General features: G+C 40.8%; 8 protein-coding genes and 1 long non-coding RNA gene across 23 annotated transcripts; 4 read left to right on the top strand and 5 right to left on the bottom strand.

Moving 5' to 3' along the window:
• The first annotated feature begins 67,860 nt into the window (after nt 1-67,860).
• unc5a (unc-5 netrin receptor A) lies at nt 67,861-194,804 on the top strand. 4 transcript variants are annotated; one of them, XM_061278270.1, is made up of 16 exons: nt 67,861-68,384; nt 128,290-128,505; nt 148,511-148,654; nt 151,380-151,483; nt 152,934-153,114; nt 157,057-157,224; nt 164,516-164,680; nt 169,983-170,171; nt 172,064-172,363; nt 174,949-175,036; nt 176,203-176,371; nt 178,110-178,343; nt 187,039-187,188; nt 190,701-190,865; nt 190,951-191,129; nt 193,942-194,804. In XM_061278270.1, the coding sequence occupies exons 1-16, from the start codon at nt 68,294-68,296 to the stop codon at nt 194,105-194,107; spliced, it is 2,709 nt and encodes a 902-aa protein (XP_061134254.1). In that variant the 5' UTR covers nt 67,861-68,293; the 3' UTR covers nt 194,108-194,804. The 4 variants fall into 4 exon arrangements, with proteins under 4 accessions (XP_061134254.1, XP_061134244.1, XP_061134272.1 ...); XM_061278260.1 differs by having other exon boundaries at nt 169,983-170,213; XM_061278288.1 differs by lacking the exon at nt 157,057-157,224.
• A 2,989-nt stretch (nt 194,805-197,793) lies between these two features.
• On the bottom strand, nt 197,794-223,536 carry pdlim7 (PDZ and LIM domain 7). Of its 2 annotated transcripts, none has more exons than XM_061278310.1 (11): nt 223,376-223,536; nt 219,508-219,606; nt 211,868-212,019; nt 209,297-209,324; nt 208,324-208,514; nt 200,477-200,529; nt 200,018-200,261; nt 199,486-199,666; nt 199,234-199,354; nt 198,553-198,668; nt 197,794-198,404 (listed from the first exon to the last, which is right to left on the bottom strand). In XM_061278310.1, exons 2-11 carry the CDS (start codon nt 219,601-219,603, stop codon nt 198,318-198,320), a joined length of 1,269 nt encoding a protein of 422 aa, XP_061134294.1. In that variant the 5' UTR covers nt 219,604-219,606; nt 223,376-223,536; the 3' UTR covers nt 197,794-198,317. The 2 variants fall into 2 exon arrangements, with proteins under 2 accessions (XP_061134294.1, XP_061134286.1); XM_061278302.1 differs by lacking the exon at nt 223,376-223,536 and adding an exon at nt 220,656-220,816.
• A 686-nt stretch (nt 223,537-224,222) lies between these two features.
• On the top strand, nt 224,223-228,148 carry cltb (clathrin, light chain B). Its single transcript, XM_061278323.1, has 5 exons — nt 224,223-224,626; nt 225,146-225,192; nt 225,619-225,736; nt 225,828-225,939; nt 227,345-228,148. The coding sequence occupies exons 1-5, from the start codon at nt 224,461-224,463 to the stop codon at nt 227,514-227,516; spliced, it is 615 nt and encodes a 204-aa protein (XP_061134307.1). The 5' UTR covers nt 224,223-224,460; the 3' UTR covers nt 227,517-228,148.
• Nucleotides 228,149-228,262: 114 nt separating this feature from the next.
• higd2a (HIG1 hypoxia inducible domain family, member 2A) lies at nt 228,263-229,716 on the bottom strand. The gene is made up of 2 exons (XM_061278333.1): nt 229,488-229,716; nt 228,263-228,631 (listed from the first exon to the last, which is right to left on the bottom strand). Exons 1-2 carry the CDS (start codon nt 229,678-229,680, stop codon nt 228,465-228,467), a joined length of 360 nt encoding a protein of 119 aa, XP_061134317.1. The 5' UTR covers nt 229,681-229,716; the 3' UTR covers nt 228,263-228,464.
• A 549-nt stretch (nt 229,717-230,265) lies between these two features.
• Nucleotides 230,266-255,157, bottom strand: ankhd1 (ankyrin repeat and KH domain containing 1). Of its 8 annotated transcripts, XM_061278229.1 has the most exons (40): nt 254,696-255,157; nt 251,728-251,881; nt 246,997-247,153; nt 245,877-246,024; nt 245,556-245,703; nt 245,225-245,458; nt 245,053-245,145; nt 244,595-244,758; nt 244,145-244,226; nt 243,671-243,862; nt 243,448-243,557; nt 243,248-243,335; nt 242,912-243,039; nt 242,684-242,827; nt 242,500-242,602; nt 240,720-240,982; nt 240,277-240,564; nt 239,658-240,177; nt 239,369-239,508; nt 239,163-239,274; nt 238,791-238,936; nt 238,565-238,707; nt 238,015-238,228; nt 237,689-237,864; nt 237,092-237,254; nt 236,913-237,008; nt 236,681-236,797; nt 236,423-236,591; nt 235,920-236,116; nt 235,686-235,833; nt 235,487-235,601; nt 235,174-235,326; nt 234,939-235,088; nt 233,001-234,537; nt 232,658-232,841; nt 232,334-232,459; nt 231,968-232,219; nt 231,603-231,787; nt 230,923-231,090; nt 230,266-230,858 (listed from the first exon to the last, which is right to left on the bottom strand). In XM_061278229.1, the coding sequence occupies exons 1-40, from the start codon at nt 254,972-254,974 to the stop codon at nt 230,799-230,801; spliced, it is 8,046 nt and encodes a 2,681-aa protein (XP_061134213.1). In that variant the 5' UTR covers nt 254,975-255,157; the 3' UTR covers nt 230,266-230,798. The 8 variants fall into 8 exon arrangements, with proteins under 8 accessions (XP_061134213.1, XP_061134174.1, XP_061134166.1 ...); XM_061278190.1 differs by having other exon boundaries at nt 235,487-235,833; nt 244,595-244,750; nt 245,051-245,145; XM_061278182.1 differs by having other exon boundaries at nt 235,487-235,833.
• Nucleotides 255,158-259,015: 3,858 nt separating this feature from the next.
• On the top strand, nt 259,016-264,865 carry hnrnph1 (heterogeneous nuclear ribonucleoprotein H1). 2 transcript variants are annotated; one of them, XM_061272724.1, is made up of 11 exons: nt 259,016-259,303; nt 260,353-260,448; nt 260,531-260,692; nt 260,938-261,081; nt 262,332-262,470; nt 263,023-263,201; nt 263,343-263,458; nt 263,562-263,697; nt 263,789-263,866; nt 263,955-264,047; nt 264,150-264,865. In XM_061272724.1, exons 2-11 carry the CDS (start codon nt 260,367-260,369, stop codon nt 264,260-264,262), a joined length of 1,242 nt encoding a protein of 413 aa, XP_061128708.1. In that variant the 5' UTR covers nt 259,016-259,303; nt 260,353-260,366; the 3' UTR covers nt 264,263-264,865. The 2 variants fall into 2 exon arrangements, with proteins under 2 accessions (XP_061128708.1, XP_061128699.1); XM_061272715.1 differs by having other exon boundaries at nt 259,018-259,303; nt 263,023-263,237.
• Nucleotides 264,320-270,047, bottom strand: rufy1 (RUN and FYVE domain containing 1). Of its 2 annotated transcripts, none has more exons than XM_061272702.1 (17): nt 269,535-270,047; nt 268,934-269,113; nt 268,755-268,872; nt 268,499-268,600; nt 268,301-268,424; nt 268,168-268,229; nt 267,850-267,985; nt 267,525-267,626; nt 267,331-267,447; nt 266,991-267,158; nt 266,831-266,928; nt 266,656-266,775; nt 266,038-266,167; nt 265,844-265,929; nt 265,720-265,768; nt 265,574-265,651; nt 264,320-265,490 (listed from the first exon to the last, which is right to left on the bottom strand). In XM_061272702.1, the coding sequence occupies exons 1-17, from the start codon at nt 269,842-269,844 to the stop codon at nt 265,347-265,349; spliced, it is 2,124 nt and encodes a 707-aa protein (XP_061128686.1). In that variant the 5' UTR covers nt 269,845-270,047; the 3' UTR covers nt 264,320-265,346. The 2 variants fall into 2 exon arrangements, with proteins under 2 accessions (XP_061128686.1, XP_061128676.1); XM_061272692.1 differs by having other exon boundaries at nt 265,844-265,938; nt 269,535-270,035.
• Nucleotides 270,048-272,226: 2,179 nt separating this feature from the next.
• hbegfa (heparin-binding EGF-like growth factor a) lies at nt 272,227-276,236 on the top strand. 2 transcript variants are annotated; one of them, XM_061272734.1, is made up of 6 exons: nt 272,227-272,458; nt 273,010-273,252; nt 273,326-273,524; nt 274,032-274,187; nt 274,317-274,400; nt 275,109-276,236. In XM_061272734.1, the coding sequence occupies exons 1-5, from the start codon at nt 272,416-272,418 to the stop codon at nt 274,387-274,389; spliced, it is 714 nt and encodes a 237-aa protein (XP_061128718.1). In that variant the 5' UTR covers nt 272,227-272,415; the 3' UTR covers nt 274,390-274,400; nt 275,109-276,236. The 2 variants fall into 2 exon arrangements, with proteins under 2 accessions (XP_061128718.1, XP_061128727.1); XM_061272743.1 differs by lacking the exon at nt 274,317-274,400.
• On the bottom strand, nt 274,715-283,884 carry LOC133150303 (uncharacterized). Its single transcript, XR_009713752.1, has 2 exons — nt 280,161-283,884; nt 274,715-280,065 (listed from the first exon to the last, which is right to left on the bottom strand). It is a non-coding gene; the product is annotated as an uncharacterized LOC133150303 (long non-coding RNA).
• Nucleotides 283,885-288,358: the final 4,474 nt, after the last annotated feature.

Genomic DNA, 288,358 nt, shown 5'->3' with positions numbered 1-288,358 from the left:
CAATACTCACAACCAGGCCATTTATTGCCATTTCCTAGCGTGTCAGCCATCTTAACAATCCCTCTGATGCAGGGAAGGAAGCAGGTGGAGATGAAGAAATTGTCCACAAAACACAGAGACCCTGTCAACAGATGGAGTAATATAAAGGCGTGAAGTCGAGTCAATAAGACACATGGGGATGAATTGCTGGCCCTGTTAGCTGTGAGTAGCTATGAGGTTACGAAGGGTTATGTTATCCAAGAGAATAAGATTTGATTTATACAGGGCATCATTTCAGGCTAAATGTTATGTCTTATTATTTTACGCATCTTCGTCACTGTTGACTGTGAGGAGCAAACGGTCAGCAAGATGAAAGAAGCTACACGGCAATGCTCCTCTTCCTCTCAAACACACTCGCACATGCACAGACATTGCGATAATTTTAGACTTGTTGTCTGGGAGACCACTGCTTGTTTGGATTGTTGTCAAGGGAGCAAAAGTGGAGCGCAAAAATGCCTTTTTTCTTGAAATTTTTCAATAATCCATCTGCTGGGTTGGAACAAGCAGAAGATGATATTGGAAAGGAGCTGGAGGAGTGTTTCCAATAAAATTCGTCTTCCAAAAGGGGAAGAGGCTTTATTGATTTTTTGCTACTATTATTAATGTAGAGGAATTTTGCCTGGTTGTTGAAAATAAACTAGGTGGATTCTGATAATAGCGTAAATGGAAAATGCTGTAGGAGTGTTCTGCTAGTGGTCGTGAAGTGGGGGGCATTTGGGGCATCAGTAATTTTACCCTCCGCTGTGTAATTAGCTTCTCACTGGAACCTGTCTATAATTATAAATAACAGGTTGTCCAATTGCTTATAATCACTTATGATTGCTGGGGAAAGGTTAAGCCGATTCAATCCATCAGCCCAAAGTGCTCTAAAATCTCCCCAAAACACCAACAAAAGCTTCGGGAGGGATTTGTAAGCTGGCTCATTAGGGATGCTTAAGGATCACGGCGGTGTTGCTTTTGAAAATAATACCATGTTCTGTGGAAGAAGTGTGCTACGTATTTTCTATTGCTTGCCAAAACGAGGCGCAAAAATTGCAAGTAAATAAATAAATAGTGTGGCCTAAATATTCTCCCACAGCCGGCTTTCTGCTTTTTTTTTTTCACCACGTCCCCTGACTGTGTGTCACTTTATTGTTCTACCCTCACTTGCTCTCTCTGTATGTTCACTCATCCAATAATCATATCCTTCTGTTCGCCTTATGCTGCTAAACCGCAAAGACAATTTATCGTCTTCTTCTGACAATATCAAGTTTTTACACGCAATGAATCATTTATTCAACACGTGCTGGCCGCGCATTTGGGAATTGTGCAATGTCAGGATCCTGTCCTGTGCCCATTGGAAATGGAACCATCCACACAAGACAGGTCATCAACGATGACCTGCATAACTAACTTTTTTTTATTCATTAAGGTTTTAGTCAAGTGTAGTTTATGTTGAATGCTTGTGGCAGTTCCCGACATCAGTGGCATGTGTGCCTTCACGAAGTGGCATTGATCTTGGTCAGAAAAAACCTTGCTTCCAGAATTCACATAAAGACATGACATAATACATTTTGGTGTTTAAATGGGGTAATAATGCTTCTATGTGGCGGCGCCATCTGTCAGAGCAGTGGTTCTCAACTAATTGTCATCCCGGGACCCACATCATCCTGTTGGTCACGACCCGTTTTATAGAAATCAAGAATACTAAAGTTTTTTTATTTTTTTCCTTTCCTGAAAAATAGCCTCTGAAAATACATATGCGAGATATTACATTTTTAAATGCGGTTTCAAATGAAGTTGGTATAAAGCCAAAAACATATTGCTCTGATGTTTACTAGCCAAAGGCTGACCTGTACTCTGTTCACAGCGTAAGCTAGTGATGAGAGCACAAGTGAATAATATTTCCTGATCCCCGACGTTTGTGTATGTAAAATTACCGACATATGGTTTCACGTTCCTCCATGCAGATTTGTGTCACGCTGAATTTTCTACCGAGTTGAACCAGCAGCAACACTTGTTCCGAATTGTTCTTTACTCTTGCACCAGCCCTTTCCTTCTCACATGTTAGCCACTCATGTGCATTCCAAGGTGCCATCACACGCCTTTATGCCCCTTGTGTGGCCCGAGACACACATCAGCTTCCCTCCGGTTGCATCTGAGTGAGAAAGCCCTGTCAACACGTCCCACACAAGGGGCTCGCCTTGAGGGGATGCATAGAGGTAAGGATGACAGGGGAGGGGGGAAGGGAGCGAGGCAGTGGCTGTTAAGGCGGAAGAGGCAGGAAGCAGGAGAAGTCCAGGTCATTGTGCGATCTGACAGCGGAGGGCAATGCCAAGCCTCATTTAGAATTCCCTCCCTGAGAAGCAGCTGTTACATCTTTTATTGGAGGAACAAAACAATGGCGTGCTATTTTCATATAAGAGCAATTTTCTTAAGAGTGGCATCAAAAGGGTAGCGCCGTGCAAAAAACAGCAGTGTGTGTTGGTGAATGTGTACAGGCGTGAATGGGCTCAAAAAACAAAATGCTTTTTCTCTCTCGCTCTCTCTCTTTTTTTTTTATTCCTCCGAGTACAAAGACAGCCAGCGTGCAGCTCATTACTTGCTCCTTGCTGCTCAGCTCTTGTTGCCTACACTTCAGGCTCTCACCCTGTCATTGCAGGGGTCACAAGCCACCTCAGATGGATAGCCAGGAGAGTCGTCTCCTTACACCTCCAGACAAATCAATACCTAGATCCAATTTTGTTCCTGCAGTAGCCCACAATCCCATGAAAATAGGCTCTTGGCAGAGTTGCACAGTTTGAGTTTCATTTAATTAAAACGAGGAATCATTCAAGCATCGCAGCTAATTTTTGCAAAAACAAAATGCACACAAACAGAAATTGCACATTAGCAGAGCAGAGAGGCGTCTCTGGAAATAAGCAATTCACATTCACTGCCTCATTCAGAAGATGATTTCTTTCCCTTGCATAGCATTTTTATGCACTGCGGGGGTAAATAACAGTTTGTTAATCAGCATAAACTGCTTTTCAAAGTTGGACAGGCACAGTTTTTTGAACACTAAAAGCCAGGCTCATGCTTATACAGTTAGCCTTAGGTAGCCACTGGACATAAGGAACACTTTATAAAATAGGCCAAAGTTAACAACATTAAAACATTCCCTGCCTCAAGGTATCTGCACTTTTTCCCCTCTGTGTTGTAATTTTTAACACATACAAGACATTTGAAAAGAGTCAAATGTTCTGCCTGTAATTCACCCTCAAATATAATTTTGTCGTGATGTATTTTTTAAATTCATCATCTGATTAATCCACTGTCAGAATTTTACAAATATAAGAATCTGCATCATCTTGAAAAAAATGAAATCCACATTGGTCTGGTATTTGCTCTATTTATAGTGTTTTAGTATGGTCAAATAACTACTGTAACAAAGGCCGTGATAAACTTAAAAGTATAAGTGATTAAAGAAGTTTAAATCGTAAGGTACACTCAAAAGAAACCTCACGAAAACCGAGTACATTTCAAATGTGACTTTGATATCGGAAGATACTGTGTCCGAACAAATACTACTTCTATGAATGGATGATGTTCAGCGGGCTGAAACATATTGCTTGAATATGTTTCTCTTGTATGAATGTGCCACTTAATTGAAGTGTTTTGAACTTCGAGTTGTGTTCTTGTCAAGACCGTTTTTTTGGCCGGGCATTTCCTGGAATCTATCCACTTCCAAAAAGCACTTGTGTACACACTGCAGAACACGCCTCATATGATTTTATTTTATGTTATGATGCATTAAAATGCAGTTAAGGGAGGTGTTTTTTCACCAAATGTTTCCTTTGGGTAGTCTAAATTGATGGTTGTCAAATTTAGGAAGCCAATGATTTTCTTTTTCTTTCCCGGTGTTTCAGTTTAATGTAAAACAATAAAACCAATCTAATTATATCACTCTCTTCTATAATTGGTATAGAGAATATATATATATATATATATATATATATATATACATATATATATATATACATATATATATATATATATATACATATATATATATACATATATATATATATATATATATATATATATATATATACATATATATATATACATATATATATATATATATATATATATATATATACATATATATATATATATACATATACACACACACACAAACACACGCACGCACACACACACTCACGCGCACGCACACACATATACATACATACAAAGTGTATTTTCAACTATGGAGGCAGCACTTCATAAACAAGTTGCTGAATGAAACTTGTCAGTTAAAGTGACGAGCCGTACATATGTGTAGATTTTGCAAGTGACAGAGAATAACAGACCCAACTACCAAGCAGTTACAAAGTCTATTTAACGTAATACATTGTGTCTTCTTTAAAATTGACATTAAGAACCCCTATTTTTTTTAAATAGATGGAATAAACACATTCCGGATTTTGCCTCTCACTCAGCTTCTTCTCTTTCACTTGTGTGTACGTACACCTTCACTAGCATCAACCTGTGTTACATAATTGAATTCATTTGACGTGATTTGGAAAGACGTGCACATGTCTTTATGAGGCCTCACAGCTGACAAAACATATCAGAGCACAAAGTGAGCCACGAGGTCAAAGGGGGTGTTTGAAGAGTTTAGCGATAGAAGGACAAAAGTGGATTTAAATAATCATAACAACACGTGTACACAAAAGGTTGTCGGCAGGATCCTCTATGGACATATTAAATATTGGTGGTCCAGGATAGAGTAGATTTTATTGCCAAAAAAGTTTTGATGAAGTCATTAGCTGCTTCTTGTCAGTACTTTATATTATCTTCATTTAAAGGAAGTGCATTTATCTACAAGTTTCCTTCAACGCCATAAAAACGGTTGTTTAACAATTGGGTCACAAAAGGACTGACCCAACTTTTGGGGTGATTCATTTAACCCAAAAGATTTAGATGCATTACCATTTTAATGACCATCTTATGTTTTTAATGTGTTGAGAGACAAGTGTGCAGTTGAGAATCGCAGTACATAATGAAGCTTTGAATGAAAATGACGTGTTGACCCAACCTTTTGGGTTGTACGCTTAACCCAAAAGTTGGATCAGATGAGTAATCCACAAAACAACCAGTTTTGGGTTAATTTGTACAAGCTTTGTACAAAAGTAATCCAAAAAGCATATTTTGCTCTTAGGGTTGTTTTTTAACCCAAAATATTTTGGTTCATTGGTCATTTATGACGCAAACTGCTTTTAGAGTGAAAACAATGAAATTTGAAAGAAATGTAATTTCTTCTTTTTTGTAAATATTTGTTTACGTACAGTATATCATTTAATTACCTTTTTCTCTGTCACTGCTGAAGTGTAAAGCCTTTTGATGTCGACAGGTTCAAAAGATGAGGCTAGTTAGCCTTTCCCATCAGTTTGTCGCAGTAGGATGCTCCAGATCAATCAAAAGTAATCTGGAAAATGTCAACCTTCTATTTTGTTCCACCGCCACCCCTGGAAGCTTAGCAAGCAGGAGGCCAAGCGTCACGTTTAATTATGAAGCCATTACGTTTTGATCTGTGTGAAAGCCACGTCTCTGGGAAAGGTGGTCGAATCTCCCACCCGTGACCTGTTTTGCCAGAATTCAAATTGAGCTTTTTGTTGCCCAACATAATACCTCATGATTTACAACACAATGTAGTTTCATAAGTGCTGCCGCCAATGACAAAATATCTGAGGATATTTGTGCTATTGATGAAAAGGAACAGAAAAGAGCTGTTTGTCAGCTTTTATGTTACAGCAGAGTGCTACAAGGAGTAATTGTAGGGGACATATTTCAGACGAGCCCTCTGCTCCAACTCACCATTAAATCCTAATTTAGTCAGAGGCAGCCTCTCTTGTTTTATGCAGTTTTCCCAAGAAATGACGTATGTGGCTGGAAATTTAACAGAAATAAGATTATTCACCCAAAATGGAAATCAAGTGGTAATGTGATAATACTTCTGTGCCTCTCACAACTAAAAGATGTGGCGATGTATCATCTCTATCCACGCGGCACCTTGAGTTTGCCGCTGTGTCAGGAAATTGGAGGAGAGAGTGATGATTTTCTGTGTTTGCGGGGCCACTTTTTAAATTCGTAAGGATTTACATTTGTCACCTCGTAGCATAACAAGATTATGCTTTGTGATTAGATTTTTTTTTCTCCCATGCCATGTCAACTGCTTTCATCCACATAAGAAATAAGTGGATTTGGGAAGGTGGTGGCTTTGCTACTTACCTCTGTCGTCAGGTTGATCCCTGCCACTCACTGCTGGGTTTCCGGCTGCCAACTTTACTGGTGGTTGCCTAAAATCACATTTGTCCCAACAAATATCATGTTAATAACACTCCAAGGTCTTTGAGCCCAAATCAGACTTACTGCCTACTCGGGCTGTCTTTATACTAAATAGGATGAGGAGTGGTTGGGAATATTCTGAGTTGCTTGACACTTATATGTGTACTGTGTACCAGCCAATTTAGGGCTATAGAAAAGGGATTCACATTTGATATGGATTTGTTGTGTTACAATCATAGAAAATGTGCTTGTGGTAGTGCAACGTTACAAGAAAGCATGAATCCACAATTATTTTCCCCTCTTTTTTTTCTCACCAGTATTGAATGACGTTTTCATCTTTGCAACACTCTTAGCCACTTGTATGATGTATTGGGCGTCGTCCATGGGAATCTACACTCGCTTGTTAACGTCTGTAAGATGCCCATTTTCTTCTTGGCTATCGTCTCTTGTCTTGAATCCTCACCATTGCAAAGAAACTACAAATACGTCTGTTAATTTTACTCATTTAGCTACCTTGTGGATTTAATATTGGCACGAAACCTGGACCAGTTGGCATGCATCAGTGAATCTGAGTGAATACTGTAACTTTTCAAAAAAAAGTATTCTCAGCCTTATCTAATAAACAGGAAGTGCACGTAGTTTTTTGTTGTTGACTTTTGCAGCCCACTGTGGTCCGGTACCGCTGGTGGGGTAGCGCTAGTCTAGAGCGTTCACCATTCAATGTTTCCCTGTAATTGTTAATTAGATGGTTTGAACCATTTGGAAATCTTATTTATGCACATATGCATATGGTGCACTGATAATAAAAACATAGACTACTGTTTGAATTTAATCCATCACAGTAGAACACACTAAATAAATACCGCAAACCACTTCTTTAACTCTAGAACAATTTGGGGAATTAGTTGCTTATTCAGCAGGGAATCCTCCTTCAATGTGAAACCCCAGTGTTAGCTGTGGAGAGTTATAGGTCACTTGGCTGATTGGAAATGCTGTGTCCCTAAAGTATCAGCGTTGATTGGTTTAATGTGTCCACTTCAGCGTGGTTTCATACCATTGTCAAGTCTTTTTAGACCAGTAATCGTCGGACATAATTAAATTAGGAATCACAATCAAAGGTTATTCAACACAAAGTGTGCTCAAATGAAGAGTAAAAGGAGTGGGTAGCCTGGGTGAGAAGTTGAAGTGGCAGCCTGTCGCCTGCAGCTTCTCATTCAGTAACTCATTGTGGCTGCCCCTTCGTGTCCCATTACTTGCTGCAATATTTCAATGTGATCCACTGTCAGAAATGCCAGACTTAACATTGTCATGTTAAGCGCATGCACTTCACGTAAGCGACAGTGGTCAGTATGGGTGATATGGACAAAAGACTTCTCTTGCTTTACTCGTAGAACAAAAGACATTTCACTGAGAAGCTGCAGTCATATTCGAGCTGTACAATAGTAAAACGCAATAGTAAACAGCCCCCTCCTTTCACAGCCCCTTTCTATCCAGACCCCTGGAATAAGTGAAACAAATGCTATATAATTACCCTATTTAAATACAACTTAAAGCATGTTTATGTAGCATTTAGGACACTTACCTGAAACCCCCCCCAAGGTCTTCAAACACACAAAATACAAACATAAAAGTTTGTTCATTGGCTTTGGATTGTATCTGTTGTGGCAGTCTTGTACATAAATATGCTCTGAAAAATACATTTTCTTCCAATCTTATTTAAAAGTAAACATTATTGGTTCAGTTAGTAACGTCCTTCTTCTTTCACACAAGATGTTGTTCCGCTCTATCACAGTAAAGCATACAGAGTAGAGCTTTGACCTTGAAGAAAATCTTTCAACAAATTCAACAGTGTGGAATCCTATTCTGGAGTCAAGAGTTATTTTTATAACTCATGTCATCTTATATCGATAGATATAGTAGATTCAGGGTGTCCGCTGCCGTCTTCCCAGAGACTCCTGGTATGGGCTCCAGCACACCCGCAACCATAGTGAGGAGAAGCGGTTCGGATGATGAATGAACGGACCTAATATTGAGTCCAATACATGGCGGGAACGTAATGTAATGCTGTGCAATGCCTTCCACAGTATGTATTTACTAGGATGTGTTTACTAAGAAGATTGTGATAAATACATATGAATATGGACACAGTTGGACATTTGTAAACATACTCTGCTCCATCAGAGCGCACTATGAACAGCCATTCAAATACTATATCTAATGTATGTCTTCATGTTTTGATACAAATTTCTTTTGCATTTCCACTACTGCCAGGAATGAGGCAGCTAGACTTACTTTCAAGGCTCTTCTGCCTTCTGCATATTTGGAATTTGCTTTTTATGTTTCTGCTCTACCACTAGCCAAAAAGATAGCAAAGTGAATCTAGAACTATTTCTCATCATTGATTGGTCTGGGTGGCGGCTTCAACTTTTGTGCTCAAGTTGATGCTTGCTTGTTTAGGCTTTGTCTCCATTTGACCTCCCTTCAGCAGCTCAGACTGATGACAAAGGATAAAGTTTGACAAAAATGTCCACACATTCAGGAATCAAGTTGAGGGCATATAAACAGGGTTACACAAGACAAACAAACAACACTGACTTTCTGGCTGAGTGCAGGACATTTCTTTGCAGTTCAGAGGCTGTTTTAATATTCATCTATTGGGGGCTTCTTTCATTGGCTACATTCTGTTCTACATTACAATTTAGAGATTTGAACATGCGATTATTGGCCCCTGTGTGGTTTGGAGCCTATTGGGACAAATTTATTCTTAACAAAGAAGAATAATCTAATAATATAATCTCAGAAGACACCAATTTTGAATATATAAACCTTGGTTGGGAAGGGGCAAGATAAAGACAAAAACAGGCTGAGTTCTGTTGTTTGACTGACACACCTGCACACATAATCTTTGTCTCACTATGTATTGTGTGTATAAATTTGGTGTCCTCATAATGGTTGTAAACCTGCATGTTGATTTGAACTTTGTGAATTGGAAGCAGGACAGCTCTGTGCTAAACAGATGAGCAAGGCCAGTAGGTGGCTGGTGTGCTGCCTCAGCCCATGCACTACTTACAAAGGGCCATTAGCCAAGGTCTGCAAATGACAGATGAAGGCCCCCTAATGGTGCAGGATCATGCTGTGATTTACAATCTTTATATTTAACCAGAGAGAGATTAATTCTCACTAGCAAATTGACGGATCCAAGGAGGTGAGAAAGGCTGTTTGGACGTCGCCATTCCTCACAGCATCTCGCTGCCAGAGGGCAACGCCCCTGACCTTGAGATGCTAGACGTGTTGGGTACACTGGCTCCTTTGTTTTTTTTTCAGGGTCACGCATCCAAGATGCCCGAAGCCCAAAAACAATTCACAATTCACCTGTTTCACATCATGGACTTGTGTGCAAGGATGCGTGTAAAAAGGAAGGACTGAAAGGCAAAGATGGCCAAAGCAAGAATACGATCCACTCTTGTTTCCAAGCGGCTGGTTGTCTGCTACATCACGTTTACTGTCGAAAGTTCAAAGTTTTGGTCTGGGGTTGTTGTGTTTCAAGATCATTCATATGAGAGACTGGTTTTGTTTTCCAAGTTCTGATGTTTTCCCCCCGAATACAATAGGACATTGTTCAGTGAGGACAATGGAAAAAGACCTGACCAGAAAAAATAAATTTCCAAAATAAAATCATTGGTTTGCAAATCTTTTATTTTGATCCAAAACAAAGCTCATTATTCAACTGCAAATTTCACTCAGAGATACTGCGTGTCCCCAAATATATTTTTGATCCGGATTTCAATAAAGGATTTGCTTGTTACTTAGCACAGGGGTTAGGAGTTACGGTTGGTGGTTAGGGTTATTGGTTAAGGGTTGTCGTAGAGCTTCAAACTGAAGTCATCTTTTCAAACTAGGTTTAGGGTTTCAATGTAAGGTTTTAAACTAAGGCTTGGGTTACAAAGTAGGGTTTAAAACTAGGGTTAAGGTTTCATACTAGGGTTGGGGTTTAAAGTTAGGGTTTCAAACTATGGTTAGGAGTAGCAGTTAGGTTTCGGGGTTAGGGTAAGAAGGTGTTGGGGTTAGGGTTTAGGGGTTAGAGTTAGAGCTATTGGTTAAAGGCCTTAGAAGGGTTTCAAACTAAAGTCAGCTTTTCAAATTATGATTAGGGTTTGAAAGTAGAGTTTTTAGTCAAGGTTTGGGTTTTGTAGTAGGGTTTAAAAGTAGGGTTAAGGTTTCAAATTATGTTTAGGGTTTCAAAGTATGGCTTCAACCTCAATTAGTGTTTCCAGAAACTAACTAACTAGGAATGATGTTTCAAAGTAGGGTTTCAAAATATGTTTAGGGTTTCACAGTAGGGTTTCAAAATATGGTTAGGGTTTCACAGTAGGCTTTTAAATAAGGGTTTGGATTTCAAATCAGGTTTTAAAAATAGGATTAGTGTTTCAAATTATGGCTTCAAACTAGGATTAGGGTGACAAAATAGGTTTTGAAAACCACGGTTAAGGGTTCAAAATAGGTTTTCAAACTAGGGTTAGGGTTTCACATTGGGCTTTAAAACTTGGGTTAGGGTTTCTCTCTCTTCACGGATAAAGTGGATCTCCAGTTCCCTTCAGCAGAGATTCAAGAGCAGCTCTTTGAGAAATTCTTACCACTATGAAAATGTTACTCATTTTGGGGGATTTGGGATTAACTTGACGCACCAAAAAGTTTGCTCCACAAGAGTTTATTTCCTATATCTATTTAGAAAAGAGTCTTTGTGAATGATTTGAAAAAGGTAGGAAATTCAAGGTTAAGTACAAAACACTTGTTTGATGAGCAGTTTTTGTCTCATGCCAAAGACATTCCAACTAAGTGAAAGAAAGTGTAGTTTTGTTCTTCTTTTAATATTTTGTGGTACAATGAAACAAACACCTCAAGAGAGTCTTTGATTGCAATTCATCATTGATTATTACCTTGCAAGTTACCCAAGGCCCAAAGCACAGTAAGATCTCAAGGGGTTCAACACAATTTCTGTTTTGGTATCTAATGATCAGCAACCCCCAAAAATGCCTTGACAATTACAGCTTTTTATTTGGGTTGTTTTAGCCGTTATCACATTTGTTTAAGATTAAATAGCATTTCTGTGTTGTTGTGTTTGCTGTCCTCTTCAGTGAGTGACTGCAGATGTCAAGTTTTACCATTCGTACGTGATAATGACTTTTATGACTGCAATTTTTGAATTGAAAATCTGTTTTGGAGGATAGTGTACACCTGACATACAAACTCGAAATCACACTGCATGCATAATTTAAACATAGGGCACATCACAATCTGGTGATGGCCATGATCAACTTAATGACTTAATCAATGACTAGTATCCCCCTCTATTCTGCTATAAGAAAGCTGACGATTGCATTTTATCTCTGTTTCTTTTTCTTTTAGATTGGTCACAATAGTGTCAATTGGTTTTAGCAAACCGATTTGTGAGATTATGTTCAAAACCCATACTTTGGACTGTGTACAGCAACTATATCTTGGAAAACATTATAAATCAAACTTATCTATTCTCTGCTGCATCAAACATTATAAAGCAAATTTATCTATTCTCGGCTGCATCAAACAACTATAAATTATTGACTCTAACATGGAGAAATGCCCAAGGCATTTTCATTGGTTTATCACAAGAGACCTGCTATCAAATCAATATATAGCTGTATTATTTATTTTGCTTGCATATACTGTGCACGTATTTAAATTATATTTAAAAAAGGCAGTTTATTATAAAGCCAATTTTCAACTCTCATTTTTCATATCTGCTCAAGGTACACACGCAAGCCTTTGTTCATTAAAACTAATTCACGATACAGCCAGTGAGAAGGGATGCGACAAAACTCCAAAGTCAGACAAAGACATCATTTTATATTTGTGTCACTCCAATTACTGATCAATAGATACAAAGCTCAGAACCCTGTTTAATGTACTGCTACTTCCAGTAGAATTTGTGGCTTGTTAAGACTCGAGGCTCATATTCTTTTTGTTAGGTTGTTTCCTGACATGTGAAGAAGCTTTTCGTCCACATTTCTGAGCTGGCATTGAGCTCCAATCTTTTTCCCCTATCTTCATTTCCATGCCCTCTCTCCCACAAGCTTGTGCCTAACACAACATCACGTCACAAAATGAGGAAACGGAAGTAGTTATGCCACACTGCAACATGTTCCAAACAAGAGTTGCGTTCAAGATCGGCAGTGTTTGCCAATATTCATTGTTTCTGACTTACTATTTTCACCACTTTAAATTGGCTACAATTTGTGTGGAGGATGGAGATGAGGTGGAGATGGACCATTAGTATCAATTTGTAAGAAAAAAATAATTTGGCCATATTTGGAGATAAGAGGATTTTGCTGGATGGTGACGATATATGAAGTTATTAATGAACTGACAATAATAGTTTAAAATGAACATTCCAATGAAACGTGTCTACTCCTACAAAAAAATCCATATTGCGCAAAATAATTATTTTTCTGACCTTCGTGTGCATGAAATGTGTCATGCAAAAGAGATAACGCCGCATCGGTGCTGTTTCTGAGCATATTTGCATTTGTTTCTGTCAGCTCTTCTGACACACCGACATTGTAGAGGTCCTGTGTGACCGTCTTTGTCATCACCTGACAAATGACTCCACTCTTCTCTCTATCTGTCTATCAAGCACGTACACAGGGGCAGATTACCATGATCAAGGTCAGTCAGGGTGCATTGACCTGGGTGAATCACAGCAATGGGGAGATACGGGGAGATTTAAACTTAGGCAATATGTGTGGACACATTCACGAAAGACACAGACTAAAGACAGTAATACACAAATACACAATAATCAAAGCAATTGCTCTTTAAGTCCCATAGTGAGTAAAATGCCCGCTCTTCAAGTACTGATAACTAAATGAACAAACGACTGTTCTTTAAACTGTAGATGACATGATTGCGAACCTGCAGACCTTCTGTGTTCACTCCTGGGATAGAACAGACCACCCTTTGAAACTAAGGTACAGCTAATCAGTGCATATGTTTCATTATTTTGTAGCAATGAGTTGTGGTGTGTAATTCTGCCCCTAAGGGTGTTATGCAGGGCTGCCCAAGTATCGGGCAGTAACTGCTTGCCAGTAGGGTTAATGAGGTTGGCACAGTGCATACTTCGTAACTCTGCTGAAAATATTCATGTTTGGCTGATACTGTTATTAAATCGATGCTGTGTTGTGACATTAACCTAATCATTTACATTTTTCACTTCATGCACATGATAACATGGATTGAAATTTCTGTTTGGAATATACTGAAGCTGTCAAACATGTCTGGGAAGAAAAAAAACACTGCTCAGGAAGAACAAATGCACATGACACCTAATGAGCAGTGACATGGTCGTCTGCTGAGCGCCAACAAGTGTGCACATAGTATTTAACATGTCCTGAAGACGCCGGAAGTGTTTTGGGTTCACGTTCTGTCCATTTAGGAAAAGAAAAACTATTTCAGACATATACAGTACATATGAACCATAACCAAGAGATCGACCTGAGCGCTAATCTATCCAAACAGCCTAAAGTTTTCCGCCAATGACAATAAGCCTACTTTCAACTAAAATTTGTTCTTTTTCACTCAATTAAAATTGACTATTGTTTTGATGTGTTTTGCCCTGCCCTACCGACTTAATAATACACATTTTGGCCAAATAATTCATTGTTTGGAACTAAATAAGATGTATTTTGACAGGAAATTGGAAATATGATAGACAAATACAATTATTACTTTTAATTGTGAAATGTAAAATTTGCATCTTCATGATTAACAGGCGGCTCGGTGCTGCACTGGGTAGCACGTCCGCCTCACAGTTAGGAGGGTGCGGGTTCGATTCCACCTCCGGCCCTCCCTGTGTGGAGTTTGCATGTTCTCCCCGGGCCCGCGTGGGTTTTCTCTGGGCACTCCGGTTTCCTCCCACATCCCAAAAACATGCTTGGTAGGCCGATTGAAGACTCCAAATTGTCCCTAGGTGTGAGTGTGAGTGCGAGTGCAAATGGTTGTTTGTCTCTGTGTGCCCTAAGATTGGCTAGCAACTGGTTCAGGGTGTCCCCCGCCTACTGCCCGATGACGGCTGGGATAGGCTCCAGCACACCCGCGACCCCCGTGGGGACTAAGCGGTTCAGAAAATGGATGGATGGATGGATGGATGGATGGATGGATGGATGGATGGATGGATGGATGGATGGATGGATGGATGGATGGATGGATGGATGGATGGATGGATGGATGGATGGATGGATGACCATTTGTCCAACAAATAACCAACAGACGCTTCAGCAACATTTAAAAAATATTTACCGATCATGAAGTATTCAGGTTGATACATCTAACTTGTTCATAAGAAGATGCTTCCAAACTAAAAAATATCCAAGCATTACTCATGTAACCAAAGTGTAATCAAGAGCAGAGCGCAGCTAAATTAATGAATGAGCTTTTAATCTGCATAGAAATAGCCACCTTCTGAAATTGAGCTGTGGTCTTCACATGGCAGCCTGATGTATGAGAGGAGCCCTAAGCAACACATTTAGAATATGTTCGTCCTTCCAAAGTTGACCTTATTTTCTGGTGTTAATTAAAGGCCTTCTTCATGACCGTTTTTGCATCACCGGTCTGACTGTCGTGAGAATACATGTAATATGTGTGTAAGACTTGTTTTTGTGTGACTATTTGCATTTGTGTTAAACTACCAGTACTACACTGAGCTTGCTGTACACCTGCTTGTTGATTATAATTGCTTTTTTAATTATTTTTTTTATTTTTTAATGAACCACTGAAACAACGGTATTGAAAGGAGGTGTGCAAACCTGAGAGTGCTGGGTAGAAGGATGAAGACCAGGGTATTAATGAGCTTTTAAACCACTGAGTCAACAATCAAAAGTAAACAAGGAGCTCGGGAGAGAGGAAAAGGCTGCAGGCAAAGCTGGCTCGGATGGGAACGTGCATATAATCAGTGGAGTTTAGCTCTACGCTATTATTCTGCACTCGCCCAGGATTAGTGTGTATCGCTTTCGGTTCTGCACGAGCGTCTTCTTCTCTATCGCAAATCTGGCTTTAATCCATCCACCTATAGACTTTAAACATCGCAAGATGATCATACATATAGTACAGGACTTTCAAAGTTGTAAACAATCCTCTCCATCTGGCTGTTGGAATTTGTTCCCGTTTCAAAACAAGTGAAACCAGTCTAATATTATTGATCTAGCGGCCATATTGAATGCGGCAATGTACAATGACAATTGCTGGACAGGAAATAATTGAATGGATGAATGGATGAATGGATGAATGGATGAATGGATGAATGGATGAATGGATGAATGGATGAATGGATGAATGGATGAATGGATGAATGGATGAATGAATAAATCAGCTAATCAAACTTTTATGATGGCGATAGCTGGTAGCAAATTACTTAAAATCGTTCCTATCAGAATTAAAAACTAAATGAAAACAGCATGGAAGTCCACCATCTTCGTGAAATAGTTTCTGTTCAACATGGAAGTAGAGGCATATTTTCACCACATGGCATGTGCAGCTTGAGTTTTCGCAATACTGACATCACAGCCTGTTGGAACATGCAATCACATCTCACATTGTTCATTTGACCTGTTGTGGCTATCCAACATTGTTCTTGCCTTTTGCATTCACAACCCTCCCCTAAAGTATAAGCGAACCCAATTTAGGTGTTGCTTGTTTTATCAAAGTGAGCGCTGTGCGATAATGACTTCCAATGTGTTGCCATGGTCGTCCATCAACGCAAAGCACACTGATGTATTCACTTGTCACTTTCTTGCATTGCCACTCAACCTTGCACCTTCTCTCATTATCCTTTCAGATTAAAGGCAAAGATGCAAAGTAAATTCATCAGCCGAGAGGCAAATCTTTTTTTTCCTCCTTGCATTGTTTCTCTTTGGCCTATATAATGGCCGGTCTTATGTTGAAAAGGATCCAGAGGGGAGACTCTAATAACCCAGATAGATTGTGCTGTTATAGTTCTATCTCAAGACACTCTGTCTTTGCCTGCCAGCGCCCAGGTGCCTTGCTCACAGCATTCACAGCACTTCCTTTACCATGTAAATAATATCTATCACCTAGAGTAACAGTTTTGAAGCATGGAAGCAGGGACTTGACTGCGAGAAAGTTAAACTTCAGTCAGTGATCGTAAATGTTGCTGCTACCTTGCATGTCAAATGCGAGTTGGTGTGATTATTCTCGTTTTTGCATTATTCAGTGTGGAATAATATCAGCATGATTCCTATTCTATTATACTCTGTGTGCAAGCGTGTGTGTGTGTGTGCGTGTGCGTGTGTGTGTGTGGGGGGGGGGGGGGGGGTAATCGAGGATTGTCTGGGAATAAATGTCACACACATTGTGCAAAATATCATTCTGATAAAAGGGAAAAAAACAAAGCCCGTGGTGATGTTGTGAATGGATGTAGTCATGCGGGCCAAAAGGACCATGAAATGCATTAGGCCTCTGTCACTCTCCTCTCTGGTCAACCATTAAATATTTGACTTTCTCTAAAGGTAGTGAGCGGTGTTGCTGTGTAGCTGTTTTATGATATTGTACATCTGTAACCAACTCTCGCAAGTGCAGGAGTAGAACTTCTCAGTCTCTAACTGTGACTTTGTAGCTAATGAAATGAACAACTGCAAATACGGCAATGAAAATAGCTTGTCTGTCAAATACAATGTCAAGTGTCAATCTTTTTGCTCTATGATTGGCTCCCCATGTGTCTTGTTCAGGTCTTATTTGGTAGTTTGGATTTGTCTCCAACCTCAGATGCAACAAAGTGCTATTCATAAGACATTTTGTAGAATAATAATATAAGAAGCAACTGTAGTTTTCTAAACGCTCATCTGTTGGCGAGCAACACATCCAAAAAGAATCGGTACCTTCTCCTGTCCCATTTAGTCATCTCTCTCTAATTTCTTATATTTTAGACACGGTCTCTCATCCCTCTCCATATCTCCTTTGAGATGCATTTGGCTCCTCGCTGCTGCAGCATGCAGTCACAACATCAGACCTGAGGTGAAAGTCCATTAGCAGTGCCATTCTCTGCTCAACAGAAACGGTGTTGCAACCCATGATGCGATAACAATAAGCGCCAATACTGTCCGCCAAAGAATGTAAAAAAATGCCGAAAACAGTTTAACACAATGCACAATGAACATCACACGACAAAAAAAGCACAGACTCTGTAACTGTCAGTCCAATTATGCATGTACACAATCTATTCATTCAAATAAACATTTGATTTCAACAAGAGTCTGTACATTGACATATACACAGGGATCACATCTGTCAGTTTATTCCCCCCCCTCAAATATTTTTGTCATTTTCCCAGTGCTTTCAAGGACATATATATATATATATATATATATATATATAGGAAACGGCTAACGGAATTTTCTTTCGGTTTCTTTGTGTGTCTTGACATATAAAGGGATTGACAATAAAACTGACTTTGACTTTGATATATAATCTTATACAAATATATAAAATAATTTATAATATTTATTTCATAATATTTTGTTATAATAATATTTACACTACCGGTCAAAAGTTTGGGGTCACCCAAACAATTTTGTGACCCCAAACTTTTGAACGGTAGTGTGTATATATATATATATATGCATTTCTGTCTGTATATATATATAAAATATATAAAAATATATATATATATATATAATCCAACCACCTGTCAATCCATCCATATTTGCACATAATGCCAATATTTGTCAGTCCATTCAAGTACACACAGTGGAAAAACATTGTTCCCCTTTCATTTACTACACATTTCTATTTACACACGCACACACGCACACACACGCACGCACTACAAACATCCATTTAAGTATGCTTATCATGTAAACATCTATCCGTTCAGTCACATAAACATGCAGGGTAATAAAAACAACAGTGTTTGAGTGGGAGGGGGAATACGTAGACCTTAAGGATCTTAAACAATAAATGGCTACAGCCATAATTTTAGTTATCCATGCTAACCTTGAAAGAACTGCAACACGTTTTCTGCTAGTTGTGGAAAACTGACTTTGCCGATGTATTGAAGAGAACAAGGGAAATTAACTTCTATATTTGATTCTTTTTCTGGTCAAATCCCATGTTTAGATCCCAAGAAGGAAATGTATAACTATAGTGGCAGTACGGCCAATCTGTGCAGACATTCTCTCGTGTACAATTATGCCAAGACCTCTGGGCCGCTGCTGCTGCGGCACATGATAGAAGGTGACCCGATTAACCTGTATGGTGACGTTAAGCACACAGAGTCTGCTTTAACGTGACACCTAATGTAATCCAGGGTTAATTATGCACTCGAGACATGGAATTGAGTGTTGAGCCTATTTATTAGGATGTTGCCCATGAGCAAAAATAAACAACACAGTAGTGGGTTGCATCAAAGCCATTAAGTGAGATTTATATCATATCAGATCATATGTCTTCAGCGCTTCAGGCAGAGTGGGTTTTGTAAATACACTTAGGCAGGTCTTCAAGGCATCCCACTGTCATTACTGGACAGATGAAGGGTTCTTTTTTTCTTCTTGGGTGTGAGCAATAGTTTAAAATGATGAAACTCTGGGGGTTTCTGTCTGCCCTGGCATGAAGGATGACTCTGCCGTGAAAATAGGGCATTGTACCGCACTATCATTTATTATGAGTGTTGGCCGTGTTTGATGGAGGGGAGTCGGGCAGTTGGGAGTGTAGATCATTCATCCAGAATGAGGGGCTGTGCCTAAGACTGTTCTTTTTGTGCCTTCAAAGTTGGTTAAACACAACTCGGACAAGGCTGATTTGGGAAAAGGTTTCATGTAGGCAACAATGTTTGTACAATTTTATAAAAGGCTGCTATGGAATTGTATTGGGCATTTCGCATGCTATTCGGTGTGTGGAACTGTCCCATAAAAGATAATTTGGTACATATTTGGTTATATCGGGTATAATACGATTCAAGGATTTTATCCCGTTTGATTCAATGGGATTATGATCCGTAATTGTACCACTCAGTTTGAGAGGCATGAGGTTTGTTGTTGTCATATTAAAATATGAATAAACATATGATACCACGATACGATACGATACGATACGAGAGAGAGACAGAGAGCGAGGCTAATCATGGCAGCACAAGAACAGGCCTTAAACAAAAGATCAGTCGGGGCTGGGTTCTACCACATCAGACAGGATCTCATGTATAGGCTGTGCAAAGAAGCTCCAGAGACGGTGCATACATGGAGGGGCATAATCAGTCAGCTGAATAGTGTACCGGAATATCTGTACCAAATATGGACTGGAGGTCCTAGAATCAAGATGGCAGACACCTCCAAAAGTAGTTGAAAATAGCCAGGTCAAGATCCTGTGGAACCACAAGCTGGTGATCACTAACCAACATGACATAGGTGGATGAACATTCGAGGACACTGTACATTTTGCATGTGAACTAAATTCTGTAAAACATCAACGCATGTGACAATCAGTGCATCCATTGGACAGAAATTGCACTACAATGTTCACTACAACGTAATGTTTTCCATGATGCTAGGGTATGGTGGATTGTTAGGCCCAAATAGCCACTCGTATTCGGTATTTGGTGCAGATCAGCAGTAGTTTGTATTCAGACCAATAGCAAACCCTACTGAGTATATTTGGAAGTGTACCAAGACCATCTCAAAAAGTGGGTCTCAGTCCGGTTATTTGATCAGGTTTCGTTTGTGTACATTCACACCTACATAAAAGGTCCAGAACAGCGTGGGAAATGGTGCCTGGTCCGTTTAAAGGGAACCAAACAGTGCAGGTCTGAATATACTCTTGGGTATGGTCCAAGGACGTGACATTTTAAGTTGACCAAATCAGCTCAATGTGCTCGCATTTTTAAAATAGTAACTGGTTTCCTGATTCAAATTGGTTTTCATCACACCTCTATCTGCTACTGCAACCCAAAGCAGTGACAGCCACAATCTTTGAATAAACACGTGTCTTTAGAGTACAGCAATGTGCAAATCTGAACGTGGGACACTGGATGGATTGCGGCGTACACTCCTCTATCAAGGGGACATGTTAGCTGAGTGACAGAGTGAAATAGGCCAAGGTACTCTGTCTTGGATGTCACTCAGGGGTGCATTCTGCTAATGTACCCAGCTGTCTACCCCCAAACATATCTCACAGGAGGCTGCAGCTTGGTTAGAAGCATCTAAAATCAGTCATTTTCACAGCTGACATTAGCTACATATTCACAAACAATAACAAATATTGTTCTTTGGCGTGCAAACAGAAGAAAATGAGCCATGGGGTCGTTCTAAAGCATATGCCACTATTGAGGAAAAATAACATTTTCTCTGAGCAGACAGTCAGCCATCTGCAGAGCACCTCAATATTTTATAAGTTGGCATGTTTAATGCACAAATCCTGCAATCAGAGCATTGCTGCCAGTAAAACAATAAGTTAGCCATTTGTAATTACGTGGAGCAAGTCTACCGTTGAAACTTTGTAAAAGCCTTTTCCGCAACCTGCTGAGAGAGCCAACCCTCCCAGCAAGCTCCAGTAACTTCACAAAGTTCTTTGAATCTGGTTTCAAACAAATAAGTGGTAATTATAGATCGACTCAGCAAGGCACTCAATTACCTGTAATTAACACAATCAAAGAGCCCACAGAAAATAGATGGAATTATAATGCCGCAGTTCTGCACATAACATGGAAATCAACGATTGTTTCAGGTGTGCGGATGTCACAAACATACCAACTTCTAATGAAACTAACAAAGTAACTAGTCAGCAGACAGTGTCACAGTAATGACATTCTCATGTGAGCATGGATTCTAACTACCGTAATTTTCGGACTATAAGTCACTCCGGAGTATAAGTCGCACCAGCCATAAAATGCCCAAAAATGTGAAAAAAAACTATATATAAGTCGCTCCGGAGTATAAGTCGCATTTTGCGGGGCAATTTATTCGACAAAATCCAACACCAAGAACAGACATGAACGAGCAACAACAGGCTAAACGATACGGTATGCTAACGTGACAAACACAAACGAGGAGCTGAGAACGGGCCTGACGTAACATTCAGTGATTGAAAAAAACTATTACATAAATAACACGTTTATAAAACCATCTGTGTCACTCCAATTCATTAAATCCATCCATCGTCCTTTGTCAACAATGCCGTGTGCCGCGCCGCAGTTCAAATTATTCCACAGGCCCATACAACGATATATAAACTATATTTTAAATAACTATCACATAAACAACAATATTATCAAACCATTTGTGTCACTCCAAATTATTAAATCCATCGATCAAATTTCTCGTCCTTTATGTCATCCTGGTGACAGAGGACATGTCCTGAGGATATGGCGCTTTAAAGTGTTAATTACTTTATTTGATTTTTTTCTCTCTATTTTTCATGTTTTGAATATGTTCAAGATAAAGATATCAAAGCATATGAAGTGATCAACTATACTAAAAATAACATGTGAAGTGGTCAACTATACTTGTAAGTAAGTGATGTGTTAATGATCAAGTAAAAATTTGTGAAAAAAACCCATATATGAGTCGCTCCTGAGTATAAGTCGCCGCACCACCCAAACTATGAAAAAAAACGCATCTTATAGTCCGGAAATTACGGTAAAAGCCTTATGGGATGCTCTATACAATTATTATTGTCATTCAACGACGAGGTGGTCCTCTTTGTTCAAACATAGCTAACTCTCGTCCTTCCTTTACAGTGCCTACTTGATGTTGACAGCCTGCCTCTCACACAAAAAATGAATGTTGTCATGTTACACTCAGACTGACAAAGCTGTCATCGCAGAGAACACATTATTATTTCAACTGAACATGGGCAGAAGTGAGTTGTCAAAAGAAACATCAAGATAAGGCAGGAGAAAGAACTAGAAATCAACTTACATTTAGTAAGCATAAAAATGAAGGCTTTAAAAATCCGCCATTCAGAGGCCTTACCGCAGACAATAAACACTGTGCTATAACTATATTTTCTTTGTATTATATTTCTTAGAAAATAGAACATACGTATAAATGTGTTTTGATACATTATATCCATATCAGTGAATGGGGATCTTAAATTTAGTCAAATGGCCCTAAAAATCTCTAAGTCTCAAATTTGGCTCCTTTGACTATAAAGATCATAATTCCAGTACGCGTTTCTTTCCTACAAACTCATCAAAAATAGGCATATACTTTTCAAGAGCAGAAAATAGCTGAGTCAATAAATATGGTTTATTTGGTTATAATATTTGGTAACCCTTCAGTTACTACATGTGCTCACACTTGGCTGATTATAATAAAAGTCACACAAACTCACCAGGATAACACTGATACATACTATATTAATAGCAAATAAATAGCAATAAATGAAAGGTTTCTTTTCTTTTAAAGTTCAATCTGTCTGTCTGTCTGTTTATGGTAACATGTGCTGATTGACATTTAAAGGGCAGCAAAGCAGACATAATTAGCATAATCTATAATGTAGTATTGTTGTACATTCTAAAATAGCATCTGTATAGTATTTTATTTAATGCTGTGATGCTGATAATAGTAATAATAATAAAACCGTTTTTATTTATAACCTAATTCCTGTGATATGATTTAAAATTTAAAGTGGGAGTTTCCAGGTTTTTTTGCCAGAGGACAAAACCTATGAGAGACCTATGAGGTGTCAATCATTTGTCCTGCACACTGCAGTCACTGGCACACCCTCACAGCTTCACGCTAAGTTAGCCTGAGCTTCAGGAGCTTTGGTGATGAAGGTCTTGTCTGTATATATACAAAACAAAAACATATACATAACCCTGATGTTATAAAATCGTGGTATTGTGCATAGGATAGACAATATAATGTGGACATTATCCAACCTGTCTTTCAATGATGTCGCATTTACATGACATTTAGGGCTTATGTTGCCACCACTCAATTCACACAGTGAAATTGGATGCCGACATGTATGATTGCATGCATAGTATTTTACCACATTTTATTTTACAATCGATCGACTGCATAGCCCTCTATGAAAAGGAAATTGCTTTCTTATTTGCGCTCTATTATTTTACAACAGTCAATTCCAACTACAATTTGGAACATTTGAAAAAAAAATGACACCAGGCAGAGTTCATTGTCGGAAAGAAGTCTTGGCTTGATTTTTCTTTGCACAAACCAAGAGGCTGGGTTGGATATCAAACAGCCCAAAGGCAACAATACCTTATCAAATGATTCCATTCACATCCACCTCACGTTTAAAAGGAGAACTAATCCCTTATCCGCAATCTCTCAATTTTCCTTGAATCATACATAGAAGAGGTGTTAATGCTTACATCGGAAGATAGCAGCTTCAGTCCATGCTCTGCGCTCTCAGTGATGAATTACATGGCTTGTGCACGGGTATTGTGTTTGAGTGACTGACATCTACCTGCTCATTGTATTCGACTGTTTAATCTTCATCCATTGTCTTTGCTTTGTCAACTGTTACTTTTCGTGACGTTATGGTAGCACTGCATCTGAGAGATTAGATATGGGAATATATTTTTTCAATTTTGTTCTGCTGCTCGGTATAAAAATAATGATAATACAAAAAACTCCAAACACCTAAATACTCTTGGGCTGGATTTGCATTTCATGGTTTAAGTGACAGTATTCTGACATTGAGAGCCTCCTGGCAATGTAAACAAATCCAAATTATAAAATACCACTTTTCTCCTTTGACAAAATTTCTCTAAAGTTGAAGACACTTTGCTAGCCTTCCCTGCTACACTCTTATTAATTACTTTTAGGATCCGGCACAGTTCCATGGTCACGGCCACCAATATGTCTTCAAAACAGCTCTCCTTGTTGACCCCCCTTGAGTTTGGGAAAGAGGAGGAATGCCCCCTTTGTTTCTTTTTTCATTCTCTTCAAGTTTAGAGTCCAGTGTTCATTGAAGATGAATTATAATTGCAAATTTAATGTTTAAATTTGTGATATTTATGCATTCTAATTTATTTTTTGGATGTATGCAATCAGGTTGTTTTATGTGATCCATTACTGACATATCTGAGGGATCTTTGTAAATAAGGGATGTAAATAAGACAGCAAGCATACAATTAGAAGTGAGCACCGATACTCCTAGTGTAAATACAAGGATCCGCAATTGGTGCCATTTAGAAGAATTTCTCCATATGCGTGTTGGTCGGGCACATAGAATCTTTGCGCAATAAAACGCCGGCTAGGACTGCCACTGGCAACACTGGAAACTCTGAATTCACCCTTGTTAGAAAGCAATTATCTTCTTTGTACATATCTAAAGTATAAGAGGATCCCATTGAAGCACATTTTAGCAGATACATGGTTTACATACGTAAATGCTGATGGGGGGGGGGGGGAGTTGAGATGAAATGAAGTTAGCCAGACAAAAAGTCATTTACACATGCGGTTGATAAATGAGAACTGGCTGATGAAGGTAATTAACGGCATATGTTAATTTCCGCTTATCTTTTGCTTGGTTTGAACTATCTGATTCCCCAGAGCAATGCTCCGGGCCATAACTGGAACTCTTGATTAGCCAACGATGATATGCAACTTAAGGTGGTGCACAACCCAAAGAAATTTAGTGCCGCAGTTTATGTGCACTATATAGTGAAAATCATTGAGTGACACCTTTTAATATAACAAATAACCAGACTTGACCCTTTAATTTTCCCCGGATTTGATGTGTTTTTTTGTGACAAAGAGTTTTATCGTGATGTTCATATCTTCTGTCTTTGCTGTCATTGTACTGCTTCATTGTCGTCATCTGCGTTTTCGTTGTCTTTGTTTTGATTTTATCTTGTTCTATTTTCCGCATCTTTGTTTGTAACGCTCATGAGGTTTTTGGTTTCCACCTGTTCTCGTCAGCCCGGTTCTTTGTTTCAACCAATCAGCTCCATCCGGGTACTCATCTCTCTTGTCCAAGTGGCGTGCCTCATTGTCTCGTCATGTAGCTCCCTGGTTTCTTTCTGCAATTTTCGGTAAATTGTTTCTGACGTATAACATAAATCTTGTAATGTTATGTTCTCTGCACTTCTCTGAGCATAATTCTTTTGGACTTTGTACATTTTTTTTTGTTTGTTTCTCCCATTGTACTATCTTTGTTTTTGAAAATCAGTTATTCGTTGGTGGGAACTAAACTCGACAGATATACACACACAGGACAAAAAAAATCATGCACGGTGTTAATAAATTATAAGATGACTAAACTGAACCCTCATTTGACATCATGCATGAAAACAGTGTTGACTTGATAATTTTTTCTTTGACACATTCTAATCAACAATTTTAAGACCTCTGAGATCTATGACTTAAGGCAAATTGGGAATGTCATTATACATTTTTCAAAATGCCATAACCTTTTGTTGTATTACTATTTTTTTGATAGACTGACATTAATGAGAAGAATATGCTAGTTGACCTTTACACCTGAATGACAGTGTCTCAATATGTTTGTAATGGTAGCTTTCCCAGAGGTAAAACTAAAATGTTAAATCTGTGTGGGATCTAGAGCCTCTTCTAGTTAACAACCACACATTCGTGTTAAGGAATCCACATTGCTGTCCAGATATCCTAATTGGGGCGCTGTGTGCCCTTACCATGCCGTAGTATCTTGAGCAACACCATAGATATTGTGTACTCGACAGCTTGGAGGCTCTACATGCTCAAGTCTACAAATTGTACTGCATGACTGACATATCAAGCACAATGGCAGGTAGCCTAATGTGAGAGGCAGAGGCAGGGAATTCCTAAAATTCCACTCTGTTGGATTTCTTTTCTTATCCGTTGTGAACCAGCCACATCCCCCCTGACTCCTTGCCCTAAATATGTGAAATGTGATGGGAATGTGTGCTAAGGGCAGCTCTGTGCATGCACACGTGGATTTGACAAGGACCAAGGACAGAAGACTTAACAAGCACCAACAGAAGCCAGAGAAGGCACATAAACAGCGCGTCTCACTCCATTATGACGATATAGATTTTTGTCTGCTCGACTGTAATTCAATCTGCTTGACTGCTCTAATAACACACACTGACAAAACCTGAAAAGGACACAAAACAAACCAACAAACCTCACAGTGTACAACTGCAATACGTAACAGTATGGATTTTATTTCTCTTCCTGTTAATTTATCAAAGTAACAGCTTACCACAATGCATGCTTTAGTATACCTTCTGCGCAAGTCCTTGTGTTTATCTTGTCGCAAAATGGGGATTAAGTTACAACAGTGCTTGATTTAACACAGAAATCAAAACTATCCAAGAACTATCTCCTGTATTTAAAAAAAAAAAAAAAAAACAATCCCACCCCAAGCACCTAAAAGTGTACATCATACATGACATGGACGTTCCGCAAACAGGAAATGCATATTGCAGTTTTAAAAAGTTTCAAAACGTGTATTCCATTTTTAAAAAGTCACTTTTAAAACTGCTAACCCTTTCCATCTACGGTATAAGATGGGTACTTTTTTGAACGAGGAATGAATGCCATCCATATCATACTTTATCCTTTACACATTGATAGAGAGCCTCAATCTTTGTTTTTACACTTTTACTCGGAAAGTACAACATTCTTGGTAGTAGTATCGATTCTGTGTTTTGCTTTTCTCACCAAACTCAAACTTCACCTCAAAGCATTAGATGAAAATGTTGATGCCTGTTTGCCGTCAGGTTCCAGGAATGTGTAAATGTGAGAGTGAGTGCACGGATTGATTGTGGAGCATGCTGCTCTATCAAGAGGACATATTAGCTGAGTGACAGAGTGAAATAGGCCAAGGTACTCTGTCTTGGATGTCACTCAAGGGTGCATTCTGCTAATGTACCCAGCTGTCCACTTCCAAACACATCTCACAGGAGACTGCAAATGTCCATCGTCAGTCATTTTTTTTGCAGCTGACATTGGTTGTACAGTCATAAATAATTACAAAGATGATTTTATTAGAGGTAACATGCTGGGTACGGGTGAGGGTTAGCTTCACAGTCTGCCTTTATTCCACATTCCCTCACCTGGTGCACCCCTTTGCCCAAAAACCACTGGGATTAGGTCTAGTTTACCTTTGACCCGAAACGATAAGCGCCATGTATAATGCATTATTTTATACGTTCACTTGGTGCTTCATAACATCAAATATTCTGAGAATTTTATCATCCAAACAATTGTATACTTTTGCACAAAGACTAAATAATCAACCTTTGTCTGTAAAAGAACTTTCATAGTATATCTTCAAACAAACGCTTTCAAATCTTGAATGGCCAAGTTAATGAGAGAAATTTGACCTCTGATGAATAAATTAATCTGGCCAGTTTTACATCTTGACAAGATTTCATCTTCTTTAATCTTATTTGGAATTCTTAGTGAACATATTCATTCTGTAACAATGCTTGATCTGAACATTCGCAAGCGTGTCCTTATCTCACCTTGCATGTTTGCCGCAAAAGCCCTTAGAAGCAGCCTTTGTTGGAGTGTTCGCATGTCCGCCAACACTTGGCTGAAGTTTGACATTTAAGACATGTAAAAAAGGTGACATGTTCTTAGTGTCGATATACACACGTACGTACATAGAGGAGAACAAAAAGATAACAACGACAGCAGCAGGTCTGCACAACACAGCAGCAGATAAGATTTCAGAGTGATTACCTTGTGTCAGTCACAAATGATCAGATGTTTGGGTTGTCCAAGCAGACAAAGCTTATATTATCTATGAACCCCTTTGGCTTCTCTTGTATCTTCAGATCGGGCATGAAATCACATCAATATTGTTGCCTTACTTATTACTGCACAGCACTCATTTAAACCTTCACTCTTGCAAGAGAATCAAATGTAATTTTCATAACATGGAGCCACCGTCCATTAATTCAAGTATTAGTACACCAAGGTTATCATTGGCGAAAACTAACAGAATACCTAAAAAATAACATTGAAGAGAAAAAAAATAAAATGCGTTTTTAAAAAAAATGATAGAGACTCCATGTCATGTTTATGAAATGTACTAAAACTAAAATTCTAGCAAAAATGGCCTTTGCTTTTGTCTTTGTCAATCAATATTATATATCAACTTCAGGGTTTCATTTTAAATGTATTTATTTCTGTATTGCTGCACATCCGTACAGAACAAGGAAGGTCAGACAATCATACGAGGATCATAGCGAACCTTTTTCACAATACTTGTTTTTTAAATGATGTATTTGACAAATCCTGCACATCAGAAAAGCTAAAACTATTACTATGTTAATAAAAGCTTAACTGTAACAAAACATTTTCCACAAAATCAAAACTAGTAAAAAAAAAAAACCTTCTCTAAAAGTTAGAGAGCAGACATCATAATGAGATAAAATCTAACTATATTGAAAAATCTGAAACCTTTATAACTCTGTTGAACGCTTCCATTCCTGAAACCATATTTGTCTACTTTTACAAAGCGGACACCAAAATAATTATAATGTAAATAAAAAAAATTGTGGTCATCAAAATGTAGTAATTACGTGACTGTGGAACATACTATCAATTCAAGAAGAAAATAATAATCTTTAGTTTTCAATCACTTCTTGGCTGATTGGCTCGAACAAATCACGTGGTCTAGTGCTTTATAATATAAACAATATCTGAAGTTGAAAAGTTGAATGTCTTCCTATCGTTCAATTTGAGTTTTTTTCAAGGTTAACTGTCCATTTGACACAAATACACACAGAATCAGTGCATTTCTTGAAGGAATCTTGCCCAGGATAGATGATTATCATTTGACCCAATTGGTGTGGTTTTTTGACCTACTTATTGGGGTTGATCCTCCAGGCTTTAGCCTTTCTGTTCCTGGTAGGCGTGCACAATAGCGTAGCGCTTTGATGTGCATGTATCGATTGGACTGATACACGACTCTGTGCTGACTTATAGCATATAGTAGATTCAAGGAAGCTGTCTGCCTTGTGCACGTCACCCAAGCTGATAAAAATTCATTTTACAGAAGAAATGCACGATTCAAACGTCAGACAAGTATATTTTAATCTCAAAGACTCACAACTATGTCTTTCAACCGACATCGTTGCTGCTGCTGATTTTGTTGCCCCTTAACCTTTAACGGCTTTCTAATGGGGTTTGCAGCGTTCTGTTGGATGGATTTTCAACCTGTCTGTTCATTCAAAGGTCGTGAGTTCATTTCACATCAGCAGGTAATGGAGTTGACAGGGTTCATCTGGGCTGTGTTCTTAAAGCCTGAGGGGAGCTGATCTGCGTCGTCTGCAACCAGCAGCCAAAATCATCCTCACAGCTCGCTCGTTTGGCAATAAGTAGGACAACCCTTGGGGGGTTATTAGATTGTTTATGTGTGCAGCTATGGACAACATGGGTATGGGCAGATTGGGGTCCTGTTGTGGTATTTTTCTTTGTGTGCATCACCTTCCAGAATGACGTGTCTACTGGAAAGCCGATGAGACAAAATGATTCTACCCAGTAGGCGAAATTATGGCAAAGTATATCAGATTGTGATGTGACCAGACAAAAAGGACATTAGAATTGCGGTTTGTACTAATAAAAAGGGCAGATACTATATAGACAATAAAAGAACTTCACCCAGACTCGCTGCACATTTACGTAAATGTGTGAAGCACAGTAGGGAGTGGCCATTCAGGGCTCAAATTAGAGTCTGATGAGAGATTCTAATGATGCTGCTGCATGCTTCAGTCCACATCCAGAGGGGCCAAATATCCAATTAAATCACTCTCTCACTTTCTCTATCCCGCTCTGTCAGATAATTACTGGAAAACCTGCATGTAAATTCAATTCAGGAGAATACATCTGGAGAAGGAGCTCACAATAACACACCCAAATGTTGTCATTGCTCTGGAATTGTCCCTGAGTGGATGTAATCCACTATGTATTGTTTGATGTCCCACGTTTTCCCATAAAGAGATGTTTGAAATGATTTTACTGCACTGTGCTCAATTTTCAATGAAGTGTGATTGTTTTCCATGGTTACACCTGCAAACTGAGATCTGTTTGTCGAGAAAACATGGTCAAGCTGTGACATGAGAGTCCAAAACTGAACTTGTAAACAACCAGTTAAAAGCAATATACACTACCGTTCAAAGGTTTGGGGTCACAAAATTGTTTGGGTGACCCCAAACCTTTGAACGGTAGTGTGTATATTTATTTAGATAATTATTTATAGATTATATATATAATCTTCTGTGTAATTTTTTTATAATATATATGTATACTTATATTCATAGATTATATATAATCTTATACAAATATAAGATGTATTTTATAATATTTAATTCCTAATATTTTATTATAATAATATTTACACTACCGTTCAAAAGTTTGGGGTGACCCAAACATTTTTGTGACCCCAAACTTTTGAACGGTAGTGTAGGTTTCAATCAAACCTTCCTGCTGTTGCAGTGTGCTATGAACAAATAATCATAGTTCACAAAGCTCTTTGTTCGCAGCAAAGTGTCGAATATTACGGCGGTCCATGCTATTTTTTAATATTGGTGCTGCAATCACGAAGCGTTCAAGCACCAAATTGTTTTAAAATGTATTATGTTTATATTTGAATTGTTTCCCTGCCTTCATACAAAGATATTCGTGAAGAACAGGTACAAATTTCCAATTATAAGAAGCAAATTGGACAAATAAATGGCCGTCATGCACGGTTTTTATATATGAGTATGAAGCCGACACCTCAACTTATTAAACATTCGGTTCACAAAAGACAAAATAAGTGGAGCTGAACTATGAGCCTTTGAAATCTTGTTGACTCACACGCAAAACTAAAAACTAAGTACAACTAGGGCCTGGATTGGCTTCTATAATCCCCATTCGTGACTTGCGTCAATGTCAGTGAACGACTTCCAAGTGGATTTAGTCATTTCCGCCTTTGCGCCCGCCCAACTGAATGACAACATACATATTCTCCATACTCCATAGCATCAGACCATTAGAGACAAGGTCAAGTGCCTCTGCCCACAAATAGCCTTGCAAAGGCCACAGTTCGCAATAGACTGAGACTCTTATCATCTTGAACATAGCATATATGATGTAGGTGGCATTATTTTTGCCATATTTAACTGAAGCCGTCGTCATGCTTTTTAAAGAGTTGTTGCCCCCATTAAGTAGAATTCTGTGTACATTCTCACATCTTCTCATCAATATGTCGTTCATAGTGATTTGTGTTGGTGGCGCAAGTGCTTTCACTTGGTAACATTCATAGTGCATGGCGTCACTCCTGTCTGCAATAGATGCTCCTGCAGTCAATTAGTATTATTTAATTGTGAAGGTTCATGTGTGGTCGATGACATGTACAACGTCTGGTATACTTGCAGGATGATGTCGGTTCCCATCATGATTGTACTCTATTAACCCCACTCACACACCTATTGTGATATAATGCTAACTACTCGGCTCCTGATTCTGCCTTTTCTGCCTTTGTCAGTTTGTAATAGGAAGGGTTAGCGTAGCAAGGCAAGATCTACGAGTGATGGGCAGGAAGGTTCAGCCAGTGGTGCCACAATAAGATTGAGGGCTATACTTTATTTTCTGACCTTTCACACTCTGTCTCTGCTATCAGTTGTGTGTACAAACCGGATCCGGCAGCCAGTCCAAATGGTTCCAACGCACAATCTGTCGTGATGATATTCAGCGGCTCATCCAGCCTCTCTCCATCTTTGCGCTGAGATGATGCATCAGATGTGGCAGTGCAGCCCAGCACGAGCTTTCATTACTATACTGGAGCTCTTACTAGTATATAGTATGCGCTCCGGGAAGATGTGACCTTTATTATCGTAGTAAAGCATTTATCAATGGCTATCTTGTCTGTTAAGGAGACCGTTCGTATTACTGGTGTAGAACTGCATTGTTTTTTTATGAAGGCAAAATTGCAAATTGTGCTGTTTGATAAAGGTGATTTATATGGCTTCATTTCAGAACCTATTATTGAGCAGTGTTAACATCCAAGGTAGAAAAAAAGAGACACGGTTGAACAGACAACCCAAAGTCTGTCTATTTTCCTACCGCAATCTTAGACAGACACAAAACCACATGCTGAGAGTCAATTAACATAACCCTGCTATAGAGCTGCACTACGCAGAGATACAAACAGCACATTTAAATTCAGGCAACCTGCAGGCATTCAGATAAAGCCACTGTAAGAAGTTGCACAAACTACCTACAAATATAAAAAGTTAAAACAGCCAGGGGAGACCTTTTTTAACATCAGGTAATGTATTTCGAATAATTTAGAATCACGCTTCTTTTGGAAAAGTTTTGCCATCTTACCGAACTTTTGATTTGAAAATGTTTTTGTGTGCACATTTTTAATAACAGTGACTCCAATTGTCAATATTGTGAAGAATCTGTCACAACAAAGGATGGCTGGGCAATTATAAAAACAATAATCACAATTATTTGGAGTGATACTAAAATCACAATTAATATACTATATGAGTATGTATACGTTTAAAAACTTTGCATTTATTCAACTTCTTAGTTTTGCCGTTAACTCCGACTGGAGTGAAGAGTGCTTTGAAACGCTTGAAGTTGATATGCAAATACATCACCCTTAGCCAAAATGTTTTTTTTCTTTGGTTATCATGGTCGTGAAAAGCCAAAATCTAGATCTGCAAGAAATTTCTATTAATGCTCAGCCCGACAGTACAATAGAAATACTTTGTACGTCAACATCAGATATTGTCACTGCTGAAAAATGTATTACTGACGTTATTGTAGATGTTTTTCCCTAAGATATAAGTTTTTTCACATAACTCCTGCCTCATTTTTGCCAGATATCACCAAAACACAGTATCAAGAGCTATTTCTATCCCTAACTTCCAGTCGTAAAAAAAGTACCTTTTTGTCTTTTGAAACTTTGGCAAATATCGAAATGCTGTTTAATAACGATCAGTTCATGTGTTCTTCCTGAACTCAGCTGGATAAGTTACGTTTCCTCTCTCCTCTCCATGTGACACACGTAATGGCTGCAATTGTAGAGCTCACACAGTGACCCACACAAGGCTCTTGTCCTGCTGCACCTGGCTAGCTGTACAGCAGAATGCACTGCCTTTTAGGACTTGATTGCTGCGTTCACTGCCTTTGCTGTCTTTTCATTGTGTACACACCAGAGTGGGACAGTAGGAGGGAGCCATTGTGTCCTTGGAGAGTCATTTCCGCCTCAGTGGAGATGGGTTGTGGTATGGAGCGCCTCTTCGAGTGGGCAGAAGTGTCAGCTGTTAGCAGATGGATATAACTGTTGTTTGGTTCATTTCAAATATAGTTTGTTCATTAACCTATGTTGCAGGAAGGCAAACATGTTAGGGAGACTGGGGAAAATAATTGTGTGCACAATGCTAAATTTGAGTGGATTTAACCTTTTTACCATTTTACTTGGTTGGTCTTTTTTTTCTTTTATGTTACTGAATAACTTCCTTGCAGAGATTATATCCTGATAGATCAACACAATAATATCCATTATTACAAAATAATTTAATTAATTGATCTTTAATTTTCTCCATGATCAATCAAGCAAATGTACTCAAGTACTGTGCAATATATAATTTTAAATATAATTTTTACTTCTTTTCTCTACATTTTGTAGTACGCATACATATCAGACTGCTGTGAAAAAATGAGGGGGACAGAAATGAGAGTTTTCATAGACAGTTTTGCCCAGTCGAAGGTATAAAATTTCCACTGTCCCAATTGTTTTGAATGCAGCATTCCCTCTAACATAAATTTCAGCAATCTCCTCAGAGCACTGCCTCAAGGTCTTGTTAGAGGAATCTCAGCACGATCCTAATTGATTCATACCATGTGGGAGGGAATGAAAAATGCAACTATAGTCAAACGTCAAATAATATTACCCTTAGTATACTGGGCCTAATGTAATTAGGGCCTCGGTGTCCTTTTCTATCCTCTTGGAAATACATGAATATTTGATTTCAAAAGCCCAAAGCTCTGCCATCAGAAAGCAGAGCAAGCCCAAGCAATTTGAGATGACTTTATATAGTTTTGTAGTTTATAGGAAATGTCGATGGCAAAGTCCATCAACACCACGGTACTGATACCCTCTGACTGGTTTTCTGCTCATGTAAAAGGGAGACCGACTTTACGGCCACTGTTAAAAGATTCTCTCACCTACATAAATGAAGCATATTCCACAAAAGTCACAAAATCTTTGGAGGAGTTCGGGCTTGCCATGCGGACACGTCTTACAATATGCACTTTGACAAGTGTTGCCGTCCCGTGAGGAACACCTCATGGCATGAGAAAGTAACTAAACAGATATGCCGTGTGCCAGACTGCTCTGTCCAACAGACTGTGTGAAAAGCCTGCATGTGACATGTGCTCCCCACTGGGGCCACGGGGGAAGGCTGACGATTCACTCTGAATTTGCGTTTGCACACATCATCTGTGTTAAGGACAAAAGCAGAGGATGGCTGCTATTGCTGCCGTTAGGTAAGGGATAAGATGCAAAAACGGATCATTGTTGTCTATTAGAAATCTCCACAGGCGGCCCTGCGTTGCATTTTCATCCTGAACTCACAAAGTGACTGAACCTGTTAAAAGTGTTGCTATGGTGTGAGATCACAGCAAATCCTCTTTTGGTGATTTTCCAGATCACCAGTGATGGCTGAGTCATGTCTCCTGGCACCTTGAAAGGATAAAAAAAACACTCACACTCTTTCTATCCGTTGCACAAGTTGGAGCTGAGGTTGAATGCCAGCCATCCATACATTTTCTATTCCAACTGTCCTCATTAGGGTCGTACGTTGAAATGGTGTTTGTCGCAGATGACTTTGGGCGAGAGAGGCGGTAAACACTGGAACGGATCACTTGTAAGGCACAATTGATTGCATCTCATTGATTGCATCTCGTTCATCTCTTGTTTTCATTGAACATAATATAGTATCCTACAGTACCTAGTAGAACTGTGTGAGCTGCAAAATAATTGGAGTCAGTCAGCCAACCTCCAGTCCCAAAGATGATATTGGAGGTGTTGATTGAAACTGTGTTGCGCTGTCAAAAAAAAAGCAGCAGCTCTGATTTTTCCGCTGTGAACTATGCCATGTACAATATATCTGTAAAATATGATGACGGTTTAGAATTATTCACCTGCATGATGTCGAAAATACTTGAAAGATAAATTTTCTCGATATAGTGAAAGTTATAGAAATATATAGCGAAGGTCATTCTTTGATGGAAAAAATTGATTATCAAGTTTATTTTGCAAGACAACCTAGCAAGTTGCCTTCTGCTTTAATCATATGGAAAAGAGGGATTATTAATATCCAGTGCACATCCTTGCATTACAATAACAATACTAAAAGTTACAACAGCAATCATCCATCTACCCATTTCCTATTGTGCTTATTCCTCAGTTGGTTTGCGGCTGAGCCTATCCCAGCTGACTTTGGGCGGGAGGCGGGGTAAACCCTGGACTGATTGCCAATCAACCACAATCATTCTCAGTATAATTATGGTAACAACGCCAACTATTGAAATGATATCATAGTCATGCAATAATATTGATTTTAGCAGTGACTTTGAAACCTTCTTTTCCGCCTTGCTCAAAGAGATCAAGATTTAGATGTGTTGCAAAACCAGACTAGCTATAAAAAATGCCCAAATTATTGTAAAAGTATCAAACAATGTTGAAAGTGTACAAAAGAACAGGATAGATGCAGAGTTGAACCTATACTATTCACTGAACAGTGCTTGAACTTCATTTTGTTTCAATCTAGATGTTGTTTCTTCCAAAAAGCGATAACGGTGAAAGAAATAATGCGGGAGGTTCTCATTCAGTTTCAATTATGTTGTTTTTCCCTGTTCCAGTTCGATGTTCATCTCCGCTAAACATGGGGATGGACCAATTTGTGGAAACTGTTTGGAAAATGACAGAAAGTTGTGTCTGACGCATCCAGTGTTGCATGTCTAGCAGATATTGTCTCAAGAGAACTCTGGTGTCAACCTTTGCTCTCCTTTTAATTGGGAAAAAAAAAACTGCTCCCATAGAACTGGTTCCATGACCACAGATAAAATCACATAAGCAGATATCATTGTTTGACAGTTAGCAGTAGTGGACTCACTAATGCTATAAGGGAAACAGGTTTTCACTTGTTTAGCGCTTTTCTAACTTGAAGCACTTTAATTCCGTCTCCTTATCCACCCACCGATAACAGAGCATCTGGCGCGACTGGGGTTCAGTATCTTGCTCCGTGACACTTTGACATGATCAAGATTATACCAGTAACTCTCAGGTTGAGGGATGACCCTTCTCCCACCTGAGCCATGCCAACCCTCTATTTTATAGCCTAGTGATTTACCCAGCTGAAATCCCATTTAGTGAACGTGGGATTGGTTATCTGACTCTGCATGTGCCCTGTGATTGACTGGACGACCAGACCACGGTAGGCTTCGACTTCCTGCAGCCTTGTATAGAAAATGAATGGACAGTTAGCAGTGTCTACCATGTTTTGCACTTCATGTAGTTGCGAAACCAGCCCGAGTGCGTGCACACAAAAAAGTGAGCTAAAGCACTCACTTGAATGCAGAGGCTTTGAGCTCTGGTTGCCCTCCTGAACAAAACGTGACATGTAGCACTGATGCTTGCTGTGTGTGAGGATTCTTGGCGCTGAGACATTGACCAAAGTGATGCAGGAACACAGGAGACCTCAACTTGAGCTGCAAGGAATAAACTGGGTGAAAGCTGAGCAGCCTACAGTATTATCTACTCAGAAATTGACTCGCAAAGTGAAGCATTCCCTATCAGCGCTGTGGAAGCTAAAATCTCTTCCCCAGTTGTCATCCATGGGAACACCCAAAACTTTTGTTAGAGAATCAATTCTAAACTCCAGAAGGAAATTCCATTGTCAAGATTATGAGTATGACTTCAATATTGAAAATATTGCACAAGTAGTGGCGGTGGTAGCACAGGACTACTAAACAACGAGCCATCCATTACCCATATCTGGGGTACCCAACCACTGGTCTGCGGGCCTGGGACCGGTTTACAGGCCATCCGTGAAACTAGTCTCAAAATACAAATTTTTGTCCGCAACCCTCAACAATTTCACTTCGTAGCAGTACTAGATATGTAAACATGAGATCAAAGTAATATGGTCACTTGAAAAATATTTCTGATGTTATTCACAAATATATAAAAGTAACGTCTTGATCATGATTGGCCAAACATAATATAATTCTGAGCTTTTCTTCCCAATTTCTTTTATTTTGTTTTTCCCAAGGTGGATTATTTTTGCTAGTTCCAGCCATATCTGATTTGTGAATCAGCAACTCCTTAAGTTTGAGTGCAGCCTTCCCCATAAAACATAACTAATTAGTAAGCACAAATATAAGCATCAGAAAAACTGAACAAAAATGCAATATTTATTACAGGAGGTTTTGATCTGTGAACTTGTGACCTCTTCACTTGTTGCCTCTTGCAATTACAGAAAGTCAGTTTTGGTAGTTTGAATGTAATGTTTACACAGTAGGCTGCATCATTCATTGGCTTTAATTACGATCAAACTCAAGTCTGAGCGATGTTCTAGTTGGGTGAATGTGCCCAAATTGCTTCTTGCGGACAGGCCGTGCAGCATATATAAGCGCGGCCCACCTGCCGGTTGTGTAAGACGCAGACTCATTTTGTCACCTTCGGGGCTGCAAAGGGCTGGTGTGAATTCAGAGTGCTGTGCGTTCCCACATGTCAACCCATCACTGAAAATACAACTTGTATTAAAGTCCAAAACTATGATCGGAAGGAATACTGTTTTCACGAGCAAGATGACTGACCCTACACCACGCACCTTCCAACACATTACTTAATGACTAAAGCGAGCTGTACATTTGCTGCAAACTTGACAGCTAAGCTTTTCCATTTACGTTTTTATTGTCATACCAATATGAACATAGGTTTAGTATCAAGGCACTGCTAACAGGCTTATATGAATTGCAGAGAGGCTGTTCAACATTGTAATCTTACAGCTCCTTTTATGATAATATCACATTGTGAAAGTGTAAGATCAGCACGTTAGGCATGGCATCAATTTGCGGCCAGGCAGGTTAGACCAAGTCTTGGTAATTTAGCACCTGGAATGTTAAACATCTTTTTAAAGTTATGTATTTAGAAGCCAGTTGTAAGTGGTGTCCTTCTTACTCATACTATAGATGGCCTTCTAATAATGTTTCATAGGATGTATGTACGTGAATCATCTGATAACTAGTTGAGAATATAGAAAAGCGTTTAGGAGGGTACAGGATGGCGAGACACCTCTGTTTCAAAAATGGCGGCTTTCCACCTGCATCCAAGTGACACTTTGACAGTACCAATCTCGCCTTATCTGTCCTCTTCCTCCTCACCGCTTCCTCTTTCCACACACATTACCCTTACCTTCCATCATCACTGCCTGAGCCATTTTCAAAGGGCTGCTGTGATAAGTGTGTTGAATTAAAATGGTCCCCTTTTAATTACTTTCCATATTGGAGGTGCATGCATTCTATACATTATGTATGTTTCAGTTTAGACTCCATGAGGGTTAAGATGGCCTTAGGGCAAAACACAAATGCAATTAAATTGATTATAATGGAAAGGAAGCATTCCCCCCCCCCCACACACACACACACAATTGTGAAGAAAAACAAAGAGAATGAAAGGGAAACGATAAAATGTCTCGCATCATCATCATTATCTGAGAACATGAAGTTCATTATTTTCCAAATAATGAGGAGAGAAACAATGTGCTTTAATTACAGTGATGCCTGTTTTCTTGCCATGCTTACAAGTGTCGTGACTTAGAAACAAGCACGGCGAGGACAGCTATGATTGTAACTGATTGCACTACAACAATATCTCGTTCCATATTTTGGATTTATTATCGAAAGAAAAACGGTGTTATTTCTAGTGATCCAACACAAATTTATCTGCATGTACAACACGCTGATGTGTGCAGCTGAATTACCTGTCCTTTGTATCCTCAAAGTACACATGGGCGATTTGTCTTTGACTTTCAGGAGACTGGCAGATAAGAAACTAAATGTAATATGGACCAATTACAGCCAAAATATTATATATTTGCTGAGAGGTCAGCACACACACACACACACGCAGTATCCGGACCACTCACTGCCACGCTTTGTTGAGAAAGCTAAGACACGCTGTTGTCCATGGAACTATTTTTTTAATGGCGTAAATACAGTTGGTGGCGGGGGGGGGGGGGGGGGTATCAGACAGCAATAATTGAAACTGATAGCAATTTGAACACAATGACTCAGTGGATTACAGCAATCATCACCCCCATGATCATCACAACACCACGGCGTGTACACTGTGTAAGCAAAATTGCGCTGTTGACATCAAACTGTTGTAGCTTTCCTGGCGTGATGCCGCTGTGCCATTGTGTCACCCTGAGGCACCCACCAAATTGTGCCAAAGGTGCTGCTGCATGATCCAAAGCCCCTAAATGCTGCATTTATACAAAACCCATCCATTTTTAATACTCTCAGTTAAAGTTAGCTCAAACAAAACATAAAACAAAGATAATGAAATGTGTATTGAAAATAATCACACCTTAAAAACCGCACCGGACTATAAGATGCAGGTATTTTCTATGAAATGCCCTCATTTCTATTACTTGTATTACCAAAACAAATTGTCTTGCAATCTGATAAAAAACATGAAAAATCCATAAATAAACTGGACCGGACTATAACATAAACTGCACCATAAACCGCATGGTTCAAATTTATGCAAAAAGTAGCCGTAATTTATACAATACGGCTTTTAAAATACAGTCATTTATAATACATTATACATTATATATCATATCATACATTATTTGTAATTTCAAGGTGTATGTTATTTCATCCAATGTGATTTGTAGGTGAAGTACAGCTGCAAATGAATTAAGTATGGAATACAAAGTTGACCACATATGGGATTGTTTCATTTTTTTTTCAACGTTGGGTCAGGGTAGAAAAAACATCAACTAAATGTACAGTACCACAATGTAATGGGATCAGTCATGCTTGCCAATCATTACAACAAATAGACAAACAGCGTTTCTAGGAAAAATCCCATATTTCATTTTCGATTAATTTCTCATTTTCATGAAGTCAAAACATAATTGCATGCAAGTGAGAGCAAACATCTGTTCCCATCGTTTTCAATAAGCACAAGCTGTCAGGCATGTAATCAGAAAATGGAGCGCTGTCACTCATATTACTCTTTCAGTCAATGTGCAGGCCATAGATGTGGTGCTTTGGACCTTTGATGCTCATTTCCTTGTGAGAGCTCATGATGGCAGGGGAAGGGGTGGGGGGGACTTCCTGGCTTCTGAGTGGGCTTTTAACCATTGACGCTACCCTTTCAGCAAACAGGAAGTAAACTCTGCTTTCTCCCACTTTGAAGGGTGTCTCTGTTTGCTGCGAACGTTGCCTCAAATCATCGCTATAAACACAATGCATAACCATTTTTGAAATGCTGATATTTGTGAATATTATCATGAGACAAGTGCATTGCACTAGCCTCCCTGCTTGATGCTAAGAGATGAAAGCGCCAGTGAATTGCTATTACGGATGGAGTGCACTCAGAGGGATCCAATGGGTGGCCACTTGGGGGTCAGTTCTGCGCATTCGGCTCCCTGGGGGAGAGAAATCTCAAGCTGAAGCACCACCTGCTTTGATATTGCTTGTATCTTTTGCTGATGCGCACACACTAGACACGGACAGCACATCGACAAATCAACACAGAATTGGTGTAAGCTATGCAACCTACTGTGGTACTGTATATTACTTTAAATGGCCTTTGACATACAATGACATGTTGCAGTTAAACCTATTTTTTCATTGGATGTTTATGAGTTTGACATGCATTGTTCAGAGGAGTACAGTGTGTGTGATAAATAATGCTAAAGAACTTTTTTGTCATTGTCAACAAGGTATTGAGTCATTTTATGTTCTAATTTTATAGTCATTTTGAGCTTGACCCTGAATTGACTGTCCACTCTATCATTATAGGGTAACTACATTTTAGAAAACCACAGATTTTAAACAATCTCCATTGTGTCTTTTTTTAATAGAGGCTACACAAAACACACAAGTGTATGCATATAATCTACAGTAGCTAGCTGCAGATTATACTATGTATACGCTTGTCTGTTTTGGGTAGTTGAATGCATTCCGCCCTTCGTTATCAAATATCAGTTAAGATAATTTTATTCCTGTTACGTTCCAGACCATTCCCTCAAAAGAGAAATCTTTAAACACTCTTTAGGCATGTTTCTATGGCATTTATAATAAAAACAATCATTAAAAAAAAAAAATAGGCTGTGCTAAAATACTTTCATTATTCTTTGAAATGTACAGTCTCAAACTAATCAAATATGATGCCATCTAGTGGTAGACAGTGAAAATACACCCTATATAGAAAAACTGTAAAATGATTTAGAGACTAATAGCTATATCCCTATGGGGTACTGTAGTGAAGCTTTTTCTTTGAACTTAAACTATCCCTGACTGCATTGTGTGCAAGCTGCATTAGTGGAATTTTGAATTGTGGCCATCAAGTTGACTGCAAGCCATAACTCACCTCTAATTTTCTGTGGCTCTCATTAGCCAGTGCTCATGTGTGAACAAATAAATGAAATGTGTATGCCTGAAATCTCAGTTAGCTGTTCATGCAACAAAAGGACATTTATTATGTAGCTGTGGCTGATGGCTCGGCTGTTTTGTTTCTTGAGGCGGGGGACCGCTGCATCTATGCTCAGAATAATTATCGTCTTCCCCCGGAGTAACCACATCACTTCATGTGTTATTTCAGCATTTCAAGGTGGGTAAACACCAGTGATGCATGGACAAGTAGCTTTGTTGACAGCATTATATTCTACAAGTATTTAAGCAAATTAAAAGCATGACAACACACACTACTAAAAGATTAAAGTACCGTGGAGCCCAGGGTGGCCTAAAATAACCTGCAAGCTCATCTGCGACGAATTTTTGTTCACACAAAGAATCTGAGTGTGTTTGGTTTGGCCAATAGCTCATTATTTAAAAAAATAAATATTATTATAGAGTGAAGGTACCTCGAGAAATTTTCGTGGCCTTGAAAAAAGATGGATGGGATGAGACAATAAGACCTGGAAGGCGATATTGTGGAGGCGTATCATCTCTCACTTTAACATCCTGCCATGACGTTTGCTGTGATCGTTTTCAAATGGAGGTTAATGCCTTTGCTAAACATTCTACAGAAGAGTTATTTAATATGCCAAACCTGCCCCTAAAAATGCTGCTGAGTGCAGCTAAATTTCTGCTAAATTTCAGTAGTGGCTAAACATAAAACTATAAAGTTAATCGTACGTACGTACTTTGCATAGAATGACAGCACTTTTCATAATAGAGGCTAAATTAAATGATCAGTATGTACTTGAAAGGAAATTCGATTTTACAAAAGTGCAGACTTTATTTTTGCTTTGACTTGTAAATGCAGACTTTGATGAACTCAACTTCACAATAAGCAGAACTTTGGCAAAAAAAAGTGAACATTTCAAAAAGGAAACTGTTTGACACGCCCAAGTTGAAATTTATTGTCAAACTAAAAATGTAAAATAAAATAAAAACATACACATTCGATTTCACTCCGCTCGATTAATGTTGATGTTAAATTGTATCCGTGTTGGGCTGCTACAACCGCTTGAGGAACATGCTGAACGCAATTGGTGCAGCACCAAAATGTCGACAAGACAAGATAAAGCCGTCAGTCACATACTCTTGAGTTTTTGTAAATAACTGACTAATAGTAGTGCTGCACTGATGAGCTGAGAGGCGTTGAGATGACTCAGTGATCCGTCTTCCAGTTTTTTACTTCCCCCAGGTGGCCAGGGGTACAATAGAAAGAGCTGCAAAATGGCCATTCAACTGATACAGTGAGAAAAAAAGTTTATTTCTTTACTCTACTGTACTGTACTGGGTTTTCCAAATTCTTAATTTTCAAAATTAGTTTTAATTTAAGTTTTTCAAATGTCATTTTTGAATAAAGTCAGTATTCATAACGTGCACAGATGAAAGAAAGCATTCAAGTGCAGAGACTTATGATTTTGCGAAAAAGAAAGCTAGCACATAATCATCACAGTGTAATTTCTAGTCAGTCGTGCTTGCGGGACACCCACCCGTCCAGTTAAGAAGCAATAATGGTTGAGAATCAATTTCACCCACTGCTGTGCAAATGGGAAAGACAACAGGTGGAAAGCAGTAAGCAAGACCACCTCTATTAAGGAATTGTTTTGCAGACAATTAACCTATCCTAATCTTTTCTAGCTAATTTCTGCCCAGTTTAAATATTTTTCGGTGATCTTGCAGTTAGTGATCACATCAGGTGGTATCTGCATCTCATCACAGCACACCCTCCCATATGTGTCATGGCCTGAGAGTCATGATTTGCAGCACCATGTCGAGAGTCTGGAATAAATTCCAGGAGGAAGATCAGTGTACTAGGAGAGGTAGAAGGAAAGACAACAGCATCAAGAAAGCTCCTCTGTGAGGAGATCATTCATCGTCGCATCAGGAGCAGTTTCAGGAAGTGCATACTAACACAGCATTTTTTTGTGTGTGTACTGGAACAGCAATAACTCATTTGCATCAAAAATGCTGGTGGCTGACTTGCACAAAAAAAAAATCCATTATTAGTACATCAAACACGTGCAGATTTGTTCAACACATAAACATAAATGTGAATAATGCACTGGTTCACCCAACCAGATTTGATCCAGAAATATTTTTGGGACACCTGTCAATTTAATCTGATTATCACTGAGTGCTTTTTTGTTTTTGTTTGCAGCTGTGTAGCATTTAGTTTGTGGCTGATATCTTTGTGTCGTGCGTTCACAAACAAGAATCACATTACCATCTAATCTCCCGCTCTAAGAAGCAAAGCCAGATGATGATGTGAAGATTTTTACTTCCCAACTGTTTTCAAATTTAGAGATTAAGATCCCCGTCTGGGTTAAACCTGTCCTATACACTCTTTTGTGATTTGACGCCTAGGGGGGGATCGACACAGCAGCAGGGAATGTTCACTGCAGCTTTTTAATATGTGTTTAGAGGTAACACCATTTTAAGGCATTAATACTCAAGAAAAAAAATCACTAAGTTATCAATACATGTCTCATTTAAAAAAACAAAACAACAACTTGCAGTCGGGCATTTTTGGCACACTTGGCACAACACTTGTCACCAGAAACAGATTATTTGTGACAGGTTATATCTTCACTTATATCTAAATTCCACTGATTGACTTTGCAATAGTTAAAGGCATGTATCTCGTTGGAGTGGCTTTATACGTATCTGTTAGATAAATTGTATATATATGTTATCATGCGTTCCCTAATGAGTGCTTATTAATAAGTTATTGCGCAGAATGCTTGCTGTTTCGCCTTGCAGACGTCCACCAGTCCACAACAAGTCATACGATGCTGTCTGGGGCTTCCTGACCTTCTACACCTCTGGGAATCCAAGAAAGTCCCTTATGTCCACTTTGAGTGCCTAATGTAGAAATCCGAGGTTGCACTTACATTTACAAGGATGCCCATTCTGCTGAAAAATAGTCCAGTTGCAACATAATATTGCGCTTGACTTCGACTTTCGTACTAAATGTTTATGCTCTTGTGGTCTCTTAAGATGCCGGGGAGTGAGTCAACACTTTTGTTTATTGTTGTGGTCATTGGCCTTACACTTTGCAAGAAAGGAGATGTGTATGAAATCCCATGGTATGAACTGATGTGCACCCAGGTTTCTTTAGATACACTGGACAGGAAAAGAGAAAACAAGAAGCAATAACCTAACACTCGAAATCAAGTTTGCTGAGCGCCCATTATGCCAAAGTAATTACATGCTAATTGAACTTAATCCGAGTTGATACATGCATGCTATTGTGTCCTGGCTGGGCTGGATGACAAAACCCTTTAAGCCAGTTAGAACAGCACAAGCCCATTCTTGTTATTACTCCTTTGCGATGATATGAATGGACTGCATGGACACGCACGCTTGTGAATATTGTAAATTGAAGATAGTGAGCGTGCTGACTATAATCTTGATTTAGTTGCCTTGAATGGCCTGCATGGACTATGATATTAAATTTGTACACACACCTGTTCATTTACCAAGTTTTTGACCTAAGTACCTGTATTTTGTCCACCTTTTAATGTGACATAAAAACAGGTATTTGAACAAGGCTGTGCAGACTGTAGGAAACACCTGAATAGCTATTGTGACTTTGCTCATATTGTAATGTACCTTGTTGCTGACCTTCAGTTTACATTTATGTGGAAATTATAGGCATTGAAGTAACATCTGTCTAATAGTAAAATTGGATAATGGTGGATGCATGAGGTTGTTTGGCGAAATGTTTTCTTTATGCCGGTGTGACCTTTTCTGGAGTCCTCAGGAAATCTTGTTTTTCGGGGTCATTAGTCACAGAGGAGCAGTTGGAAAACATGTTTGTTTTGTTACTTGACAATATTTGTTTATATTTGTAGAAATGATTCAACCTGATGATCACTTGGTCAACGTAAACACTCAAAAAGAAATGTCCTCCTTTATTCTTCCCAGGATAAACAGCATTGTATTTGTAATTGCAGTAACATTTCCACTAAGAGGTAGGAATGTTCACAACTTAAGTAGGGAACAATTATGTAGTTCCATCCCTAACTGCAATCCAATTATTGGTAGAAACCATTCCCATTGTGACACAACAGTAAAAATTGTATATTTGAATTAACAACAGATATCCTCATGTTTAGAACCTGAATTTCTACAGGGCACACATTTCCTAAATATTTTATTTTTTTAAATCTACATTTGAATGAAATGCCTAACAACTGCCCGAAAATAAAAATAGGAAACGTAATTGCATTTATTGAGCTAACCATTTTTGTTCTTATTATGAACTACATCGTAAGAAATATTTTTAAAAGGTACTTGAAATTCCTTGTTTGGCATGCACAAACTTGGCCAGTAAAGCTGATTCAGATTCTGACTTAAATAGTTCTGTCATAGCTAACTTATTAGTACAATTTTCCTATTTTTAGGCACTATGGTAATGTTCAAACAGTTGACCCAGAGGATAGGGACCAAGCTGACCCCAAATAGCGAAAATCTGCATCTAATTACCGGCCCTTGAAATGCATTGGAGGTGGTCGAGGGTGTACTGTAATTATGGTGGTACTCGGAGCGATCACTCTTTTGTGAGGTAGCATTTGGTGTAAAAGATTTGACTGGTCTAGTTGATAATGTATATGTTGTAAAAATGCGCTCTGACTCCAAAAATGTGGGGATTTTATGGCTATAATTTGGATCTGCGTGTGTGTCATATATGCTTGAGTGCCCAGTGATATTATGGTGATGCTCATTAGGCTGGAAAGTAATCCAGTTCAAACTTCAATTATGTTAATTTTTTCCACAATTTCCTATTAAATTCACATGGGACCGCGTTGATACTTTCTTCTTTATTTCCTCTTTCAATGCTTCCTATTTAATCATATTATATTGTGGCTTGCAATATCACACATTTTTAGACTATCATCTAAATTACCTTTCAGTGAGATGATGGGTGGTTTAATTTGGAACGTGTTTCATCAAGATCGTGTAATAACCTTTTTGTTTGTCTTAACTGATTAATAAGCTCTGCGCGAGTTCACAACATTCACATGTTTCAATGTCAACATCTGACTACAGAGGAGCCGGAATGCGTATGTAAATGAGCCCCCCCCACACACACACTTTTTTTTTTTACATATTTGCATTGCATCACACATTCTACACACCGCATGCACTCATCAGTGGCGGCAGCCAAAGAATATGTAGCGATGCCTAGCGAATTCCTCTGCTGTCAGTGTTGAAGGTATCATAGTAGGGGGTCTTTCTAATTAAACCACTGGCCAAATCAAGACAGTGGGAGATGCTCCGAGTGCTCCAAAGTGGCATCAAATCCTCCAGCTGCTTAAAATGTGGCCTCTATTCAAGGTGGTGTTTGAGGGAAAAAAAAAATCCTTCATTTTCCTACATGTCGCTTCTATTCCCTTCCATCCTCTCCTTCCTTATCCATATTTCATGTAGAGGCGCAGAGGTGCGAGATTGTGTGAAAGTAATCCACTTCTGGATATTTAGTCCAAGATTAAAATCACTCGCCTCACTGCCTATAGTTCTGTTCCTATTGATTGCCTCTGCACGAATGTAAGTCAAGGATGTACAGAATATTTTCCCCAGACTTTTTCACATGATATCAGTGTGGATTCAGCACAATGAAGGCATCCAGAGGAAGTGGGTTTCCTTTATGTGGCACAAAAGAAAAAAATACAGAGCAGAAATTCAACAGTATCATAACTTGTTTAAATTTTAACGTGACTGTAATATGAAAATGTAAAATTTTAATTGCTGCCATAGCATGTGTAATGCCATATGTTTAATAATATTAACAGTTTGCAGCGAAAGCAAAATCCTGTTTATTGGCGACTTGAAACAAACCTACACAAATAATTAGTGAGGCGTCATTTAAACGCAAATAGCAAATCACAGTGTCTCATAAACTGTAGTTGTGAGAGTGGAACATTGAAAACATTTCATTTCACTGTGCATCAGAAATAATTGGAAACGATAATTACCGGGGGAGCATTTTCCTCCTGTTGTGCATGATGTTACAAGAATTATGTTAGTACTATTATCGTGGAACCAAAAAAAGTGCTCTTGCTAATGAAAAGGTCAATTTAAAATCATAAAACAACACAGGAGTGGAGACAGGAGTCAACTGAATAGAACTATAGTATGATTGTATATCTGGATTATGAATACAAAACCTTGAAATTGATTGTATCACATGAGTCATTAGTATGAATTAATTTAGATTAATTCAACTTGGAACTTGCAAACTCAGATGTAAGTAATTGATCCATTTTTATCTTAAGGCACCACTGTGTTTCATAAGGTTATTCAAGTCAACTAGAGTACTGGATTGAACTTTGTTTGACGTTTAATGTGACACAAATTTGACCCATTAACCATGAGATAAAAAGGGTATTTCAATATATAAACATTTGAAAATAATAACAATAAATGTACAAATAAAATCATTAAGCTTGATGAAGTGCAGTTTGAATTCATGAATCAAATTCAAATCCTGCAGGAGAAATTATATACAGTGTGTATTTGTTTCCCCTGATTTCCGTGTAATCTGGCTGTGGACTGACCGAAAGGTGGTTCATTCCAAAGACTGAGCTCACAGCAAATAGAGCTCTGTCTGTTTGCTGTTCAGTGCTGCCTGCCAGTCTCTCAAGACTGTCAACATGGGCCAAATGTGACTCCTTAGATTTCACAACCTTCCAAAAAAAAAAGCACAGAACGGTGCCACTGTACTTCAAAATGCTTAATATATAATACTGTGTGGAAAATAGTCAAGCCTTTGTATAGTATACACCTTGCCTATAAGTGATATCTGCTGTGGAATTGTATTCATACAATCCAAATTGTACTTATTTTCTGACTTCTGCTCTGGTGCCCTGATAAACTTGTCATTTCATCAGAAGCAGGTGAAATGCCTTTTTGACTGTGGTTAAAACGGCTGAAATATTGGCACTGGAGGGGATTAGATAGAAAGGACCATTTGAAACCATGGTGTGTAACACTGAGGGGGAAGAAGAGGGGTCTCTAAGGGTCTCTTGGCATGCACACTGACATGGCCCCCGCTGCATGTACAAAGACAAGCTCGGATGGGGAAAAGCTGCATGGGTCTTGGCACAAAGTGTTCACAATGGCCGCCGGATGACAGACCATGCAAGTTTATAGGTTTTGGTAATGACCTTCCATACCAGGCAAACCTTGAGGCTTCTGCTGTGTTTCCACAAATCAGACTTGTATTGGGTCTATGTGGATAGCACTTGTTTTTATTCATGAACATTGCGTTTGTGGTTCAGTTCTAGCCTTCACATTTAAAGCCGACAGACTATGTATCATAATTCACAGTTGGAAACAGTCCCCAGGCATCTTAATAATATGACTGTGACACACTTTTGTCAAAATAGCCCAAGGATAAAAAAACATAGGAATACATATACACACACTACTCGTTGTCTTGTTAAAATTAGTTTGGACTAAAGAGGATTCGTCTTACGGTAGAGCGTGTTGGGAAGGGACTGGGGAAAGGGGGGTGTTTGGGCAGGACAATGTCCCCTAAAGACTAGAATAAAAGCAATTTTACTTACGGACAGTGCTTCCATTCACTACTCTGTCTTATGTGGCACTTGGAGACATCGCCAAACACAAACCCGACCACTTCCATAGCTTATAGACTATCCCCTAATAAAATGTCGCTTATCAGACCATAACCTATTTATTGCACTTAATGAAACTCAATGCAGCTCTGCTTACCTTTCAATATTTATGCGATAGCTTGGGGGTGTCAGCTGTGACCAATGTGGCTGTTTCTTCAGTATGTGCCTCAGCATAATAACGCTTGATTCCGACAGTCATCTTCGGCAATCAGTTGAAAGTGGCTGCGGATCTTAACCGAGCCTAGCTGGTCATATCATAGACGGAGAAACTCAGTGTGTAAACTGTTCTTATGCGATTTGAATGCATGATAACGGTGTTTGGTGTAATGTTGTGCACATCATTGCTTTATATTTTCTATTCTCTTAAATATGCAAAGTGGGTGTGGTGTTTGGTGCTAATTCTTCTTAAGCATTCCAGAAACACTGACAATATTTTTTATCAAATATACCCTGACTTTGTGGGTGAATCTATTACGTAACCCAATGGATTTTGCTTCATGTTCACTCATGGCTCAAAACATCACAGACCTGATGAGAACAAGTGGAATAACAGTATGTGTTTCCTCCTGATGTGATGTCACTTATTCAGTACAAGGCCCAGCTGCAAATATTTACTGTATATCGTATACGACTCCGAGCTGCTGAGGCATGTAAGATTAAAATCAGATCGGAAACAAGCCCCAGGAGTTCGTGTCTAACTTGGTGTGAAAAGCCTTTGCCATGTTGTGGGAAGCTATACAGCAGCCGCGTTGATTCCCTGAAGAGGAATAGTTTTAATGAGGCTCCCATGGCAACCTCCCCTATCACGGTCCTGATATTTTTGAGTTTCATTTATTTCGTAGCCAAAAATTCCCATTCTGCCCTCAAACATTTAAACACAATCATTTTCTATCCATCCAGCTATCTAGCCATCCATATTTATACGTCCGTCCGTTCTCTCAAAATCCGTCCTCCCGTCAGCTACCAACCTACACTTTAGCAAGCTACCTAACTCGCTCAACTACACCTAGGTTTTCCAACGCGTCAGTGCCTCGCTCAGTGTTGTTGAATGTGGGTCACATAGTAGCGACACCGATCAGAAAGGTCAACCATTTATTAAACGCAGCAGCACATTTTTCAGCTTGCAGCGGACTATGGAAGACATTTTAGCACATCTGTACAAGCAAATTTATTAGATTGACAAGTGAAGGTCAAGCAGGGTGTGTTTCCGGTGCCTTCAGCAGACCTAGCCGGAAGGTAGGCTATCTTTTGTTTTGAACTGGGATCCTTATTTTATGTGTACGTTATGATTTTATTTTTATTATTCAAATTTGGCAGACTTGTTAGCGACAGGGTACTCTTCTCTGACTTTTCAGACCTTTTTTTTTCTCCCTGTACTTTCAGTCATAATTGAGCTCAATTCAAATATCAGTCCCCTTAGATAATTCCTACCAGTTCTCTAATCCGGGCAAGCTGTCAGCATGTTTGTTTGGTATTAAAATGTCATTTTCTGAACTGGTTAGATGGTGCTTGGGCCAAATGTTGAGAAGCGAGGCTTCGTTCCCAGGCAAACATATCTGAGTGGTAAATGTTATTTGATTATTATAAGAATACATTAGTTCTAACACAGGAAGACCATGTTTGTTAAATTTAAAAGTGAATATGAGAGTCAGATAGTGGAGGGGGATGCCCACAGTGTATTCTGAAGTCTGTGGGAAAAGAAAGAAGAGTGGACTTTTTTGGATGTTTTTGGTTAACCCGCAGCCTCAATGGATTAGGTTAGCCTTGGGCCAGTAAGATTTAAGATCCTGGACTTGGAAAAAAGCACGCTTTTGGACTTAGAAATAAAAGATGGGGTTGAAAGGGTCAAATACTGTGTTAGAATTGATACCAGGACATTCCTGAAGTTGCATCTTTTTTCCTAACACAATAATTATAATGGATCTTCAAATGTACCGTTTCTTTCCGTGTATAGTGCGCAATATTTTACTAATTTATTGTCCTAAAATCTGGGGTGCGTATTATACATGGGTACAAAGAAAAAAAAATTTTTTTTTTTTTTTTTTTTTAAATAAAGTCATGGTACAACAAAACCAACAACAGGACTGACCGACAAAGTCGTGGAACAAAAAGACAGGGTGACATTACCAAAGACAGGAACAGAATGACAGTAACACATGCAATGATCCAACGGTGAGCGAGGGGCAGACAGGACTTAAATACAAAACACGTTACATCGATTGAGGTGACACAGGAAGAGCGGGGTGACACGAACAGAAACTATGGCAACCTAGACACATAGCAAAACTGGGGACGAGACATGACAAATCTCCCCCGAAATAAAACTCACCTTTCTTCTTGTTTGTTGTCAATCGCGCATCGCATTCAGCCATCCTGCCCAACACACTTAGTAAAATTCATAATTGACGACACATCGTTTGATGCGATGGTGCAATCCTCGATGGTGTGTTATTGTCAAATATTGTTTGTTTTTTAATCTCCATCGCGGACCGGACGTCATACGGAGGCCGCCATTACAGATGCGCAGAACGGTTGCGCAAGACACGTCAGCTATATAAAGAGCGAGAGTTCAGTTCTCCACCTATTAGTTTCAATTCACAGTTTAATTAGCAGTTTCAATCAGCAAATAACAAAATGCGTATTACAGGTAATATTTTATTTCACAACACTTTGCCTTGTTCCTTTCGTCTCTGCTGTTCATTTCAAACACGCTCCATACGACCGCAATGCTCTTGTATCAGACGCTCGCTCGATCACCTGCTAGTTTGCCGTCTGTCACAATGTACCCTACACAAATCCGAAACATTTGTTGCGGCTCCGAGTCACGACGAGGGGCAAGTTTTGGTTTCCAAGGGTGGTTTTATTCCTCTTCAACGTCTCTCCCATACAGAGCCGCCGTGTGCGCACGGAGCGCGGTGGTGCGTTTAGGGGCAGTCGGAGAAATCAACGCCAACAAAAAAAATGACATCCAGCCTAGTTAAGACCATACCAAAGACTTTAAAAATGGGACCCATTGCCTCCCTGCGTGTGTGACGATCTTTGGGACTTAAAAAAAAAAAAAAAAAATTAAAAAAATTTTTTAAAAAAATTCATAAAAATTGGGTGCGTATTATACATGGGTACAAGCTTTTTTCCAGCATCAGCATGCCATTGTTAGGGGTGCGTACTATACATGGGGGCGCACTATACACGGAAAAAAACGGTATATATTTTTCTCTCTCCCAACAAGCCTCACAGGTCAGGATGTGGGCAGCTCCAAGATCTAAAATGAAATCCAGTGACAATTTCATAATTTGATTTAGATACAACCATCCAACCCACTGGCTGACATTTTAATTCGACTAGAGTAGAAGTCAAGCATTTGGTTTGGAATGGGGTTAGGGTTCTCTCTAACAGCTGCACAAAACTTTATTTTGTATTTTTAATGTTTCCAAAGAGCCATAATGCCAAATTTTCAATTTAAAACTTATTTTCATTTGCTAGGATTAGCAAATATCTCAGATGTTTCAAATGAACAGCTGCACCCCTCGGATGATTCAGACGCTGCCTGAGACAAACAAACAATATCACCACCTAAAATGTGTGTAAAGATGTTTTTAAGTCTTTAGAAAAGAGGAATCAAATGACTTGAATTGATCTTTAGAAAACCCGCACGAGCACGTGGAGAACATTTATTCTCGACCGAGGAGGGCCTGAGCTGAGATTGAGGATCTCTTGATTGTCTTGTGTAAACCATTGTTCAACAGTCTCGATATGTTTCTCAAATATTTTGCTTTGTTTTGCTTTTTACAGAGCTGTCACCTAAGAAATAAGAAGTACTACTAGTGGTAAAATGTGAAAACAACAAACTTAAACTTTGATAAGGGATAGTGATGATGGTCTTCTTCACATTATGATTGACATTCTCTCCTTTTGTTCTGGCTGCCCTTTAAAAGATAAATCTTTCTCACGTGTTGCTCAAACACGTTTTGCGATATTCTCGACAAAATTAGTCTCTCCTCTAGTTGTGTCACTTCCTAATTGGCTATTGTTGCTTTGCACACAAGACACAAACTGTGATTCAGCTAAACTGGGAAGGTTTTTGATTTGAATAGGAGAGTCGCCTCTAATAACATGGTCGGCACATACGTCCAGGAATGATCCTTGATTCCAACAGAGTGACGTACGTTTTAGTTTGCTCAAATCTTCTATGTCCGCCTATCTATTACGGGAGTAGCACGAGCCGGAATCACAGTCTCTATTGATGGCAGTCCAGTGTCATTTAATGTCATTGTGGCCAAAATTCTGAAACTAGCTAATCTAAACCGCTACTTTGAATGGACTAGATGCGTTGGTCCAGGGTCCATTAAAGTGAGGTTCCACTGTAGAAGTAAAAATAACCCAGAACAGTCTTAACACTATAACACACGTTTCCAATACCATGACAGGTCAGGCTGTCGTGAACATGAAACAACATGTCTCTTTACCACGGAAAACATATTGCGATTACGCGAAACAATTCCATCGTCAAATCAAACTTGTTTATCCCTGTCATGCACCTTTAAGTCTTGGATGGCAGATCGGTGCTATAAATCATAGTCTTTTGAGTCATAGCATTAATATTTAATGAAGCAGCACAATGATATATGTCAGAATGCTGAAACAGTATTAGTCAACTTCCTGTGTGGTTTGGTTACTTTGGAAGAGTTTTTGTTGGGCATGATAACATAGCTTTCCAGAAGATGGTTGGATGTTTTCGTCAAGGTGGTTTATTTATAATTCATCTGTGGCACTGGTGGATGACTTTGAGAAAAAAAAGGTACTTTCCTTGTGGGAATTTGAAGTATGGTTTGCATAAAACAAACTGATGGATGTGGACTTGGTCCTAATGGCATCACGGTACGATAAGTGTCTGTCTGTGTGTTTGTTTGTGTGTGTGTGTGTGCGTGCGTGCGTATGTGCGTGTGTGTGTGTGCACGCCCATGCGTGTCTGGGAGATCACAATGGGTCATGAGAAATCCTCCACGGTGATCGGTTCCGGCAGACTGGGTTGCCGTTAGGGAACACGCGTCCACATCCCTGCAGCCAACAATTTCCAACTGAGCCTGGATTTCCTCTCTGGGCTTGGTCTATGCTTCTTTTTACTAAACATTGTTTGCTTGCCGGGGTGTCTTTATATTAGTTTTCCTCAATTTAACAGGAAAAGCTGTGTCTCGATCAGTAATAAACATTAAATCCCTATCGGCATCTGTCCCATGAAAAATAGATCATGCTCATTTTCACAGTGACTGCCAGACTTTTGTTAGGTGGTGGATTTCAGGTATTTTTTCCTGAGACATAATTTATCTCATCAAAAAAGGCAAGCTGTTCCCATTTTCTTGTCCAGTTCATTACTATCATTATTATTATTTAGGTTTTTTTTTGTCCAAGGGCGAGTCGCAGGTTTCCGTCTTATCTGCAAATATGAAAAAATAGTATACTGGATGTTAGGTGGATCATGCTTTTTGATCAATCACATGGAAAACATCAATTTGTCTCTAATATAACTTCATCTCTATGTATGTATGTATGTATGTAATATGTATGTATGTATGTAATATGTATGTATGTATGTATGTATGTATGTATGTATGTATGTATGTATGTATGTATGTATGTATGTATGTATGTATGTATGTATGTATGTATGTATGTATGTATGTATGTATGTATGTATATAATTTGTATAATTTATATAATTGTTTTTTGTGAGCGCGACTCGGTCTGACTCAGTCTGACTCAGTCTGATACTCCAGCTCAGCACTGGTCTTGCTTCTGTGCTGTGCATACGCCTACACATACAACATATTATTCAGGTGAGTCAACACTTGATTACTGCAATTTGGTGCACTTTGTTGCCAAGAAATGTTTACTCTGTCTCTAGACTGAGGGCTTATTTTGTCACACGGTGTCCAATTAATTCATCCGTCCATCCATTTTCTGAACCGCTTAGTCCCCACGGGCGTCGCAGGCGTGCTGGAGCCTATCCCAGCCGTCATCGGGCAGTAGGCGAGGGACACCCTGAACCGGTTGCCAGCCAATCGCAGGGCACACAGAGACAAACAACCATTTGCACTCGCACTCATACCTAGGGAGAATTTAGAGTCTCCAATCGGCCTACCAAGCGTGGGAGGAAACCGGAGTGCCCGGAGAAAACCCACGCGGGCCCGGGGAGAACATGCAAACTCCACACAGGGAGGGCCGGAGGTGGAATCGAACCCGCACCCTCCTAACTGTGAGGCGGACGTGCTACCCAGTGCTTCACCGAGCCGCCTCCAATTAATTCATTTGAATGATTATTTTCTTTTGCATTATGATTCAAGCAGAGTTCAATGATCTTGTTCATCCTTCAATGCACACTAACCACATGTATAGGATGGCACAAATGGAGACAAAATGTGTGATAACAATAGGGTGCATGTGCGTGCGTGTATCATTTAAACATTTCAGTTTTACCAATCAGTCACACTGACGTTCCATAAGTTAAACAATAAGTGATGTTTACACCTCATTGTCTTGGTGTTGCTCTGTTCTCAGGCATCCTAACTTTTTTTTCACCTTCACTGTGACTTCTGACAATTGTGTTATTTGCATTTGTTCACTATTTGTAAGCAAGCATTCAGCGTTTGCCATTTGCATCATCTCAAGAATAAATTAAGTTTATTCACATCTTGTAACAAGAAATCCCTATAATTGTTTTTATTGTACTTCAAATCGAAACGTGGATGAAATGTGATCACCGTCTGAAAATTACTGCTCCTCTTGAGAGTGTGAAGAAAAAAAGGGCAATTTCTGCCTTTGTCTTCACACATGAAAAATACATGGGATGAACTGAAGTGTGTGTGATTTTGCAAAAACATAAGTCTTAGCAATGATAAGGTTTTGAACTTTACTATTTTTTTAACATGCTGCTATCATTTTAAACAGTAGCTGTTAAAAGCAAGCATTGCTTTGCAAGTCAATATAAAATTAATTAATTTCTTCTACCTTAAACAATCCATACATATTATTCCCAGTCATACTTCACTTTATTGCTTTGTAAGTCAATGTAAAAGTAATTAATTTCCTCTACCTTAAAACAATCCATACTTATTATCTCCAGTCATACTTCACCTTATTGCTTTGCCTATCAATCTTGCCCTCCTACTTTTGGTAAGATCACTCAAAACAAGGGAAATAGTGTAGCTATGAGGTTACTGTGGCAACTAGTAGCTAGTAATTTAAAGACAGAATTTAAACAGTTTTCAATATACATGAACAAAAGAAGTTAATATATATTATTTATGGTAACGATAGAGGCTACTGTAGAATTCATTTGACATTTTTTGCTTACAATCACAAATGTTTGTTTTTTATACTTTGTAATTGATATTTAGAGGTATTAGTGGAGGAGTAAGAACATGAATAGAGCAAGCAACCAAAGGTCCTCCCAAACTCGCAAGAGATTTGTCAATTCCTGATTAATTTAACACTCGCTTTGTTGTAAATAAATGATTACAAAATAAAAAAGTGTTAATCATTCATAAAGATTTTGTATTCTGTTGAGAAAATTCAGTGAATGCTTTTTAGTCTTTGCCATTTTGATTTTTGAACAGAATGAATCTTAATTAAAAATCTTAATTAAAAATGCATATCACACAATGGTTCAAAAATCCAAACAGTGCCTGTCTTTATCATAAAAGGCTTTGTTTTTTGTTCATCATCACAAACATCAATAATTGATCTCACTCAGTTATTTTTTACGTCGGAACGGGAACTAATTGGCTTTCTCTTAATCACTTGATGAGGTTGGGTTCTCTCATAAATGTTCACGCTTTTTCTCTCCCATAAGTCTAAATAATACCGTAACATTTGTTGTGACATGTCACTCCTTCATCAATTCCCTCAATCCCACAGAGGCTTCAGAAAAGAAGTGCGGGGGAGAAAAACCAAACTCCGTCAGAAGGATAACATTTCTTTGGCACGCACAACTTTGTGTGTCTAATGTGTAAGAATATCCCTGCATCCTGTTGACATGTGATTTTCTCAGCCTATTTGGGACAACTTGTCTTACCGAACGCTCGGCAAATCTTTTCAAGCAGCGTCGTTTGTCAATTTCAGGAGAGTTTATGGGCTGCGGATATTATAACATATAGAAGGTACTCAGATACTCTTGAGGCCTAATCTAAAGCTCCATGGCTGAGGTGTCAAAGCCATTTTTCTAAGCCACATTGTCATTATGGTGCCACTCAGTGGTTCGCTCGTACACACGAAACACACATTTATTTTCCTTCCACTTGATTTTAAATGATTGCTCGCAGCTCACTGGGGTAGTGTGTAGAATGCACGACTGCGTCACAACCTAACAGGTTAAATCGCAGCTCGAGTATGTAATCTTTGTATGTTCTCACGGAGCTTCCTACTTTCTTAGAACTGCTGGGTCAAAAGAAACCATATAGGGTGAAACAGCTAATCCGGCGTTGGGTCCAAAAGGGGACCGAGCCAATGCTGGGTCATTTATTTTATGACCAACATCTTCTAAGAAGTAACTTAAGTAATGCGACTTATACTCTGGAGCGACTTATATATGTTTTTTTTTCACATTTTTGGGCATTTTATGGCTGGTGCGACTTATACTTTGGAGCGACTTATAGTCCGAAAATTACGGTATTTCTTTTTCAAACTCTAAAGAAATAAATCTAAATAATAAAAATAAAAGGATGTGTGGGAGACTTTACTTGAGAAATTTGATCAAACTGTCTAAATGATTTTATTCATTAGGACATTATGAGCTTTCTATTTGGAATTTGTAAATACAAAGTACTTTAAAATGTACTCACTAATTATAGTCATAACAAAGCATCACAAGTCTTCACAAACAGTATAGGATAGAAGAATCAAATAAGAGTAATAATGTCCAAAAAATGTATTTACATATTTAAAGTGGCAATGTGACTGAGCAGAATGATCAGCATCAGTGTATGTGGCAAGTCCACATGAATAATAAATACGATCCTTGGGGATGTGAATCGCAAACCACATTAATATGAAGAAACCACAGATACCGAAATTATAGTGAACAGCCGCAAGTATATTAGTATTTAGCAAAAGGCCGGTGTTATAACAAATTTAAAATGGAACAAACACCATTAGCATCATTAATCAGCCACCAAGTGGGCAAGGACAAAGTTAATGTCATATTCTGTAAAGTTTATTCTTGAAATAGACCGTAGAAAAGACTCTCAGCATTGATAGTTTCACAATTTGTGCCCGTCTTGTGTTAGAACATCCCACAATTGAGGCTACAAGCTGCATACATGCCGATAACAACTAACACCCCCCCCCCCCCCCCCCCCATCTTTGACCACAATTTGGCGTCAAGGGTCTAGTTTTGAATAGATTCCCATAAATTGTGATTCTGGCATCAACATATGACACAGGAACAAGACTCGAAGGAATTAGTGGTTGCATTGTGAAAAACATAACACATTAGTACATGTGAAAAATTGTCACAAGATAAATATACTGGCCTGTGTTGAGAACATCTGTTATTTCCCACGCCACGTAAATGTGATTGGCAGGACCGAAAGCAGGCAGATGAGTCAGAAGCAAAGTGTTGCATGAATGGAAATTAATGCCGATGCTTTTCTTATCACAATGGGGCTTTGGATCTCTACAGGCCTTATCATATCACAGACAACATGTCGTTTCTGTCCGTGGGTAAATTTGATAAAAACATGACTTAACCTGCTGGGTTTATTTGCGCCAAATGCCACCTGGGAAACAGAGTGACAAAATAATGACATTTTTTTAAGGCCCAGCAATTTCCCAGAAATGAATCAGTAGGATGTGTGCGGCACATCCACGGTGTGCATTTCCCTCCTGATCGGTCTCTGTCAATACTGTTCTGACACATTCTCCACCAACATGCTCTGACAAATAGATTGGACCTTTCTCAAACAGACAATGAATGACAAAATGAAGTGCTTACAACACATGGCGCATGGCCCCAAAGTATTGAAACACGTGCTAATGGATCCCATTAAGCTGCAAAAACTCTAAAACGAGTTTCCAAGAAACATTACCCGTCTGTAATACTCTGAAATTCACACATTGAACGTTCTATCTAATGGTGAGCCTGCTCATACATGCATGCCCAGAAAATATTAGTTTATTAAGGTGTTATTGAACCGGATGGGTTGCGTGACAGAAAAATCCATTGGCTCCATTAACATCGAAACTGTATCTATTTGCATGTCAAATGTCAGCGAGACTATTGGATTGCAGTGTGACAAATGCAAGTTTCATTTGTGCTTGTTACATGACACTTTAACCCACAAAACAGTGTAAGAGTGGCTTGGATTTAATCAGAAGATCATTACATTGGTTTAGAGTCGATTGTATTTTAAATAAATTATATTTGTAATATAATAATGAGCATTTCACTAATGCTTCATAAGAATGTTGCATTAAATTTACTTCAAATTCAATAAGCATGTAGAAATTGGCAAACATCTTCAGGCCTTCATCCCATACAAATTCAATCTCCCAATTAATCTTCAGGGTCAAAATAACTTATCCAACCTTGGGTAAACGTAACTCAGTCTTCTGGAAATTCAGGAATTAGGAAACCAACCCAGCGTTTTTGTTTTAGTGCATGAATGATGGACAAAAGAGGTCCTCTAATGTAGCCTACATATCCCTGTTCGGTACGGCACTCAGCACTTTAATATATCACTTGAAGGAATGCTAATTTGCGCAAAGGAGAATTTGCACTTGATTTTTTTTTTAATCATTTCCTACAACTTGTGATCCACAGGTTTGGTGAGAGTGGCATAACAAATGAGGAACGTGCAATATTTGTGCTTTGTTTAAGTTGGGTATTCTTTGAAACGTGTGCAATTCAGGCAATTGAACTAAACATTTGGATTACTTTTAATGAAATGTAATTACAGTGCTTTTGTCTATTTACCTTGCTACATGCAATTGTTACATGCTGAGAGGAACATTAATGACTCATGTTGGCTTTGTTCTAGAGAGCCATGAACAAGTATTTTGGTCACGCTACCGTTAGAAAGCTAAGGCCATAATGGACACTAAATTCATGAGAGATTGAAAAATACTACTAAGAAATAAAAATGGACTGAAAATCAGCTAATGAAAATCAGATTTTTTTCTTTTCCATAATCGAGGCTGTGGCTTGGATCAAGCAGTCTGGGTAGCACATTTGACTTCTGAATGCCTATTTTGCGATTTCTTCGTTTTCATGCACAAGCTGAAGATAACCCGGCGTCAGCCACAGAACATTAAGAAGCTTCCTCGGGTTATCCTAGTGTGCCCCACTTTTTTTTCTTTCTTTGTTCGCACAGCAACGGAATAACAGCCTACTCTTGCGTTCAAGAAAAAAAAATCCCCCAAAATGCATATTGACAAGCCACAAAGCTTCTGGGACAATGTTGAGACGGAACGGGAACTTTTGCCAGGTCACATCAGCTCTGCTTTTCCATATTCCAAATGAAGCATTCAAGTACCAACTGTGACACATTTGCTATATCTGTCCCTTAAATCTGTATGGGATGGAATGGAGTCATTCGAGAAATCCCGGAGAAAAGAAGCTTGTGCCATAAACCTTGGTCTTAGTCCCAGGCCATTAGCCACCAACATGAAGTTTGTCCCATGAAAAACATCAAAAGGTACATTTTATCCCAATAAACTTTGCTCATTGTGTATTATTTCTATTGAAAATATAATATATGAATATGTTTTCATCAGACAGCCACAGAGTCAGCCTTAGCAACAACAACAAAAAATGCATTGATATACTTTGTAAGAAATTAACCAAAAATAACATATTTTAGTGAGCATTCTCCCACAGATGGTTTTCCGGTAGCCAGGAAGGGGAAGTTTAGCGGTTTTCTCCCAATGTAAGTCTCAGCGCAGTAATCACAAAGAGTGGCACAAAAGCAGGGAGTCATAAAACATTCAACATCATTCAAATTCTCCGCTCCCAATCTGACATTCAAAACTACAAGACAATGTCGGTCCAGGAAACATATTGAAGGAAGTCTCTTTTTTTTTTCCATTCGGCGAGAATAACGACATCTTGAGGGAATACAGCTAGTGGGGAAAAAATATTTTGGCTACACTCTATATTTCACCATCATCCTGTTGGAGAGTCATATAAAATAAGACTGTGACGCTATTACTCTTTTGTCAAATAAACATGGGCGAATTATTGGAATTTTAATTCCGAATGCTTGATGGATGGTATCACTTTTCCGTCATTTTAACCTGCCAATTTTGTTGACTTATCATTACATCCCTGATGAACTTCTTTGTTGTTTAGGCATTCTGCTTGGGATTGTTACCCTACTCCATCATGAAGTTTTGTTGCATCTTTCTGTAAATTGGCAGCCAAACGTTTTTTGGAAGACCAAGCTAAGCTATTCCCTCCATTGATTTTCACAGATGAGTTTGTCTGTTTGAATTGGAATTTCTTTCTGAAAACGTCCATCACTTTGTTAAATATCCATCTCATCGCTCTCTTTTCTGTACTTTTTTGCCCCCCAAATTCTTTGTCTTCTGGTTTCGCCTTTGCAAAGAGAGATTGTGATACAGTCGCTCCTGCCCTCTGGAGGGCAGATGACACCAACCGTTGTTTTCGGGCCTTCTCAGAAGCGCTCACACTTTAATCAACCGCTGATGTTGGTCTTGGTCTTTTCCTTTGACACCAGTGTTTTTTTTGGAACACTTTGTCATTCACATGTACCAATATTTTTGCAGGCATGACAAATGGTGGGACTCAAACAATCAATCTATCTTTCAAGTTTTGTGTATCTGTTCCAGCTGAAAATACCTCCAAATTAAATTATTCATCTGATGTCAGTTGTAATGAGTCGACAGCAAAAGAAACACTTGTAGAACGGCTAGATAAAAAGTAAGAAATAGCTAATCCAGTGCTCGGCCCAAACAGGGCTTAGGCAATGCTGGGTTAATTATACCAAATGCATTGGGTTGAGGATCAGACCCAGCATATTGGGTCATGGTAAAGAGGAAAAAAATCCACATATTGATGATGTAAAGCCACCAAGGAATCACGTTATCACTGTAGCTGTGGTAATGCTCATTTTAAAACCAACATTTTCCAAGAAGCTGTAAATAACATTGCTCTGTCCGGGGAAAGCAAGTCACTTGCACGATATGATTTTTTTTTTTTAGTGTGAAAGGAGTTCATCTCACTCCTGTAGTTCTTTGTACTTTTGGAGGATGATGTTTATGATTTCATTCAACCATTTAGACCTTTAATGTCTAGAATTTGCATAACATGTCGTTGAAGACAAATCTCAATTCAGGATTACGTTAGAGTGGTATAATCAAGACACATCACATCCTTGGACAAAAAAATGAAGTGTCTGCTTTTGATTTATAGAAATGCAATCAAGTGGCCAATTTCCCATGATATTGTGCTTGTCCTATTTTACATTTTCATCAAACCACATTCTGCGGCCTTATCTGCAAAATTGAGAAATAATAATGGCAGGGAGATTGGAGGTTCAGCTTCATCAGCAGTCTATGCCGCTGAAGTGAGAGACCTTCATTGGGCTCTTTCATCTGCCTTCCCCCACCATCCTTTTCTACTTCTGTTTCTTTACCTCTCCACCACACAATCTCATTTTTGCTTTGGCATCCCTCAAAAGTGTGGGGAGGTGACAGAGGCTAAATGATCTCCCATTGTGTGAAGCAATTATGAAACACATCCATATTTACATTCCACCGGTGAAGTGAGCACCAGCCCTTATTGTCACACGCCCCCGCCTGTTTGCTGTGCGGAGGCCATAATACAAAATCTCCCCTACGTGCTCCTTTTGGCTTGAGGTGTAGTGAGTGTGAAGGCTATATGATCCACTTCATTTCTCATTAAAGCATCCAGTGATCCATATAAACGGGGGCACTGTCATTGCGTCTTTGCCCCGTTTTCTTCAAAGTGGCACTGACAGCGCCATTGGTCGGAAACAGTCGCAAGTATAAGTTAGCCAGAGAAAGACTGAAGGACCCATGGGGGTCACTACGACGTTAATGTAACACTTGACCTCGAAAAGGATTGTAATTGTTTATCTTCTAATTAATCTTCCAATGGCCATATCAACAATATCTAATTACACCAATGCACTATTGATCCTCATGCAGTCATTGGGTATGGTAATTATGAACAAAATGCTGTTGCGTGCAAATCTGAACCTCAATTTCACTCTCACTGGACTGCATCCTCATAAGTGGTTTGCAATGTAATATGCAATCCGCTGATGGCTTATTAAGATCTTTACAGTCATTTAATCTGAGACTGTGGTCAATTATAACTCTCTGGAGAAGCATTGCTGTTTAATTTGATATAAACAAAACAATAGGCTGCGAAGCTGTGGTCACGATGGAAGCTGATACACCAAGTCTGCTCGACTGCACCCTCCTCAAGGGACAGCTGTGTCTTTTTTTTGTACAAACAATAAATAATATTAATTTCATGGCAGACACCTTCATTGGATCAATACTCATCGACTGCATTGCTTGTCTCTGTTCGTGCGTCGTGAGAGTAATTATGTAGTTTATGGAGGGAGTCGGGAACACAAACACATTAGTAACATACAAATGAGACTCATGTTTTCTTAATATCTATTAGTCAAGACGTCTCTTTGGGGGCACAGCGGCTCTAAATAATTCAACATATTACAAGGAAAAAGGTGCCTCTGTCTCGGCATATTGTGATCGCTCGCATGCTTTTCAACTCTCAAGATATTGTAACTCCGGCCAGTGACGGCAAGAAAATTAATTACAACGGTGCAAATCGATGAACCACTGAATGTGTCAACTCCCCAAAGAGGTGTGATTGTTCATAGCCGCCTGATGGATGAGGAAGAAGGCCAGCGTTTTGAACCCAAGGAGCCATGCACACAAACGGACACTGACCACATCACAATGAGAAATCACACTTTAATCGTGGAGCTAAAATTCTAGCATGGCGCAATGTTACCTCACAGTTTGGGGAATAATTTGTACAAATAGCTCTGAGGTGGAACATTTCAGACTTCTTTTCATTCTGCATCTGAAACAAAGCCACTGTGGGTTGAACAAGTACTCAAAACCTACTCAAATCAATATTGCAATGTAGCAAATGGAAATGGAAAACAATTGAGACCACCATGGTTTTTTTTTCAATTTCTTACTCGTTTTACGGGATTAATGATTTTACAAATCATTGTTTCATGAAAGATAAAAAAAAAATTGAAACGACAAAGCCACGGATCTGTTAGCATTATTGTTTAAATCTAATTTAGGACTAACTGAGGTACTGGGTTACTTTTTTACGCCACGCTTCTTTGGTAGGATTTTGAGACGTTTGTTGTAGTGAACGCTTAAATCACAGGTGCCTGGGGGTCAGATTCGACCCATCTTATGATTTAAGGTGACCGCAAAAGCAAATGATGTGTCAACTCAATGTTTCTCGTTAAAATATCAAAACGGTAAATTGTCTTCCTTTTAAAAACAGTGAGATATTGCAACAAAGTTTTGTTACAATCCCACCTTCAAAATTAATTAGAAAATTATTCAACTTTCATACTGTACTCTGTCCCGTGTCTGTGATATGAGGGGTCATCCATTTCTATTTAAGTCATTAATTGCCCCAAAAGTGAAACCATAACTACGATGTGGCCCGCAACAAAAATGAGTTTGACACCCCTGGTTAAATAAACGCCCAAATGGTCCCTTTAAAGGAAAAATATCACAGATTATGTTTTTAAATTGTTCATGCCAACTACTTTCCTTGAAAGAGAGAGAGAGGGGTAAAAGCCTATGACTGAAGGAGACAATCCAGCAGCTTGCACGAACTAATAAGCCACAGAGCGAATTAGCAGAATGAGAGAAACCATGAAGAGCAGCCTCATAAGTATCTAAGGCTGAGCCATTCTCTTATTTTTCTGCACAATCGGACGGGGAGCTCCACAGCTGAAGGCTTGTGCTTTTACACTGTCAGTCTGCCACTGACTTCGACCCTTAGAAAGGAATGCTAGATGGAGAGAAGGCTTAATGAGTTTGTATAATAGCTGCGCCCTAGCTTAGGAATCATTCATCTACATGAGAGCCATAATTAGCCGGTAAGTCCAGTTCTGTGCTTCCACTTCCACTTATTATTCTGGTGACTTGTATGCAGGCAGTGGAGGAAAAACATAAACAAAAAGACAAAAACCCTTCTGAAGCATATTAATAATCAGCTCTGCGACGCCATCGAAAGCACGGCCGAACAGTCCGATAATCACTCGACCGACACCCTCGGAAAATAAGAAAAGCTATCTGGAGCATAAGTCATAGCCTGGTGTGAGTATGCTGACAGGTGTAGACTCTCGCGGGAGCGCTAATCCTCATGCTTCTTCGTCTGTTTGTCCGACAGCAGTGGGAAGCAGCAGACACATCCGCTCCCGAGACAAAAAAAACAAAGAAAAAAAAAAGCCATGCTCAAGTGAGATGCGTGTATATGTAGTATGTAAAGCACTAATATTCTTATTTTCATTGACGAAAACAAATCGTATCCATCAAACATTCACGAGCCACAACATGAGGGTACACCTACAATGAGAGTGCTTGGGTCGGAAATTCTGCCCTTAGAAATATAACATTGATTGACACTGTTGGACAGATCTAAATTGCACACTCAAAATTGCATTTGCTGGGCACCTGTGAATGTTGAACAAATTAGGTCATTTTTACCCAAGGTTGGGTTCATTATTTTTGACCCAGTAGATTAGGTAGAAGATTAGATTTAAATAGCGTCATTTATGACAGTTTTGTTGTGTACTGGAGTTGAAGTAAATTTCATGGAACACTCTTAGTAGTACCACACCTATTTTGATAACCTGGTAACTCACTCCTTAGTATCTTTGACTCATCAGTTGTTGTTTTTTTTGTTTTTTTGCCTGTAGTGCAAAGAAAATCTTGGCTGGGTCAAGTTCTCAACCCCTTGTGCTGACGATAGCCCAGCATTGTCTCTGTCCCTCTGCGCTGGGATACTGCATCGATATTGTATTTCACCCAAATTGTGTTACTTTCGATCCAGCAGTTTTAAGAGTGTGTGTCTTTGTTTTTGTTTGTTGTGGATGTAGTAGAACAGAATAAATAACACATCCCATGTAGGTATCTCAAAATATGACTGATATTTGGCCTATGTCTGCATGGTTTGTCTCTAAGCTTCCTCCCACATTCCAAAAACTTGCATATTTGGTTAATTGAAGACTAAATCCATCACTGATGTGAATAGTTGTTTGTTTTTACAGTATGTGCCCTGCGATTAGTGACCTTGCAGTCAAGGGTGTACCACGCCCCTTCGCCAACAGCTCAGTAAGGCTCCTGCTCACCCGGTGATTGAAAATTGATCCGTGTATTGTAGTTGAAATTCTTTCAAAATGTGTGAACTGAAAATCACTCACTATGGAGATTTCTTTTTATGCAGTATGTGTTTGTTTTTTGTGTTAATAAAAAGGTTATGCAGATATGTATTTGTAATATTATTTGAAACAATTTTTAGAGTCGCTACAAAAGGTTTGGGGAGGATGCGAATATTTCCTCATTTCTGGGGTTCAAAAACAAAAACGAAACAAAGTGGATTTGTGATTTTTTTATCAAACAATATTATGTCACACCATAATGTGTAATGTTGCTTATTGTAGCCTGAACATCCTGGACGGGGGATTCCTCCATCCTTGTCAAGGTTTTTCCCTTTTCCCACCAATGATTTTTTTGTGTGATATTGCCGATCTTGTGAGGCCTTTAAAACGCTTTTGTATCTCACCCCTATACAAATAAATGTGACGTGTCGGTACAAATTTTGCATGGGTTGAAATATGAGGGTACTGTGGGGCTGCAAACTGATTGAAATCTTGCATATGCCCTCTTATGGGATGCTTAATAAACTGTTGCAGTAGTAAAAGAAGAAAGTAAAATATTATTTCAAATTGACAACATATCCTTAAACGTTGACTCCTCACTTTATCCCCTCCGATTGATTGGGCGCGTTTAGGTCGCTCCGTGGCCACGTTCGCAGTTATCCGCTCCTGGTTTTGCCGCTCCTCTCCCAGCTTTGACGGTCTTACTACCTTCTCTGTCTCTCAGCACTCCAGCATTGCTGCGCAAGCAGATGTTGTCTCGCCGAGGCCAATTATTACCATTTCTCGCATTTTGGCCGCATCGCTCACTTTCTCGCTCGACCACTGTCAAGTGGGGAGAAAAGTGCGTCCCTTCCCCTCTCTGCAAGTGCGGGGGGAGCGGCTTTTTTTTTTTTTTCTCGGAGTGAAGGAGATGACAGCGTCAGTTTTGGGACAAAACAAGGCAGATTTCTGCGGGTGCATGTACCGCACCTGAGATTCGTTGTTGCGAGCAACCGGAGACGCGCGAGGATGGGCGCACAGGACATGTGCTGAGGGACACACTTCAGCGTCGTCGTAAAAGTGCTTCTTATCACACCCTTCGGACGTTATCTCACCTTTTGTCTCTTGTCTTGTCAAACTTGATTAAAAAAAACACACAAAAAAAAACACGAATATGCCCTTTTTTGTGGGCCGCTTTGTCCGTTGTGGACTCAGCGCAAAGCTTCTTGTGCTTTGGCTCAGCTTCACCGGCGTCACCTGCAGCGGTAAGTTCCTCTCTCTGTGTTTTTTTTTCTTCTTCTTCTTTTCTACGTTTGCTAAAGTGCATGCCGGTGTCAACTTCATTATGTCTTTGCGTGTGGATGCGGCGGCGCGTCACGGATCATGAGGGTCGTTTTATTGTTTCATCGTCACCCTCAAGGTTATAAGATGCTCTCACGTGGTGACGCGGTTCAAACTTGATGGACGACTCACACACGCAAAGGCAATGTTCAAATGTGATTAATCCCAATCACGTTTCATGCTTAATTCCAATTACATTGCTCGTTTCATTTCCTTTCGCAAATTGGAGCTGAACTGTGTCAAAACTGCCCAATGAAGCTTTGACCAGATGGCTCTTGTATAATGTATGACAATGCACAGTGACACGGCGCTCCTTTACTGTCACATAAACAATCTTTACCCCAGTAAATGTGCAGTAGCAGCTGGGTAATAAGGGGAGACATTCTGAGCCTGTTTCCCTCTATCCAGTGGCTGCAGCACGGATGTCCCACAAAGCATGCACGACTCCATCCTGCTGCATTTGCAGCACGTTGACAGCTTTACGGAGTTGGAAGAACATCGACTTGCGCTGATGAATTGCGTTTTATGGGCTTGCCTCTTAGCCAAGCGCTGCCAGTTGCATGCAAATGTGCTTTCATGTACAAAACTGTTCAGTTGCTCTAACCTGACTGGGCGTCTTTCAACTTAACTCTTTGTGGTCAAAACTCAAAGCAAACTTGTTTATTTTTATTTTTTTAATTCTTTTGAAAATGCCTTTTTCACCAATGCACACTTTTCCTGAAAACCGAGCAGGGGTGTTATATCAATTGTGCTCACAATGCAGAAGGCCACCAAAATTAAAAATGACAAAAGAATAGAGGCATTAGATTTTTCTATTGTTTTTTTTATTTTTATTTTACTTCCTCGTTGACACCTAAGAATGTGTCTGTGATTCACTACTTCAGTGGTTTTTACAAACAATACATTGGGATCCTTTTTTGTAAGTGTATTCAAACATCTTGAGTTGACAAAGGACTCATTATTATGCCTATCTGTTCACCATGGCAATATATTATAATAAGTCTCATTCAGTTTTCCGTGGTCTGTGACAATACAATTCTACTCACGACTTGTTTTTACAATTCAATCAAAAGCCGCTGGCGCGTGTCCCAAAAACAAGGAGATTTCACTTGTTCCCAACTCTTAACCTTGCTTTGGGGCGAAGACAAAGATGTTCAAGTTGTGTGATTGCCTTGCTTTAGGGCACAGAGATGATGAATGAGGCTGGCTTTTCCTCTTGCATCAATTAGTGTTTGATTAGGAATATAGTAGGGCTAAATAAACAGGCATGCCCCAGGGACCACGTCTACCAATCTCAGGAGCAGTTTGGATGCATTTGATTCAAATATGGGTGGCATGATCCTGTTTGCTCACTGTGATTCCTCTTTGGCTCATTTTCACGTGATTCTTCCTCTTTTTTTTTTTTCTCTCCCCCACTGTGAGCTTTTGCCACAGTCCAAAGACTTGAAGCTTAAGGTCAGGTTGAGTCTCTAAAATCCCACAGGAGTGACATGATACTCTTTGTTTGGGCTTTGATCGACTCGCAAGCCTGTTCAGGATGTTTCTTTTTCCTTCCGCTCGACGCATGCAAGTGTTTCATGTGGAGGAAAACGGGGAGTTTAACGTCAGATATAGTGCCCGTCACTTGGATCAGATTTCTAGGCTCACTATCCTGAGCATCTGTCAATCTCTGTCACATATTAGGTCAATGCGAGCGTGCTTACTCCCAACAGACTTCTTTTATAGCACAGGGCGGGAGCCAGAAATGGATCGCAGGTAATATGGTAGCCAATTCTTCCTACATCAGGACAGGGACGGCGGTCTCCGCTAAGATCAGTCAAACGATCCTCTGAGAGACAAGGCTGCTGACTCGGCGCTCGCCCGTATCAAAAGCCGACTTGTCTTTTTTCTTTTGCCGAGAAAAATAAGTCAGTCACTAATAAAGGTAGGCCTGTCAGTCTAGATTTTAGCTTGCCCAGCACTTTTACTTTGGCACTGCTGTGAGGACGGGGTATACTTTGAGCTTCAGGAACTAAGTATTGCGCTGCTTTACTTGTGTGTGAACAGCATTTGATGCCTTGGTATGCAAAGTGTATGTGTTTTAAAGTTTCTCCATGCATGATTGCCTGCATGCATGTTCTATCTTGTACTTTCATGGAGAGTGGCCAACCATAATCCATGATGCTCTTGGATCTCATATTTGGTCAAATTGACTATAATTGCTCAGCGTAATTCCAGTTTGACTTTCAAAGAGAAAAATTCCGATTGAATTTAATGACACAGTGCAACCTCAGTTCATGATCGGTCACCGATCGGTCTCCCCCCCCCCCCCCCCCCCCCGAATTCTTGAAAGTCGCTTTTTTTGAACTTTCCTCATGCCTGTCCATTCACATAAAAACAGCCCAGAAATCAAAGTTGAGGGAAGAAGATGGGATTTTTCTTTTTTTTTTTTTCTTTTTCTCCTATTGCACCCCATGAGAGTGTTGCCAAGTAATTGTTGTCTGGAAGGAGCAAGGGGATTAGATGCAATTTCCACAGGGTGTACTTTTTGTGATGATGCAAGTGTGTGGCGATCCAGTGACACCATGCAGACATCTATTGCATAATTCTGTCTCCACTCATGAAAGATAAAATTAACACAATTCATTGGGAGGAAATGCTTCTGGTCAGTGTGTGTGTGTGTGTGTGTGTGTGTGTGTGTGTGTGTGTGCGTGTGTGTGTGTGTGTGTGTGTGTGTGTGCGCGCATGTGTATATATATATATATATATATATATATATATATATATATATATATATATATATATATATATATATATATATATATATATATATACTTTGTGTGCGTGTGTGTACATATATATTCATTTGTCCTTCTGCATCGTTTGTTTTTCGAAGGTCTTTCTACAGCTCTCTCTCTTGGCAGTGCTATCCTCATTATCCTTCTCCAAATATATTTACTATCTGTTGTCGTAGCATTTTCCAACCATCTAAGTTAAAGATAAAATAATTTACACACCAATGTACTGAACAGTATTCATTAATTTATTGCCCTCCAGTCATTGGAAATGAATTCAAATGAGACATGCATCCAAAAGAGTGATGCACTGAGGCGGGGATTATTTCGCTTTAACTGCCAGATTTGACTAAATAAATTGGTATGTACATGTGCAGAATAGTTCAGCGTTCGAAAATTACACTTTGGAAGTGTTGTGTTAAAATGTTCCCCTTTCTCAGGAGTACACATTTTCTTTAATTGCATTTTCATGCTGTTTACAGAATTAGACATTAGTCACCAATATTTTAGTGAAAGGAGTATGGGGTTGAAGATGATCAGATTGGTTGTGTTTATATCTTCAACTTCATGTTAATTTAGTTTGTGGCTTACGCTGATGTAAATGTTTCCACTTCCTGACAGTGAAATGTGCAAAAATGTAAGTTATTGGGTGTGTGGATTTGCTGTGATGAATGAGTGCTAAGATGATAGTCCACCACAAATGAATAGACGGTAAACAGCGCGTGTCAGCACAGGTCAGCTTGAAACAATAGAGAAACACGCTCCATTTAGTGACAAATACCCAGGTACCTTATCTTTCAGCGAGCACTGTCTCTTTGCTTATCATTGCCAAATAGCAGTTTTAAGGAGGTCATAAAGGACATGGAGGACAAATCTTGCAGAGGGCTGGTGTTGTTTTCTGCCTTCTATGCAGATGCCTTGCCCACACGCTTCATTTGTCAAACTCTCCCCTTTTGTTTCAGTTACCACATTGGTGTGATGCAAAGCCATGTGAGAAAGCTTAGGTACTGACTTTTGATTTGTTCTCCTCCTAAAAATTCAGCGCATCATTACATGTGTGTGTGCGTGTTTCTGGCTGGTATAGCAGTGACCCCTAACCTTTGATGTGAGATGAATCGAACCTCTGCAAGTTAATGAAATAGAAGGCCATGTTGACATATTAGGAGGTCTCATTGTGTATGCTCTTGTTAAAGTGTACTTGATGACATCATTTAGGAAGGGTGGCAAACAAAAGTAGCTCATCTCCTTGGTGAAAATAGCCCTCAATGGAAAATGTTGTCAATTAGGACTGAACAATTAATACAATTCAAATCAGAAATGCAGTTAAGTAGAATACAATTTTCAAATTGCAAAGGCTGCAATTATCAAAAGCAAGCACTCAACCGCAACAAGCACTCTGCTTCATTTCAGTTGATTGGTAGGCTTTGTTGTATATTTTGTATTTTATTAATTTATATAATCTCTAGATTGGTGGTGTCACTCACACACAACCCATTTTTATCTAAATCAAGAAAAATAATGGAAATTCACTGTTAAAAAATGGCCTTTGAAAATGTGTATCAGATTTTAAACATCTACAGTTCTAAAACCAGTCAATTCAGTATTTCTATTTGGGGGGGGGGGGGGGGGAGACACCCTGACTATAAAACAATTAAATACAAAGCAGTGAGTCTGAGGTCAGTGCCGTCATAAACGAAGGACTGCTATTTATTTGTTTCTTCTTTGTCCTGACCCCTAAATGGACAATCACTGGTATAGCTAAGGTCATTGCTTAATAAGTGAAGTCTACATATTTCCATGACATTGTTTTATGAAACATGAAAATGTGAAGTGGTGAAACCACAAATTTGTTTGCATTATTTTCATATGATTTTGACTTTAGTAGAATTTTGGGGAGTTGTAACGATTGCAAGTACTCAAGGCAAATAAGGTTTTGTATTAATTTGTGGTTATTTTGCCTTCATTTTAGCATAAGCCTAACCTTAGACTGAAAAAGGTATGATATTTTTTTTGCTGTAATATATTAATTCATTTACTGTTTGTGGAAAAGGTATGTGAGAAGAGAGCGTACCTTGAGAAAAAGATCACATTAAATTTGAAATAGTAATATCAAGGAGGGGGGGGGGGGTGTTGGGGGAAATCACATTTAATTATTTATCATGATTGTTCATAAATGGCCATGGTGGTGATGTCTATAAACGATCATTTTGTCATGTTATAGTTTTCACAATGACTAGGTCTCGCAACTTTAACTTAAAATTTTTGGACTCGTGTTATAAAACACTTTGCTGCTGATTTTGGTAATCCAGATTAAACTCATCTATACGTTAAGAACTTCAAGGTTCTATTTTTATATTCAGAGATTAAATAAAGAAAGATCCCCGTTCAATTGTGCCTCCAAAGATATTTCGCAATATCGCAAACGTGCTCCTTCGGTTGAACGTAAATTCATATTTGCTGACAGAGGTCACTTTGCACAACATTCACTGTTTGTATTGTTTAGCCTTTGTTGGATTCCTGACAAACCATTTCCACCTAACTGTGTTGTATAGAATGAATGGTTATAGAACAGAATGGTTGTACGTTTGTGGTTGCACAGCATGCAGTGGACAGAAGTGGTGGGTTAGATGTTCCAAATGCTGGGACTCTCCAAGTGATCAATAGTCTTCTACAAATGCTTAATTGGCCATCAGTCACTGTCTGCAGAAGTGCTTAGGAACCCAAAGGTGTCTCGGTGCAGCTCATCATAACAACGTGTCTGCTCCTTTGGGTTCTCTTCTGGCCTTTACTTCGGGCCACGCGGCGGACAGGGGAAAGCAAATCTGAATGCAATATGGAGAGCCATAGATTAATAGTTCTTTAGTGAGGCCACCAGGGAGCGATGTGAAAGCCTCTTCCACTTCATCATCCAGTGTAGGGAATGTTCTGAAGGTCAATTGATTCCAACTGGCAGTTATCAGTGTTGTCGTTGTTTTTATTTTGATGCATCCGAGATGGTTTTTGTTGAGCTATTAACTCTCTGCTAGTGTATTTCATATACATAAGATGAGTCTCTTTGGAAGATATTAGACATCATTTTAACAAAGCAAGTTAATGTATCGAGAAAATGGCAGAGACAGCAATTATGCTGCCACCTCAACCTTGACGAAAAACACCTTCTTCCAATTGTATAGCTCATTGATATGTTGCACCTTAATTAGCAGGACAAAAGGTAAAAAAAAACAAAAAAAACAATCACATATCAGTCTGCTGAGACAGTCGCATCTTGCTGGGCCTCGATCGGGAAGGGTATCTGAGGGAGATCTGGTGCTGCCTGACCCTGAATTTGTCATATTGAAGTGATTTTGTTGACAAGACAGAGGAGGCGCAATGACCTTTTCTAATTATGTCGATGTGTCCAGGCACAGATGCCTTAGGGAAGCCAATTCAACTGAGTCAACAGAGCACTGACTTGAAGAGCACATTATAGCCTATGCAGCAGGTTTTACTATGCAGGGGTAGAAACAGTTGGTTAAAGACCATATGAAGTGACAAAAAATATGCCTTGTAAATTTGACACACCACAGATAAGAGTCTTAACAAGCCTACCAAATTCAAATGAATACCAAATTGCATAAGGCTCCAAAATCATAACAAATTGGAGCAGGACTATGTGACCTTCAGCTGTCAATCAAGTGCATTCCCGCTCTAGGTCGCTCCTGCTGAGCAATGAGCTCGCTCTCACTGGCCCTAGAGACAATTGAGACAATTTCCCCTTCCTTTACGTTGGTGGAATCGAGGCCGACTGAGGTGACCACAGCAGTGTGTTGCACAGATTCCCCTTGAAGATCTTTATTTTTTTCACCTTCACCGTGCTTCGTGACATCATCCTCTGGAAGAAACTGGACGTTCTGCTGCCTCGCGTGGACGTGGCAAAGAAATTATAACCAAAATAACACCCAGAAACACTTCGGGAGGGCTTGTAGGCAAGCTTTAGTGGCAACTGCAAGCTGTCATGGCAGAAATGGACCAAAGAAGTGGGACTTGGCTGAATAGCCCCGGATGGATCGGAATATCATCGGCTTTAAAAGCAGCACACCTCTGTCAACAAAACAAGACAAAACAAAATATTACTACTTGCCTGGTTCAGCTGAACACAGCATTGTGAACTACTATTTTGTTTTCAATATTGAGTTGTTGTTTTTTTACAATATCATTTTTATATCGTATCGTGACATTTTCTGTCTTGTATTGCCAGACTATAGTGATCAATATTGTTCTGAGGGTCATATGGTGATATTTTATCATGACATTTGGATGTTGCATCCCTAATAAATTGTCATTCTTTGCACATTTTCAACTCATCTTCAAACATATGTCCTGTTCAGATGTGTCTTTCATGAAACAAACATTTTATCATTTATCCTAGATGTGTGAGGAAGCAGCGTCTCTGATCACCGAAGGTCTTCTGGTACCGTTTTCCCCAAACATATCCCTTTCCAGTTTTCAGTTGTGAAACTAGCTTTTAACATTACAGATCAAAAGTTTGGCTGCATATTTTTTTGCCAAGACCATCAGGAACATTGGGCTTAGAAATAAAAATGTTGAACGCATTGCAATGAATGATGGCAACATTCTGTTGCTGTCGGGAGTGGACCTATCTAGCTATCTGCAAAGTGCCTTGCACTTGATTGAGGCCCCCTGCTTTTAAATCCACACTGGCAATGCATTTATGTTGAATCAAAGTGTACAATTTGCATCCATCCATTATCCAAAGCGCTTCATTCTCATGAGGGTCGCAGGTGTGGTTCCTTGTATGCTTAAAATTCACCGCTTCTGTACATTAACCTTGCTTTTGATAATTACCTGCTGATGTTTGAGCATTCATTTCAGGTAGAATGAAGAATTGAGAAATGGACTCTTACAATGTGAGCCAATCAATTATAGGGCCTAATTACATCCTTTCTGTAGCTACATGAAAGTAGTGTACCTCTATTTAGATTTGTGCATGCGTGTGTGTGCGTGTGTGTGTGTGTGTGTCTGCGTGCGTGTGTGTGCATGTGTGTGTGTACTTGTGGGTCTATGTACTTACAGCGTATGTATATATTAGGGCTGAATGCTATATCATTATTTTGATATTCAGATATGAGCATTCAAGATAATTTCACAAAGGTTCAGGCCCTTGCAAACATGTTTACAACCCTCGATTCATGTCAGCCAGCCAATGACAAACACGAGGGAGGGAATGAAGCAGCAACGAGGGAGAATACGGATGGTAAGGCCGGAACAGTATCTGCATATGTGACAAATATTGTGACAATAAGCAGTCCGGAAGATAGATGAATGAATTAAGTCATCCTCCATTGTTAGGAAGTATTTTAGATTTCAAAATGAGGTTCTAAACTGGAGTGAGTCTTTTTGGTCATGCTTCCTAACAAATATTGCGACAAAGCGGGATAGCTCAACAACGTTCCATCAAGTGAAACAATCTGACGCTGATGTTTTTAATACAATAAGAAACATTGTAAATTGTGAGAGGTCTTTTCTGAAGACAGACATGATTACCAAGCTAGTGTTCCATAGAAGACAACCCCCCTATCTGTATAGATTTTCTAGAAATGATATTGGCCTTAGGCATATGACAACTCTCCTTAGGTATTAATGCCCATTTTGAGTGAACGCACTTCTTGGTTTGGGTCTGCTGGGGGTAGTCGGTTCTTAAAGTGAGATCAGCATGACATGCAATACTAATGAGGCAAAAAAGACACACTGGTGCTTTTAACAGAAAGACAGCATGATGTCACCAGCACCACTGTCGTGGTTATTGATATTTTTTTCCTAATTGGACACCTAACTAGAGTCCTGTTACTGCCTTGAGGGAGCTTTCTACTCAGCAGTTTTGTCATTTTTTAATGCTCAAATAATTAAGAGGTCTGATTTTGTTCACTGTTAGTTTGTGAAATGCACCAAAGACAGCAAATGTCTAGTAAACAACAATCTAATTGTTCTATGTGGGAGTCATTTAATGAATGTGCGTTGGTGTCCACTTTCAAGCAGTGATTTAATGTACTTCGGCCTCCCACTGAGCTCAGGTCATACGATATGGTTATCGGCTCCTCTGATGATTTCATTCATCCTTTTATACTGCACTGGTCCGGCACATTTAAACTCAATTCTGAGCATCCCGTCACTCATGGATGATACAATAGAGGATTTTTCACTTCCATTTTTCCACATGAATGTTAAATGGGTGTCATTTACATAGAGCTTTTCTAGTTTCATGGTGCTCAGTACTTGTTACACCAATGTCTTTCCCGAGACGGTAAGGAGTGATTGAGGAATGTGTGATCACAAACTATTTGTATTATTAAACCAACAAATAAAAAGTCCACATTAAGGAGGGTTTTAAGTGCATATACGGTATATGAATTCTCTATTACCCATACTGCCCTTGCTTTGTTCATGTAACCTGCCCTTGCAGACTGCTCCTGGCTACTCTATCAGACAATTCATGTTTCTTTTTTTTTTTTAAATGGCATCTGCCCTTTTCCAGAACAAGTTCAGTGGGCTGTAGGGATCTCAAATTAATCCCAAAATCTCTGTCGTAAATGTCGCCAAAGGTTGATTTTCATGAATACTGAGCAGCATATTCAATTGTGTTTAGCCTAAGGAGTTAAGAGTGAAGTGTGGAGTCAACAGTTTGTAGTCGAATAATCTTAACTACATTATCAAGAAAAGGCTTACTGGGTGCTGCTAATATTACTACAAGAGACAGTAGTTTCCATTGTGTCGCTTAAGCTTTGTGAGGTTTTGCTCTGCTTGTAAAAATGATGATGCAATCTTATTTCTGACTGACAGATCTGACTTCCAAAGGTTGACTTCTCAAAAACTGTAATGGACAATGAAATATTTATGTATTAGGACCGTTGTTTCTTTGAATATTTCTGAGAGACTCAGGGAAACTGTTTCCTGTAACATTATTCCTTCTCCTCTTTCCATTTTGCCTTTCAAATGACGAATTTCAGTAAACAAAGCTAAAGAAGCAAACACAAGGAGACTGGGAACATTTTAAGTGATGCTATCCTTAATTTACCTCCACAGTCTGACCGCTATTTTGTTGCTGTTTTGATTTGCAGCACATCCTCACATAAATGCGCATCAACTCCCACACTAACTAGTAAGTCGATCAGGCTTGATGTCTCATAAACTAAGCCCCACGCTGCCACAACCAACACTAAACTGGGGCTGATACCTCTAATATACGTATTACCTGTTTCTTTTGTCTTTGACCTGCTGGTCTAGACTAGAGAAATTGAGATCCATATCCAAGTTTGTTCTAGAGAAACATTTATAGTCTTGTCCCTCCCACCACCACTTGTTTAGAATAATTTTTTGGTTGAAAAGTTGGGCGGATTTGTCATCACAAACCTAATTTCGTGGTCTGCCACATATGCTGCTTATGGGTTTGCTTTGACATTTCCACTAAAGGGATGATTACATAACTCATCAGGCTAAGGCTGATTGCTGTTGTAAATGTCATTGTTGAAAGTGCCTTTGTTATACTTTTCCATCACATTTCTGTCATTTCCTACACTGGGAAATCCATCACGTTTTGATCAGAATTCAGACAAGTGATCATTTTCAGATCATTGGCATCCTTTATCTCAGCACACTTAGCCGTGGAAGTCTCCCAGTCCCTGTCCAGTTTGCAAGAAAGGATTTGTCCCACTCATGTTCATAGGCAGAAGATTAAATTCAGTCCCATGTAGATATAAAAGACTCTTTAACTTGGATAACGATTCTAATATCTACAAAAGGTGCTTTTAGCTCAGCACCCTTCAGCTCTTTTATCAGGCTTGTCTTACCTTTCACATTCCATTTACATTAATCAGTCGATTCCCTCAGCCCTCCACACTCATTAAAGGCGAGCGGGATGCGGAAACGTGATTTTTTTTTGTAGTCTTCTCCATCACGGCCATCAGTGTTCATTTGATAATCTTGACTTGAAAAAGTTCTCTCAAACACACTTCCAGGAATGAGCGCAATGGTGTTTCATAACGTTCTGTATTCAGTGGAACCTCTATTTAACAGAGTAGTTGAAGAAAGTGGTCACCCAATAGAACCAATTGTCCTTTACATCAAACTACTTTTTTGTGACCCTTAAAATGGCCAGTACACAACACGATTATTATGAACATAAACAAAATCCTTAAAACTGGTTGGAAAATTGGAAAGTATCTCCTTGAACTTGTTGATGCTTGGGGGTGGGGGGGTTAATGGAACGCATCTGGTCAGAATGTTAACGGTTCTTTTATACACCTCCCTTTTGAAAAAAAATACATAAAACAACCGGGTATTGTACCAAAAATAGCATTGCCATGTCAACTCAGAGGTGAAATCCACATTCACTCAAACAGTCACTCAGAAACAGGCAACTTGCAATCAGCTCCAAACCTCCCAACCTGCAGGGGGCAGCGAAAAATTAAACTGTCAGACAGAAAATGTCCAACTCTTGAGCCCTGGAACTACCTATATGCTTCTTGTATCCTGCATGGCATGGAGCGCAGTTACCAAAGGAGAAATGTTTGGTTGCACTGGAACAAACAACCTTACATCACTCAGCTCACGGTCAAGACGCAACTGGTATGAAAATGGACATTTGTATTGATTGTTGAGTAACTATCGATTTGAATGGTCAAATTAAGTTGAAATGTGAAGTTTGATTACTTGTTTCAAAGTATGTCAATTTAGACAAATATTTATTTTGAATTATAGGAATAGACAAGTGTTTATTTTGAATTATAAGAACAGACAAATGTTTATTTTGAATTACGATAATAGACAAATGTTTAGTTTGAATTACAATGAGACAAATGTTTAGTTTATGTACCGTAATTTTCGGACTATAAATCGCACCGGAGTATAAGTCGCACCAGCCATAAAATGCCCAAAAAAGTGAAAAAAAACATATATATGTATATAAGTCGCTCCTGAGTATAAGTCGCCCGCCCCCACCCAAACTATGAGAAAAAACGCGACTTATAGTCCGAAAATTACGGTAATACGTTCTTTATTTTCTTTACTTGTTTAAAGGCTATCAACCTGAAGTACAATCTACATTACGACCTTAATTGCAAACATCAACTCATCCTCCCTTTGCATTCTTCAGACCAGGCTTTTTTCAAGTTTAAGCAAGAAATGGGTGAAATATTGACATAACTTGACAAGCATGTACATGACAAGTACCTGAGTTAAAAACAGCCTTAGATATGAATAAGTAGGTGCGACTTTGAGCTGCGTGCTTACGGTTATGTGAAGCTAAGTCCGTGCTTCCTGTAATCGTTGATGGGACAGTCGCCACCACCAACCTGGCCACCACTTTTTAGCCTGCCATTGGTCTAGTCTAGTGTCATTCTGTTTTATCTATGACGGGAGCATTGTGAGCTGGAAACATCAGTGCCTTTTTTCGGCATTGTGGTGAATTGCATCTAATCTGGTGCTGTCCAAATGGGGGTTTTGAGTCAGTCCGTCCGTTAAATCAAGGTTCCCCTGTACATCTCTAGCTGGGTGCCATTTTGTGTTAAGCTATTGTTAATGCATGGAGCCTCCACAGCCTGATGGTCCTAAAGCAAACAGCTGCCCCCCAAGTCCCATAAGCATGAGGCAGCCAAGCAAAGCTATTAAGTGCCTATAGAGTGGTCTATGGTATTGGTGCACACTGTCTTCTTATCATTCCACAAATGAACCACAAGTTGATTTACTCTGTTAGCTAATGTTAAAAATAGCCCCAGGAGAAAGAAAACAACATGCCATTAAATGCATTTCAGTACCGAATGGGAGCAGAAATAAAAAAAAATGCTGCGCACCATTTGGCATCTGGAAATGAGGTAGTTATAAACCTTGCAGTTGTGGCCAATTTGCAGTGGTGAAACTAACTTATTTCGAATAACGTCTTTAAAAAGTAAAGCGAAACGGCACGAGTCATTCATTGGGAAGATATGATTTGACATGTCTGCACATTTCATTTGGGATGGGTGATACATTCGTGCTCTTATTTCTTGTACCCCCTCTCAAACATATGATGCCCAACTACAAATTATTTGAATGGCCTGAAGGTGTTTGATTTATGCTGAGTCTGAGTTATCAGCCCCAAACAGGCCATGTAGTGCCTTCGTTATCATTCCTCCCAGCCGCCTGCTGAATTTCTAGATGTTTTTGAGCTTGGGCCATAAATGTCAGGACAGTCGTCACAAGCGTAATGCAAAGACAAAAACTGCCTCTTGCGGCAATATCAGAGATGTGTTTCTGTGCTAATCTTCCCCATTGTGTTGTCCTGCAGCATGTTTAACAAGCAGGGCTGTCAGCTTTGTGCGGTGGCACAACCGGGCTTGTGGCTCATGATGCCCACCTGACGCCACCCCCTCACAGAGTTAGTTTCCTGTCCGCAGATAGCAAGAACAAAGGTGAACTCAGCTTGGGCCATGTGTATTCTGGCTGTGTGTGTGTGACACTCTGATGACTTCAGGGCGCTTTCTTTACCAGAAGAGTCGTTGCCTGTCACTAAACATCACTGTCTCCCTCTCCACTAATGGCATCTCCAGATTGCGCTATAAGGAACAAAGGCTGGTTGTGAGAGCTACTGAAAATCAAATGGTGACCCCCATGAAGGCCGTAGGCTTTAGTTCGTGACAGTGGCCGCAGATCTATAGAAGTGTCATAACAAATACAAACCAAAGAGAAATTATACTAGGGCCCCGTACTTAAAGCCAACCCTTGCAGTAATCAGGAATTAAGCGGTTCAAATGCTCTGCACTGTTTCCACTGTTTGTAGAATCACACACATGAGCTGTAGTTGCATTTGGCTGACCAGTTAGACCAGTTCTTTTATGTAATTTTCACCAATTGTTTTAATTAAAACATTGTGTGATGTGGTCCTCACTTATGATGAGCATTGTGAGCAACCAAAACGAAAAGGTTGGCATCATTGCTGTTCATTGGACAAAATCTCAATTGAAAGTCGAGCCCCAAGCTACCAGGAGCAAAATGATTGACAGCTGTGCACCATCCCAGATGTCGCTCTGTTCCGAAACTAGTCAAACCTACACTTCTTTGACAGTACCACTCTCTTCTCCCAACATTGAATCATAAAACCAAATGTGCGTCTGGTGTTACTCCTCTTTGAGGAAGACCAACTCACTGAACCTTTGGCCCTATTTTGTGGACTAATTGTGTGTTTGACATCGTCTTGGAGCGTGCCAGGCGCTTGACTGTGCCATCTTTTTGCGAAGCGTTGCGCTGCAAAAGTTGGCAGCAGCGATGTCACACTAAATCTTTGTTTCCATAACACTCCGAGTCAAAACACGAGCAGAAAAACATGAGCACTCTCAGGGTCATGAAATGCTGGAGTGCTCTGAGCCCAAGCATGAAAACGTTTCTGACAGTTTAAAGGAGACTTATCATGGAAAATCCACTTTTTTTGTATTATATTCATTTTTATTGTGTACTTGGAGTCTCCAGGATTGTAGAGAAGTGTAATCTATCCCTCCAGGTGCTGCAGAGATACTTTTATGATGTGTTTGGAGGCTATTTTTTTACTCTTCAGTTTTCTCTGTTTTCTATTACATATTTTTATTTATTACATCACATCCGTTGGGGCGGAACTACCAAACAAGGTAATGAGCGTGACCAAACAGTTTCGCAAATCTGCCATCTTTGTTAATCAGAGAGACTTTTGTAGTCCAAACAACTCAAGGATGCCAAAGTGGAGATCAAAATGTTATGTTGTTGGAAGCATTAATCCACACAACTCATTCCACCGTCCTCCAGCATCAGAACCTCAGAGAAGTGTCTGGTCAAATTTCATTTGCACCGCACCAAAACGGCTTGCCCTGAGCCGCATCTCAGAGCAAGTACAAAAGAGGGACCTGTGATGCTATCAAAACGAGGAATTCAGACAAAAGCATTGCTGTTTCAATTTATATAGATCACAACTGAATGAGTAAAATGTAAAACAGAAGAATGTCACTTGCCCCCCACCATCACCTCACTACCAGATGCCTCATTATTATTCTAAAGGCTATCTTGAATTTTCTACACTTTCAGAGTCAGAGTCAGCTTTATTGTCAATTCCTTCATGCCAAGACACACAAAGAAATCGAAATTACGTTTCCTCCATCCCACGGTGACGAGACACCGTACACGAGTAACATACAAGTAAACAACGGGGGAGAGAGTTCAGGACCCCCAAAGCCTGAAGATCACAAACTTCGCCAGAGGCGAGCAGTGCTTGCATCCCACCACAGAGTCCCGGCACCATTCGTCGGACGCCCCCGTTCTCGCCCTTCTTCAGCTTCCTCGCACACCGCTTCCGACGCTTCAGGACGGAGCAGACCAAGCGCCTTTATTGTCCCCGCTTCAAAGTCCAGATTGCCACAAAACTCGCTTTCGCCGATGTCGGGCAGAACCAGCCCGCTGTACTTGTAGCACAACCCAGTGCGACAAGACGAACACACAAAACTGTCGGACAAACCCACATTAAACGACAAAACAAAACACCGTTCGGGACAGAGAGAGGCCGCTGCGTGTGCACGCGCCGCCATCTTACTTTCCAACGTTGTGTAGTTTTGCAATCAAGGAATAGCATAGTTAGACTGAATGTTCTGAACTTCTACTTTCGTACCAGTGTTGAGGAATTCGGCTACAATAGCGATTTTTGTGTAGCTCAGCTTGTGCCAAATACCAAACATGAGACGCAACAGCCTCTTTGCTCGTTTCAGCCAACTCCATTTTTTAAGTCATTAATCACCATTAGGTTTCACACTCACCACAAAATTCTTAATGATTAATTAACCAGATAATTGATCATTATGTCCATCCATGTAGAAAGTAGTGGTCAAGCTGAGGTGTGAGGAGCAAGGTAAAAGTCTATACTAAATATAGTAGTATAGAGGTATATCACAGCTGATGCTTCCAAAAAGGTGATAAGAGATAATGAAAAAGAAACCATTGACCTTTGGGAGGCTTGTTGTATCCATTTCCTTGACTTTTTAGGAAATCATTGGGCGTTCCCACACTGTGGATGGGGCTCTGCTATCTCGCTATCTTTAATTTAGAAATTCAGGAAGACCGCACACGTGTGAGATGGTTATCCTAGCTCACTGTCTAGCGTGTCTTTTCATGCATGTTCGCAGTCTCCCATGGGTCCATATCACGGTGTGTGCGTTCCAGTACTTGAGGCTACTTTTCTTTCTTATTGGTCTACTGACCACCGATCATCTCTTAAGATTTTTATTTTTGATGGATTTATCCCACTGAGACAAGGCACTTAAGGGCTAACGCAAAGATTCAGACTTGAAAATGTGTGGGTTTTTTTGTGATGTATGGGATTTATTTTGGCAGGGACTGTTTGCTTTCCAGCAAGGCTTGAATGCAGGTCCTTTGCAGTTGCAGTAATTCTTCCAGAAGATCAAAGCAAAGATGGTCGATCGTGGTACGAAAACTCAAATGCGTTAGCTTGAATTGACTAAATAGCTATTTATTATTGGGAAAACATTTATCAGTCTTTACCAGTTTAGCCTGTGTACATTGGCGTACATTCACATTGGCGTTTCTTTGTTCTAAATGAAAACAGCACTTCATTAGCTTCAGGTAGCATTGTTATTGTGATGTATTGCTCAAGAGGATTCCTTTTAACGCTTTACATTTTCATTCCAAACTGCAGAGGGGAAAAAGCAAATGGCATAATTTCTCTGAGAGAAAGTGACCATGATCAATAGCATTTTCATTATGGTATAATCACAGTGGATGCAGCACTCTATATTGTTTCCTCCATCTTTCCCGCCTGTGTCACTCCTCTTTCACCTCACAGATGAGTTTGTACATCTTGGACCTTCCCATTCCACATCCACCCCCACCGCCATGCCCTCCTATTGCAACAATCCCAGTATACAGCAGTCTGATTTGTCATTATAGATTTCAGGCAGTGTCACTGCTTTGCGGGATGCAATGTTACTGAGAGTGGACTTTATTGAATTATTCCTCTCGCTCTCGTCCAACTTTGAAAGGAGAAGTTAAGCAGCTTACCTGTGCATACAAATATTTGTGGTGTTCCTGCTCCAAAAGGAAAGCCAAATGGCTTTGTCACACTATTTATTGTTTAAACTATAATTGTCATGGACTTTCATCTGTTGTCACGACTTGGGTGCATGCCTGAACGTAGGAATGAAGGCAACCTTAACACACCTGAATGTACGTTTGGCTGGTGACTAGTTCAGTATGTCCCCTACCAACTGCCCAAAGTCGTGGAGCTGGGCTCCATCAAGCCCGCCACCCTCGTGAGAAGAAGCGGGTATGGATGGATAGATGGATAAACGGATGGACGGACAAACGAATGGATGGATTTGGAGCTTTTGCTTTGCCACATATTGTGTTGCTGTGGCTTGTGAGAACAGGAAAAATGTATCTTCTGTCCAACTGGGCACAAGGGGTCTATTTTTAAAATTGTGATTGATTTTGGCCCAAGATGTGCAAAAATCTGCCGAAAAATAAAGATACTATGCTGGTACCAAATATAATCCGCTTGCTCAGAAACAGTCTATCTTTAGAGACTGTATTTGCAGCTACAGCCTGCGTCGTGCCGTCTTAGCCTTTTTGATATGGATAAACCAGGGTCCAATGTTAAGCTTTTTTTTTTTTTATGTCCTGTGGGTCCACTATGACCCAAGTTGCGGTGCCCCTGCCACAAATGTCACTAGCCTTGATTTTATTACAATACCTAATACAATTCATAATTATATGTAGTATATGGAGACCTATCGGCGGCCACTATGCACTCAAGTACTATGACTATCATTTCCACTCCCTATTATTTAAATATTGTTTAAAAACACAATATTCATAATTACATACACATACAACTCACTACCTGTTAACAATTCAAATACATACACGCATGAAAAAATACATTTTCGTCCAACTGCATGATTCTCCTTTTTTCTGATTAACCATCCATCCATTTTCTACACTGCTTATTCTCCCATTGTCCCTTTTTCATTGAAATCTTCAGTGTTCTGATCAGCTAAAAGGTCTATTTTAGGAATTTATATCACCACCTATTTACTTGGCATGTCATTAACTCTCTGCAAATGTGTTTTTAGTAATAATATTTTGAGTACCATACACCTCAGTTTGACACATTCTTTTTTTTCCTCGTGGGATTCCCAGTCATCACTGAAGTTATTTTGCTAACATCATCATCCCTTTAGTATTCATCAGTTCCACCTGGCATTTTAAAATGAGGTCACAGGGAGGGCAGCATGGCATCACGGGAAATTCCGGTCAGCGCCCTTGATAGGAGTGGACGTAGATGTGACCACGGTGTTGAAATCCAATAAAGCTGCGGCTATACGGAGGTGACAGGACAGCTAGCTAATGTGACACAAAACAAAATAAATCAGGCTCATTCCCACCGGGTGCCTGGCTTCTCATTATGCCCCTGGCAATTGCAAAACAAATGTCCTGCAGGTGCAAACAATACACCTGGTTGTCATATAGACAGTTGTATTATTATCAATTTATCAATTGTGTTATGTGTCAGCCTAATTGGACGCTGTTTGGTTTGTGTGTTATGCATAGCTCAAAACATTTCCCTTCTCTAGATGTGTCACGGTCAGTTAGCCGCCGTTTTTATGAATAGTTAAACATCCAAGTTGGTTCTCTTGACTTGGACTTGTCCACTCCAAGCTTCACCATAAAAGTATTTTTGCGATTCAAAAGGGTTGTGTGTAGGGGCGTCACAATCGAACAGTTTTTTAATTATTATTCTGTTGATTAATCAGTTAAAGTGTTTTTAAAATACAACTTTCCCTGATTAGTTTATTAACCCATTATATTTGTTTATTTTGTGTTGTGAGTCCCTACTCGTGAAGGACAGTATTTGCCCTCATGGACAGAATATATTCAAAAGCATTCCTTATACTTTAATTGACATCATTTGACGCATTGTGAAATTGTATTTCTGTGCCTGCCTTTTGTGTTGTGCTGACATCATGCTTTATTGCCACATATACACTACCGTTCAAAGGTTTGGGGTCACAAAATTGTTTGGGTGACCCCAAACTTTTGAACGGTAGTGTAAATATTATTATAATAAAAAAATATTAATTAAATATTGTAAATTATATCTTATATTTGTATAAGATTATATATAATCTATGAATATAAGTATACATATATAATAAGATTTTTTACACAGAAGATTATATATATATATATATAATTTAGAAATAATTATCTAAATAAATATATACACTACCGTTCAAAAGTTTGGGGTCACCCAAACAGTTTTGCGACCCCAAACTTTTGAACGGTAGTGTATGTACATGCTTTTGCAATAAAATGTTTCCAACTCGCCAACTGTTCACAAGGACAGGCAGTGGGTTGCAAAACAAAATAGACAATCGAATAAGGCTTAGGCTGACAACAACCTTCAAGCTCGAGGATCAAAAATGTGCAAATGCCAAAAGCATTAAAATGATCTCCTCCTACTCCTGCGCTCCATTTCTGAGTCTTTCGGGCAGACTGGTGTTTTCCTGACATGGTGGTGACAAGTGACTGATAAGACCCAATCAAGAAGTGAAGGCAGGTGTCTGGATCAAGTCTCGGCTGTAGCCGTCTCAGTATAAATGTCACACAGAGGCTTTGAAAAAACAAAATGGCACCAGCAGTTTTTCCAAAGCTTTACATTTTCAACAAGAACCACCACTGTCCTTCCCTCTTGAAAGAAATCCAGGACTCCAGTACCAATTCTGAGACTTTCCTCCGTGGCTGGACTTGAACCAATCACTGTCAAAGAAATTACAGAAATTAATTGGTGAGGGTGGTCTTTTTTTTATTTTTTAAATGACTCCTCTTTGTAAATGTGAACATGCATCTGTAACACCTAATCAGCTGCCACTGGCAAATCTTAATCCCACTTTTGATGTGTTAAATTGCACTTTCACATATTTACAATATGAGCTGACAAAAGCAGCACTGAATGTTGAATGATGGCAACTGGTTCTCTGCCGTGCATGCCTGCAAACAGTATTTGGAAGATAACTCGCAAGTTATTATTTTTTTGGGTCTCAACAACACTAATGTTCCTCCATATCTACTATCCTCCTACTGACTGGTTAAAAGCACTTTCATTCATTTCCTGCCACATGACAGTCACGCTGAATGGTAGCAATTTTGACACAGTAGAGGAGTTTTCCAAACGTTGCTTCAGAACATGACTTTTATCAAGCTTTGGGGTCTCTGAGAACTCTGATTGTATTGTGATTTTTTTTTCAAGGTCTTCTTCCCATGTATTTTTAAACAAATAAGCAATAAATGAATCTGTATTGAGAATTTGGAAAGAAACTAAGATTGTTTTTTATTGTGCTACATATACACAGATTTATGCTTTGTCTTCAATTGAAGCCTGTTTTTCTTATTAATGCCTAATGCTTTCCTGTTTTATTGCCCTTATCAGTTATTTATTCTACCTTTATATGATGGTGACTTTTATGTCCCTGCAATTGGAGGTAAATTACAATTAAGGTCCTAACCACATCTACAAAGATCCCGTGTGTGACTCATTTCTCGAGCGAATGCAGGGTATTTTTTTTTCTTTTCGCTAAGATATTATCTCTATGTCTGTGACTGTTTTCTCTTTTGACCTTATTTGAATTCCAAGATAAGCATCCCTCCAGCAAAACCTGACCAAATTAGGCTTATCTGGTGTGTTTTAAGGGAATTATTTGTCACAGGGGCTCACAGAGGTATACACTTTGAAAGAAAATAAAGGTGCTCTGCTGCTGGTTGATTAGACTGCATTTGTTTATTCTCGTTCAGGTCCCGAATTTGAACACCCTTCAGTCTGAGTAGGTTTTCATATTTAGTCGAATTTAGGAACACCAGCAAGCCCTTTTTCAATACGTTGATTGGTTGCAATGTCAGTACAGCTCTGTTGGTAAAGAGTAAAAGCAACACATTTTGTTTAAGTTGCACACCTTAATCTCAAGGGAATTGTTTAAGTAAACATATGAAAGTGGATTGAAATGGTAATTATTGTTGATTCCACTAATAGGACATTATCACATCCAGGTGTCCGTTGCAACACTGTTGACGTGTTGGATTGTCTTAAAAAACAACAACAACAACAACAAACATTTTTTAAAAATAATTTATCGTATTTTCCGGACTATAAGGCGCACCTAAAAACCTAACATTTTCTCAAAAGCCGACAGTGCGCCTTATAGTCCGGTGCGCCTTATATATGGACTAAATTCCTAAATCAAAACTGGCCCGAAGCATTGTGTCATGCAATCAATCATAAGTGGCCCGCTGAAGACTATGAATCATGAATCAAAACGACTATGGATCATTATTTTGTGATTATAAGTTAATTTGTTGCGCCTGAAGTTGAAATAGAAATGATAAAAGGGAGAATGATTTGATTTGGATTAAAAATCTGACATGATGCATTAATGGTGCGCCTTATAGTCCGGTGCGCCTTATATAAGGACACATTCTTAAAATGGGCCATTCATTGAAGGTGCGCCTTATAGTCCGGTGCGCCTTATAGTCCGGAAAATACGGTACTTGTTGCTAATTGATCTAGGAATTGTGATTTGTGTGAAATTGATCCTTTCAATGCAACAGAGACACAATTAAGCTGACAACTCATCTCCAACCTGATGAGTTTCTGTTGATTCCACCGGTTTGTGGCCAAAAGAGCAACACTTTAGTATCAGCTGTGGGAAGTAAGAGACATTGTTGCAGACTCTATGATGACTCATCTGGGCTAAATTGTTTGAATCTCCAATTCTAATAAAAAAATGTGATGTAATATTAAGGAACTGGTTCTGTGCTCCCAGGGTCTTCTTGCAATTTATTTCTGTAATAGAAATTGGCAGCAGGCAACTATTTAAACCTCTTGTCATTTTTACACAATACTGCAAAATGTCAAGCCATTTAATGTAATATGTAGTTACAGCACGACTCAGATGTGTTTGACCTGGACCACCAAGTTAAAATATAATGAAAAAATACAACACATTGCCAGTTAGTGGCCATTAATATTTTAAAGCTACCATTAAAAGTGCAATAGAGTGCATTGCATCGGTCCCGTTCACACGGTAAATACCAGTGATTACACGTTGTTGATGTCCGCATTCCAAATGGTATTTGCATTCCTGAATGTTTTGAGCTAATTCCGATCTTTTTTTTTTCCCCCTCAGATAAATCGAATATCAATAATAGTTAGAATAATGAAAATATTAAGAAGTATATGTAATGTAGTAACTTAATATTTCATGAATTAAGCGCAATATGCATTTTGTTTCCCTGGTCAATACTGATTGTTTACAGAACCAGTAGCAAGCTCCTCTCCTTCAACCCTTTCAAGAATATCATCCCTTTGAACTCAGTTTCCATGCTTAAAGGTTCCTGTTGAATGTCTGTGCCTTGTGGGTCAGTCACCACAGAAGATATTTTCAAAATCAGCATAAAAAAATACATGTTAGGACAAATGAAGCCATCTGTGATTAAAATTTGCTGTTGGCCAGTGTTATTAATAGATTTACCTAGGTTAAGTACATTCATGGTGCCAAAATTGGCACTAAGCCTGAAAAGCACGGGACCTCACCTCATATCTCGCGCTCTTTTAGTTATCTACCGCCGTGGTACGCTATGAGCAGATAAAACAATTCTAAAGGGGAAACCATCCTGTCCGTAATCATATTTGTTTTCATGGTGCACTAAGAAAGATTGATGTCTTATCTGTGGCTGTTGATTTCAATTCTCCACGCTTTGATGCAGATAAACAATGGTTCTGCTCTCTCAGGAGCATTTTAATTGTCTCTGTGTGTACATGCTGATGTGCAGCCACTTGTGCCTATTAAGCACGTTTTTGACAACGGAGACAGACGAAAGCCTTTGCCGGCAACCCTCCTTGACTACTTTCGTAGCTGTTAAATGTCAGACGTATGCTCCCTTACATCTTTGGGACTTGCAATTGAAAAAGTGGAACTCAAGCAGAGATCAAAACGCTGCTGTTGCTCCTGTCTGGCTAGAAGACATGTTCTCGCTTCTCATGTGTGTCATGCGTGTGTGAGGGGTTGATTTCAACTCGTCAAAATTCCATGGTGTACTATTTTTAACGATTTAAAAAGGAAAAAAAAAAAAAGTAAGTATTGCATGCGTCTGAGTGCATATCATTTTGGTAGAAAGGTAAAATGCATCTACAGCCTGTGCTGTGACGAAACGATCTCATAAATGAGTTTGTCAGTAAGCAACAGCAGAGCATAACATATCTGTTTACCAAGGAAGGAAGGGCTCATTATTCGTACACAGGCCTGTTGTTCATCTATTGCACTCTTTTAATGATTTAGTCTTCCATGTTTTTTTGGCCACTCTGCTAAATATTGTATACAATTTTTCATGGTCGTCACAACTCCAAGGTCCAACACACTGCATTCTGTAAAGCTAGTTTTTAGAGTCTCAAAAGAAATTTCCCTGTAACAAGTAAAGAAAATAAAAATAACCATTCCTGTGTCAATCTCACCATTCTATTTAAGTAACATAAATCATCCTGAACTTTTATAACCATCAATGATTAAAGCCATACTGATTTATGGCAAGAGTACTAGGTAACCATACTTGGTCTAAAAAAAACAAAAAAAAATGGTATCCGTGCTTCGTTTGTGTAATGTAAAGTCATCGTGAGTCTATCACGATGCATATTCATCCCTGCGGAATAATATATACATTCCAGTCCTAAATGAGAAGTGAGAGATTGCTTCCCCACACCTCACTGTGACAAACTGACACTTTTGCTCATCTCCCAAAAAGGCAAAGTTAGTCGGTCGACGAGCGAATGTTAGCATTTTACCTTAAGCCCAGTTGCCCTAACAGGGAAACAGAGCCACTGAAGCATCATCACATTCTGACAGGAACAAACGTTCTCTTGTGCATTACTTTTAGACGATATGTATGGAAATAAATGGAGCGGCTTGCAACCGAGGTTGCCCCTGGCCTTAATAACATTTACGAGAGGGATTTAAGATGAGCTCCTGAGCGGCTTGAGATGTTTTTTTGTCAGTCAGCCCACGTTTGGAATAAATCTATCACTTGTATGCTTTCTGCAGCCACCTTGACAGCAGAATGCAGTCATTGCACAAGCGACTGTTGGCTGTAGTGGTCCCATTGTCTTGACCTGTAAAATCAGTTTGGTCCCATCTGAATGAACAGGTCAGTGAATGTACTGATTCGGTTCTTGTAATTGTCAGATTGTATAATAATTTTTTTTTAACATTTATTATTTATGACCAGTCAAAAATGTAGCAGTTTGATTTGACCTCATTAGCATTCATTGGGTGTTGGTGATGAATTGAGCCGCTTTCCTTAGCACGTTAGGTAGGCTATATGCCAGTTAATAGGAGGGCGTTTTTCCAGGTGAAATCATTCCCGTCTGTCTTACTTTGATTCATGAATGGTGCTCTCAAGCTCTTATGAGCAGCAAATTTCAATCAGCCGAAGGATCAGAAACACAGCCCCCTCATCCGGCCACTGCTTTTCATGGTAATGGGAATGATCAAGAAGTTGCCTTCTTCACAGAGACACTATTTCAACTGTGGAAGAATTATTTTGTATAATTCTTGCTCACTAAGGATGGAGATTTATCTGTATTTATTTTAATGAAATGGTAGATTTGGTCCCCAATTGTTCTGACCTAATGAACTGAACTAATCCACGCCAATATTGTGCTGAGTCAAATAATGCTGCACAGCAGAGTTTCTCGATGTATGCGTCCCAATGTCGTTGGGATGAAATCAACAGTGCCTCTGCTGGATGCAGTCAGGTGCTGCTCTCCATTTAAAGAAAAATAATTTCCCTAGTGAATCATGGGTCACAATTAAAGCTATTACAGGGTTGGACAATGAAATTCATGAAAAAACATAGAAAACAATGGATGAATTAACACTGGCAGGGGTTAGGTTTTCACTTGAATCTCATGCACAAGCCAAATCTGTTTATAAACTCCCTGCATGATAGAATCAACAACTGAATTATATGTTTGTAATGACGGATTTCCTCATTGTAGGTCTAATAAAGGTCATATCTAAATAACATGATAGCCACAAGGTTTGATCCACAGCTAGCAATGACTGCTACTTAGGCTTTGTTTGTATAATCGCTGTAACCCCCGACCATTCTAAATCACTTATTTCCCTCTGTTTGCACAAACATTGTGCCGGTGATGGTTCCGTCCCACAGAGATCTAGCAGAAATCATGGTGGTCTTTGGACTTCCTCTATGCTGCTCAAAATCCTGTGTGGCATAAATCTATTATTAGCAGTTATGCTTCTTGGATTTGGTTTACATTTGCCCTCAAGCAAGCAACCACTTAGGCCTAGTAATTTCAGTCATTAGTTCTATTCTTTTTAATAGGCTAAGAGAGAGAAAATGTGGCTTTTACATATTGGCAGGATGTAATAATTTGAAACTATATGTTCATTTAAGATGGTAAATATGCATGTATTTTGACCAGCATATGACAGTGATACAAGTTCCTATGTTGAGTTGTATCCATTTAGTTTACCAGATTGCTGAAGTCAGAGACCGCTCACCCAAGTAGCAAATCCAACTTTTTTCAAGGATAAATATGTCTTAGACATTTTTTAAAATTCGTAAAATAGGACAGAGACACTGTACTGTGCTTAGTTTGTGCATATTGTAAATGTTGCATGTATCAAATACATCAAAATAATAAATCTCGTTTCTCTGTATAGCCTAGGAGCCGTGCTATCCCTCAGTGTCGTGTTAGTCCATGAGCCATATTGTTCTTCATTCTTGTGTTTGTCAGTTAACATTAGGCATGAGCTTTACGGGTCTATTTTAAATGTTTTTATTTTGGTATTCCTGTAGGTCTGCACAGAAGAAGAAAGGTCACACATTTGAGAAATGGAATTCTTTTTTTCTTTGCAACAGTCTTCAAAAACAACTCAAATTAAAAGTATAAACCAAGTCTTTGCGGTATCAGAAGCATCATAATAGAAATGTAATTATTGGGTCAGGCAATGAAAAATGAACAAACCTGCTCTAACAACTAATTAAAACAAACTGAATTTAAAAAAAAAGTCAAGACTAAATAAAAACAAAGTACAATGAAAGCTCAAACTCTTAGAACCCTGGTGTGTAGCAACTTTGCTAATGTGTAAAGCGTAATGATGTGTAAAACTCTGATTTATGCTCGTGCATTGCATTCCTATCGGAGCTGTAAGTTTTTCGAATTCAAAATTCCTTCAAAGTCAGCAGGTAAATGCTGTCATGGTTCTGTGGAATCGAGGGACAGACCCCTGAATTCTCTAGAGCACAAGAAATAACGAACCTTTCAAAAGGTCAAATTTGGTTGCACTGCTCCAGGTTATCAAGCAGCTTTTCTAATAGTGCACGGTTTTCCTTTAATAAATTGAGTATGTCCCAAAGGCCATTGATAATCTGTTTATTTAATCTGGCTGTTAAATAAGATACTCTGTATAACTCACTAGATGAATATAAGATTTTCTTATTCCTGACAGAGAGGTCACAGATGTTTTTCAATGTATGAAATAACATGAAAATATGAGTCAAGTGTGTCTAGTATTAACACGGATGATGGAAAAGCAACATATTTTTGCAATACATAAAAATATGAGAGAAGGAAGTCAGTCCTGCTTGTCATGAAGGTTGGGATGCACGTAATTCACAAGTATAGAAACTCATACAATTTGAACTGATTTGGTTAGAAAACCTTCCACCTATCTGTCTAACAAATGTACATTCTGAATTGGTTTATAGATTTGTGATTTGCCAGCCAGACGTAATCTAAAATATCAAGAGCGGACATAACCAACAGGTAGCCACCAAGGACCACATGAATAGCCTGTAGGCCAGTTCTAAAAATCCAGAAATGGGATGTTTTCATTTTGTAGAAATGTAGAAGTTTTTAATTTTCATAAATGAATATGACTATTTATTAAAAATTAAATGGTTAAAAATGATTTGAGCTAATTGGTTTCAGTTAAACGCTCCACGTTAATCAGTACCCAAGAAGTTGCAGGAGAAATAGACGGGTACACATGCATTATTACGTCATGTATTAGTGCCTAATATGATTTATTTTGTTTATCACATTTAATATGTCTCTTTGAGCTTCATACTGTCCGAGTAAATACTTGGAACAGTACCAGGCTGGTGGAGTAACCTAACAGTAACAAAAAAACAAAACTGCAAAATACATTAATCCAACCTGAATTTGGCCATAGACTTTACTTGCCAGCAAAGTGCAATCAAGAAAGTGGTGTAATTATCTTGATGGTGGCTTAACGCTTGCATGGGAAGGTGGTGTCTAGAAATGTCTTTACTTATTGAATCTGAAAAAATGCCTCTTGGCAAAAAAAAAAACCCTGCATAAAACCTAGTTTCCATTAGCTGAATAAAATGATGCTGCTTACATCATCAAGTGTACAGTGTACCCTCAAAACTTGAATAATTGAAAAACAGGGCAAGTGTATTTGTGTAAATTCTTACATTGGTGTATCAGTGATGAGGGTTATATATATAAAGATTATTTTAATAGTCAATTTATCTATTGATTATTTTTGCTCCACAAATTTTTACTGTTTATTTAAAATCAAAGATGCAAGTAATCTTTTCTAGATTAAATTATTGTGCTGATTCCGTATCTACCCTCTTTTTTTCTTAAACGATAACAGTAATATGTACAATATGAATTGAGGGTTAGGTTTAGTGACAGTTGAATTGTTTTCTGAAACATCATAGTTAAAGATTTTAATGTATGGTAAAAACCATATTGTGCAGACATCAGCATCAACTGGTTAAAATTTGGTGCTGACCAGTTTTAGTTTTTTATTAATCAACAATTCAAATTAAAATAAAAACATGTTTTAATGATTTTACTCAGAAACATCTTAGGCTTTCCAATTCACAAAGAGAATGTAGAAACTAATTAATCATTCACTTAGTGGTTTGGGCTATGTGTCAGAAAATATGAAACGATGTTCATCAAAAGAAAAACATGTTTACAAATACCTTTGATTAAACGCAATGATAATCAGTGTTCTCACGTGGAAGGCTGCAGAATCTGATAATAGTATAATATTTCCTGTTAGTACACAAGGGCTCTAGACAATTAATCGATTATCAAAATAGTTACAGACTAGTTTAATAATCGATTAGTTGACCATTAATTGTTACAGCTCTGGATGATGTCCTGAAAATAATTTTTGTTGATGTCAATTGAATTTATGAAAGGACTTGCAAACGAAACTGGATCCTATCACGGGTAAGGTTCAAAGGTGATGTGTTTAATTGATGGCCAGTATCCTGCCTTTCACCAAATGTCAGCTTGGTTAGGCTCCTGTTAGTTTGAGGATAAGCGGTATAGAAAAGTAATGTCAACACTCAACGCCGTGCAGTCAGTTGGAATGTAAGTAAGAATGTACAATTTTTGATTTGATTTTGTTAGCCTCGGTAAAGGTTTGAACTCTCCCCTACTACCATTCTAGCTCATTTTTGCTCTAAGGAGAAGAGTAATTATTCTATACTTTCACATCAGGATTACTTCCAGCCTCCTTGCTAAGCTGATGTGGATCAGAAACACAAGCCCAAAGGCAGCCTGCTCTGACTATTGTAATGTGCTGCTGCATATTCCGGTCCGCTTTAATACCCCAGGGTTGTGTCTTATTACTGTGATGTTGATAGCTGAACATTGGAGCTGTAGATAGAGCGGGTGCTTTTTTGATGTCCAAACATCTCTGAAATGTCTACATTTAGAAGTGGAGGAAACCTTTTTTTTTGGTCTTATTTAAGGTGCTGTATTTGTGGCACAGAGCACCCAAGGTGGAATTCAAGGAGGGCCAAGCCACAGAGCTAAGTACACACATTATCAGCCGATGAGAATGCTGAGCCAGGACGACATTTTCAAAATAAATATTACTTGCTGGGCAAAAAAAAAAAAAAAATGCATTCCTCAGACATTTGTCACACCGAATGTTTTTGTAGTGACACGTCAAAAGATCGTTCAGCATCAACATGCTGACACGTCTTGTCCTTTTTCTGGAATAGCATACCTTTACAGTATTGTAGTAGGGGATTTTGATTTCCAATTTAATGCCAAAGAGTACTTTTCTCAGTTATACTCTGCTCTGATATTTGCGCACTTTGTGCATTTCGGAAGCTGTCATCCTGTATTTTTAGATTCACTCCCCGTTGGTGTTCAGAGGATCTATTTACTCAACTGCAGAGGGGTCAGACATTTATATGCATGTGTTGTGATGTTCTGTGTCATAAAGGAAATGACAAGTACTGCCTAAAATATGAACTACTATTTGACTGATTTCTTTTTTTTTATAGCTAGACAGGAGCACCGTATGATAGAAATTTTAGGTGGAACCACATTTGGATATAGACAATAAATACAGGTGTAAATTTGTGTGAAATCCCATTAACTGATCCTCGTTGTTTCAAACTTAGAAGAATCTTGAACATTTGTTTGGTCTTGACAGTGACCAATTTTCCATAATGATGTGAGAATGGAATAAAGGAAATGGAATAACGTTTATTAAAGCCACACTGTAAAGATGAAACGCATGTCTGATTTTGGTGAAACAAACGATGCCTTTTATACTACTGCACCGCCTTTGTTGTCGGGAGACAGGTGCTTGTCGTTCCTCATGGATGTGCATAGCCAAAGTGGAAGCCAGCTGAGGGCTTCCATCAAATATCAAGCTCCTCTGGTGTTAAGTGTGCTCATCAGCTATCGCCAACTGTGTGTGTTAGCTGGGGGCTGAGCAGGTGGCTTACTGAGGATCCCTTTTCGCTTTTTCCCAGAAAACAGCTGCCTACTGCGGTCAGAAACAACGCTGTGAGAGAGGTGAAAGTCAATCAAAACAGTGAAGTCTGAGGGCCTAGAAGCTAATTGCTGCGGTTTAAGTGCACTAAACTTTAGGACTTTGTATAGACTCTTTTTAGGTTCATCACAAAGAGCAAAGTGTCTGACTCTCCACATTAGCTTCTAATTCATTACAATAGGAAGAGTGGCTCGAACGTTTGAGCTATTTTGATGAGGAGAAAATGCTATTTAGTAGTTTAAAGAAAGGTAAAAGTTCTCACTTGCATTTAAGTGTGCCATTACCTACTGTGTGTCATTAAGTGGACTGTCAACAAGTGACCTCGACCACCATCCAGCTACTCAGCGGTCCAATCTGAATTGGAAGCATGCCAGCCTATTTTGCTCCCTGTTCAATCGCAACCAAGCACAGTAATGTGGGCTGATCCCAATGCAAAGTTTTGCTGCTGACAGGTTATGCTAATGTCCATCTGGTCACGGATTGCTTCAGATGTGTCTTTCAGCAGCAGTCAGAATATATCAGAGCCCTTCGGGACTTGGGTAAAAGCCTGCTCACCTTGCCAATTTAGATGTGAAACTCGAAAGTAATTTAAAGCTAATGCTTAAATGATGTAACATTTGTTCTTTGGCTGACTTAGCAGTGGTATCTAGGAACTACTGTATGATTTAAGACCATTCATTACAGCAGTGTCTTGAACAAAAATGTGGAGTAGAACCTTAAGAGTTGAACTAAGTGCATTCGAGGACCCTGATATGATCGGATTTATTTTTTGGGGAGGACAAAATTGACAAAAGCATTTTTTCCCACGGGAAATAACAGAGATTGAATTAATCTCATACAAGTTCAGAAAGTTTCACAAAAATAAAATTGTGGCCAGCCTTGAAACGGTGAATCTTGTCACACTAGGCCACCAAAAGTGGAGTTTATGCTGTGAAGGCTTAACAGAGCTCTCTTGAGGTACATTCTAATAGCCAAACTCTCCGACAATATGTCTGATGTCTCACATTGCAGCCTGATGACAGTTTTTTGTGACTGTGGAGTTGGAAATATGTGTATCAAATGAAAAGAGGATTGAAATTTTATTCAGGCAAGTGTCTCCTCTAAACCAATTTAGTAACATTGAATACAAATATTCTTCACTCATATAAAGAAAGTAAAATAAAGCCGCAACAGCAGTTTTTGTGTGATTTGTTGTTAGAAATAGATGTAAGATCTCTAGGGGCTTGATTTCTGTTTATAGTGCCAAGGATGAGACGGAAAGCAGAGCATCTGTGTAAACAAACCTACTCAATTAAACAATGTTAGCTGTAAATTCACGGTAGCAGCAACAAACAACACACCCACTTCAACATGCGAGCTTCAGCATACTATAGTGTTTAGAAGAAATCAAGGACCTGCAAAACTTGAAAACGTATAGAAACAACCAAAAAAGATTTCATTTATGGCTGAGCTATGCACAATAATGATGATAAAAACAGACTGGACCTCTTTCCATTTGTATGCTGCTGTTGTCCATGAGGGCAACCATAAAGCTTACAGCCACCCACCCACCTTGCCTATGCTATAGCTTTAAAAGATCTAGCATTGATCTGTCGCAACGCATGATCAATCGTTTTTTCTTGCTACAGCAGCCGTATGCTTGGTGCTGCTTGGTACCTGCTGTCATGGTGCTAACCAGGTAGGGTTGAGGGGAGACTGGCAGCAATAAATATCTCTGCTTGCTTCCATGCCAAATTCTTATCCCTCTCCAAATCGGTGCGTCCTGCAATGCGAGCTCAATCAATAGCGCAGGCAAGTTGGCTGTCACTCAAAGGACAATATCATTTTCGTTACATTAGTGCGTGTCAACTCCTTGGTGGGTTATCAGTATTATATTGACAAATCATATCTGAAACAACATTACTAAATGTCAAATCATGGAGGCTTTCTGTTCGTAAAAAGTTTCCTGTTGTCAACGTGATGAGCTCCCTCATCAACTCGTGTGCCATTTGAGCCACACAATCTCATTTTGTTAATGTTCAATGACATGGGCCAGCATCTGGAATCTTATTGGCGCAGATGTGTGTTTCACAAGACAATGTGTGGTACTCAGCGACAGAAATTAACAGGAGATTTCTGGCCTGCTAATTGTGCGCATGGCTCATCGGCTAGAGGTTTAATTGAGCATCGCCATTAAGACAAGTGTGAGGCTGCGGTTAGTTCTTTTTGCTTAAATTCTATCGTTAGCAGTCCTGACCCTTTTGTTGGTGCCACAAATGACCATGTATTCAGGTCACTGTTAGATATGCTGTTTTTCCCCTTTAGTGTTATGCATTACTGGAACAAAATACTCCGTCTGGTCTGGGGGTCTCCACTGCAAAGCAAGCTCGTCGTTGAGTAAGTGCCTTCAGATGCTGCTAATCAAGTTGTTTTCCTCCCTTGTTGAATGTGTTATGAGTGATGCAGAAATTATAGATGGAGGGGTTGAAAGTGCTGTCCTATGCACATCATGTTCTCACTGAGAAATGATCCTCTCAGTAGCAACCACACAACTGTTCATGGACCATTACACCATCCTGGAAATCACAATAACACATGAACGCGGGGGGGTGGGGGGTGATGTTGGGAGCTCAGTTAATGTGCAACCAAAACAAAGAAATGCTGTAGTGTTTTTTCTCTTGGTCGCGCTTGAGCAAACATGCAATACGCCATACTGCCGTGTGTCTCTCGTCCCATCCAGACGCATTTTGTGTCCTTGGAAGAAGTTGCGCTTGCACCACACATACAGTAATGCTGTATTGATTGGTGCTTAAATTGGTTTGATAACAGCTTTGTCAAATCAGCTCTTTTAACAATCAGATTAGAGCTTTTAAAAGAATCGATTCTAGAGCGGGTGGCTTCAAATCTACCAGATGATCTTAAAGAGAGGGGCACAACGCTGACGGAGACTAGCGTCATATATACATAAAGTATCTAAGGCAGACTTGACTGTTAGCAATTCCGGCTCGAAAAAATATCGAAATTCATAGCTCGCTGCAATGTCTTGGAGACATGGTGGATTAGTGTGGGTTGCCAGTGCCGGTAGTGAGTCAAGTACTTCATCCTCCTAAAACTTGGATCCAACATGCATGTTTCTTTCATCATTCTAGTACTGAACCTTTTGCCAAGGAATGGCCATGCTAATCGATGTTTTAACAGAAAAAAAAAGGTTGCCGTTTATGTGGAATCAATTGATTAATCGTATCTTGAAGCAGTTGGAGCAAAATGAAATGCACTACTTGGCCCCAAGTAGCAGAGACACTGTTGATTTAGTATACCGCCAGCATGATGACATCACTTTACCAAAACTCTTGATACTGTATACAAAGGGAGCAATGCAGCCAAAAGAAACACAACACATTGTGGAAAAAATGATTTTAGAAATGCTTTAGAATACTTTAATCATAGGTATAGTGAATAAAGACATAGTTTCTAAATCTAGATTTAAAAGCTTTTGGATTTGGCCTGACAAGACATCACTTGGTGCAAATTGAAATTGAACAAAGGCGCTGTTGACCGATTCATATTGTTCTGAACTGAGTTCTTTGCAAGAGTCGCCATCTGTAACGTCTCTCTTATGGGGGCATACTGATTCAAACATGTCAGGTTGGCTATCCTTTTAGCCATAATATGATTCCCTAATTATTATAATTATCTTTATTTGCATTCCCATTGCTTGCCTGCCACTATTATTCCTTGCCTTATGTTTGTCATTAGCATTGTTGAATTGGCTAATGTCAGACTCTACTAAAAGTGCGTAACTCAAAAATTCAAATTTACTACAGTTTCAACTAAGACAGTATATTTCATTTGTCTATTTGTTATAATAGCATCTGTGCATTCAGTATTTATACAGTATTTTTTATCCCACCTCTCCAACCACGCCTGCCCCACTACTACTCAACCACTCCACGTGATAGTGCTTCTCATAGCTGAATTCGAATGAACTTCATCCACTTTCAAAGGCGCACAGATCAACAATTGACAGATTATTACAGTTAAGTACACTCTGCTCAGATTACTGCCATTTATTCTTAAAATGTGAGGTAGGTAATATTCTGTTATGCATCCATTACGTCTGTGCGCCACAGACGTGTGCATCTAAGATAAATTGGAGTTTGCCTTGGTGAGTCACCACATCAGTTAGAGAAATGGAGCCACAGATTGGAGGTGTTCACTGATAATTGCTTGAATTCTCCCAATGTTGAACGGTGTGCTCTCTAGAGCTTTCAGACTGGTTGCCAAGTCAGCAAGAGGCGACGATGAGACAGTGCTAGCGTCTCTCCTGGGCTTCTTAATTGGCTTTGTTATTGCCTACGAGCGTAGGTCGAAGGCAGCGAGCGAGAATCTCGGCTTTTGTATAGAACATACACGGCTTTCCACTCCGACCCAACATCTCCCAGGGGCAGAGCGCAGCTGCCTTCTCTACCGAAGGTGACCTGAGTTTGAATCCCATCTTTGTGCCGCTCTCGGTAGATCTCACCCCCACCCCGAGCAGAGAAACCCACCGCCCATCATTTCACCCGCTTGTGGTCCACTTCCCCTCCCCTCTGAGATAATTTTCGACACAATCATAGAGTTATCTCCTCCGTTCCCATTTTCTGCACCCATTCGTTTAGCTCCACAGGAATGTACTGATTCTTTACAATCTGCAGGTTTTCGACATTTCCATGCGGTGTCACTTGAGTGCTTCAGCCTGCAGTTACAGTCCTTGCTTACGTCCCACACTTAGACAGCGCAATTCTTAAACATGTCTTGTCTAAAGACAGTGGGGGACACAAATGACACCCCATAAAATTGCCTTTTATTTTGGGTCCCACGTCCGAAGCGTTCAGTGTGTTTGTCATGTGACCACTCATCAGGACAAACACACAGAAAAGCTTTCAGTAAGTGTGTGTGAGCTGTTGGCATTCTGTTTGTGAAAACACTCAAAGCCTCATCTTGGGTTTAATTGTTTGATTGCTTTTTTTTGACCAAACACAATATTATTAAAGAAAGCAGCAATGAATGTCATTATTCAGCGTAGCTAGTTAGTGTGTGTGCTCTTTTTCTCTGTTTATTATGTTTTATTTCTTTTCTGACACACCTTGTACATGTGCTTCTGGAAATCTTCCTAAAATACAATATCATGCATACTACTTGACTATGCAGCACGAGTGTATTCATAACCAGAAAACTGCTTTTGAGCTGTCATATCAAAGGCTGTTTTAGCAATCTGCTTTGAAATGAACGCTACAAATTAATGTTCTAAGAACAGAGAGGATGTCGCAAACAACATCATTTCAGCATGTACTTCTTGTTTCTCAAAGTATGTTTTAGTGATGTAGACTATTTATACATTTTCCACACTCTTTAATAATAATCTATTACAATTCTGCACGATTAGACTGACAATCGTACACATTTGCGACAAAAACATTTGAACATATTTGTATAAGATCCATTGTTATAATTATAATTTGGCCTTTGGCCGATAACCAGATCTATCAGTGTTTTACACGCACGTCATTTTGGACCCCATTTCTGCCCAATTGTAGGCCAGTGCTGGTCAAGGGCAGACAGAAGTGAGTCAGACTATATTGAGTCAAAGGCTTGCTATTTGTCCTTTTATTTTGTTGAAATTTTAAATATTTTAGAAAATGTTTACAGAGTATTTTTTCAAGTTTGTTTTCATGCTTTCAAATGTGATTCATGCATGTGGAAAGTATGGTCTAAGGTCCACTGAAGTAATATGTACTATGAACTTCCCCAAATGACCATTGCACTGCTAAACCTTCCATTTGCAAATTGTTAGTCATTCATTCATTCATTGTGTGAGTCTTGTTGAATGAATAAATGGTGTTGTGGAATAGCTTTGCAGCTGCTGTTTAGGTCCCTGGTTGAATCAACGAAACCCTCAGGAGCCACAGTCCCTTTTTGTAGTACACATCTCAATAATTTTCTCCTCCATCCACTGATCAAACCAGCCACAGAGGTGAAAGCAACCGTCTTAAAAGCACTCAGTCAAGCTGGAAATGTTGTCACATTTCCAACTGGAGTCATTCATTACAGATGCAGCCTAAATCTTCATTAATGAGCTATGAAATGACAAGTGATCAAATATCTACAACCTAAGGAGAGATGAGCCAAGGTAGGCTGGATCAGCATGGAATTTAGGACACTGGGGGTGGTGGAGCGCGACCGTCCTGGACAAAAAGACGACTAAGCCTTCTATTTTGTATTAATCGTGGTCCTCACATTAACACGTCCTTGTTCACTAGAAGCTGCTCCATCAGATGTTCTAGCCACATCAGGAACAATGGGTCTTGTCTGCCACAGAAAGCCTTTTAATTTCTGCATTATTGACCTAAGGGCTGATTGAATGCAGTTCTCCTGTCCTTAGAAAAGCCTTTGTGCCTTGTCTTGTATGATTGCAGCCGACATTTAGAGTCAGACAGACGAAAAATCAATATCCACGTTGCCAAAAAAACAAAGTGCTTTATTCGCAGCCTGAAGAAACCGCTTGATTCTGTTTTTGTAAATGCCCATTGAACGGCATATTACAATCTAATGTGTTGTTAACTGTACAAGCTTTCCACATGATTACAATCAAATCAAGGCTTAGCCGAGCTTTAATCTAACCACATTTTGTTGATCCCATAGATATAGCTGCAGTCCGTGAAATATCATTTGAACTTATTTAGATGTAAATCAATGACAGTGGCTTCCTTCCAGATCAAGCAATCACATCAAAATGAAATTAATTTTAAGTTTTAGGCAAAACCACTACAGGCATAAATCAATAAAAGTTGCTTTGCAGATGGTCTACTCGAGCAGCGCTACCCTCAATATGAGTAATTGCGTCCCTTTTAAAACAATTTGTGCTCATCCAATGAGCATTGCAGTCATCCTCAGAATCTCTTGCACATATTCATGCACAAAGTAAGGGAGCATGCTAACCCCCAGCTGTGTTCTGCGTGTTTCTTCAGAGATACCCAAGCAGGAGTCCACACCAGTTTACTAATTTGACCGATGCTGGTTGTTTGCATGTATTGAACTGACACAAGGCACATTTTAATTTGGCAAACATCTTACTATGATTCCAAATTTTCTCAGTTATTACAGATTGGGTGATATCAATATGTAAATATGTCACACAGCTTGTAAACGTATTGGCTGACGGCAGATACGAGTGCTCTAGCCTGCACTAATAATGTCTTTAGGGGAGCTTAGTATGCAGACTGATTGCATTCTCTTGCAGTGAAGGACATTAGCCAACCTTTGCCACCCTCCCCCGAAACCCTTCATGTCCCACTTTTCATCATTAAAATTGTCAGGCTTTTGTTTTTCCACTTAGATGGGGTTGTTTTCTTTCAATGATATTCAATATTTCGTCCCACTCAAGGCAAAAAGCCACAAATCTTCAAGGCACCACCATAAGCCCGACTTTAATCTTTTGTGGGTGTATCCATTTTTTTGCCACCCTGTATCTTGCTCTCTGCCTCTGCCTGTCAGTGCTCTGCATATTTTGGCAGTAATTTGTCCTCCGGAATGGGACTTCAGAAGCTGTGCTTGAAAAGTAAAATAATAATGTGACATCCATTTTGTGGTTCAATACTTTTGTACTTCAATGAAAGTCCAGATAAAAATAAAGATCAAAGTTGTTTTTTTAATGATGCGCGGTAGTGTTGTGTAGTCAAAGAAGAGCATAAGAGCTCATCTTGTGAACTCTTAAACAACTAACTTGGTCCTCCCTGACACTACACGGTCATTGTTCTTAATAAGCTACAGTGTGCACTGTGCAGTAAGGTCGTTTGCCCAAACTTTGTTGCAAAAACAAACAAACAACAATTGGTTGTGGCTCCCTGGGAGTGTAAACTGTTTTATGATGTAAATTAGATGCTAATGAATCAGTACTCATTACTCACATAGTTACAGTATTTAAATAAGTAAAGAAAATATTTTTCCTCACTGTGAGTGTGAGTTTCTGGCATCAATTCTTTTTTTAAACCGTGAATAACATGCATACCATGTCTTCTTTAATATTTGGTGCAGAGAAACTTTTGTAAAAATAAAAAACTCAAAATACAATTCATAATTTGACTTGTGTGTTTGGGTACAGATTTGAAAAGTTGTGGTTTGCAAACAATCAGATGCATCACATTCACCAAAACAGTAAAAAAAATAACAATTTTGCTCTCATTCAGTTGTATGACTGCTAATTTTGAAAACTGCTTTACGCCTCTGCTCCATAGGTTCTGGCACCTGTGAAATGGTTTTCTATCACCTGCTAAAAAATATTAACAGTGTATTAATGCTCTAATCTTTTTGCAATCGAGATGTTAATGAGGCTAAATAGGGATTTAACAAAAAAATGATTTATAATTGGAAAATCAGTTTTTATTTAAAAGATTTATGCGCATCATTTGAACTGAATCGTATCGTCTTACTTCAAAATTCATCGATATACGTATGTACTGAATCTTTTTATTGGAGAGATATAGCTTTGAAGGAAATTAAGCAAGTTGATAAATTCATTCATATGTAAGTAAAAGGACAATAACCCTCTCAATGCATCAGACCCGCTTGAACACTGCCATACCGAATCAAATTTTAATCCCATTGAATCGAACCAAATCCAATCGTTACACTTGAAAACAACCACCCTTTCATTGTGATGCACCACATGGATTAAGATTGTTTGGAATCATCTTTTATTGAAGAAGTAAACAGCCCTATTATTAAATATCTATCTATCTAAATATATATACATATATATGATACAATTGTAATATATTAAAACTTTGTACAGTTAACGCTTGATGATTGATCCCAAAAGTCACCTTTTCTGTTTTCATCTGGAAGAAGGTTCTTAAATAATTTTAACGAACTAGAGATGAACCGTTGTCCTGGATGAAAATTATTTTCCCTAACAAGGTCTTACTGCAGTTTGTATGAAAACTGGTGACAGATATTTTTAGCAGTTCACGCTGACACTTGCAGAAGTGGAAATGTCAAGCGCTTATTGAGTCAATTAAACATCTCATCCGGAGCCTTTCAATAGGACTGCGGCTGCTCACCTCTGATTCCCTGAATGTTCTCAATCGTGTTCCATTCATCAAAGTAGTGACGCATCTACTTCAGTAGAAGCCAGCGCTATACGTTCCATGACAAGAGCAAGAGAAGTGCGGCCGGGCATGTCGAGGGCCAGTTGCCGGTTCGGTTTAGTACGTTGAAATTGTAGCGGAAATTCCACCTGGCCAGCTCTGACTGATAACGTTCAGTTGGATCTGTACACTGATGGCTTGGTAGAGCTGTTGCAGAGCAGCGTGGGTGACTAATACACCATGCTTGTTCTCATTGCAGGCGATTACTTATCTATTGATCGGAGCCTGCGTTGTTCAGATGGATGCATTTGGAGTGTGACAAGTGCTTTAACAACCCTTGAACTTAATGATCCTTAACATTCGAGGTCCATGTTAAATAATGTCCCATCTCTCAGGCAGCGGGATTCCCCTTACTGTCGACCCTAGCAACGGAAGAGGGGTCCAACTTGATTGGTTGTCTCCACAGCAGAAGACCTATGGCCACAATTATATGTAACCACTTCTGACTGCTGCAGGTGACATGTTATAAATACTATTAAGGGCTGCCGAGATCCTTTGAATACATCCTGGCCCTTCTCTTCCTGCTTGACAGTGAAAGAGCAATGAATTCCCAGAGATAGCAGCACACTGCTCCTACTGCTTTTTTACTTAAGCTGCTCAGGGGATTCACTTGCACACTCTGTGTGTACACACGCCCACACATCACACCCCATAACACAGTGCCAGCCTTTTTATTGTTCATGCCAGGCAGGGGATAAACCACAGCCGAATGTTGCAGCCGGCTCCTCCATGTGAAAATCCGGCAAACCTCGAGACAACGGTTTGCTTCTCTTGCTCTCTCGCACTCTTGCTCTCTCGCTCTCTCTCTCTCACTCTCTCTCCGTAAGCCTTTGAACAGTCCAACCACATACTCCTCTGACTTGTTTTTTTTGGGTGTAACTAACAACAGATGCTTCTCTTCACTTGTAGCCTCTGGCCAGCTAAGTCAGTCAATTTCCATATGTCACTAGGAGGAGAAGCATGAAGCTTGATATCTTTTTTTTACTTCAATCTGTAAACCAGCTTGAGATGTCGCGATTATTGTAGAGATATTCTTGCTGATGATTTGCACTCATCAATCATACATTGAACACAGATTTGCTGCTGTTCATGTTAAAACCTTGAAAATGTAATCATGCTAATTGCTGTGCATGAGTTCAATGTCCTGAGAATAATCTGCTATTAGAACATGGAAATTTGATGTATGGACACATAAAGTATACAAAAGTTCCATGTACACTACCGTTCAAAAGTTTGGAGTCACAAAATTGTTTGGGTGACCCCAAACTTTTGAACGGTAGTGTAAATATTATGATAGTAAAATATTATGAATTAAATATTATAAATTATATTTTATATTTGTATAAGATTATATATAATTTATGAATATAAGTATACATGTATATTATAAGATTTTTTACACGGAAGATTATATATATAATCTATAAATAATTATCTAAATAAATATATACACTACCGTTCAAAGGTTTGGGGTGACCCAAACAATTTTGTGACCCCAAACTTTTGAACGGTAGTGTATAACAAGCAGTCTATATAAACATTATATAAAAATACATTTGATTTCAAAATGTGACAAAATGCAATCATGACATTGTTTAAAGAAATTCATGTGGCCAAATAAATAATGGCACACCTCTCACCCTTATTAGTCCCGCTGACTTGGCCTTTTCAGCTGTCCTGTCCCATGTACATGAGACACCACTTACCACATCCTCCTCTAATGCAGAACTACGTATCTAGTCATCAATGGAATACATCCACAGAGAGCAGTATTCACTGAATTAGCCAAAATATTTTTTCTATCACGATTCATCAAAATTCAGAAGAGCGTGCTCAGTGACACATTTTTAGAAATAGGCAGTAATTTGTCACTTGGGTCAGTAGGAATTCTAGAAACCAAAGTGTTTGTATACAAGCAATTAAAAACACAATGACCCATAATTTCTTCCTCTCAAAGGGAACAAGCTATTTTCAATTCTGAGAAACACACCAGCTTGCTTGGAATTTTCCAAACGTTTTGTTTTCAGCCTTGGAGAACACTGTTCTCCTTAAAGTAGTACACCCCATTTTTCTTAATTGCATCATGATTGGCAATCCATTCCACTCAGTCGTCATAATTCTTGATGATTAACTAATCAATTGTCATATCTATCTCTCGTTATCATTTCATCTTCTCTTCGTTTTGATGTAAGTACGCCCTGAAAATATTCATTCATCAAGACACTTAAAATAAAAAACATTTGTCATTATTTCACAATCATATCCACATGGTATAATTACAAGATCCCACCATTTATTTATAAACTGAGAGTTGTCAGAACTGTTTGGCAAATGAAACACTGTGACCCCCCCCCCCCTAAAACACACACACACACACTTCGACAGCTCATTTAGCCTTGGACTAATACTGCTGTGATATCAAATTGCATTGCATGCACTGTTATTATAGGACTAATGTTGGTTTACTGAGAAGGTTTTTGCTTTAAATTTGTGAAAAGCTATTGCTGCCACTTTGAAGAGCGTTAACACAATGCTGTGAACTGAGTTTGCCCTAGCTTTCATTTCGGGCCACTAACACCAGACTTGTTAATTTTTGTCGCGTTCTTAGAAGAGATGGAAAGAGAATATTTTTTAATCAAACATCAAAGAGGCTCATTTCCACAGTGCAACACGTTGAATCCACAGCAGGATTTCCGTGTTGCTTCTGTTACATCGTTCTTGTCTCATTTTTTTTTATTTTTGGAAAGCTTCTTTCAAACGCTACGCCGTACAATTTGGTTCACTCGAGGGTGCTTTACATTTGCACTTTACAATAGCGCAAGAGCAAACTCCCTCTGCGAGTGACTAGTCCCCTAATAAGCAAAAGCTTGGAGGTATATGGACACTGCGCCATGTCTATGAAAGAATATAGTGATAACAGAATCTCCTGCTGAACAAGTCCATTTGCCTTCTGCGCTCTCATTTGCCGTGATGATTTCCTGCTGAAAATCAATGATTCTCTCACTTTCTCAAAAGCACCTCCTTGGAGTTGGTTGTATTGGTTTTGCCTCTGGCAGTGATTTCAATCAAGAGGTGTTTTAAGGCTGTTTTTTCCCAATTGGGGGGTACATGAGATTAAATTGGGGGAGAGGGGGCTGCATTTTTCATCAGGTAGTGAAATGGCTAAAAATTGACTCATGTTTGGAAGTAGCCACTCAGGTGCATTCTTGCCACTATTGGTTGATCAGATGTAATCACGGGTAGCGTTTGGCCTATACTTTAACGTGGGTTCAAATTACTGCAGTGTTGAGAACCCAAGTAGTGTTGCTGAGCTGATCCGTGCACATACAGCCAGCAACTCTTGTTGACCTTCACCAAATGCAGCCATGCATTTGCAGTGCTTGCACATTCTAGTGTTGGGAGATGAATGAGGCCTGGGAGGAGAAACAACAACTTTCAGGCAACACTGCAGCAAAAAGCTGATTTAGAACTGCTTACTAGCACATTGATCTCCAAGTCCCAAACCAAAAAGTACTTTAAATAGGAATTAACCACTACGCCATCAGTAACTTAAATTGAATTTGAAAAAAAACACCATCACGGGGATGGTCAAAGGATGAAGAACAGCTGGTTGGGGAGCAGCTTCACTGAGTAGCTCCTTGAATAATTAAACACACACCACACATGTACACACACACACACACACACAAGAAAAATAACAAGTACACAAAAAAATCATATGGCAAAAAAATATATAAAATATCCCTACCTACTCCTCCCCAAAAAAATGCTGAAATAAAATCTGCCAATATGCAAATCTACGGGGTCAACTGTAGTTGTATGTTGTAATATCACAGTTCACCATTGGATAGCACACATGACTAGACCTAATGATTTTTTTTTGTGGATTTGGAATGTTATATGGCAGATTGTCAACCGGTGGTCCGCAGCCCTCTAGGATTGCAGGTGGTCCGCAAAATTGGAACTGAAAAATATATATTTTTTAAATAAAATGTATTTATTATTTAGAACTGATTTATTTTCCAGCTAATTTTGTGAATCATTTACCCATCCAAATTATGTCAAATGTAGCTGAGATTCCCAAAATAGACATACAGCTAATGCAAATAAATAGCCTTTATAGGTCTATCCTTCTTTGATGCAAACTAAAATAATATTCCGCCAAAGCAGTGGTCCCTGAGTTGCTTCTTGGTTGCAATGGCATTTACATTGAACCAGCCCTGGGTAAGAGGTCTATGTTCCACAGAAAAAAAAAAGTGAATTGCTACGGTTTTGCAAATGGAGAACCATAAATGAATATAATATAATATAATATTATTTGGCCCATGTGCCACCCCTTTATGTTTTAGTGATGAGGATTTGTATGGGTCCTAATATTTACTGTTCTGTGTCAAAATGGTTTCTGTGGAAAAAAGGTCATTAAAACAACAAAGCGATGCTTTTGCATAGCTCGCAAGGGCAGTATGTAAAGTACCCCGCCGTACTGAATAAAGCTGTTCAGTGTTATCGGCTATGCCCATATTTATTCAAATATGAGTCCCTCAGGAGTCAGGACTAATCTTTAGCATATCCTGCATGTCTGCTGGTGAAAGTTTGACGTGTCTTTATAGTTTGTTACATTGCCTCTTCGCTGAGTTGACAGCAGCCATGAAATACAGCTTGCAAGGATGCATTTGGACAAGGATTAGCAACTGTTGAACTTGCTAAGAGCCAGACTTGGTTTTGATGATAAATGGTGTGCATTTACGTATATGGTGACTAGCTGTTATGTTCTCTCAGACTGGATTTGGTCACTTTTGATGTATTTCCAAGTGACTCATCTGTTTACATTTATAGAACAAAGCAAAATCTGAGTTAAGCCATGTCGTGTAAATCCAGACCGCGTGGTTTAACATTACTGATTTATTCATACACTGTTCGACACAATGTTTATTATGAGCATGACAATAGAATAATTCATTACTAGACTGCTGTAAATTCTGATTGTGGAAACTTTACTGATTAATGGTGTTTTGAGGCAAGGAGGGTGAGAGACAGAGCTTTTCTTAGCTGACTAGAGAGGCTCATTTGATTTAGCCGCAAGACGTAATCTCTGGAAAGTTAAACTACAAACGTGTAGATCTCTGCTGTGGCTTTGAAACAGGAATTCATAACAAGGTCAAATGTCCATCGCTAATATTTTTAAGATGATTCATACTGACAACCGGCGTTCTGTGTAGTATTATGGTTGAGTCGCTTTCTTTTTCCACAGGTCTTAGGGATCAAGCAAACAAAATTCCAATTGCTCGACGTCCTCTACCACCTGATCCAGGCTGACCCTCTATTGGCAAATTTGAGCTGCCCATGACTCCACTTTTAGCAATTAGGCCATTCTGTCTTTTACAGAAGATCTAATCACATAGTCTTTGGCTGTCCTGTTGCAGCCCTTTCTTTATTAATGGACGGCTTGCTGCTCCCAGCCAGGTGGAAGTGGAGCAGTAATAAATGTGGTTCAATATATCATCCAAAGCACATTACAGGAAAGCTAGGGGTGATTATTCATGCCAGCAGGGGCAGGAACAGACCTTTGTGGGGTTCATGGGCTCAAACTTTGAAAAGGGCGTCTCCCTCATCTTTCTCAACAGAATGAAAAAAATCTCTGCGTCTCTGCTCCCATTTACATAAGAAATCTTGCTAATAAGCCCCAGTACTATGACAACTGTTTTTCTAATACAAATGTGGGTAATTTTGCCAATGAATTTTATAATCGTTGTCGATTGCCCCACTCATCTATCACCACTAATCATTGGTGAACATGAAATCAACAGAGTTTATGCCACATTAAGATCCTCTGCTTCAGCCTCTCTGAAGACTTGAATCCAAGTATCTCCAACAGGTGTATTCAATGCATCATTCTTTCATTTTCCCCATCATAATTTGTATTCTTCCGTTGGCACTGGGGCAGGAAGTTGATCATTTTCCCAAAAATGATGGGCTTGTGTGCAGCAGGAAAGAAGGTTAGGTTTACAGCAATCAGAGCGCATGCCTGCGCGACAGATGAGTTGCAACAGCTGGCCCTTGTGCTTGTTGGGGAGGCTCAGCCCGGCCCAGTCGCGGCGCATCAGCAGATCCATACGTTAGCTGACTGGCAGAGAATTGAAATGTGATTTCTGTGCAGGCGTCACAGCACAGGTGATGAAAATGTTTACCCTGCTATTGAATCTCACATGAAGGGGCAGCAAGTGGGCGTTTGACTGACAACTACCCAACCAGGGACAAGTTGTCATGACTAGTTGGGCATAATAACCAATTAGTTGATTAATGGTTCATTGAAAATTTTGACTCTTGAAACTATGCAGACAAAAGCGAGCGCCCTATTTGGCTGCAATCGATGGAGACACTGTTTATTGAATCCCAACTAGTCTGTAGCATGCCAGAAGAGAAATAACACATCTTTTAAAGCCAAACAGAAATCTTCTCTGGCACAATTGCTTCAGGCAGCAAATGCTCAGGATAACATTGAATTGCTTCATGAGTTCAATAGATCCTGAGAGTCCTGTTCTGTCGTCCTTCAATTGTAAATTGGATAAAATGGGTTTAGCCGGGTTTGCATGTATAAAGTGTGTGAGAAGATTTCAGGAATGATGTCCGAAAAGATAGATTTCATACCCATAATTCAACTTTTGGGCCCTCTGTCTATCGGGTCCCTTTTTAACGTAGTATGTACTAGAAATAATATTAATAAAGATAATTAGAGGAAATGTGATATGATCTTTCAGAATTGAGTACCTGTTAGCCTGTTGCAGTATGGGAAAAGGAGCTCTCAGCTTCAGAAAGGTGACCGCTGAAATACAATTTACAATACAATTTGTTCCTCGGATTTGACCTTGCAATGCTATGTGCAGAAGACTGTTCTTATTTGATTTAATGGAAATTTAAACATTTTGGTTCTGAACAGGCGGCTCGGTGGCACACTGGGTAGCACGTCCGCCTCACAGTTAGGAGGGTGCGGGTTCGATTCCACCTCGGGCCCTCCCTGTGTGGAGTTTGCATGTTCTCCCCAGGCCCGCGTGGGTTTTCTCCGGGCACTCCGGTTTCCTCCCACATCCCAAAAACATGCTTGGTAGGCCGATTGAAGACTCCAAATTGTCCCTAGGTATGAGTGTGAGTGCAAATGGTTGTTTGTCTCTGTGTGCCCTGCGATTGACTGGCAACCGGTTCAGGGTGTCCTCCGCCTGCTGCCTGATGACGGCTGGGATAGGCTCCAGCACGCCCGCGACCCCCGTGGGGACTAAGCGGTTCAGAAAAGGGATGGATGGATGGATTGTTCTGAACAAGATTTGAATAGGGTATACTGTATGTTAACTACAATATGTTAGTCTCCTTGTCTTGTCCTGGAATGAACAACTTCTCTTTGGTTTCTGACCTTTCTTTTTAATAACAACTAATATCCTAAAATATGTTTCTTTTATGCTAATGGTTATGAACTCTTCACAGTGAATCTTTCGGTTTGACTGATTACGATCCTTGATGAATAACCTAATAACAGTCTCCACTTGCACTGCTTTTTGTGCTGTACGACGTGCCACTTGGCTTCGGAATCGGATTGTGTGTCAGACAGGTGCTTTTTCGAAATGTGGATTCATTATAGAACTAAGACAGCGACACATTAAATAGTTCAAAGTGTACATTGTAAACAGATCTTAGTTAAGTCAATCTTCACAATCTCAAGGGCAATAAAGATATCACCAATGTGCACAACAGAGGCTTTTTGTCACTAAAGGTTTTTGTTAAAATGGAAAATGAAAACTGTCCTTGAGTAACCTCCATCCATATCTTTGATAGGAATATTGATTAATCATGTCTCGAAGCGACAGTAAAAACAGAGTGCATTACTTGGCTCCAAACCACAGTCTACGTGCGATGTCCCCCAGATTATGATCTAACAGTGAAGCAAATTTACATTATACTGCCCTCACACAGTTTCTTTACCTCTCTGTCATTGTTTTAAAAAAGAAAAGAAAAAAAAGACAGCACAAGGGCGAGGAGAGCAGTGCCCCATTTGCATGACAGACTATGAGATGCCTGGAAATTGTTTTCAATTGTAGGGAAAGAAAAACATCCTTTATCTTTCCATTCTGTAGATTTACTACGTTATTTTCTACACTTGATGACAATTATCACAAATGGAAATACCTCACCAAAGTTCACATTTCAGCAATCTGTACTCAACCAATCTGAAAACTCAAGTATTCATTCAAGTGCTTTCAAAGGAAACATTTTGCCTGATAGTTTTACGTTCCAAAAACCCCAGCTTGACGTTTGACGGCATCCCTTTCTTTACCGCACAACAGAATTGCTTTTATGCACTTGAGATGGCAAGTGACTGCCGTTCCCTTTTTTCTAACTACAGAGTTGACAGCCCTCATGCAGTCTCTCCATTGGACTCAGAGCTCGCCTCTATTGCCGGTCTCAGGTTATTTATTTCTTGTCACCTAATGCTTTGTGGTTATTCAAGCGGGTGGGTATGCTGCGGAAGCCATTTCTACCGAGTAATGTGGAGCGTGGCCATCACAGCTCTAAATGGTTTGGAAAAGCAGCAAAGGAAAAGGAACCCTATACTAACTATTGTTGCTTTTCTTTGTGGAGAACTCGAGCGTCTAGCAAGCTCATGTACGCTACAGTAACAAAACAGTCATGCTGACTTTCTTGTTTGTCTTTTATAGTTGCAATTGGCGTGGTGACATATTGAATGGGCTGAGTCACAAAGAGAGGATTTCAAGGACAACTTGAGGAGTTTGTGTATTGTGAAAAAGGCCATAACCCTTTTGCTAAAGTGAGAGAAAAGCTATACAAGCTTACCATTGTGCTGCTAAATTCAATTTCTCTCAGCATCAGTTCTGGACAGCATCAGTTCTCCAGCTTGGTCTTTTGTTGCAACTCAATGTGAGATAGTGAGAAGACGGCAGATGAAATAAATGCACAATGCCTTTTGAGGATGTTGAGAAATCAGTATTTATTGGGTGTGTTGGCAGTCACAACTCAATTCAATTGTTTTTGTACGTTCACTTATGGGAATGCACACACGCTGAACAAACATTACCATCAATTCAAAATGATGTCTCTATCAGATTATTTATCTCTAACTCTCAAAGAGTTGTTCCAACTTTTAAAATGTTTTGGGCCTCCACAAGCCCTATAGGGTGGTGACTGGTAAAAGCTATATTCTATACATCACCACTCCTAATGCATTGTAATAGCACTGAGGAGCCATTTCTCCATTATGCAGGTGTAAAGCGTCCAGGAGCAGGCTAGTGTGTTAGATTTGATATCATATTCTAGAGGAAGACTCCTTGATTGAATCCATAATCTTTCACAGTGATTTGTGGAAATATCTAAGGACCATCAAGAGTGCTTCAAACAATATTGTATCAATATTGAATACAATGTAGCACCATTTATTAGGATGATTCCAATATCTGGTAGCATAGTATCATATACATATGTGTGTATCCCATGTAAAAGTATTTGGTAAGTATTATTAGTATTTTTTTAAAGTAACTATTGCTTTTCGAGTCCCTTAAACCTTAGTGCGATAAACAAATGTAACGGTTTTACAACACGTTGTCCATTGTTTAACTTAACAGAAAAAAAATCATCAGTTTTCGTGCATTTTATTTTACTTTTTTTGGTGGAAAGATGGAACGCTGCAATGTAGTAATTATCCTTGTGTTATGTGTTTAAAAACAAACAAAAATGTCTGATTCTCAAAAAGCTAATATCAGCCTGGCCCTATAAATTAGTAATAATTTTGTGTGTAACTAGGACACAGAATGTTTGCTTTCTTATTCCTTTCTGTAATTAATCAAATATCTAAATTTACGTCTTGTCATAGAATTTTAAATTTAAAGGTTCCATGCTTAACTGTTGGAAATCACTAATATAAATATTATAACAGGTACAACAGAAGATGTATTACTGAATTGCAGTGCAGTAGGAAATAATGTCCATTCATCGATTTTGTTCTTCTGCTCACCTGATTCAGGGTCACAAGTGAGTTTTAGTTCATTCTGGGAGAATTTTGACGACTGCCAGAGCACACCTATGTCATCCGTACGTTGTGAGCTCATGCAATCTCCAAAGTTTGGTGTCATATTAGAAGTTATTTTTCCATATTCAATGCCTCTATTTAAAGAGCCTTCAGTCAGTCCGCCAAAGAGTTGTAGTGATGCTGTAACGGCAGGTTTGAGGTTTTCCGTTATGTCGGCATCAGCAGACAGTGCCTAAAGCAACTTGAAGCCTCAAACATTACATCTGCTGGGTTAAAAAAGAACAAGTGCTGTGCTCAAGTGCATCATCCTCTGTCATCTTCTGCTTCTTTTTGTACATCAGTCTAGTCACGTTGCTGCAAAAAACAAATTAGCGTGTCAGTGAGAAAAGCAGAAACTGGGATTTTTTTAACATGTTCCCTTTCATTTTCATTTTACTGATGTGTGCTCTGTATGGGAGCAAATCCTGATTAAAGACAAAGTGAAGATGGTTGGTTTTTAGTTTCTGATTAGTAGTAAATTAGTTTAGTTTGCCCGTCCCTTCGGCCCCACTCTGTGTAACTTGGTATTTTGGAGTGAGTCTAATCATTTTCATTCTTACTATTTGCCCAAATGTTATGAGCATTTACAGGAGAACACTCTAACATGTCAAGGTGAAAAAAGTTAAATTGTTGATATTGCTATGGCTTGCTTTTCTTCTATATACCGTGTTTTCCGAACTATAAATCACAGTTAGTTTTGCACACTCATGTAATTGAACTTTCCAAGCAATTAGGAAGAGGGGCTAAGTTTTATTCAAAAGTTACGTATTTGTGTGTACGTTTGGCTCGTTCGCTCTGTCAGTACTTTTAGTTGTAGTGAAACAAAAGGGAATAAATTCTAACCTGTTCACTTTGAAATGATGTTTTTCTCTTCTGAACACTATCTTTGCCTTTGACTGATACCCTATGTGCGGAAACGTTTCAGATATGCTTTAGTTTGCTGTTATATCAGATAACCAGCCTTGTCTTTCATTCATAGGCAGGTAGACACACGTATTGATAATTCTTTGTTGCGGTTCTCGTTCTGGTCCAAAGCCTCGCAATCATAATGCGAAATGCGCTTCTTTGATATTGGCGCTGCGGCATATCTGCATCTTCTGTTCTTGTGGCTCTCGTTATTTTCCTCCTGCTTAGATTATAGTTGGAATGTAACATTGAGACATTGGATCGGACTTCATATTAGCGCCTGCGTTTTGCATGAATTATGTAACAGGGGAGAGCATTAACTAAGCAAGATACTAATTTGTCAAGTTTGCTGGGTAGATTGTTTTCGGTTTGATTAAAAATATGCAGTAGGTACTAGATGATTGAGTTTCTCTCTATTCTGGCCTTGAAAACCTTCAAGTCACGGTACCCAGAGGAAGAATCACATTGATTATGAGCGCCATCATCCGTTTTTAACTACATGGCTGAAGATCAGCTAATAACGTTCTCATCATCCTTTGCTGCTTTATGTTCATCAGCGCTTGTCAGGCTGCTAACGAAGATTGTGTATGCACTAATCTGTTCACCTGGATTCCGCATTAACGTTTGACCCGAGCATGTTATTTCGGTGCGCTATCTGGATAATAACTTTGGACCTATGAACCTATTCATTTCCTGTAATTAGGGGTTACTAAGTAAATCTTGATGTGGACCCTGCATCTATTTTTATTTTTTACTCTACTCATTTGAATGGTATCTGTGTTCTGCGAAGCTTGTTTCCAATTAATGTAGAGCTTCTCAGAACACTCAAAGATGCTGAAGACAATCAAAATGTTAAAAAAAGGTTGATTTACTGTAACTCAACACGACTTTTGAGTAGCAGCAATAAAATTGTGCATGTTGTGAGTCACCCTTTAGGTTGATCGAACGTATTGTTCTTATGTCGGCACTCAGCTTAAGTCAAGACATTATTTTAAATTGACAACATAAACAGATACAAAGCTTGTGTCTTAGTTTACAGTGTACTATGTGTGTGTTTGCTGAGCAGGTGTTATTTTGTAACACAGCTTCTGCCATTATTTAAGCAGGTGACACTTGCTGTGGATCATCTCTTTGCGTTACATTCGGATGCACCGTGCGACGCCGAGGAAGCCCCCCACAATCCATCACTCTGATTGTGACTAATCTTCCAATTTGGTCCAACCCGGGTCTTTATTGAGCGAAGGGTAACTGATGAGATGAGCTGGAGCAAGTAGTCACAGGGACATGCTACTCGGAAAGTGTCGCTGGGTTCCCCATGTTTACATCGGTTTGTGTCGAATGTCTGACAGAAGCATTTTGTCACCAAATGTGTGTACTCTCTGACCTTGTGAATGTTGGTCAATTTGCTAAATTAAACCTCATTTTGGCAGAGCCTTTGAATCAATATACTGTGCTGGCGGGGGGTGATAAATATTCTAAAATTTTAGTACAGTGATCCCTCGCCACTTTGCGCTTCACTTTTCGCAAGTGCGCTACTTTATAAGTGACGGGAGAACGGCGTTTAAATACACACTGATAGCGCGGGGCGTGCCTCTGAGCAATGTGCTTCACTGCGAACGTGACTGAGTTCAAGAGCAGGAGGTGACATTAAATTGCAACATTGTGGGGGACGGGGGCACAATTTAAAATCTTTCAACCCTAATGGCAATTTTCTGAACTCACACTGTAATACCCGTGTTGTACTCTTACAAATAATATGTACAGGGGTTGTGCTGTAATGATAGTGTGCATGGAGCTGACGTTTCTTTTTTTTTCAGCCGCAAAGTAATTGAGACTACATCAACAGACAGTACTTTTCTCTATTTTGCATTTTTTCTTTTCCCCCGCAAGACACGATTAACATTAACGATCAACAATGACAATCGACTCAGTTCTTGAGCATCAATTAAATCATTATGCCCACCCAAGTACTTAGAGCATGCTTTAGCCAGCCCTTTGACTTTATTTCGATTTGTAATGTTTACAAGCCAAATTGCAAAGCACTCATTTGAAGTCCAAAGCTCCTGCCGTTTCTGGCAGTCTACCTCACATGCTGCAAAGGAAATAGTTCCACAGTTGTGAAATACAATATGCAAAACTTCTCATTTTAGCTGTAGGCATATCCGGTAATTAAAGGATTAACTTGATAACATAATAGTTTCTTGGCTTTGCCTTCCTTTTTCCTCCCATTATTTTTTACAATGTCAACGATTTAGGAATGCCTCATTCCCCCGCCTGTCTGTTTCTTCTGTAATCAACTTGCTTTGAGTTTAACCTCATTTCCGACTGAGCGCAAGGAGTCTTCAAATCCAAAGGCTGGTGCGTGCCTGGGATGGCAAAGACTACTCTGTCTGTCCCTCCTAACAGCCTTACTTCTTCTGAGGATTGTGTCCGCTTATGTCAGGAAATGTTAAAATCTCTGTGGCTGAAATGCATCAAGCCCAAGCAGGTGACTCCTTTAAGCTTTGCATTTATATTTGGAGTCAAGCCATGAGGAATCCTCCTCCTAAGAAATTGTCTTGCAGAATCGGCTTCGTTGGACCGCATGTAGAAATGCCATCCTTACATTTTATTTTATCAAAGACAAATAACAACAAACCTGGAACTCTGGGCATTTCTGTCACAATAGTGATTCTGTATTGCTGAACATAGTCAACAAACTTGACTTATAGGCTTCCCTGTGCTCTTGTCACTTTTATAGGTATCCTTTTCCGCCATTGTGCATGTTCAGCTAGGTTCTGGCATGTAGTGCTTCCTTTTGAGATGGTCGAGATGGATTATGTGACCATGTTGAAATTTCACCCTGTATGGGAAAAACTGTAGTGTGTGTTGAAGTCGCACTATATGAACCACTTGTTGTGCTTGTGACTAAATTGTTTTACAAGATCAAACCTCCTGTTACATTTTCACAGCTGATCAAGTGAAATACTTGTGAGAAGGACCCAGATGTTATTATAATAACTCACAAACCCATTAGTGAAATTGGCTGAATTTAAAATTAACATTTTTTTTCTCAGAATGACGAGAAAAGTCTTACGTGAGCACGAGAAAAACATTCTCATCTAAACATTTGTTTTGTTCCAGAGAACCTAATGGACTTCATTAAGCATTTGAAGCATGTTGCTTATTTCATTTAAATTTGCATTACACAAATAAATCACCAGTGTCATAAAGTCAAAACTAACGAGCGACGTGCTCTCAGCGTATGAAGTTGTTGGCTCATTTTCCGCTCGTCGTTATTCCACTGAAGTCCTCGAACTGTCCTCGCGCAAAAGAACACCAAAATTACGAGAAGGCGTTTCCGCCGCCCGTGGACTTGGAAGGGTAATGCTATGAAAACACCACTAAGACCAAAGCAGCATGCGTCCCAAATGTGGTGCCTTGATCTGTGTGGAAAACGGGCCCAGACACACTATAGCGACCCTTCCTAATATGATTTGGACAGTGCACACTGTTCAGAGGGAGGGAAAGGAAGGGATTGAATTTCCGAATGAATTTCCACACGGAACATCTCGCGTTAACATGTTCTTTCATTTTGCTCTGTCACAGTGAGAAGAAAAGGTACAAGTTTTACTGATCTAATCGTACCTCTATTTCAACAGTGAGGTAATCCTCACTGCTGACCAAATTCAGCCAATGGAATCCAAGCTGGCAAATATTGAATTCGTCCTTTGCTCTGTATGACGAGTTGGAGTTGACCAACTCTGAGTCCATCTTGGAAAGGCATCATTTCCACCACCCACACACCCAGCCACACTCACACTAATTGAACTCACTGCACTTTAATAAGGACCAAGGAATGAGAATGAGAGCGAATGCATTGTAATTGGAATATTTATAGCAGGGTTTATTCTGAGCCACAGCCTGTGAATAAACCTTGGTTTAAGTACACTGATGGCAATAGGACTGCGGAAACATGTTTAACTGTGCTCGGCCTACGCCAAATGTCTTCTCTTCTATTATATGCCACTTTGAACTGTGCTTCTAGATTACATTCCATTTGCAGTATGCTTGCTTTTTTTTCCATAAAAATCTGTGTTTTAGTATTTCAATAGAAACAATATAGATACTGGAACGGAGCTAGGGGACTTTTGGCCTGACTTCTGAAACAGTGCCCGGTAGCTTTTGCATGATTTGGACGGACAAACAAACAGCACGTTGAGGAAAAAATACGCCGCCAAGAGGATGCAACGACCGGGGATAGTCTCATATTTGGCACCGCATGGATGTCACTCATATCAGTAGATTTTATTCAGTCGAAGGACTCTCAAAACTAATGACGCTTCTTAGAAGAGTAAGACAGTTGTCGCATCGTAAAGAATCAATCCCTCTCGTGTTAGTGTGCTTGCTGTTATATACTGTACACAAATATAGCTGTTCTCTCTCTCTCTCTCCCACACATACACGCACACGCATTTAAACAATCAAATGCACAAGCTACCTTCCAAACAGGCGCCTCAAAATGCCATCTCTTGTACATCAGCACAAACTTGAAAGGGTCTTGCAGGTTTCAAGAAAAATTAGTATTTTAAGACGACGTCAAGTGGGGCAGTCGGGGGCCTGCGACACCACGCTGAGATGTTCCTTCACATCGATGACAGCATGTATTAAATAAACATCAACGAGCTCCAATAAGCAGCAGTGACTGCTCCTGTTCAAAAGCTACGAGGCTCATTAATCGTGTCGCTATTGTGCACTTTATTTACAAAACTAACAGCTCAGTTCTTTTCCGTTGGACACACTATTTGACACGGCCCGAAACGCTATTTAATCACCGAAAATGCCGCCCCGCAAGGTGATTTATGCGAGAAGCTTTTGAAGGCAATTCTCAAAGTTGATGATGTGACCCAGGCCTCTGGAGCACATCTGTCATGGAAATACTGTCATCGTGCTTCGCCGTCTGCAGCGCATCATTAGTATCCGGAATTAATGTATGCGCACAGATGTACAGGCCCGCATCAATGTAAATGCTTAGCAGCCAATTTTCTCTTCATTTGAATGGAGGGAAATTGCAATAATGACTTCCAACCATTTATATTCTGCTCCCCCGCCCAGTTCCGTTCTTCTGTCCTTCCAGTTGCCACCTTTATATCACATCTGAGGTCTCCATCTCATTCCACTGATCACAGCAACGTGATGTGATTTGGTTGCTGTGCTACATGTTTATTTAATGTTTTGCAAAGGCGCGTTATCTCTCTGTGTGCCTGCCGGTGATTGATTATTTCCACGCTGAGCATAACGGCACAAACGTGTACATCTTTTAGCTTTTCTGTTCAAGCCTATGCCCTTATGTACAGACAATTCTTCATCTCCCACTGTCTGATAGGAGAGCAGTTTGGTTCAGTCATCTGAATCTATGTTTCCTCATTCCAAGTTGTTTGCGCAAAATCGTTTTTTCCCCTCAGCTCTCGTGATGCATGTTTCCTATCGCGGAATGTTTATTTGGATTTGTGACATATGAAGGTAAATATTTGTCATCCGTCAACTGTGAACTCTATTATATCTGGCTTTTTTTTTAACATCCCATTTTTGTTTCTCTTCCTGCGTTTGATCACTTGCATTGTTTACTCTGTCAACTACTTATTTATACTATTTTTAACTTAACATAAGCAACATTCTTGTTCCCCTCATTCTCAATATTCAGGGTGATTGCTCAGTAAATATGTGAAGCCATTGCAGAGCCAATTCATCTAACCACGAACGGTTACAGAAGCTTTGTATTTCATGACAGCCTAACATGAAATGGTTGATTATTCTGGATAGTAACTGCAATTGCATATTTCCAGATGAGATTGTAAGGTTGTCATAAAACGTGTTATGGCTGCCGGTCATCACATGATCACGCTCTCTTTGCTCAGTGATGCCTTATTTTCGGCACATGACACCATATTAATATATATAAATAAAAATCCATAAACCCTGCTGCAATGACTCTAACGTGCTCGAGTAGAGGTTGCACAATTGTGTATTAGTTAAGAAATCTATGCTGTAAATATATTTTTATATTTCACACGGTGTGACTATGCATTAACAATTAAATTATTTATAGTTGCCAGCAGAATGAGTGTCAGGTTATTAAAAACACAAGCAAGCACACCCACGACTCTGCATGTCTTACTTGATTTATTTGTGTTTGTAAAATGTTTCAGAATAATCACGGGCAATTGGCTGGATAAAGAGTCAAAACAGAGTGCTATGTTTTTTTTAAGGCTGCTACAAATACAGATTATTGGCATTTAAGGAAGCCGATAACCGATATCTGAGGCCAAAATTATAATTAAATCAAATAAAAGTTCATGTTTTGTTCTAAGAATATTGATCAAATGGTGGATTTTGGTATATATACTTAAAAAATAAAAGGGTGCTTTTTTTCTGTCATTTTTTTTCATGCTGCTTTACATTAAGAAATGTTGTGCTCCAGTTAGAGAGTAAAAGTTGTGATAAAACATGATGATTTGTGGTTCTGTGTTGGCAAATAATTGAGAATATAACAAACCCAGTTACTTTAGATTTTTTTTTAGATTTTTCCTTTAGAGTGCAACGTCCTTGAGGATTTTTTTTTCATCATCTCTTGTGCATGTCGTCAGTGCCTCACTGGGGAGTTGACATGGTCAGCTGGACCGAGGAGATGCTGTGGCCCATGTGCAGAGGGAGAATCTGCCACGGACAGGATGGCTCGGAACATTGGCAGCTGGTGCACCCTTGTTGGGATTGTGTGTGGGCTGTTTTGTGTATTTTAGGTCAGTCAAATTGTCTCTTGAGGGAAGAGCAGCTGCAGACAAATATCAAATCTGTATGTTGCATTTGTTTTTTATTGGTTAGCATTAAATGTTTCTATTAAAAATGGGTAATATAAAGGTGTACAAAATTGGATGGTGTCATTTAGCGCCCTTTGCCATGCTTGGCTAATATAATATTGATTTAAATTGTGGTTTCAGCCAATCACACTCAGCGGAAACTGATGCAGTGCTGCTGTATGTCTATTTGATTTCTGCATTGACCTGCAAGGACTCTGTTAAGTGGCTGATACTCCCACTGTGTTGAGTGTGAGTGTGAGTGTGTGTGTGTGCGTGTGTGCGTGTGTGTGTGTGTGTGTGTGTGCGTGCGAGCACCTGTTTGTGTGTGCACATTGACTTTGAAGTACACTGTGTCGTGACAATAATCTAAGCCAATTTACTACACATCAGCCCTTCATTATGGGTTTGATATAAAACAGCGCGTGACCAGAATGTCCTCCCATAAAATGACAATTTCCTTTTCAAAAGATATTACGTGTTTGACCTCATTAACCCAAAGTGTGGGTAGTTAAATGCAAGACTAACCCCCAACACACGAGTGGGCTCACACAAAAACACCAAGTGGGGGAGCATCCAAGTGCAGTTAAGTGCTCAATGTGACCCTCGAATGAAAAGCCGGCGATGAGTTCACGCTGTCACATGTTCATCAGCCCTTCATCATGTCAGTGTGTCAGAGTTTAGAGCTTACTGAGAAGCAGAGATGCTGTTGATTGAGAACAATGAGCTGCATCCTTGAAAACCTTTGCTATGGCAACTCTGAGTGGCATCATTCATCTTGACAGACAGCACTAGGACTGCAAACGGAATTCATAGCAGTCTTAATACTTATAGAACAGTTCAATTCAGAAAAAAAGACATGTACCACTCAAAATTAAGTCCAAAATGGAACAAGTCAGATAATGGTCATACGTCATCTGAGTAGTGTCTTCATCGGCAGTTTGGTAAGACATGATGGCTGCAGACTTTACGACATGTTGGCACTGTGACTTTCAGAAGTGCACCCCTGATCAGCGTTTCCCAAGCTATACTGTCGAACGGAACAGTACTGGTGGCTTATGAGCATTTTCATTTAAATGATGGCTTTTCTTTAAAGTAATTGTCTCGCCTTAACATCCCTCATCACTTTGACACATCCAGTTGATGCAAATACTGTACTTAATACTGAGCTGTCATGTTAATTTTCCTCCCCCAATCCTAAAATGAGCTCAGAAAATAGGAAAAAGGCAATGTGTCAGCAAGTGATGCATGTCCTTCATCGGACACAGCACATTTAGTTTTCATTAAGAGTTAAACGTGTACACGCAACATTAATGGAGTTCAGCGGCAATGGTGTGCGTCACTGTATCTCAGCCTGATAGATTAGCGAGTCAGCACATGAGGGTGCTTCCGAAAGGAGAGGTATTAATGTGTTGTGGGGGATGAACTGCTGGAAAATGTCTTCATCCAAGGATTGGTGTTTACGATACTATCTAATATCTGCGACATGAACATCAGCGGGCCGCACGTAGGAGGCCGGGAGGGGAGGAAGAATGGAGCGAAAGGTCATCACAAGCGCTGCCGTCTCATTAGGAGAGATGAGGCTTTCTGTCGTCTCCTGCTGCATGGGGAGTGATGGAGAAGGTTGTTAATGCCTCCTCTGTCAGCCATATTGGATTCGAGGCAGTAAATTAATATCTATCCTTAAAAGGGTTTTATTTGGCGATTTACTGGCCTCCTGAGAATCTGTGGCATAAAGTGGTTATTTCCTTCTTTCCACGCCTGTGTCCTGTCCCTCCCGCTTCAACTTCAAAATCTCGGGAGGGAGTCAGCGTTTGTGCTGTGCCGCAGGCTTCCGACTTGCATTCAGCGTTTCTCTTCAGCGTTTGTTGTTAAGTACAGAACTCAGCTGTCAATTGTACTGTCGTGCTCCTAAAGGACAGCTTCTGCATGTCTGAACACTGCCGATTTCGGTCTCCTCCTTCACAGCAGGCCTCAAGGTGCCATATAGTGTATCAGGAAAAAAAAAATCTATCGTGTGTTTCCCATAGGAGGTTCTATGTACCCTGGCTGAGCTTGCGTACTTGCTTATTTATTTATTTATTTATTTATTTATTTATTTATTTATTTATTTATTTATTTATTTATTTATTTATTTATTTATTTATTTATTTATTTATTTATTTATTTATTTATTTATTTATTTATTTATTTATTTATTTATTTATTTAAATAGGTTCATGGGAAGAGTTAGGGTCCTCGTTGAAGTCTGTGAAGTGGCCTAGTCGCTGACAGGATTTATTGTCAACAGTCCATCAACGATGATTTTTAATGTCTCATGATAAAGAGCTGAGGTGAAAACATCCCACCAAGAGCACACAAGGCTAAGCTCTGTTATTGCCAACTGTGCTCCACGTCACACACTCTCTCACCATCACTGTCCATCCGTCATTAGCCTTTTAAATTTTGACAGGGTGTGACAAGATATACGTAATTCTCATATCATATCTATTGCAATGCATTGTCAGATATCAATTTTATGGCAGCTTAACGTTTAAGTAATTTATCTTTACTATTAATACGATGCGGATGTCGGTCGTCTCCTTTGAAACCTGACTGTGTTGGACCCCTGCTCAGCTCTATTTTTGAGTTCCGGCCCGATATTCAATACCGTATCCGCTGCCACAACACACACATTTGACCCATTAGTAGCACAAACTGACCACATTCGCTCAACGATCCGCAGTGCCACCAAAATAAAATTTAAAAAAAGCCCACTTGCACCTAATATAATGATATGAAGCTGTTGAAATTTTGGGGGGGGGAAATTTGCTAATTTGGTTTTATTGTGTGTGTGAAAGAAAGTTTTCCCATCTTTAGTCAAAAATGAAGTAACCGCAAACATGACAAAAAAATAGCAGCGCTAGCCATTCTAGAATTTGATGGTCAGGCCCCCTTACTCATGGAGGTTTTCCAGAGCCCTGTAGCAAATCTTCCCAGTAGAATGGAATCAGTTACATCTGCGAAGTGGGTAATCAATTCTATATTTAATGGGGCCAATATTTTGTCTGCTTTTTTTGTTTCCTTCTCGAATGAAGTGATCACAATTGGTGGCTCTCTCTCTCGAGTTCAGGGATAAAGAATATTATAGTTGGCATTCTTTTAAAACCTTTTTGTTTTTCCTCTAAGGTTCTGAGCATGCTGCCACAGCAACACAACCTGCAGCCTTCTCTGACCTGTTACCTCACTTCTTGGTGGAACCAGAGGACGAGTTCATCGTGAAGAACAAACCAGTGATGCTCACCTGCCGTTCTACGCCGGCGACGCAGATCTACTTCAAGTGCAACGGCGAGTGGGTTCACCAAGATGACCACTTGATTGTGCGGACGGTGGATCCGGCTACAGGTACATGCATGACATTTTATAGTCATTCTAAAAGTAACTTCCATCTGAAACAAATCAACTTGGTTTTTTTTGCGTTTTTATGGATGTGGTACCTTGTACAACTCTTTTGATTAGAATACAAGGCGAGGGAGGGAGGGAGGTGAAGGAAAGTTTGCAATTTGATCTTGATTAATGCGTTCCATCAGTCCCTCAGCTTGTCCACTGGCCTATTCAGCTTGTCGGGATCGTAATAAGCACATTGGTCTCGGTCTCAGAAATTTCCATGATCACCTTGGAGACCTGTTTGTTTTTTTATCCGTTATGCTGCAGTCCCCCGCCTCTGCCATCAGTGCCGTAAACATGCACGTCGCTGATGTGTGATTATGTGGGGATCTGCCAATGCAAGCCACCCATTTGCAGCCTGACATGTGACAAGAACGTGATAATGACAGGTTTTCAAATGTGAGCACATGCAAATGTCCACAATAACTAAGCAAATGATTCACATAAATCTGTGCACAGATACGTACGTGTGCATCTAGGAATCTTTCTTGGTCTTGTATTACAGTTCAAACATTTAGCTGGTATTTAGGACTACATAGGTTTCATCTTACAATATGAGACAAAATGTTAGGGCATGACAGAATTAATTCTGCCTTACTTCAGCAGTCTGACTCAAATGAGTAAAACTATTTTATCGCACTGAGCCTTTGATTTGTTTGTGCTGACTTCTCCCCTCCTGTGCCAGAATATTTTCATGCTCCCCAATGAAATTCAGGATTTTTTTTTTTTTTTAAATTCTCTGCCGTGTGAATGACTTTCAGTTATGATTTCAGCTTTAGTTCTCTGCAGTATTGGAGCTTACTTGTCTTGTCGCCAAACTGCACAGCAGAAATTGCGTCAGAAAAATAAGACATTTCCATCTACTAGTACAGGCCACTGCTGTATCACGACACTGTTTAAAAGAGAGCAAGAGGAATAGAATAACATTCAGTGGTCACCACCCCTTCAGATGTTATAAAATTATAATTTTCCTTTTTCATTCATATTGTACCAAAATATTCTCTTGTGAATTTATTTATTTGGTCACTGAGCACAAAAATTTTGTTTTCCAACAAATTAATGTTGCTAAAATGAAAATTCATTAGGCAAATGTCAAGCTAATTTTAGATCCGATTCAATATGCATCTCAATATGATGTGATAGAATTCTACATGATGCGATATGGTACAGTAAAATAGGGTATGGCTTTACTGCTCTTTAGTTTATTTTGAACACATTCATATACTCAACAAAGTCAAAATGTGCACGTATTAAGTTATTTAAAAAAGAATCCCTAACTTTCTTCATTCGCCGGCACTGCTATGCTCCCTAGCGTCTGGGAGGGGTATCAATACTCAGAACTAGAATATTGATACAGTATTGTTTTTTTTTTAATTGTTTTTTTTAATATTGGTACATATATAGTGGTCTGGTGTGTATATTAACTAAACTGCAGAGTTTGAGTGAGGTGGATTTTTGGTGCCTGGAGCAACCATATTTGTACATGTGCTTTTGCATCGATAGCTCTTCCTGACCAACATTTCTCAAGAATCCAAGCACCCACAAAAACAATCCAATGTTTTTTTTCCACAATTGGTTGTCATTTCAGAGTAAGTCATGTGTAGAGTTTTCAGACGGACGACATTGAATTATTGAGCCGACTGATTAATTATTAATTGATCGTCTTACGATATGAGAGAATGGAATGATTAAGTAATTGCTAAATTAAATCAGGTTTGATTGATTATGAGCACAAATAACTTGGTTTTGGGATGAAGGGAGTCGATAATTTGTTTGATATGAAGCAGTTACATGAGCGCGACTCATTTGGCTTCATTTCATCAGGACGCCGTTTCAGTTGCCAAGCCTCGCTGTCGTCACAATGTGCATATACGACAGCTACATAGTTTCCATCTCTTGCAAAGTTGTGTCATAAACCACATTGTTTCTGTAAAAAAATTGGTACGTATATGAAACCTTTAACTCTCCTTTTGTGTGTTTTCAACCTTTATAAATGAGGCCCTTAGCAGCACCCAATTCATCTTTGGGGCACGTGAATGATCTGGTCGAGTTGATTGCATTCAAACATCACAGCAACAACTAATTGATGCACATCTATTAGAGTGCTCTGCACTATTTAAGGAATTGGTATGTAAAATGTGACAAGCCATGAATAAGGAGCCTCTGTGGCCTGGGTACACAGTAATCTTGACCAAATCATTGTGCGCTTCCTTTGTCTCTTGTATATGCACAATAATTGCACTGAAGGCCTTTAATTGGTCTGGACCCTGTAATGAATGGCTCACTGAATATGGCTGCTTTTCTTCTCAATGGACCAATGGCTTGAGTACCATAGTCTCACTCGGTCAACAGGTTCAAATATTCAACGCCAGTGTTTGAATCCAAGTATAGACGCTACTGCCCTAATTCTCCCTTTGTCAATATTCAATACCTGGGAGGGGGGCTCTTAAGCGATTATTAAGCACTCTATTAGGCTATTCCCCTGTTGTGACCTTGCAGAGTTACTTCTCAACTTTGATAAGAAAATCATGAATCGTATTGTCGCGGTATTGCCATAAACTACACTTTGAAGGGAACATCATATTACCAAAGCAGCGTTACTCTGCCAGCCATTAATGACAACGGACCAATTCATCATAAAGTTATGAGCCCTTATAGTCAGCATTTATTTTTCTTTGAAATAAATCTGTCTTAACTGGTCTTCACACTCTGTGAAGTTCCATCTCGCAGCAGCGGCCGTCACTGTGTGCTCCTACGATCTTTGATGTATGTATGTCTCATGTGGGGTTGTGTAGATGTGAAGGACACATGACTGTCTAAGGTATGACTGCTCCAAAGCACCCACATCGATCTAGCAAACACCTGGGATGTTTAATGTCAGTGCCGCCCCGAGGAGTTTACGGATGGGTCTCTCTAGTTCCCCTTCAAGCCAGAAGATGAGACGAGCTCACATCAGTATGTGTGTTGTGTGTTCGTGTGTGTGTGTTATTTACCGATCCACCCTAAAGGGGATATTGAAAGGTTACGATTGGGGAGCATAGTTATTTAGTTATGGAAAAATCCCCACGCCCATGTTCAGTACAGACTTGCCAGGCTGTCCTCACACCCCGGTCATCACGCTAAACTCCAAACTTAGATTTGTTGCTAGGCAACAAGACTTCTGTCACAGCGGAAGCTGGCCGATATCACGTCGGGCCATGATGAGGGAGACTAGATGAGTTGGATGTAAACCCGAGTTTATTGACAATTTACACGGTAGAAAAGAGTGCACCATCACCTTCTGAAAATAGCCCGGGAGGAACTTTGTGATTAGTTCCACCTGAATTAATTGTGTTCCCTGCCCACACTCTCCACAGAACTGGAGAACGAAATAGGAACAAAAAAAAAAAACATGTTCAGTAAATTCCTTAGCTTTTGCAGCTTGGTGAATCAGCCTTTGTTTCATTGGTTGGTTGCCGTGTGGTCACATGGGAGTCAAAACAATGCTAGAGGTGGTAGCCTATGTTCGATATGAAAATCTTTCTTTTCACTATTTGATGGATGAGTGGCCCAGCAATGATCAATCATAGAGTTTGGTTTTGCAACAGAGCTAGAAGTATAATACCCCAAACTATTAATATTATATTTTGATGTATGGTAAGCTACCCCACAGTCACGGTGGACCGAGGTTTGCCGCGGTAAATTCTCATGCTGAACCAACAAATAGTGAAGAAATATTACTGCTGCTAGCCCAAGTTAGTCTGATTGGGTGGCGAAGAATTTGCATGCCCTGGGGCATTACTTTAATACAGGTGCATGTTAAACATAAATTAGAACATGTTCCAGTGAATTGAAATTGACATTTTGAATGTCACAGCTATAAACTGGCTGTAATAACGCAGCATGCTGGGACAATAACATGCGCTACATATTAGAATATAACTTTGACACATAATGTTGTGAATGGTTGCCAGATGCCTAGCATAACATTGTGGGCGGTTTTCTTGGTAAGATTTTTTTTAGGTGTGTACGATAATATCTTTATGGTTTGAAACCAGATTTAGCAGTTAACTCAATATCAAGCTTTTGCATCACATCTAAATCAAGGACTCACCGTTTTAAATTCAGAGACTTGCCATTGATCCGGGTGCAGAAGATACCGAAGACAGTGGGTGCAGTAAAATGGCTACGGTGTCTGAGATGAAGATAAATTGCAGCCCCAGATAGGAGCAGAATAGGGTTTCATTTGAAAGGTACTTGTGGTAGTCTTTAATAGGGTTACATTTGTCATTGATTCAAATAGGGTAATGTAGGATACAATGAGATACTCCAGGCAAGGTTAATGCAGAGTGTTCCTCTCTTTCTTATAATCTTCTCAATTAAGTGAATTAAATCATTCAGTCTAATAACGCATACTCAATTAAATGTATTGTGTTAGATTTATTCATGTACAGTATGTTAGACTTGTTGACGTCAGTGCTCAACATTTGATGACGTTTCCTCAACCGAGTGCAGGGAGGATGAAAGGAATGATGGAAAGGTTGAGAGGGTACATGCCATGGCGGAGTTCTGTGTGGATACTTTCTCATATATAACTTCTTGATGCCTTTAAGACTGCGATCTTCAGGCTGAATACTTAATCCCTCTTCTGGTCGCCGGCATGTGGTGCAGCCCATTTTGCCACAATTCCCGCAGGACGCGATTAATCAACAACCGATTCAACTCAAATGACATTCCCTATTCTGTATATCAATCCATCAGTATTCCTGTGAAGAAAACTGACAAATAGATTGATATGTTTGTTGAATGAATAATGGAATCCACAAATTGTAATTCTTTCGGTTTTGTTTTTGTGTAAATCTAACCCGACGTGTCAGTGAGACTGATGATTCCGTCAGCCTCACATAGCAGAGCGGCGAGATGATGATGCCCAAAAGGCAGGTGTTTCAGCGATGTAACAGTGTGGCCCAACACTGCGGAGGCAATATTCAACTAACCCCCATCTCCGTTGGCTCCCCGCGGAATCAAATGTCAGTGTATCTGCCGGTTTAAATTAATACCTGAATCGCCTGTGACGTGGAGATGGGTTTGTTTCAAACACAGGCTCAGGTGGTAGCCAACGTGACATGTGGATAACTATCTGTGGCAGACATAACCTCTGCACTCATCAGGTGACTTTGTTTACTGAAACCGATCCAATCCCGCAAGCAGAGACGGAGCGCATCAGCTGTGGAATGTCCATTTCCAGTAATACACCTTTCAAACTTTGACTCAACCAGTCTGTATTGCACGAATTCTGTATGATAGGGTCAAACCCTCGCAGGCAAGGGATGACTTGAGTTTGACATTGCGTCCATGTTGCTAATGTGAACAAGGGTCAGGACAGTCATTCTCAGTGGTTACAAGCGCCTTGCAAATGCTTCCAAATGCATAGGTACAGTATTTTACAGTGACTATATTTTGTGGTCGTACTTGTTGTGAATACACAACGTTCTCTCCCAAATGTTGTCCTGACTTCTAAGTTGTGATCGCCCGTATCAGGAGCAACTGGGGGTTCTGTAACAATGTGTTTGAGACAGACACCGCCACATTTCTTCACATGCAGAGGGACGGTTGACTTAAGGAGCTCCTTCGAACATGAAAGAGAAAGAGATGTCACAATTTGTCCTTCCTCTCCTGGTATCAATGTCTGTTATTGATCCATCCTCGAGTCTATCAGTTCCTATTACCTGCCCTCAGTAACTTATCTCAATTGTTGTGGCTGTGACGGTTTCCAAAGCCTCGGCTGGCTCTGTGCCTTTCTCAGGTTGTCCTTTATGGACGAGGAGGACCGGGGGATGTCTGGTGAGTCCTAATAAAGATATATCTCATCTGAACAAATCAATAGTGACAGTGTGTTTGCCTAGATTAGGGAATTCTCCCACTCTATGATTTCTCATCAGACACATGATGAGGAGAAGGGAGATAGGCATTTGAGCAGGGGACGTGTCTATGGGCCAGACTGATTTGATTGTGTTTGCATTTCATCTGCCAGCATTGATGGAAATGATTTTGATCCTTGTGCAGTATTGTCAACCCTGCAGAAAAGCCTCTCAGGTGGAAAATTCATGCATTTCATATTCCTATTTCAATAAACCTCTGCCACTGCTTTATAAAGGCCCAGGCCGTTGAGGTGTTCTTTGTTGATTGAACTGGTTGTCAACAAGCCATAGAAGATGCGGAAAATCATAAAGTGGGACGGGTTTGCTGTGTGCCTTATGAAAGAAGAATTTTGGGGACCAAAATGTTTATAACATGCTGTGTAACGTATTCACTTTTGAATTACTTTGCACCTCTGTAAGCATGCCCTATAACCTTAGGGTTTATTGGCACCAGCCCTCATCAATCCTTCTTAAACTAAATACCACCGATGACGTGGTCAGTAAATCTTTTAAAGCCATCCATCACTTTCTCATTAAAACTAATAATGTTTTCATGGCACCCTTACGTATACAAGAGGGCCAGGATTAATCTCTATAAAAGATGTCTTTTGCGATTGACTCGATCCTGAACTGTAACGTGATGACATATTTAATTTATCATCCAAAGGGAAGATAATCTTGGCTTATCCCAAACAATCGCTGACCTTTCTTTTAATATCTGCCAGCTCCCACCCACCTTTGTTTCTCACACCCACACGGATGCTGCTATCGAATTTCCAGAAGATTCCTTTTTGTAAGATCACTGTTTCTCGTTTGAAGCCTACTAGGTCGGAACCACCCTAATGGTTGTGGGGGCACACAGCAGTGATTAAACACAATCTTTAATAGCAGGTTGAATAGAACGCGTGCTGCAATTTAACCAAAATCTGATAATGAACTGGAGGAAATAAGGCAATCACAGTGAAGGGGGCAATATAGTCCTAAATGAGCAAAATGGCCTTTTACCACCTGCTAAGCATCGATCAGTAGCAGAGAGACTAATTGATAATGCATTATTCGTCGCTGCCTCATAATGAGACTTGTATTTCATCCTGTCCTTGACTGTGGGATGGCACAGGAAGGTATTTGGCGATGAATCGCTCAAAACAGATGGTTAGGTGAATTGTTCTCATCACACATCTGCCAATGTGTTCCATTAGGCGTCTCAGACAGGTCAGCTGAGTGTGTACGTGTGTTTCTGCATGTGTGTATGTGCAAGCGAACGGAGAGTCACTTAGCGTGTGAGTGCGTTAGAACTCTTGATTTTGATTGATAGATTCACATAACAAACTGGTCCCTTGGAAATTTAGCAGGAAAAAATCCAAACACCTCAGTGCCATGTGTGCTTTTCATTTGGGAATATTTTCTGTGACAACATGGCAAAACATCATAAGACCACTCATCCAAAAAATGCTGGACATGCTCTGCTAAAAATGTTTTTCTACTTAGACAGTTTGCAAACTTTGAAGAAATATTTGGTCCCAAAATCAAAGGAGAATTCAGAAATGCGGAAATGGAGTAAGACAAATGGGGTTAACAATTAAAGAAATGTTCTCCATGAAAACGTAGCCAGTGAAGTGTGATGCACAAAATCTACATTACATTTAGATCTAACTCCAAGCAGGCCCTCTTCAAAGTTTGTACAGCGCAACAGCCAAAGTAGTCAACAATTTGCCCGGGTCGGCGCGCAATATTGTAAAGATTACAAATATATATATTTTTTGTATTTTATCCTGAGGCGTATCTTTCCAAGTAATGTAGAACCTGTACAACAATTCCACTTTTTGTTGTGATTTCATTGTGTCTGGCTCATCTGTTTTTGAAGTTATTCTCTGCATGCAGGCATAATGAACTGAACATTAGCTGCGATTAGTGGAACAAAGTGAAAGAGTGATAATTCCACTTTGCCAAATAACAACACAGGCGTTCCATTCTCCCACGCGTGGAGTCTTTGTCCTCCCACCAAAAGTAAGCTAGTGTCAGTCCCTCGCTTCTATTTCTCTCGAGCAAATTCACATTTTTTAGCTGGTATTACCTGTAATTTTGTGTACTCTTCAGCAGACATGCATTCATAGTTTCTGTGAAAAACATCAGTGTGCAATAAATGAATTACAGCTCCTGTTCACGTACTTACAATTTTAAAAGTTACCAGCCTCAAACAGAGTAAAAGTCATGTCGATATTTGAACTTTTCTTTCTCGAAGCCTCTGAAGCTTTAATTGCAAAGGAGCTTCGGCAACCTTAAAATAAATGCTCCATGACCTACCCCAATTGTCTGGAAGAAGTAGTGGTTTGTGGGCAGAACATGTACTGTATTATCCAGTCCAACTGCACTACACTGTACTCGTGCTGAGAAAATAGGGGCCAAAGTTGACGATGTGCTCTGAATTGACAACACTATCGCTGCGTCAAGAGGCTGGACAAAGCTAAAAAAAAGATGATAAACTTCCTGCCTGTCTTGCTATTATTATTTTGTGCAATTAAGCTACATTTTCTCCTTTTTATATTCTAACTTTATTGCAACTTCGTCTTTCAAGCTCCATCAACATGGCAACGAAATGGAAGCTGTGACTGTTAGGCTGACAGGCGCGCACCGCGTGGGGCTTTGTGATGTCAATCAGCACCTGTTCTGTTCAAATTGGTTTAGTAATAGTGGAGCTGGGGCGGGGGGGTCGGAAGGAGGGGTGCGCCAGCTGACAGCTAAATAGTCCGTGGAGATTTTTGATAGGCAGAGGAACTGAGTTGGCTGACACTTAATGCTTTGTGTGTTTGGCCCCAAGGAGACTTTTAAAGCATTTGTATTTTACACACTCCTGGAACAAACATCAACTTGCCGGTCGCCTCCTTTTAAACTAGAAGCTGCAGGGTGTCCTGGGTATGGGACATGGTGCAGAAGGGAAAAGTCTATTTGATGGAGCAAGCGGAAGAAAAAAAGCTTCAGTGTCCTGGTGGAGTGCTCTATGAAACACAAAAAGGAGCTCAGACATTTTACTCCAGAAGTGTGCGTGAAACAATGCTTTCATCATGGTAAAAATTGAGAAGATCCACTGTCGAGTTGCTGGTATAAATACACAATCCAGATGCACTGTATTTGTATCTCAAGTAGTATATAAAATCCAAGTGTTGCTATGTTACAGGTCAAATCGAAATACAATCTAGCTACTGTTAGTATGTGTAGCTACTGCCTCAGTCTTCTGTAAAGGAAGTGAAAGCAAATTACTAGGCAACATAGGCACTCTCTCCATCAGAGCGCATGTTCAATGAGGCATGCTGACAGCAAAACGAACAGCAGCGTACTGGTCTGGGACCCATCAGGAAGCATTACCGAGGTTTTTATGCAATCTGCTTCAATAATTAACCACTTCACATCAACTCAAACCATGGATTTGTTTCTGTAAATTGTTTTGCCTCCTGTACCTTTGGTAAAACCTCAATAAGCTGTCTTGGGGGATGTGACTATACAAACCGTTTTTATATTTTGGAACTTATGCAGCACATCATCCTCTTTCACTCTTTGTGTCTATCATGAGAATGTGTCATGTGTAATGTCAAAAGTGGTACAATCATCTCTGTTCTGACTGCCTTGCACAATATGGTGACAGTACAAGTAGTAAATAACAGAAAATGAGCCCCAGTAACTTGGATTCAGTTTCATGTGAAGTGTCTCCCTTTTAGGGCAGCAATTAATTGTTTTGTCCATCCATTCATCCATTTTCAATACTGCTTAGTAATAGTGCAGAACATAGACAAAATGCTTAAGGTTCAGTTCCTGGTTTGGTGTGTAACATGTCAGAAAAGAACTACAAATGTGGAGCATTGTTTTCCAAAGTAAAAGCCAATGATGACCAATGTCTTTTTTTTTTTTTAACACAAAGGTAACACTGGTCAACAGATTCTAAAAAATGTTTTAATCACGGATGCAAGTGGACTCTTCTCAGTTTATTCTTCACTGATTACACATTATGTTTTTCTCTAGCACGTCAGGTTTTCATTAAAAAAAAAATAATAGCATGCTGTTGACCAGTGTAATCACTTTGCTTTTATATAAGGGCCACAGCAATTGGTTATTTATTCTTGAAAGGCTCAAGTTACTCAAACAGTGACTAAATGATTTATCGATTCTCAAAATAGTCGATTAGGGGTAGATTCATCTCTCAATCATTGCACTTCTACTTGCTTCCATGGCAAATTGTCATCTCCCTCTGCTCTGATAATTGTGACAGTTCGACTTGTTTAAAAGGATTGTTTCAATATTATTCATAACAAATATATATTTATAACAAATCAAAGTTCGACAAATGCCCTGGAACGGATTGTATATTGAATAGCGTCAAATGCGACATTTTAGGTTGTGCCATATTGGTTCCAAGGTCACCTCAAGTTCAAGCAGACTCCTGACCAATTTCAAAGGTCCACTCTCCTCTTTCACTGCCTCACCTCAAGTTTCTGCGTCAGTTTATTTATAAAACACACATCCCCTCCGTCTTGCATCTACTTGATAAATAATTTACACAGTTGCATTTGAACAAAGAAATTAATAATTAAAGGCCCAATGCGTGTTCGGTCTACAGCACTTCATCCCCTTATGTCATTATGGTAGATTCAGGCGCCAAGCATGTTGACTCGTGCATATGAACACTGGGGCATTAGGTGCTATAAATGGACCGTGCGTTGTTGTTTTTTCCTCAAGTATCTTCTTTGTACCCAGTTCAGCTGCAGAAAATCTTTCTCAGTTGGTAAAATGCTTACTTTTGTTTTGCGAGGCAAATAACGTGTCACAAGCTAACGAGCTATTGTCATATCCGTCCGTCCATCCATCCATCCATCCATCCATCCATCCATCCATCCATCCATCCATCCATCCATCTGAACTGCTTAGCCTCATCAAGATGGGAAGTAGAGAGACTATATGAAAATATCAAGTGTGCTTTTCAACTCGGTCATAGCCTCTTGGCTAAAATTTTAAACGGAATACACTAATCAAATAATGTTGTTGATACTTTTTGTCACTTCAAAGGTGACGGCTGCTGAGTAGTTGACTGTGCAACCCTTCAATAATTGCCTTTTTTAATGTTCCCAAAGTCAGAGGGACGGGAGCAATTGGCACCTGGTCTATTCAGTGTTTTTGTTTTTAATTTTGAATGAAAATAGTGTTAATGACACTTTGGATTTTCGCCCGAGTATTTTTTTTTCCCAAATGATGCCAGATGTTTGAAAGGACGTGAATTTGACAGTGTCACTAGCTTCTGCTTAATTACAATGCACAGTATAAGGAGATTTCCAGGCGTCTTTTAGACATCGACTGGGCGATGAACAAAAGTATTGTCTATTTGCATCATACACAAAGCATGTGTATTAGACATCACCGTTGCTTTTAGCATTACCGTTTGTAATCTATAGACTGGTTGAACATTTTCATTGTCTGTATATTTTTTCTATTCAACCTGCAATACCAATTTCTAGAACAGCAATGGTCTAAGTGTTCAGTGTATGCATTCAAGTCGTGGCATAGTCGTGTGGTGACCAAAGCTTTCACATCCCCTTACAGTGTGTTAGAACATTTTCTAATGACTGTGCGACACTCAGATACTATGTTGTCCTGTGTCAGAATCACTCAATTTTGAGTATCTGCCTATAAATAAGTAATGCATTAAGAATGCCTCAAAATTGTCTCTTTTTTTACTTTTTTACTGTGCAACACTCAGATACTATGTTGTCCTGTGTCAGACTCACTTAATTTTGAGTATCTGCCTATAAATAATGCATTCAGAATTAAAGAGTGCCTTCAAATTGTCTTGTTTGTTTGTTTGTGTTAAATAATAGTCTCCTAATATGATGTCTCTTTACAACGCACACAGATTAAGTTTAAATATTCTTTGTTGAAAGAACTACAGTCCATGAAAAACATTGCAAATGCCACTTCGTGGTGTAGCTAAAAAAAGATGGTCAATAAATCAATTTCATATATGTAGCACATGTTCAAGGAAAACTAAGGTAAAACAAAATCCCATTTGCGAAGTATTGCAGAAGCTAATCTGGCATTGAAGTAAACAACAGAAATTCAAAAAAAACTTATTGAAAACCCTCTGTACCTTATCAAATACAAACTATATTGAGGTGTAACGTGGGCAGTGGAATTCTGAGAGCAAATATTTTTGTGTGGAAGGAGGCACCTCTCTCCGTTTTATTGAGTCATGGTTTATATTGTTCCTCACCTTATTTAGCGTGTTCCTGAAAAAGCCTCCACCTTTGCGCACCGCCAATCCAAAGGCCCAAGAGAATCCAACCAACAGTGAGTAGGAAGGGAAAAAAAAACTAATGCAATTTGTATGGCGCAGAGCACTCTGCTGCCAGATGGGAGCCTGCTTGACTTACCTCAAGCCTTCCTTATTTACTTCAGAGCCCGGTGCCATGTCAGACAAGGGGGAGAAAAACATGTTGGACAGAGCAAATTATCACAGCTTTCATGTGGCCAACATTCTTTCAGATATCCTACTCAGCCAAATGAAATAGAAGCGGAGGCAAAGTGCTCAGGGCCCTCACCTCGAACGTGTTTTCATTTGAGGTAGGACAAGGTGTGTTTAGGAGATAAAGGAGCGAGTCCCAGTCACTGGCAACGTGAAGACTGTTGTCGGGCTTGCTGGTGTTGCCAGTCATCAGTCGGTTATTGGATGAGAGTAATGACAACGAAGACTTGCAGCACTCATGGTGTGGGTGTGTTATTCCAAAAATGTCAGATGGATTTATTAGGGAAGGACAGTAATAATTGAAAATCCATTTGCATTTAACAAGCAAGGCAAGCCTTTTGAGTTGTCACAGTAACTTGAAGTCTCTCACACATTTTTTTATTCTAACTTGAGCTGACATGTCTTTAGGTGACTGGCTAAGAAATTTGGTGGTGATTCTGGACTGCTTAATCATTCATATACAACTTGGAGCTTATGCGCTCCCACATCAAATCATTCAAACAGGCAATCATACTTTGTAGACTGATCTACCTTTTCCATTGGACATCGCAATTTGCCTGGACAGCAGCTGTAATGTAAACAGTAAGGAGCCTCTTCATGTACTATGTGGTTCTTAACACTTACAAAGACAGCAATGTACAATGTTGCATTTTTCATCCAGGTGTTGATGTTGCTTGGCCCCTAAATATAGTAACTGAGATGTGAGCATTCTGTGACAAAAAAAAAAAAAGCTGCTCTTGAGGTTGAAGCAGCAATTCATTAGCACTTATTCATTAGCAAACCTGAGAACACTTGTACTATTCCACTAGTTTTTCAGTCATTGTATTCTGCATTGTTGTTAAATCCTGTGTTAAATGCAGTTGAACAAATACTGTATGGAAGCGGAAGTTGAGCTTAACTGCTTGCAATGGTGTTCATTCAGACTCGCCTATTTTCAGCTTCCGGGACTTTGACAATAGGGTTTTAACTGCATGATCCACTCTCATCAAGCTGAATCTCCTTGGAGTGGCATTGGACTGAACTCAAAAAGACTGATTGGACCACTACCTGCTCTCCTGTTTGTCAGCTATGAATAATCTGTAATGACATCGGCAGGAGCCTCGCAACATGCATTCATTGTGGGGAACGGACAGCTCAATCAAAAGACGCTCTTGAAAAGCTGGTTGTAACCGGAGGCAGTGCCTTGACCCAGAATACTGTCCCACTGACTTGAGTCACAACCTCACCAACATCCCTGAATGGGAGTGCCTTTTCGCCTCGCGACCTTGCTGCCTCTGCTCAGCTCCTCTTGCAGTTTAATCAAAGCAATGCGTCACTCAGAAGGCCACATTATACTGTACTTTTTAAAGAGCAGACACTTGTGTATGGCACCACCTGCCAACTCATCATCATGCCGCTTTAGGAAGTAACTCAACTTTGCAGACCTAATAAGATTGCAGTAATAGCCTTGGCTGTGTGAAGTGCCATGGACTTTAATCATGGAGAGGTTTTGGAGTGTTGTATACTATTGTGTACATTGGGTCCCTGGGTTTACAATCATCTGGACATACATTTGACATTTGTAGCATAAGAATGATTGTTGCAGTTGCACTTGATGTTTTTCATGTCATCACCAGAAGTATTTTTCAGCCAAGTATTTACTGGATTTATTTTATTTAACTTCTGTTAGTGATGAACGTTGCAGTTTCTGACTAACAAACAAATCTATGTATGTTGCAGCTGTAGGAACAGAACACTATCATACACCAAGAACTCTTTGTGATTACATATCACGGTTATTGAAAACTAACAAGATCTGAACTAAAATTGAGAAGAATTATAATTTTCATCAACAAAATTGAATAAGAACCAAATTACTCTTAAAAAAACAAAAACTTACTGATCTGTATATTATGTTTATAAAAGTAACTAAAACTAACTCTGATTTGACATGTGTCGAAATGTGTTTTGTTTTCATCTTTGTCAATTAATATCTAACATGAGTTCAAATATATTTGGTATTGCTCTGTTTGTACAGAAGAAGCAACAGTCATTTGAGAATTTTGCTTATTACACTACTTTTTTTCTAATCTTGCACTCAACAAATACCCCATATTGAAAAACTAAAAGTCATGTTAAAACGAATAAAAACTGAAACACCATCCCCAATAAAACAACTAGCAAACCTTGCAACAAACTAAACTTGCTGGAAAAGAAAACAAAACTGAATTTCAAGTGCAAACGAAATGAAAGCTATACTGAAAAATCCGAAATTACTTTAACCCTTGGCCAAACTGAAAATAGATTTCACTTTTCAAAAAAAGCCCAAGATTGCTAAAATTTTGTTGAAATTCCAAACTAAATTGTTCTCAGAATAGTGAACTGTAATGTATTTTTGTCCAGTACAAGTACATCTTTGTTACAAACACTTTCTCATACATGACAGCGCAAACGAGGCGATTTCAGTCCATATTTCTCGGGAACAAACAAATGTTTTGATTAGCACGTAAAATTTATAAAGATGGTGATCCGCAAAAATGTTTTCTCAAGGACTTTTAGCATTTATTTTTCTTTTCCGTGCAGCCCTAATACTACTTTATTGTATACCCTGAGGTTCAAGACAAAGTACCTCCATTTTTTTTTTATTTTTTTTTTTAATCTCCTAACTGGTTCTATCTGGCTTTTGGTCTGGGTTTATTTCATGTTAGACAGGTCGTAATTGGTCTGAAGAGGGCTTTTTTTTGTTACGCTCTTGAAAAGAAGCGGCGAGCGCCCAGTGCTTGGGTTGATATTGATGCCACCCTATACAAAGAGGAAGCACAGTAGGAAATGGAACACTTGGAAACATGCTTTTCATTGGTGGCTAGTATCCCTTAAAAGCTTTGTCTGTCATGTCCCCTCTCAGCCATTGTGTACACTTTCTCTTGAAATGGTGCATTGGCCTGATGTAAAGTCACCCAACCCTAATCCCCTTATATCTTCTGATGAATCCCAGGCAGCCACACACAGCAGGCATAGCACCTAATTGAATTTCCTTGTGTTCACGATGAACACACACCCAGGACCTGTAAGTTCCAGTCTGTGCCTTTGATAAGCAAATGACCCCTATGGAATTGAGGTCAGCGCCTGCGAAAACAAGAGTGTGGGAAGGAAAGCTAAAATTCTGCACTCGGCCACGCTCAAAATCGACTCGCCGAAGATTGAGTCCGCTGAGGCTTTGTTGAGCCCTTCTTGACTTAAGGTGAGATTACCTGCAGACAAATATTTCTCGTGTGGTGTTTCCATGTGCACGTTTTCCGTTGATGCGTGAGCATGTAATCATAGTAGAAATCCTATCCCGCTGCCAAATATGCCAGTGGCTCAAAAGCAAAGTTGGATTGTACTCTTTTGGCTGAAGACAGTGCAACATGCAAGGTCAGTGAATTGGAAAACCTCCTTCACTTCCTTTTTATTCCTCCTCCTTAATTTGCTGACTCTTGAGCCTTCAAGTCTGCCGCCAGGATGGACATTCTTTTCTATCTCAAAGTGCCCACAGCCTCATTCTCTGAGTGCCTCTCCTGAGTATTCATTGTTGCCTGGTTACGAAATCTATTTTCTTGCTCTTCCTTATTTCCTCCTTGCAAACTTACAAATCATGGAAGGCCGGAAAACTGACCGTGACAACACACTCACCGGACAGAAATGGCAACATCCCCGCTTCGCGTACACCTCCAGTCGCAGCGGGCTCGCAGATGACGGGTTTTTCCTCCAGCGCTGACAGCGCTGATATCCTAAGGCCCTTCCTGTTTTTGACTTTGATTGCCTGTTGAAAGAGAAGTGACATTGATGAATGTGCCGGTGTTCCCAAAGTTGAACGAGAAGTTGAACTCCCAAATGAGTGCCCTGTGAGCGGAGCAGGTGGAGGAAGCGGAAGAAAAACCTGCACTGAAGAGATTTACCAGTGCTGAATTTATGCATATGTGATGTGTTTGGATAATACATGCTGTCAAATGGATGAAAATATTCAAATCAACATTTTACTTTGGAGTTGAACTCTGAAGTGCATAACGTGACGACTTTTTGTGCTCTGATGTCCGATCCATATAATATTTGGCCTCTTTGTTGGTTATCAAATTTGAACAAAAATTTGCAGAGGCTTGTGGCCTGAGCCAGCAAAAACACTATATAGTTTTGGTCTCAAAGATCCGTGTTTTATATTGTTGCTTTATTGGCCTATTTTCTGTTATTTTGTCAGTGGTCTATGGTATTGTGCCTATTTTAAAGTGACTTTGTGGACATTTTGCATATAAAAAGAGATGGTTTTAAGAAGTTTGGCCTGTTTTTAACTTGAGGCCTTTTTTGCACCATTTTGCTCTTTCACATATGTAACGATTGGCATCAGTTTAATAAGACCAGGCCCTAATGCTTCAGATAGGACTATCAAGCACGAGAATTTTTATGCTGCAAGCAGAAAAATCAACAAGCAATGTCACCGTTGGAATCGTTTATGTTCTGAAACAGCATCAAGATAGAATCGTTCATGTCCGTTTGTCGATGCATCAATGATCTGATTCCTTTCAACGCCCTTACCTTGAAGTATCTAGACGTGTCGGAATGCCCATTCAAAGTTTCGTTTTTAGGAATCTGCTTGCTGAAATGCTGGATGGATCTAATTTTTCTTGGAAGGGGGGCATGTCATTTTACAAAAACATGTTTGCAATGATCACTCATGCAGAGATTTGGCATCTTCTGCTAAATCACTCGGAATTTTTTAAAATAATTCTCAGCATAAGATTCTCTGAGGTTTCAATTCATAGCTAATTTATGAATTCAGCTCCTGGCAGAGATCATGGAAAATGTCACATTTTTAATTCTCACTTTACAGGAATGCCTAGTGAATGCTTTGTAATTGGAGGACATGCAAATTACTGCTTATGTGTTCCATTTTAATAACAATTTGGCGGTAGCTGATTATGAAATACATTTGAAAAAAGTATATTGGGGTTATTATTCAAATTACAAGATATTGAGCTAGTGTCAGTATTAATTGCTATGAACGTGCATTGCTGTTTTCCTCACCAATATTGTGATTATTCTGTGCTATGACTTAATTGGGGAGAAATTCGATGGATTGGTCCACAACAGTGTTTCTTGAAGTTGTCAGACAGTAAGCATGAGGTAATTATGGAGACGGGAAGAGATAAGGAAACAGAACGCTATTACATTGGCAAGCAGAGCTTCAAATTGCTCCTTTTAGGATTTCTCACCTCAGGTTGCTATTGTTCATGCATTGCATCTCCTTTCTGATCTTTTATTCTTTTCACCCTCTGGCTGAAAGACAAGGAGAAGTTTGCATTAATCAGATACATTTTTCCAGTCTTGCTAGGCACTGAATGTGTGCTGTTAGTGAGCATTGGATATACTGTATGTCTTTTGATATATGGCAAAAGATATGCATATACAGTATAAACTGCCCTGCGCTCAGTCTGACTCGGAGCCATTGCATTTTTTTAATGCTGCACTATATTTCATCTCTGCAGCTTTACTGCATCATCTGAATTTGTATTTTACTTTACATGCAGCTTTGATGGGAAAGCTAAAGTCGCGATTGATTGCAGTAGTATTTTTTGCCATAGACTGTTATTTAGCAGTGTTGCATACCAGATATTTGTTTTTCGTAATTTGAGTGGCATGAATGTTTTTTTTGTTTTTTTGTTTTTCAAAAGCATTGAAAAATGACTTGGCCAATTATGCTATGTCGCCGATGATATGTAAAATGTGTGGAATAACGTGTAATTAATTATGTTTGACCTGTATCTTGTAGTTTAAGACCTACAGTATGTGTATGACATGAGCGGTTTTATATCTCCTATGTACTGCACCAATATATATTGAGTTTGCATTTAATTTGATATTTTAAGAGGTATAATTGCTGATTTGAGGGGAGGGCGGTTTGCTCTGCTTCATTTCTTCGCTCCAGGTAATGTCCATTTTGTTACCTAGGTATGTTTTAACTTTAATTGGCTGTCAGTCAGCCACATAGAGGCAGGCAAAAGTACTGAGCTCTAATTACCAGTATTAATTGCAAAGAAACTTCCTGAAATGTACACATTTGGTTGTATGAAGGTTTCTTCAACGTGGATGCCTGTCAGCAAGGCCAATGCATTGCTTCCATTTGTTTGCGGAACACAACAAAATTTCTCGAACCCACGCAAGTGCTTGACATAATTGCTATATAGATTTGATGGTCTGATAGCTGCCACTTAGACAAGATCCCACCAACTTGTGTCTGGAGCTGAAAACGATCACTGCAGACGGCTCAAGTGTGTGCGAAATGCAGGAGTGTCACTAAGTGCTTTTATGCAAATGGCAATTGAAGAGCAACACTCCATTGAGACTTAAATATCCAGCCGGTGTATATGCACTGCTTCACCGGTCTGGCAGATGTGTCCTCTGAGGCTGCCCGGAATGCTTTGTGTTCATAGGAAAGGTTGAAAACCTCTCTGGAAAAGACCCCAGAGAGGAAAGATCAGATGGAGTGAACGGGAAACTAAAGGGAAAATGGGGATATCTCTTCATCAAATGGCGAAAAAGTAGGACACGAGGGCGCCGCTCAAGATGAAGAAAATAGGTCCTGATTGGATTATCAATACAAGGTTAAAGGAAAATGAAAGCTTGTCTCTCCAATATGAACTCAGCACTCTTGACAAGATGGAATTCTATTACAGAGAAGATTTGTTTCAATATTGTTTGGTGTTGTTGTGTATTTTTATTCTGGTATCATGCTATGTTCATCTCACTATTAAGCCTAAGTACGACCAGGGCATGTTCGGGTCAGGTTCGTGTGGTATTGTTTGGGGCTTGGTCCAGGAAGGTAGACTCATTGGCGCCGGACACATCTGGCTTCCATTAACAACTGCTAAGATACACAGGATGTAGAGATGGGGGGGCAACAGCGGGGTCATAGGTCAGCCAACAGCCCCATCTGCGCGCTCCCGCGTGGAGGGAAGCGCAAGAGTATAAGGTTTAGGACGGGAGTAGACAAAGGGACTCGACATCTTGGCTAGGGCGCGAGACACTTCTCTCTGACATCGGTTGAATAAAATCTTTCCCCAATCAGCCATGTGTGACTGAAGTTTTCCTTCCCCAAGCCAGCCACTTTTTCACCATCTTGTTTGGAAGACCAGCTGACCATCGAAGAGAATTCACCACAGTGTCCACCGTGATTGTCTTCTAGCAATGAAGTTAAAAGCTAGATTTAATTACCGGCATTGTAACTTTAGTGAAGCTGGATAGGCAGAGTTATTTATCTGCTTTTTTTCCCTCTTGCATCTCTGTGTTCCATCCCAACTATTGCGGTTTTATCCGCCTTTCAAATAGCACCAGTGATGCCTACAGGCTCTTCTCATTTTCCTCAGTTAACAAGCACTTTGTTTATATCAAATTTTTGCTGCTTGTTTTTTTTTTTCTGCACTGATTTCCAAATAACATGACTAAAATTGTGCAAAATGCATACAGCGTTCTATAAGTTACCTGCTTAAGATTTCATTCTGGCTCGTCTGTTCACCATGTTTCCATGTTTTTGTTTTATGCTTTGCAGCTCTGCCTGTCATGGAAGTGACAATAGAAATCACCAGACAGCAGGTGGAGAAGATCTTCGGCCTCGATGAGTACTGGTGTCAGTGTGTCGCCTGGAGCACCACAGGAACCCAGAAAAGCCAAAAAGCATACATCAGGATTGCTTGTGAGTGCACTCAAAAGTTATTACAGCAAAAGTCCAACACAATCTGTTCCGTGGTGCGGATTGACTTCATAGTTGGTTCAGTTTCAATCCACAACCCCATAGGAAAATAATAATCATCTATTCCATAAGTCAGCGGTGTTAAACATTTTTTTTCCGCAGGCTGTATCGTAGTCATAGGTTCCTTTGGAGGGCCATTAAGACTGTCAACGCCTTATATAATATACAGTATAGGCTACAAAACAAACTGATGAATAACTAGTTTTGAAATCAGAAAATGGTAAAAAAAAATTCAAATATTTTAAAAAGTTGAATGCTAATAAGAATTGATCGCAAAGACAATTTGTCATTTTATTATTGACACATGAAGTTGATGCACAGTTCGTCTTCACGGGCCACATAAAATGATATGGGGGGCCTATCTGACCCCCAGAGCTTGAGTTTGACACTCATGCCATAAGTGAATTCATTTGTTTAAAAAAAAAAAAACGTTAGCCACTGCATAACCAAAATAGAATAAAAATAATCACTCTTTGAAGAAGTACAAGAGAAGTGGCAAGCGCATGTTTGTTAAAATAATAGTGATTGACGCAGACAGTATTGATGGTTGTGAAATAAAATCCACATTTTTAGCTGAGTAAAAATGTGTTTGTTGACAAGCTTCTCTGGGCATCAAATGCTGATCATTAAGCATTATGATTTCAGCTGCAGGCTCTTCATGTTAGCCTCTACTTGGCAAACTTGTAATTGCTATTCAACCATTTTAGTCACGCACTCATCAGGACCCTTCTGTGGTAGCATCCACAAATCAAAGGAACTCAGTTGAAATCCGGCAAGGCAGCATTTGCTGTTCTTTTGCGTGATGGTGTGTTTGATTCTTGAGATTGATTTGACCAGCAATCTTTGGCTGGACTCCAACTTGTGTAACTTTTGGGGCGTTTGACTTTGGAGGTTCCAATGTACCATGAGATTATGCATGAAAATCTGCAGAAGAGGACACTGCATATAACTTAATGGGATGGAATAAGAGCATAATAATCCGCATTGTGTTATTAGTGACCTTTATTTCCTCATGCTTCTCCTTGCAGTGATTCTTCCACCTTGCAGGGAAAGGCGTTTGAAAAAGTGGCACACTAAATTTGAGCATTCATGACCATATTTTTCACGAGACAGACTGTATCAGCGATGATCCAGATGAAAGTAGCTGAGTAAAAACAGATTCCAAATTTATTGCAATGTACCAACCATAAATCTGTCTGGGGAACAGAGGCGCATCCTCTGCTACAGCCTCAAAGCTTGTTCGAGGAAGTCCTTTTCCGTTTGACTATTTTAAAGCACTCTGTCTGTTAATTGCCACATAAATATGCATTGTTCTAGACTCAACCCCCCAAAGAGGACCTTGAGAAAGCATGCTTCTTCATCAAACCTTGTTCGAGGTTTCAGGCAATCATTCGGGCTGGATAATTTTGAAAAATGATGTAATTGTGATTCCCTCTCCACCTCAATATTGCGATTGGGATTGAGTATATTATTTATTACAAGGTCACCTTCTCCTATACGTTATTAACAAATACAAACAAGACATAAATTATTGTATTCCAATAAGTAATTTATTATTTATTCTATCAGATGTTTTCGTCTTAGGCTATGCTGTTTTAGTCTTAGGCTAAACATAAGGCAAATGAACCATAAAATATGACTTTTCACGTCACATATATATATATATATATATATATATATATATATATATATATATATATATATATATATATATATATATATATATATATATATATATATGTCCAAAGTATATATATATATGTATGTGAAAAGTATATATAGTATATATATAGTATAATTATCGAGCCCTAATTTTTACGTAAGGCGATGAATGACGCGTTCTCATAAACTCAGTGTTCATATCGTTTATGTCTCCTATGGGTGCTTATATCTCGCGTCTTGTGTACGGGCTTCATTTCATTTGCGAAAATACTCCATCTTAACGCTCCTCTGAGGACAGGCTCTCCTATTAGTTAAAAGGAATTCACCAGCAGCTCGCAGCCACGCCCTCTGCCCCTCGCGACGCGGCAACACATGGATTCACTCTGAGTGCAAACCTGGGGCGGACGCATCAAATTAGTGCCAAGCTGCTAGCTATCAGTGCCCTGTCTGGCTCATCGGATGCAACCATCCCAACCACCCATAAAAGAATGAGCGGTGCCAGCCATACCTGTGTAACGCTCAGCGTGACTCCTGGGCAAATACTGCATATAGCAAGGCTGAGTGCAAGAGTGAAAGTATTCAATGAGATGAAATGTGAAGCCTCATGCAGTCAGCCAAGCTTGCAGGAGCTCTTGTCCAGGTGCCTCGGGGCTTTGTTTTCGTGTGGCTGCTCCAAGCCCTCTTACAGATGGAGGCTGCGGGCAGGCGGCTGCCGGAGAGAGTGGGTGGCGCGCGAGGGAGGAAGGAAAGAGTGAGCGGTAATGCAATTGCTTTTGCTTGATGTCGGGCCCCTCTGGCTGCAAGACAAGCATCTCTGAAGCAGCCAGGCAGGCTGTAATAAGCAACATGGTTGGTGCCACCAATCCCTGCGTGGCTTCGGGGGCCAACTGGAGTGCGACGCGCCCGTGAACATTTTCGAGATTTAGCTTGGCGGAGCTTTCATTTACACTCCACATGCAGTTACAAATAGCCTAATTGGTTGCCTTTCTTTGTGTTCTCTCATCAGACTTGAGAAAGAACTTTGAAGAGGAGCCTCAGGCGAAAGAGGTGGCATTGGACCAGGAGGTGTCACTGCTCTGCCATCCCCCCGAGGGAGTGCCACAACCTGAGGTGAAAATATATGGACGGTATTTATAGGCCCGCGTCTCGCATCCATTTAGTCTTTCGTCACCAAGAGGACAAAGGGCAAATGGAGGCTCAGTGATCATCTCCCTGGCATCTCTCCGGCTTTCACCGGGGAACAGACATCCCATATGGATAAATTACACCCCTAATTACCCCCTTTTATTGATTTATTATCCCTCCCACATCTCCAAGTCGCCATATATCACATGGGCTCGTCATATCACCCAGGATAAGCTGGGAGGCCTCAACCTGCATTTGGCGTCTCAAAAGACCCATCTATTATAAATGGCTCGATTCGCCTCACTTTTTATCGGTCTCTTTGCTATCTTTCATATATGGTCTGATCCAGTTTATCACGTGGTCAAGCTAATAGTAGTGACACATTCTAAACTATTATCACACTGTTCTAAACAAAAACAAAAATCAAACAATATTCTCTACATGTGCTTCCTTGGGGAGGTGTACGAATGAAATCATTGTGCTTAAAAATGTAACATTTGAAATGTTCAACTGTTTCACATATACATGCTTGGCTGGTCCATTTGTATCAGTTATCCTGCAGTCCCAGCAATTGGCGTGTTATCAAACATACTACATATGTCGTCATTATTTACAATTTTTGCTCATTTTCAGCCATTTGGCCCCAGATTTTTTAAAATATCCAGAATAATAAGTTTTGAGGTCATAACGAGTTAGTAGTGCTCAGGGATTTCCAAAACAATTATGGACATTTGGCAACTCCATACATGGTGAACAGAACTGCAGTTTGGTGACTTTCCTCACGTTCAACAAAGGGAATGTCCAAAATTGATTACTGAACCATACAGCTTGGTGGACACGCAGCTTTGTAGACAGTGGATGCCCTAATGACACAAACAACATAGGTTGTGCGAGCCATTCAGACAGCCCAGGGACCGCAAACAGCCGAGTCAATCACAGTTGGACAGTGTGGGGATAGCTTGCAGAGAAATAGGAAGGGAAGTGCCAGCCCGCTGCTCGACAAAAAAGAGCATCAGAGTAGAAGTTACCACGGGAGAAAATAAGGGGCCTGCAGAAGGAAAAGAAAGGCCAATTATGTGCATCACATGGGGCAATAATACCAACAACAATGCCGCAGCACCCTCAAGAAGGCAAAAGGTCAAGTGAGACCAAGAAAACAAAAAACAAGCAAACCAGAGAGTGCAAAAACAAAATGAAAAAGGCATTCAGTGTTTTTACATTGCCGCGCTGATCTCCAGCTGTTACAAAATGAGAACACAAACTACTTTTACCAGTCAGGTGTATGAATAGATTAATTTTATCCAAATTACTTTTTGGACCACAGCAGGACAAAAGTACCTTGCTGAGCCTCCCATTTACGGCTCTGTGGCTGTTAGTGTGCATGGCTGCTGCTACGACATCTGTTGCGCTTTGGACCAATCAAACTCTCTTTTAGGTGGAGTGGCAGAGGAACGAGGATGTCATCGACCCACAGAGCGACCCCAATTTTTTCATCACGGCCGACCATAATCTCGTCATCAAGAAGGCCCGGCTGGCCGACACAGGCAACTACACGTGTGTGGCCAAGAACATCGTCGCTCGCCGCAAAAGCAACTCTGCCACGGTCTTAATCTATGGTAGGTGAAGGCTTCTTTTAAAACAACAGACTGCATTTGTGTACTGGGTCAGATAATACTGTAAAATTATTGAGTGCACTGGTAGAAAACCTACAGCCTTCATAAAAAAATGTTGCAGCGTTTTGTCTGAATGATCCGATAATAAGAATATACAGTCATATATGCATGCAATACAGTTAATGCTTTACTACTAAGTACTTTTAAGTGGTCTGAAGGGATGCAAATCGCAGTAAATTTTGAACATTGAAAAATTTCCGTGGTAATTAAATCTACCATTGTGTATAAATTGCCCGTCTTTTTATTAATGCAAAGGTTTGTGCACTTCCACAATAGACTTTTCAGTAGATTGGGAGGCATCACGACTAATTGATGGTATGTATGCATTATGTGAACTAACTGCTTATCTTAGCTCTTCTGGATCTTTTGTTTATAGATAAGGCAGTAGTGTCCACATGACCTTTTAGTGGGGTTCTTATAGTGTGATCAATTAAATGGCAAATTCCTAATATTTATGCCAGCCATGTTGTGAACGCAGAGCGCTTTTGCAAAGCTTGCAGGCCCAAAATGGTTGAAGAAATTAAATTAAATGTTAATTATGTCATGTCTGTTTAGCTGACTGAACTTGTTGTTAAAAACCAGTAAAGTTCAGTTTTTTCTGCACAGGGCTGTCTGAAAATATATGGAAATTTCTTGCATTACAGTTTAGTTTGAACTGTGACTCATTATAGTGAATCATTTTTGTATATAGAATAAACAGGTTTCTTCTTTGCATTGTACACGATGTGCTGCAAGTAAAGTAGTTTAGTGGGGAATAGATCAATTTTCTTGTAGCCTTTGATCTGCTATAAAATGCTTCAAATGATTATCTCCGGCTTCCACAATATTTGACTGCTACCATGAGTTTATTTTTGCAAATATGTTTGGGAAAAAAAAGAAGCAGCTACCTTGTTAGTAGTCACATCCCCAGTGAAATGAAGGTGTTGGTGGGAATTTACTCGGCAAAATTGAATATGTTATGCGGTTCTCATACTTGAGTTGTTGAGAATGGAATATCAATTACCATTCACCATTGTGTCTCTGCTGCCTTTTTATGCCAGCAATCTCAGTAGATTGAAGGTTGTTGATATAAAATGGAGGGAAAAAATGTGGGAAGCAGAAAAGGTGTGGGGTATATAGAACCCAGTGAGCTTAGATGGGATAAAAATGTTGGAGTTGAGATTGTGTACAAACACTCGTGAAGATAAGCGCTTAAAATAATGGATGGATAGTTTATTATGTGCATGACACCGTTTGTGTCCAAATGTGTATAGAATGCAAAAAAAACGTGGAAACGTGTACAAAATACACAACATGACTTTTTGTCTTAATCTTGGACATGTACTGTAGCTGTATTGTGTATCTGTGTATGCTCAAGTGTACTGTCAGTCAAAGCGCTGGAGAAATGCTCAGCACTCAGCTAAATGAAACTTTGCGTATCCACTGTTTACATATGAAAAGTGGGGTAAAGGTGTCCCTGGAGATCCATTTCCAAACAATAATTCTCACTTAAGGAGCTGCAAAATTGTGAACTGATTGTTTTGTTGCTTGCACATTTCTTCCCGCTATACTTGAAAATATGAGAAATTAATCACTGGTCGTGTATTGACTAGAGGCTAGATCGAAACAAAAGCGCTCTTGTTTATTTCCGCTGCTCACCTACTGTGCTTTAGAAGAATAAACTGTACGTCCGCCATGCTAGTTGATCTAGCTAGCTGCAGTGGGTCCTAATAACGGCTACTTTTCAAAGGGTTCAACAGGGGGCCAGAAATGCATTATCACAGCCTGGCTGGGGAGGCTGCTTTCTGTGCTAAGAGGTAATCAGGGCTTGTGTTGCCTAGCAATTTACCTCGCTGTGGCGGGCAATCAATCGCATAGAGAGGGCAAGGAAATGATTCAGTCACGACAAGCCCGGGCAAAAGTAAGAGGGGAAATTGGGGGCGGGGTGGGTGGCCAGAGAGCGGAAAAACTGTCCTGTTCAAGTCAATAAATCAGGAATCACAGTATCATGTAAGATGAGACAAGCACGATTAGATGCAAGGAGGTGCAGATTTGAATCTCGTCAAGATGCTTTGATGTAATTACTTGCCGTCAGCGCCGGAGTACCGGTGCAGCGGCGGCTTCAGAACATGGCCGCTCACTGGTTCATCAGGATGAGCTGTAATAACTTGAGCTTGATTGTGCTGCGCTTTGCAGTTGCAATTGGGGGTAAAAAAATTATGGGGCTGCACTCTATAATTCACACAACATAATGCGTGACGTGAAATGGTGCAATCAGAGATTGGATGTGTGATGGGCACAATCCTAATGACTTTTAGTGCCATGACGTATGCTGGGTTCGTTTGCGAGTTGCCAGTTTCCAGTTTGTTTTTAGGCGTCTGCTAAAGAGCCCGCAGTTACTTTGAAAATGTAACTGATGAGTTGATTTTAAAAGTGACTTACTTTCCTCATTAGTTGATTTTTAAAAGTGACTTACTTTACTGACTCCTTGATTTTAAAACTAAGTTTAATTATAAGTAAATAATAATTACATTCAGCATTGGAAGTAATGTATTTTTTAACAATTATCAAGAAATTTTGTTCCTACAATTTAAAATAAAGGCAGCCTTTTTTTATTTTTAAAAATGAGTTTTTCTGGGTTTCATTTAACGTAAATGGGATACTTGTGATAAACAAATGAATTACACTTAAAAGTAAAAAGAGAAATAAAGTGAAAAGACAAATAAAATGTTTCAGATAAATATTAACAATAAAATATCAAATAAAGAGCGGCTCGGTGGCGCACTTGGGTAGCACGTCCGCCTCACAGTTAGGAGGGTGCGGGTTCGATTCCACCTCCGGCCCTCCCTGTGTGGAGTTTGCATGTTCTCCCCGGGCCCGCGTGGGTTTTCTCCGGGCACTCCGGTTTCCTCCCACATCCCAAAAACATGCTTGGTAGGCCAATTGAACACTCCAAATTGTCCCTAGGTGTGAGTGCGAGCGCAAGTGGTTGTTTGTCTCTGTGTGCCCTGCGATTGGCTGGCAACCGGTTCAGGGTGTCCCCCGCCTACTGCCCGATGACGGCTGGGATAGGCTCCAGCACGCCCGCGACCCCAGTGGGGACTAAGTGGTACAGAAAATGGATGGATGGATATCAAATAAAGGGGACTTTTTTTTCTGTTTTTTTTTTCCATTTGACTTATTGTTTTGGGAACTAGTTTTACAGACAGCACAATAACCTTTAATATTTTTAACTTGAACTGACTGGCAAAAAAATAGTGACTGTATTTCCAGCTTCAAACCTTGACTTTCGCTCCTTCTTCCACTGTTTCTGTGGTATGGTATTGACATGTGAGTTGTCCACATTCGGAAAATGTGACAAGGTGCATCCCAGATGCGACAGACGGGAATTGGGAGTTGCAGGCTCCCACAATGCCTCAGTCTGTTTAAGATATAAATACTAGAGTTGCCCTTTTTTACATGTTTCATGAGTGCAGTTGTTTTTTGAGTGCCTTTTAGTGAATAATTGGGTGTGTTTAAATACTCACAGTAAGGTGGTAACTGTAGTCTGATTGTATGACTGGGATAAGTATCGAGTTATATTAGTTGTTAAAAACCTTGCGCATGTTGGAACATTATATTGTTTCTCGTATCCTTTTGGTTAAACAGGTCTGGGTATGGTCACCTTAATGTTGCCGTTGTGTCTGCGCTTCAGGCGGCCATAATTGCTGCTCTAATGCAGAAAGCAGCCCCCCACTCTCAAGCTTGCAGCAGTATTTAGGATTATTCTCGGAACGCAACACGTCTTCTCCTTAGTGCATGTCGGGTAATCCTGGCTGCTCTGTCCCCTCATTCCATCCTCCCTTCCAACCTTCTCCCAACTCCTAACCCCACCAACCCATCCCCTTCCTTGCGCCGGTCTGACAGTCAACGGCGGCTGGTCCACGTGGACCACCTGGTCGTCCTGCAGTGCAGTGTGCGGGCGAGGCTGGCAGAAGAGGACTCGGAGCTGCACCAACCCCACGCCACTGAACGGAGGCACGTCCTGTGAGGGGCAAAACGTCCAGAAAAGTGCCTGTGTGGCCACCTGTCCAGGTAACTCCCAGGCAACCCCCCTGCTTGTCCTGTGGCACTTGGCTTCCCGTGGCTTTCTTTTTGCATTTCTTTGCGTCCAGAAGTCATCTGCTCGTCTTTACTTTGGCCTGCAGCCCTTGCCTCGGATGTTTCCGTTTCTGTTGTCTTCCGCAATTAAACCTACTTTGTCATTTTCCATACCTATTAGTCCTCACAGCCTTGAAAGCGATTTATCACCCCACTTTGTTCACATATCTCATTATCTTTCATGAAGACCCTGCTCTTATTTCATAGACCTCTCTGTTTTAGGAGACATAGTTCCAGCAAGTCTTGCTGCTGTGTCAGACCTGCTACTACATTTGTTATTGTTTGCAGCTAAAGCTGTGTAGTAAATATGGGCAGTAAAAGGGTGAATTATGGCAGCCTGTGTGCTATGTTTACGTCGTAAGTCGGGGGCGTTTCATTTCACTGCCGAGTCTCTCCTGAGAGAATCCAAGAGGCAGGGAGTGCCTTGCCTTGATACTGAGCTACGTATATCGATCCATTGTAGCCTGAGGTGCAGCCCGCTGCATTTGCAGTCCTGCATTAGCCCTGTGACAAAGGGCCAGATATAGCATGACAGCAAGAGCGCTGCATATGAAAAGGAGGTTAAAGGTGAAGGAAGCGAGATGGAAGTGCATACGAGACCAAAACACTGAGTGAACGTGTAGAGTAAGATGTCTGATTAGGTACAAATAAGCAATGGATGTTGTGCTGCCTGTGGATCAAACAGCAGACTGCAGGAGAAATCCTTCATGCTTAAAAAGCACTGAGGGAAATCCTACACCTCTGTTGGCAGCAGCCTCTCCCATGCTAAAACAGAGGTTATTTTCCACCGCGAATCCAGGTATTATGTTACGCATCGCTCATGTAAAGACATCACCAGATGTCAAGCTTGAGTGGAAGTAACCTAAGCCAGCATGTGGATGGAGGCAAACTCTGCTCGTTCACGTTGCTATCTGGATGGATCTGGTACTATTAGCTCTCAAGCAAAATGTAATTAAATTCAATTCAATTGAATGGGTTGTACGGGGATGCTTGACATTCCCCTCTAGCAAAAGCACAAATTCTGACCTCTAAAGAGATTAATGTGAGTCCTGCTATTGTTAGACCAAACCCTGCTCTCGTCTTGCTCCATCAGGAAAACGTGTGTAATTTCAGCTTTACAGAGTTGCAGCAGAAAATGCATTCTACTCCATGAATGTAGTTTATGGAGAAAAACACTTTTTTAGTTGTCAGTGGAATCTCAGAAGTCAAACAAGCCATTTTGGGGCTCTAGTTGACTTTCTAATACTTTATTTTGAACAGATTTTGGGGAAGGGTGCAGTTTTAAGCTTTGCCTTCTTGGCTTGAATCACACAAAAACAAACAACAAATTCATTCAAAAGAAAAATCAAAACATTCGAGTTAATCCTTTAAAAGCTCACTGAATCGAGTGAGCCGTTTTATGTTTGACCTTTGGAGCTTCCACCGTATTGGGAGAAAACAACAAGGTTCGCTGTCACGTCCCTGTCAATCCTGTGGTCTTGCAACAGCAGGTGACCTAGGTGTCCTCCCCACCTCCCATGTTACTTGTCTCAGAAGCTCAGACAAGTCCAGCTGTCAGCACCCGACGCAGGTTCCCCTCAAGGCCAAAGTCCAACACGGCAGAGCCGTGGACATGATGAATTTGTTCTTTTCAATCACAAGTGGCACGGCTGCTCGGCTGCATACTCACGAACGTGCCTCCAGAGTCGCCCGGGATGAAGTGACTACTCCGTCGTTTGTCAGCAAGCTCACGCACAGCCTGGCGGCAAGGAAACCAAATACATCTGAATCCTCACTTTTGATTCATCAAACACGACCAAGGCAAATATGTGAATCGCCTGCCTCAAAGGAGGCATTTCAGAGTCACGTTCAACGACATGGACAGCATGCAAACATCCTTGGATATACTTGGAGAAGGACTTTTTACCATAGCTTTCTCCTTAAAGTCCTCACACAGGAGTGAAGTTTTACAAGAAAGGTCAACATTTTCCAACACATGCACGTTGTCATTAATTTCTACTTAAATGCTCTCTTTTCTCTTGTGCCACTTGAGCGGCATATTCGGGGCCTTCGATTTTGGGTTGGGCTTTTATGCTGTTGTGACTTATTGTCAAGCAGAAGGCTATAGCATAAATACTTAGTTTGTTTTTGAGCTGCTTGTTCTGGCCAATGGGTGGTTACAACTTGCAACTAATATATATATTAGTTGTGGTCAGCATGTCCGCCTCGCAGTGTGGTTGGTTGTGGAGTTTGCATGTTCTCCCCGTGCCTGCATAGGTTTCGTCTGGGTACTCTGGTTTCCTCCCACATCACATTCCAAAAACATACATGATTGATAGAACTGAAATTGTCTGTAGGTGTGATTGTGAGTGTGAATGTTTGTCTGTCTCTGTGTGCCCTTCAATTGGCCGGTGACCAGTTCGAGGTGTACCACGCCTACCGCCTGAAGACTGCTGGGACAAGCTCCAGCACGCCCGCGACCTTTGTGAAGCTAAGCAGGTCAAATGAGGATGAATATATATTTGTGTTCATTAGGAGGAATGGTGGCGTCTTAGGGATGACATCTTCTACAACAGCTTGTTCTGTGACTCTTCCTTGCGAAAGCACGATAACACTTCTCTCCTTGTGAAGCTCGAAAGGTCCAAGTCCCCAAAGTGTTAGAGAGTAGGCGGAGGGGAGGCCAGTCTGTCAGATCAGATGGGCTCCATGCTGGGAGGGGCCCACTGTGCTCACGGAGGAGGAGCACAGAGCACAATTGGATCAACACTTGAGGCTAACCAGACAAGAGTTTACCTCCATCTTTGTTTTTCCATCTTTCCACCAAACCTACAATAGAAATGTGCAGTCAATGACATTCTCACTGACTCCATTCTCGTGCTATTTATCTCGTCGGGGCCAACAATCGGGACAAAATGTCACATCCGGGCAAATATGCCGTACCAGAGGCAACTGTAAATAGTTGGAGCCAAGTTATACAAACATGGTGAGGGACACCTGACCCATACAAATGAATCAACCTGTGAGAGAGGAACGCAAACAACATGAAAAGATTGCTAACTTGGGTGAATTATTCAAATATTGTACAGATCCCTCAGGCTTGCCAGCGGAGTCATGAGAATTGCACTAGATGGAAAATAAACAGACTCGGAGCTAGTGTATTTGTGTGTTTGTTTGCAAGCGCGTGCACGTTCGCACGTGCATCCCGGCACCCATATGCTTGCTTTTTCGGCACTGCAGGCGAGTGTCTAGTTCTCCTTAGCAAGTAAGCTTGATCTGGGGATTTCATTTATGTCCAGAGAACAAATACAAGATGTTGCTAATAGCACAGAAAACGTATTAGTTTGCATCGAAAGGAGCGCGGCCATCTGGTGACAGACTCGGAGCGACGCTGTCATTCGGTGCCATTTGCCTTGGCTCCCTCTCGTCATCTCGCATTCAGTCACCCGTTTTGGCTCACTCCGCTGAATTAGTTAACATAAGGCAGACATGTCTGCTTTATTCAGTTATCCATTAAAACTTGCATTCATCCAGCAATAGGAAGAGTAGCTTCGAAATGTGCAAAGGTTTTTTGAAAATACACATTAGGTGACGTCGCATCAGTCACTTCATTGGACTGAGCTGCAGCCCACCTCCGTGTGGGATCGGAGAGAAGGGGGGGATTACTGTGCGCATGTGTGGTGACAGAACTGAGGGATGACCCTCTGCTCTCATGTTCCCCTCAAGGACACGGCAAACCGCAGGTGTTGGATGAACTCGGACGATGACCGTCAGCGGCCATTGTCATTATGAGGAGCGAACGCCTCAAACAGACCCTCCTTTGACCTGTAAAGAATGACGGGGGTCTTTCTTTTCCTTTCCCCCTTGACAACATGTTCAAATTGAGGCGTGCCACTGGGCTATTGTATTGCTGTCCCTCTTCGGTCGCCAGCCTGACCTCAAACCTGTGGTGTAGTGTGATTGAAAATCAGTTGCACAGCCTTTCACTCTTGTGCTAACAATCTCTTCCTGGGGGTTTTATAGGGAAACCTCTGTGTGGATAATCCAATTTGAGTTACTCTGTGGAAGTAATAAGAACAGGCCAGATTTTGATTTCAAAGTTACATTTTTTAAAGGGGAAATGAATGTTTATAGTGTTTCTTGAGCCTTTGGTCACCTGATCAGTCACCTGATCAGGGAAATAGGCTGCTCCCACTTGGTAGTCAGTCTCAGTTAGACAGAGAAGAAAAATCGTAGTGACATAGTTTTTTACCGCCAAAAGGCCGTTTCAAGCTACTTCTAGTCTGCTCCAAGCTTGTAATTTTTGGAACTTGAAACTTGGAATTTAGAAAACAAACTTTAGTTTACTTCTTGGAACCCTTTATATTGAAACCTTAGTTGGATTACAAACAGTTTGGATTCGTACTTGTGTGCCACCTGTTTGCCTGCCTGCCATTGCCCCTACCCCCTTTCCTTGCTTGGGTTACCACCTTTGCCTGCTGGCATTGCCTCTCTCCCTCGGCCTGCATGCCTGCTTGCCTCCATTTTGGACATTCTACCTACACCTTCAAAAGGGTATGAGCAACAGTGTACACAGTGTTTTAAGATGAGCGTGTGACAAGAACTATACATCTAACCTTTGAAATTTAAACTGAACTGACACTCACACAAATAGTGGCTTGCTTTTGGTCCTTGAGTAAAATATAGATGTTAGACATGATCAAGCTAAATACTACACCTATTTGAACTTTATTGCTCATTCTATTGCTAACTAAAACAGGGGGACCTCCAGTAGTTAGGCACATAAGCTCTTCCACAAATGAATTAGTGTGGAATTGTAAACGTAAACTCCAACCTTGTTTGGTTCTTGCAGTTTCTGGATGTTTCTTGTTAATGCCGTCGTCCTTTTATTTAGTTTTTCTTTATTATTTTACTTGTTATATGATGTTTATAGGAATGGTTGTAACTAGCATAGTTTGGTATTTCAGTGTGCCTTGCGCATACACTGACCCACCAAGCCATTTAAATCCCAATAAATACACTCTTTAAAAAATGAATTTACTTGGCAGAGTTAGGCCGGGTGCATATTTTGTATAACATTTTATGACTTCTGCTTGGTAATCCTACTAAAAGAAACATCTATTGATGTTCTGAGTGTCATGCTATTTTCATTCTCATGAGTGTCATGCTATTTCCACTCCAGTTTCTTTGTTTGAAAATATCATTAGCATGTCCAATATTGTGGTTTTGTTCTGGAAAAAAAATTTCATTGGCTCATCAGGTCAAATTGTGATTCCATCATTTTATTTCTCAGTGGCGTGGATAAACTGAGGGGCGACACTGCGCATTCATTAGGATCTAATTTGCTATTCAATCATTTTCAATCCCAGCTCGGATAATCAGCCCACTGGCCCATGGATGGGTCCACTCAATGCCAAACAAGGACAATTATCTGATTGGTTCCGCTCTCTCTGCCAAACAGATCTGACTGCATAGAGACCCGAGCTGCGTCAGCATCCTGTCACACACGGACACGCACACACACACACATGGTGGACACACAGACCAGCTTATTGCGTTGGCATTAAAAAGGCTTAATTCACACACCTGTGACTCTTCTTTTAGCCACTTTGCAATCTGTGCCAAACCCAAATAACATTATCAGTCAGGGTAGTTATGCTATATTAGTTCCATCCCACCCCGAGTAGCACTCTTGCTTCATAAACCAAGGCCTTTGACCCAATCTGGGTCAGCCTCGTACTCTGGGGTTCAAGCCCCCTGCACTCTTTATTGCCAAGATTAATGAGTGCTACCGTTTCCTTGCCCCAGGGTCAGTCTGGAAGAGGGTTGTTGCTGTCATAGAGGTGTGTGTGTTGTGGTAGTAATTTCGCCAGGTCCTCTCCACCGATACAAGCGGGACATGGAAGAACAAGACGGTGGTGTTGCTCCCCCCACGAGAGCTCATTACGTCTCTTTTTCCTATTAGCCCTGTGGTAACCTTCCCCAGGCTGGGTGCTGCGTCACTCTCAATATCACTCCAAGCCACCAGCACCACACCTTAGTTCCAAAATGGCTGCTCTCTCTACTTTGTGGTAAAACGGATGTACTGTATCGCACAGCAGTGTACTTTTTTCGTATTAAATATTTGGATGTACTCTGTGTTGAAATGTACTGTATTTAGCAGTATGTTCACAGTAATACCATTGCTTCAGGTTCTACAGTGGCGCCTTGAGAAGAGTGTGATTTGTGACCATTTCAAATCATCTTTGTCCCATTGAAATGATAGCTGGTAGCAATATTTTCCAGCCCGGCGGATTTTGTTTTTTTAATACACTGTGCTGTATTGAATGGAAAGACTTAAACAGTGTTCGCAAACACCTTGGCCTCTGTTTCGAATAATTATTCACGTTTTTGCCAAACTGCTACGTGTTGGTAAAATTCACTGAAATTAGACACAGGTTGGGCCACTGATCATTGTACTGTTAACGTTTTTGGCAGTCCAAACATGCATGTCAAGTCATCAGCTGCATACAAAGCTTTATTTTTACTTTTTCACCCAGTCTCTGGGCTCCTGTCAGAAATTAATGAAGCACACTATTCAATTAAACTCCCAACACTATATATTTCTTGTCAGGAATCCGAGAAAATTACAATTTTGACATCTTAAGTTTTATAGAAACTATTTTAATTCCTATGCTGTTGAATTAGGGCGGATGTGATTCTTACAGTGGTGGTGTCACACATGCGCTGTACATTGAATAGCTATGAGGAAGACATTCCCCTCAAAGTGTTGTACAGATTTGGTTAAACCGAGTCACCGAGCAGTAAGGTTTCGCTTAGTTACATCTGATTTCCATGCGCTAAATAAACAGAAAGAGAAAAAGGTAATGGAAAAACAGTCTTCGGCTTCCCTCTACATCTGCTTGGATTTGAGCATTTGCAAGTGGATTGGCATGTCTTTGTACATTCCCAACAGGTTTACATTTTAGAGTCTCGATTTGCACAGGATGGCAACAAAGTTTTCTGCCAGTTGTTCAGGTCGTGCATGCAAATGAACCCGCTACTTTTGCACAAGTGCTACAATGTATATGGTAAATATGTAGAGAGAGAGCGAGAGAGCAAGATTGCATTGAATTTGTTCAGCATGTTTTTCAACCAATAGCCTTTTTTAAAAAGCCTTTTTTTTAAATGTTTTTTGATTCAGAAGTGATATTAAATGCATGTCAGTTTCTTCTCACCTCTCTGTGTTTATTGTTTCTTGAATTCACAGTCGATGGAGGTTGGAGCGAATGGAGCAAATGGTCGCCGTGCGGCGCCGACTGCGCGATGTGGAGGAGCAGGGAGTGCACCCAGCCATCACCTGGCATCGGGGGCAAGGACTGCCAGGGGCTCGACCTCCAGTCTCTTAACTGCACCAGCGAGCAGTGCCCACAGAGTGAGTGTACACCCACCCACATACTTCAACCTGCACTCTCATTGCGCCACTTGGTGAGTTACTGGGAAATGATAGAATGTAACACAATTAGTAGGCTAAAGAAGTTTGCCAAGGCTACTAAGTGCTAAATGAAGTTTGGCCACAACATTGTCAGAATTTTCATGGCCAAAGCTTTGGCTAAAAACTAAAGTCAGGTTTGATGCATGCGTAGGCTAAAAGCCCACTCTCTTTTAATATATGCTCATAATTACCTAAAACATTCATGGAAATATGCTCACTTGAAAGTCAAGTCACTAGTAAACATGTAGTAATTTATTTAATTAGATACACTCATACAGTTTAATGTGATACAACAAATCAAATTCCTCCTTTACAGGAGGTAATGTTTTGTTCAACATTGTTATGAATGTTTTAAAGTGCACCCAAATGCGAGGTGTTGCTAATATTTATATATTTGTGATCAAAGCCTTCCATCGATCTGTGCAATCACAATGCAATGGCAGGTAAACTGGGAATGAGATGTGAGATACCTCAATGCATGTGGCACATGCGTTGAAGAGGCCAACTGCTAACAGAAGTAATTAACACTGGCGCAGTGCTCTCCTCTGCAATGATAAGTTTTCACCCACACTGATGTGATGCCTTCCGACCTAAAAATAGAGCTGAAAATTAAATCATCTCTCTTCAATCAAACACTACCTCGCAAAAGAGTTGCTGCTCGTGGATCCTTCCTTGCGTATGTAATTATTTTGTACATATTTGGGATTTACATAAATGTTGTCATATTGGAAGACATGTTTAAGAAGTAAAAAGATAGACCAAATAACTTGAAATATTTCGGGCGCAAACTCAGTGCTGAGTAAATTACTGTACTTGCCTGCATGATAAGCATTATCAGCAACCAGTTTTTTTTAATAGACGTAGCTCACTTTAAAGGACCTACTATTTGTGCAAAAGCATTTTTTTACACACAGAAGTTTCATAAGCGTTCATAAACTTTGCATTGTGCCCTCCTTTCATTGGCTTTTTGACCTATTTGATGACTCCAGCAGATCCCTGTCGAAGTACCTGTGGATATACTTGATCAATCCTGTGAGAGAAATTAAAGAAATGGCATGTCTCTCGATATCAGTGTACCGACTTGCCAAAATTTTCATGGGACGTTTTGGCCGTTATTTCATTTAATACATTTCAATCGTAAACCTGTCCGGAAGGCTATAGTACAGTTTCCCATCCAGTCAGGCGTCTCAAGGCGCAGAGAGAAATGGTTATAAATTGTCTTTGTTGTTGCTTGGTAAACACCGTCTTTTAATGGGAATTTAATTGACACGGGCCAGCGAATGAGTGCTCTGAATAATTTATCTCCTGCTGATTGGCACCTTCGGATACATGGAAGGCGTGTGTAGGTGGCCACACACTTGCGGACGTGTGCCTCATATGCATGAGCCGCCTGTTTGTGAGTCTTTGCGCATGCATGTGCACGTCTTAACCATGGCCAAGTCTGGCGCAGTGAACCAGAACGCATCAGTCAGCCCATCATCAAAGGTCAGCTGCTCTTCCCAAGAGAGGCAAGACGTGTACGCAAAGACGGCCAGTCATTGTTCCTAACACATGCGCGCAGAGTCTTTCCACTGGCCTCTGAAGAAGGCCAATCTGCTCCCAGCATGTGTTGCCATAGACAATAGGAGTATGAAGTGTGATAATCAGCAAAATAGCAAGATGGTTTTGGTTAGTCAGCAATTCCCATACTCGAACCGTGTCTGCGCTATTAGCTGAGCTGGAAAACTTGCCCCTGAAACAAAAGGCACCCTTCTGGTTTTGTGTACGGCAACAATATAACTGCAGACCCAACAAAGGATCTCCTATGCCAAAGGACCTTGCCTACTTCACTAATCTAGGACAGAAAAGGCATATGTTGCATGTCATAGACAATGTGCTTTAATCAGTTTTGTGTGGCATCTTCCAAAAGCAGATTGACCTCACCTAAGCAGCATACTTTTCATAAACCAAGGGCAAGAAGAACCTTTTAGCACACTCTGCATGATGAAAACATCAGCGCTTGGCGAAATCGCAGGCAGGTGGTGAAGGGCACACAAAGGATAGTGGGAGAAGTGCAGAAGATTAGAAAGCCGTTGAAAAAGAATCCGCTGCATGATTGTGATGACAGTAACAAACTTGATTTGCCGCAGGATCTTGTTTTGGTCGCTAACATCAAACTCAGAATATCCCTTTGCTTTGAGGGTTGATTTGCTGGAGCAACTGATGGTTTTGTCATAATTTTGTTTGTCACTGCGGGGTCAGAGGTGGCATGAAAAATGGATGACCATTTTTTTAGGTCTATACTTCACCAGGGCCTCGCTGAGAGATGAGATGACTGTATTGTGACGAACGTAATGGTCACATTCACTTTGAGACTTTTACTAGCCACAGATCCCTGACCCGAAGAACTCCAGTGTGATTCATCTTCAGGCGGGTGACTGGGAATGGCCATGGGATGAATTATATTCCCAGGGATCATGATAAATACCCTGGGAAGAGGTGCAGCGGGCTGCAAAGTTTTTTATGTAGCAGGCCTTATAGGTGCAACTGCCAATGCCACAAGAGTCCAAAATTTCAACTTTGTGGCCACTGACAAGATGAATCATGCGCCTATCTCAAAAAGGAATCTCTAAGCAGCCTGTCTGAGTCACTGAATTTAAAGTACAATGATTGGCTTGAGGTCTTTTGACACTCCTCGTGGATGGGCATCCATCATAAAGTGAGGTCAGGCACGCTGAATCAAAAGTTCTATAGCAGCAATTAGATAAAGTAGCAATGAACGATGGAGTGACATGATGGAGTGTAAAATGGGTAAAAGGAAGATTGGGGTGGGGCTATGTGTTTGTGTGAGCATCAAGCCCATTCAATTATATAGCCTGATTAACTATGTCAATTAAAGTGTGATAAATGCCTCGTCTGTTATTGACCGGCATCAGCAAAATCCATGCCCGAGGCCGAGCAGCTGAGAGCGGATACCGGTCGCGAATGTAAGTGAGCATCGGGATCATTTGGCGGTGACGCCTGGCACGACAGATAAAACTTTGCTCTGTGATGCTCCGATAAGGGCCCGGAATACTGACGGAATTTGGAAAGAGGACCAGGGAGCCTCACCTGTTTGACATACTGTGTTTGGCTTTGAGAACGGTACGTGCGGGACATGCTGGATCTATATGTCGCACATTTACTCTGTGCCTTTGCTTTGGCCTTAAAAAGTAAACCGCCAAGCAGCCAGTTCAAGGATGTGTTTGTCCAATTAGTCGTTACCTGACAAGCCTTGTATTGTGTCCGCCCGTCTCTCAGTGGTCTGCTGCATCACAAGCCCAAATACCCCGTAGGGCATTGCCCCTTGCCTGGCCTTTGACTCACCCGGACTATTGAATTCGGAGGGTTTGACGAGAGGTCTCGTCTATTTGCTCTTTTTGGACACCTCGCTGTAGGAGGTGAGAGGTTTATCTACTTTTGTTTCGCTTAAAGCGCATTGCTTATTTTCTGAAGGATTATGGAGGCGAGGTGTAATACTGTTGCGACCAGAGATAAGGTATGGGGACAGGATAAGCTAACATGGCATCCATGTTTGTGTTTGTCATTCTAAGCTTTGTATCTTCAAATTAGCCTTATCACTCCAAAATGCTATATCGCCTATTGTTTGTGTATGTTTTGAAACGTGAAGGATTTGATCGGATTGTCTGTTTGAATATGAGCATGTGCTTTAACATCAGCATTTAGCATCTTCCTCGTCAATCTTCTTCCTATGATGAATGGATACTGATGAAACATTTATCTTTCCCTCGGTTTGTCTTGATTAGCCGCAAGCTCATGTAATTTATTTGCAAATGGCTCATGATGCAATTTGAAATCAGCACAATTCATACAATCAATTAATCAATTAGATTCAGTTGAGCAAAAATCAACTTGGAACATGCACAAAACATTATTCATCATCCAAATTGTCTGCACTTGGATCATTTGAATAAAAATGATTGGCATCTTCACAGTCGAGAGTAAATGTTTTCAAGGGCCGTTCTGTTGGTGACATGCTATTATAAAACAGTTTTAGACACAAACTGGAGATGCGAGAGAGCAGGAAGAATTTCGTTATGTCACAAATGTCAAAATTACCACAGAGAGGATATATATACACGATGTGTACTATACAGGAGATTGGTACAAGTCCCCTAACGTCTAGACTTTCATGTCTCAGATTTACACACACCAATTAAAATGTGTCAAATCTGTGTTTCCAGCATGCAGCTTCTAGTTCCTGAGAAACAGTAGGCAAGTACAGTAGTGGAAGAAAAACCACTGTGTCCTTAAAATGTGTCATAATATTTAATGAGGATCTCGCTTGTTCTTATCCCAATTCTTTCAGATCTTTTGGAAAGTAAGTCACGCTATTTATTGTCACATGCCATCTTGTTTTGTTGCCCTTTTATTCTTCTAGTTTTCTTATCTGCTCTGGTTTGAATTGTCCTCCCTCCTCTGTCCTGTAGCTGTCAACTCGACACGCACACCAACTAGCCGTGCTTTAACCTTTGCCGATGTTCTCTGTACTTGAAAAGATTCGGCCTCGGCTGAATGTGTCCCCTTTTTGACTGTGTTCACGTGACGGTAGTACGCCCCCGTGGATCCTTGGGACAATGGCCTCCACAAAGGCCCAGGGAACATCTTCTTCCCCCGCCATGAAAATCCTCCAGTTGTCGAAAGACAACCATAGCAAATCCCATTCAAATATATGAATGTTTGTCTGGGCGCAGTTATCATTTCCACACTGTATGCAGTTACCATGCTTTTGAGACACAAGTATATTTGATAAGAAGGACTTGAATCGCATTGACAAATCCACTTGCTCTCTTTCAGTGGTTTTGTGTTCCGGGAGAAAAAGACAAAGGGAGAAGGAAAACATGTATGAATATTCATCCAGGGTAGAAACGGGGGGATAGAAGAAAGGGAGAACCCATATTCTTTTGAATTGGCAACAAATTCAAATAGAAGCCGATCCATTTATATCAGGATAGTGGTGTAATATTTGCTAATGGATTCTCTTAACTCTGTGTGAAACCTTCGAGGATGTCAAGCAGCGTTTAGGTACCAAATGTCATAACTGATTTTATTCCATTAAAAAATGGAGACGTTTACACAGCAAGTAATAAAAATCCTTGCAGGAGCCCACAGGTATTTCCTTGCTACACCTGAGGGAGCCTTTTTTTGCTTGTAAATATTTCCTGTGCTTTTATTTATTTGATTTTTTTTCTTTTTCTTGTAGCTGTGAGCGGAGCGGAGGACGTGGCGCTCTATGTGGGCATGGTGGCGGTCGCTCTGTGTCTGACCCTGCTTCTCATAATTGTGGTCCTGGTGTACCGCCGCAGGAAGGCAGGCCTGGATGCCGACGTGGCCGACTCGTCCATTCTCACTACTGGCTTCCAGCCGATGGGCATCAAGCCCAGCAAGCCAGGTGTGTGGGCACCGCGGCCTCGCAGGGCCCTCACCCACAGCAGTAGGACACCATTCTTTGTTTTACTCTCCTCTGTGCGTCCATCGGTCTGTCTGCTACGCTGTGGCAATGCCGCATTCATCGATATGTATCGTTAGCCCACGTTTCCGCCAAGGGATATGTTTCGGTTCTGGATTGTGAATAATAGAACAGCGACTTTACGGACTAATGGGGAGTGAGGGCTCGACTGTAAACCCGAGATAATGTATTGCATCTAAGTACTTTTTCCGTGGCCTGAAAACAGTGTCGAATTAATGTATTGTAAATTAATCCCAAAAGGCTTGACATTTTATAAAATGTTTTAGTCGATCCAGCCTTGGATATTGCCGTGTATCTGGTCACGTATATGAGCCACAATGTTAGCACTTCCACAAGTTTTGAAACGTTAACCTTTGATACTTGTTTTTGATTCCCTGGTGTACAAATCAGTGATGCAGAACGGATCTTGACACACTGTTGACTGGTTGACAGAAAATTTAGTCACTTGAAACAAGAAGAATGGAAATAACACAAAACATGCCCTTTTATAAAGGTCTGCGGATAAAGACTTTGCTGCCTTTCTCTTGGTGAATTCAAAATGGGGATTGCGGCATGCATGTTTTCCCGCTTGTTCCTTTTTAGCTTTCCAAATGAGCAGATGATGACTCATTGTTGTCTTAGTGAATTTGTGAACCCGCCTAAGGAATGTCTTCGGAGAGCTTGCAGAATTAGTTAGAGCCATCATTTAACCTGTGCAACATAGATAAATATCTTGCCTTGAGGCTCCATCATTGCACAATCACGATGAAGCGCTTCAATCCGATACGTATCTCTAGATTTACTTTCAAGTGGCCCCCATCTAATATCACTCTGCTGGTATTGACTGAACACTTCAAACAACCAGCATTCACGCACACCCAAAATGCATGTAAACAATAACATGGTCATAATTTGGCCATTGTTCTCTCTATTTTGGTTCACTGTAGGTTCGATTTGCCACCGTACATCATTGATATTCCAAGGACATCCAGTTTGCAATCATGCGTGCACTTCTGTGACTTACCTAGTGTATACAGTATGATAAACACCTGCTTTGAATCTGAGGATATCTGATTCCATGCAGCTATTTATTGATTACGCTCATTATTGTGGGTGGGGAGTGTGGCGGTGTCATTTGAAACATATAATATTGATGCAGCCTCAAGGCAAAGAATTCAGTTTGTCCATGAATAATTGATTGGATGATGTCACGTTTTATTTCACTCATGCAGCTATCGCCATCCTATCCTCACACCCTTAAAATAGATTAGGATTTACCTTGCCAACTGGTAAAGCCACAAACTGACCTCAACGGTATTGCTTGTTGGAAACGTGGCTTTAGTACTCTGTCTTCCCCAGACGTGTGTGTGTGGGCGTGCGTGTGTGTGCGCGTGTGTGTGCGTGCGTGCGTGTGTGTTTATCAGATTGCCTGACACTGCTTGCGTCTACGTTTTCTCACTGCCTGTGTGTGCCCGTTGTTCACAAGTAGTTGAAATATGACTGTCTGATTTGGATGGAGATGCAGGAGTGGGGAGCTGTGTTTGTGATTCACTAGTAAGAAAAAAAAGATATAACAAGCTGAGAGTTGTTTGATATTAATTCTGTGGTTGTTAGAGACAGAGAGGGGAACGGGAGGGCTGTCAACTGGCTTGCCGTGTTTGTGCATTGTCGACAATGTGTGAGTGTCTTTGTCGGTGCCATGTGTCTTTCTTGTTTTTCTGTCACTTTTCTTGGTGTTGTGACAGCATTGGAGTGTGTGAGGTCTGTCTGCGTGAGCAATCAGCTCCCCCCTCGCCACTCATTGTCTCTCCCTTCATGTTTTATCATCCAAACAGAGAATTCTCATTTGCTCACCATCCAGCCCGATCTGACCACCACCACCACCAGTTACCAGGGCACCCTGCGGGCCCGACACGACGCCACCGGCAAGTTTTCCATGACCAACGGGCCTCTGCTGGACCCGCTTCCCAAGGGTTCGCACACACTCCACAATGGAAAGCTCAATTCGGACCCCTCCGACTTTGTGAGCAGGCTGTCCACTCAGAGCTATTTTAAAACGCTGTCCCGCGACATGGCCAACACTTCCTACGGGACGTTCAACTTCTTGGGCGGCAGGCTGACCATACCCAACACTGGTGAGTTTTATTTTTCTCTGGCTGTATCATGCTTCAGATCATAGATCATCAGTGAGATGCACCTAATCTTGGGGATGTATTTTAATAAGTATATGTCAAAGGTCAGTATTGTAGCTCATGACCAAAACTTTACTAAGATGGACTAGCAGGCGATGATGAGATGATTTCACCCCAAATATTTTTGAACAAATGTGCTGTGCAGCCTCCGTGATGACTCCTTAATTGTACTCATCACAACACTAGCATTTAATCAGGCATTCAGAACATTCAATTAGCACCGCCCATCACATTAAGGTTTTTTGAAAATGACTATGAATTAATCAAGGGAATGTAGACAAATATCTGTTGACTAATACATTGAAAAAGTGTAACTGGCATCCATTTGGTGGGGCTTGTGGTTGCACAATTGCAACACTCATGTGGTCTGTTGAGTCCTCTCGCCACCTGGTAACCATGGTGACTTCAATGCACATTAGCAGATGACGTGTCGCCACAGCAACCCCTTTTTCTTCTTGTCTACCTGGAAATTTTCCATCTCACCATTTTCATATCCTTATTGAAGTACATTTTTGCTTTTTGCATTTTTCCCTTTGTAACAGAGCCTTATTCTTGGGCTTGACTCAAGTCTAAATAAGGAGAATGCTATGCAGTTTTTGTCTATTTTGCAAATGACCAGTCCAGGGTGCGTCTCGCCTAATGTCAGCTGGTATAATTTTTCTCTCACAGTTGTACTTTTCCAGCCTCTTTTCTCATTTGCTGCGAAAAACCAAAGGGAGCCAAGAGAGACAACTAAATGGAGCTAATCTTTCCGTATGTGCGTTGCCCACTAGAAAACGACAGTTGCTTAGGTTCAATTGTAGCAAATGTAAGTGTGATTATGCACACTGTGGCCACGTCGTTTATGATCCTGCCGCCCTCACACTGGTCTTTTCAGATTTCCGTCTTTGTCCTCTCTCAGCTTCAAGCAATGCAGAAAAAAGGAATGAAACTGTACCTCCTGTATGCAAAGTGCCAGAGTGAAGGGAGTTGCGGTGTGTTTTGAATGGAAATCATTGCTTGGCCATTTTTTACTGTATGATTATTACTATTCTATTTTTCTATGGACCTTTTTGTGTATTTTTTGTTCATCGTGTACTATGTTTTCATACAGCTCTATATAATTAAAAGTTGAGCTGAGGTGGATAATTGTTTATTTATCTGGTGCTGAAGTTTAAAGGCTGCTGAACTTATTCCTTTTTATATTCCGGCATTTCTTTATCAATCCCAATTGCAACCCTTAAAGGTTTAAGACCACTTTGCAGGCCATGATTAGTCTAGAGTCTGGAGTGAAATTCCACATTAACAGTTGAGTGAATACGTTGTACCAAATGATGAAATGTACTCAGAGAGATTCCAACAATAAAACCGAGAACAAATTATTCCAATTAGGGTTTTCTGTCATGATGACGCTCTGTGAATTACGTGCTGGTCTCTAAGGGTGCACTAAACACAGGCTAGATCCACCAAAAATCTGTCTGAAAATATAATAATACAATGAAAAATAGCGACTTTGCTTTCTTTTATTATTATTATTATTATTATTATCATTATTATGATTTTTATTATTACTATTTTTTCTACTTTGTGAAAGCTAGGGTTTTTTGAATCACTTTTGGTATTTAGCATCAACTTTCAATTTAGCATGGATGATTCCATCACTCCACATTTCTATTGCTTGTAAATAAACTTCTGCCTTTATAGGCCCTTGTATGAAATAACCTGCTCTTCGCTATGAGGATCTTTACTCATTGGTTTAACAGGTGACAAATCTTTAAGCCTCTGTGGACGATTGTGCTCCGAGTGCTCTTGTTTTCACTCGATGTTTTATGCATGGGTTAACTTAGAGCTACGTGAGCTACACAATGCATCATCTATCTCCTTGGGACACAAAAATACAATTTGCACTCGCATGCATTGAGTTGGCGCACAGGCATATAATTTTTTTTTGCCTGGAGCTCATTTAGTTGAGGCGCATGGGAGATAGAGTTTATAGATCCTAACAGGGGCTGTGAGCTTTTCAAGCAGACTCACCTGATTCAACAGATAAGACTTTTTGCAACCCTCACACTTGTCAGACTTTTTGTACAACGCCTTAAGTAGAATTCCAAGTATGTAATTGAGGCTTCGCAATGCCACAATGCTCAAACGACCTCACCGGCCCTTTCCTTTTCCTCTAAGGTGCATTTCTGCTCTCATGGGGGAGTGAGGATTTTCCCAGAGTTTTATGTTCCTTGGTCTCAATTATCTACTTTGAGGCAGGCAGAGCGCATTAAAACTGCAATGCAGCGCACGCTTTTGTCTCTGCTAATTGTCAACCACATGAGACGCGCGTCACCTCGGTTGCCGGTGCAGAGATTTGCATCTACTGTACTCGGTCGGCTCGGGCTGCTCGTGACCTTCACGGTAGATTTGTTTTGCTGTTTGCGAAGCCATACAGTTTTGTCAAGCCCCAGCTGTCTTTGTGCGATGACAAAAGCGCTGTTCAGTCTGAACTAATGAGCCTGCTTCTTCTCTCCGCCACTCTCTCTACCTTTTATTTGCATTAGGAATCAGTCTGCTGATTCCTCCTGAGGCCATCCCCAGAGGCAAGATCTATGAGATTTACCTCACCGTTCAGAAAAAGGAGGATTTAAGGTGGGTCTCTTAACCACTGCCTGTTTGTTTTCATGTACTACTGTTCTATTAAGCAAGTCTTTAGAGTCCTTGCCAGTGCTGTATAAGAGGGATGTCAAAAAACAAATTGTTGGTTAACTCTGCTACTCATCTGTCCTATGGCATATAGCCTGGTAGGGCTTTGAGGTCTGCAGACTGAGTTCTCCGTAGAGGCTTGAGTTCAAAGCAAACATTGTGAAGCAGCATTTAGCTGTTATGCCGCGCGCAAACGGAACAAACTGCCGACACAAGTCAAGCCAACGTGTGAATGTGAAAGTTAAACACTATCCTCTTTTCTCATACACCAGTAAGGTCTTTCAAAGCATTTTGTAAAAGTATGTTCTCCAAAATTTTGCACATTTTTGTGAGCTACTTTTGTTTCTATAGGTTGCGTTTAACTGTCTTTAACTCTTTTTTTTCTGAAAATGCTTTTAGGTGTATCCTAAAAGAAAGACATTAATGCATAATAAACCTGGGTACGATCGAACCCGAGGGGTTCGGTGAGTCGGTCTCAGGGGTTTGGCAGAGCCTCCGCTGCGGAGGTCCGAACACACCTGATTTATTGTGTAAATTTGGGATGACGCATATCTCGCAAAGGCAACAGCAGAAGTCACACTGATTTGCAGTTGTGTAAATTGTTGTGACTTCAACCATTATGTTGGTTTTGTTCTTCGAACAAGGTGATGTCCATGTACGGCTCATTTTGTGCACCGGTAAAAAACATCTGTCTTGAATTTTGAAAAAAAAAAAATTGGGTTAACTAAAGAGTGGTTCGGTGAATGCGCATATGAAACTGATGGGGGTTCGGTACCTCCAACAAGGTTAAGAACCACTGGTTTCCAGAATTATTAAATACTTGGCAAGAGAAACCTTGAAAAAAAAACAATAGCCTGTTAAATAGCAATCGTGAGGGGGAAAAAATCCAATTGAATTATTTTTCCAAATCGTTCAACCCTAGTCACGAGCTTTGCTAGTGTCTGGTATTCCTCTCAACCTGTGATGCGGGCCTTCATTATGCAGCCAGCTCATTTGCAGAGGTGACAGTGTCACATGCTTCCTTGAAGAGAACCCAATTTTCACACTAATAAATCCAGTAAAAGCTCTTCACTATGCTTCATGCCGCCTTTTCTGCTGACGGATGGCTGTAGGTTACCCCTGGCTGGCTGCCAGACCCTGCTCAGCCCGGTTGTGAGCTGCGGGCCTCCGGGGGTGGTCCTGAGCCGGCCCGTCATCCTGAGCATGGACCAGTGCTCTGACGCATGCCTCGATAACTGGGCCGTCCGCCTCAAGAAGCAGACCTACGAGAGCGCTTGGGAGGTGAGATGGCACAACAGCGCCAACCGTTGATCCTTCGAAGAACTACACAGCGCTCTTTAATCTGCTGTGGCGGCATTGGCTGTCCAATCAGGACTAACACTTGACCGCAAGAAAGTTTTCTTGTTGTACCAGAACAAAAGCCTGTAAGCGCTGCTTCTTTCCAGTCCAGTAGTTGCCTAGCAACGTGATTCTCAGAAATGACTTACTCCAAAGTACTTTTCGAGCTTCTTGGCCATTTATGCTTGTAATTACAGTTGGAGGTAGAGTTCCCTCTTCTTGTTTCTGGCCATGAAATTAGAAGTTAGAGGACGAACTTTTAAAAATCGACAAACATGCTTTGTCTTCTGGTTCAAGGCAACACATGGAAAGACTGCCCGTGGGCTTTAGGACATTAGCAGGTCGTCTCTCACGTTCAATATTGCGCATAAATAATTCACCCTCACTGCGTGTGGTGGCAGTGGGCTGTCTACGGAATGGATTGGTCTATCCGAGGCAGGAGTTTGACCTGCTCTTTTCATCATCAATCCGACCAAATTTAGCCCAACCGCATGACCACCATCTGAGAACGTGGAAGGAGAAAGGAGAATGTCGTGTCAGCGTTTTGAAGGAGACATAGAGGAGATGAATCCAGGGGCAGCCGGAAGGGAAATGAATTGCTCCTAGAGTGAGCACTCAGTGGCGTAATTGAGCCGTCCCACACCTCCAGGAAATATTAAGATGATGAAAAAGTGAGACTCTGTTGTGGTTGCATAGCAAATGAACTGTGTCAATACAGATTCCTTTGATGTAGATGGTGTGTGGTCCCATAGATCAGATCGTTTGGCAGCCATAATGCTCGCCTCTGCCTGATGTGGCCAATGGGAAGAGACAGTCAACTGGCATGATGGTGTTCCCACAGAAAACATTGTCACCTCGAGTCCAATTTGTCCTCATCAAATTAGCATCGAAAGCAACGTTGTCTCATAAAGCTAGTACTGATCTCTGGGAGTTTTCTTTTTTTTTTTTTTTTTTTAAAGTTTCCCATCATTATTACTGGTGATCTCTTGTGCCACAGCTGCCGCTCTGACGTTTTAAAATCTGTCCTCTTTCTCATTGGAAAATAAGTAGCAGTTAATTCTTGTACAGATGTTCTTTTTTCTATATTGTTCGGCAGGCCGTCGCCTGTTATGTTGTCCGTGAAATTGAAAAGTATTTTTTTATCTTAAACTCCAAACTGAGAAGAGGTCCCAAATTGTCAGTAATCCAATATTTACCAAACCTCCTCTTGCTAGATCCATCTATTCTTACAAGGAATCCATTACACTCTCTTTTCATACACATAAAACATGCTGCATTGTTTTCCCGATAACCTGCTAACCTATTCCTCCTATTCCATGGTAGCTTTAATTCATCAGTAGGGGAAGCTTTTACTCAGGATGGCTGAGTACTGATACCAGGTATTGATATTGGGTCTCATTTTAAGATATAAAGTATATCAGTGCTTTACTACTAAGTCAATGGTGTTCTAAAACGTACTATGATTCTGTGTAAAAGCTCCGCAAGAGGCATTTGAGGAAACCCAATGCAGAACAAACTATTGTGTGTCGACTTATGTGTTAATATCAACCCAAAGACTTTAAGTTCAGGTCTTTCTATATAATCATCCTCCCTGCCCCCTAACAAAATACCCGCCGGTTATGTAAAGTGGCTGCTTATCCTTTCATTCCCAACTTACTTTTGTACTCCTGGCCTCCTACAGGACGTCCTGCTGATGGGTGAGGAGCTGGCGTCTGATCCTTATTACTGCCAGCTGGAAGCCGAGACGTGCCAGCTATTTTCCGAGCAGCTGGGCACCTTCGCCCTGGTGGGAGAGTCTCTGCACATGGGTGCCGCCAAGCGCTTGAGGCTGGTGCTCTTCGCCGACGCCTACTGCTCCACGCTGGAGTACAACATCAGGGTCTACTGCATGGACGACACGCAGGACGTCTTCAAGGTACATTGTGATGTCACTTGTTTGGTGTTTTTTTTTCTCAACGGAAGAGCACATGGAATTTTTTCAGACTTTGTTTTCATTACATTCTGTAAGGTGAAGGGAGGTTTGAAGGTTTTCAAAGCTGCACAGTCACCTAGTGACGTATATAGATGAAATTGTGGAATTATTATTAAAACACAAGTGTACCTAATGGTGTGGCCGGTATGTGTGTATGTAAGGAAAGAAAATCAAATCAGTCATGCGAGAAAATCAATAGAAAGTGTTGCTGTCCTTATTAATGGAACCAGATTGATTTTCGGTTCATAGCACACGGAGAATCATAAACTATTGCCCGTCGGGATACATTGTGATTGTCTATGACCGTGCACTTCTAGTTATGATAGCCTTTTCTTTTAGCTTGCTTGGACTGACTGCATTAGACATAGCCAGGGGTAATGGAGCAACACGATTAAAGAATAAAGTGTTGCCAGTGTGTGAATTGTGGATGCGGACCCAATGCCAAGTCCTGCTTGATGACAACATACAGTCATCGGTGGCGTACACACTTGGTGCCGCTCAGCTGCCGCAGGCCATGGCGTTTTCCCTCGCTTTGTTCACTGCCGTATTTCCCCTCTCTCTTCTGCCCTCCGCGCGGACATGGTATAATCAAGTGCTAATGCCTTCCTCCCTCCCCAGGGGCTGCCTCTGAGTAGTCGGTTAAGATTTCATTTGCATGGTTAATTAGTAAATTAAAAGGAGAGCCTGTCCCAGTGTTCTCCCAGCAAGCCCCATGCTCGCTCTCACGCCGACCCACTCCTCTTCATCTGACACCACCCACAGTTACAAGTACCATTTCCCACTCAAGTCCACTTCTGCCGGCTGTAATGGTCAACCTCGTTGTCCAGCAAAATCTATGGGCATCAGTGGGGCATAAACAAGAGAGAGAAGGGGAGGGAGGGCTCCTTGTGCTAAAGCTGATGAAAGTCTTCAAAATAAAAGTATACCACCTTTTGCTCTGCCTCTTGCATGAGCCAAAAATAGGTAATGACAAACCAACGGCACTCTTTAAACGTGCCCACTGGCTGCTGCTCTGTTCCACTGTAAATTGCATGTTAACGGACAGCCCCGATTACTGAAAGGTTGGGATGATGTGGACTATATTAATAAAAAATGGCATTCAAGTCATTTGCTAGTCATTTGAACACTGCAAAAAAATCTACACACTTTAAACCTCTACCGTCGAGTGCTAGTTTTTATTTCATTCAGCCAAAGTATATCATCCAAAAAAACATCTAAAAACAATATAAAAACATATAATCTCGAAAAAAACATTGAGATGCACAGCTCATGTTATAGTCTTGTTTCCATTCTGACTCAGTGTAAGATTGTAAAAAATACATCAAGTGCACACACACTCTGAGGGTATGAAGACTCACATATTTTACGCAGTTAGTTTTCAAATAATTGTTGACTTGTTTTATTGAGCAACCAGCACATCCACATCTATAATTCGTTTTCCCCTCATGATCCATGTGTGTCCATTTATTATATATTGCCCAGAAAAAGAAAGAAAACATGATCCATGCTCACTTCCCTGGAAGGTGCTCGACGTTCATGAGTTGACAATGAGGCCGTCACACGGTGAGAATGTTGTCCTATGAGGCCGAAAGTATGACACACACTATATTAAAATCTGGTCTCATCAGACCACAGCACAATAGTTGTACTTTGTTCAGGTCAAAGAAATGATGCCATTTCCAAATGCAGTTGATGTTGTGTCCCCATTTCACGCGATGGGATTCAAAGCACGTACCAAACATTTATGAATGCTGCAACAAAATATGTTTGCTGACATTTTCTAAAGCATTTCTGTGCTCGACTAGTTTGCCGGCCGCAGTGCCGCCACCTGAAATATTGAAGGTCACGGACATTCGAGATATTTTTCGTAGTGTAGTCAAAAGTGAACGGGTTGTTATCATGCTCCATTTTCATTTAGGACAAAGCAACTTTTTGGTGAGTCTGTGTTGCCGCAGACGCTGCCCCTCACAGAGCTTGTTTTGACTTTGCAGACTACTGTATCAAAGCAGCAGTAATAATAAACGTATTGTTACACATTCAGTTCACCACTCTGCCTACAGTCTGACTGTGTGGGAAAAGTGAAGCTGCGCGGAAACTTTTCCCATCTCTTGGTCTCACCGTCCGCACATCTCTCGCTCGCCATCTCCTCTGCTCTCACTCGCCGGGAAAAGGACATGGGAGCTTGTTGACTTGGGCACTTGTGCTGCCATACTCTGCAGCTCCCCCGACGCCTTTGAGTGCATTAGCCTGCCATCTCGCACACAACCTGGCCCTGTGGTAAGCCACAGCATCTCCAGGGTTCTGTACTTTTTAGTGAGTGATTTAGAATGTGGCCCACACTGTTGAGTAATCTCGACTTCACACTGCTTTTGATGCTATTATGGAAGGAGCAGTTCATTTAGCAAGTACATTAACCACTTTGAGTGGAGATTAAAAGTTCCCTGGAGAGTTCAGACTAATCACTAATCACTGTCTTTAAAATGCGCCATTTATGATTACACTTCCACCACGGCTGCTGTTAATTGTTGCGTATATCGGCGCTAGACAAGCAGGGATTCGGTAGGAGCGGCAGGGCAGCCGTTGTGCCGAGGGGGTGTAACGTGCCATCAATACGGGAGTAAAATTGCAGCCTTTGCCTTCTGCTGAAGCTGCGCACCTTGTTTTCCAGACAGGGATGTAACTTCCCAGCCACTAAACAGCGCATACTTGCCATGGCAGATGAGAGCATGTGAGTCTGCTCTGCCTTTCCTGCTGCCTACTCTCTCGGGGGGAAGCGGTGACATTTGCGACCGATGCGCGACGTATGTTAGCGGAGCTCTGCTCAGGCCAATTGAGTTAATATTTAATGTGCATCCCACTCTTGATGGGCCTGGCCAAGGCTGGCACGACAGCGTGAGTGGAGTTTGGGCCCTGCCCTCAGAGCACACTCGGCAGATCCCCGCTCGCCCGGTGGGGGAGCATCACTGATGTCGTGCCATCCCACCACGCGTTGAACACCTGCAGTGCACCTCCTACCTATGCGCTACAGAGCTTAGACCTCTGACTAGCTGGTAATTAGACTGCCACCTGTTTTTTTTTTTTTTTTAATTTAGCTCTGATATTTAGAGGTTGACAGCGATTGTTTTGGCGGAAATAACATGAAAACAGTTTGCCCAGGAAATTAACAGTTCAATGATTTGAACCTGATGGACTTGGATTGGGGTCATATTGGGTGGTGACCGGGGTATTTTCAATCATGACTGTTTTTTTTTTTTTAAATTTTAATCCGAGTTTGAAAGCGGGTTTGTTTTTAGTTTTTGTTTTTTCAGAAAGCAAGGTTTGTTTTGATCAGTTTTACTTTCCTTTTTTATTTTTGTATTTCTGGTGTGATTTCAAATACATGATAGTATTGTGACATCGTAACAAACATTATTTTTGAACAAAATTCTAAATAACCATCTGCAACTTAAATACAGGTACTGTATAACAGACTTTGAGTGTAAAGTAATTGCAATGCAGGATACCGCTTTGAACCTTAGATACATCACACCTTAACGTCTAAACTAGAGTTTGAATGGTCTCACTTTCTATATCCCTTACTTGCTAGGTTAAGTCGATAACTTGGTGGATTTGTGGTTTGAATTCCTGTTAAGTGACAAAAGCACGGAAGCAAGCACGGCTGTTGCCGTATAGCGATACCATGTGTTTCTGCCGCGACATGTCACTTCTTGGCGACATTCAGCAAAAGACCACAACTCCCAGATGACAGTTTTTTTAGTTTGCTATTGTAAAATGTATTTTCCACCTAGTTTTGAAGCATTTTTTATTTTAGTTTTCGTTAAAGTTATACGCATAGGCTCTATGCGTAGCAGTTAATTGGACAGCTGCCATGTAGTGTTGTACAGCTAAATTGAGCCTCAAGAGGAATATTTGCAAACACATTGCGTAATCTGACCTCAGCAAAGAAAAGTTGGGGAAACATAAAAATGAATTAAGTCTTAAACACGGTGCTAGTGTTCCCTGATGTGTGTTCACATTAAACCATACCGTTAAGCTTTATTTTATATCGTTTTGCTTACTTGCAGTATCTTGTGCATTTCATTTTTTCCCCCCAACATCATATTTATGCATCCAACTACACAGAACGGTGTGGTGTGTTATTACCTTCCATTTGATTATGTTTGTAGTAATTATTGCCATAATACAACGTGAACTGTATCCACACTGGGCTACCAAAATCTTTCAAGCTCACAATGGCAAAGAGAGCCTTAGCCACTGATGATTTCGGTATCGGATTTTGTCTTTCGGTATCCTCATTGTAGCTACTGAAGTGATGCATGCTGATAAATGGCCACCAGGCATCTTTCAGTACCGTAAAAGCTCAGCAGTGGATTCCATTTATTTGATTTAATTATAATCATTATTGAATGAAAACCAATTTTTTTTTTTTAATTCATGCTGGCAATATTGCTCAGATGATAAATGTAGTGTTTTTAGAATAAGCACAGCTCTTCATCTGAATGTGTTCTCATGTAGTATTTGCGGGAACTTTCTTTTGTATTAGTGCACAGAATTTACACTTTTATCAATATTCATGTAATGAGTTTAATGTGCTCAGTTCATTGTCTCGTTGTCTTTAGATCGTAAAAATTTAGTGTGCAATGGGTGTTGAACAAATGTCCTCAACCGGTTCTGTACACAGTTTGACCTCCAGCAACATTTTTCAATTTAGCAATAATTCACTCGGTATCTTGGGCATTAATACGTGACCCTCCCACCCCGTGTTAGAGAGGTGCAATTTCTTCAATAGGAATCTATTGGCAAGAAGGTAGAATAAGAACAGCTGAGATATTGTTTTCACGTAATCTTTTAGCGTTCACGCATGCTGTGATTTATCAGGCCGAACGCATGACTCTTTTTGAGCGGAACATTTATAAGCGAGCAGACAAGTCCCTTGTATTTGCAGTTATTAGTCAGAGTTGACTGTGGCGTGCTCAGCCGGCCACTGGAGCTCAGGGTGATGAGAGGAAAAGCCTGTCACATCCCGCTGACAAACGCACAGATTTATGGGGCCCACATCAGGCTTTTTTTGTAGCAACAAATGCATTTGCTATGAAAACTATGAAAATGGATCACCGCGAGGAGTCGGAGAGAGGGGAGGGGCCAGCATTTAAAGTTGAAAGCGTGACTATTTGTGCCCCCCGTCTCTGATGTGTAAGCTTTGCAAACCAACTGATCAAACGCTGCTTCTAATCCGTCTGAGTTTGTTAGGTTAATCACTTTATTACGCACAACAATACAGACAACATTTAAAAATGCTTGCTGTGAGGAGAGCGCCATATTTTAATCCCGAGCTTTCAACCGTTCTCATATATATCGCCTTGATTTGTTTAGAGTTGGCCTTTCCGCATGTGTGCCGCGAGAGCGAGTTTGCCGCAGCCGCTAACCTCTTTCTGTCAGCAGCAGCCTGAAGAGATTAGCTGTATAAGTGTCTCTTGTTCCCCAATGGAGGCAGGCCCCAGTCCATCTCAGTCCCGGCTCTGGTCCGAGCCAAGAGGATGAGGGGGAGACTGAGCGTTAGATGAAGGAAAGGGGGGGAGGGGGGTTGAAGTCATAGAAAACTGTGGCCATGATTGCAGTAATCCCGTTATCTCGCCTGCTAAAGCTGGCCATTCCAGTGACCCGGAGACACAAATGTTAAGCCGCCTGTGTCTCTCTTCTCTTTTCACTCCATCTCCCTCCTTAGCCAACCTCATTGAATGTCAGATGGTGGTCCGGCCTCCGTCGGATTCCAAAATTGGCAGTCCTCGCACACAGTCCGACCCTATCTCCGATTCCGTTAGAACAAAAGGCGGGGTTCTCCTGCAGTATATGAACTGGCTGTCCATCTCACGCATCTTAATGTTGTCACATAATTGTACGGGGTCAGGCGACTTAACCGTGCCCGCCCGGCTTATCTTTGGCGTATTCGAGCTCTATTTGGCTCTGCCTTTGTGATTAATGCATGATTTGATAATCTAATTAAAAACCTTGCATTGTTTTCTTCCCCTGTAGAATGAGCTAATAATACGGTCAGATTTAGCTTCTCATTTATTCGCTCGCTCACACTGTCATTTGTTAACAGGATAATGGGGCGTAAAGAGGGCCATTATTCTCTCAGTCCAGAGCATATGCACACAACATACTATCCCAGCAGGGTTGTTTTAAACCAAGGACACAGTCGCGCATGTAAAGGACGGACGGGGTTGTCCTTCAAAGGGATCACGGTTCAGGGTGCCGTGTTACGGGCCTTGTTTGATCCTAATCCTGCCGCATCAGTCGCGCACCTGACACGCACGCTTAGACAGTATGCATCCTGTGAGCAAGATAACGCCGTCATTGGCATTCCACGCCCTCCTTTTCTTGTCAACAGGCCGATAGATCTCCTACTGTAGGTCAGAGACCTGATCAAAGTCCGCCAGCCGCGATTTGCAATGCTAATTTGGCGCAACAAATAATAGTGCTTAAGAATTAGACTCCTGGTGAAGCCCTCATAATGCGCCTTTTGTCTGTGTAAGACCCATAATAGCAGAGGGCTTTCAATTCTTAGGGGGATATCTGTGCCCCTGCTATTACGCCATTAGACGTCTTAGTCAGCGTTTGACACCCTCTGTCTGCAACTGTCCGAGTTCATAAAGGCGCACCTACATATTTTGGTGTTGTGTGAGAAGAATATCCTGGTACAGATCCTTGCAGGCCGTGCTAACAAGGTGATTGAGTACAAGGCAAACAGTGAAATTAGAAATGCACAAAGCAAACAAGAAAATTCCCCACTCGGGCCGAGCTGAAAAGCGCTTATTGAGGGAGAACACGCATGCAATCACAAAAGCAGGTAGACATTCAGAAAATATAATTAACAGCTTCCTTATTATGATTGCAACGAGGGCAGTTCATCCTGGGGAAAGAGGGCAGCAAATTGAATCAGTGTTCTTCGGAGAGAAATTATTCTCATTCCCCACTTTAATGAAGTCGTTCCCGTCATCGTGGCAGTAGACGACTAAAGGTGGTAAGTACAAGGGCTAAGCGATTTTGAAAAATCATCTAATTGCATTTTTTTTTTCATATGCTCTTATTGTTTTTCAAGGTCCTCTTCCCACAGCTTTCTTTATCAAACACAAGCAATAGGGTAGTTTGTATGATAATTCACAGTATCAGATGGTAGATGAATGTTTTGGCCTTATAGGTTAGTAGTTATATGCTAAAATAAAGGTAAATGAATTCATATCAAAGACAGTTTTTCTCTACTTCAATTTGAGTGTGACTCGTTCACGACTACTACACAGATCAAATGTACTCCTCTGAAAAGCCATGACATTGTCCAATATATTGTCAGTCGAGGGGCAAAAAAAAACCTGACCTGATACCTTATCGTGTAATTGCGGTTAAAAATAACCTAGCGCTGCTTAGATAGCGGATGTCATGATGTCAGAGCGTTCAGACATCACCGGGGGTGACTCAAAATTAGGTAGAGGTGACCACCTCTGAAGTTAAAATTCAATTCTCGTGATACAGCAGTCTCAACATGCTAATCGGATACAAGAGAGACACAAATAAAATATGCCGCTGCACTGTCCAAGTGTAAGATTCTGCTCACTTTTCATAATAGAATCCAATGACAAAGTATTGGATGCTTACTTCAAAGGTTCTGGCTTTGATGTATGAGTCGTAAAAGTCGCAAATTTCATCACCCCGTTTCAGATAATCACTTGGATGGCCTCCCCCCCAAAAGAAGAAATCCCACCGAGATTAAAAGCATGTGTTTACAAATCTCTCTCGGCACACAAATAAAAATTAAATGAAGATGATTTGCCAGAGAAAACAATGAGCAATTGACTAATGGCTTGTACGCTTCCTTCATCACAACCCAGGTATCTCACAATACTGCATGACTGCGGTGTGAGCATGCTAATGTCGGAAAACATCCCCCACACGTATACCGTATGCACACACTGAGGTGGGGGGTGGGGGGGGATCAACCTTGTGGTGACATTAAAGCTTTGTGGAGACAAGCGGGTGTTGCCTGCTGTGGCTACCTGCGGAGCTGCGATCTTCCCGTGTTAGGATGTGCTACGAGCCTTCTTCCCGCTTTGCTTGGGCATGTCTCCGTGGGAATAGACACATCTACGGTGCAGGGTGTCTACTAACTACGTCAAAAGGTACTCTGTGATCCAAAATTTATTGACACACTTCCTCGCTTGTTTTCATAGCCCTCTCGCTGTTTCGTGGTGGATAGTGATCACATTGGGTTACTTTTACCCAAGGTTGGGTTCAGCATACATACGAATCTGTCTGAAGGCACTCAGCTCTACTTAAATGTAAATGCAGCTTAGTGAAGAGCAAGAAGAAGAGGCTGAGAAGGTCCCCTACGAAGCTGCAGTAATAGTTGTTCCTCCAGTGCAGAGAGACGTTACCATGGACTACTAAAGAATACATCAAAAGCTTCCTGACTAAGTCAAAATGCTTTTAATTCATGTGGAGGGGGGGAAACGTTTTATTTGAATGATATGGTCTGGATCGCAGTCACATCATGGTGGGGTCCGGGACATATCCCCCGTCATGAACGTGGATTGTTCTTCCTCTGTGTTAATGAAAATGTTCCCTCTCATCTTTGTCCCATCAGGAGGTTATGCAGATGGAGCGGCAGCTCGGGGGTCGGCTGATTGACGAGCCTCACATCCTGCTCTTCAAAGACAGCTACCACAACCTGCGCCTGTCCATCCATGACATGCCTCAGGCCCACTGGAGGAGCAAGCTGCTCGCCGGCTACCAGGTGCGTATCATGGCGAGCCAGTGGGGACGAGATGAGGCAGGGAGTGGGGTGGGATGGGCTTGCTCAGAATCCCAGCACAAGCAAGGACACGTAATACAAATCTATCCATTGGTTCTTCCAAGGTCAACTCATAAATATTGTTATATGTTTTTCCTGTGTCTGTAGAGAAATGAAAGAGAAACAACAAAAGCTCATCAGAGCCCTTTTGTGATTGTTAATGAGGGCTCACGGTCAACTTGTTTGTCTGAACTTATACATGAATAAAACAAACATAGTATAAAGCAACATCCGTGGAATGCATGTAATTGTTTTAATGGTCTGTTTGGAGGCTCAAACTTGAGCTCCTGCTGGATTCAATGCCTTGTACTGAGATATTGTTCAAAAAATGTTGAATTTAAATCACCTCTAAATGGTTATTCTTATGAGCGGCACACAAGATTCATGGTGAGCACAAATTCAGCCGAGACAGGCTCCAGCGCACTCGTGGCCTTAAAGAGACTAGACGCAGTACTTTAAAGAAAAAAAAAAAATCCAAAACAACCCAATCTAGATTAATTCAACCCAACTTCCTTGATTGTTTTGCACAAAACCCCCTAAATTGGGTCAGACACAGACAAATATGTGATTGTCCACAGACTCGTCATTATAAATACATTACATTATAGTTGTACTAGGTTCATCTTGTTTTTTCTTTTTCAATTACTTCTCTGGTTCTTCTATATCAAACAAATTTGTTTTAGGTTCATTTACCTGACATGTTTCGGCGGAATCTTCCGCCTTCATCAGAGTGTCACTGATGTGTTTGTGACGCGTCTTTATCAGCTGATGGATGAAGGCGTGGCTCACCTGTCAGATTTGACAGGTGAGTCACGCCCTCTGCTGTCAGTTCACCTCTCCAAAACACTGTTCCAGGTTGTAGAGAGCATGTATGCTCCCTCGTCCCTGTTGATGGTCCTCGGGCCCCGCTTGCGGATCTCAATGGCCTCCCTGATCCAACGCTGATGTTTGTTTTCTTCAGTGCGGATGACTCTGGCCTTCTCCCAGTCCATGATGTGGTTTTCCCTTTTACAGTGGTCGGTGATGGCTGACTTGTAGTGTTCCTGTTCTGCTTGTAGTTTTATTGCTCTTGTTTGTCTTGTTGCTGTCTCCTTCTCACATTCCTTCTTGTGTTCCATTTTTCTTGTGATGAAGTTCCTCCCTGTCTCCCCGATGTATGATTTATTACATGATTTGCATGGAATCTCGTATATGGAATTGCATTTATTTTCCGGATTTACTCTGTCCTTTGGGTGGACCAGTATCTGACGGAGTGTTATATGTGGTTTGATAGGTGTGCTTATGTTGTATTTTTTCATGGTTCTTTTGATGCGTTCCGTAATTCCTCTCACATACGGCAACGTCACCATTCCGCTGGGTTCCTGTTTCCTTGTTTGTTTCTTTCTTTGCTCCTGTGTTTTGTATTTTTTGTTTTTTACCTGTTCTGCACCTTTGGTTATTGCCCATTGTGGATACTGACATTTTTTGAGTGCGTGTTGTATGTATTTTTCTTCCTGTGTTATGTCGTCCGGATCTGTGATTGTTGTTGTACGTTCGTATAGTGTTCTGACTACTGACAGTTTGTGTATAGTGGGATGTTCTGATGTCCAGAGGAGGTATTGGTCGGTGTGTGTGGGTTTTCTGTGTACTTTTGTTCTTATGTCACCATTGTCTGTGTGGTGTATGTTAATGTCTAAAAAGGCTATGGATCGAGCTGTTTCCTCTTCATGGGTGAATTTGATGTTACCCGTGGTGTCTATGGTGTTGAGATGGTCTGTGAGGTGTTGTGTATGTCCTGTTTTTACTTTTTCCAGAATGTCGTCGACGTAACGTTTCCATAGAGTGGGTTTGTATGTGTCCGGGGCTGTTAAGAGTGCCTTCTGTTCTAAATCTTCCATAAAAAATTACATTACATTATAGCTCAGTCAGTGCAGTAACCCAGAGGCGCAAGTCGATTGATCATCTCACAACCTGGAAGCTGCGAGCCGTCCACATGCACTGGCCACACTGTGGCCCGGTGAGGGTAGTTCAAAGAGGACTGGAAAATAGTCTGGCTGCAAGTTGAAGCTGCACAAGGTCCCTGTAGAGAAAAGGCCAGGTTGTGCCAAGCAAGCACAGCGGTAACATTGTACCCTGCACAAAATCTTCCTCAGGACTGAGCCTGCTTATTTGGAAGTGCTTCCCTCACAGCAGTGCGGTGGGGGTGAAAAAGGTCTTTAGTCCCCCCTGGGGCCCCAACAGGACTTTTGTGTTTTTCACCTGTCTTGCTGCAACATCTGTCCGCTTGGGTAACAGTGCCCCTCGTTGGTCACTTGCATTTACTGCGGCCCCTCTCAAACACAGTTCTTGACAGTTGTTAAAGGAATGAGTTAGTATTCCCTGCTTTCCCCGCCCTCCCCCCCTCTTTCTTTCTCTTCATTCCCTGTGATCTCCGGGGATATGCGGATGAGGCATGAATATGGAGCAACAGAGAGAAAGATGTCGGAATCATCAGCTTTGAATACATTGCAGGAAGCGCATCCTTTTTTTGTTCGACAATAGCAAGGACTTACTTTGCATGCATACACTAGAGGGGAGTCTTGGGAGACACCTCTTGATCGAACGATTAATTAATGTCCCGAGTATGAGGTTTTGTGCCAAATTGAAAATTAATGTTTAAGAGAGGCGTTTAGATGTATCTCCTATATGTTACATTGTATGAGCCCATTTAAGGTCTTCCTGGTAAAAACTGCATTCACACCATTTTTATAAAGTGTGTCTTAATTAAGACGCATAATGACTCAATGCAGTTGGTGGCCGAGTGCTTGACTCTGTTAATCTAATAACAACACTACTGATTAATTGACTCCTCAAATGCAACCAGTGGGGCACAAATTTGCATGTCATAGAATAATTCACAGTGGTTAGACTTCTATTTGAAAGTGCTGGATGGAAATTTGTTCCCTCTGGTTTGTGCTTTGCAGACTTTTGCTTTACCTTGAGAAGCTGTGCAAGCAAAATGTAGCCACATCTCCGTGTCTCCTTTGTGCTCTCCGTACTGCGGATGGGTGCAAAACCTTGAGGCCATTTCTTTTCCACTCAAAATACACTCTGTAGGAAGTGATGCTTTTTGGGAGGCGTGGTTCACTATGTTGCTGCCTGATCCTTGCTGTATTCCCAATCAAAACAAAAATGACTAAAAAACAAATGGTATCGTTTGTTTAACAGTGTGGTATCGCAGTACTTTTGTAATACTTGCAAAATTCACAACCCGTTGAATATCAAATGAACACTAGAACAACATCCCTAGAAAATCAGAATGTGAAGAATGCACTCCTGCTTTTCTTTGGAATAAATACGATACAATACAGTACATCTTTATTTACTGTATATAGTGCTTTCAAAATGTTGCGGTATCCTGTCAGAACTGGAAAAGTCGACACACCCCTAGTAAACACTCGCTTTCCATGAGTCTGAATCATTGTTGCTTGCTACAGGAGATCCCATTCTACCACATCTGGAACGGTTCCCAACGGTACCTGCACTGCACCTTCACTCTGGAGCGCCTCAGCCTCAGCACCTGCGAGCTCACCTGCCAGCTGTGCGTGTGGCAGGTGGAGGGAGAAGGGCAGAGCTTAAGCCTTGACTTTAACATCGCCAAGGTAACATTGAACCGCTTATCCTCGCCCGTTTTGGATGCCTTTTGAAGTTGGAGAGTTTTTCACGAGGACTCGTCGTCACAAACAGGACACCCGAGCCGTGGACTCCGAGTTCCTGTTAATGGACACTAACGCCACCGCCCTCGCAGGGCCCAGCGCTTTTCAGATCCCATACCTCATAAGGCAAAAGATCTGCAGCAGCCTGGACGCCCCGTGTCCCAACGGAGCCGACTGGAGAATGCTGGCACAAAGACTCAAGCTCGAGAGGTAAAGAGCGAGCCAAAACAAATTGTTAGCTGATCAATCATCAGGACTGCGCATTGGAACAAGCAGTCTCGCAAATAATGCCGTGCAGCCCCTATTATACTCGGTGAGCGGAGCAAACATCGCAGTCATCGCGCCCTCTACACTAACTAAATAGAATAAGTAACTGAAAGTGAACCCAAACACACGGAAGTGAAGAATACAATTACAAATTAGACAAAACAATTAACATAGCACTTCATTTATTTTGTAATCGCAAACACCACTGCTGGTCAGTAACTTGGCAATCAATACTTATACTACAACTAACGCCAAGTAAAGTAGAATAACTGGACAACCGCTCGCTTATTTTATCGTAACTTCGATTTAGCAAACTCTTCTCCTTGTGTGACAGGTTAGATAAACACGCAACACATTTCGTGTCGCATTCCACAACTGGCCACAATCACGGAGTGCTTGGCTCAGGCCTACTCTGCAAATAGGACAATTTACAGATTTACGATTGTCGACCCCAACCGTTTTCCAAGCCAATCGGGAAGAAACTCACTCTTAACAAGCTTAGAGACATCAATGTTACCACATTCCATTTTTCGAAATTCATGGAGCTCTTCTATAGCCAACTTTATCGTAATGGGTTGTATTGTAATAATTTGTGCCATGAATTTTTCGGAAAATGCAATCAAACCGAAGGTTTTTCCGTATGTGTGCCTTGCATCGTGGTACATGTTTGGTTTTCTTGTGACCACCATTGCATGCTACTTTTCAAGATTGAGGAGACCACCTAGGAAATAAGCTCCACTTACTACAGTTGAACAGCACTGCAAAACAGCAACACATAGGGAATGATTCCAAACACAGCCCAAGCTACTAGATAACTTGATTTGAGCAGTTTAAACATAAAAGACTTGTTTTCTTCAGGTAAACTCTCAAATGTATACAGCTTTTCTCTGTCAGTTTGACATTCCCTTTTAGTAGGAATGGAAAGGTAACGTGCAAAGAATCCATCAGCGGCAAATCTTGAAACTAGTGGCTCGGAGCCTCTTTGTTTTTTTAAAGTTTCACAACTGGCGTATTTCAAAAGAGTTGCAGCCATTGATCCATTTTACACAAATTTAATTTCTACCCGGCTAATGAAACCAAATAAGTAAAGTTAATTTGTCTGATCAACTTTATTTGCCCCGATTAATCACCCGGCGAATTGATGCAGTACAGGTTTAATTAGCAATGCTGTGCTCAGCAGAATCAATTCTCAATTAGGCCTGAAGATCGCACGACAATAACTTCTCGCTTTGTTTGATGCGTCCTCAACGACACGGGTTACTGAGGAATAAAATGCACCAGATGATTTGCTTCTTTTCCATTCTCTCACTGTATGTTTCATTTATTTACTACCACATTTCTGATAATTATCTCTGGTAGTATCCATTAAAACTTATAAAACTAAAACTAATAATCTAAAAATCCATTATTATTTTTGTAAAGGAAGAAATTCTGGTCCTGTGTTAGATATCATTTCCCAGCTGCTGTAGGCTATATGTCATGTGTTTGTTTGATATTATTATGTTACCATTGGCGATTAAAATGAGTAAACGTAACAAAAGCTTTGAAAAAGTAGCTTAATTGCCCTTCAAAATCCATCACTGTGCTCTCTATTCTACACTACAGCAAACGCTGCAAAGTAATACACCGGCTGTGACCCTTGTCAAGGTGAAAAGTATTTGGTGGTGTGTTCAAGTCCCAGCGCAGCGCCTCAGAGGTGCTCAAGCGTTTCTACTGCGTTGTGTGTTCTCCTCCAGAGTTAAGGTTGTATCGACGCAAAGCGAACAGAAAACGAGCATTAAATCTAATCAGCGTGTGCAAGTACATTGGCAAGCGGGCAACACTCAACATCAAATATACAGCCGACCGGGACGGCCACTTTGTTGTCATTGATTGGGCTTGATGGCCAAAGGTTGTGCACCTAAAATGGGGAAAGGTCACTTCCGACTGTGTGAACTGCGAGAAGTCCGTGGAGGCTTTCCTAAGTGGGATTTAGGACCTGCTTCTACATCAAATAGAGACGAATGATGCTTTTGCTTTTAAGCCTCTGTTGGGCTTCAAATGAAAATTGCTTTTTAGTGGTGTTTTATGGCCGTTGCAAGAGCCTGATCTAAGTTGTCTGTAAACAATGTGCTGCACGCCAAGACTGAAAGTTGGTGGAACACATGACAAAATTCAAGTATGGAAAAGCTCCGGTGTGTCAAGGGGCAGTCATGAATTGAATTCATGAACCCTCATTTGACTTTTTAGTCAATTGTATTTGGCCAAATATTTAGGAGACTTTTTTTCTGTCCCCCGTGCTCAAAGGCATGATTGGGTGTGGCAAAATGTCAGTTCTGACCTCAACCCAAACACCTTTAAAATAAGCCAAAACAAACCCAAAGATATGGACATACATCTTGTATTGTCATATCATGCGCACATATTTATTTCATAAAACAAATAGACTTAGAATATTACACTTTATAAAACCATAGAGTAATAATAATAAGGATATATTTTTAATATGTTGTTACCAATTTATTTTCTCATCAATCAAAAGCTATTGTGTATATCAGTCAAAAAAATTGTGATTCATATTTTTATTTGCTCTATGATAGCATCACTTACTGCATCACTTTTTTGTACCTAATAACTTGTCAATTAGTTTAGGGGAAAAGTGTATGCACAACATCCACTGAACAAACATAACATGTGTCCAGAATATAAATAACTTTTTGGAATCTGAAACTAATTCATTGCAACTGTTTTTTTCTAATCGCTGTTGTGCGTGCAGACACATGAGCTTCTTTGCGTCCAAAGCGAGCCCAACCTCGGCCATCCTGGACCTGTGGGAGGCGCAACATTTCCACAGCGGCAACATCAACCAGCTGGCCACCGTCATGGCGGACATCGGCAAGCAGGAAGCCATGATCTTCCTGGTGTCGGACGGCGAGTGCTAACAGGCTGAACTCAGAAGACAAGCGGAGTGGAAGAGTACAATAGACCTTCGGGGCTGTCTGTTTTTTGTCAATCAATGTAGGAGGATGCAGTTTTAACTCGTTACACTGAGAGAATCACATTCAAGCGGCACAGTTGAAAACGCCGCTGCAAAGATGATATGCCCCACCCCCTCCCGCGCCCAATTTTCCTCATACATAATTCCAGGCCTCATGCAGCACTTAATGTAATCCGATCAATAACGGCCAGTCATTTAATTCCATTGAAAACTAACATCTGGAAAGTCCTTTGAGCTGTCATTCAATATCCTTGATATCTATTTTAAGGTCCATGTACTCGTATATTCTTTGTCCTCCAACTGAGTCCACTAGTAAAACAACTTACATTTTTTCCCCGCTACTGTTATTTCTGCACACGAAGACGACAGTTTTGGCATAGTAGTGAAGCGACATTTGAGTACGTCTATGAAAACGCTAGATGTTAACTAGTTGAATTTTATAATGTACTAGTGCGTGACGATATTAGTAGAACGTTTCCCTAACGTGTATGACAGTAAGGACAAAAACCTGAAGCGGATATCAAGGTTATCAGCTATTTAAAGCAAGCACTTTGTGCAATTAGGATGGAAGGTTCATCTGAGGACCACAACCCCTACACCCCCCCACCCCCAACACCACACACACACACACACACACACACTTTGTTTCAATGTTCCATGTGTTTTGTTCAGGGAGGACTCATTCATTTCTTCACTTTAGCTCACACGCCATTGCTAATGAAGACGCCGCGGGGCCTGGAAACACTTGGGAAGCAACACGTCGTCACTACCCTAAGTGACGTGTCCTCTAATTGTTGTAATGGCGAGGCACACGTGATGTTTGTCGACCAAATGACGTGCAGTGGCTTGCGTCCACTTAAGGGCCCGTTTTTTTGTTTTTTTTTGTGCTTTTTCTGAAGCCACGTTTGTTGCTGTTTTTTTGAGTAGCACATTCTCGCAACTGCCGAGTAGCACATTCTCGCAACTGCCGTGTACTCAAAGAGAACATCCGCAGGTTTGATTCCCAGTTCAGCCATAGTGTATGTGTGTGCGCAAGCGAGTATGGTCCTCCTCAGGGTAGCATGTGATGTGTATAAAGTTGTCAGGAGAGGCCCCCCGCCCTCCCTCCCTCATTAAAGACACACTCAGTCAAACAGCTGGCGTTTGCTCCGAAGCCCCTTGACACACCGGAGCTTCTTTTTTACGATTGTCACGATTTTTGGAATGTACTTTTATGTTTCTGCGGACTTTGCAAAGAGGACGCTTTGTTTTAAATGGGGCATCTTAACACTATTCTGACAAAGCTACAGCAGCAGCTCCTTCTACCGACGACAGTACTGGCCACACTGTATAGAAAACAAAATATTTCCAAAGTGACACAACCAGAATATTGCTAGAATATAGTCAGACTTTTAAAGAAAAAGTATTATGTCCTAATGGGCCGAGAATATTTTTCAGAGGGAGGGGGGGGTGGGGGGTTAGGGTTCTCATTTGCACCTAATAAATTTCACATTTTAATGTGATAGCTTTCATGTTAAAACTTGACATTCGTGTTCGGCAAAACAAATCATCCTTATAATAGTTCCAATTCTTGTCACTTGCAGAGTCCGTTTTGTGTCTTGTAAATCAAAGTTATTAACTAGCTTAGTTTATAACACTTGAAAAAAATAACAAAATAAAAAACGTAAGGCCAAGCGTTTGAAAAGATTTAAGATTTTAAATTAAGACGCGCATGCCTATATATAGGGCTTAGCCACCGACTCAAACTGGAATGAAGTGTTTTGGTTTGTTTTGCCAAATGCAAACGTCAAACATGTCACGTTTTAATGACTTCATAATGTTAAAACATGAAATGTAACATGTTATAAGGTGAAACTTATCTCTTCATAAATTGCAACGTACAATGTTTGTATGGCAAACATATCTCCCACATAATGTGAAGTTTATCACATTAAAATGTGAAATTTATCACAATATATTTCATGTTTAAAGATGAAAGATTTTTCAAGTGGACATGTGCCCAGTAAAAGTGTAAAATGTTAACTTTTTCATGGAGTTCCCATAAGTGCAATGTTCTCATAACTAGAACTTTTTATATGATTGTGAAGTAATGCATATTTTTTCCCTAATACCTCTTCATTCTTTTCCCACTTGAGCTTTTTTTTCCCCTCCAAGGGCCAGCGAGCATTTGGTGCAAAAATGCCCCAACAAATTTGTCCTTTAGTTTCAATCCCTTCTGACACAAAAGGTTGAGCCCACCAAATATATCTTATTAAAAAGGATTACATCCACGTCATGTAATATAATACTTTTTCTATCGCAGTCGAGTGTTGTCAATTTGCATACAGTTAAGTGGTGTGTGTGCGCGAGCTAAATTGGTAACCAAAGTTTTCATCCTTTTCATTCCGATGTTTTTCTTTTTTCTGTGCGGCGAGCATTCACATCTGTTTTTTAAGTCGTAATGTTGACTGTGTGTGTTTGTGCTATCACTTTGTATAGAAATGTAAATTATATTTTAATATGAAGCCAAATGATAATAACAAAAAAGAAAAAAAAGACAATTAAGTTGCGCGGCATTTGTCAAGTCTAAACCGTGACGTGTTTGCCTATTTAACTGTTGTTTGGCGATCTAGCAGTGGAGAATTTCTGCAGTGTTATAAGGCTTTAGAGAGGCTCTTTACGAGAAGCTTCAGTGTTTGTTTGTGGTTTGTTTCTCATCACTTCTGTGCGTACGTACGACTGTCGGCATTTAAACACGAGCTGCAACCGAGTCAATCACCAACTTGGGGCGGCTGGAGGAAGACGTGGCCTTGTTGGATAAGCCATGCCAGTTGTTCAGTCGGTCCAAGTGTGTGTGTGTGGGTGGTAGTTTTGATCGTGTGATAATGCGTGTGTCTGTGTGGGTGTGCGTGTTGCTCGTGATGTGTGCGTACATCCCACTAATGTAATTCACGGGATGTCGGCATATCCAAAGTTTGCTTACATCACAACTGTACATTTTGTATCACTCATTCCTATTTGAAGTCGAGTCGCGCGTGTGCGCATTACATGCCATGTTGCTCTTGTTTTCTCCAAATAGACTTTTGTACTTGTGAACCGTTTCTGTTCTTGAGTCAATGTTTCTTGCCTTTCTGCATTCAAAAATGCTGTACTTGCTACATATGCCACTGCGCTTATGCAATTGTATAATCCCAATTTTGAGTTGTTTTTAGTTGGGTTTTCATCTTTTGCGTTTTTACTGTCGATGTAAATTGTCGTGGAGATTTTTTTGTGGCAAAGGAAAAAGTTCGGCAAAGGGAGATTTTCTGTACTTTTTGGACAATGATGGATTTGTTGGTAGAATTTTGGAAATTCGTTTCTAAGTGCTTTCAAGTATTTACTTGGCCTTATGTACATATATATAAATATATATATCTCGAACTATGACATTTCAGAAAGGTATGTATAGGAATTGAACCTAAAATCTCTGTAAATAAATTATATATTGTTAATTCAAGGACTAGGTGTTTTACTTGCAGTTGGCATATTTGTTGTTAGTTACATTTTAGTGCAGATCTGGATAGGCAAAGTTCAGGAAGTAGACAATAACTGATCGCAAAATGAGATCTAATTAATCCCATTGGGTCCCATTAAATGTTACTGAGCACGTAGTGTTGCAACATCACAAGAAAGATGTTTATTGAATCAATCCAGCAGTAACTTAAAAAAAAGAGATTTTCTGAAGCAATATAAAAACATTCAGCAAAAGTCTAAATTTAAACAAAAAGTAACTGCAGGTTGAGAGCGACATTTGCTTTTGTTATAAATTGTACTATCTTTGGGGACATAAAATACAGGTTTTTAAAAACATCTTGTCATCTATGGAAAAAAAAAACAAAATTGTTATTTTTTTTTGTCTGTAATGCAGTTAAAAAAGGGTTAAATAACACTTACAGGTTACAGATTTCCATACATCTGCACCAATTCTAAAACAAAGTTCCAAAAACATTTCTGTAAATTAAAATGAGTCCAAATGTTTTCCACTGTCATTGAACTGAAGGTAAACAATGTAATGGTGTGGTTGAACGTGTCGACCCGATCCGTTTGAGTGACACGCTGGCTATTTGGTACGAGGGGCAGTAGCGAAGCTTCTGACATCCGAATGAACGGAGACAAAGTTTTCGGACGTGGGCAACTCACACTGGGGCAAAGGCGTGGCCTTTGCACAAGGGCTTGTCCTTCTTGGAGTAGAACGTCTTCCCCTCCAGGTTGATCTGGCACAGCTTTGCACATGCAGGACAAAAAACAAAAACTTGTTTAGAGCAAGCGAAAAGGAAAAATGTACCTCATTGAATTGAATGTGTTACAACATGGGAAATCACATAGGAAGATTAGCAGCGAGAGGAGAAGACATGAGAAAGGGACACTCACAGCACAGACGAAGCACGTATCGTGCCAGCTGTAGCCCAGCGCCTCCAGGAAGCGATCCCCGGCGTCGATCTTAAAGTCGCAGCCGTGACATTTGGTACCAAACATTTTCTCGTAATCTGAAAAAACAGAGATCTTAAAAACCGTGTTCTCTGAAGGGGACATATTATGGATAAATGTGACTTTTAATGTCTACTACGGCTCCTGGTGGTGAGACATTAAATCTGGCCAAGCACCTGGCTGACCGGCATCCAGAGTTATACCAGCCGTTTTATACGCACTACATTATATTTCCTCCAAAATTGTTGAATTTGTTTTGTTTCAAATTTGTAGAATTTGGCGGGGCGAGTAAAATGAGCAAAATCTTCAACATCCCGAGCTTACAATATGATTGACCTAAAATGGCTTTAGGCTATTGTAAAAATTGCACTTGCAGCTTTCTTTTGTCTAACCCATTCGAGTCAAATTGTAAAGATTTTTATTTTCAGCGTGGCCCTTCACATTGTGGTTTAATAAAGGTAATGTCATGTATTATCTCTCTACTTGGGATGATAAATCAGAATGGAGTGTGCATTTGCCAGTGTGGTCACGTTTCCAGACATCCTACGAACAAATGAAACGCTCATGGCAAGCCTTCCCATAGCATCTGTCGACTTTGTTGCTTTAATGAGTGTGAGTTGTCACCTCTCTCGCAGTAAGGCTCTCCCTCCTCCATGTAAAAGGCTTGATTCCTGACAGGAGTCTTGCAGGCTGCACACTTAAAACACTGAACGTGGTAGGTCATCTTCAGGGCATGCATGATTTCCTGATGAAACGAGAAAAGCTTGTAAATGTTTTATTTTCACCTCAGCTACAGCATGCATTTACATCCATTAAGTCCTGTTTGAAACAGCAGACGAGATCGGATGCTTACTCTCGTCAGAGTCATCCTCTTACCCCAGTGATCTTCTTTTTGCACTTTGCACAGTTGGGTGCGTAGCGGTTATCGTGGCACTTAGTACAGAAGACGGCACCTCTCTCCTCAAAGAAGCCCCCCTCCTCCAGGACAACCTTGCACTGTGAACACGTGAACTCCTCGGGGTGCCATGAGCGTCCCAATGCAACTAGGTAGCGACCCCTGAAGAACAGCATGGCGCAGCAGTCACTTCAATTGGGTGGATATTTCACAAGTGCATTTTACGGCATTTGATTGCACACAAATAAATGTATAGCCAATGAGAGAGAATACACGCGTTAAAGAGCCTTTAACAATTGTATCACAAATCTAAAAAAAATCATTTTTGCCAGGCCTGATGTGTGTGAAAAATGTGTTCGTTTTCAAGGCAAACAGCGTTCAATGAAGTAAAAATGTGTGTGTTTTCATTCGTTCACGGAAAAGTTATGAAAGGAACATGAAAAATCTATGTACCTCACCTTTTGGAACATTTACCCCGAGTTCAGATATTTATGCTTTGCTCACAATTCTCACCTGATGATTTTGTTGCAGGCGCCGCACACCGGGGTCCTCTCGCTGTTTTGGGGCGCCTGCTGCGCCGCCTGCAGGATGGAGCTGCGGTTCTCCATCGGCGTGGGCTGAACTGGCTGCTGGTGGTGCGTCACCACCGTGCTCGTTTTGTCCGGACGAAAACGATCGGCGAAATTAGGGTCGGTGACCCACGGAGGTCGCGAGGAAGGAGCAGAGACGCCCGCGGCCGCTGATGCCGTCTTGGATCCTGCGTTTGGGGAAAACAAGCAATCGGTGTAATTTGTTGGATAGTTTCTCCAAATTTGAAGTCGGGAGGGGGGGGGTACATAAGCTCGCTCTCCAGATGTTGTTGACACTTGAATGCAGTTGTTGATCGTTTATAGATTGACATTTAATAAAAATGTATTAGCACATCCTACATGTTGCTTCAATGCATCAGCAAGAGCAGGAGGACAAACTCACCATCTGGTTTATTGGCTGTCTGGGGTTTGGCAGGTGATGGAGTTGGCTCAACGCTGTAGAGAGAAAATGACTAATTAGAGGAAAAAGGTACACAGCTCGCAATAACACAACATGTCATCTTTGTGTTGATAGCAGCAGGCACAGTTGCCTCATATTACCTTTAGAGTTTACGATCTAAACGTTAAATATGAACAATCGGATGGCTCCGCAGTGCGGGAACTTGACTGAAAAGCAAAACGAGTGCTGTGGGCAGAAAGTATGTACATCCAACCTAAAAATGGACAAAAATAATGCAGTCTACCATCTAGTGTTAAGCAAGTGTTTTATTTCCTTTGTGTAATTTTGTAAACTTTGTCGTCAGATCCTGGGATCAATCAAACTGATAGTTTATTGTGGGCTGTGTGCTGTATTTAGTGTAGAGTTCAAGTACATATACGATCTGTTCACATTCACATTTGTCTTATTTTACAATGTGTTTCCACTGCATCGCCACGGTGTATACATTGGCTAACCCTTTTGTCAAATCAATTTAAAATTAACAGTTTTTAATCTGACGAATGTGATTCGGAGGGAAGTTGAGTTTTATTTGGATCACTTTTAGCAATGGAAGTAAACCAATGAGTTGATGTTTTACTCTCCCTCTGGCAAATACATGAAGGGACCCAGAAGCCAAATCAAAGTTGACATCACACATTACACGGTATGTAGGGGTAAAGAATAACAGCAATACCTTTCAAACACCTCAAATGCTTTCCGTAACTCAAAGTTCACAAACGAGAAACTCATCAGACATGTTTGGTGCTGTTTTGTCAGATTTAGGGTTCAGATGAATTTTCCTTCCAGCCCGAGTGAGCAGAGTTGAGGAAATGAGGACTTGTTTCTGCATCTACAGCGAACCCCACTATATTCAGAAAATGTTCAAACTAAATCTTACAAAACAAGTTGTAAGTGAAGACAGCGTGCTCTGGAGATGCGTCATACTGGGGGGAAATTGGAAAACATCGCCTTAAGCAACAATCGTGTTTACAACATCAACAGTGCCATCCACAATCAGCCGCTGTGAGATGATGAAATCGCAGCTCATTTGCAAAGAAAAGAATCTGGCAAATGATTACCATGCATCAACTTTGCTCTTCAACCTCGATCGCCATCGGCATGGTGTCTCAGTGTGCCCGACAATTAATTGACGGATGTATCCAAAACAACACGGAATAAAAATGAATCCCTCTGGTCTGTTGTCGCAATGGAAAATAAATGGAACACAGCTAAGACAATGGAGTGGAACTCGGGGTCAAATAAAAGAAAGCATCCAAAATGGGTTTGACTGGCTGACCCAGAATCAGCTCCCCTCCGCTCTCACTGAACCTAACGAAAGTCTGATTCTTCCATCAGCAGACGAGCAGCGGCGGCTCCTCTGAGATGTGTTGTTGTTGTTTGCCTGCTCCTCACACTACTGAAGCGTACAGGTGCATCCTCAACCATGTCTATTCCCAGCTGGATTGGCCTGCAGCGTGTTTTCTTGACATTTTCCCCGCTTTCAACATAGGGACCAAGGGGGCTGCAGCTGCAGAGTAACAAGCCATGGACACCTTGACATTTGCAGTTCATTTTTTACACCTGTGATTTTCTTATTGAGCTCAGTTGTTCTTATTTTGGGGCCCGTCCCCAAAGGGAAGTGTTGACTCCAGCGCAGACATGTTTGAATATACAGGAGAGAACAGAAAGGCTTTCCATTTTCTTTTTCCACAGAGAAAGACTGCGCGTGTCATCTTCCAGGCAAAAAGTGAAGTCGATTGACAAACAGACGTGACCACACTTTCCGAAATAGACTGTGTTAGGGTTTGCAGAATATCTTCATCGTATGATTATGTTGGAATATAACCTGTAATAATTTAACTAGTTTGTCCTGTCTAGACAAAATTAGTTTACCAAAGTGCTAAGATCATTTCAACTTATTGACTAGCTGCAGAGGAAGCAATCAAAGTTGCTTTGTTTACAGAACGTCGTAAAAGGTCCCTTGCTATGCTTTGATCAGCAGGGGACCCCTCTTCACCCAACCTGTGTGTTCCCAAACCCCCACTTTCAACCCCACTTTGTTTCTCTCAATAAATAAGCGCCTGACGAGGCCTGAGTCAGATTTCATTCGACTATCGCTGAGAGCACAGCGACGAGTGAACTCTCCGCCTGCAGGTGTCTAAAACGACTAACTTGTCTCCAGTGTGGTCCTTGCAAAATAAGTTAGAGTGAACACCACCCTAACAGACTGCATGTTTAATGGCTGCTCCATTCATTCTGCATATTTCTATCCATGCAAAAACATTTTCGAAGTGGAATTGAGAAAATTGGACCAACACGCCTTTTGCTCAATTTCAACAGCATCGTTCTTTGTTATGAATGTTGAATTATGCAAATCTCGTCTGCAGAAGGATCGACTCAGTAGGTCCATGCCCTGCTGATGTTTGACGAAGGTAAAGTTGCCGCTACACTATCAAATTTGACTCTTTAACTCATGATGGCTCACAAATATGCTCCTTATAATTTGGTGCGGTTATGGATCAAAATGTAGCTGTTCAAAGATATTGTGCCTTATAATTTGGTGTACTTTACAGTCCCAAAATATAGTATTTTATTTAGGTGGTTAGCGAATACTTTGAACTGAACAAATTAAACGGATTTAAATAGATTTGGAGCATTACCAGCTTTTATATTCCACTTCTTTATTTATGTCTTGAAAGTTAATGTTGCGGTTTCTTACCAAGACGTTGTTCAATGACGCATGTTCTTGCATGTTTGTTTGAGTTTTCATGAGTAATTGCACAACTATTTTCTCAATGAGGCAATAAAAGTGTAAAGTGTGAACAGACGCCCTATCAAGTCAAGCCTGGACAAGGTGAGCTCACCGTGAGGCTGCACTCAACGCCAACAAATGAGATGCAAAGATGTCAGTTTGCATAAAGAAAGATGGAAACTTGAAAGAAAGGCAAAGCAAGAAATAAGAGAACTGCAAGATGATGTTTTTGTTAGATGTTTTGTATTTCTTATGGCAGCAAAAGGGGGGGGGGGGAGGAGTCAGATACAGCTTTGTGGTTTTGTTCTTAATGTTTAGAGACACATACAAGATGAGATGATCAGAAATGAAAACTCAGTGAGAAGTAACAAGAGTGAATGCGGGAGAGAATCAAACAGGTACGATACTTCCCACTCAAAGACCCCCCCCGCCCCTGCTCCACAAGTTTCTCCCAGCTAGCTCAGTCAGATTGACTGATCTTCACACTTGGCTCAGTTTGCAACGCTCCACTTAAAACTATATGCTGGCTAAGTTATGTCTAGTTATGGACCCCCCGTCACTCACCAAAAAACACCCTGTCTGTGTCTTAAAGTTATCTGCCACCGATGATTGGCTATCTTTGTCGTCTTCGTCGTCTTGAAGGTGCAGCTATGTCTAGCAAGCTCGGCATGCCGTGTCGTTCAGGATTTGATATTTAGGGCGCGAGCCGACCTGTCGTGGTGACAATCTCTCAGACGGGTATAGCGGGGGCTCTGAATCTCAGAGAGGAACTTTTCCCTGGCCGCAAGGAAGAGAGGAACAAATGGACAGAAGCAGATATCTTATATGAGAAGAAGTAAGAGACAAGATGGGTGAAATGCACAAACACACTTAGATGGGCTGCAGTCTCATGCACAATCAATTACAAATTGATGCTGTTGGTCCAACAAAAAGGTCAAACCAAAAGCCTGCACACATGCAGAAAGGTGCTTACTAAACTAGTCTACAATCAAAGAAACGCTCAACCACTATGAACCACACCCAGGCTTTACCTGGCCCTCTTCATGGTTTCATCATCCGGGTCCTGCACTGCGAGATCCAAGAAACACACACTTTAGTAAAAGTGACACACACCTACTATTAAAAAAGTGGATGAGTCAATAGTAAATAAGATGGTGGTGTTCTTGGAAATGACTAGGTTCCTCATGTAAAGTGTTTGATATGATAGCTTGCATTGTGCTTAAGACTTGGGCCACTTAGATTGGGGTTTGCTATGTTTTTAAAGAACCCAAATCAAGAGAATATCACTCAGTGAGGTACAGAAGTGCACCAGATTTGAATGGCCTCTCTCAATTGTCTCATGCACGAGTGTATCTGTCCAAACAGTTGCTGTTTATATTACAATGACCACTGTGACAAAAATACACAGACAGTGGAAGTTTAGATGAAAATGAATTTCATAACATTTTCAAAGTTCCAAGCTATATACCAAATATTGGAGTACTTGAGTATTTCAGTACTAGACTATTTGACAGTAATATGGGAGAGAATCCTAGAGTGACAATATCAAAACGCAGTGTGCGTAGCTGTTATTTGCCTCCTGTTTTCCAGGCATGGAATGAAATCTATTGTTCCTTTTTAGTTTGCTCTCACTGAGTGCCAACATAATCTAATCACAATGTACTCAGTTAAACGCTCAAACGAGTAGTCCATCACTATTCAATGTAGACATGCCAGGCCTGCTCCCGGACTTACTGAAGTCAGTGCCAGTGAGCTGGGCCAGGATGCGGAAGGAGCGTGACTGGGTGGTACCAGTGCGAGGCTGCCAATCCTCTGTGTCCTGGATCAACCTCTTTTTGCTGCGGTCGTTGGGGATAAAACAGGGCATGTTCTCCATCCTGAGGTCGTGCCTAACATAAGCATAACCGGTGGCACACAGCGGGCATCGTCAAACAAACGCCCCAAAACTACGAACCGCCTATTCACAAATACCACAAAATCAGGTCATCTTGAACCAAGGTCATCCAGCACCGATCATGCGTCAACTCACGGGAATGTTAGGAAGGTGAGCCAAAAAGCTTTTAATTCAAACATATCTGACCCAACTAACAGACTTAAATATAAATCTAGCCTGGTTTAAAGCCACTCTTACACTAACAAAACAATTGGCATGCAGAGGCCCCTTACTTGGATGATTGGCACATATCAAAGAAGTTAGGTTCAACCCTACAGAACAAACCAAAACAAAAGAAAGTGATTAACAGTGGACAGATGGCAATGATAATAGCAGAATATGGTGTTGAGAAACAATTCTCACAGTCAGAGAGCACATTGGGACTTTAAAACAGTGTTTCCCAACCAGTGTGCTGGTGTGCCGTGAGAGATGTTCAGCTGCGCCGTGGGAAATTGTCCAACATTAAATACAGAGTGCATTGTAAACAGGATCGCCAAACCACAGGTCAGTTAGCGCAAGGCCTGGTCAGCCACTTGCTAATCGTGCATGCGTGGCAAATCTCTATTGGAGAATCTTGAGATGTTATGTTGTGGCATCGGCACATACCTAGTTTATGTGTGTTGCTGTTAGTGTTGGCTCGTGAGTGAACGATTCGTTCGAAAGAACAAAAATTTTTCAGTGAACAAGAGTGAACGTGATTTGTTCTCTTTTCAGTTCAATTTAGTATTTGTTGGGTTATAGTTGATGGTGTTATTATTCCGAATGTGTTTCGTTCTTTTTTCAGTTCATATGACTGCAACCAGTAGGAGCCGGTAATGCGCATTGAAGCTGGTGCCACCTCGCCGTAAATCAAAACAAAGAAGAAAATGACGTGACTTCCCGTTCACGAACGAGTCGTGAATTGCATTTCCCGTTCATCGACTGAACGGATCTGTGAGTGAACCAGTCAGTGAGGGAGTGATTTTATTTTTATTCAATTATTCGACTCCCCATACATGTATAGGAATAGAACTTTATGTCTTTTGTTGTAATGTAACTGATTTTAATACAGAAGCTGGTGTAACACTTAACAGATTTTTGTTGGTGGTGTGCCTCGAGATTTTGTGTGCCGTGAATGAAAAAAGGTTGGGAAACACTGCTTTAAAAAGTATCACAGCTTCACAGCAGTAATACCTCTTAGACAGCAGCAAGACTCAGCATTTTTATATTTGAAATGGCAGAAGTTTTGTATTGGAGGTCAGGCACACCTAATATTGTGGCCAATGTGTATATGTCATGATTTTAAACAAGGAAGAGAGAAAGAAGAAAATGCACTAACTTTTCAAGAATCTCCATCTGCACAGTCAAGAGAAATGAGGAAAAAACAAAAAGAGAAAAGAAATTGTCATCAGAGTGGCATTTTGAGGGAGTGGGGTAAAGAGAGTTTGTGCATAACCACAACCATCATCAGAAAGCAGCAAACATGCAAAGAGTTAAGCAGAGGCATGCTTTTATTGTCAGTGGGCTCTGTGAGAGAAAGACGGCATTGTGCTGTCAGGCCTACCTATTGTTACACTGAGCCTTAATGATTTGGCACAAAAACATTCGTCATTCCGATCCACTCAGCCACGTAGGCAAATGTTTTTCCAGAGTTATGTAGATGGCTTTGGCGCTGGCTCAAACACAGGATTTCTGCAGTGTCGCAGTCACTCTTATGTGCTGTGATTCTGTCTGGAACAGCAATTGAGTGCTCTATACACAAAGTGAACATGTTTGAATAACAGGACGGTTCGAGATTAAGCAGAACCGGTGACGTCTTCATCAAAACTAGTCAAGTTGTTATCGTTATGCGCCAATGCCGCAGGAATGCAATTCCGCCACACTTCAACTATGAGGAGCAATCCAGTGAGACAGACTACTTAAATAATCCAGCACCAAAGTTCTAAAGTGGTGTATGGCTGCTAACACGGAGCGTCACGGCACATCTGCCACTGGTGGCTGAAGTCGCATTACTGTGACCCGAATTATTCCAACTAGTTAGGGGTCACCAAGGACACGCTATGATGATTTATAGCCCTGTTCCACATCATTAAAAATTAAAGGGACATTGTGTAGAGTTTTTAAATTTGTCGATGTTGATTTTAAACCCCCACTATAAATTTCAATAATGTGCAAATCAAATTGTATGTTCTATGACATAAATGTACATGTTTTTTGTATAATTGTAGGTCTAGTAATTTTACTTTAAACTTAGGTCGTTCATTCTATTACTTCACAACTAGATGGGGAAAAACTCTACACACTTTCCCTTTAAGGGTGGCCATGAAAACTGATTCACCGATTGCCGAGAAGCATTGTGATTGTGTGGAACTGACTGATGATTAATTTCATCTTGAAGCAGTTCAGGCAAAATGAGCTCCAGCAACTACAGTTGATAGTGGTGTAAAGAAAATCACCGTCCATACAGCCCTGGATGAACTTCTCTTGGCAGCATTATTCTACTTAATACAAAACTAACATTGAAAAGGGAATTCAGAACACACAAAGGAGATTGACCCATATCATCATTGATTGATGAGATTCATCCATCTCATCATTGATTGATTGATTGATTGATTGATTGATTGATTGATTGATTGATTGATTGATTTTGTCCACAGTATCAAAAAAGTATAGTTAAATGTCCATTCTTATTAAAGACATGACTGGATCCAGTGCCTCTCTATTATTTTGACATGGCTGCGGTTGGATGACATAATTTCAGTTGTCCCCAAGTTATTTAGTACATATCCATAAGTTTATGACTTTAAAAAAAAATGTAAAGAAAGTATTAAAAAAGCCTGACAGAATGGAAACTTTTGATAATGTCACACTTGAGTTGAGATCTATGTGAAGAGAGGATACTTAAAATTCAAAGACACATCAGAGGCCCATAAAAGTGGTTTATGTTACATTTCTTTACCGATTCCTGGAAATAAGTTCCATGTAAAGCCAAGACAGGCAAACCCTAACTGAGATAGAATTTGCCTTAGATCAAAGTTTGCAGCAATTGGGTGTGAGGTTAGAGGGGAAAAATAAGTACTTGATGTACGTATCGTGGTCATTTTGACGAGAACTGCAAGCTGTTTAGTTGTTTACTGCACCTACCCGTTCTGTGGTTGCAGCACACCGGCGCGGCCCTGAGAGCGAGGCGTATTAAGTTTAGGTGAGTAGGCCACGGGCTTTATGACAGGTCCTGCGCTAGCGCCCCCTGCTGAGAAAGGCCTCGCCATCTTGTTAATGGTGGTGCTCGGGGCAAAGGAGTACGTTGGCAGTACGCTAGCCTTGGCGCGTGGGTCCTACGTAGTGGTAAGAGAGGAAGACAATGCAGCACAGCACACAACATGCAGTTAGACATTTGAGGCACACAAAAAAGTCATTTCTTTGACTGAACTTTAAGCAAAGCCTCATAGCTTCTCCACACAAATGACTAACTTACACAAACCCTGCAGCCGTTTTCCTGCACAACGAAGACGTGCTCAAGAGCCATGCAATTTATTTGTGTAGTGCAAACGATAAAATGAAAGTGTTCAACATGAGGAATTGTCACACATAAAATAGATTTTGCAATTACTGTTCTACACAAACTGAAAAGGACAGCCGCTAAAATGCAGCATTGACTTTGTGGTATCACGTCCCAGCTGCTGCTCTAATAACAGAGCACAGCACAAGGTAGTTCACGACACCACTGTGCTTTTCAAACTGCAATCAGGAAGCCAAGTGGCTCTTAAGAGACGTGAGAGCAAAACTAAATGTGTCACAGTCACTTTTAGTCTGGTATCAGGGAGTAATGTAAGGCATTGCGCAACAAATAAAAGACAGGAAATTCCAAAGCATCATTCATGCCGCTCCGTCCGGCGAAGTGATTCAGTCGCGCGCTGATGCTTTGCTAATGTGCAGCCTCTGGACGTTGTCAGAACCTGACAGGTGACTCGGGCGAATCGCATTAGTTTAAAGCCAAAGTGACACCAGGTCAAATGTGAGCACCAATTACAGAAAGTCTCAATCAAGGCCGTTTAGTATGTAACAAACTGCTTCTGCTCATGTGGTGAGTAGAAACGACGGACAAATAAAGGCTTACCTTCTGCTCGCTGTCGACTTTAACATTTCTGTGGGGAAACCATGGGAACATAAATTAGGTCCAACCTCCGTGCCGTGCGCCAACATAAAACACATCAATTGTGTTCATTGTGAAAAGAAATACAAAGAAATTATGACACAAAGTTTTAAGATTAAATATATATTGATAAAGTCAAAATGATTAATGGTATGAAGATAACACATCCTATAGTGACTAAATAGAGCAACAGATAGAATCAAGGGTGCAGTGATTAATCGATAACTAATCAATAGTCAAATCTTGATAATCAATTCGATGTTTAAAGACCTGGTTTAACTACTTAAAACTGTTGAAATTCCCAGAAGTTCAGTCTTTCAAAAGCAGATTTTTTTTTTTTATTCCTGTAGTCCTCCATTAAATCCATTAAACAACTTTTTCACTTCTGATACAATGCCAATATTGCATCCTAGCGTACACTCCAATACCATGGTAGATATCTGCAGGAGTGATACGTAGAGGTTTTTATTTATTTTCTACGATGAAATGTTAAACATTGCTGTCAGCATCATCACCCACTCAACTCAAATGCTCCACAAGTTTTAACTTTAACCCCAGGCTGCATATTTCTGCCTTGCCTTCACCGAGTGGAGTGCCAAAGTTCATCTAAACGTCTTATCTCATTCTAAAGCACCACTGACACAAAGCTATAAAAGGTTACAATGTGAATCAACTTGCATGTTGCAACATTGTGAGGGGCTGCAAATACAAACAATGGCTTCTTCCTGTAGGAAGGAGGGATGAATAACCGCTTATGTTAGGCCTGTCCAAGCCCTGATTAGAAGGTGCTAAAGACTGGATGACAGCAGATACAGTGAGCAGCCAGCAGAGCATAGCCACATGTCGACAAATCAACGTGACGTCCACAATGCTGGAGCACCCCGGCTGTCCTAGAACTGAACCAAAATTTGATGAGCCACGCGTTATTTGTGGAGAAAATGTGTCATCACTGTCTTGAGATTTTTATTCAACACAGGTGAGGAAAATATGTGGAGATGATTTGTGTTTTTTAGGGGGGAATGACTTTGCTTGGGTTGAGTTTGACCCATGAGACTGGAAAAAAAGGAGTTTGAGCTCCATGAGATCATTTGACCTCATTTCACAAATCAATTAATGGCTTAGCTCATGGAAAACTTGGATGTTTTTAAAATGAGACCCCCACTGCTACAAGTATATAATTTTCACAATCATACTGTGTTTACTGTTACACATAGATACTATACAAATATATATATTTGGATCCATTCATGAAAATATGTTAACGGAATAAATATTAATTATTCAAATAAAAATTGGGGATTGACCCAAAACCACAAAAAAGGTCATGTGACATTAAACAAAGAAAAGAAAAGCTACCGTCACTCATCGGGTGGCCTCCTCTCCAAGCACAAAAGATCGGATGTATTTGTGAGCAAACACAACTGGCAACTATTTCTCTCTGGGAAGTGTTTGCCCGTCTTCCTCTTTAATAATGACAATAGTGGAGGGCAACATGTTGATTTAAAAGCCAGTGTTGTTGAATTCTTTTGGTCCTCCATGAACATCCATTACCCTAAAACCTTTTAGGCAGGAGTAATTCTGACCCTCAGATGGATTTGTTCAATTTTCGCTGTTGATCCTTTGGGGGAATAGATTCTATGTTTGAATTGTATGCACGAGAATGGAAGGCTGAAACTATTTGAAATTCTGGCTCCGCTATCTAGAAAATCAAAGGGAATCATAGTGAAAGATTTGTCAGTACATATCAGCCCCAGTGTGTTGGCAGACAAACCCAAAGAGAGATTGGGAGGAGGAGGTGAGGGGTGCAGGCAGAGCAACAGCTGTGATCACAGCTTCTGAACTTTTAGGGGATCACAAAATCTAAATGAGTCTCCTGACAGTACGCCAGCTCATGTTTATGACTTGACAAGTCAATACTTTCTCATTTTATCCAGACCTCAAAACACTCTGTTTTCCTTTGGGCGGTCTTGTGTTTTTCCCTTTTTAATTAAGCAGCCTGTGAATCTTTTTTGCTTAGCACTCTGAAGACATACTCTATCAGTCAGTAATTCTTGGCAGACTCTAGATGGGCAATTCTTAAGTGCTGCTCATATGAAGGTCAACTACTTTTCATTAAAACAACTGAAAACAAAAGCATTTTCTGGCTCTGGCTCTTCAACAAAGTGCATTAATCTATATACTGTGTACTTTTACTAATCAGGACTCAGTGGGACAAGTGCCACTGCATGCACTTGGCGATGACTTGTGAACTATATTGTTAAATGAATACCTCTCTATTAATTGCAATTCAAACCAAACACTTATACTTTGTAAAACGAAATTTTTGGTGTACCCTTGACTTGTATCACACTATCATCTGTGGGTTTAATGTTGCAATTGGTGAGTTTATCTTACATACTACTACACATTTTAAGGGCATAGTGATATCTAGAAGAGTATAAAGTGGATATGAATGTGTAGTAGTGAGGTGCGATGTACTTGATGTAGAAAGAGTCGAATGAATTCCTTGTTGCATCTCTTTGCAAACTGACTTGCCTGTTGAGAGTGAGAGTGAGTGAATTGGATGCTGCTCTGATCTTGTTTTGGGCCTCCACATGGGTCAAGTCCTCGGCATTGAGGTCATCAATAGAGACGACAGAGTCTCCGACCCCGACACCAGCCTGAGCTGCCTTCCCGCCTGGGGTCAGCTGGAAGAAAGAATACAGGACAGAAAAGGTTTTGAGCAATGTCAACATCACTTATTTAACTCAACTAACTAACTAACTAATTAACTAAGGGACTGCGCACTATACATTCACTTCACTCTAATAGTAAGTGGCATTGTGTGGCTTTAGATTTGAAGTCCATGACTCTGGAATCCATTAATATTATACAAAGTGTAGTATATTTTACAGAAAAATAAAAAAACGCTACAAAAGCCCTGCTGTTTTGCTTGTGACATCCCCCCACAGTCCTGTCTTGAATACTCCTGTATTCACAGACACATTTTTGGAAGAAAATAAGCCTGCTGCTTGAAAAAAAAATCTACATCCAGATCCAAGCATCTCAATGAGTGTTTTGATTTTCATCTGAAAATAGCATACACAACCCCTAAATTACAAACCATTATCTCATTTCATTATGACAGGCTCAATGTGGGGGGATGCCAAAAACAAAAAATATGAATCCAAAAGTCATGTTGGGGTGACAGTGTTTGTTAATGACACCTAATAAGCAACTCAGGGAGCGTGTATGTACAGTCAGACAAGGCAGGAGAGATATTTCTTTCACTCAGCACAATGAGGGGAAAAGGCCACCGTGATGTCATCAGTCATCCCATGATTCAGCGCAGATGTGACAACCGATGATGAAAGCAGCCCCTGAAAGCCTCAGACAGCCACCACATGCCTCATGCGATGGCATAATTTACTGGAACAGCCATGTCGTTATTTCCATGCAGACAGGTAAGTCTCTGACCAGTTTAACTGACAAAACGGTGACATCATCGTCTCGGGGCAGACGTTTTGTCAACGAGGTCTCGTTACAAACAGGAAGAAAAGACACAATCTATAATCTGCCGTCTCCACTGAAACAGCGGCTACAAAGGGGAGAGACGTCAAATCAGGTTTAGTAAGGCCCCTGTCAGCTTGGCCGTGTGGCTTAATGAAACACGATCCCTGTGTCAAATGCACTGATAAGTGAAGTACAAAGTGGCATCAGATAAGAGAGCCTGCACCAGGATTTAAGGCAAAACCCCATTAGGATTACTCGCTGGTGTCACGGATCCCTGCAGATGTTGGCTCGTCGGGAGCTCAGAGGACTCAGCAGTTCAATCAATAGTTTTCTGCTATGTTCAGCTAAGCTATCACGCTCGCTGCTTTGATTCTGCACATTAAACATAAACACTTGTGCGAGCAAGGAGGTAATGCCGTCAGTAAACCCATGACAGCTCCACAGTGCGCCCCGCAAAGACTGCCTGACTTAAATCAAAGCATGATAAGGCTAAAAATAAGAAGGAATGCTTTCCTCTGAGGCAATTCTTTTTTTTACAATTAAGTTAAAACATCACTTTAACTGCCTTTGATTGGCCTCATCTGGAAGTCATGAGCTAGACTATTGAAAGAAACTGCTTGTCGAGTTCTTAATCAAACATTTATGAATCGTCTATGGCAAAAAATAACAATGACTGACAGTTGTGACATATTCTAAAAGGAGGCACCGATTTTTGAAGCACTGAGGTTCCCTGCTGACAGACACAGTCTGGCCCTTCCGTTTACTGCCACAATAGGTCGTAAAAGTAATTTGATGTAAATTAAATCATTAGCAACATATTCTGTAAACCCTGGTCGGAACTGTTACAAATGCAAACCTCTTGACTGAGCCCATAAAAACTCCCTGCATCAAAACCACATTACTGCAATTTTCCTTCACCAGCTCGTGCATTCCTGAGCACCTATTAGACTGCAATGTGCTGGTACCACCTGCATAATGTCATGAGAGCAAGTACAGGTACTTTTTGCATTATTTTGCCTTGTAAGGATACAGCTTAATTTGTACTAACAGGGCATGTTGTCTTTATTATCGTGGTTACAGCAGTCTGGAACTGCACTGCACTATGCTGAGAAGTGCTTGTAAAAGTCACATTTGTGCTACAGTGTCCTCCATGTGATCTCATTGCATCACCTAATATTGTGCCCAATGTCAAGTCAAAGTCAAAGTCAGCTTTATTGTCAATCCCTTCATATGTCAAGACACACAAAGAAACCGAAATTCCGTTTCCTCCATCCCACGGTGACGAGACACAGTACACGATAAACATACAAGTAGACGACACAAAATAAAAACAAGAAGGCACAAATGTGGCAATGTGTGTATAATGTGCCTAAATTAAGTCGCAACTGGCCTAAAAATCATAAAAGTCTCAAGTGGATGTTTGGGATATTACAGGTAAAAAAATACTAAATAGTTGTACATTTCCAAAGATTTATGTTTATCATCTTATTTTGCATATTGGTCATTTTCATTAACAGTAAGGACATTGTCAGTGACACAGAAGGATCGATTATTTATTTCATTTGTTTATTTGACAGGGGCAGTATACATCAATGAACATTTCTGTAGATGCATCAGAATTAGCCAAGGGGCTAGTTTTCATCTGTAGTCCCTGAGGCAAGGTGTGTAAAGTGTCTTGCTCAAGGACACAATAACACGTGGCACGGACAGAGGTGTGTTCCAATTGCCAACCCTCTGGTTTCTGAATGACCTGCTTTACTGCCTGAGCTACAGCTGCCACAAATTTGTATCAAAACCAAAAATTTAAAAAAAAATTAAAAAGGAAATTTGGGAACCATGACGGTAAATTCACAAAATGTGTCAAAATTAATACTTGATAATATTTTTATTCTGAGAAAAAAAACTATTATTTGATAACTGCCATGAATTCAAATACTCATCAGTAAAGGAACTGATTTTCAAGACTAAATTCAGTGCAGCATATCTTTACTGATTATTGATCAAATAATAATGGCCCAGTTATTTTATCATTTTATTTGTGCTCAAATTATATAATAATAAAAGCTGATATTCTAAATATTAACAAATATGTTAAAATTTCAAAGCAAATAATGTCACTAACTAAAAAGTTGCTGGACTAGAGTTTGGTCGGTTGGTGAGCGAATAAAATATTGACGCTGTAAAGTCAGCAAAGGTTGTTTTCATGTATGGCGGCATCGGTGATGGACACAGACACCTGTGCTGCTGGCTCAGGTTTAGAATGCAGCTGCTCCCCCACTTAAGATGGCAGCACCTAAAGTTGCTGTCCTCAGGACTTTGGTTGGTTGGGGCGGGCGGAAACACTATCTCCCCAGCAGTTTGTAAATATGGCGACGGACAGTGGAAACCATGTTTTAGAATGTAACTTGCACTGTGATAGCTGGTCACGAGAAAGCGAGGAGCTTAAATAACGATGCAAGCGTGTCGCATGCATGGCAGATCCACCGCGTTGAAATTAGCGGAGCGACATGTGCAAAACCGATGCCATAACTATCAAATAGCGGTTCGCGTCAAATAAATGACGTTATTATTGTAAGGCTTTTATTCAATGATCATTTTTGCCTTTCAAAAGAGCAAGGTGTTTTGCAAGGAGATCAAATTTCAAGGCCTCTGGAGCCTTTCTAGGCACAAGGTCTAAAATATGCAATTCAAGTGCTTCTGTTGACTGATGCTGAAAACTATCCTTTGGCTTGTTCTTTCCACACTGAACTTTTATTTGCAACTGTAGGTATATTGGCCGGGTAACTTGTCCCCTGCTCATTTTTATTATTTCCATAGCTATTTGCGGGCCGAGAGGCTGTCTGTCCTGACATAATTCACACAGCGCAGCTGATACAAATCCATAAATAGTCCTCTGAGATAGGAGTAACCAAACCTTTAAGTACAAGACCGCATTGCGCAGTGGAAACACCTCGCACTAACTCACCTTAAAACACCGCTGCACCCCTCACAATGCAATCTAATTCACAGTCAACTTTGCTAAAGGAGACGCGCCCCCCCGTGTAGGTAGTGGAATATTCATTCAGCCCTCCAACGGGCTGCTTTTGCACAAGTGTACGAGAGAGGCTTTAAGGCTACTGATCCAAAAACAGATGCTTTACATGTCAGACACCGAAGCAAAGCGAAAGAATCCAGACACATCCAGCTGCGCAAGTGAGACATTCGACGCGTTCTTAGTGTTTATTGGCATGACATCATCTGTAATTTTCTCCAGACATGTGATTTCCGATGACGGGACGTGTTCACTGATAAAAAAAAAAAAAAAAAAAGCAGATGGTGCGCAGCAGGACGCATATCATCTTATCAAAATGTTTATACAGCTACAGTGGTTTAATATCTAGGGCAGAAACTCCCGAGGCGTTGCCCCCAACTGTGACTTGACTTGGACAGAAACTGCAATTTTCGTATTATGCTTCTTTATTGGATAGTTTTCTGGTTAGCAATAAAGTGGAGGATATGCTGTATGTAAGTAACTTCACCAAATGTCCATTTTCTCAAGGTCAAATGAAATTGAGAGGTAACTCGACATATGCTGTTTAAGAAAATCGCTCCAGAAACCAATCAGATTATGGTCATCAGTTCAGACATTGACCAGACATCAGATGGTTTATCTCAACAGTTTGCTCCACAAATTCATCTGGAAAGGGTTCCACAAAAACTGGATGGAAAATGACCACATTCATCAGCAGCCACATTGGTATTGAAGTTTATAATGATTACATGTCTGAATTTTTGTGAACGTAGTTGCTTTGCTCAATTGTTTCGCAAAAACCTTTAGTGACTACACATTACCAAGAGAAAACATTAGCTACCTCCCCAAATCTTGAAACATCACCAAATCAAACTACTATACAAAAATGTCAGCTTGAGACAATGATAGCTTCTTTTCTGCCACCGAGAATCACTAGGCTACCCTAGAATAGAGAAAGCCCTCTTGTGTTCATTTTCGAACAATTTATGCCATCCTCGTGAACTAGCACAAAGGCTGCTAACAACAAGCTGATGGCCTAACACAAACATGACCCTCAACTAATGTTTTTTTCACTTTATCAGTTAGCGACTGAGTGCTACTGCTTTCCTTATACCAATTGCTTTGGCCACAGGACCACATTCTAAAGTGGCAAATTCACTTCCAGGGTCTGTAAACGAATGGTGTGTGATGGTGATTTCAACAGCTCGAGGAGAAAACTGTTAAATGGGTCAAAATTACATTTAAATGACATCATGGTGAGTTCAGTGTGTACCCTGCCTCCCGCCTTGAGTCAGCTGGGTTAGACTTGAGTTTCCCTGTAACCCTCAACAGGATTAGGCGATATATTAAATGATAAATGGAATGATCTCATTTTGGCTTGGACACTCACAGGAAATCGACATCGCTTATTTGAGGAGTTTACGGGGAAATAGTTGTGAAATGATATTGAAATATTGTAGAAGCTACTATAAGACATAATAAATCAATCTTTACTGGAAACTGCTTCCACTTATATTTAAATAATGAGGCCAAGAACAAAAAAGTGCTGAGAGGAACTCAAAGGGTGTAGTGAGAAGACGACTAGGATGTAAAGGAAATATTTTTAAGAAGGGAGAGGAAGGTTTTGTTTTTTTTTAGCTTTTCCTCTCCTTTGTTTTTTCTTTTAGTGTTAGAGTAGGAAGCACAAGCGCGTTGTGTTGCTTTGTATTGTTTAAGGTGAGGAGTCAACTTGGTCCCAAGCTGTTAAAGTGCAATGGAACCTCCATTAATAAGAACAAAATTAAAGGTCACGCAACCAAGTATTTTTCTTTTTCCTGACAAAGATTAATGTGTACCATATTCTTCTCTTATTGTGTGACACGGAGCAAATATTTATGGTCTAATATTGCAGTTTTTTTTCTCTTTTTCTTTCCAATTCTATTGTCAAAGAAAGTTACGAGAATTGACTAATGAAGAATGATGAACTAATGAGTTGTTAATAATTTAATATATGCCTTGAAAAGATGGCTGGACTTAAACAATTCACATTTGTTGTTTAAATCATTCAATCTAGTAATTTTACATTTTGGAAAGCTGTCAACAGTCAAAATATGAACTGCTATTGTGCCAAATATTTGTTAATATATGGTAAAAATGAGTGTGGGAGACGTATTGGATACAAAAAAGGAGGCAGGGATTGTCTACTGGCAGCGCGACGGGGCGGATGCAAGAAAAATGTAAGGAATGCTGAGAAAGCATAGTGTCCCGGGCTCACAAACAAGAGGGGGAAGGAAAGCAAGGCGGCACACAAACCTCCAAGTTTACTCTAAAATGTATAGAGTAGCACGGAATTATCAAAACACGGGCCCATCACACAAGCAAACTAGGCATATAAGTTAGCTGTGCAGTCACAAATTGCCATCTCACCTTTACTGCAACAACAACATTTCAACCCATTGATCTGTCAGGAGCTGACACTTTCAATCATTTTCGGCATTTTGCAGAACCTTTGGTCCTGTCACTCTGCGTCTGCTTCATTGTTTTCTCTTTCTGAACTCCCTGTCTGGCTTCAAATACTCATCTCAGCAGCAACCAGCCAGTACAAATTTTGACACCACCCACTTGAATTCATCCAACTTGAATTCAGTGCCAGAAGAAGAAAGCCGTTACCATCCTTCGTCCACGTCGAGTGATTCACCGTCCACTTGAGGAGAGCAAACAGTGCCAGGGAGGAAATGAGAGAAACCATGTCACCGCTTTATAACTCCTGAGCCAGAGGCCCTGGAAAACTACTGGCTAACAAAGATATCAACTACTGACTACTCACACTTTTGAGAACATCTACAAGCCTGCAGGTAGATTGCTCGCACCTTTCTGCACTGAAATTACTTCAAGCGTCCCTACATCTTGGTTTGAAATCATCTTTCTCATTGGTTTAGCAAGAAGCGAATCAATCTTGTCATGAGTCCGGGGGGGAAAGATGGTGTTTCTGATAGTGATGCCAACCAGCAAGCGGAGCAGATTGGAAACGTGTCCCGACAAGACTGATGACGTTCCACCTCAATGGCATCCCACTTACAAAATAGTGTGACTCATGCAAAGAGCATTGTGTGTGTCCCTTCACAAGCACTCGGCTTTCTGGCAACCACTCAAAAATTGGGAGCGCAAGCGAGCCCTTGTGCACTTATAAGGCCTGGAAAGTGGCTGCCGTGCTCTTCGACAGTACAGTATTTGCAAGAAGGTCACTCAAGGGGAGCTTGCAAACAAATGACAGCATGTTCTTGTGACTACTGAAAACTAACAATTATCATCCTCCAATCAAAATAACACCTGCTGCATGCCAAATATTAACACTTTATATAAGAGGCGAGTAAATCGAAAAATGGGAAAGGATGGAAGTTTGTCAACAAAGGAGCTGGCATACTGCCACAGTGCTAATGTTAACAAGAACAGTGTCAACAAGCAGTTGAAATGATTGATTTGGGTCAGGTCGACACAGATAACGCTCTTGAGAGTACACGCTAATAAACGTGCAGCAGTTACGCCTCTACATACAGTATAGTATATGGTAGATAGCGGTGAGTTAAGTCTTTAGCACGACTGTAGACGATAATATGTTTTTAGCACACGACGGGCCAGACATTACGAAGAATCTCATTGAAATAAGAATTTGAATACTTCCAAAAATTCTTACCCTTGACACAGTGAGGGGCATGCTGAAGTCTTTCCCACCCTGCAGCCTGAAGCCCCATGGCGCTGGGCCGCTGAGGGTTACAGAGTACACGTTCATAGCCTTTAGGAAAAACAAAGAAGCAAACATATACATATTAAGGCCTCCGAGGTTTTGTGTTCTTGGGTGCTGTGCATTTCATTCCATAGCATGTTTGAACTAAAGATGGGCATTTCCTCGGTTGGCTACGGGACCAAGTGAAAGTCGGATGGGTTGTTATTTTTCTAGATTGTTTTTTTAAAAAAAAATAAAGCTCGTAACTCCTGTTCCGTACCATATGTGCATTGAGCAGATTAATATCACATAGAGAGGTTTCCATAGCATCGACGTTCGTTCAATCGACAACTAATCGATTACTAAAATAATTGACAAGTATTTTGATGATTAAATTGTCATTTAGAGCCACTATTCAACCTAAATTGTCTAAAACCTCTACCTCTCAACGGTAATGATAATGATTTATCTAGTCCTTCAGGAAAACAGACTGACATCTTTTGTGTTCAATCAAAGTGAAATATTTATATTCTCTGCAGAAATGCTGATGATATTATAGAATTTGGCCACATGACCTCAGTTGTTTACATAGCATACCATATACAATATTAGAACAGCCCCTGCGCAGACAGACCATTTTGCCTGGCTGTCCCTTTTGCCAGGACCTAAGGTGAACATTCTCATATTGAGCGTGATATTACAAATTGCCACCAGACACACCATCATCATAAATCTTCTGTGTAAAAAGAACAGCGGTGACATTCAACAATAAGCTCCAATTTCAATATAACGTGGAGTGGAGGGCAAACACATTTCATTGAAAGATAACCCACGTAAAAATCGTGAAACACTGGCCCGCTTGCAAAGTGCAAAACTCCTTTTGGCATTTAGAGATGGTTCACATAATCTGCCTCGCTGTTATTAGACAAGAACAGCTGTGTCAAAACTAGTCCTGGACATTGGCTGACATGCTACTAAATAACTAACGCAATTTGGAGAGCGCAACTTGAGACGCAGGGCTACGTCACTTGGCGCCGGCTTACAGCTGCGCGACTAACCTCACCTCTGTACCTTCTCTTTGTCGCGTTAAGTCACCCGGACGGCACTACTGGACCTACCTTGTCCTCACGGGCCGGCCCGTAGCCCGAAACTGGGAGAAAGCTATAGAGAATCGCAAAAGCTCGGGCAAGCGAGCAGAGCCTCACTCTTGCTGGCAAAGCCTACCCCCTAAACTTTGTAGCTGCAACTCACTCGGCAGAGGCTATATAAGGAATGTAAAACTACACCAAACTATTTCAGCCCAACACCCACATGAGTCACAGGGAGGGAAAAGCAGGGGGGGGGGGGGGGTAAAATGAACTGCCACTAAATTCTAACAAATGACTGCTAGGTTTAACAAAGTGGATTTTTTTTTTTTTCAAAAGGTCTGTGTGCTGTGGAGAAGCCAAAGAGCCACAAGCGAAGAGAGGGCAAGGGAATATAACATTCCTTCTGCACGACGACATAAGGCACACTGCAACCAAACCGGCAATTATGACATGACATCGAGCCTTTAAAGCAACAGATGGACTCACTTGGAGAGGAATCATAAACTAAATCCAAAGGGGAATTGTGAATATATATGAGAAGTCTTTTTGCTTAGAGCTGCAGTTACCAACCACAAAAATTAGGTTCACTGCGGGAGGCGTTATTTGGCTCTAATGGTGGCTAATTCCAATACAGTAATTTCTCAAATAGTGGCCTAAATTCTAATAAGCTGCACTATCCATGTCGATAAATAAACGTACTCCTTGTTTCCCTTGGAGAAAAAAAAAAACATCTTCTAGTTGCATGCATTTATCTTTTGTATGTCTCATGCAACACATGCATACTGCTAGCAAAACAGACTTTGTAAAGCGAAAGTTTTCAGCGCATAACATTTGGAAGCAAAATATGCTAGAGATTTATCCATTTTCCATATACTAGCTTCATTTTATTTTTAACACAGAGAATACTTGCTGTAACAAATCACAAGTCCAATATAGATTTTGAGTTGAGGGCTGTCGTCATTGAAATTTTGCAAACATGTAATCCAATTTTCGCATCGCATCAGCCTTTACTTTGTGACGGGCTGTTGCCAGCTGGCCTAAATCATGTCTTCTGTGGAATTAACATTTGTAATTTAATGGAAGTTTTATTCCTCCGTTTAAACGGAGTCAAGTAAGCTAAATTCCAGGTTTTACTATAATACTAATGTATCGATAACCTTGTCTGTTTTGGTCTTTCTTTTAATCCATGAATGTTTATTTTGATCAAATGTTAATTATGTAAATCAAAGTATCGCCACATGAAATGATGTTGATTATATGTTGGTTATGCAAACTATGGTATCACCACCTCAAGTGATTAGAGACTCAAGAACTTTTAAGATCCCAAAGAAGACAGCAATTGGGGTCGGAGAAAAAAGTTCAACAAAAGAACCTCGTTAGCTGACTAAAATAAATAAAATAAATATTATTATGACTTTTTATTGTATTGTTATAATTTTATAATTCTCAAAATACAATACAATACAGTCAAACCTCGGTTTTCGAACGTCCCGGTTCTCGAACAAATCGGAATTCTAACATTCGATTTTTTTTGCTTCGGTTGTCGAACAAAGAAAGCAAGGGGGAGCAGTATAGCCATCCTAAAACACAAAGACGCTCTTACAGCAATGCGACAGTGAGCGCCCAGCGCTCTTCGGTTGCACGATCGGACAAAATTAAGATCCCTGCGCACTGAGGTCCACTTAAATTTTGGAAAGTATATCAGGACTTTAAAAATATTTTCTAAATTTCAGCGACGGCTCTGTCACAATAATGCGACCAGCGCGGTGCAATTGTGCGGTCGGCGGCGCGCTACGGTTGCGCGTTTGGCGGTGCGCTGCAGTTGCGCGATCGGACAGAATTAAGCTCCCTCCGCACTTAGGGCCACTTAAATTATGGACTTTAAAAATATTTTCTAAATTTCAGCGACGGCTCTGTCACAATAATGCGACCAGCGCTACGGTTGCGCCTTCGGCGGTGCGCTGTAGTTGCGCGATCGGACAAAAATGCGCAAATGAAAAAATGCTTAAAAAAAGGCGGGGTTTTTTTGTCTTGGAAAGGATTGATTTTTTTTCCCCATTATTTTTATTGGGAAAAATAGATTCGGAATTCGACCGATTCGCTTCTCGAACCGCCTTCTGGAACGGATTGTGGTTGAAAACCGAGGCTTGACTAGTATTTATGAAATAAGGATTAGGTTCAGAATAAGGTGGATTTTTCTTTTTAACTCAGCTCTAATTTATAAGGCATGTTAAAATCCTTAATATGCAAAAAAAAAAAAAAGAAGAAATACCTTAAAAACCTGATGTGTCAAAAAAAGTCGAATCGACGTCAAAAAGCTCAAAATAAATTTAGAGATACACTTTTAAGTATACTTTTCTCGTCACAATACACAACATTATCATTCAAGTTTTCTGTTTTAGTGTTTGTAACCCATGTTAATAAGCGTTTACTCACCGCAACTACACAAACTTTGACTTTTACTGGGAGGGCAATTACGACATCTCAAGGTTTAATACCACTGAAGTTGCTTTCCAAGTGAATGATCGCCAAATTGCAAAGAGAATAATATCTTGATCAAGTAAAACACTGCAACACACACGCTTGTGACAAAGTTGTCACTGACTAAGGTGGTATTTCGTAAGGTAAGTGGCTGCACAAAAAGTTGTCGCGCAAGACAACTAAGACCAAAACTACATGCAGAGAACAGTCGGTTCAAAGCCCTACGAGAGAAAACAAAAATAAGTCCTAGTTTGTCTTAACTCCCTTACCTCGAATTCCTCTGTGTGTTTACCAGCAGCAGACGACAAGATAGCGCCCGTGAAAAGCTGCCCGACAGCGTCAGACTTCCTCTAGGCGGATGCGAGGAAGCCGCCGTGGAAGTCTCATTGGCTGCCGTCGTTACAGTACGCCAAGACGTCAGAGGTCACATGGCCCGCTGCCTGGACTTGCGCTCCGGATGGGACCAACGGAACCGACGTCTGTGGGTCAAATCCACTTGTCGTGGTCCTTTCACTTTCAGATCCAATTTATAGTAAAGTTTGTTATAAAAATACAAACCAATATGTCATTTTTATTGATATTGTCGTTAAAACTTCAACCAGATGCGAAAACACACAATCGAATTTTTGTTGTTTTTCCAAGAGTATTGAGTGTCAAGAAAAGTGCAATATGTCTAAAAGCAGTCGTAGCAGTAGTAGTAGTAACTATAGCAGTAGTAGTAGTAGCAGCAGCAGCAGTAGTATGCAGTAGTAGTAGTAGTAGTAGTAGTAGTAGTAGTAGTAGTAGTAGCAGGAGCAGCAGTAGTGGTAATAGTAGTAGTAGTAACAGCAGCAGCAGTAGTAGTAGTAGTAGCAGTAGTAGTAATAGTCATAGTAGTAGTAGTACTGGTCGTGGTAGTAGTCACCGTCGTCGTCGTAGCATAGAGGAGGAAGGTTTGTAATAACATAAAGGTGATATGTGTATCAAACTGAGGTTTGGCATTTACGAGTACTGTCAAGTAACTTTCCGTTCCAAAAAGGTTGATGACAAATTAAAGCACAAAAATCGGCTGCAATACAAATGGTGGCCAGCAGATGGGACTACGTATCAGGATATGGTAGCCTATGTGACTGGACGGTTCCATCGTCGATTATTGAATCAAGTGGAGAAAACATGAATCATCATCAGTGAGGGCATAAAGTTGCTGGTTGCTTCATCGAATGTCGATTTGACTTTCAGCGCTGTCTCTGCTATTACGAGTTAAACATCCATCAGTCGCTCGGTTGCTGGGCCACTAGTGATTAAACAAAGGTTTGTTTGCCTTTCTAACACACATTGCGCTTAGTTCAACTTCAAGGCAACATTTTAGTTAAAGATGGCTGACAACGGAGTACATCTGACAGAAGAGGACCCGGCCGCCGCGTTTTTAGCCCAGCAGGAGAGTGAGATCGCGGGTATAGAGAACGACGACGAAGGTTTTGGGGTGCTGGACGAGGTGGAAAGCCAAGAAGAGCCCCCGGTGCCACCGACGAGCAACTACGGCAAGTTTCCATAAGCTCAGCTAACAGCTAGGAGCTAACGAAAGCTAACATAGCCCTGCTGGCTCACTGAGCTAACATGAAAGCTCCACTTTGATAGAAAATTAAACTGCTTCCCGAAATGGCAAGCAATCGTAGCAGTCATGTTTACTACTGTAACGTTAACAAGCTACGGTGATAATCTAGACATTTTTAATACTATAGCCGGTTAGCCTAATAGCATCAATGCTAGTTTTAATAGCTCCATTAAAAATCGATACCGTCTACTCAAATCGTGTAAGCTTCATATCGTTCACCCCCCCCCCTTTTTTTTTTTTTAATCGTACACAATCTAAAGAATTTTAGTTGAGTACGTCAACTCAACCCGGAAGTCTTCAACAGACCTAACAGGTGCTGCAGCATTTTTTTGCATGACTTGTCACTATAACAAGAGAGACTGGGCCAGTGCAGCAATTAAGTCACACCGAACACTCTTCAAAAAGTGTCATTTTAATGTTTGATTTTGTTTTGTCATGATGTTAGACCCTTTTGGAGAGGAACCCGCGACAGTGAACGGAGATCTGTATCAGGTGAGTTAAGCAAGAGGAATAACGGCGTACGTGTTTATGAGTCGAAGTAAAGGGACTGTCTTTAATCTAAAAATGCTTCTAAAGTTGGATTTAGTTGGGGTGGAGTTGCCCTTGAATGACATCAATTATTATTAATTATTCACAATCACCATGTAGCGTAGTTGTTTCACCAGCTATCGGTAAGGTAAACTGTCAAATAAACAAGACGTGTCTTTTGGGGTGTTCTAGTGGTGGATGAATTTGGTTATCTTTGAATTCAAATTCAATAAGATTGCTAGCACTCTTGGAATTGTCTAGGAAATTTTCCCAAACGGGCCCCAAATCTACGCAGGGTTCAATAACAGGTGATTATTTATTTTTAAAACCAGAGCAAATTTTTTTCATGTGACAGCTCTCATAACCGACACATTTCCTGTCATTTGAAAGGAGTCAAACGGTCCCACGGACAACTACGCAGCCATCGCACAGGTGGATATTCAGAGGCAAGAGCCAGAAAGTCTACGCAAGTGGCGGGAGGAACAGAAAGCACGCCTCGAAGCTTTAGGTGAGTCTGCCACTCACTGATCACGTCACGCTACACACTTGAGTCAGTATGTAGCAAATTGGGGTTTCTTTGGTTGTGGTGCGACTGAAAGACTCAGCATCCAAGGAGGCAGAAGCAGAGTGGAGAGAGAAGGCCAAGAAAGAGCTGGAAGACTGGCACGTGCACCAAAGCGAGCAGATGGAGAAGAACAAGACCAACAACAGGTTAGTAGTATCCGGCATGTCCGGCCACCTGTCGGCATGCCGACGACACCGGATGTAGGCATCAATAATAAAAATGTCTTTTGCATAATTAAGTTAAAATATGTCACCTCACTCTGTGGCCAAGACACTCTCACAGCAACTATTAGCGCTGCTCAGTTATAATAATGAAAAGAGAATTAACTAAGCATTAAATGTAAAAGAGCTAGCTGTCATGGAAATTTACCAGAACACATGAGCGCTGACTCTACAGTCGTGAGGTTGCTTTGCATTTTAAACAATTGGCTGTTGTGATCACTACGACATGGCAAGTTGTTCCCACGCTGCTAGTCTAAAGAAACTTCTCCATCCAGCCTCTCCGCTTCCATTCATGAAAGAAAATCACACAAAAAATACTACTGGTGTTTTGTTTTTAAATTGTAAAATGGAAAATACAGCCATAACTCCAGCAAAGGTTCGGCAGGTCCCACAATGAAGAACAATACAATCCAATTCAAATTGACATTGCAATGTTGTTGAATGCAATGTTAAATTGCAAAGGCTGCAACTTGGAGGGGGAACAAAACGTTTATTTCGGTCAGTAGGCTTATTTTCTTCTACTTCTATAGATTTAGTGTCTAGATAGGTTTAGTACTTAAGAAGTGCAGTTCTTGAAACGTGAAAAGTCGATGTGATGGAGCAATGTTTGCAAAATCATTCACCCCTGTTTAAAATATACACCGCAGTATGAGTTAGACACACACTGCCGTCATTCTGTCAAAAGGTTAGTAACATAACTGCTTGTTTTTGTTATTATAGTACATGCATATCATTATCAATTTTACCACCACCACCACACACTTGTGACGTGAACATGTCTTTCTTTCACACGTTCCTACACTCTGCCCAAGTCTAACACAGTATTGCTTGTGTTTTCCACACTTGTGTCCGTTCACTACTTCATTGTCATTTGCTTGACCGTCCCTCTCTTAGTAGTAGTTGAGTTTTAACATGTTTATCTGTTGTGTGACTGACACTCTTCTCCCTGTCTCCTTCTCTTTCCTGCTTACTTGGCCTTGCCTGTCTACTAAGGATTGCCGACAAGGCTTTCTACAAACAGCCCGACTCTGATCTAATAGGCTTCGTGTAGGTTTAGAATTCTTATGCCTTTCAATGTTGGATGCCTCTTTAGTCCCTCTCACACGGAGCACCCCCTCCAAACACACACACACACACACACGCTGCCCCCCAATTTTAGAAATGTACCAGTCATCTATAACACAAATGTCGAGCTAATGACCGCTGTTTCTGAAAGAAATCCAAATTTTCAGTTGCGAGGTTTGGGTTTTACATGTTTGTCCTGCAAGTGTGGCATGACGTGAGCTGCATGTTAAATGTTACGTGTTAACACGGAGCCTCCCGCCCACAGAGCATCGGAGGAGGCTCTCCTGGCCGAGAGCGAGGGTGATGGCCCCGCATCAGCATGGGAGCGCGTGGCCCACCTGTGCGACTTCAACCCCAAGACCAACAAGCAGGCAAAGGACGTGTCTCGGATGCGCTCAGTACTCATCTCGCTCAAACAGAGCCCTCTTGTCCGCTAGTAGGCTCTTATCGCTCGCACAACTTTTACTTTTTCACTTGTCACACCACAAAATGTTTGTAAACCTCTTTTTGCAGAAAACTCCCATGACACAGGATAGAACCTTACCACTTTTCTTGATGCCTACATGTTTGAACTCTCACACTTGTGGGAACATGAACCGTTCAATTGTTAATTTGTTTGATCAGGACATTGTTACAGTAGGTTAGCCATTTAAGTTAAGCTTTTTAAGTTATGATTATTTTTTTGACATTTTTAACGCATGCCTCTGCCAACATTTTGAGTGTGCATATATATATATATGCACACATGTAGATTGTAACCACATATGCCTGAGTAATGTAGAATCAACAACTTCAGAATGATTGTTTTAAGCCAATACGGTTTAGATGTCATCTTTGACACTGAAAAGCATTTCTAAGCAGCAACAAATATAATCCCCAACCAAGAAACGTTACTGCATCCAAATGGAGAATTTGAAGGCTTCAGTTGCTTTCTCATTTCACCCACATTTTATATACTGCAATCGACTGTCACTTAAACATTATTTCACATGTTGCCTATTTGGATATGATGAAACCCAAGGAAAGAGAATGTTTAGAATTGGTCAATAAAAAAAATGAATCACTTGTAGTTGCTTCCTTCCATTTTGTCACAGCTTTGTCGCATGTAGAGTAAATGATTCCTACTGTATGGCCGTATAGAAATACATTCAAAGTTAATCTTACATGAGACATATTTCCAAAGTTACCTGTTGGATCATTTTAATAACATAACATCAAAGCGTGAGTAATGTAGCAGTTTGTAAGCCTCATTTGAAATGCCCAAATAACGCTGTCCTGATTGACACCAGGATATTATATATACACATCGCATTTTGAGCTTCCTTCAAACCGTCTTATTTTTCTCTGCGGACAGAATATTGTGCATTTGCGGTGCCGCCTCTTCCTCACTCCCTGGGTTTGAGTGCAGCGGCAACAACACCGACGACAATGGCAACGACGGTGAAGCCTTGGGCAAAGATGCGGCCCCGCATCAACAACTGCGACTGCCTGGTTTTGCCCTGGTGGAACGCTCGCAGGCCATACATCAGCGCTCCCGCTGTCGCCAAACAACCTGGGCGACGCACAGAAAAGTGGCATTGGCTCAACATGTATTAATTACGTCCGTAGATATCAGTGAACAGGACATTAGAATGATGCAGCATGCCTTACTGATTTTGCACACAAGTCTCGTGCCGGTGTTACATGTCAAATTGCTTCCATGTTGTCTTGCTCCCCGTCTCGAGTTACGACTCTTATTGTAAGGCGAGTTGCGCAGTTTTGTGTTTCGCGACTGCAGATTCGTCACAGCGACTTGGAACTTCCCTGATTCCAAAACTGTTCAAATTCTCAATAAAAACGCTGAACGAAACGTGTTACCATTGCCTGATGAGAGCTCAGCATCAGCTGTCATGCGATGTTTGGATGCTTTAAAGGTAAGGAACAAAAAGGTCAAAACTGCATAAAAGATTTACATTTACAACGTCGCCCTCCAGCGTCATTACCGATGCTTTGCGCCTACAGACATTAAAGATGATAATGAAACATAAACAGCGATATAAACCCAAATTTGTATCTAATTCATACTATGACTAACGCAGTAGTTTCCTCAGAATGGCAGTTTATAAAATTATAGAAACACTTACGACAAAAATATGAAATAAATGAAAAACAAGTTCCGCTCTGAGAAAACGTTCCATCATGCCATGCCAGGGTGACCCCTGGTGGCTAAGATTAGCAACAGAGTCGTCGCATACATTAACTGCGGTAGAAGCTTTCAATTTAACAGAAAAACGAGTAATTTGATCGACTTTGGAAGAGCAAGGTTCTACGTCTAGATTAATGGCTTGATCGTTGCGCTTGACGCCGAGTATAATTAACCAAAAAGACAAATTATTTCGATGATACATGGCTGAGCTTGTGTAACTCACCTATTGGGACGAACGGGTTGTCCTTGGTTTTCCTCAAGAACTTTTCCTTAAAAGTTTCATCTTTGACCCTTGGCAAAGGGTTGAAACCCTCTATGATGGGAGGCTGCGAGAAGTCAAACGGGATGTTACCTCTTCCCGACGCCGAAGTTGTTGGCGCTTGGTCGGCTATTACTGGAGTTGCGGACGCCGCCATGTTTGCTTATCTTGGAAGCGGAAGTTTGCAAGTTAAACAACCACCTTTCCGCTCTGACTTCCGCATCGCGCTTCACAATAATAGTCTCGAATGTGGGCGACATGTCAAACAAGACGAACATTTTACGACTGAGGCAAAAATGTGCAGGGCATGACAATTGCGTGCTACTATGACTATTAGATAAGTATACCAGTTAAGGTGTAGAACTTCACTAGTTGTCTGACTAGTGAGGATAAAGTGCGTGCTAGTCACATGGGAGTGGTAGGCGGATTGATCCAAATACTGATGACGACGCTATTGAAACGATACAGTATGTGGACCTTGTATGCACGAGACATGACAATGTAGTATGGTTAAAAAGTGATATAATTAGCGCTTGCCATGAAACTTTGTCCTTTAGTAATTAAAAAGAAAAGAGAAAAATTACTTGAATGTTATAAAAATTGAGACGTAGCATTCAGAATTTTTTGTGCCAACACTTATTTTTAACTATTCTCAATTCCACCTTGTCTTATGCCCCAGTTCTGTTTCACTATAAACACGCTGGTTGGGTGGACTCAAAACAGACAGCATTCAAAAGACAACAACTTTTCAACCTTTTTATTGAATATTAAGGTAAATATTTCACATTAATACAGGCTACATAAAGTAGAGCCACTATACGACATGAAATTTACTCTCATTTTAACCCTTTTTAGTATGTAAACAATTATACATGTATTTACCACTCTAAAAGGTTCCGATTTCTCTTTAGGTAATCATCAACTAGGTCTGGGCCGAGTTTAAATAGCTACTTCATGTCCAGCCTTTTGCAGCCAAAAAACGGTGAATGCGGGTTTAAGTCAAAATCGCTATACTATGCAGAGCGGTTTCTGTTGAACAGGCCATCGAACATTGTTTGAACCATTAGAATACTCAACTTCTCGCCTCCTTCCTCCTTTCAAATAGGCACGTCAAGAATGGGCTTGGGAGTACTGCCAATTCTTCATCCTCTGCTCTGCAACTCTCTAGTCGTGTTAATATGTTTGTTCTTCGTCATTATCGGTCAGAATTGGTAAGACGTGTTTTTCTGTTGGGTTTTTTTTGTCTTTTTTTTTTTTTTTTATTGCGGAGGACGTCTAGTTGACGTGATTCAGGTGCACGTTGCCCACATGGGGCGCCCAGGTGCCGGGCCACATCTGAAGTTGGGAGACAATAAATTAGTCATACGTCTAACGTGACAAGACAAGATGGGGACCTTACCTGCTGTTGTGGGTCAGTGTTGTCTGCGTTGTTTGGGACCACTTTGATAATGGGGCTCCACGCAGGGTCGCCAGCATGCAAACCATTGTACATGGGTCCCCCAGGCCCCTCCGCCATTGGTGGATGAGGGGGCAACATGGTCCCTCCATACATTGACATGGGCATTCCCTGATGCAGAACACATAATTTATATGTACCCTGGATTTTGTTTTCACGAAGGGCTTAATTCAAGATTTAGGAATGTATTATGTTCTTACACAGATGACTTAACCTGAATTTGTAAGTAAAGGACATCAAACTGCACAAAAACAGAGTGTCAATGCCCGGTCTGTTTTGGTCCACACCGTGCCCATAGATCACATCATAAACAAGTCAAGCAATACAAAAGGTCATCTATAGGATCTAATGTCAGTTTTAAAACAAGACTGCCATGATCTGTTGTCTAATATCTGCCAATTCATATCAGCCAGTTGATTTATCAATTGGGTGCTAGTTAAGGGGTTCTCTAAGTTTAAATTTAACTGAAGTACGTGGAGGGGTAAATCTATACGAGACAAAAACATTGCAGATTTTGGGTGGGTCTGGACCATGTCTTCCAGGATTAACGGTTTACTGCGCGTCAGCTTCAAAATGCCAATACAGACGTTAAACCGTGGATCCCAGTCATTTCTTTGCGTTACCTTTGGGAAGTCCATGTAGGTGTTTGGCATGTGCTGAGGCTGGTGGAAGTTATTAGCGGGATTGGCGATGCCCGTGTCATCCTGCTCCATGGGCTGGTGCTGAGAGAAAGCCGACTGCTCCGCTTGCATCTGAGGATGCATCATGTGGCTACTCATCAGGGGCTGGGACCAACCAGACATGCCCTCTGTAACAACAGGTTACAGCTTCAGCAAGAGGACACAAAAAAACCTTGGTGTTGACTTTTCCAAAAGTGGACTAGTTTAAATAAGAAAGGTTGATGAAGTGAAGATAGTAATATTTTTTCTCATTTATAAATGGCATTTACACTTTTCAACAGTAGCGTAATTAAAATGATTGGTCGAACCTGAAGCACTGCCAACACCAAATGACCAAATGCCTCCCTGTCCAACAGAGGCCGTGTAGCTGGTGGTGAGAAGAGGGGGGTTCACCGAGCCCGTCTGTCTGATTCTTGCCAGCCTTTCTGTGCCGATGGGGGGAGGAACTTTCCGATCTTGCTGCGAGGAGGTGCCTTGCTTCTGCTGGGGTGGCGGCGCCACAGCCGAGGTGGAGAGGCTGGAAGTTGACGCTGTGGGTGGAGGCGGAACAGGAGAATCGCCTATTGGAGGATGAGGCCAAATTGAGAGATTGAAAGTGGACTTCAGCAGAAAACTGTCTGACTGAAGTCTTTTAAGTGTTAAGTGTGAAAGAAAAGCCATTTTGTGGCTCCTACCAGATGTGGATGCACTCCAAGGGTGAGGGGAAAAGTGCTGCCTGCTGAATGAGGGTGTGCCGACTCCCGTGTGGCCATGCAGATACACCGGACTCCCAGAGATACTGGTGGCATAACTGGTCAATGCTGTGGGTGCAGACAGTATACATTTGGAGTTTTCATACACATCGTGGTTGACAGTTCATTTGAAGTGCATAACAACTGAGGTTCTCCAAAATTTAAAAACACGCATAGTGGCTTATTCAGACATACGGCTGTTGTGGATGGCTGTCACACTTGCTTAAATAAAATGAAATTGGATACATTCCGTCAACTAGTCCATACCGATGGGGCTGTTGACCATCCTCTGAGAGGCAGAGCGGTAACCTGGAGCTTTGGAATTGTCTGGAGGAGGCGGAGGAATCATGCTCTCCATCTGGCCCACATTCACGTAGGCCGGCGGGGCGGAGTACGAAGGTTCTGGAGGCGAGCGAGCAGGAAGATGGCCCCACACCTGATTGTTTCCCACCTGCACGATGAAAATTGAACAAATGACTAAGTACTGTACTGACATAAATATCACATTTCTAGGACAGAGTTGATGCAAAATCCTAGTTACAAAAATGGCCTCAAGAACCTCAAAACCTGTTAATCCCACTATCCCACAGTCTCAGTCAATTTGCTGTACCTGGTTATTATTCTCAAAGATGCTGCTGAAATTGAAGAGGCCTGCAGGACCAAAGTTGGGTGGCATTTGTTTGCCAGCGTTTGCCACATGCTGAATCTGGGAACCATTCATCATGCCAAGATTGGCTGAGACCTGAAGAGAGCCTTGGGCCTGACTTTGAGCCTGCAGAGGCAAACTTGTAGGCTGGGAGGTCTGGTTTTGTGTCTGTTTTACAGGTTCTTGCTGCGGATTGAAGGGCACGAACACAGACTGCGACTGCTGCTGCGTCTGCACCTGCTGCTGCTCGGGAAGAGAATAGTAAGGCCCAGGTGGCTGCATACGGTGGGAGACTCTTGGCGCGGGGGCTGAGAAGTGTGGCAGTGTGTTGTTAGGGTGCGCAACGTTGTGCGAGAGGACAGGAGGAGCAACTGCGGTGAGGTGGGGGTTTGGCTGGGAGTTCAGGAGTGCCGGGGGAGGGTCTGTGGCTGAAATGGAGGACGGTGGGGTAGGCAACTGCTGCCGAGGTTCTGCTTTGGGAGGCAAAGCCACAGAGGTTGCAGCGAAGCTCGCCGAAGCGACGCCGTCGCTGGTGGGAACGGGCTGACTCTCAGCATGTTGAGGGGGTTTCTCTTTTCCGGGCGTCACAACAGCATTGGGCTCCGTTTTAAATTGCTGGAAGGGAGGCTGTGAGATATTTCCCACCGGCTGCTGGGAAGCATTAACTGGAGCCGTGGAGGAACTGTGCTGTGCCGAAGACCCTGCACCTCGTACCGCGCTGCCGCTGCTGGTCGCAGGGGTGGCGACGGACGCGGAGGTGACGGCAGCAGACCTGGGATCAGGGGCGAAGAGTTGTTTTCTGGCTGAGGAGGGGGTCGGGATGCTTGGCTGAAGGTTGTATGGCGTAGGATTGTGGGCAGGGGTCATCGCCGACGCTGGCGATGAGCTGGGAGCACTCGTGGTGGTGGTGTTGGTGGTCGTGGTGACTGCAGAGCTGGCGGTGTTGCCATGCTCACTGTTGGTCGAGTTAGGTCTGGCCGAGCCGGCTGCGCCTCCTCCGTTGTGTTTGGGGGAGCTATTAGCGCTGCCGGGGCTCACAGGTCGCACAGGGAAGGGTCCCCAGGTGCTGGCGGTGGGAGGAAAAGTACCGCCAAACTGCGCCATGGGCAGCCGAGGGTGTCTGATCTGGTGCATGGTCTGAGCTGCCAGTAGGGCCAGCTGGGGATGAGCGTAGGCAAGTGGCAGCGATACGGGGAAAGGCTGTCTGACATTTGATGACAGCCCTTTCCCCATCTTTCCTCCTGCCTGAGAAGAGGACGATGAAGAGGATGAAGAGGGTTGGAACGATACGCCTGTGGCGGTAACCAGTGAGCTGAGGGACTTTGGTCCCGAATTTGAACCACTGCCCCCCCCTGTGCTGTTGCCAAAGGACGACGAGGATGATTTGGAGCCCGGTACTCTAATGTGATTGCGAGGAATCAGATCCTCAAGTTCTTTGGCTGGGTCTTGGATTAGCGCATTGATCAACTGGACTGCATATCGTGTCGACTCTGTGCCCCCTCTGCAACAACAAAGTACACCTAATTACGCCGACGAGCAAATGCGAATACACAGCAGAAATCTGGTTCAAACTGCAAGAAAGAAATAAGAAATGACTCAGCATGGCCCTAGTTACCATCCTATCTATCTTTCTAGCTAGACACTATTCAGTTCACAAGCGAGTACCAAAACTACTAGGGCCACATGATTTTGGGGGGAAATAAATCTGTCATTTTTATCCTTAAATGTTGCTATTTGATATGCAATAAACAATATCAGATTGATTATACATAAATGTTTTGGTCCTTTAAGTTAGGTTTACAGTAAAGTCAAATGATGGGAGGCAGGCAGACTGATGAGAAAATTGCATTCAACTACATTGTAGTGTCTGAATTCTCTCAATTGTTCTGATGCAATACCTACCTTATGGTGATCATCCTTTCGCCGTTTTTGTCCTTCTGTTTGTCTACGTCGATGTGGGCTCCTGTCACATCTTGAATGGCCGTGATGTTGCAACCCCCGCGGCCCATGATACGTGACACAACAGAAGCTGGCACAGAAAGCTTTTTTGATCTGCAAAAGAAGCAAATAGCCAGATTGAGCAAAGTATAATCAATCAAATGTATTATTGGTTTAAAACACACACACACACACTTACCGCCTGACAACCTCTTTCCAACCATCTTCTCTCTTCTGGCCCCTCTTGGGGCTTGTAAGGCTAAGCTTACTGTTGGGTGAGGTAACTGGAAGAGCCATGGTCTTGTACGGTGAGGGCAGCGAGTTTGTGCTGGAGTCGTGCATGTCTGGAGCTCTGTGGAGAAATAAGCAGTTAAAACTACCATTCTAATGAATGTAAATATGTCTCTATTAGAATAGAAAAAGTACAAATCAAAACACAGCTATTGTTACTCCGCTACACAGCCCCGCCCCCCAACATATGGCATCCATACATCCAAAAACACTTAACTCACTTTTGTGTTGGTTTTGAGATAGACACAGTGACCTTGTCCATCTTGGCTTCTACTGAAGGCTGAGGACAGTGTCTTTTTTCTGGGCCAACCAGAATGGTCTGGGCTTGGGCGACCCCTGACGATGGGGCAGAGGAGGATGAGGAGGAGGATGAGGAGGACGTAGATGAGGTGAGGTCAGGGAGATAATTAAGCTCCTGACTCTTTCCACCACTGCTGCTGCTTTCGCTGGCGCAGTCGGTGCTGTCCAGAGGGTCTGAGTCGCTGTTGCCACCCGTCACGCCTCCGCTTCCACCTCGGGGCTCCCCGTGGATTTTGTTCTTGTCAGCCTTGTGCTGTGCTAGTGCAACCTATCAGAACAAGAAATGGTGTAATATGGAAATAAAAAAGGAAGTATATCGGTTGTATTAAGTACAAACTACTAAGAGCTACTCACCTGCGGATCCTGTAATATTATAGGTTCATTTGGCGAGTCCTTAGTCTTGTTCTTTTTGTTCTTGCGGTTGGTACTCGGGGTTGTAGCTACACTTGCTCTCTTCTTCCCAAAAGCTGTGGAGAAAGTGGCTGAGGTGGCAGATATCCCAATGGTGGTGGTGGTCGTTGCACTGGGTGGTTCAATAGGAACCTCTGATTCTGAGAACGTACATAGTGAATGAGAGAAATTAGTATATTGCCCACATACAGTACTTGTATGTTCTTGTCATCACTTATTTTAATGATCCGGCGATGCAGTGGATGCCCACTTATGTGCAACTCCGCATTTGAAACAGTTCCCAAAATGGCTCAAGGGAGCTTCAAATAGTGATGGGCTAGGCCTTGGCAATTTTAATTTAAGGGTCATGAGTATTAACACTGGTGAAATACAACTCGTCACACTGTTGCACTTGGTATTACGCGCCCAAGATTGAGGCAGAAAATTACTGATGTCAGTAAAATCACCTTCAGCAGAATCTTCCTTCAGCTCCTGCATATCCGATGAATCCTCTTTGATTTTTTGCCCCTCCTCCTCCTCCATCTTCCTCTTCTGTTCCTCCTTCTTCTTCTTGCGCTTCTCTTTGCGCTTCTCTCGCTTGGCAGCCAGAGCCTGCTTCTTGCTCTCCTCTCGAGACTGAAGAACACACAGCCGTTTAAATGACACATTGGCTTGTTTATTTGGAAGCTGCCAATTCCCAGAGCGCAGCAACTGGCGGGCATTACCTTCTCCAGATCTAGCTCTTTGAGGAGAATGCTTGCGTTTTTGTTGGCCTCAGCTGCCTGCTGGTCTTTGGCTTTGACAATAGTCTCCATGCACTGGTGGCACTTCTTCAAAAGCTCCTAGATAGAGAGGGGGGGGGGGGGGGGGGTGAAGTTATAAATTGGCTTGAATTGTATTTTGGTCTGGCAAAAACCCATCTAATGATCTGCTGTCACAAATTAATTAAATGCCTACCTTGTCAGCGATGGTGGCTATATATCTCATGCACTCAATATCTGATGGAAATTGGTTGACTTCCTTGACAAGGTATTGCACCACTTTTACATGACCCTAGAATATAACATAATTTCATAAAGACCCAAACTCAATTACCAAAGCCATAGATATAATCCTAACTAGTGACCGTACTGCACCTTGCGATAAGCAGCCATGAGAGGGGTAATTTTGCGGTTGTCGGCTGCATCCACATCAGCACTTGCATGCACTAAGAGCTGGACCACGTCAAAATGGCCGCCATTTGCTGCCAGCCAGAGCGGTGTGTTTCCTTTCTTGTTCCGTACATCAATATGAGCACCCCTGCAAAATTGCGGAGCATTACTAATTACAGAATAGTACTTTCAAACTGCTTCAGAAGCTAATTTCATAAGACATGAGAAAAAGCATGAACTTCATAGCATTTCGAATATCAAACACTGTTTGAGGAAGAACTGTTAATTCTGAAAGCTCTATAATGCTGAACACGAGCAACAAAAGCTACAGAGCTGTTCACCATCCGCCATTTTTTTAAATAATGAATATTTGCTAAATGTTCCTGGCAGAATATTTTACTTACAGTTTACAAACACACGCTATCTAGATTTCAACTTATCCCAACACTGAATAGGCTTGACACAATGAGTCAGTACTGTTAAATTGTGCAAAACGATACTTCTGATATTCCTAAATGGCTGACAAACACTGAACGCCACCCAACAAAATGATCTTCGCACACAAAAATTCAAAGTACTCGCCTATTGATGAGCAGCTCACAAAACTTGTAGTGACCCTTGTCAGCAGCGATGGTGAGAGCAGTGTCCCTGGATGACGGAACGGGTGGAGCATTTACATCAGCACCTTTATCCAACAGCACGCGCCCCACCTCAGCATAGCCCCCTGAGGCAGCTTCCATCAGAGGAGTGAGCCCAGTCTGCAAAAGTGAGACATCCAATAGTTTATTGGAACAAGCACAATCTCACTTAATCTATGATAAACACATGGATGTGGCTCTACTTAAAGTAATCAAAGAATATTAAGAAATACTGAGAACCTTTCATGACGAAGAAATAAGATTTGTCACCTTTGCGCGATGTTCAACATTGGCCTTGCGATCCAGCAACAGACTAACAACCTCAGCGCGCCCCTGGAAGCAGGCTAGGGTCAAAGCTGTGTTTCTGTTGGTCTCAATTTGGGCATTGATGTCTGAGCCCATATCCAGCAACAACTTGACTGCCGGTACATGACCATTCATTGCTGCCAGCATCAGAGGAGAGATTCCTAGTTTGCTGCCAGTCCTGGTGGGAAAGTTATTAAACACACTGTTATAGACCCATTATGGGGTCCAATGTGATATTAACACTTATTCCAAACAATACTTGAAATATGCAGCACTTATTTAATATATTTAATTGTATCACTGTCACCCATTAACTAGACATTATTAACAAGTCTATATTTATCTATGGTGTGAACAACTGTGTTTATGTGAAAAGCTAAGGGCTTTTGATTTGCTTATTTTACTATTTAGTTACTCGGGGTAGAAATTGTATATCAGTATCAAGAGCAAATTAGTTAATCATCAAATACATGACTCATTGGTCATTAACATCTCATGGAGTAGTTGCCCTCACCTGGAGTTGATTTCAGCTACAGCATTGAGGAGTATCTTGATGATGTTAACATAACCACCAGAGGCCGCAAGGCTCAAAGGCGTGTAGTCAGAAACATTGCGGTGCTCCTTATTTGCGCCTCGTAGCAGCAGCAATTCAACAACCTGATTAAACAATGATGAATATGGAAACAAGTTTTAAGACTGCCAGTACAATAAAGTGTGATCAAAATACACGATTACTGTACCTCCTGTCGTCCCCCCGAGCAGGCCAAAGAGAGAGGTGTGTCTTTGGTTCTCTCAGACTGCGCCTCAATGTCACCACCTTTGTCGAGTAAAACTTCCACAACTCCAACATGGCCGGCAGTAGCAGCCAGGATGAGAGGAGTAAAACCTAGGCAAAACAGTTTACTGCTTATTGTTGTTTTTGTTTTGTTTTTACTTAAAGGAACCTTTGATCATTCTAAATAAGCAGCTCAGGTTCAATATCTTCAATATTAAATCCGCACAGAACCAGGTAAACATATCTTGGTCCTGGGGCCAGGGGGCTAATTTCATTTTCTTTCAATGAGAAACATTGTTTTGCAAACGCACGTTTGTGAAACAAAGTTACGCTGTACCTTTTTTGTCACGGTGTTCAATGTTGGCTCCTCGTGCAATGAGGACAGATACCAGTTCCTCGTGTCCTCCGGCGCAGGCTAATGTCAGCGCGGTGTCATGGTTACTCTCCGTCTGTGGAGAAGACAATTTCCATCATTCATTATTTGAACATTCTCATTTACATTTGTTAGGTCTCAGTACATTGGCAAATGTCAAAGTGCCTTACGTGGGCATCAATGTCAACAGAGGGGTAGAGGGGTAGCACAGATGGTGGCGAGGAGATGTTGGCAGACGTCTGTGGGGGTGGTTGGGACAAGGGAGTGGGTGAGGTGTTCGTGTTCAGCATGGGCACACGGCTGCTCACAGCTGAAATACCAAAATGGAGAAAGTTAGGAGAAGCATAAAATTGTGAGGTAACATTGGCTTTGAGCCATGCCTACACGTCCTTGCCTTCGGCTCTGAGTGGGACAACTTGTCAAAGTTGATCACAGAAACTTAGAGCATCATGCACTGACCTGCAATCAAGTCATCCAGCGTATCTGTGAGCATCTGTGCCGGTGTAGCAACCATCAGTCCATCTGGGGCCTGCTGCGGTATCATTCCAGGAGCTAACCCAGTCAACTGTTGGCCTTGTCCCGACTGCTGTTGGCCCAACATCTGCTGTCCTACCAGCACCCTTTGGAGGTCGGGACTGGTACTTCCTGGGTATTCTGCGGAGTTGTAATCTGGCAGAGGCTGGACAGGAACGAAGGCAGTTGGGAGAGGAGGAGGTGGTGGCTGAGGATGGGGTTGGGCCTGTGGTGAAAGGGGCAGCGGGGGCTGTTGTGGGGTCTGTGACCCATCTCTGTAAAGGATGGTGCCCACTTGGGGAAGTTTGGTGTAATCTTCTCGATCTACCTCATCTTCTGAGCCTTCTTCCTCTTCTTCTTCTTCTTCTTCCTCCTCCTCCTCCTCTTCCTCTTCTTCCTCCTCCTCCTCCTCCTCCTCCTCTTCTTCCTCCTCGTCATCATCATCATCTTCATCATCTTCCTCCTCCTGACAAGGATACGAAAAAAAGATGCTTTATGTAGCCACAAACATCCAATAGCAATAATGAGATGTACTAATTCAAAAGTATTAAGAATGAAAACTAACGTCTTCTTCATCCTCCCCAGGGAGCTCGTCTTGCTCCCCGTCCTTGTTAGCCTCTTCATCCGTGTCAGAGCTGGAGCGTATAAGGGCAGCTGGCGTGAGAGGAAGGGACCCAGGAACAGACAAAGTACTTCCAGGACCTGGGCCTGGCCCTTGACTCAGTCCGGCCTCCTGCTCTTCCTTTAAGCCCTTCGCTTCCATGTATTCTTTGGTGAACTGTTGTTGTGTTTTTAGCTGCAACTGGCGTTCCACCTTCTGCAGCTCCTTTAAGATTTTCTTTTTCTTCTGAACCTAAAAAGACGACAAATATCTTTGTTTGACCAACTTAACCTGCGATGCCAAATTGCATGTGAAGGCAAAATTAAGTTGAGAGTGAAGTCTAATAACTAGTACTAAAATACTTGAGACAGATGAAGACCTGGACTCGATAGTGGACAACGGGTTACCTGCTCTTCTCGGCTCTTCTTCAGCTCCTCAATTTTGTCTTTGGTGAGTGGCTCCCCTTGGATGAGTTCTAGCGACTGAAGCTGGGCTTTTTCAATAGCGCTAATGCGTTGGCCTAGCTCATTCAACTTTCCCTCAGTTTCTTCCACAATGCACTCCAGCGGCTGGCACAGGTGGAAAGGCGGCAGAGGCTCTGGTTCCGGTCCCCGGCCAACTGAGCTGGGAATGCCAGGCTGAAGTGCTGCCTGTCTCTGCTTGGACGCACCTGGATTGGAATAGAAAAGTTGTGATTTTGGATTGATTAGCACTAATCAGACATTAAAGGTGTAGCTGTGAGGTTCCCTCGCCTCTGGATTTACGCTAGCTCATGTAATCATATCCTCCATTTACTAATTAAAACACTTGCTTTCTAGGACTGGAAGGCAATTTCTAAACTGTACAAAGTACATGATAATTTACCGTGTCACAGTATTAAGAGAGTAAAACAGAGACTATCTATCCGGTTTTCTCTTCTTTAATGACTTAATTTCACTCAATGATGGAATAAAATTCTTGTTGGCGTATAGATATTTTCATGGTTGGAATACATTTGACTTGTTAAAACAACAACAGGCGTAGTCTTGATTAACTGAGCTTTCGCCTACGGCTTTTCGGTTGGCTTTTTTGTAAGGTTTAGAGCAGTGGTTCCCAAACTTTTGCAGGCTGGCGCCCCCTTTGGCTCCCCAGTGAATTCCTAGCGCCCCCCTCCTACCCCCCCCCCCCCCAAAACAAAAACAAAAAAATAAAACCATGTAAAATACAGCATTTTATCGCATTTCATAAATAGGCCTACTTAAGGACAAAAATGACAACATTGAAGGTATGAAAAGCAAGTTTACCCTCTCATGTATTCATTTTCTTCCATTTATTCACAGAAAATGGTGGCGGACGTGATCTAAGGCAGTGGTCCCCAACCTTTTTTGCGCCACGGACCGGTTACATGTCAGAAATATTTTCGCGGACCGGCATTTATATAAATAAATAATACATTTATATAAATAAATAAATAAATAATACATTTATAATATCATTACCATTACGTTGAATTAGTGGGAGCACTGAGTTTGTTTCTCAGAAACGAGCCGGTCCCATCTAGACGTAATCGGAGACAATGACACCCGAAGTGATTTAAGGTTTGTCTTTTATTGCAGGATGCTTGGTCTCCATGTGTTGAAGCAGTTTTGAATGCTTCACTGCCTGGTTAGTTAGCCTGTCGCCACATATTAGCTTTGCGGGCTCGACTGGGGAAACATGTCACGTGACCGGGACGAGCGTCTTGACCTGAATTAATTGATCGTCGATAAAAAAAAAAATTCTGTGCGGCTTGGCGGCCCGGTACCAAGTGACCCACGGACCGGTACCGGGCCGCGGCCCGGTGGTTGGGGACCATTGCCCTAACCAGCTCAACACAACACAACACGGCGCGTTCTGGCGAGTCCCCAATTTCATGTTGACTTGAACTCAAGATGATGTTGACCGCCAGAATGCGGTTTTTATTATAAGATAAAATTCTGAACATTACAAGCTTGAAATTACAAACCTGAGCTTTTGCTTTTGTAGCTATGCTGTCGTATCTGACTGGGCCAGAGCGGCGTGCGTGTTGTGTACAAATCGACTGCCGCCCCCCTACCGCCCCCCTACCGCCCCTTTCTTCCTCACCGCCCCCCCAGAGCTTTCCACCGCCCCCAGGGGGGCGGTACCGCCCACTTTGGGAACCACTGGTTTAGAGTCACACATGCATACCTTTGTTCGAGACAGGTGGGGGTGTTGCGATGTTTGATGGCGCTCTGTCAGGCTCCTGAGGGGGAACTACCATAGCAAGTGCTTGGAATGGGACGCGAGGAACCTGTGAGAATTTTTATCATTGTACAGTAAAACTGATGAAAAATTATTCAGACTACATGCACAACATTGTTGGTCTATTTACCTGAGAAGCATCTTGCGAGGGGGGAGTAAGCTGGGAGAGATCAGGCGCTGGTACAGAAAGGATGTTGTTGGGATAGTCCAACAGGTAGGACACGACATTGGTGTGGCCACCCTTAGCAGCTTCAATCAACATGGTCGAGCCATCCTATGAATAGAGAAAGATAGACTGTTAATACTTGACAGAATTATATTTAACATGCTTTCTCTGATGTATGAAAATGCACAATACTTTGAGTCTGTGTGTTGGGTCCGCCCCATGTGCCAGCAGCAATTCCACCACAGCCAGATGTCCTCCAGCACAGGCTAGAGACACCACTGTGTGATCATTATTGGCGGTAGCTCTGTTTACATTAGCACCTGGACAAAAAAAAAAACATTCAAATGTAAGAAGAGTTGCATTGTCAATATGCATCATTAGAAATGTACAGTCTCAAAATAAGTCTACAATTTCGATCATAAATCATACATTTTTTTGTATCCTCTTGAAATAGACATTTTCTTATACTACAAAAATAATAATAAAAAAAATCTTTATGCACTTTTTTTTCAATATTTTTTAACACACCTTTGCTGATAAGAAACTGTACTGTGCAGAGATGCCCTGCTCTTGCAGCCTTCATCAAGGGCGTCCGGCCCCCTTCAGACTCATGTTCCTGGCAAGAAAAGAGACAGATTATTATTTGTTTATTTATTTATTTGAATTCTTTCCAAATGTACTATATGAATTCTAAAAATCTGAGGGGGAAAACGTAGGTAATAACATACGAGGTTGGCTCCCGCCTGCAACAGCACGTCCGCGACATCCGTGTGACCATTTTCACACGCGTATGTCAGCGCCGTATCACCAGTCGCCGTGGTGGCATGAACATTAGCCCCTGAATAACAAAAGCAGACAAGATTGCAATCGAAATTGCACAGTTCTTAACACATCCAAGCATAATCTGGCATTGAAAGTGCTCTGTTGATGGCCTCGCTGCTTTCCGCACACCTGCTGCCAGAAGATATTTGACCAACTCAAGATGGCCCTCTTGTGCCGCTTCCATGAGAGGAGTAGAGCAGCCCAACTCAATGTCGGCCCCTGCTTTGATAAGGAAGTCGGCTACTTCCAAGAAGCCTCCGCAACAAGCTAGAGTGAGAGCCGTCTCCTGAGTCTCTTCTGTCTGGGCATTGATGTTAGCACCTAAGCAAAAATCAATCACAATCAACAGACGCCCAATTTTTTAGAAACACTTATAAAGTACCATATAGTCCAGGAAAATCAAACCGACAAAAATGTCTGGCTGGATATGAATGCGTTTATCCACAGAGCTGAAAAACATTGCAATGATACAACTGGATGATGGATACTACAAAAATATCAATTAATGAGATACAGTTAGGGCACAAATCAAATCATGCTGAAACAATGTCAAGTACACTCCACCACAATTTTGCGTTTTTTTAACAAGCAAAACTTTGTTACCTTGTGCAAGGAGAAGTGCTACCATCTCTTCATGGCCTTCTCTTGCTGCTTCCATTAAGGGGGTGTAGCCCTCATCATTAACCTGGACACAAATCACCATCATAAGATCTTAGCAAAACATTTTGAATACACATTTATCCAACTAGACTTTTAAAAATATTGCATCCAAGTGAAAAGGTCTGACGAATCTTTATGTAATGCTCAAATTCTACGTTACTAAAATGATAATTTATTGAACTTGGGGGCAAGTCCAGCCACATGAGACCAGCCTCAATGGTCACACTGGTTAAGGGACTTCTCCCTTCAAGGATAATATTACAGCTGCTGAGTCCCACCTCAGGTGAACTGGTGTTTTACAATCATGATTTACATAAACAGTAAACAATGTAAACATTTTATGTCGGCCATAGATGACTGCATTTTAAGCTTTTCGGGATGTCTTCTACACACCTCCTCCAAGTTGGCTCCCCTCTCTATGAGCAAGGCTGCCAGCTCCACATGTCCTCCACAAGCTGCAAGGGTAAGGGGCGACTCAAAAGAATCCGCTGGCATGTTCACTTGCGCACCGCTGTCTAACAGCAGCCGTGCCACCTCCACATGGCCATCCTGGGACAGCGAGACACACAAAGAATGTGGAGATAAGCACCTGAACACTGTCTCTTTTTTGGATGACAGAGCGTGAGAAGAGAAACTAAAGAAACCGAAAAAGTGACTTAATAACTAATGATTTTTAATTAGTTGTGTTTGTGTGTGTGTGTGGGGGGGGGGGAAATCAATTATTACAACCCTTACTTGACTGATACACACACACACACACACACCTGCCACCAGCTTCACCAAGACCTTTAACATGGTATGCTGTTTTCAACAGACAAAGTAAATAAAGGTGTTATGTCAGATGCTCACCATGCACGCCTCCATCAGTGCTGTGTGCATCTCATCAGTCTTATGTTCCTGGTCTGCTCCTGCCTCCAACAGAAAACGCACCATATCCAAGTGACCTGCACGGTGTGGAAATACTTGTTAGTGGCTGGTAAATAGGGTAAAGTTACAATAGTTGTTGCTCCAACTGATTTCAACCTTTGTAGCAGGCAAGTGTGAGAGCGCTCTCTTTGAACTCGTTTGAGTGGGTGTTAATGCCGGCGCCATACTCTAGGAGGACCCGAGCCACCTCCACATGGCCAGCACTGGCTGCCTCCATTAGAGGTGTGTGTCCGTTTTCATTGTGGTCCTCAATGTTAGCACCCTCTTTGAGTAGCACCTTCACTACATCCACAAAGCCGCCAGCACATGCGTATGTCAGAGCTGTGTTCCCTGGAGGTACAAAAAACAGCGGGGTGATTAAAAAAAAAAAAATAAATGGCGAGATCACAGAAAACCAAAATGGTCAAGGTTTCAAGTGAGGTTGCACCTGTGGAGGACTGTGCATTTACATCTGCCCCGTGTACCAGAAGCAGCTTGACGATGTCCACGTAGCCTCCACTAGCCGCAGCCATGAGTGGCGTAATATCCCCTTTTATGCCCCGGTCTTCAACATTGGCATGCATAGCCAACAAGACCTGATTGAGAAAATAGATTAATACATCATTAGAATAGATGTCACCGATACCATGAAACGGTCAACAATCAACACGGTCATGACAAAAAGCAAGGTTATTATTTCAGAACATTTCTATACACGCTGTGTATGTATGTATGCCACCTTTCATCCCATTGCATCCCATTCACATACCTGCGCAAGTTCATAATAGCCAGCCGAGCAGGCTAGACATAGCAGGCTCTCTCCTTCCTCTGTGTGTTCGTTAACACTTCGCCCCTCATCCAGCAGTTTGCGCACAGCGTTGACATCACCATCCGAGCAGGCCTCCGCTAAACTACGGCTGAAAATTACCAGACTGCTACAATTACTGCCACTGTGACAGGTGAACATACATACGCCTCACAATTACGCTACCAGAGGTCAGCATCATATGGTCACTTACAAGTACATTTAAAATGAAATCAATTGTAACACTTCAGCATCAAAGGACGTATTTGTCCACATGACAACACATGTCGATTAAGCACAACAAGCCTTGAGGCCCTAACCACAACATGGTACACTATAAGCAAATCGGGCCCTTCAAATAGGGCAAACAAATATGCTGACAGATGTTCTTTGGTAGGCACGCCTCAGCAAACTTCAACTGGGAGTAGACTTGTGCATAATTATATACTGTACATTGTAATACAATATAAAAATGTCTACTGTACAAAATCTTTTGTTGCTCAAATTATTTTAGATTTCATTCACTGATATTGACAAAATTGCTTATTTTCATTCCCTTCACTTACTATTATTTTGCTTACGTTATAAACAACAACCTGAGGGCAACCCGCGATGAAAACAAGTTTGGCAACTCATTTATGTTTGCGCATTTTCTGCACTGTCGATTTCAAATAGTCATTTTTGAATAGAGATCAAAATTATTAAAACTTGGTGGTTTTTTTTTTTTTAAATCCGACTTGTTGATTGCATAAGCAAATTACGTGACAGATTAATCAATTATTAAAATAACTGATAGTTGCTGTCCTAATGCGGCATGACATTCTTAAAAGGGACGACAGATACGTTTTATCATTTGCATACCAAGGAGCGACTACGGATCAATTTTCCCAAAATATTGTTTTCGTTGACTTGAATTTTAAGCAGTGAACATTGCGAACGAATCTAAATATGCTCGCGTGCGTGTGGCCAAGAACACGGTAAACACCAGTATACACACAATTAAAGAAATATAATCAAGTAGATTGGGCTTATAAGTATAAACCCTTGAAACAAGAACCTGTGACAATATGGTTAGGACACATACTTGTCGGCTTGGCCAGCGTTGAGTGTGTTTTCGGCCCTCATGCGTGTGAGAGCAGCGGCAGCCTCGTCCAGGGCACAACTCACAGATGACGTCAGTCGTCGCAGCACCTCGGGATCTGCAAAAGCTTTACCATCGGCAGTGGAAAGTTTACCGATTCCTGGCAAACACCAAAAGGCAGAGGTGCAGAGGGCAAGGCAAATCACAGGAGAGCACAACCAAACCAGATCCGATGAGGGCGCAAGTCCAGTCCAGCCACACCAATCCAAGGTTAGTAGTCGCACACAGAAAGAGGAAATGAAAGCGCACACACACACACACGCACACACGAACACACGCACGCACGCACAGACACACACACAAACATTTGTTAATGTGGCTCGACTTTTTTTCCCATCAATTTCAATACACTATGATTCTCAAAGATGGTTTTATCACTAATTGATCTACAAAACATCCCCTGGACAAAACGATGGTAATGTCCAGTGATAAACAAATGTCAGAAAATAATTTGAGTAAAATTGAGAACAAGAATTTAAGGAACAGTCCTTGTCCTGTGTGAATTATAAATGGGTAACAGGCAGCGAATGCATGAGAAAAAGAAACTAGATACAGTAGTCAGCATGAGGTGTGTGTGTGTGTGTGTGGTGGGGTGGGAGAGTAGTACAACTAGAAGAAAAACTAGCCATGTGCACTGCATCTGTGTTTTGTCATGGCAAGAGAAGAGAACCAAAGAAGTGAGTGTGGGGAAAGAGCAAGCATGTGGAAAACAACTTTTGTTAATGACCTACATTTAGTCTGCGAAGTGTGCAGACATTTCCAATTAGCAAAAAAAAACCTTTGTCCAGTACTTATTCAATTCTGTGTAGTGGTCACATTTCAATAACGCGTGTAAAACTAAAGAATAATCTAGAGAGAAACAAAACGGTTGTTTTGAGGACAAGCTCAAGTGATCAGTTGCCATTGTGGGCCTTGTTTTCTCAACTGAGTGTCTGACTTGGTGTCTCTGACAGGCAAGGATTTCACAACGATAGTCAGTGCAGACAAAACAACGTTGCGGAGGTTTATCCTTTATAGTTTTCTATACGACATTATGCAACCGTAAATTAAAAACCAAACTAACGCACTATATTTTCGGCAAAAGCGCCACTGGTCCACCCAAATCCAAGCAGCGTCCCAGTCAACGGATGCCATGTGAATCAAGTCCAAACTCGAATGATAAATGACACACAGGATGATCTAAAAACTGGGGAAGCTCAGAAGACGACCGACTGCGGGCAATTAAGAAGGCTTTCACCAGAGTCATCTACCCATGTGGGTCGGCTGAGTCGGTTTGGAGTCGGGTTGGAGGAACGGAGTCGAAAAGCACTACGGCGAAACAATTTTGAAAAAAAGAATCTAATTCCGGTAACCTCCCCCCCCCCCCCCCCGATATTGCGATTTAATGTGTGTTTATTTTTTCCAAAGACCTCCTCTCATGTATCTTGAACAAAACAATGGATTTACCATCCATAAATGTTGGACATTCTCCATCGTTAACTGGAACTCATGGGGAATCAGCAGAATTAAAGATTAACTGGGAATTTAAATACAGTTTATACGTAATCCAAAAAAGACAGGAACTTTCGATCTGCTTTGCAATTATTGCTAGATGAATGTAAAAGGAAGGGGTGTTAAAGTAATCTGCTACCCAAATTTACCGGACTACTTGGGTTTACATGGAGCCTTGTATTCTGGGAGGACCCTGGTTAGAGTGATGTTGGGTGAGGTATAAATCTAAAACATTGTGGATAGCCCTTGAGGACTGGAGTTTGTAAACACTGGTATAGAGCTTCATTTCTATAAAGTACACAGTGAAACCTTGTTTTCATGAACACCCAGTTCACAAACAATTTGGTTTACAAACAATCTTTGAAGACACATTACGTTGGTTCACAAGTCTTAGCATGGATGCTAAAAGGTTTTAGCTTTTGCTTGCACCACTTAAACATCAGCTTTGTGCAATACACTGGAATATTGTTTTATTTTTTTTGGCTTCTGTATGGTTTCAGAGAAAATGAAAACTGCCACTAAGTGTGTTGACAGTGGTGCTCTGAGGACAAATATTTGATTGGCATATGTCAATCAATGCCATATTAGGCTGATCACAAATAATCACCGGCAGCTCGTACTCTTTGTGGAGTCTGCAGGCAACTAGAAACCAACTCGTGTGCAGTGTAACACCACCTTTTTCTTTCCTTAACACTCCAAACGTGACTGACAAACCAGTAACTGAATCATAATATAATTTAGTGCATTTTCTGCAGTCAGTTTGAGTAACATTGCGTTTTTCTATAATAAAGGGATGGAAACTAGGATAATTCTTTATTTATTAATTCATCAATTCAAAAATAATTGTTATTGAGCAGCTATAAAAGAAAAAAGGCGCCACTATTTCATGTGATTGGCATCTCTATCAGATGTCATTCATAGATTATCCATATTGAAGTATAAAATCCTTATCGGAGCACCCCTACTACCTGATTTACTGTTGGAACAAAAGGAAAAATAATGGTGAAATGTGAAAATTGTGTTTTTGAATTACGTGCACAGTTTATGTATAAAACGCCATGGTAATAATAGTAACAGATCAAATTTGTATAGTGCTCTCCTCAATACTCAAAGACGCTTAACATACACTAAGAGATGGGAAGAAAAAACAAAACCTGGATCTTCTATGGATGCCTGCCACAGCCCTCACACATCAGGAGGAGGTGTAATTAGCAAGATTTCGATTACTAATATTTCTCTGTAATATCGGCGTCACTTCTTGCATTTTCCAATACCGTGTGTCACTCTGCGATCTTGTTTACGCTCACCATGGATACTCCTGTCCTAAAATGGCCACCACATCCCACAATGCAACACAATGACCAATGTACAGTAATCCTTCGCTACATCGCGGTTCGATTATCGCGACTTCGGTACATTGCGGATTTTCCCCCCCAAACAAATTCATAAATTCAAAATAAACCTTCTAAATTGAGGAATTATGGCACGAGCGTTGCCCACACGCCAGCAGAAGGCAGGAAGTGTCCACGCAATGGCAGTATGTACACTTGTACCTTTTTATAAAAAAAGAAAGTTGTTATAATAAGCGTTCTAAAAACATACCGTTTTTTTGCATGCATAATGTGCAAAATTTGACTAATTTATTGTCCTAAAATTGCGGAAAACAGAGGATGTTGAAGCTTTTTTTAAGCCAATAGCTGTTTGTGGAATCAACTTTGCCTTCAGCTCATTCCATAGCAAATCTGCAAAATAAAAAACGCTCTTTGTTGGTTTAACTATCCCCATCTGTTAAAATGTCACTGACAATTTGCTGCCTTGTATGATGCACAATTGGTAGAATGTTCAACATCGCTTCTAAAATCCAGTTAAAAGCAGAACATGCACTAATCCTCCAACCAAGTGGTTAACTATATTAACAACCACATAATGAGTGGCCACAGCTTCAGTCTATACGAATTCACAATCACTTGTCTAGTTTTTTGTTTTTTTGGTGACGAATTGTGAGCTTCTGAGATTTTCTTCATGTGTATGGTTTGGACAGTTGTGGTGAGACGCAATTCATACACTGATGATCTAAATGATATCCTCACCGCTTTATTGTGTCGTGGAGGCACAGCCACGCGTACCAACAAATTTTGTTTTGTTTTTAAAATCCCCTATCAGTGTTACCCAAAAGATTTCTTAATGAGCAATTTTAGCCGCTTTACCCACTCCCTTAGGCAAGATTTACACTGCTTGGTCTAAGTGACACAAGGGCATTTTTTATTTATTCTGCTCTTTGGTGGCACAAGTCAAATGTCTGTCGCAACAGCAAATAGTGAGTGAGAGTGAGAAAGAGAGTGAGAAAGAGAGTGAGAAAGCGGGAGTGAGAACAAAAGAGAGTTAAGAGAGAATGAAAGAGAGAAAAGCAAATAATCCAACATCATGAGATTAAAATCAGGCTTCTTACAGCTAAATTATACTACGGGCTATTTGAATCACAGATTGGCTATAGCCTGTTTATGTGAGCGCGACGTCAACAAATTACAATGCCTGCATAATGCCTACATAAGTAAGAAAGATTTTTGCTGCAGTGGACGTTCCCCATTTTGATATAAACGTTATTTATTGATTCATTTTAGGCTCACTTAACTGTGAGGTAACATTTAATATGTTAAAACGTGTATTATTTCTATTTTTAAATACTGTAGTGTACAACCTCACCCGTACTAACTAGTCTCAGAGAAATAGGCCTAGGATAAGATTAGCCAGTATTTGTCTACACGGGTCCTCTACATGTGTTGGAGGCTCAAGTGCATTGCAGGGTTAATCTGCCTCATAATGTTCATAAGCCTGAATGAGGTCAGGGCACCCAGGCCCATTGGCTTACTCTATATACTGTACTTTCTTACACCTCAATTACAACCTCTGAAACGGCATAGAAACTGTGTTATTATGATACTTGCAAAACCAGCAGGTGCTCTTTTTTTCAATTTTTCCCTGAGGTATTCCACAAACAAAGTCTGCTTGTTTGGATAAAAAATTAGATGGGGGGGAAGAAAAAGGAAGCCACAGTAATAGAAATAAAGGGGGGGGGGGGAATCAAGAGATATGTGGTGCACATTGTCATTCAGCTACTGGGGTGGTGGTCAACTACAAATTAACATGTGCAAATTTAGGTAAATGAGGGTAATGCAATCGTACCTGCAGCTTCTAGTAGCGCTTCAAGTCGGGCCTGTGTCTCTGGATCAACAGTCCTCAAATCGACTCCGTCTGTTGCGCTAGACAAAAGTAACTCAGATGCCGTCTTCATTATAGGGTTATCGAGATCTTCCTGGTCCAAAATGAACGACTCCACCTGGCAAACAGAGAAGAACAGAGGAAGGGCAATTAGCTTTCCAAAATCGACAAGTTGGCATCCTTCAGGAAGCTTTTGAAATGCAATGGCCCATTTACAAAGACAAAATGTAAGTAATGTTACATTATACAACTTGACTACCTTAAAAAAAAAAAAAAGAGCGGGCCCTGCTGCCTTTGTTTGTTTACTGCAGTGAAGTGTCAGTGGGCACAAGGATAGGAGAGAGGCATCAGCACTACAGCCAAGAAACACAACACTTGACCACGTGAAGAGATTCAGCTGAGAACAATTCACTGCCACAACATCCCATTCCATGGCCGTGTGGGCTCATGTGGGTTGAGTCTTCTAACATGCAAAGATATTAAATTAATATTCAAACCAAATAAGCCACCCCTAGTATGTGTCATTTGTCATGTCTCAATTTGTGTTGTAAATCACAGAACGTGAAACGCTAACTTTGTGATCTGGTCTACTATTTTTAAAGAGGCTGTTTTATTGCTTCACTATTGAACGACAACCTTGCCTTCAAATAAAATGTTAGCTGTTCAAAGAGCTAATCACATTTCGTGGTTTCTTTCAGGCTAACAATTATTACAGTTTAGTTGTATTTACATATGAAACAATTCCCCATCTCGATTAAACCAATAGGGGACATTGTTTCGAGTTTCATCAGCCTCAAGGCAATTTTGATGTCCATCGACAGTATCAATTTGAAAGAATCAAAGGAACGGCTGCGTTGCATACTTGTTTCCCTTATACTTAACTTTTACAAAAATGATTTATCCAACAAGGGAAACGGACCATGTGCGACAAGCATAAATTGCAAACGCAAGTAAATGCTGACAAGGCATTTAATGAAAGCAAATTGCGAGAGCAAACGTTAGTGTTCGGCAACGTGGAGGAATTCGGCCACGGGACCAAAGAGCGCTACGACTCACAGGGGATGTTGTTCTATGAAGGCTTTTATAATCAACAATGGACATCAGTCTTCCCCACTATTGAACTCAGTTCCCAGAGTGTTGGTACCCATAGAGCTGGAAGGGCCTGGAATGGCATCTGTTTAATCCTGGGGCTCAGATTTTAGCCACTGCCCACAGCAGTGAAATCTCGACTGCAGTGAAACACCACAACAAATGCTCCCTTTCAGACTTATGTAGTAGTTTGGTTAAGCAAAGGGAAATAATTTTGATCCTTTATATCCCTCAAAAGATCAATAGTTATATCAATATGGGAGTCATACATGACAAATCTTTTAATAATGCAACCTAACACGTGATGAACAGATGGGTTAGCGTAATATTGGTATCAGATGATAATCGTCTAGCTGTCACGGCTATTCTGCACTTTTGTATTATATATACACTACCGTTCAAAAGTTTGGGGTCACAAAATTGTTTGGGTGACCCCAAACTTTTGAACGGTAGTGTAAATATTATTATAATAAAATATTATGAATTAAATATTATAAATTATATCTTATATTTGTATAAGATTATATATAATCTATGAATATAAGTATACATATATATTATAAGATTTTTTACACAGAAGATTATATATATAATCTATAAATAATTATCTAAATAAATATATACACTACCGTTGAAAAGTTTGGGGTCACCCAAACAATTTTGTGACCCCAAACTTTTGAACGGTAGTGTATATATGTATATGTATGTATATATATATATATATATATATATATATTTTTTTTTTAACAAAGTAGTGATTACTAACCGCGTATTTCAGGCAATGAAAGGCATTTTAAATGCAACGACGATGACATAATATTACAACGAAAACTGTATTGGAGTGAAAACTGTTTCAAATCAAATATTTACCATCTAACTGTCTAGCAAGGTCCATTCCTGTGTCAGTAACTGGCACATCATGTGACAATGTGAATAAGTGTTAAGAACGGCGCCATATATAATTATTAATCTTAAGTATAATGGACTGTACCATGCAAGAGGTAAATGGTCAAACACAATGTGACTATTGTCAAATGTTTACATTAGCCATTAAAATCTAATTTGTGCTCCAGATTATGTTTAGATGATATTGATAAGACCTGTTCACGAATGAGGGGGAAATACAATCACACCTGTCCCGCTGTGACTGCCACCACATGGGAAGTTGGAAGAGCGATCGACGTAGTCTAGAAGATCAGAATTATGTTACCAAAACCGAGCTGACAAAATATCGGTATCGATATTACAACGACGAGTTGAGAGATAACTCCTTATTTGACCTCACCAGCTATCGAAAATTCGAACTGTTTCGCAATTAAAACATTATGCGCATAACAGTCCCCTCGCAAAGTGAGCCGTGAAAAGACGGTGCTTGGTTTACGTGAAAAGCACGGTCATCGCAATACAACTACTAATCAATTGTCACACTTGGTCGGTCGGTTCACAATCGCCTTCTATTTGCGGTGGCTGGAAAGCCAAATGAAAACCAAACTTAAGAGACGACAGCATCGAACGAGGCCGCCGTTGCTTCCACCCTAACTAGGCCCCGGTTCAAGCCTTAGCAGCATCAATTAAACATTTGAGGCGGTAAGCGCGAACTAATAACGGCCCATTACCAACATTAGCCGTTTATAACACTCCCTGGGCAACTCATGGGAAAAACATGTCCGCTTTGCTCAAATGTTGCCGTTTAATTGACGTGGTTTCCAGCGGCCTGGGAGTAGGTGGCTAGCACCTGCGCGCTAACGTTAGCTAACCAGTTCGCGCAGGAGGAGGAATGTAGCCTTGCGTTCTGCCAAGGCTTAGCTAACTACTTTAGCTTAGCTTCGTTTAGCTTAGCTACCTCTGAAACCTCGTCTTCGTCGCTGCCGGATCCCGGACCCGATGAGAGGACGGCCGCGGCCGCTAGTTTGAAATCCAGTCTTTCTGCGGAAGGCCCGCCAGGTTCCCCGTACAAGCGTACTTTCTTCCCACTTACGCCAATCCCAATGCCCCCTAGCCCGACTCCTCCTGGTGTCGCTCCTACCCCCATCCCTGCCACTGGGGAGCGAGGAGTCACCGAGTCAATCTCGTCCTCGAAGCCGTCCGTCAGCATTGCCGTCCCGGCTACTGCATCCTGCATACTTATTTTCACGATACTTGAGTTAACAAGCTAGTTGTCGACTTAACTGGCCGTCCAGGCTCTTTGTTTTCGGCTATTTGCGTTGATTTACTTCAGGGAATCCAGAAACTCTCCCGAAGCTACGGTTGAGGAGGTTCTCTTTACCCCAGCCATTAACTTTCTAACAACCTAACCCGATACGCACTGTTTCTGAGAAAGGCCGCCTTTGGTGAGAATTCTCGCAATCCCATTGGTCCGAGAGGAACCACGTCTGCTTTTGATTCGCTACAACCTACGCTTGTCAAAGTAGAAACCATAACGTCAAGTTCGGTTTACCAATATCACGAGGCTGAATAACGAACGTCAAGAAATGACATGGAAGGCCAACTTAACTGGTAGCTAGCTTTACCAGTTCATGTAAACTCTCGTCGGAACGTCACATACATGTTTTAAAGACAACAGTTGGACCTGTCTAAATTGTTATTATTCAGCTTCGTTGATTGTGAATGTCAACCTAAATAAACAGTACAAATGGCCATTCGTGAAACTTCAATGTTTTTGTGGAGATACATTCAAATTACTGGAGTAGAGAATTGTACTTAAAGAAACAAAACGGAAGTCGTACAATCACTGTTCAATGTGCATTCAACTTTTTAAGATTACAATAATAGCTACATTTGAGTAGTCACACATGGAAACATTTTAAACACCACTTAGAAATAATTAATTTGAAATATTTTTTTTCTAGTGACTCGTGTCATACGAAACTATACAAAAGAGAAATTATCTGGGCAGACAATTGGAGCCAATGTTCAACATGTTGGCGTTAATCCGTATCTGCCGTTTTTTCACCAATCCGACAGTCAATTAACGATCAATTTAAAAGACGGGGTATTTTTTTTTGCTCTGAATTGGCAGTCTGCAGTGGCAATTCCACCATTGTCCCAATTATAAGTGTATGTAAATAAGATGCTTAGAGAGTATTATTGGTGTTTTGCTACTTAAATGCATATGTTTACTGGCTTACGCAATGTCTGCATGACTGACGGGTTTTCTTCCCACTTTTGAATTCTATCCATGTCCATTCTCTCATATGACCAATATGATGCAAGTTTTATTAGTAGACTGTATGTATTTTATTATATTTGGATATATGTTTGGATTGTATCAATGCTATCAATGCATTGTTACCATTTATTTTTTAATTTACTTAGTTTGGGCTGTGTGGTGACTTTTCTACATTACAGCATGTACAAATTTACCTGTTTTCATTGTCTGAGAAAAATGGAATGTTGTTAATATTCAGCATATTAATAAGGTTTATTTTTCCTGTTAAATGCAGTGCAGGCAACATACCGTTTTTATTTACTCGTGTGTATTATACAAATTGCTGAAGTCATTGCCTAATTTATTGTACTAGTATGTACCTATATCTTTAATATGAAAGATATTTCCTCTGGATGGTTATATCTTGTTGTATTTTGTCTTTAATCGTATCTTATTATTGTGTATAGTTTAAAAAAATAATATTTAGCCAACTTCATGGGGTCTCCTGCACAGTTCACAGTTGAACCTTTATTATTTTGCACTCCAATTTATTTTAAACATAGAGCAAAATTCATTAAGTTGTTTTATTTTGCATTATTGTTATCTTTTTACAAATAAATCTTAAATCACAGTCAATTGTTTGTGTTTTATTTTGAATACAAGCTGCCTATTGTAAATTCACTGTTCTGCCTTTCATCAGAAATAAACAAAAGTTTTTTCTTCAAAATTATCTGTATTGGTTTTGATAGAATTGTTCTGCTTCAAATGTATTGTGGTATTGGTTATTTGGTATTAGTATTGGTGATTACTCAAGAGTTGAGTAATCATACTAGCATTAATGTAAAAATGGCACTGAACCTCTTTAATTAAAAGCATTTAAACAAAGTTGTGTTGTTTCTATTTTGAACATTTTGACGCCATTTTTTTCCTTTTTACAGCAAACGAAAATCACCTCCAAATATCTGATATGGTTTCCTTCTGATGATCAGTATCGACCGTGAAAAAAACATGATCGGTCTATCACTAGTTTAATATACAATCAACCTTTCTTTTTAAATTATAATAAACTGTCATTTTATTTTATTTGAAAAAATATTTCATTAAAAATGTTTTGGTGACAGTTGGTCTGCTATCTTCTAAATCAGTCGTTCTCGAACCTTTTACACAAAACCACTTACAAAAATACTGATTACTACAAAAGCCATCATGATGACCAATATTAAAGTGCAGTTCCATATTAGGTCTAATAGCACTATTTATGTGGCCAGCACAAGTCTAGCATTAAGCACAGTCTAACTTTGCGCAATGATGGGGTTTTCCTTCTTTTGGTATTGTCATCGATGGGCGTTTGTAGAAACGAGTGTTTGCGCTGTAGTGGGAGTGAACTCAGCTGACTTGATTCTCGACCAATCGAGGTAACTCCTCTCATTCCCTTTGAATTCCACACACGTGAGGTTTCCGGGCTACATGGCGAAGCATAACGGACTTGCTCGCTGGAGTAAATGCAGCCCATTCAATGAATTGATTTCTATAATTATGCATATGTTTCGATGTCATATGAATGAATCTGATGACATCCACCATACTATCAGTGGGGTGAGCAGTCTGGCTGATCAAATCCATCCAAATCATGTTACACCACCTGCACAACAATTTAGACCTGGTTCCACCTGGCTTTGGGTCTATAGTCCACTTTCTGTCACTAAAGTGCTCGTGTGCCTGTCTACAAAAATATGGCCCAGTTTTGCGCTTTCACAGAACCTTGCACGCATGTTTTACGAGTGTGGAATGAAACAGGCGTACCGGGTTATGTCCATGCAGCCACAAACATCCATCCGTTCACTTTCTATATCATACCCCATTTGCTGTGTTCTGAAAGGGGAGCAAACACTTGGAACGTGTCCCAACTGACTTTGCACAAATGGACAGCTCACAATACTCCCATTCACAGTGTCAGTGATGGGAATGGAGCCCATGCTGTCTGCAAAGATGTCAGAGACTAGTAAACCACTGTAATATAATTAGTCTTCAAACACAAATACTTATATACATTTTAATCCAAAATATTTTAATTGTTCTTCAAGAATAAAAATGGGGGTTGGGACTGAGAGACAATGGATAGAGAAATAACTATTTACAAGGAGTGCCGCAAAGCATGCTGGCAGGTGTGTGGCCTCACCTTGACTAGAAATAATTGCAACAATAGACCGATATCCAATGGACAATATATATTTTATAGATCTGTGTAACTAAAGAGTTGTGAACTAAAATGTAAACAAAGGAAATGGAGAAACCGTATAGAACCGGTGTTTCTTATGTTGCTAAGCCTTAGAGCTTACCTTCAATGAAGTGTACAGAATAAACAGATGTATGGACTGTGTATCTGGCCAGAGTCTAGATAGGTAGATAAATAGAGAGATATGCAAACAACACAAAGCAAGACAAGAATACTGAATTTCTTATCACATGAAATATCAATACAAGTCTATTTAGATAGACTCCAGCTTGACCAGAAATTACTGTTGAGGCATGAGAATAGGTTTCTTTATCTTCATTTTATTATTATTATTGTTTTTAATGAGGGCAGGTTTATTCTCAGCCTGCCAATCAAATTTAATTTCTCTTGCTAAACATTTTATCCATAGTTGCAAATACCTCAAGATGAGGTCAACAGTTGGAAGAACGATGTCAAACTAGACAAAAAAATCCTTGCATTACAGGACAAGCAAAAATACCCACAGACTATTTTCATTAATGGACCAACTTGCTCTTTTGCGATGAGATCCTGACAATATGTTTTTTATTATATATTGTATGATATAATTGTCTTTGTGTATTATTTTTATTTTTGCTGTTGTATCAACCGTACACTTTTCTGTGACAATGATGTATGCCTGAATTGTTTGTATGTGGATTTTTTTTAGTTTTAAAAAAAAAGCTCAGCCCGCCATCCCGTGCTTGGTTTACGTCATCCCTTTGGGCGTGGACGCACATTCGGGCGCCTTTCAGGGTTGCCAAATTAGTTTTAAAGACGCAATAAAGGTTTTGATCATATTTTGTCCGATATAGATATTGTTTCGTATTTTCTAACAGTTAAAGCAATCAAAGGATTTTCAATGATTTTATAGGACTCTAATGCTAATTAACTTACCAATTGAGTCTCAAGCGTGCTTTCGTGCTTCTTGAAGGAGGTTAGTTCAAACCCCTGGCAACCTTGCCTTCGGTTACTTTCGGCTACATCGCGCTCTCACGGAGGCCTTCGCATTCCCTTTCCGCAGCGTGTTCTCTCTGTGATTGTTAAAGGTAATGCTCTCGCTATTTTTTAAAAATACTTTCTCCAGGGCATACTTAAGATCCTGTGGTATGATTATAGCTACTAGCAGGGTTTTCAAACGCATTTACCCATTTAGTTAGCAACTGCTAACCTGGAAGCTAACGAGTTAGGCTATAATGGCGCAGGCTGCGAGGGCCGCTTTTGTTCTTCAACCAGCGTGCGGTATTGTGCACGCGCGCAAATATGGAGAAAACCGGTCATTAACTATTCATGTGGTATCTTCAGTCTGTGAGAGCAATAGTTGTAATTTGCCATATTTAATATTGTAGAAATTGGCCATTTGCAATGAACGCACCCAAGTATTCCATTCCGTGAAGTAGCGCCAGTCATACGGTGAAGCGTAACAACTTTTTATTACGGCTGTATACAGATTTTTCTTGTATGTGTATTACCTTTTTAAACGCAAAAGCCAATTGTTACAATCAAGTCCAAAACATTAGTAGTACTCAAAGATTCCGCGAACCATATCTGTGCTTATTTCAATTAAACGCATGATTTTGTTAGTGTCCGAATGTGCACACTATTCCCTTATAACGTGCGCTATTAAGTAGTTACGCAATTTTGTAGGGGTGTCCGAATGTCAATGGAGCATATATGTAGGACGCACAAAACTACCCTCATGCACTTGGAAAAGTATTGACCATCGATATTTACTCTAAAGTTGAATGTAGACCACAATGCATTGCGAGCAGGTAAACAACATGGCGGCATAGTTACATCCCACGGGTATAATTCATTCATTTTATTTAAGAGAAAATATCTGCAACAAAGGAATTAATATTTTTCATTCACAATAAATAGGTGAAGATCTTAATGCGCCGCTTCATCATGACACGTAGGGTGGTCACCTAATAGACGACGAGAAGAAAACTACTGAGCTGTCAGTTCGAATTGATTAACACGATGATGATATTCGGACACAGCCCTTTTGCGATGTTTCATATATGACCCCTATTAAAAATTCAATGTTCACTATGAAGTTTCATATGTGAGACTGATTACAATGTTTTGTTGAAAGGCTTGTGACCAGATATGGCCGATGAAGGGTACGTTGTACGAATCAGGGGTCTCCCTTGGTCCTGTTCGGTGGATGAAGTGCAGCGATTTTTCTCAGGTGGGCCTCTTTGATTACTTTAAGTGGTGGTGGGGGATGAAATAAATGGTCGGTTCCAATGTATCTTACGTTTCAATTTTAGATTGTAAAATTCTTGGCAATGGCGGCGGCGGCGGCATCCACTTCACTTCCACAAGGGAGGGTCGTCCTAGTGGAGAGGCATTTGTCGAGCTGGAAGCAGAAGAAGACCTCAAGCACGCCTTGAAGAAGGACAGAGAAACTATGGGGCACAGATATGTAGAGGGTGAGCGTAATTACAGAGAAACGAATCTTATTCATTGCCAGAAAGCATTCCATGCACTCTTGTAAATATTCAATATAGAAAGAGAATTAAAAACAAAAAATGTTTTTTTCCCCCTCTCACATCCTTTGAATACATTGAAATGTATTTAAAACTATTAAAGACCTCTAGTTGCATTGTGGATTACCTTTTCATGTAACCTTTAATGGGGATCACAGTCCAATGTAAATTGTCTTTTGTTCTAACAGTGTTTAAATCAAACAATGTGGAGATGGATTGGGTCATGAAGCACACTGGTCCAAACTGTCCAGAGACAGCCGGCGATGGGCTTGTACGATTACGAGGTCTCCCCTTTGGCTGCAGCAAAGAGGAGATAGTCCAGTTTTTCTCAGGTAAGAAGTTTTCTTCATCTGCGACTGTGATTTGATCTGCCCTCCAGTCATCTTTTATTGTTTCCATTCTCTCGTAGACTGAACAATTCATGTCCGTTTTACGATTCCAAACCCCTCTGACACTGAGGAACAGTTATAATAATCTTGTTTGTTATTCCAGTATTGAGATAAATCTCTTACAGTGATAGACATTCAAAAGAAGCTCGGGATAATTTACAGCTTTGCTTTGTTCAAGGGCAGGAATGTGCTTTGCAAATGAGATGTGTCCGTATTTATTATTTTTTCCGTATCCCCTTTTCATTACTCACCATTTTGTTTGCTGCCATTATCACCTAACAGCTCTTGTTTGTCAGTTCTAAAGCTTCATCAATGACATGATCGATTTGCAATTGCCAAATTAAATCGGCCATTTTCATCATCGATTGATCGTTTTGCGTATTTTTACTTCCCTCATATTTCAGATTTGTAAATGTGAATACTTTTTGGATTCTTTGCACTTCTGTGACAATAGATTGAATATTTTTAGCTTCTGGACAAGAAACATGTAAGCGTTGGCATTTATTCCAATGTTTCTTAACAAACGGCTCATTGATTAATCGAGAAAATAATCCACATATTAATTTATGATGAAAATAATGGACAAATGCAGCCCTAGTCAAAGCAGTGTAGTCCAAAAAGAGCAAAGTCAACACCTGCTCTGTCCTGCTTTACCGTACATGCATCATTGACGAGTCAAGCTATACAAAAAGTCATCTGCTGTGTTGGGCCAGTTTAAAGTTAGTCTTGTTACTTTGACCTTATTAATCGAAGCGTACCGGCAACCCCCCCCGGTGAAATATGGCAGGGTGGAGTGCGGAACATACTGCAAAAGTTTCTTTCATCCATTTGGCTGGAAAACAATTCGATGGACGTGCCAATGTAAGCAACGCTCAATGTTAATTTGAATGTCAACTGCCAGATTGTCTCTTCATCTACAGACCTGATACTAGCCGAATGTGCCCCTGTCCATCCCTCTACCCATTCGTCTATCATTTCTTACGCTTGTAATCTGTTCCAAATTGACAGTGGCCGGTTAACAACTTAACCGGTATGTGTGACTATGTTTAGAGTGTTCCATAAGTTTTTTTTTTTTGCTCTCTCTCTCGCTCTCTCTCTGTCTCTCTCTATCTCTCTCTAGAGACATTTCTTTGTGTGATTGGGCATGTGATTTAATATGTTCCCCGCTGGGGTTATCTGTCCTTGGGTTGAAGGGTTGGAAATCGTGCCAAATGGGATAACTTTGCCGGTGGACATCCAGGGGAGGAGTACGGGGGAGGCCTTCGTGCAGTTTGCTTCACAAGATATAGCTGAAAAGGCTCTAAAGAAACACAAGGAAAGAATAGGGCACAGGTGGGGATGGTTGGTTGGTTGGCTGGAAACATTGCTGCTTTTCTTATGGTGTGCACCCTCAACATCAACTCACTTGACACGTTGACTTTGTTCTACAAACATATTAACAACCTACATGACAGAATGCAACACATTGTTCCTTGGAAACATGTTTGTAAAAGTAAAATTGACAAATTCTGGCAACAAATAGTATGTCAGTAGTCGACTGATGTGTAGCGGTTTGTATTGGTAAGGATAATCCCCGGATGCCAACTTTGCAAGGACACGGAGCTCACCTTCACAGGTAACGCTGCCCCACTAATAACAGGACAATGGCTGCCACGGCAACAACACGGGGCTTCTGATTTTGAGTTTTAAGTAAATCCAGGTAACCATAAGAAAAGTCCAATTTGGCAAGCTTCTTTGTTTGCAGTTAAACTCCATTTCAATTAACATGGCCTAAGCAACATACCGTCTTACTGTGATGGGCTACACCAAGACAGAATCTGCTTAAGCAAACCCCGCCGCTAAACTTTTCCCCGTTCCCTCACTGTGCCATCCTATGCACACTAGGTACATTGAGATCTTCAAGAGTAGCCGCGCCGAGGTGCGAACTCATTATGAGCCCCAGCGGAAGCCCATGAGCATGCAGAGACCGGGGCCGTACGATCGGCCTTCTGGTACACGCGGCTACAACATGATGAACCGGGGCGGCTCCTACGACCGCATGCGCCGCGGAGGCTACGGAGGAGGTGTGTCGAGCGGACGAAGAAGTGAAATCCGATTTGGTGATCAATTGTTGCGACATTCTCTCCATTTATTGCCAGCATGGCACACGTGGTAATGCGATGGGAAATAATTCCTCCTAAATTGTCTTTATGTCGATGGCCCAGGTGTTTCGGACAGCCGATACAACGACGGCGGTGGCTCCTCCTTCCAGAGCACAACGGGTCACTGCGTCCATATGAGGGGGCTTCCTTACAGAGCCACAGAATCGGACATCTACATTGTAAGGCCGAGTTGACCCAAATTAGATTACGGCAAACGCTTTGGGCACTATTTTTGGAGACTGTAAGGTGTTAAAGCCCCCTTGCTGTGCTTGTTTGTGGCAGTTCTTCTCCCCATTGAATCCGGTGCGCGTTCACATTGAGGTCGGCCCCGACGGCAGGGTGACCGGGGAGGCTGATGTTGAGTTTGCAACACACGAGGACGCTGTGGCTGCCATGTCCAAAGACAAAGCCAACATGCGTGAGTTTGGCAGAAGTGGCACTGGCGAGCTCAAAAGTCGCAAAGCGTAGGAAACCTTCCTTGATGGTGGTGATCTTTTTGTGTCCCTCAGAGCACCGCTATGTGGAGCTGTTCTTAAACTCAACAGCAGGTGGCAGTAACGGCACATACAGCAGCCAGATGATGGGCGGTAAGTATGGCTTGCAGCAGTCCCAACTTCTTGTTTTGTTGCAAGCACAACAGAATGTCTTTTTTTCACCCGTTGTTTTTCCTCACAGGGAGTCAATCATCATATAGTGGCGGCCAGTTGAGCTCCAGCTATTCAGGTGGCTACAGCAGCCAAGGAAACATGGGTGGCTACAGTGATTATAGTGAGTGCCTTAGCATTTGTCCTCAACCCCAAAGACCTTTCTTAGTGTAGATTACCATGGAACGCTGGGGTCCTATATTGTATATTTTCTCTCTCTTGTTAGGTAACCAGGGCGGAATCGGAAGCAGTTACTATGGTGGTGGTGGTGGTGGTGGTGGAGGCGGCGGCAGTAGCAGAAGTTCCATGAATGGACTCAGTGGGGGTTGGGGCATGTAGGCTTTTTTTTTTTCTTTCCTTTTTTACCGTTGTACCATTTAGTTTTTTGTACGCGTGTGTGTTACCTCGCCATTTTGCTGCAATCAAATGTCTCACCCATAAATAAAGGTTAAGGTGCGGTTGTGAACGTATTGCATTTGTGGGCTTTGTAAAGAATTTTTACACTGCATGGGCCAGAGAATAGAAAAGTCTAGCATTGTCTGCTATCACAGTTGTGACCTGTACGTTCCTGTCTTAAGGGGGCTCCATTTTCAATACTGGATTGGGTCTGTTATTTCTTCGGACACGCAATTGCAAGCCATCTTGTATTGCTGATGTTCTACCACATTTTGTAAGAGTGCACGAACAAACGTAATGTTTTAGACCTTGTTTAAGCTTTCTCAACAACACTTTTGTTTAATTTACAGTGCTAAAATATAAATCAAAATTCAAATTGACAATTGCAGCATACTTGAGGTGACTAATTGCAAGGCACTTTTTCTTGACGCGAACCATCGGGAGCAAGTCAATCTGGAATCAGTTGACATGACCTGTCCTCTGCCTGTAATGCTATTTGTATTTTCTGTAAGCAAAGCGAATAAACTAGTTGGACTGTCATGAAAACATTGCAAATTTTATTCATTCTTTATCAAGTTAAAAATGTGTAGTTCTCCAGATTATAGAAAACAGCTCTTGTGTACACAATCCACCACAAAGTTAATACATTCTAAAATATATTTCATTTTCATCTTTTTATACACTGTTTGCAAAGATGCAAGAGGACCGACGTAAACTTAGCTACTGCAGTGCATTGCAATGTGAAAAATAAAATGAGAATTCTGGAAGAGAAGAAAAAAAAAAAAACTTTGTGGAACCTCAGCATACCTACATAATAGAAAAGTTCATTCAGTCCTGGCCAACTTGACAGTTAACCCCCGCCGCCCAGAAAAGTATAACTTAACAGTAATGCATCCATGCAACACATGGATGTTCCTGAATTTCAGGTAGCAAGTTCAGATCTACCCCAAATTGACATTCATAAACAAACGTGGTGAAACCGTGTCTGTGCGATGTGAGAGCCAAATGGTGGCGGAGCAGTGTTGTGTCAAGAAGATTTGGATGAATTCCTCTGCAGCAACAAGGAGTGACACATGTCACAAACCCGCACGGGACGAGGATACGAAGGTAAGGCCAGCTCGTTACTGGAACAAGTGCTGCAGTAAATATCGCCGCAATTCCTGCAGTGGTGCTAACAACCAAACCGGGCGAGTGTGAGACAGCAACATTGCAACGCTTGTCTTCGATCTGAATGACTAGAAAAGGAGAAATTACCTTTCTTCGTGAGATGGAGAACTCTTTTTGGCATTGCTTGCATTGCGTGGCCTCGTCATCTTTTAACCAGGCATGGCCCTGCAAGGGGCAAACGGTATTTAACAGTGTTTCAAATATATAATTAAGAATAATATTTCCCATTTTACCTTCAGGGCTTTGTTAACTTCCTTAAAATCCTCCATCTTGAGTTTAGACCTTGATGGAAAAAAACATGACATGAGGTGTCACTGGCAACTAAAATAAAATTGGTTAACTTGATTGTGCACTGACTGGCTGAGATGCAGCCCCATCTCTTGCAAAGCCTGCTCTTGTTGCTCACACATCTGCTGCAGCTGCCGTTTCTCCTCCTTCAGATCCTGCAGCTCCTTTCAATAAATAAGTAGACCATTCATCTACCAGAAATGAACAGTTTCATGGAAATAATGTGAGCTCTACTCCTTCAAATGAATCCCGGAATTACTGACAGCGTGCAGGCCTTGGAGTTGTTGCAGTTGCGTGCGAAGCTCAGCACTGTTGTCCTGCTCCCTCTGGAGGCTTTTCTGAAGGCCTTGTCGCTGTTCCCGTTCAACCACAAGGTCCTTCTCCAAGCCCAGCCTGACCACACAGAAGACAAAGAAAGTTAAATGTCCAAATTGTCCACTTTGAAACATTGTGAATTCATACAAGGCCTGACACAGATGAAAGTTTAATATCATTTAGTTTTTCTCTTCTTGAGGCACAAACTTACAGTTGTGCCCCTATTTTATCATAAATCCACAAAGGTTTTTACGGTCAACAGAAACAAATGAAATAGATCAAACGGCACGGCTCAGTGACACAGTAGGTCGTCTCCCAATCAGAAAGCTGTGGGTTTGATCCGCAACTGTTTTTGCATTCAACAAATTGCTCTTTGTATGTAACAAACTAAAATAAAACTAAAAAAACAACATAGCATTTTCCAAAAAAACAAAAAACTAGCAAAGCTTCTTCGACAACTAATTAACACTAAATGAATTTGAAAAACCAAAGTCAAAACAAAAGAACTGTTATGACAAATCCCAAGGGATTATAACTTCCACACCGCACAATGACAAAGCGTGTACCTGAGCGCGTCCAAGTCACTCAGTTGTTTTTCAAGAGTGCTCACTTTTGCCTCCAGCTCCACCCTCAAGTCTTTATCTGATTGGTCGCTCTTCTCTCGATCCTTTTCGGAATTCTGAAGCCTAAAAAGAAGTTGATTCATTAACATCATCAATGTGATCAACGCTCAAAACGTACCTCAGCTCCAGCTCTGTCATGGCTTTTGCCATGTCGTCCATCTTCTGCTCCAGCTGTTCAGCCTCTGCCTGTTTTTTGGCCGCCTCTCGTTCAAAATCCTGCAGAGTCCCAAAGTTGGTTAAAATGCTTCTTGTGTTTAAGTCTAACTACGAGCACGTACTTGTGCTTTGTTGAACATTTGAAGGTTCAGAGTTTTCACTTGGTCCAGCTGGAGTCGCAAGGCAGCCAGTGAGTCTTGTTTCTCGTGCGAGTCTTTCTCCAGCAGCTTCATGGCCATCTCCATCTCCTGCTTCAGCCCCAACTGCAGCTCCAGCTCTCGCTCCAACTCCTAAACATTGCCGACAGGTCAGATTGCAGACGCCGCAAAATCAATAGAAAACTGACCACCAGATGTTAAGGTGCATGATGTCATTAATTGCCCCTTCTTTGGGTGAATGGCCTCGACATGTTTATACACTAAATAGCAACTGGTTCTGAGCGATTAACGACGGATACGTGACCTGGTGAATGCGCTTTTCTTCCTTGTACTGCTTCCACACAACATTATACATTTCATCTAGGCCTTGCCGGGTTTGTCTGTACGTCTCCAGCTCCACCTGGCTATCCTGAAGTACTGCCTGGAAAAGCAAAACACTAGATGTTAGTTTATTCAACCATTTGGCGTCATGTCAAACTGAAACATTTGCATTCAGACCTCTTCCTTTTTCTGACTGGCCAGCAAGATCAGCTCGTTGTCTTGTCTCAGCTGTTCCTGTTCTTCACGCAGAGCGTTGATTCTGTCTGTCGCAGCCGCCAGCTGAATGAGATGCAGTCGATCGGAAATGGTCATTGTGGATTATTTGTTGTGCATTTTTTATTTACCCAAATATTGAATTAAAAAAAAAGAAAAGGAAACTGAAGACTCCCTGAAATGCATTTGATTCATTCTGAAATAACAATCAACCCCTTCTCATTGACAACTGTCAGGTTTATTTAGCTGACTATACATTTTTCTAACAACAACTGATTCAACTTCTGACCTCTTCTACAAGTTTGCTGTTGGTTTTCTCCAGGGAGTCCATTTTGGCCTGAAGATCTGTAACGGTGCCACTGAGGTGACGATTCAATTCTTCAATGTAATGCTTCTGATCCAATATGGCAGTCATTTTGGCGTTACTGAAAAAGCATAAATGAGACAGAAACGGTGAGAAAATGAAAAACCTTTTGGAAATGTCCTTTTAGACTAGAGGGGCACCAATTTTGTTGAAAAAGAGGTAATGATCTTTCACGACACACTTCTATGTGCAGTGGCACAGTGGTCACCAATCACAGACCTTGATTTGTGAGCAGATACTCACTCTTTCGGGGTCTCAGTGCTTGTAGAGTCTTTCAGGTAGAGGGAGAAGTCAATGACTCCCACCTAAATAAGAAAAAAACACTGTTGTGTGTCCTCCTGTAAACAATACAAAGGAGATAAGGTCGCTCACTCACTTGAGAATCCAGATCTTCTCCTTTAATACAGAGGTTTGCATCGAGTACATTGAGGCCCACGAGCAGCCCCCCCATCACCGCTCCTTCCTCCTCCATCATCAGGGCCCCAGGGTCATAAAACTCACTAGGACACAAATGTGATAATAAGATGGGAAAATGGCAACATATTAGACACGACTGAATGAAACTCTTACTAACCTGAGGAGATCTTTGCAGTCCAACAAAGCTTTTATATAGTCAGCCATTGTCTTCTGCATGAGCGCTAAATGCAGCCACGCCCTTCCTTTCCCCAAACCAGTCCTAAAAGACAAAACAGCCATCGAACAACTTCTCAACCCTCGTTTGAAACCCTAACCCTCATCTGAAACCCTAGTTTGAAACCCTAACCCTAATTTGAAACCCTGACCCTATTTATAATTATAGTTGCACCAGAAAATAATTTGTCAAAGCATACTTGATGCCGGGCATGTCTCTGGCACTTGTGGCTATGTTGGCAGATTCTGGACACAACCGCTCTGTCAGTTCCAGTGGTCCCCAAATGGATTTGCTCTGACTGATGAAGGACTTCTTGGCTGGGGGAAAAAAACGGACATACAGTTACTGCTATTACAGTACACGTTTTTGAAGCGTTACCTTTTAGCCCATGTTTGAGGCAGTGCTCCAAGACTAAGAAAAACTGCTGCAAGGGCGGGTACTCGGAGTCCAGCGTCCTGCCCAAACTTAGCGAGGATTGGATTAAAACCTTGATGCTGAGCTTCAACATGCTGAGAAGATTGGCTCTTTCTATTGCCATCGGGTCTTTGGGAGCAAGCACTGATTTTTTTTTTTTTAACAGAAAGCACAAACATTTTAAAAACATTCATCAGACTTTTGTAGAACATTTTATTATGAGCGTCGCTTTACATTGGAAGCAGTTAAAAGATGTATTTGATATCTTGATAAATGCCTTCTACTTCTTATCTTTCTCATCTTTATACTTGTGAGGACATAACGGCGGAGTAGTACAAGGATCTCAAAGATATCGAACAAAAGCTCAAACGGCTTTCCGTGCAGAACACGCCAGTAAGACGTCTGAGAAAGTCATTCAAAACAAAGAAAGCCTCCATGACGACGGAGGCATAATAACATCTAGATTTCCCCTCTGGATGTCATGTGTCTGACATCTGACAGCTAAGGAAAACTCCAAAGAAAAGGGTCGGTCTAAGCCTAGGTATCGGTATTCTATCCTGCTTACCTGGAAGCTTCTTTCCAGTGTAGGTTGAATCAGTTTCGGGGTCTTTTTGTGCAACGGTGTTCTCAGTAGAGTTCCTCCGGGTAGAAGCGTAGCTCACCCCGCTACTAAGTGTCTCGGTGGCCTTGCGAGCCAGCGACAAAAGAGGAGCCGACCAGCTGCTCTCCGACGGCGACCTCTCAGCCGGGCCGAGAGCGTTGTTGTCGCAGGCATTGTCGTCAATCTCCGTGTTTGAAAGTTTGGCGACCTCTTGCTCTTGTTGCATGTCGCCATCTTCTGCATTTGTGTTTACTTCTCCCAACTCGTCGGCCATGTTTGCCCCCCTCCTTTTTTTCAGAATAATCACGTGACACGTCACACAGTTATTAAAGCGAATTTAAAACTTCACTACCGCCGTCTATTGACTGGAGTGCAAACTGCAGTGACGGAAATCCATAATTCGTCTGACCTTTCACATGTGAAGCAAATTTATTGTCAAAAGTGACAAAATAACTCACACTCTTGACCTAAAGGCAAATACACTTGCATTAAAAAAACAAAAAGTATTGTACCGATTAACAAAGCAAGGAGTGGAATGTAGAGATCTGTTTTCAAATAGAGTAAAATAAAAAAGTCTTCAGAAAAATAAAAATGCAAAATACCAACATGAAAAACAAAAAACAAGTATTTGTACTTTGTTACTTTTCCCACTGTTTGAATAATTGTCAATTTTGCACATGTGAAGCCCTTTGAGACTTGTCTGTGATTAAGGGCTATATAAATAAACTTGACTTGAATTAAAAACACTATGCCTGTCATGAAATGTTACTTTGAAACCCTCAACCTTGCATGACACCCTAACACTTTCCTTCAAGCTGTAGAAACTCCAATCCATGCTTGATACTGCTATAACTAGGAGTTAATGTCATATGAAATAAGTATATGTACAACTGCTTTTAAGACCACCCTGTATTTGACCAGAATTTCGCTGTTGCACAAAAGGTTGAAATCATGATTTTGCAACAACTGCTGTTTAGTAGATCAACATTTGTATTACACAGAAATTGAGATGCCCTGACTGAAGCCTGTGCGCCTAGTTGTTTATGTTTCTGGTGTGTGTAACTTAAGACACAGCAGTGGTCTTATTTTGCAGCGAGGGTTGTGCCAACAGACATGTCTATTTTGGCCTGAACCCTCCCAGTCTAGTATTCTTGTCACACTCTTAAAAATAATACTTTTCCTGCAAGAGAGAGAGAGTGAGAGAGCGCGTCCCCCTATTAAAATGTAAGCAAGCATAATATTTTCTCCAAATATTAAAAAGATATTTATTTATTTGTGATTGTGTGTAGTGATAAAAAAATAGAGCAATTTTGCTTTTTAATATTCAGTAGTTTTTTTAATTGTAGTGTTGTATGTTATTTTTTTAACTGAGTAGAACACTTTTTTCAGCTGCAATTTTTTTAAAGAACTTTAAAGTTGATCTGAACGTTTCTAAATTGGTCCTAAAATGTGATTCATAACAATAGACTTCTTAAACTATTAGCACACAAGCAGTTACAGTGTATGCTTCCATGTTTTTATTGACCCGAATATGTAAATATCTTAGTGCAAACCGTGATACATACAACATAAAGTAGTTTGCAGTTCAAAGTACGTCGTTAGTTTGGGTTCAGTTAGCAAACTACAACCCTGTTGTTCTGTTTTTTTGCGGTCAGCTGTTGCAAAAAAGGTTGAAATCATGGTTTTGCAACAACTGCTGTTTAGTAGATCAAAAATTTTCTTACGCAGAAATTGAGATGCCCTGATGGAAGCCTGTGCGCCTAGTTGTTTATGTTTCTGGTGTGTGTAACTTAAGACACAGCGGTGGTCTTATTTTGCAGCGACGGTTGTGCCTTCCTTCAATGTATTGTCCAGTGAGAGACGTTCTTGTTTATTTTTTAAATTTCTCATATTTGTCAAGAGCGATGTTAGCATGTGCCAGAGATTTCTGCATTTGTGTAGCCAACGCTACAGAAGTTTTCTTCGCCACATTGAGCATGCTGTCTTGTAGTCTAGCAGGCATCTTTATAGAATGGCCAAATGTTTGGAAAGTTGGAACAGAGTTGAACTTTCTTCATTTATCTTAGTGTGGACTGATGAACCCTGAGACTCAGAAATAATTTTGTAAGCTTTTCCAGCTTCTTGCATGTTCCAATTCTTCTGAGAGCTCTTTAGTGTGAAACATGGTCAACATATGGAAATGATTCTTCAGAAGTTTATTTATTTATTTATTTTTTGCTTGGTAGCATCTGAAATCAACATTTAACGTTGGCTGATTCTGAACCCTGATTTGCTCTTTGAGAAGGGTTTAGTCGAGCGCTTTGTAGGTCTATTGACTACCACAAGATGGTGCGCGCGAGCGAAAGGTTTTCGCACGCCCATTCGCTGCTGCCTTATTGTGTTTCCTCAGTGAACGATCGACTATTTTTTAAAAATCGTTTTGTAATGTAAAAACTTAAGTGTTTGTGAGTCGCAAATATCTACATGTACACATTTTTACTATGTATTTTTTAATATTTTATTTACTTATTTTCAATACTCCACTGAATAATGTTTCTAGCATCATTAGTGTAATAAATGCAATAAAACCGCGTGTGTGTGTGTGTGTCTGTGTGCGTGCGCGAGTGTGGGCGCGGCCAAGATCGCTTGCCCCTTAAATACGCCGGAGCCTCTCTTCTGATGCTCTTTCGCTCCGCTTTACGCGCAAGCCACCCTCGTGTGAACTACCATCAAGAGGTCAAAACCTGGCGGAATAAACTGACGCAAATCCATCAGGAAAAAAAAAAGAAAAAAAAAAGGATTATTTATTTATTTATTTATTTATTTTCAAATTAGTTTCCCCACTACTTCTACAAGTGTTGCCATCATGAGGATTTGGAGTGTTGTACTTTTACTGCTTCACGCACTGGGTAAGTTTACATGTTGAATAACTTCCATTATTATTATTATTTATAATGCCTCTCTATATATCGCATTGACGTGGTTATAAAACCCTACAACCCTTATAAAGTGACTTGTAAACCTGCTAACTTTTTTTTTTCCGCCAAGCCTTTTCTTGATGCCAGGACTATCCAAAAGCTAATAAGGGCGTCTCGCTATTTCAGCGCGTGCTTTTATGTAACTGGATCCATTTATTTTTAACTCATATTCTTGTCTGACATTCGCTGTCTGTTCACAACTCTTGAATGTGAAAGCTTGTGAGTGTGCCCTTTCATGAATGTATTGTGTTTTGAGTCAAAACTTCCTCAGGGATAGGTCAATGAATGCCAGTAGGTCTTTGGTGCCTGTAAAAAGCCACACGAAAAGCGCAAAGTCCAACCCCTCATTCAAAGCCTTGGGAGCATGTTTCAACTTGTCCATATTGGTCCGCCCACCTTGGCACACTCCTCACTTCACCCCAATGAGAGCAATCCCGGTCTATGCGCTTCCTAACTCTTCCGGTTGTTTTCTTTGTGTCCAGTGGCATCCAGACTGGCTTGCGGCGCGGCGGTGGACCGTTATGACAGCAACAGGCAGCGGCACACGACTGTCATAAACTTCCAGGACACTAGCAAAGACAAAAGGCCGGAGGAGGAAAGCAGAGGAGGCGCAACGGTCGCGACACGGGAGGATGAGGATGAGGAGTATGATGATGAATACTATGACGATGGGGATGAATATGAGGACAGCACGTCCGGGGATGATGAAGTGGAAATGCCAAGAGGTGAGGACTTGAGAGTCATCACAAATCATAACACCTCTAGCAGATGTATTGACAATGTGTGTCTTCTATTTAGTTGCAATGTCAAGCAAGCCCCAAAACCCGTCTGTCATCGTGGAGGCAGAAAATACAGAAGGACAGAGAAGACGAGGGAAGGGAAGAAAGAAGGGGAAAGGGAAAGGAAAGAAAAGGAATCCTTGCCTGAAGAAATATAAAGATTATTGCATCCACGGCACGTGTCAGTACCTGAGGGACATTCGACAGCCCTCCTGTGTGTGAGTACCAAATCCACTTTTAGATCCTCTCCTTACTCTAGTGTTATAAGACTCCAGGAGTTTTCACAATTAGAAACTTTCTATTGGAATTAATGAGAATTTTGGGGAATAAATAATAATAAACAATACAAAAAATCGAAAATTGAACATTGTTAGGGAACTTTAAAGTAGCTGGGGAAAATGAATTTTCACATAATGCTGAGTAAAATAACTACATTTCATGCAAGTATACAGTTGAATGTTGCTTTGTTGATTTTTGATGTTGTTGTTGAGTTGCCAGTCAAAATTTGACTGGGCAAGGAGAGTTTGCTTCTTAGATGTTTGCTTATGACAAAACAAAATGTTTATGTTTATGTTTGAATATGATACATTTCCATGACACTACTCTCAAGTCCCAGTTCATTTTTCAATTAAGCGGGCCAAAAGCTAAACTTCCTAGCACCTAACTGGAAAATGTCCTTTGCTTCATAACCCCAATAATGAAGGAACCTTTCCATCCATGTGCAGGTGCCACCCGAGCTATTCAGGGGAAAGGTGTGAATTGGTGACCCTGCCCGTTGAGAGACCTCAGGAGGGCTACAACCGCACCACGGCTCTGGCCGTAGTGGCCGTGGTGCTCTCGTCCATCTGCCTCACCATCATTGGCCTTCTACTCATGCTCAGGTGCGCCCAACGCTACGTGAACACACGCAGTTCCACATACATGCATACACTCCAGCTGTACAGGGAATCGCAAAGGATGATTTGTGTAACAATTAGGCATAATTAGCCCCGTTTTCTGATTGATTCCAGGTTTCACAAGCGGGGAGCGTATGATGTAGAAAATGAGGAGAAGGTCAAGTTAGGGTTAGCATCCAACCACTGACGAGACAAAGGGTGAGTACATATAATCTCAATTCAATAGTATGTCTAGGGCATTTAGTGGTCTTCTATTAAAAATCATCCACAGAGGAAGGCTAATTTGACGAAATATGAAAAGTACCTGACGCAAGTATTCAGACAGTAGTTACAATCATATACCGTTTCAATATAGCTGACTTTCGGGTCAGTTACTGCAGTTATATTCAATTGACAAAAAGCCTATACTTTTTGGCCTCTGGAATCCAAGAAGGAGCTTGATGGGTTCATTCGGCTAGAGCAGGAACGGGCAATTTAAATGATGGAAGGGGTCACAATTTTTCAAAATAGCAAATAGCGAGAAATCGCGTATAATTTACGCCATGTGTTTTGCGGGCCTCGATTTGCTCATCAAGGGTTGGGAAACCTATGGTGCGTGGGCCATACACAATACAGACTGAGAAGGAATTTGGCCTGGCCCATAATTTAAATCTAAAACCAAATGGCGCGTTGGAGGAACTCTACTAAAACGTTCCAAATCATTTAACCAGGAAGAAGTATGTGTTTGTTGATGCCAAAAAGTTTCACCACCCCGGTCTATATTTTTCCCCAAGATACATAAATTGACGAGATAGTGTCGTGAAGCGCAGGGCTAATATCTCACAATGACACACGTTTCCTTCCACGTTTTTGTATAAATTGCAATGCTTATCTCATTGTTTGCTGTCTTTTCTCCTCTCGTGTTAGGCAAAGAAGCGGCGATACTACCTCAAAATAGAAAAAGAAGTGAACCACAGAAGGAGGTCCTGGTGAAAAGCAAAGGAACACAGACGGATGAAGAAGGGAAACAGGGGGCGTCCGCTGCAACCCTAGCTGGATGTTCACGTAAAAAAAAGATACAAATGGACAGCTCAGCGTATCCCCGTAGGCCCCAGGAGAAGAAGACAGCCACATCTGAAGGTGGAATATCGGAAGGGTCGGGGGATGGACTGGAATGGAAGTGTGGCAAGCACTAGACAAGAAGTAGAAGAAGTGAAAGGAACATTTGCTGCTTCCTGATTGTGTGAAAAGAAGTTTCAGACTGAACTGAATCTGATTCAACATCAACAAAGAAAGAGCTCAATCTGGAATCATTTAAAACAGCAAAAAACAAAGAAAAAAAATAGGCAACGTTTTATATTTTCCCGCACAAGCGCATTGTTTTTTTTTCTGTACAGTAAACAGTATATTTATACTTTTTAATTTATTTATTTAAGCTAACTGTATTTATGTAAGTTTTAACCTCCAACAGTTTAAAGTGGATGTTACAGTTGTTTTTATATTCCTTATTGGATTTTATTTATTTAAAAAAAAGTCAAATGCTTGCAACTCCTGGACACAAAAAGTGTTACGAAAAATATAACACATTCTGATTTCATTTTGGCACTCAGAGCATGATCAGTAGCACTGTAATGTTTTTTTGTTTAAAAAAAAGAAGTTTTTTACTGCTTAATAGTTTTTTCTTTTCTTTTTTTTTTTAACTGTCGTTTTCACTGAAAACAATCTTAGCGGCATCCCGCTCAATATGGGACAGTTGAGGGTTGATTGGTGATGAATTCCCTCAGAGTTGTCTGCGTCTGAGCATTGAGTGCCAAAATGGTGATGAAACTTTCAAAAGGGAGTCCAACATTACATTTGGGACCTGGAACTGTTGAAACAATTTTGATGTAAATCCCATGTTATTATCCACGTCTCACCATCATTTAAAGAGAGATTCTTACAATAACAAGCAATAAAATGTGAATTCAAGTGTTCGACGCTTTCAAAAACTGCAGTTCTGAAGTGATTTGTTTTTTAAAAATGTGATTTAATTAAATAAACGATCCAAATTCTTAACGCCTGTGTGCTGCATCTTCATTTACTCAGGAGTCTACAAACTGGAACAATGATGACATTGTGTTTCAGTCATCAGTTAAGTAAGGTCAAGGGTTTTTTTTTTAGCTCTTGGTTTCACCTCCGGACTCTGCTAACACACATTATTGTAATATTTTAAAATGTCTCGTCGGGCTCATGATGAATTACGCCAAGCTGTTCTGTTGGAGCCAACAGGCTTGAGTCTTATTAATAGTAAACACAATATTTTCATTTCCTATCTGAAGCACCTGCATCCTGCAGTCTCCTGAGGCAAGCACACATGTTGAGTTGAAGCTGTATGGAGTTTATTTAGCCTTTAAACTTGACTTTTACAGTCTGGGAACAGTCTGGTCACTTCATCATTCGTCCATTTCATCAAAAAGAACATACAAAATGATAATTAACCGCCCATTACCTATTTTCTGACCCTATTGACTAAAGCCTGCAGGAAATGATTATGAAACAAATATTTTTAGCTTTAGGTGACAGTTACTTCGTTTTCTTTTAACTTAACTCATTCACTGCCAATGACGACTCTTGACATCAAACATCGGTTTGAACTGGGCTGGTACTGATGAGTTAATGTATCTCAATTTTCAATGAATAGCCTAAATTTGAAATGCAGATTGCCGACATCATCAAAGTCATCATGACTGATCAATGAGAGACCTTACAGCCATGTGAACATTTTCAACAGATGTACAATGTGGTGGACACAGCAGTTTACACGCTCGCAGAGTTACGCATATGGCCAACCCAACAGATGTCATGTTCAAAGACACGGCACCAGCGAGAACATCTGAGACCTCGGCCGCCCCTGGATGCCACTGGGGTTCACAGAAACCACATGCAGTAAATAGTCGCAGGATGCAACAATGCTGTCATGTATGTGGCACACGCGGTTTTAATGAGGTTCGAGGACACCCGAAAGACCCAGCTGGGCTCAAAGGCAAGCTGAAAGTGACTCACCCCTTGAAGTCACCTCCTACACGGAAGTTGTTACACAGCTTGTGTATGTGAGTGTGTGTCGGCTTTCTTTGCTGGTGAGGGTTAACCCAACTTTTATATGTAAAAAGCCGCAGTACTTCCTCAGAAAAACGCAGGGAAGATGTATGTTCAAGCCCTTCATTTCCTTACTCATTATTCTGTCACATTTCAAATAAAATGGTGCCTCAACCTATTCAAATGCTTTGACAGTGAATCTCCATTTATCACAGGGAATACATTTCAGAACCAAGATACGTGAAAGTCTGCACTATCGAAGTATCGTATGAATAAAAATGACTTTTATATCCTTTGAGCACATTTTAATGCTTTAAAATATACTTTTAAAGTGTTCCTTTGCACTTATTCTGGCTGTTTGCAAAAAATGGCAACCACTTCAACAAAACTTAAGAAAATGAAAAGGAGACTCTCTCTTGCCTAATTGCCCAATAAAGAGGCAAGTGTGCTTGCGTCAAGATGTATTTTTTACCCCTAGTTGAAGTACATAAAGCAAAAGGGTTAGAAATTACATACGGTACCGAAACACCAGTACATTCAACCACACTAAAATGTTCTTTTCCAAAAGTCCACTAGCTTAATGCTGACGTATAATACAAAACGGCATAGATGAGCAAAACCAAATTCGCATCGCTGTTATAGTAATTATTATCCTTGTGCCCCCAGTCGTCTACACACTATTCTAATGAATACGAATTTGCTAAAATAACCTACTGTCAATACCTTAATCTTGGATAACAAAGAAATGGATGAGTAACAAAAAAATTGCCTTTAAAAATTAACATTTAAACTCAAACTAAGACTAATTTGTGACATGAATGCGCATTAGCGTTTGCACATACGTGTATGTGTGACAGGGGATGGTCACTTACAGTAGTCAAGCCACCTAATCCCGTCCCCTCAATGTCAAGTAGCAAAGACACCGAAATAGTGTCGTGCCGTCATGCTCGCATAGCTGCTATTCCCGGGATGACGGAATGCTGAGAGAAGAACGTTCGCTCTGTTCTGTTTCTTAAGCACAGGGGTATGTAACATTGAACTTGTGATTACATTTACAAGAGGCACTGTAAACTGTCAGGCAAGAAATTCAGTACCCCTGGATTCCAACAATTCAGTTGAACATTTTTGGATTTTTTCCTTTGCAGTGCAATTTTTGTTTGCATGATTTTCTATGTGAAGAATTGTCCACCTTTGAGGTTCCACTGTAGTGTGAAAATATGCTCCGTCTGGGTTGTGAATGAGATAGCATGTTTCTGGTGATGCCATGGCCTCACCGTAGTATCATTGACCCATGATCATCCTTGTCTTTCCAAAGAGTTTTTCTCAGCATGTACAGATGGACGGAATAAAAACAGGTGATGACCTTCCTTACTATTCATCCGTGCCTGGGTCAGCACTGAGATTGGCTGGCTAACTCACAAGATTCTAAAGTAAGCTAAGGCGCCATCAAAAGATCACTCTGCAAAGTATAATTAAGTAGACAGTGGCTGGACTTGATTCGGTCTCAGTGAGGATGGTGAGTTTGTTGTGGAAAGGTGCTTCCTGCCCTGCCGAGAGGCAACAATGGGTGCTTTCCATGGAAGTGCGTACGCCGACAGTTGGAAACGCAATTATTTTCTTACCGCACCTCATCAACAGGAGCTGATGTTGTTAGGTGATTAAATTTTGAATTTACCGTAAAGGGCGAGTGGTTGTTCCCATTCGCAGCTGCTGCTGCTGCCAAAGGGAAGCCACCCAGGACTGATGGATGAAGTGGTGACAACATGGCCGCCGTTATGGCGTGACCGAAAAGGGTACGCGCTCAATGGACGAGCACGTGGACGCTGAGGTTGACAAAGCGACAGAGGAGTAAGAGCGAGATAAGGTCAGCAGTAACGTGAGACGGAAAAGATGACTTCCTGTCACTTCCTGTCCACTACCTGCTTTGGTCTTTATTCCTGTGCTGCATACATCTCTAATATCCCCAGCTCCATTTCCTCATCCTGTCTCCTTTTAGTTCCTCTTCCTGTGTGCTTCGTCACAAACGGATACATGCGCTAAGTAATGAAAGCACATGCCTAATTTTCTTTGAGCTTATTTACAGACTGTCCAACATCCTCCAAGTGTTATAAAAATGTGACTCTTACCAGCTACTGAGTAAAGGACACCTGCATAATCCAGTACAAGAGTGATATCTAAAACTGGGCTTTTTAAATTGACCCACTGCAGCAAACAATTGCATGTTTGACATTTTGGTAACGGTGTGTAACACAAACACAAAACGTAGAATTAGAGATAGTGGATTTTTATGACAAACGTGATAACATTGCAAATCCCAGAATTTTGAGTAAAGGCCCTATCTTGGTGCCCAGTGCAAATCTAGTGCAAAGTCTAACTGTGGCACATGGGTGGATTTTTATTTCTTTTGGTATCGATATGTATCGAAATGGGCATTTGTGCCATTGTAGGTGTAAACACAGCTAACTTGATTCTTGGTCAATCAAAGCCTGCAGATGTTCACTCTAAAATGTAAGAACACTTAATGCACTGAAAGGCCACCCCTATTTTCTTCCTGTTTATTATGCTATATCATTTCCAATACAATAGGTAATAAAATACAACACATAATTCACGAGGCATCACAGTAACTATGATTTCTTTGCAGTATCTCCATATAAGGGTAGATGCTGAGACCATTGTAACTCATCAAATGCAACAAAACCTATCAATGACGTGGTGTTTTTGTGTCATTGGCTTGCTTCTGCCCTCCATGTCAGCAGGGTCCTGACTGTGCAGGGATGCCAGCAGATTCCCCATTGCTGATGTCACCCTGCTGGACAGACACTGTTATGTATCACATTATTAAATTCTCACTGAGCTCTATTTAGGCCCACATGAGTCTGACGGTGGCATCGCATTACTTACTGGGCACCAACAGTTGGGTGAGAAAGAGCCATCGCCCAAATACGCACACACACACGCGCACGCGCGCGCACACACAAAGGCATAACCAAACAGATAGGAAGGAAGGCTGACTGTATGCTTGACTCATCTGTTTTCTCTGCCTTTTACAGCGGGCCCTGCGGTTCTGTAAAACTCCTCCCACATCCGTCCAGTGTTTGTTTGCAGAAGCAGGCAACCTATTGGTGGTTTTAAAGGATCAAGAGGACGCGTGCTACTCAGTTGAGGTGGCTGCCGCCGGGGCCAATTACAAAGGAGGAGGATGGATGTCAGAGTAGACAGCAGAAGGCTCTGGTTACCAAATGAGTGGGCTGCAGACATTCTTTTTCACTGTCTTTCCTCTGTGGTTGACTGCTGTGCATACCAAGGGGGGGGGGGGGGCACCTCACTTGGCCCCACATTGCTAAATATTTTACACTGTGACTGTTCCAGTTTGATCTTGAAAGTGGTGTGGAGAAATTTCAGTCATGCAAAACTCCCTTTATCACCTACCTCAAGTTTTTTTTAAATTATTATTTTAAAAATGCCCATTTCAACCTATGAAGTTAAATTAAAAAATGTTGATTACATTTGGAAAATATACCAGAGTAAAAAGAATTCTCATCCCATTCCTTCAATGACTTCAGCTGCAGAACTAATTCTAGAAATGTATTGTATAGCTAAATATCTTACATGTGAGCCAGTCTCATTCCACTTTTTGTTGTGCAAAGTACAGTATACTAAGACCAAAAAGGAATTTATCATCAGCCGCATGCAAAATCTCATATTATCAGTGCATTCTGTAACAACGTTGTATAATATTCTCAGAGAGTGTATGATCACATGTGCAATGTCGGTTTTAAAAATGAAAATCCGTCCCTTGAGGCCACACATTTGCCCAGACTGAGTTGAGATGAAACCTTAGTGCATTACCCGGCACCCTTCACTTTATCATTCCTAACTTGAATACAGCTAGCCCATTAAAAAGCCATTAGTTGTGATATTTCCCTGTCATGGGGGAATCCAGCAGTATTTTTCCAGCAAAACCTGGACATTTTTACACTGTGGGTGGTCTGAGGTAAAAGTTCCGGAGATCACCAATCATCATGATTCATTACCTAAGAGAGAAACGTCGTCCTGACCAAAATGTCGACCTCACTGGCTGACTTCTTAACCATAAGATTGTCAATATTTATAGGCCATGACCAGTGTGTCGACACCCCGTCGCTTAAACTACGAAGGAGCTCCAAGACCAGGAACATGTAAATCCCATGAAGAGATGACCTTAGTTCTTTTGAAGTCATCTCTTTTCATTTCTCTTGCTGTCAACAAATTCGCAGATGATGACATCACATGAAGCTGCCCACAACCTCTTGGTGGGGTCTGTGATTTCAGCACCACTTTCTCTTTTTTTGCTTCTCCGGCTCTATCTTCCCCTAGAAGAGTACGAGTGGGAGCTGCTAAGAGAGTTGGAATGCCGAGGGAGAGATCAGCAGCTGAAGGAGAGGACGCGCAGGGGATTTTTCCCTCCCCTCCCCTCTAGATGAGATCATGGATGATGGCTTCTCAGGGCAAGAGGCAAAGCTCGTGGCAGCTAAGACGCACCCCTGGCTTCCCTTCTGCTGCCTCATATACACAAATACACACTTGTCACAGATGACATCGAGTTTTCATCTCTGCCCATTACGCCACTACGGAAAGCTGCTCGAGTTTTATTCGATATCCTGGATATCCAATTCGAGGTCCATGTACTAGTAAGCGCTTTCTCACAAGACAATCGTGCGCGCTATAGAACGAGCACGGATACCGAGGGCCAAAAAAATCCTATATAAGTCCTTCTCACGAGGTGTTGGTGCTACACTGTGGCAGTTTAACACATTGACAAATCATTGTGTGTTTCACAAATGTCTAAAAACTGCGTTAATAGAAATTCTATGCAGTAAAAGTATGGGTCTTCTATTATATCTGTCGCTCTGAAAAAGATGTGACAAAAGAATACTCATGGTGTTCGCTACTCGTTATTCGGTAATTTTCATACACAGCTAAAAGTTGATATACTAGTACGATCATTTTACACCGAGTACCATATAAAAATACTTGGCTTTTCGATTCATCATGAAATCCTAAAAAAGAATATTTAAAATTATTATCAGACTGTAACATTGAGCACAATTTGAACATTAACACTGCCCTTAATGATATAAAAAATATCGAATAATTCAACTCAATTATGTTGTATATAAAGTTATGTCAATTGTAGGTAAATAAATATTTGAAAACACTTTTGAAAGGTTTTATGAAAATATTTTGTACTTAAAAATGAAACTGTGATTAACGTACTGTTTTTGATTGAAAAGGAGTTGAAACCACATCTGTGTTTTCAATATTGAAGTCAGTGATTCTTTCACGCACCACGAGAGTGTGCAACCAGTGTTACTAGTACCAGACTTTGAGAACCACAGCTCCCACTGTAGGATGATTGAGTCTTACGTGTAATATTTTTTCCACTACTGGATGGTGTTTCTGCACACTGGTACGGCAACTTTAGCATACGCGTATATTAATCGCGAGGCAAATGCGCTCTCGTTGACATCTGCACGCCATTACTTTGAAAACAAAAAACATTTGAGTATTTCTTTGATATCTCCCTAGTGCAGCATTCCGTGTCTTCACCAAAACAATTTTGCAACAGCAGGCAGTTTAGCGCAAGGCAGTCAGGTCAATCCCCATAAGGACACTTGAGCAGAGCCAGCCAAATAAAAAACCCTCTACCCCATTACCAGCGGAGAGATGGAAATAATTAGCAGCACTCGACTATTAGCCTAGTCAGCACTGCCAGTTGATTTCATCTTAATGTTGTCTCATCTCGACGAGTGATATCAGATTCTTGGTTCCGGTATTGTTGAGTCCCGCTGAGCAGCAACTGTCGAGACGGCAGGATGATGATGCTTATTATTGTGATTACTCAGCCTCTTTTCCTCCCGACGCATGAGTCACGCAGACCGACGCTTTGTGGCTTTGTGCCTCGGTGTGAAAAATATCTCTCCTTCTCCGCGCGTGGATTTCGGGAATGCGACATAGCGCCGAGGCTTTGTTGGGGCACAATGGGGCCCCCCAGATGAATGTTGCACATCCGTGTGGGTGCAGTTGTTGTTTTAATGCGCCCTCGGATCTTGTGAGCTGGATTACAGGAGTCACTCTTTGATGCCCAACCCATATACTGTACTACTGTCGGAGAGTGCAACAGTTGCTGGTATAAGGTGGACCAACTCTGAAGCCGCTAAATTCAGATTCAATGACTAAATCCATTTTATATATGTCTACTTGAACTACAATTCAAGTGACGCTTATACAATATGGCTATATTTACACAGACAGAACACATGAAACAATGATGCCTAACTTGCACATGAATAACTCCACAAAGCAGTGAAAACACAGCAATAAACCATTATACATTTGGAACACGGCTATCGAATGTTACAGACTACCTAGTTGGGCTGGGCTGACTCCTGGTGCAGAGGCCACAGTTTATAAAGGAAAAAGCCTTCTTACCTTCTAAAGGTGGGGCCCCGGGCCTCCAGACCGCAGAAGAAGCTCTCCCTCTCTTTGTCCAAAAACCGCTCAACTGGACATCACGTCGGGGTCACCAATTGTTGCGTTTTGTTCAAGATGTCCGTCGTTGAGCAAGAAAAACAAAGATGTGGAGTAATAGTTCTTTATTTGCAAGATCTTGAGTTGTTTCATCTGCTGAAGTGCATTGTGTACTGACTGCCGTAAAACAAACCAAGATCTTGCAAATATAGAACCAACTATTACTCCGCATCTTTGTTTTCCTTGCTCAATGACGGACATCTTGAATAAAATGAAACACTCCTTTCCAATGAGGGCTGTTTGTAGGACACACCTGTAACCCTAACCCTAACCCTAACCCTAACTCTGCTTTTTTGCTGGTATGTTTTTTTATTATCAGAATATGATCAACAAATGACCGTTTTTTCCCCATTTTGTTGTTATTTGTGCAGCTTTATTTTACTCTTCACTATTTCTGTGTACATTGTGGTCTCTACAAAGAGAATAGAGCAACGTCATGTGGTTTCTTGTGACGCATTTTGTTACCCTTGGAAATTCTACCCTAACAACATGAAACAAAACAGGGTTGGGGTTTGGAGGATAAGGGTGGCGGCAAGGACCTTGTTAAAACCCCCCGACTAACAACTACAGGTGGAAATGTACAGATCTCAGACAAAATGACCACAGCGCCTTCACACACCACGTGGTGTACCACAAGGCACAGTTCTTGGTCCCAACACGTTTGATTTTGACACGTTGAAGACATTTGTCTAACTAATTATTTGGAATTCACACTGCATTTTTTAAATTAGATATAGAATTGAAAGCGTCTGAGGTTGTACATTTCAGAATTCATTTTCTTCAAAGTTACATAAAAAATCAGTGCAGTCTATATTTTCTCTGGTGTATTTGTGTTGTTTTTGTAACAGATGCTGACAACCCTACAACTGGAAATGGAATCTTATGCAAGATGGGAAATTGGTGCTCACACTTTAATGACAGCACATCAAAAATAATAATTACAAAAGAATGCTGAACAATAGCCAGCCTTGAAACATGAACTTTTAGTAGCAAAGCAGTGAGCGGCTCAAAGCTTAAGATGTTGGTGGGGAAAAGGAAGGAAAAAAGCCAGGAAGCCACACCACAGATCAGGGAACTTGCCAATAAACAGGAGCACCTGCTTGGCTCCAAGCAGTGCGGAAGGTCTTGAGTGGAGAGCCAGATGCTTCTGCTCCACCAGCAGTAGAGCGTATCTGAAAACCACCTGTTTTTTGGCCGCCGAGGCCATGGTTTTGGAACCTGAATGAAAGACGTGGAAGAACCTAGTGGTGGAAACCAGACAGTGTCTCAACTAATTATGAGTCATTTCAATGCTGAAAGAACCACGTGCGCAAAAACAAAATGTACTTATTAATCTGTGTAGCTATACACACACAAAATGTACTTGTTAATCGGTGTAGCTATACGCACACACGCATATATGTATGACGGCATGCATGCGGTTCAATCGGCCAAACTATTTGCTAGGCCCAACACAGTCTGCAGTCAGTGAATCCTCCTTCTGGAATGCCGTCATTCCTTCCCACCTGTTTTGAGTTTTCTTTTGGTCTTTGTTTGTGGATGTCTCACACGCACTTAGCTGAGGAGCTTCCCCGTCAGGCTGTCATGCTTTGAAGACAGTCGTGTGATTGTTTGAAGCTGCAGGTGCATCTGCAACTCTGGGAGTTCCCTCCCGCTTGCTAATTACAGACTACCAACTGACATGTTTATCGGCCATTGTAAATTCCAAAGCTGCTCAATCACAACCCCTCATGTACAACTCCCAAAACGTTAGTTGGATTTTAGCATGAACCTGACCTACTCTGAACTTTTTAAATGCGCATATCTAACCGTTCAATGAACTTTTTGCATAACTTTTTCTCCCACAAGGGGCTCAATGGGAAAATTCACAACATGTTTTTTGATCCATGAAAGGACAATCCGGTCTATTGTATGTCTTTTTGTGACTCTCCTAGACTCTGCTGATGCCATTCAAAGCTCGGTAGACACCTTCCATTCTGGTGATGGCGCGGTACTGTTATTCTTTTGTTAAGTGTCATCCTGGTCTCATGATATTAAAATGCAAACTGCGTGGCCAAGAGGACACAGAAGGTCAAATTAAGTTCACTTTAAGTTGACTGCAAAAAGCCGAATATTCTTAACTTGTCGGCAGTTGATTGCATAACATATCAAATGTAGCCTGACTTCCAGGATCGGGAGCTAGGAGGAAAAGAAACTGAGCCCCACAGAAGCGCCGAGAAGGAAAGGAAATGAGCTGTAAAACCAAGCCGTCAGTGTGAGCGACCACAACATCCTCCCATTGCTCATTAACGGCCTCCGTTGCTCGCCATTTCTCTGACCTGCATCTGTGGCAAATAGGCACTCTGTACCTCCGCCTCCCCCTCATCCAGCAACAAAGCCCGTATATCAAACAGATCCTCAGACCAGCAGGAAACGACATCACCACATCATAGCCTTTTGTGTGAGGGGCTCAATTCACAGTAGACTTACTTCAAACCCTGCTGGGCTCTCACCAATGGATAGTGTAGAGAGAGTGGGCACTGGCAGTGATCCAGGGTTCAAATTCCTGCCACTCCTTTGTGTGTGTGTGTGGGGGGGATTTTTGCTGAATCTTTTTCTGCCCGCAAGACTAACTTTCCTTTAGTAAGCCACTTTTTCTCATCTTATTTACCTTGCTGTTAAATCTTATATTTTCGGGTTTATTTACTTTGCTTTTAAATATCTTGAAACTCTTTTTTTAGTTTTTTGCTTTTCTAGTCAATGTAGTTCCAATTATGTGAATTCTGACTTTCAAGGAGTGTTTTGTCGAAACTATCATCAAAGTGTTGCATATTGATATTTATTGATATGAGCTCACACTTTAAAGAGGGTTGGTGACCCCTGGTCCAAAAGTATTCCATGTTCATGACTGTTTTAGCCACACCCACACAGAGGTTGATGTAACCTCACCAATGTGACAGCATGTGTACCAAGTATTGGGGTCAAACTGGCTCTAACAGTGCAGAGATAGGAAATGCAAGACCTGAGGAAGAAAAAACTAACAGCGATAAAGCTAATAATGTGTGGCAAAGAGGCTACCACCGCCATACCACAAAGGAAAAGCGTCTAGTAAAAATCCAAGGGCATTCTGTGGAGTGCCAGCCTGTGCCAACAATCGCTATAGTTACCAAAGGTAATGCCAAGGAGGGAAAACAACATCATAAAAGAAAATTGCTGTTGTGTTTCACAGTCATTATTGGACTGTATGGCAGTGTGGGTGGGAGTAATTGAAGGCAGATGTTGCGCTCTTTGGAGACTGAAAGAAATGTTTTGTGTGCCTTGCAGTTGACAGTGAGGATGAGGTTACAACTTTCCTTGTCCATGTTAGTCAGTCTTCCTCAAGGAGATCCTCACACATTATTTCCAACTGTGCCTTACATCTCCCTATAATACAGTGTGTGACTAGTTTGCTGCGCTGCTATTTTCCCTTTGATAAATGTTTGCTATAAACTTTCACAAGACACCAAACATTTGTCAAATATTAGTGATTGATTTAAGGAGCGAGGCAGCAAAGGCGTTGTCTCAGTGAGAACATTATGTGCGGTTGAACCAATTTTGAGACGGATTAAATGACGGTTCAAGCTTTAATTCAGTTATACAGTTCCGCATTAAAAGATTTCGACACAAATAAATGATGATGATCACTGTGGATATAAAAAGTCTACACACCCCTCTTCCAATGCCAGCAGTTTGTGATCTAGTGTAGTGAAAAAAAACTTTAAAAGTGGCCTGTACAGCTCAACTGGAAACTAAAATATTTTTGAGAGGGTAAAACCAAACAACTAAGAAAATGTGAACGCACAAGTCCGCACACACTCTTAGAACTGGGAATCATCATCAATTATGGCACAGCAAAGACATTAGCACGAACTGGATGTCCCTTCAAAACGGATCAAAAGACAACAAGAAGGGAGGCAACATTGAATAAGCCGCAGACACCACAATCTCTTGCCTTCTTACAAAGAAATATCACCAACATATCGCCAAAAACCCGTTTGAAATATTCCCCAAAGCGTGTGGGAAATATGATCTGATAAAACCAAGATTGAACTTGTGGGCCATCATTTCTAAAGAAATGTGTGCCACAAATGTGACACTGTTCATCACCAAAATATTTTCTTTTTGCTTCGTCAGCACCATGTCAAGGCATCCATAGAGCCATTTCCAAACCCATCCGATTAGCTGATTATCCAAAAGCGAGGATAAATCTATGATAAACAAATTGCCTCATGCAACACAACCAGAACTAAGAATTGCAATTGAGATTTCTTATCTCCTTTACACGTGACTTCACCGACACTCGCCCTCAATTTTATGTCCTCTTTGTCATACTTTTCCATTCCCTTATCTCCACGTCATGGTCAGCCTGTTTACAAAAAAAAACAAAACAACTCCTGTCAAGACCATTGTGTCTATTTCGGTCATGGTCAACAACAATACGTTGCTTCTTCCATTCACTTCTTCCTGGTACATTCTGTAATCTTAACACATCGTCGCGTTTCGCCTGCAGG

Source organism: Syngnathus typhle, linkage group LG1, assembly GCF_033458585.1.
Source record: "Syngnathus typhle isolate RoL2023-S1 ecotype Sweden linkage group LG1, RoL_Styp_1.0, whole genome shotgun sequence".
NCBI lineage: Eukaryota > Metazoa > Chordata > Actinopteri > Syngnathiformes > Syngnathidae > Syngnathus > Syngnathus typhle.
Note: the sequence above shows the minus strand (reverse complement) of the source record. Positions and strands in the feature narration are given on the sequence as shown.

What these genes read in the sequence shown, in the direction of transcription:
- cltb (XM_061278323.1), top strand. Translation starts at nt 224,461, where the DNA reads ATGGCTGACAACGGAGTACATCTGACAGAAGAGGACCCGGCCGCCGCG. An exon ending in GCCACCGACGAGCAACTACG is followed by an intron (nt 224,627 to 225,145) that starts GCAAGTTTCCAT and finishes TCATGATGTTAG; the next exon opens with ACCCTTTTGGAGAGGAACCC. An exon ending in AGCACGCCTCGAAGCTTTAG is followed by an intron (nt 225,737 to 225,827) that starts GTGAGTCTGCCA and finishes TGCGACTGAAAG; the next exon opens with ACTCAGCATCCAAGGAGGCA.
- higd2a (XM_061278333.1), bottom strand. Translation starts at nt 229,680, where the DNA reads ATGGCGGCGTCCGCAACTCCAGTAATAGCCGACCAAGCGCCAACAACT. An exon ending in CAACCCGTTCGTCCCAATAG is followed by an intron (nt 228,632 to 229,487) that starts GTGAGTTACACA and finishes TGCGTCGCCCAG; the next exon opens with GTTGTTTGGCGACAGCGGGA.
- rufy1 (XM_061272692.1), bottom strand. Translation starts at nt 269,844, where the DNA reads ATGGCCGACGAGTTGGGAGAAGTAAACACAAATGCAGAAGATGGCGAC. An exon ending in AAGAAAAGCGCATTCACCAG is followed by an intron (nt 267,159 to 267,330) that starts GTCACGTATCCG and finishes GGCAATGTTTAG; the next exon opens with GAGTTGGAGCGAGAGCTGGA. An exon ending in AAATGTTCAACAAAGCACAA is followed by an intron (nt 266,929 to 266,990) that starts GTACGTGCTCGT and finishes GGGACTCTGCAG; the next exon opens with GATTTTGAACGAGAGGCGGC.
- pdlim7 (XM_061278310.1), bottom strand. Translation starts at nt 219,603, where the DNA reads ATGAACGTGTACTCTGTAACCCTCAGCGGCCCAGCGCCATGGGGCTTC. An exon ending in GCCTGCAACAAAATCATCAG is followed by an intron (nt 199,667 to 200,017) that starts GTGAGAATTGTG and finishes GCTGTTCTTCAG; the next exon opens with GGGTCGCTACCTAGTTGCAT. An exon ending in ATACGTGCTTCGTCTGTGCT is followed by an intron (nt 198,405 to 198,552) that starts GTGAGTGTCCCT and finishes GCATGTGCAAAG; the next exon opens with CTGTGCCAGATCAACCTGGA.
- hbegfa (XM_061272734.1), top strand. Translation starts at nt 272,416, where the DNA reads ATGAGGATTTGGAGTGTTGTACTTTTACTGCTTCACGCACTGG. An exon ending in TTTACTGCTTCACGCACTGG is followed by an intron (nt 272,459 to 273,009) that starts GTAAGTTTACAT and finishes CTTTGTGTCCAG; the next exon opens with TGGCATCCAGACTGGCTTGC. An exon ending in ATTCGACAGCCCTCCTGTGT is followed by an intron (nt 273,525 to 274,031) that starts GTGAGTACCAAA and finishes ATCCATGTGCAG; the next exon opens with GTGCCACCCGAGCTATTCAG.
- ankhd1 (XM_061278182.1), bottom strand. Translation starts at nt 254,974, where the DNA reads ATGCAGGATGCAGTAGCCGGGACGGCAATGCTGACGGACGGCTTCGAG. An exon ending in TAATATTACAGGATCCGCAG is followed by an intron (nt 235,834 to 235,919) that starts GTGAGTAGCTCT and finishes TTGTTCTGATAG; the next exon opens with GTTGCACTAGCACAGCACAA. An exon ending in TTGGAGTGCATCCACATCTG is followed by an intron (nt 232,220 to 232,333) that starts GTAGGAGCCACA and finishes ATCCTCCAATAG; the next exon opens with GCGATTCTCCTGTTCCGCCT.
- hnrnph1 (XM_061272715.1), top strand. Translation starts at nt 260,367, where the DNA reads ATGGCCGATGAAGGGTACGTTGTACGAATCAGGGGTCTCCCTTGGTCC. An exon ending in GATAGTCCAGTTTTTCTCAG is followed by an intron (nt 261,082 to 262,331) that starts GTAAGAAGTTTT and finishes CTTGGGTTGAAG; the next exon opens with GGTTGGAAATCGTGCCAAAT. An exon ending in GGGTGGCTACAGTGATTATA is followed by an intron (nt 264,048 to 264,149) that starts GTGAGTGCCTTA and finishes CTCTCTTGTTAG; the next exon opens with GTAACCAGGGCGGAATCGGA.
- unc5a (XM_061278260.1), top strand. Translation starts at nt 68,294, where the DNA reads ATGCCCTTTTTTGTGGGCCGCTTTGTCCGTTGTGGACTCAGCGCAAAG. An exon ending in AGCTGCTCGCCGGCTACCAG is followed by an intron (nt 187,189 to 190,700) that starts GTGCGTATCATG and finishes TGCTTGCTACAG; the next exon opens with GAGATCCCATTCTACCACAT. An exon ending in CAAAGACTCAAGCTCGAGAG is followed by an intron (nt 191,130 to 193,941) that starts GTAAAGAGCGAG and finishes TTGTGCGTGCAG; the next exon opens with ACACATGAGCTTCTTTGCGT.